The sequence below is a fragment of the Aythya fuligula genome, chromosome 19, assembly GCF_009819795.1.
Source record: "Aythya fuligula isolate bAytFul2 chromosome 19, bAytFul2.pri, whole genome shotgun sequence".
Lineage (NCBI taxonomy): Eukaryota > Metazoa > Chordata > Aves > Anseriformes > Anatidae > Aythya > Aythya fuligula.
The window spans coordinates 10,086,940-10,369,939 of NC_045577.1; the positions used below are offsets into that span (position 1 = coordinate 10,086,940).

Here is a 283,000-nt window from a genome sequence, read left to right on the forward strand (position 1 = left end):
AGGACTCCCATTAACTTTCTGCTCCTAACAATCACAAGCCCCACTCCCCTTCTTTCTTGTATAGTCATGCCACCAAAGTGTTTCTACAACAGAAAGTAAGACAGAATACACCTGTTTTTTAGGGAGCACCTTATAAAAACAAAACTGTGGAGAATGTGCCATACAATCAGTTGCAGTGAGGGAAGCAGTATTCAGTACTGTCAATTCCCAAAACTAAAAAGCAGGGATATCTCCACCTTCACCCCATTTTCAGACCACTATCTCCCACATCTGTGCCTCCTGGAGCTCTTGGAAACTCTCCTTCTTCCATCTCTCCGAAGGTCCAGTCCAACACAGGGCTCACTTCAAAGGCACATTGGTGGCTCAGCTTGGGCAGATGGATTTTAGAGATATCCAGTGATGGAGATGCCACCACCACTCCTGCCCCTGTCTCAGAAATATACCATTTTCACAGGGAAGGATTTTTTTTTCCATGTCTCTAATTGTAATTTCCCTTGTAGCAATTCACGCCCTCTGCCTCTCAGCCTGTGCACCCCTGAGAAGGGCCCAGCTCCATCACTCTGTAGCCCACCCAAGAACTTGCCCATCTCTGCAGTTTCTCTCTTGCTCTCTGCTCCCTTCCTCACCCACATTTTTTTTCCTCCTTTGAGTTTCTCCCATTTTTGGGGGGTCTGCATACCCCAGTGTGACAAAGATGAGGATGCAGCCAGTGTGCCAAACGCCTTCGTCTCATTAAGGCTGGCGAAATGCCTTTGCTTCGTGCTAGGAAAAAAGTCAGGCGAGCCAGGCAGACGGCTCCCCATCGCTTCTCCATGGCAACAGGCCTTCCAGACGCACACACGTAGGCAAGCAGGCCGAGGAGGCAGGGAGCATCACGGTCCCTCTGCCCAGACCCCAAACATCTACTTGTGGGGCTCCCTGCTGAGCTCACTTCACCCTAAGGGAGCAAACCCCAAAACAGCTTCAAAAATAATTGTAGCTGGCCAGAGAAATGCTCGCCTCTTTGTACCAGCAAAGGTGACATACCCCAAGCCCAAGACAGACGAAATTCATCCTGGCCACTGATGATTTTTATCTATATAAATGTGTCACACTTTAATAATTTGGTATCATAGAATCCTTTCAAACAAACCAAACAACAACAAAACCACACACTTTTCTAGTAGGAAACCCCGATGTCCTGGGCGTTGTTAGGTCTAAGCCTTAGATCAAACTGAGATGAGGTGGTCTGAGATGGTCTGATGACACTCAGGCTTGAAGGATACAATCTTTTCATGTTTAGAAAAGTCATTTTTGTCTGAACAAACAAAAGACTGTGTATCCTGTCAATTTAAATTCAAAAAGAGAATTAAGGTGAGCAAAAAATAAAAAACAAACAGTTACAGGAAGAACCTGCAAAAGGCAAAGGCAAATAACAATAACTACTCTTCAAACTCCTGAAGCACAAGAAGCTTGCCAGAGAGTCAGAAGTTGGCCATGGTGCAACAGGAGCACTCGTAGGAGATAAGGTCAGAACAAAAGAACAAAGTGAATGTTTTGCAGCTGTAGTCAGTGAGGACAAGCTCAAAGAAGCTTCTGTACCAGAAATCTTTATAAGGACGTGGCACAGAATTCAGCTCACATTCACGTTGTCGGCAGAAGTTGAGGAATAAATGGCCAAACCAAAGAGTGCAACATTCACAAGGCTGAGGTGGCATTCACCTAAGTGCTCTGGATGAGGAACTCAGGAATGAAACAGTGTAATTACTTAATTGTAGCATGTAATCACTGTGAATAACAGCCTCCATGTCTGAGAGCTCTCAGGTTACAAATGGGAAGGGTTTGGGGTTATTACAGACCATGAAGTCTGAGGTTGATCTTGGACAAACTGATAGAAACTGTAGTAAAGAATATGATTAGTGTGTACTTGGATACATCTGAAATTGGAGGGGGGGGGGGGGGAGAAAAAAAAAAAAAGTGGTTTTCCTTGAATACAGGAATGCCTCATAAAGCTATTATAATTCCTTAAAGGAGTCAATGATCATGAGATATAGTCTGCCTGGATTCCCAAAAGGTCTGTCACAGGAGTTTCTTACAGGAATACAGCTGTCATGGGATTAACAGAAAGGGCTTAAAGTGGATAAGTAACTGGTTAAAGGATTTCTCAGAAAATAGCTATCAATAGTCAGGCTCCTGAATAGACAGAGGTCTTGAATGGAGCCCCACAAGAGCTGTGTTGGGGTCTGCAGTCTTCAGGGTATTTGGAAATAATCTTGAAAAGGAGCTGAAAAAAGGAATGACAAAACTTGCTGATGATGCTAAGATATTCAGTGTCATAAATACATGAGATACTGAAGAATATACAAAGACCTCATGATAGTGAAAAACTAGGTAATAAAATGGCTCAGGACATCCAGTCCAGATAATTGCAAAGATATGCACACAGGAGAAAAACAATCCGAACTCCAGAGCACTGCACTGGGCTCTGAAGCCTTATTGTGAGAAACGGCCTCTTTTTCTCCCAGGTTCACCTGAATACCGTCCCCACCCAAGCTGCACTTGTGCATCACAGTCTGTTTGCTGCTTTGGATGAGGTACAAACCCAGGAGGCTGACGGGAAGCGACTCAGTACTATGGTAAGCATAAAAACAGGACAAAGCATGATATTTAAAACTGTTCTCATGCGAGATGACTGTAATTTCTTTGTTCCTAAGTGAGACCATGAACATTGTTGGTCCCTGCAGGTAACACCTTTATTTAGTTAACAGAAAGGGCACAATAACATGGTAGCAGTGTTGTGGAGGTGTGGGACCCCCACCCCTGGGGACTTTTCCCAGGGTTGGACAATGCCACAGCGCAAGCCTGAGGCGGGGGCATCTCCCAAGCAGGGGAAGTGCTGAGACCAGAGAAGTGCAGAGAGGACTGCCTCAGGCAGGGACATTTTTAGCCCCCTGCTCCTGCTGTTTTGCACAAAACTGCCCCAGGCATGGTGTTAATGGAGGGTCAAAGCACTGTCCTGAAAAGAGACAAACTGTCCATAAACACAGTGTCCCAGTTCAGCTCTTCTGACAAGTCACAACAGTCCTGAGAGACAGCAATAAATCCATGGTGGTGGGGGAGCTGGAGGAGCTGTCCGTGTTTATCTGTATAACAGTGCATGAAAAGAGTTTGGGGACAATGATTATTGTGTCCAACTGCAATGAGAAGCTCAAAGTCTCTCAGGTACCGGGAGGTCACTGAAGTATCACCTAGCTAACTTCCCACTTGGCTAATTTAGTCACTTCAAGATGTTCCTGCTGAATTCATTGATTAGAAACCTCACCCTAATGAGGCACTGTAAGAAAATAACTTTCCCAAAACTGGCATAATTAAAATTAGGCAATACATCACAGAAGCAGTATCAATAGCTAGCAAGTTGGAGTTACCCAAGAATTATGGGTTTGCTTTGTGCAGATTCACTTGGACAGAGCTGCTCCTAAATGGCAAAGCACTTGGTGTTAGAAAGTAAGAGCTTGTTCAAATACAGTCCCAAAGATAGCTCTGATCTTTGGATGAGCAGCTCCTCTGAACCAGCTCAGATACAGAACACTCAGACCCATCTTAAGGCCAACTTACTCCTGGCTATTTATAGTAAAAGACCTACCCAGTAATTATCAGGGCTGGATACAACCTCTCAGCCTTTCTTTCTGTTATGTGACATGTACCAGCCCTGATGCGCTAATGAGTGCAGTGTTGGCAGGAGGGGAAGTCAGACCCTCTTAGACCTTGATCGCTCACCCTGATTACATGTTACAGAGAGGAAGCCCTCTCCTCCACCCTCCTAAGTCACTGCACTTGCCCAAACCTTCTCATTTTGACAGCATTATGAAGAAGCCAAGTATTATTTTATATTATCGCCCTGCTCCTGCATGAGGCAGCAAGGTCTGTAGCAAGGCCAAGACAGGAGCCACCCTACTCCAAAGTGGAGATTTGGAAAGGAGAATATGTGCTTATCTTGGTGTGGAGGATGTGCACAAGCATAACATTTCTATCCCAAATTTGGAAAAAGCAACACTGAAAAAGGCCTTAGAGCTTTGCTTCCATGCATAGCCATAGTTGGTGGGGATTTGAGGGCTGGTGCACCCTTTTGGGGTGGGTGCAGCAGCTCACTAGCAGCATGTGGAGCCAGCACTCAGGGTAATGCTCAGCACCAGCATCATCTTCTCACACGAGGGATTTCCTGAGCATAGACAACCAGGCTGCATCTCATTTGAACCTCAGCTGCAGAGCCGCTACGTCAGCCCCTGCCGGTCTTCCAGCCCGGATCAGAGTGACTCAGAGCAGGAGTTCTTCCAAGCCTGGCCTCCCACTGGGGTCTCCCATGTTAGCACTGAATTGACCTGTGTCTGTCTAGACAAACACAACCTGAGCAGATTTTGCTGTGGCTGCCATTCTGAGTGAGAGGACTATGACGAGGCTGTGGGATTTAGTTTGCCTTCTTATTCAAGAGCAGTGCAGGAGCCTTACCAGCTTCCTCTGAGCAGACATTAGAGGTGGGGAGGATGGCTTCAGCTTGGCAGTGCCATGGAACAGCTCCTCTGGCCAGGTGATGCCTTCCCAGGCTCCCACTGCACTGCAGCACCAGTGCTGGCACACCCTGGCCCTAGCGGGAGGCATCACACTACTTAAAGAAAATTATGTTGCCCGCCTTTTCATTATCTTGCCCAGCAAATGTTCCCATGAAATATAGGCCTAATTATCTACCCACATTCAGATTACTCTAAGATGCAATTTTCTTCTACTCTGTGGAGTTTGCTTTCCTTCTGTGGATCTCATGATTGAAATACACTCAATTAGCTATTACTCTGCTGGCTGAAATCTTGAGCTGCCTCCATCCAGGTCTCAGTGGCATTACAACAGCCAGGTGGCAAAAGCTCACATGTGAACCACACAGAAGTCTTGTCACTCAGCCGTACTTCTTATTTACTCAGTTTTTATTGCAATAGACTGAGAAGCCCAGTCTGGACTAAGGGCTTGCAATGTGAAGCACTGAACAAACCTGCCTTAAAACATGGCCCAGGAATGCTAAAATAATGTTATAAATACAAGCCATGCCTGGCGCCAGGTAGGCTGGAGCCGGGCAGACTCAGTCCCATGTGTAGCCTTGTTGATATACATGCAGACCCATTCATAAAATAATAGTAATAATAATAGTAATAATAATGATAATAATAATGCAGTTCAGGCATTTAAGAAAGGACGAAACTATATCCAATCCCATCACATAAACCTTTCCATCTTTTCTCAGTTCCCTCTGTCCTTTCCCAAACGCCACCTTGAACATAGAGTGCTTCCCATTGCTCCGTCCTACCCGCTGCTTCCCTGGCCATGCACTCCCACTCTCCATTTGTGCCAGCAGAAAACTCCTGCTCCTCGCTCCTGAGACAGTTTTCTGGCCATTTACTGAGCCCTAGAGCACAAGGGGCAAGCAGGACTGGTGGCGGTGCTCAGAGGCAACCTGACCTTGCAGCAGCTCCCAGACCCATGCTGGGGTCAAGCTGGGAGCAAGCAGTAGGTCCCTGCACTGCCAAACCCATCCCAAAGGAATGTGAGAGCCCCATTGTGCCCCACTGCATCACTGACTGTGAGTTTCTACACTTAATGCTAATGCTACCACCAGAGGAATTCGTGCTAGCATTGGCATTGAACAATTTCAGGCAACCATGCAATCAGTGCAGGTAAGAGGAGATGCCAAGGACCCAAAAGAAAAGATACAGTGGCAGCATGGGAGATTGTTACAGTCTGCATTAGTCGCTTGGTTGGGATCGTTTCAAAGGTGTGCTCCTACAGCTCTGCAAGGGAAGTCACTGCCCAGAAAACAAAGAATTTGGATGAGACCCCTTACTTCTGAACCAGGAGAGCTGCCAGCAAGACAGTCGGCATTTCAAGAGCAGCATAATAATAATTTCATCTTCTGTTCTTACAATAATACAGCAGGTAGGGATAAATAAAAGAAACCCAACAGTCAGACACGCATCAGCTATAGCATGAGGGAAGATCTGAGCAGGATGGTAACATCATTTCATTCCTGTTGGTTAAGTTAGTACCTTCACATTGACATAAACCACTCCCTCAGAATAAACTGTGATAAATAAAGCCAATCAACATAACAAAGGAAACAACAACGTGGATGTTTCATGCAGGGAAAATATTCCTTAACCTCTCTCCTGTGCAGCCCCTCAAGTGTGGAAGCAAAGGCCCTCTGGATGACTTTGGTCTTGCTGCCTCCTTGAGACATGACTCTCACCTACACTAAAGCAGCTTTGCTTAGACAAGTTGTGACACTTGTCCTAGATGGGAAACCCCCTCCCAAGGTGATGTGTTCCCTTGTGGTGCCACCCCTCCTGGGGAAAGGAAGACAATTTTGCACCTACCAGAGACAGGCCTTGCTCCCAGGGGCCTCCAGCACCAGCAGGGGCTGTTCAGCAGCCGTGGAGGTGCAGGACTTGGCCCAAACGAAGGAGGTTCCTCAAGGTCGGGATTCCCGAAACAGCTCCAGGAACAGACCAGATGGTAATTGATTGCTCAATGATTCAGTGATTACTCAGTTTTTGCTCCATCCACATCTCAATACTTCACTGTTTGGCAAAATAACAGCCTGACTTTGTCCTGACTTTGGTGCAGCACAGCAGAAGAAACACTGAAGTCTGAGGTGGCTGCGTTATGTTTAAGATGGAAGAAGAAATGTTGCTGTTAAAGGAGTGTTTGTGTGCATGTGTCCCTGTAAACATCTAAATACTGAAGCTCTGCTCCAATCCCACCCAGCACCGCATCCAACCCTCGCTATACCTAAAGGTGCTGCATACAGACATGAAACCATTTCCAGCTGTTTTGCACATTTGCAATTACTGTTGGCAAAAGGGTTCAGGCAGAGCTAGAAATGCAGCATCCATATTGTGCACAGCCCAGGGCACAGCAGAGCCCAGCTTGCTCCAGCACGGGCACTTCTGCCTGTCACGAGGCCGTGCAAGGGAGCAGCAGAGACTGCTGAGGGACTGATCCTGCACAGAGTGAGGCCAAAGAGCACAGAGAGAAGCAGGTAGAAACGTATGGGGAAGATGACTCAGAAAGCTCAGCTGGAGGATGATAAGGGATGCATTTAGCCTTTCCCTCTGGGTGGGTGGAAGGAAACTACTTGTGATGGTTATGGCAGAAGGAGTGAGAAACTGAAAGGGAGGTGAGGAAAAGAGGAGAGCTGGGCTTTGCTATGTTGTGTTATGGTGTGTGTTTTTGTTTGCAGTGCTTTCCATAGCTCTCTACTGGCCTAAAGTGTGTATCTGCATCTTTACTGATGACAAGAAGTGGCTCTGGGCAGCACGGGGAGATTCACACAGCAGCTGCACACACATTCAGGGCTGTCAGCAGCTCCTGACCACGGCAAGGATGTACCAAGATAGGAGCCATCAGCTTCAGCTGGGGCATCACACGAAGAAGCAGGCAACAAAGAGCCAGTAGATTAGATCCCTTAGCAAGGATAACAAATTCCACATTTGCAAATAAAATAGCCCAGGGCACGGGAAAGGAATGGATGCAGTGTGTGCACGCAGTAGGAGGGCGTTACGTGTTCTGCTCTCTCTGCCCATGCCCCACTTCCAAGCTGCCTTTCAGGGAGGGAGAAGAGCAGCCCCAGTGGTTCACAGTGAAACCAGACAGGCTGAGAGACTGGCCACAGGCTTGGCATGGGCAGCAGCTGAATCTGTCACCATTCTGCAGGAAAGGAGCTGGATGCTACTGCAAACCTTCAGCTGGACTGAGCCGACAGCGGCGTGCCTGTGCGGAAGAGGTGAATGTCATAGGATGAGAACGGGTACAGCAACGTGCCATCGTGTGCAGCCTGAGCAGGGCTGGTAGGGCAGCAGGTGGAGCATCTGGCCTAGTTCTGGCCATGGAGGGGACGTGGGCCCACTGGAGATGGTGCAGAGGGAGCACGAGGAGGGATGAGATGGTGCAGAAGCACAGACTGTGAGCAAAGGCTGAAAGAGGGAATGACTCACCCCAGAGAAGTAGAGACCTGGGGAGAGCCACAGCAACATGCTCCAGTTAGATAAAAGGCAGGACAGGACAAGAAGCAATGGAATTAAACTGCTACAGGGAAATTTAGGTTAGACAAAAAGAAAAAGCGCTTAACACTATGAATGGTGTTAAGACCAGGCTGCCAGGGAGGGCAGAGACACCCCAGCATGGATGGAGCAGCTCAGGCACTGTGTCAGGTGTGACTGGGGGGAGCAGAGCCTCTCCTGCCTCCAGGCAGGCTGGATGTCTCACCATCCTGCTTTGCTGCCTCCAATGCACTCCGGAGTCACATAACTCCACCATGGATCGGTATGGCTTGTTGGTACCATTTCATCACCTGTGTAACCAGCAGCTTCACAAACTTCACAATGATGGTGAAAGTTATGAGGGAAACTGAAGGGGAAGAACCACCAGCTTCTGCGTGGAAAATCAGCAGTTTCAGAAGAACTTACAATAGGGCAAAAAAGCTGGTACTGCACAGTCGAGAAAATGTAACTTCGGCTGAAAGCCAATCCTCAAAGCTGGTAACCTGAAAACAGCCACTGGAGGCAAAATGACAATATATATGAAGAGGAAGAAAGTATTAGATACCAATCAATATGTAGCAATCACCAGAGAGAGTTATGAAGCAGAGATATTGATAGAGGAAGGTGGGCAGAGCAGAATCCATCGCTGGCAAAGCCACGAGCAGTAACAAGTTGTTCTCTGTTAGAAACAAGAGAAGCATTAATGATGTTGCAGGTCTGTTTCATAGACCTAGAGAAGCATAAGAAGATTTTGGCCAGGAGAAACCTCAGGGTGTCTCCAGTCCGATTTTCTGCTCAGGGCAGGTGTTGGCATGACACTGCCTCGCTCAGGGTTCACCCAGTTGAATTTTGAAGAGCACAAGGATGGAGGAGCCGTGGCACTTCTAGATGTGGAGGTGCATTGCCAGTGACAAGGTGTGCACTTACCTCTCTGCTGCCTTTAGTAAGGAATGGAACGTAAGACACGAAGACGATGAACTACTCACTGGTCTACCAACAGCGGAGAGCATCACAGCTGACATCCGTGGGGTTTCTGAATCAGCAAACCCACAAGGTTTGCACCTGAGGGCCCTCAGGCACTGTGCTGAGCTGAGCTCCCTCGTTCACTCGCTTCTGAAAAGCTCAAAGCCTGGGGATGTGCCGAGCTTGGCAGGAACTAACGTGGTGCTCAGCGGGTGAAGTGGGTGCCCTGGTTAACAATTGGTTGGTCCAGCGTGATGTTCAGATTGAAAAACAGAGAAGACATGCAGGATTCAATTAATATCGAACTCAAGGATTAAAAATACACTCCGTGTGGTCTAATGGAAAATGTCTTGTCAAATGAGCCTCGTCTCATCCTTTGAGAAAATTGTGAGTTTGTAGATAAAGGTTAGCATGTAGCCATTATTTGCTTAGCTTTTGGCAACGTGTTTGACTTAATATCATATGACATCCTAATTACAAATTTAGCTCTATACAATCTTGATAAAACCCTCATTAAATGGATGGAGAGCTGCAAACCCATCTCCAAACAAGGAGTCATCAGTGAACAGAGATGATATAGAGGGATTCTGCAGGATTTGGTCCCAGCCTGACACTAATCAATGTTTTCATCATTGATTGAGAAATGAGCACAAAACACAGCTGATGAATTATACAGCTGCTGGAAGCAGAAGGACTGGCAGTGAATAATTACACCAGCGAAGTTGTATAGAGCAACTGGGATCTTCTCTGCGCACGAACCCATTTTCACTTGGCAGTATTAAAATAGGCCAGCTTTCAAACGGCAACGAGGGAAACGTTTCATCCAAAAAAGCTATGATGCAAAAAAATCTAGACATCATTAGGGGAGGGAATTGCTTCTGCAGTACTCCAGCAACACGGCTCAGGCCCCAGGTAGAGAAACCAGAGGCAGAGAATGAGAAAAGCAGGACTGTGCTGCCTGTGCTTTTCTGCAGCATGAGAGGTGGCCAGAGAGGTGACAGTCTCAAAGGGAACAACTGAAGGCCCAAAGAGGGGACAGACAAAACCCTTGAGCTGCAGGCAGCAGCCACATGGGCTCACTGCAAGCCCTGGGGCTGGGCTCCAGCCCACCGCCTTCCAGCAGCAATTCCTGGCGCAGTGGAGGGCCCGGCTGGGCTTGTCCCAGCAGCACGCCGCAGGCCACTCGTCCCCATCCACTGGGTGCCCTCCCTAAGCATGACACTAAAACAAAGGCACTCTCCTAAGGGAACGAAATTTGGCTGGCTGAGATTTTGCATCAGGCTTAGGTTACATTGTTGTTCCTCCCTCTCCTCCACGTTATTTTCTAATAACTAATGGTTTACACACTGATAACAGAGGGAAGCTGAGGCTGCTTCCCAGGGCGGATGAGGCGCTGGGGATGAGACACCCAGGGCTCACAGGAGGGTGTCTCCAAACAGCCAGGCTGCGAGTTGCCTGGCAAACACCACCAGAAAAGATGCATTTTGGGGGGACAGATTCTGGATCTGCAGCCCCAGAGGGACTTTTCCATTACCTGCTCCTGAATCAGCCCCTGCTGTGGCAGCCCAAGGCCCCGGTGACCCTCCTGGATAGGGCCGGGATCGCGGCCAAGGTCTGACCCAGCGGGGCCACAGCCCTTCACAGCTGCTGGGGAAACGCTCGGCTCTGCCCGTATTTTTAGCTCTGCCTGCCACAGCGCTCGAGTTCACGGCATGACCTAGTTTGGCAAGGCAGAGCACTCACACGGCACCCACCCCGCTGGGTCCCACTCAGCCGTGTGTTGGGGAGCACATGGGTGGCCCCGAGAAGGGCTCCCCCGGGGCACTGCAGCCCCCGCACAGTGCTCTGCCTCCCTGCGCATCAGTGCACGCAGCCCAGGGCCAGATTTTGGGGAGGAGGGAGAGGGTCCCACAGGAGCCTGGGCCGTCTGCAGCAGGGACACGTGCAGGGTCCCCAGGTGGGAGCTGCTCTGCAGGGATTTGGCAGCCTTATTGCTGGGGCTCAGCGTTTCCCCCTTTACCTCACCTGTGCAACATCAGCAGCTCCCAGAGCAGCACGGCCACAGCCCGCGCTCAGGGCCCGAAGAAGAGCTGCCTTGACCCCCAGCTCAGCTTCACAGCTGGCCAAACCCTGCAGCCAGCCCATCTGGGTCCCCACAGTGCCCCGTCCAGCCCAACTCTGGCACTGGGGAGCAGAGCTGCTCCGGTCCCTGCCCTTTCCCATGCTCCAGCCTTCCCCAGAGCCCTGGCGGGCACCATGCTGAGAGCTCAGTGGCAGGCTCAGCTCCCCGAGTCCACATGATCCCAGTGCTCAAGGGCACTGACAGCCATGCCAGCCAGGTGATGTTTTAATCATCCTTTACCTGCCAGTTCGAAGAACCCCACTCACCGCCCCTGTTTTGCTGCGAGGGAGAGGAGCTGAGGCACTCTCCTGCCACCTGTTTTGCACGGGGGAACGGCTGCGGAGCAGATGCTGTCTCCATTTAATTCTGGCAGCTCTCAGGCACCTAGAAAAGCCTTCTGACCCATGGAGTGTACTGAGAGGTGCACTGCTCCTGGGAAAAAGAGACCCCAAAAGGGGCACGCTCCCCTAACACTCCTGCAAGGCTCAGCTCTCCCCTCTGCTTTTGGGAACCAAAATCCTCACCACCCAGCACGTCCCACAACAGGGCCTCAACCAGCGGCTGCAGCTGCCCGGGGCTGGGTGGCCCCACGCCAGCGCCATCAGCCACAGCCCAGGCAGCGCCACCGCGATGGCTCTCACGCCTCATTACCCCCAAATCCCACAGGCTCACTGCTCCACCAGAGCTGCTCTAAAAGCTTTTCCGATCTTTGTTTTGTTAAAAGCTTTCTATTTCCAGCAAGGAAATAACGGGGGGGGGGAGGGGGATTTACAGCCACCAGGAGACTCGGTGCCATGGCTAAGCCATGGGGCAGTGCTGTGGGGGATGCCTGAGTATCCCCCAGCTCTGCAGCATGCTGATCAGTCACTGCAGTCACCATCCAGCCTCCTCCAACTAATTCAGTGCTTAATTTGGGCCAGCCCAATCACACACTGGAGGAACAGGCCCACACCAGGTGGGTCACCAGATGCCAGCTGCGTGGAGGTGGGAGCACACATGCCCAGGATAGAGTAAAAATTTATTTAGGTTGCAAATACAGCCATGGGCACAGTCAGCACCCCACTCGTGCCAGCTGACACAAAAAGCACCCTGCTCTGCCTGCCCAGGCACAGCAGAATGCAGACACTCCGGCACTGGCACCAGGGGCTAGCAGAGCTTTTGGGGCCACCCATGATCACCCCCAGCAGTCCCCATGGTGGCTTTGTGCTCATACACAGGGCACAGGCACTGCTCAGAGCTCGCCCCTTGCAGCCTGAGGACACACAGGCAGGTCAGGGCTGCTCGAACCACACGCCAGCCTTATTTGACACGCTCCTCTGGGGCCATGCATCACAGCTAGTGTGTTTTCTTCGAGGAAAAAAATGTGTCATTTATGGTACATTTATAATTAATGCCCACTTTGTGTGCTTTTTGATCCCGAATTATACACCACTCGAGTGCTCTAATGCAGAGCTGTGCTCAACCCTGCAAGGACAGTCAACCGCTGGTGCTGCTACGCCTGCCCTTCCTGACAGATGCCATGGCTAAAGACGAGATTTCCAGAGCCACCTACTTCCAGGGGCATTGTTAGTGCTTGCAGCTCACGGGTGCTGCCTCCTGCTCAGCGCTGTGCAGGGGAGCAGGGGCTCAGCACGGGCGCTTCTGTATCGAGGCCGCGTCGGACAGAGCCATCGCTCCCCGCTGGTAACCCTGTCTGCGTCGTGACAGAGTGTATGCCTGTCCTTCACCCCCCGATGGCGTGAGATTTAATTAAGAGCTGTCCCTGCTGGCTCCGGCCGTTGTGGAGGACGGTGGCAGTGGCTGTGCCAATTACCTGTGAAAACGCCGTGCCTGCTCTCAGAAACGCTCAGGCCCCAGGTGCGTTCCCGGCACTTGAAACACTGCCCAGAGCTGCACCTGCAGGGTGTAAAGTGTCTCCAGGAACAACCCTGACACAAAATTAGATTTATAGTATATAGTTACTTCTAAAACTAGGATATATACTAACAACACTTTTGGTTTATATATATGTGTATAGATATTATAGCAACAGACAAATAATTTTATTGCAATTGCTAGTTCCACGTTTTCCCCTAAATATCTGGACTTGAGTCAGGAAAGGGGGTGCAGCAGTGCTCCTAGCCCCAGGCGGAGGCGGGGAGGCTGTGCCAGCATTTCCCTGCTCTCAGGGAGCACCCTGGATACAGGAGGAAACTTTCCTTGTGTTGAGCTTCTGCACCTGGCACCTGCAGGCAGCTGCGCCCCAACCTCACTTCCACAAGTGTCCCCTTCCAGTGCCTGGGAGCCATGGGCACAGCTGCCCTGAGGGCTCACAGCACTATTTATGACAAAGCACAAATAAAGGCCATGAGGAAAAATAGGGTCAGACCCTCAGTGACCCAAGGAGAGGCTGTGGACAAGGAGCACAGGCACAAACCCCACCAGACCCAGCAGGAGAGGAAGCAGCCATGGGACAGGAAGGGAGGGCTGATGGAAGTCTGTGCCCTGGTGCCATCAGAAGCCACATCATAATGTCACTGTTACCAAACATCTTAAAAACTCCAATGCCTCGTGCTCTGTCTCCTCCAGGAAGCCGCAGTCCCACTGTGAGACCTCGCACGCGGCACGGCGCTTCGGCCGGGCTCGGCACAGCTGGTGCTGGTCCAGCCTCACGGAGCGCCTGCAGGAAAGGAAAATATTTGCTGTATTTCTCGTTTGCTGATTTTGTTACTGGCTCTTACTCACAGCAACAGTAAATTAAACCCTGAGGCACAGCAGAGCCCCCGCATCCTGACAGCTTAAACACAGCACTCGGGCGGCATGCAAGGAAAATCACACACTGGAGGAGGTCAGGGGAGCACGAATAAATAAGATTAGACTAATTTTGGAATAACACGCAGAGAAAATGACGTCTGCCAGGGAAGGAGCATCGCAGGGCGCTGCTGCAGCCCCCATCCACCCCCAGTCCACAGAGCAAAGCACGACCAGCTCGTCCCAGGCTTACTGTGGTGGCTCCAGCTCGCAGCCAGGGAGCCGCACAAACAGCCACGCACGAGCCAGCGCGGCACAGCACGAGCCCAGAGCTCTGCTCCTGCCTGGGCGATGCCTCCCAGCAAATCTGAAACGGTGCTTCCAGCTGCCACAGGGCAGCAGTGGCTCGCTCCTCTTCACTGAACTCTGCTGGAGCTTTCTCCGATGGTCAAACAGTGAAACAGAGCAACTGGACCAGCTCTGTGCTGGCAGCAGGCCGTGCAGTCGGTCAGCCCCAAGGGGACGGGAGCGCCACCGCCCAGCACGGGGTCGCCCAGCTGCAGGGTCCCCTCACCAGGCTCAGGGGCCCCCGGCCCTTCCCCTGCAGGGACCATGTCTGGAGTCGGAGCCCTGCGAACACACATCCCCAGAACACCTCCCCTCCTCCATGGCTTTCTGTCTCCAGTGTGCACCTGGTTCGCAAGTGACCGAGCTGGGACACATCTGTCCCCTTAGCGCAGCAGCCGGGGCAGTGGCAGAGCACAGCAGCAGCACCGGCTGCAGCCATGAACGGTCCTCACCCGTGTGTCACCCTGGCAGCTTGCAAGGGCTCAGCCTGGGCCACCAAGCAGGACTGGTGCTCAACCCACTGCTCATCTGTCACTGGGAGGTGTTTCTGGAAGTTCACTCAAGGGCCTAAACCCCAGCAATCAGCAACCACCAGTGTCCAAGCCAAAGGCTTTCAGGGGAACCTCTCGCACCACCCCCGGAGTTCACCCAGCAGCTGCAGCCCCAACTCCTCAGGACCTTGCTCTGATCCTGCCCCTCCACGCTTGGTGCTGGGCTGAGGGAACAAGCTCTGTGTCCTCAGCACCCAAGGTGAAACCTCAGGTTCCTCTAAGCCACCCCCCCTCTCCTGCTGCATTTCCAGCAAAACAGCAGCAGGACTGTAGGCGTAGAGCCTGGTGTATTAAGGGCTGACCAGCACTAACTCCTTAGGACAAGGCTGGGGGTTGGAGGGGGCAGGGGCTGGTTAAGACGGCCAGCTGAACCCTTGTGGAAACGCATGTGCAAGTAGAGGAGCATTAGGATGGCCCTGGGTGTGACCCTCTTCTGCAGGAAAAAAAGATTTGTGGGTGTAAGAACGGGATGGGACAACAGAGACACGAGGCTGAAACACTGCCAGAACCCTGCACTGCCCAGCCCAGGAGCTGGGCAGACCACAGCCAGCAGGAGAGCAAGTGGAAAAAAGAATTCTGCTTTTAAAATTGTACAATAATTGCTTTACATTCCTCTGCACAGAAGGAAAGATTGTTTTAGTGTCCAGGACTCAGCTACAGAAAATGCAGCAAGGAAAGAAAGCTGTGATAAATTATTTAGAACAGACTTTCAGTCTCGCATCAAAGGTTTTTTTTCTGTCTTCGTACATCTGAACTAAGTGCCATCTCCCCATGGAACAGGTCACAAAGCGAATCCAGTGGCTCTAATCAGCATACCCAGGAAACCTGGTGCTTTTCTGTTTTCCACAACTCCTCCAGCCCATGCAAACGTGAGCCCATCAGCTCTCACCCAACCTCCAGGAGCAGGACCAGCTGCCAGGGAGTTTGGAGTTAGAATACAAAACTTGGAAATTAATTGCATGTTCGAACAGAGAGAAGCAGCTCTCCTGGTACAGCACAGAGCAATGCAAGAAGCGATGTGCTCAGGCTGACAGAGCAGGCACCCGTCTGGAAAACAACATCCTGCCCCAGAGGGTACTAACCCTCAAGGGCACCTCGAGGATTAGTCTGTACTCAAGCCCTGGTCACTGTTCCCCAGGGAGAGGTTCCTCTGCTGTAACCACCCATAAATACCGATGTTGGAGGGACTTGCATCTGTTTTGCATCCCCTCAAAAGAAAAACAAAACTCAGTTGTGCTGCTACTGCTGCTGAGCGAGATGTGCTCCTCTTCCACCGCTCCGAGCAGCTCTGTGGTTACAAAGCACACACCATCTTCTAAAAAAGCTCCAAGTGCTCTCATGTGCACTCACTCCCATTCTGCCCAAGGCTTGCCACCAGCTTACAAGCCTTCCCTGTGATACACCCCACTCATCTCAACCAAAATTAAGTATCTCCAGCTCAACAGGCAACCTGGCTGCCGGCAGCATTACCTCTACTTCAAAAGCCATTTTAGAGTTTTATTTGCAATTATTAATTTCTTTCAATAGCAGGAAAGAAGCTCTGTCAACTGCAACATTTTCTGTAAAATTGCATTAACCAAAATGTGCATGACAGACCCGGACGATCCTTGCAGGGAAGGTCTCTCTCACTTCCACTTCTGAGAGGGTCTGGGGGTGGAGCCAGGCTGGCTTTGGGTGGCTTCAACGGAGGAGACATGTCCCTCTGCCCAAAATGCTGACCTGGGGATCCGACACTCAAAAATACCATCTTGTGTTAGAGGAACAGCTTCCCTGGGCAAACGCTGCACGTTCACGGCTGTGATGGAGGAGAACAGGAGGCAGCACATGGGAAGCAGCTGAAGCACAGAGCACAGGTCACACTCACAGCACTTAAAACCATGGCTGTCCTCGGTGGAGCCACCAAACTTTTCTGGCCCCAGGCTGATGCACATCAGAGGGCCAGGACAGCTCAGCACAGGAGGCAGCTTCCAGGACTGTCTGTAGTGCTCTGGTTGGATGACAAATCCCCTCAAGGCAACAGCACCTAGAGCTAGCACTGAGCCGAAGAGTTCACATAAAGCAAGAATTAGCTTAATTTATCCAGCCAAGTGAAGCTATCAGCGACGACAGATGTGGGACAAGAAGAGCAAGCACCAAGGGACATCTGAACATGGCCCAACTCACACAGATTGCTGCAGGCCTCGGGGGGAGGGTGTGGGGAGAGCACTGGAGATTTCTTCCCAATACTTAATATAAAGAGTGAGTCTCACTGGAGTTAGGAATTAAAAACCAAAACCAAACCAAACCAAAACAAACAAACAAAAACCCACACATTTCTTTGCAAGTCAGACATGAGCAGAGGCAAGTTGGGTTCTTTAGGTTGTTGCTACATTCCGTGGGACTTCTGCATCCACTCACAAGTTGAGAGAACATCCCACGGAAGAAACTGTGGCTACACTTTCTTCAAGTTCAAGCAGTTTTCTGTGCTTAAAACCAGTTGTCAATAAACAGCATAAATTTACCAGCATTGGGTCCCACAAAGAGAACCTTGGCAACAACCACGCAGATATTTCAATCCAGTAGAATACCTTTATTTTTTCAGGGCAAATACAGCCAAGTAGTGGCTCCAGAGTTCACTGGCAAATGTCAGCACTATGATTTGTCAGTAAATGTTCTGCTGATGGCTTAAGGATACAGGCTAGATAGCTAGTGTTCATGTCAATTGATTTCTTGGCTTCAGATTTCAAGTTAAATACATTCAGACTGGCTCCTGTCAAAGCTCTGCTCACAAGTACCTGATCAAAAGTCACCGAGGAGTTGATTACACAGTTACCTGATTCATATGAAAAGAAAGCAATGATGCTGCGATCCACAAAATCCCTTCCTCTCTCTAATGCTGCTGCACGGAGCCTTCTCAGCAACAGACTTCAGTACATTGCTGGATGACATCCAGTTATTCTTTGGGCCTTCACAGTAAAAACAGTAACTAGAACATACCGCAGCAAAAATCAAGGCAGTGTTTGACTGCACGTTCCCACCACGTTTCTACTTTGTCAGTCTCAGAGTGATTAACAAACAGCCGCTCGTTCTGGCACCCGTACAAAGGAGCACGGCACAAGGCAGCCACCCCTCACAGAGGTCCAAGTGGCACCAGGACTTGGGCACGATGCAGATATTTGTGCTTAGTGCTGGCAGCTGAATGCCTCATACCCTGCCTGGAGAAGGACGAAAGCTTACTTAATGTCAACTAGAAGTTGCTTTCTTTTTTTAAATACATATAAATAAAAGTGGCAGTATGGACGGGATGTAGCTGTCAGTCTTCTGAGTGCTAGCCCAGCTCTCCCGTGCTTCTTGCCTGGCAGTCCAGGTCTGGGAGATTCTTGCGCTTTCTTATCTGCATATCTTCATCCTGAAGAAGAGAAAAAAAAACACAAGCTCATTCTTCAGTGTCCTCCCTGAGCTGGATAAAATCTGTCCTCTTCCCCTCATCTCTTCTTTTGTCCATCAGGCATTACCCATTAGAGATCACCCCAGCAAACAAAAATCTGTACACCATCACTTCAGCTCCCCACTCAGAACACCAAAGCCATTTACATCCTCACACTGGCAGCTGCCCAGGCTAGAAGCCTTCCCAAAACTACTCACATGTTCCCACTGAAAAAACAGTTCATCTTCAACACGAGAGGCAGCTTCAGCTTTTAAACCTGCTGGCTACTCTAGCTGGAGTAAGAAGGGCAGGAGTACGACCCTTCAGGCTGTAGGCAACATCAACTGCCTGGCCTCACAGTGCAGGTTTTCCTCAGGGTGGACCTGAGCTCCCAAAAAGTCAAATAACTTTGGTTGTAAGGGACTTTTGGGAAATATAATACAATTTCCTGCTCTACTCAGGGTTAACTAATGCCAGATCAGGTCATTCAGGGCCTTTTCTATTTGTTTTTTTGGGTATCAACAAGGCTGGAGTTTCCACCATCTCTGCATACCCCACTGCAACACCCAGCTGTGCTTTTCGTGACACCTTTCCTTGCATGCAGTCAGGATTTCCCTTCCTGCAAGCTGCACCTGCCACCTCCTGTCTTTGTGTAGTGCATCTCTGACGCTGTCTTCTCTATAAGCACACAGTTCCAGACAGCTGAAGACAGCAGGCAGGTCCCCTCTCGGCCTCTTCTCCTCCAAGCTGAAGGAAGCAGCTCCCTCATCCTCCTCGTGCCTGATGCGCCCCAGCCCTGACCCACATTGAGACCAAACCCACAAAGCCCTGAGCTCTTCACACAATGTGGCCACGTTTGCCCCACATGGCACCGCTGCAGACTGCCCACCTGAACAGCACGTGTCCTTTAGTGCCTGAACCGCACAGAAGAGCTGCTGCACAGTCTTCCTCAGCACTCCCCTCCGTGCTTCTCTGAGCAATCCTTCCTGACACCTCCACCTCGTACCCACCGCACAGCCTATTGCCAGGGCAGCACGTACCGAGTCAGAGTCTTCATCAACCTGGCTGCTTATGAAATTCACATAATCGTCCTTCTGGCTGTCCAGAACTTCTTCTTCATACTCAGTCTGGTAGTCTGATTCATCTAAAGACAGAAGAGAGAAAAAACACTGGTAAATAGGCATTCGGAGAGGCAGAGAAAGCTGGAAGAGGAATGACAGCCGTGTCTGCTGAGCACCAGCGCAGCGCAGGGTGACGGCTGGCCAGCCCTGAGCAGCTCAGTGAGCTGGGACTGCCCAAGCATCCATCACATCTCCAGCCAGATCACAGAACAAGCTTCAAACCGTGTCCTGTGTGCAAGCTATGTCCTGTGGCCCTCCACGATCTAAAGAGCCTGCAGCAAAAGCAGCGAGAGCCAAACTGCCCTCGTGAGTCTAGGGGGTGCTGCCAGGGGGAGATGCTCCCGCTCCCTGGGAGATGCTGCTCACAGAGTCGCCGCCTCTTGCTGGTCAGCCCAGCCCAGGCCTGTGAAATATCTTCAGAGGACATGGCTAGGAGATACACATCCTAACTCCTGGACATGGCTGTGGCTGTGTCCGCTGGAAACACGGACTTGCAGACATACGACAAGCTCTTCTGGTGCCAAATGCTCGCCACTGCAGAGTGATAATTATGTGTCTGACGATCTCTGGTCCACAGGGAACGGTGACATTTACATTCCCCTCCTCCCCACAGGGAACAATCGCTTGCTTTCTCTGGCAATCTCGCAGATTAACATAATCAAGGGAAGCTCAAAAACCTGACCCGTACCTTCATCTAACTCTGAGCAGCATTGCTTCTACTTCAGTCCTGAACAGCAGCTTCTGTGCTTGAGTTAAAAAACAAAAGCCATCACCTTTCTTCCAAACACCACCTCGACAATGGCATCACCACTTCTAAATGCAAGGGGGGCAGAGGGGGGGGGCGAGCCGCCTGCAGTGCATGGTAGGGGACATCAAGCAGTTTCTAGCAGACTGAATGTGTGGGGTCCTCTCATCCTTTCCCCAGCCCAGTTGCCGTGGTTGAAGAGCTGTACGCAGCCAGTAGGATAAGGTCAGGTTAAAGGAGAAACCCAGCAAAAGGCTTTTTGCCATGATGCATCACGGAGATGCACAGAGATCTCAGACGTGAGGTGAAAGGTGGCAGCAGATTCGATCCCTCAGTCACAATTTTACCAAGTACACGATAATCACGTTTCTGATCTCTGAAAGGCCGGACATCGGCACGCCACGAGCTGCTAGAGCCAGCAATAAATTAAACACAACCGTACCTCCTGCAGAGACCCCTGGCAAAGCCAGGTGCTCAGTGATGCTACCAGCGCCCCTGCCACCTATGTCCCTCAGTCCAGCTGGCTGAATCTTCAGATTTCTGTCTTCATCTCTCCTTGCCTTCCTGTCAGCCTCACTAGGATATCAGTTGTAAAACAAATTCCTGTTCACTTGGAATAAACTTTTGAACTTTGCCACTTTCAACATGTCCTCATTGACTGTTGCTGCCTGCTTTCCCCCTCCCAGCACATCCACCTCCCTGTATTCTGCTGCAGTTGCCTCAGCAGGTCCACGCTGCAGCAAAGCTTCCAGCCCTCGCCCCCGCTGTCGGGCAGGACACCGCCAGCAGCGGGACACGACACCGAGCACCTGAGCACCAAAGCCCCGACACATCAGCGCAGTCACCGCATCTTCCACAGCGTCTCCAGCAGACACCACGAGCCACTCACTGACGGGATCGGCTCTCCCACATCGATTCCATACCTGACAGCGACAAACAGCACCGGGGTGGGCGCCTATCGTGGGTCCCGACGCACCACGCAGCACAGCCGCTGCTGAGCCCCCTCCCAAGCAAGCACGAAGCCAGTGTGTACACACAGCAAAGCGAAGCGAGCTGCAGAGGGCCACCTGTCATTTGCACAGGTTCTGGCAATTCCAGAATGCAATTAAATGCCTTAAAAATGGCAGACTTTTTTTTTTTTTATTATTTAGACTGTTTTCTGACATTTTCATGAGTTAATTCACATGCACTTTCAGTTGCTGAAGAAATACCTGTTTTTCAGCTCAGTAGTGAAAAAAGTGGTTTCTGTTTAAACTGGCTTCTTGATTAAGTATTTCTTTTGGGAACAGTCAATAGCATCTGCTCCACGCTGAAGACAACAGCACAGTCTGTTCCACAGCATTTTCTTCTAACACGATAACTACACCCAACTGCTAGAACATTAGGATTCAAGACATTTGGTCAATTTTTTTCCTTTGGTTCAGAGAATCATCATTATCTTATACTAAAAGCATCACTGACAATCTTTGATAAAAACACACTGGAGAAACCAGACACTCACCTGAACAGCAAGAGATAGCACAAACAACCGTTTGTAGTTTACAGCTCCAATAAAACTGACTGCAATTAAACCCAAATCCCTTGATTTTATCAGCACTGTTCAGTATTTAACAGGTCTTTACACTGATACTAAGAACCAGGAGAGGGTTGTCCCTTCTCACATCCCTCTCACAGTAACTCCAGGTACCCAAGGACAGCGGGTGGTGCTCTTACCCACACTCCCTGAGCATCGCCTTCCTTTGCCCCCCTTGAGACTGAATCTGGGGCTCAAGGCAGCTCCAGCCCCGAGCAGCCTTGCCCTTTTACACTGCCAAGCCCCCTAGGAGCATCAGGCAGGACGAAGGCCTGACTGCCCCGTTCAGCACACCATCAGCCAAACACTTCAGCTCAGAGATGAGCTAACCTAACCAAACACAAAGAGAGACGCACGGGCAAGGCTGTCACAACAGCCAACAGCTGGTGACATTTCTTATATTTAAAGCACTCAGTAGCACGCTAGCTGCTGCCACCACCAGAAGGTGACAATCCTGACCTTAAAGAGCCAGCGAAGAGATGACACCCTGGAGAGGTCCCCCAGCCCACTGGTAGTGGAGGCAGCGTGCTCACAGCTGGAAGGTCACACAACCACTTCTCATGCCAGTGAATTGCTCTGTGATTCTGTAGCTTTTGGCATGTCTTACTAGCCTGATTTCTGCAGGCAATGCACCACGTTTGAAGAAAATCAGTGCTGTATGTCTGGAGGGTTTCTGTTTCAGCAACACACATGGGCTTTGATGTAACTCAAGGAATCTGGTAGCTCCTCACCATCTGATCTGTGTGAGGGCTTTTCAATAGGACTTTTTAAGCAGTAAATACACAGAGGGTAACCTGGTGCCCAATAACTGTCTCCCTTGAGAGGATTTGGGATGTCTCCTGCTTCAGTTGTGTTGCAAAACCAGGTGTTTCAAACCAAGATTAACATTCCTTTGTCCCAAGCACTTTTTCCAAGTGACTGTTGTTAAACTGCTCTGTTACACCACTTGGTATCTTTCAGCCATCGCACGCAGTGAGTGTGCTACCTGACCTCACACCATGGAACAGGGCCATGAGGGTGGCCTGAAGCATTATGGCCTCAGATTGTGCCAGGGGAGGTTTAGGTTGGGTATTAGGAAGAAGTTCTTCATTGAAAGGGTTGTGCAGCATCAGCACAGGCTGCCCAGGGAAGTGGTTGTGTCACCATCCCTGGAGATCTTCAAAAGACGTGTAGACGTGGTGCCTGGAGACACGGCTTGGTGGCAGACATGGCGGTGCTAGGTTAAGGGTTGGACTTGATCTTCAAGGTCTTTTCCAACCTAAATGATTTTGTGATTACTGCTTCAGAAAACGGCAAGTGGAACCTGCTGTGCAAATCACCCCAAGTGTGCGTGACTTCAGTCCTCAGCAATCCCTCCTGGCTGGGGACGTGGCCAGAGCTGCGGCTGAGCCTCCCTCGGAGGACGGCATCCGCACTGTGCTGGCCGAGGCCGCAGCTGTGCAGAACGCAATTACAGCTGAACAAAGACAAAAATCCCAATCGAGTAAGTGATTTGGAGAAGTGTTGTGATGCAGAACTGAAACACAGCCACAAGTACCGCAGCATCTCAACTGTGAAAACAGGCTTCTGTTCTCCTACATATGTTTCCCCACATGCTCACTCAGAGGGCACAGGTACCCTGGGTCCAGCACAGAGCTTCCATGACTTCCTTCTCCTCACCTCTTCCTGATGGACAGTCCCTCCATCCCTCTCCCCCCACCTTTTAAACTATTTTAATCATTTTCCTCAGTTTGTTCAAGAGAGAGAGAACGTCAGTTACATTCTGATTGACTACAAAGCCCAGGAGAAGGGGGGACATGTCAGTACAAAGGGTGAAAGGCCTTGGACTGGCACAGGCTGGCAGAGCCTCCAGATCTAAAGCCATCTCTTCTTTAGGAGAAAAGGCAGGGAAGTTTTTTCTTCATTTCTTTTTTTAGAACAAAATTATCGACAGAATTTCTTCATCTAGCCTAAGACCTGCAGTACACAATCAGGACAAGCAGAGCTCTTCTACGGTCCCTGAGGTCCGAGATCTCACTCAGGGAGGAATTTCCAGAGAGAAAAAGAAAGTTTTGCCTTTTTTTGACAGTGCCAGGTCATATACATGCTACAAGGAAGCACCCTCTCTTATTACTTGCACAGGACAAAAGCAGTTGGACCATCTTCACCAGCAGACAAATCCCGAGGCTCACCAGCACACGTGAGGAGCCACCCGACAGCCGCTGGGCCACTGCCAGGGCAGCAGTAGCCCTCCTGCCGAGCTCCGGTCACCTCTTCAGCAAGAAGCACGGGGACAATGCCACGTTCAGGGAACGCCTTTACGGCCACTGCCCATCAAAACCAGGCACAGATCCTGCAGGTACCGCGTGAAGTCACCCACAACAGGAACACAAGACTCCTCCAAGACCCGCTGTCCGTATGCACAGCTCTCTCCTGCCATCCTCCCCCTCCTCTGGAGCCTGCAACAAACATTTCAGTGTCTTCTGGGACCATGGGGCACCTGTCCCTTGCATCCCAAATACCCCATGGATATGCCCTTCCTTAGGCCAATATTTGCCATATCTACTTGAAAATTACTTATTCATGTTTAATGGCTTCACCTAGCAAAAAAAAAAATATCTTCCTAACAGGGTGAATAATCAGAAACCCTACCGGAGGAAGACCTGTCACACCACATGGGTTGAGTCTCAGCAGGACTCGGCGCCGATGCCTTAAATAACCATGTTACATGAATTCTTCAATCTTATTCACAATGGCTGTTTCAGACATTTGATTAATATTTTCTTCATAAGGCATATGATTGCAATTAGCATTTCAAATTACCACAGGGACATCTCTACAAACAGTCACAGATGGAAGGACTGCTAACTTTAGATTTTCCTCTGCAAGAACAAGAATCGGGAGGAGGGGGAGAGACTGTTTATAAAAAGCTCCGGCACTGGTAAAACGCTTGGAGATTTCAGGCCTCCAAAGCTCTGTTTGATCCTGTTAAGTGAGTCTTTGGCTGTGATATTTACAGGGAGCTGCTCCGTAGGACATGTCTGAGGCACAAAGCTCTCAAGTGCCGCCATGTAGAAGTGCAGGAGCCGTTCCTGTTCCACATTAGTTCATTAGTGCTCCCTGTAATAGCAGTGTACATAAAGCAATCAAGCCAGTGAGTCATTCCAGATTTGATTCAAAGTAGCACAAAAAGATCCTTCAGTCAAACCTTTAAATCACCCTCCTCCCATTTCAAAAGGACAAGGACCAAAGACTGAAGCCAGCACAGGGCCACGGACAGCACGAGGAGGAACGAGCGCTCGGCTTTGTGAGCGCTGACACACGCATGCGATTGCACTCAGAATTAGGCTAACTGGAAACAGGATTGCTCCCACCAGGAAAGCACACCAGACCATGCCAGTAATGCTTGGCAGCGATGTTTCACCACGGCAAGAGCACCCGAGTCCCACCCTCACCCAAGCAGAGGGGAGGCAGCCCACGACTGACACCAGAGCCAGCAGCAGCCAGCCCTCAACCACATCACAGCTTGCAGCACGGGCTGTTAAAAGAAAGCAACGAAGCAGTGAAGCTGCCAACCCCGTTGCACTGCCCTTCCTGCTGCATCGCAGCACTGGCCGGGTCCCTCGACTCACCGTCTGCCACGGGGGCTTTCACTGGCTCGATCCTGGACACGATTTCTGCCAGGTCCGTAAAAGAGGTGGTGGCACAGGTCACGTTCTGAAACACAGGATTAAGGTTTAGATATGTTACCAAATATACACAAAATATCCAATTCAAAACTGTGTAAAAATTATACTGAACAGAGAAAGCTCCAGACACAGCTTTCACCCTCGTTACTCATCGGTGAGTAATTCACAGAACAGTGACCCTGATGCATGGCCTGGCTGCAAAGATGGGATTCCCAAGAGCAAGCAGACACCGGGCAATCTCTAATGGGCCCTTCTCCATCCATGCAATATGAGACCTTATTAAAAATTTAGGAAACTATAGAAAAGGCGACAAAGACAAGAACTGTCGAGTCTGGACTTTGTGACAGACAGCATTCCTTTTGCTTGCTTGCTCTCTATCACTGTGCTGTGTGACTCTATAAAAGGGACCAGCTGGGCCAGGTGCAGCCCTCAGGGAGATTTCTCCTTCCCTCAGGAGCCTGGTGGGAGGAAGAAGGGGCCGTGGTGCCATACGTGAGCCAGCAGAGGCCCTGGGAGGCTGTGTGGACAAGTGGGCAGCAGCCAGGGGTGACCAGAACCTGCCAGGGGACCCCAGCCCTCTCAGCAAGTCAGGGGCTGGAGGTGCTGCAGCGAGCAGGAACCCAAGGCAAGAGGTCTGCCAGCAAGGAGAAGTATTTCCCACTGTAATTCCTCTTTTCAAACCCTTCCTATTTTTATTCTGTCTCACCTAAGCAGCAGGTTGAGCATTCTGGGATTTGAAGAGTTGCCTGCTTTAGTTTTTCTTCTTAAAAAAAACCAACTTTGGCATTTAAGATTTGGTTTGGCCTTCCTGTGTCCTTGACCACGAGTGAGGTGTGTGGGCCTCCCTCCCTCCCCAGGGCCAGACACAGGGTCACTGGATGGCAACTCAAACACCCTGCGCCTATTTTCAAACCAGTCGCTTTAATTAGTACAGTAGCAACCTGCCCCAGAGGAGAGCGAAGGGGAAGAGCTGGCAGGGGGCATGTTTTTGGCACTGGACTGTCAGGAATTGCTGGGACAGACCTGCCCACACACCTCCAGGCAGGGCAGGTTCCTCACACGGTGGTTTTGCGAGCAATTCTTTGCTCTTCTGGCAGGAGCACTGATACTGTGAATCACACAGCCCCTGCAGGGGTCACAGCAGAAGCCCATTACAGCTGCAGCAGATTGCTCTCAGTTGACCTTTAATCCATAACTAACTTTTGATGTAATTTAGCACAGCCTAAGCAGGGTAAGGATTCAGGACAAACAGCTGCTGGGGAGCAGGGGACAGAAAGGACCCAAAGGGAATTAAAAAAATACCTGTATGAAATGAAACAGCTGTAGCTTAGGACACACATTTTAAAATATAAAGAAGTAGAGAAACTCAGAATAAGGTCTGACCATTAAGGAACCAGCCAGAAGAGTGAGTCAGTCCTGCTTCATCGTGAACACACAACCTGAATGGTCCCAGTGAAGCATCTGCAGGCGGCCATTTCCCAGGACAGGAGGGGGAAAAAAGAGAGCAGCTACATCTTCATTTTGTGCCACATGACTAAGCAAGGGATATGCGCGAACTCTGGCCACAAAGCAGACACAGCAATGTTGGAGGCAATCACCTGCACTGTACAAATGAGGACTGTCATAAAGCAAACAGACTGGGTGCGTTCAGCACTCGCACAGATGCACCAGGCCGTCCTGGGGAGGATGCAGCAGAGCAGGGACTGGCTTCGGAGGGGAAAGAGCAGGGCGCTGTGTGAAGTGCTGAACAAAGCCTGCAGGGAACATCGCCAGAAGATGCTCTTGGAAAACTAGCATCGGCTCACATGACCCCAGAGAAAAGCTGGGAGGACAGATGAGCAGGAAGGCAATCCTAAGTGTGACCCTGCCCACGGGAGCATCTGTTGCAGTCACTGCCATACACATGATCCCATGCTAGGGAATATGACATACACATGATCCCATGGGTAAGCCTGCTAGAGGAAGCTTGGAGAGGCAGCTGCACCCCAAAGTCTTAGCACTCTGACTGGAACGCCACTTGTGGGAAACCAGGTGTCTTCCCACGCTCATTTGATGCTTTGCAAAAAAGGCATTTAATGTTTAAAAGTTTGCTCTGACTACTTTTGAGGACAAAACCACACTCCCATCAGTTAACATAAGGAAAAGAAGATTCATTTGATACCTACTCTCAAACCTTCCTGCTGCTATTTCTTCCAAGAAGGAAGAAAGTATTCTCTTTAGCATAATCTTTATTAAATAAATGAGAGGAGAAAGACAGTTACTATTGTAGTCTGCTAGATTATATTTAGCTTTGACTATGAATAACACTTCAATAGACAAAACTTCCCCGAGGAGATCCAATTTACGGTACTGCATTACTCTGCATTGGGGAAGAATAAGGGTTGTTCAAATGAACTTTATGTAAGGTTGCTGTTGTTCGTGGCTTCAGTATTTGCATTTTAAGAAAAGACAAGTAGCAACTGAATGATGAAAGCAAAGAAATATCTTAATGCTTAAATATCTGGAGATTAAATAAAAATTCAATGCTTACGACATGGAAACAAGATGAAAAGAAACCGAGCCCAGCACTCCAAGATGTTGAACACTCCAGAAATAGCTGAAGAACTAAAACACAGATCATCAAAACCTTTGCTAATGAAAGGCAAGTTAAAAATATCAGCTGTTATCCCTGGAAGATAGCACAGCTAAAGGACTTAAACGACTTTAATGGACTAAGGAAAAAGAGCTAAACACCTCAGAGAGAGCCTGCAATACTTGTTATTTTGTAGAAATAAATTTACAAAAACAAGTCATATGGAAAAAATATCTTGCTTTTTACTAGGTTCCAGAGTAGCTGGAGGAAAAAGCAGACAACTTTCTGGGTCCGTGGAATAGAGCCTGGAACTTAGCTTCAGGCTTGGGGAGCACACAAAGCTGACCAGGCGGATTGTCACGACATTCTCATGCACCCATTATTTTCATAATCTTGGTGTCTCAGCAGTCAGCACTTTCTGCCTTGTTATGCAGTGCTTACACAGAAACACAATGACAAGCTCTGTCTACAACCACTACATGACCTATTTGATCTCCATGTTGGTTGAAGTGACATAAAAAAAACAGGGTAGATTACGATAAATGTTCAAAATCCTGCATCATGCGCAGCTGTAATACCGTGATTTGACTGAAATTAGCCTGACTTATTGTGTCTCATATAATGCACAATTCTTAAAGAAGTCTGGTTTGAAAGGTACATTTGTTACAGCAGTGAAGATGTTCAAGCTTGTCACCACTGGGTGATAAAAGTTAGAGGACAAAATAGGACACACAGCCATTTCTCACACACACACACACACACACACACACACTCTTCTCCCCCTTGACTTCTCCTTACAACTATCAGCACGCACACACAAACACATACCAGCACGTAACCAGCCTGAACATCATGTGTCAGAGACAGAATAGGGGGGACCCCCTCTTCTGCAGCTCATGCATCTCCTATTGCAGGTCATCTTGCCAGTAAAAAATAAGCTGATGAGTTTTGGTGCTCCTCAAACTACTCTGAGCTTTTTTTTTTTTTCCCACAAAGCTCAGTTCCTCTGTGCTCCTGCCACAGCCGCTCACCCTGCCCATCAGCTTGGGTGGGATTCATCTTCTGATGTTACAAAGGCATCAGCACTGCTCCCCCTCATCTCCTTTCACAGGGAGGGAGCTGAGGGTGCCATCTCTCTTATCCCAGTAGAGCCATTTCCATTTCTGCAAGTGACTCACACCCTAGAAGCGCTCATCTCTCTCCTGTGACAAATGGGGGTCTAAAGGCAAAGAGCTCAGATGTGGGCATTTGGAAAAAGGAAAAAAACCTACCTCTTTTTGCTGGGCTAACATCCATCCCTTCAAGGACTGCCTTTCCTCTCCCCTTGCTCACACCATTTCTCTCCTAGGAGAAGTGCTGGAGAGCCGATCTCTGGAAGAGCTGCAAACTCTCAATGTCATTTTTCACCTCCACTGACTTTCCTTACTGAAGCTTACTACAGCTATGATACATTTTGGCAATCACTTAAAACATTGCTACTAATTTCCCTATCTCTAAAAGACAATAAAGAAGAATTACTGAGTAAAACATGAAGTCTTTTTAGCACTTGGGTTTTAAATCAAGAGGAATTTGAAGGAAGTAAGGATAATAAACCAATATATTATAATATAGTACCCAAGCCCTCAAAAAGGTGATAACTGTTTCTTAAAACCAACCAAAACTTCCCCAGAAATTCAGGCAGCCCACAGAGTTACTGGACCAGCTCTAGAGGCTAACTTAAACCCTGAAATTGTAAACCCAAGAGATTTTCATCCTACTTCTAAGTACTTCAACAACACTGCAAGCTTGCATGGAGGTGTAATAAGAGCCTTACAAAACGCCTTTCCTAGTAGAGAAGCAAGGAAGAAAAACAACAAAAAAAGAAGTCTGAGGTCTTGCAAGGATTTTAACTCTTAGCTAAAAACACAACCATGGCAAGAATTTATTTCAAGCTTTCTGGAAGCATCTGAGAACTATTTGAGTCATAGCAGGAAAGCCAACAGTGGTGGAGATCAATGCCAGAGATTCCGGCTCACATCCTCAGTGACAAGCGCTGGGCAGCTTGGGAGAGATCAGAAAGATGGAGTGGGAGAGAGACACTGCCCAGGTAGAACAGTTTCTGGTAGCAAGAACAATACCCAGGCACCACCTGAACTTTGTGGCACAAGAATAAATGACCAGCAGATCTTAAAGTTACTCGTGCCTACCCAGCTCTACTCTGAGAGGCAACCTACACATGCATTCATGCAATGGGTACAAACGTGCCTGAAACCACAGATCATCCTTCTCTCATCACCTTCTTGCAGATCAACCACCCACGGGACCTGCTGAGGCACAGCCACAGCTTCCACCCTCACGCTTGGTGGAGAAAACAGCTCAGGCAGCAGCATTCGGTGCCCTCTACCTGCCAACCCACACAGGCAAGAAGAGGATGGTGGGCACGTAAAAACCTCCACATCAGCTCTGGCTCGCAGAAAGTGCTGGTTATGGGTGAGCATCCTGCCTTTCCTCAAGTACTTGTGCTGTGCATGGTTTTGGGTTACAAACGTGGTATCAATCTGGTAGAACGAAACAGCAACAAGGAGAGCTGCCCTACAGTGCTAAGTCGTTTTGTGAGGTTTCAGAGAGCATCCTACTTGGTGAGGATATGGGTGGATCTCTGCAGGGGTATGTACGTTACATATTGGGGATGGAGATTGTTTCTTTTTAAATGTGGCTATCAAAACCACCAGGACTCTGGTAGAGCACACCTTGGCCACATGTGTACCTGCTGATCAAAGAAGTGCAGGACCTCCTCATTCATCCAGGCTCAAAGAAAGGAGTTGCTGAAAAACTGATTATACCTCTTCTGGCCTCAAAAGATTTTAACTAATAGATGCAGGCTCACAAGAAAGGACTTGAGGCAACTTTCTCCTTCTTACCCCCGATGTTTCTGGGCAGTATACAACCTGTTGTGCATCAAGTAGCTCTTGCAGAGGAGTGCATTTAAACTGAGCACTTACATCAGAAGTTTTGGATTTGCAAGTCTCTTGTCTGTCTTTTAGCATTTTGTCAAGGACTCCACTCCTGCACCAGACACCGAATACAGTTTTCCCATGCTGATATCCCACTTCCTGGAAAAAGAGAACCATGAGAAAAGAAAAAAAAAAAAGTAAAAAATTAGTAACAAAAAAACAAAAACAAACAAACACACAAAAAAACATTATTCAGGGAATCCAGATGTCTATCCCAAAGGCAGGATGCATGTTTTGATACCTTCCATCCTTAGCTAGAAAAGCCGCTCAGCCTAGCGATTAGGGGGCAATGATTAAGCAAACAAGGCGCTATTCTAAGTCTAAATGCTAACAGGATCCTTGACTCCACAGTATGTACATAAAAGCACCACCTGACAACTACTTTTACAGCAGCAGCTTCAAGCAGGTTCACAGAATAATGCCATATGCAGCTCAGTACGTGTATGCATACACCCTTCCAGCACAGGCTCTTTCTTTGGAAGAACGTAACAATGCAAATTAATCTGTGTCTTCTCCCTTCTTGGGTACAAAGAAACCCAGAAAAGAAACTCTTGGGTTCCCCTTTCTAGCAAAGAAAAGTTACTGTAGGGTACCTGGGTTGCAAAGCCTCTTTTAGCAAGGTAAGCTTAACAGCACCAAGCACACGAGTCATTTTGCTGGAGCAGACACAGTGGCAGATGCACAACAGAAAAACCACAAACTCTACATCCCAGTACTTTATAAAGAAGCTTACACTTGGAATAGTAAAGTGGCACTATGTCACTAGCATGTAAACAACTGGAAAAATAATTGTTCTGAGTTTTATTTTATTTTATTTTATTTTTCCCTAGCGAGGCCATAGAAATGGTGATTAACAATTAAATTGAAAGGACGGAGCAACAGGTGTTGGGAACCCCAGATTCTATTTCCAGCTCTCGCAGTGGCAGCCACACTAAGCCTCCCACTTGCATGGTCACTACAGGTGCTGGAAGCAGCCCTGGCCGAGCTGGTATTGTTTCCCAACTGTTTTTTGGATAGAATTCAAAGCGGAGCAAGCACTTACAGTGGAATTCACCTTTCAATCCATCACAGCCTCTCAGCCTAGGCTGGATGTGATTGCTCAGAAGGAAAAGGGACCTGACAGGTCTATGACTTGCTGGATCAGATTGATCCCAAGTATGCAAAAGAACCCAAGCTTCAGGAAATGACACGCAGCCACCTTATCACTACAGGCAGATACAGAACAGAGATTTTGTTCCTGAGGAAGGGAGGATTTTTGTTCTTTTGAACACACCGGATTGTGTTCAAAATGGGCAGCTACATGGTGCCCATTTCTATTTTCTGGACTATCCAGGTACATAGCCGAAAATAAAAATACAACAACAAAACAAACACACGCTATTTCATAGCCTGTAATGATAAAGGAATGCCTAGAATGCCCTTTGAGGTCAGCACAGTGTAAAGCTCCCCCCGGGACAAAGCTTATTTAGCTACACTGTAGGAAATGAAAACCCAGGAGGGTGCTGCCCTCTGTACCCATAACATCTTGTACCAAGAACTTGCTCAAAGAAAGTGACACATTTGGGAAATTGCACTTTCCTCAAGTTCTTAATTCCACTGAGAAAAAATTGCCTGGTGTCTTCAAATCTCTTTAATGACAGCAAATTAGACAGAACAATGATTTGACAGCTTACTGTTACTTACTGTTACCGCAATGATCTATCAGACCTGTTTGTCAAGGTTTGAAAAAGGGCCAGAACACCGCTCCTATGCTCCTATTTAAACAGGGAAGCCTCAGGTCCCCTGCTGAGGGGACAGAGCTGTTTACCCAGGAGCTATGACATCAAATATCCTTGGGAAAATATTTATACTGGGGAAATCAGCTGGTGGCTTTGAATAGCTGCTCTTTGTTCCTAAGTACTCTCTCAAATGTAAATCTGCAGGGCTTAATTGCATTACTGTTTTTGCTCAGTATTTATAAAGACAATATTAGGGAACAATGTTGAGAAAGCAATCTGCAGCCTAATGAGTGTTGTTGGTTCTCAACACATCTGTAAAGGAGAACTGCTCAAAGGTAAATTGGCATTTCTCCCTCCTCCTGAACACAGAAGATATTTGCACAGCTGAAGCAAAGAATGGAAAAAGACAGTAAAATAACTTCCTTGACAAGAGACAATGAGCCAAAATTGCTATCATTCCCTCAAATCAGGCAGAAATGTTTTGGTTTTGAATGCTGGATTATGTCACCAAGATAATTCAACTGCACATCTGGAGTCAGTTCTCATGCTGATTTCCGATACACATCTTTGGGATTTAGTTTTTGTAACCTGGTACTACCCTTTTACCACGTCCTTCCACTGACATTGGTGCCATTTTCCTGATATGCTATCAGGTGTGGAGGAATTGTGGATGATATGTTTTATTAATAGAAGTGTTGAAATGTTAGCTGAGTCAGGTATTTTAGTATGTTACCCTCCATTTCAATGATTCACAGCCTCCCCACAGATTTCTTCAAATCTTTCATCTGACAACAAGCTACACAATCAAGTAAGAGAAACGACACCATTTGACAAACCACAACTGCCCAAAGCAGCTCGGACACCAAAGAGTTTTTACTAAGCAGCTGAGTAAGGACTGACATAAGATAGCAAGGCAACTGATCTGTTCACAGGTTATTATATAATCACAATTATTAACTCGATTTCTACTGTTAATCCAACCTCACAGTCATGGTATCATTCCGTGGTATTATTTAGTGTCAATTATTCACTCTGTGCCAACTGACTTCTCTTACTCTTATTAGATATTAATTAGCACCACAAAGCAGTAGACTTCTGCAGAATGTCAGTATGGGGGAACTGCCTTCCCCAAGATGCACTTACACAGATTTCATCAAATTTCCCAAATTCCAGGGTGCCGTATCGGTCAATGGGTGGCCGTATATACTCGCAGTACTCGCTGTTCTTCACCATCTCCAGCTGCCGCACGCAGCACACGTATGCAAGCCGTGTCTGGATCTCTGCCATATTCAGCACCTGCCAACCAGGACAGACGTACCCATCATGATTAATTCAGAAATTTCATTTCAGAATATGTTCTGTATTCACAGTGGAGAGAAAGCAAGTTATCCATCAAGCTTATTCCAAAAGCACACAGAAGCCTGCTGAAGCCTTCACACATCAGCACCTCCATCTGTTTCCCAGGCAGTGTGGACAGCCAACAAAGTCTCCAAAGTCAGACACATCGCTGCAGCACAAGGTTGAATTGAGTCTTCCATTTCAGGATGTAGTGAACTTCAGAAAAAGGTTTGTGCTTCGCTGAGAGATCCTTCATCACTGATTTCTGCCTTGATCACTACTGTATCAGAGCAGGGATTTCTCGGAACCACGGAATCATTGAGATTGGCAGGGACCTTTTGATACTCTCTGGTCCAAGCCCCTTATACTCAAGCATGGTCAGCTACAGCAGGCTGTCCAAGACCATGTCCACCTGGGTGAGAACACCTCCACAGAGACTCTACAGCCTCTCTGGGCAACCTTTTGTGGTGTTTCACAACCCTCACAAATCTAAAAATAAATTTCTAAAAAAATGGAATCCCATGTGTTTTCATTTGTGACTATTGCCATTTGGGCAGTCGCAGTATTTCACAGGGCACTACTGAGGAGAGTCAGAGTCTTTCATTTCCCCAGCCAGACATTCCCACTACATGCTGGGAGCAGCACCATCAGCTCTGCCAAGACTGAGCAGGACACTCAGCTGCACCAGCTCCAGAAAGGATGTCAGGCCACTTCTCAGGGAGACGAGACCTTTTCAGGGAAGAGATTTATTACAGAAGAATAACTTGAGATTACAGAGCAATACCCACAGGTTGTAATATTTCGCCTAACTTTGGGAAGCAAGGTTTTTATTTCCAATTGCAAAATGGGAACACATTAATCACAGTGGGTAAATGAAAAAACAGCATTCACTTTGGGGAGCGCTGCAGGGCCAGATAGCTTAGGAAATGCAGAAGAATACTTAATAGAGTTGGCTGACTGCATTCAACAAGAAAAAAAAAAATCATACTCTGCAGCCCAGTGTTTATGAGTAGTAGTTGTACTGTTAATTACTGCCTAGCACTAAAACCTCCCTAGTCAGCCATCTAGAGACATTAGGATAGAAACACTGAACTGGACTAAGTTATTACTTTTATTGGTGAAATCTGTAAATTCTGACTTTATCAAAACTAACCACACCTACAGGTTTCTGTGCTCTAACAATTTATGACCTTCTGCAGCCCCATTCTGCGGAGCGGGGCTCTACCCTCTCCCCCGATGCTCTGTTTCCTTTGGTGTCAAGGCACTGCCCAGCTTTCTTCATCCATCAGTATGAGCTCAAATCCAAGAAACAACATGGCCTGTTACCAGGCTTGCTCTCTGAATAACCAAGGGAATGCTTCCTGCTCTGCACATAAAAATAGCGGTGATTGCAATGAAGTCTGCAATACCTTGACTTTCTCAGCCAGGGGATTCCACCTCTTCCAGAGCAGCCACCAGCCAGACAAGCAGTCGCCATAGTTGGTGAGGTCGGTCTCATCTTGGCTCCCCACATCGATCGCTATCACCACCTTTGCCCCCATGGACTTTGCAACATCAGCTAGTGGGAAAGAAGGTCACATCAGTACACTTTCCAATATTGATGTCAACTCTGGTGCTGCACAGCTAAACTTATATATACTCTCTAGCTGTATGCATGTAACTTGACATCATACCTACCACAAGCCATCTCTTTGAACAGCTTCAGTTTGCAGCAACTCCGTTGAGAAACTGTTTCCCTGAGGAAGCTCCTACCCCACATGCTCTATTTGAGCTACGAGATCCCACTGTGCACCAAAGTGAGCCCCTACATAGCAGCAGGGTGAGTTCACATCGCTGAACCACTGGTAAACATCACGTATGGGGGAAGCTTTCCCCCACATGAGCAGGCTGACCTGACTCACCAACGCCACACTGCCACCAAAACCAACGCGAAGGAAGCAGCAAACCTGTGTGGCAGGGAACAGAGGAGAGAAGCGAGGACACACACACAGCACAAGTCCACAGTTACACCAGACTACTTAAAGCATGGCAAGTCCCATATGAACAAAGCCCTGGGGAACCCAGAACAATTGGTAATGGCCTTAAAGAGGAGAGTCAGCAGTGCAGAGGTGCAAACCTGCAGAGAGAAGACAAAGAGAAGGAGCAGCAAAGGAACCCAACAGCAAAGAGAGGCTGGGAGAATTTCAGTCTACAAAAAGCCTTGGGATCCAAGAGAAAGATTTGCATTTGAAGTTAGAGAGACATGAGGCAACATTTCCTACTTCAAGGTCAGTAGAATAAGGACTAGCTCCAGCCTTTGGATATGGGTGAGAATTTAGGGAAGTGCCAAAGGAGGGAAAAGAAGGACACACACCTTACAGAATGAATTTATACTCCTTCCACACCCCCAGAGTCCAAGATAGTTGCAGTTTCCAGAATAGTTATGCGTAGGAAAACCACAGCTCTGAAGAGCCAATTTAGGTGCTTAATTTAGACACTTATTTAAATCAGATCTGTTCTGTAACTTGTACTTCTATTACTGGGCTGGTTCAGTCTATTCATCTCTTCCACCCAGTGTCACCTGTATATATGCTCCGTGCACTCTTCCAATATATACAGGTGAAAACAGTGTCTTGGTTTGCAATTCATGGTTTTGCTTACAGACACACACCCCGAATGTCAAATGCAGATTTTGGGGGGGTATATTTTGTGTTCTTCCTATTTCTGCTTCTCAGGCAAACACAGCCCTGATGAGGAAATACAGTCTGGGTTTGTCTTGAACATGCAAAAGCATTAGGATGCTCAGATGTAGTCTCTAACTTGGATTTCTTTCTGTTTGTACACAAACTGAAATGGCACCATACATTCTTTCCTGTCTTGGCCATCCCACTGACCCACCTACCTTCCAATGCTTTCTGACCACAGTGACAGCCCTGACACAAAACACATCCCAGATAAGCGCAAATTAATTCAAGCACCTTGATCCCTTTTGGGTTCAGCCCTCAGATCAACCCTTGCTCCACATCAGCACTCATACACCACACAATTCCACCTCTGCCACATACTCGCAGCTAACCAAAACCCCAGCTGCACCCTTCAGGCTCTGGGCGCTGAGCTCAGCCCCTAGCCCTGTCCCCTCCAGGCTGGGAGGATGAAGCTGGCATCTGTCAGAGGAGCCCCCACTGGCACGAGGCTGCCCACTCTTTCCTCTCAAGCACAGTTTGTGCATCCTGCCAGCTCTTCAGGGAGGCACACTGGCAGACTTGCTCTCAAGAATAGACATCTGATTTAACAAAGCTACTCAAAATACTCACTGCTTCAATTCTGCGCCTACGTTACAGTTAAAACTCACAACTGGACAATAAAGAAAAGAGAATTTTACTACGCTGTTTTCAATATCAACAGTCATTTACTTTCAACAGTCCTCCAGCGAGTGCTCTGATGCACATGTTCTACTAACACAGGCACCAGGCTGAATAATGAAGAACTAATACTCTTGCTTTCTCTGAATTAGTTCCTATTCAAGTGATACTTTTGAAAAGAAGCACAAAGATAAACTATATACATGCAGTTTAATTTCTGCTCTCCTTTCAGTGAGCACTAAATTGGAATTATATTTTTGGAATAGAAATATTAGGAAACAGTTCATAACAAAGAACAGTCTTAATAAAGCCTTGGTAAAGCAAACACCTAGGAAACTGAGAACAATGACTCCTGGTAGCCATCACGAGATTAAAGGTGTCTGCAATGTTTGTCCTTGTTTCTTTTTTTGGGAAAATAATCACAAGGGCAAAGTTCTGCAGACTGTATGACAGGATGTATTCTCAGTAACTCCTTCCCACCCGATCCATACACCTACCGGGAAGGTTGTTGATATAACCTCCATCCATCAGGAGATGCCCATCCTTCGGGTCACAGAGCGGAGGCATGTACCCAGAGAGAGACATGCTGGCACGGATGTACCTCCACAGAGAGCCTGCAGGAACAAGGAGGGGGGAATGGCAACAGCATTAACACACTGCCACAGCGATGGGGTAGGCTTTCACACTCCTTACAGTAACCAGGAGATAGAGGTTCTCCTGAGAATACTATTAGAAAGTTATTAAAGCAGTTTATTATTTTCTATACCATAATCCTGGCTAGGGGAAAAGAAAGGCCATTCAGACCTACAGTCAGGCAAAGGCCTTAGGAAACAGTTTTAAGCACATGCCTCATATTCATTGCCTTTAAAGAGATTTCAGCATATGCCTGACTGCAGGGATCATCTTTAGTGCTTTGTTGAGCTTACACTGATACGGAAAGGAAAAGGCTTCTCCTGGGGACAAAGGAATAGAAGAAATAAGCAGATTGAAGTGCAGCTAAAGCCATTATGCTCTACAAAGATCCACAGAAAACAGACTTTTAGCAGGAGTTTAGCAGGAGCTGAACATGAAAAATACTGATTGCAGAAGCCCAGAAATTCTGCTTTCCCTGCTCTGCAATAAGCAAACGTTTTCACCTATAGAACTAGTGCAAGTACACAGTGATGATCTTATCTCTTCTGAGGACATTTCTGTTAACAGTACTGTAATGAAGAAAGTTAAAATCTTTTAAGCTGTTAGAAACAAAGTTTAATCAAGTAGAAATTGATTGGATCTGTTTCCTTTAAGCCATTCTGCTTCAAGGGTCTTATTTACTGATTTTTCTCCTTGTAACATTTGCAACAGCTGAATTTGGATGACACTATAGTTCCAAAGATGCCAGTAATCTTGTTTAAGAAGTTAGCAATTTTGTTTAAGAAGTCAATCTTTAAAATATCCAAAATACATAAGAACTATAACGATGGCTCAGTTCTCATTAGTTACCTACTTGATGTTTCAAACAAGCCCCTCTTTCCAGCAAACTGGGAATTGACTTTTTTTTGCTTTGCTTTTTAAAAACCATGTAACGGTTCTTTTTATAATTGTAACCTAAACACTCCTCCTGCTTAGCATAGGTCAATGCTGGCAAGCTTGTTTTTTATTATTAATAGTTCTAGTCCAGTTGGAACTTCTACAGAAGAAAAATGCTGACTTGTTGAGTTATTCACAGTTACCCAGCACCCTATGCACTTTGGCACACGCTTGAGTTAGCAACCTATTTAGCAGCTGCAGTGGTTAGGATTTTAATTGCATTAAGGGGGGCTTCTAGGGAAGCTTGTGATCCAAGTCAGGACTGCTCTCCTCCCTCTCTGACTCCAGCCACCCTTTGCAGGAGAGTTTTTTTGTTTGTTTGTTTGTTTGTTTGTTTTGTTTTGTTTTGTTTTTCTCAACCCATTTTGATCAGAGCAATTCCTGGTCACAGGTGCTACTGTCAGTGTTCGCAGGAAGCAGGGGCAAGCAAATAGGTGGAGTGAGTTTCTTCATCTACATCTTGGCTTAACCTGCTGTAGAACTAGAAAATAATGTCTAAGAAAGGTTAATCTTTTTCTGCTTGTTTTAGCTCCCTTGGTTGTCCTAAGACAACAATACCCCGGGGTCAGCAGCAGTTTAAGGGTTCTGAGAGCCCCACGCTGGCTGCAGGAATGGATAGCCTTACCTGGTGGACAGCCAGCTCAGAAGATAACAGAGGCATGGCAGCAAAGGTTTCACCTGCCCACAGAAATATCTGCGGCACCCTGAAGGCTTGTGCTGTTTTCACTGAAGCCTGAGTCACTGCACCATTACCCCAAATAGCCAGACAAAAGCTAAAGCAAGTATCCCACAGGGCTGCCACCACATCAAGAAAGCAGAGCAGACAGCTCAGATCTTTCTCCTCTGTTCAGTCACTGTAAGGCGAATTACAGTTTTCCACCAGAGAAACACGGAGGCCTGGACACAAATGACAACCTAACCCAGCTTCTGCTTCAGCCACAGGAGTCTCTTTATTGGGAATACATCTTCATTTATGGGGAATTTGAAACTTAAAACGTGTTTGTTACATTAATTCTGATTTATGGTTAGGACACCTGCACTTCACAGAATGCTTTAAGGGAACAGAATGGTGCCAACGGAGCCATTTGCTCTCTAAACAGTGAATTCAGCGTCTCAGTTAATTTCTTCCCCACAGCTCTGCTCCTTGTTATGTGTACTGTCATAGGCTGGTGCTCAGCAAATAACAGAGGAGGGGGAAACAAAAGGAAAGGCAAATTGAAAGAGGATGAAAACCATAGGAACAAGGGGTAGCACTTCAGTCTCACATCCCTGTTTAGGGCGCGCTGCAGGAGGCTGCCTGCACACTTACCGTCGGTGTGGACCCTCATTGTTGAGGCAGTGATGTCAGTTGTAATGGTGAAGTAAGGAATCCACAAATCCTGCAACAGAAGAGGGCCTAATTTTACCAAATCTGTAACCTTGCACTTAAACTAAAACCTGTGCCTAATACAGAAGCCAGTGACAACCCCTGCATCTAGACAGGGCTGGAGACGCAAGTGGAGAAAAATCCATCAGTTTTGTGTTTAAGCTTATAAATTTGTTTCTTATGCAAATACCTCAGGCAGAACCAAGGCAGAAAAATAATTACTTTAATAGCAAAAAGCACTTGTTCCAGAAGTTCCAGAAGACTGTACATCATACAGAAGGTAACAGAAAGCTCATACTAGGAGTTTATCTTTTTTGATATCTGCTGTTCTTTAAAATGAAGTTTTTTTGGGTTTGGTTTGTTTGTTGTTGTTGGTTTTTTTCTTCCACCCTTGCTTCACTTCCTGCAATACCAGAGCCCAAGACAAAATGAGGGAAGAACATGAGTTCTGACCCTCTTTGAGCAATGTTCTTCCACTGTAAATGACTTTTATGTTGTACTGTATGGTGATGAAGTCATTTCAGCAGGAGATACGGAGTAATGCTGCTGAGACCCAAAGCTGCCAAGAGGCAAAGATGACAACACAAAGTTTTGCAGCATTACTTACTGGAACATCCTGCAAGGCTGATTTTCAAGAATAACCCAAAAGCTGCTTGAGATACTGCAGCGTAAAATAGCAGTCAGGAATGTGATACATAACCTACCTAATAAGCAGGATAATACACAAAAAGAGAACAGACTTGTAAAGGACTTGGCTAGCTTGTTCAACAGAAGCTAGACAAAACCAAGCAGCCCTGTTCCTGGGTGGGGGAGTTTTCCTTTGCGTCTCAGTGCCTGTACTCACACCCTGCTAGCTGGAAAAATGGAATGGGAGGCAGCTTCCCAACTGCACAGGAGCTTGTTGGAAAGAGGACATTTTGGAAAGTCTTTGTGGTGCCTAGTAAAAGGGCAGCCTGCAAAGGCAAAGGAGGACTTGTCTGAACAAACATTACTTATGCCAAGAGAACAACAGCTGATAGTTCTCCGTCAATCACACAAAGCTGAATCTAGACTGAAGAGGTAAACTTGCTTTCCCATCCATGCAGCCTCAGATGCTTCACACAGGGTAAGGCATCCGAACCTTCCCTGGCACAGCTTGGATTAGCCAAGCAAGGCTTTGGACTACAGCTGCCAGCACAAGCTGAGAAGTACTCCCCCTTTAGCACTTCTGGTGCAAACTTTTTGTGCTGTTCAACAGGAAATTGTGAACTGCCGAGGTGTCTTTTTTTTCTTTTTCTTTTTTTTTCTTCTTCTCCTCCTCCTCCTAGTGAGTTTAATCTCTTAAGCAGCTCTGTGAAGATGGTGGAATTGAGGAGAACTAACAGATGCTGCACAAGTATTACAATCCATCTGGTATAAATGCCACAGGAGGGGCGGACGAATAAAGTGTGACTACAGGAGTATTAGGGGTGCCTCTCTGCACTAAAGATATTCCGATGATCACAGATCTCAGTGCATCAACCACATTTTAAGCAAAAATACAGGAACAGGGAAAGAAGCCTAAGCTACGCTTCCTTGCATATTCATGCATGAAGGGAACCAAATCACAACCTATTATACACTCAAAGATGGCATTTCATACATAGTTTCACAGAATCACAGAATTGAAGGGGTTGGAAGGGACCTCGAAAGATCATCGGGTCCAACCCCCCTGCCAAAGCACGTTCCTTAGAGCAGGCTGCCCAGGTAGGCATCCAGATGGGCCTTGAATATCTCCAGGGAAGGAGACTCCACAACCTCCCTGGGTAGCCTGTTCCAGTGCTCCGTCACCCTCACCATGAAGAAGTTCTTTCACATGTTGGTGCAGAACTTCCTGGGCTCCATTTTGTGGCCATCGCCCCTTGTCCTGTCCCCACAGAACACTGAAAAGAGGTTGGTCACATCCCTCTGTCTCCCACACCTCAGGTATTTATACATATTGATGAGATTCCCCCTCATTTTCTTTTCTCCAGGCTGAACAGACCCAGGTCTCTCAGCCTTTCTTCCTACGGATGATGCTCCAGGCCCCGTATCATCTCTGTGGCCCTCTGCTGGACTCTTTCCAGGAGATCCCTGTCTTTTTTTGTACTAGTGAGCCCGGAACTGGACACAGTACTCCAGGTGAGGCCTGACCAGGGCAGAGCAGAGGGGGAGGATCATTTGTTTTCAAGACAAAACATTATTCAAACCCCAAACAAGATTTACAAAAGCTTTCTTTTCAGATTTCTCACACCAGAAACTCCAGCTGAGATGGCCTGCAAGAGCAGTTTGTGTTTCTGGCATGAGGGATAAAATTCCTGGTGCTCTCCTGGGATATCACAGGATCGCAGCATGGCTCAGGCTAGAAGGCACCTCTGCGTCCCTCTGGTCCAACCCCTGCTCCAGCAGGGTGCCCAGGACCACATTCAGGTAGCTTTAGAAGATCTCCAAGGAGGAGACTCCACAACCTCTCTGAGCAACCTGTGCCAGTTCTGATACATACTCTGATCTGGCACCCCCAGCTCTTCCCAGAGGAGCACCGCAGTGTCATCTGCTATAAGCTGAAAAGCTAAGGCTCTGAATTGAGGCAAGAAAGCTTGTTGTTCTCCAGGTACAAACTGAAGCTTCTGTGTCTATACGGAAGGACAATTCTTGTTGTCTGGGTGGACATGATGCTTCTGTAACTGGCAGGCAAGGAGCAAATGGCATTTCTCTGCAGATGTCAGGAAATGCTCTTATCAGGAGTAAAGTCTGTCCTCCCTCCATTAGGATGGGTAGTTTCAGAGGAACAGTAACTGTATTTTTCAGGAAATATCTTCCAAGAGCCCTGCCCTGGTTTTCTGCGTGCTTTCCTTAAAGGACTCACGTAGGCTGATTTCTTCTCCTGGAGCGCCTTTGGCTGAAACCTGTAGCAGCAATCACGGGGGTTGCTGGTAACCAGGGCTACCCCACAAACAACACTGCTAGGATTCTGGAGACACCTACGTGACAAGAGCTGTTCGAGAGCAAGTTTTGGAGAAAATGGAAACCTCCCTTTCGATGACAGAAATAACAGTTCAACGTAAGCGATTACACTCCCTAGCTGCGATGCAGAAAAGGGATGAGGGCACACATGAGAAGTGCAGGAGTGACACCTCACAGCCAGGGCAAGTAAAAAGGATAATCTGTTCCAGTTCTTCTTAATTTTTAGCTTTTCTAACAGTTGTACAGTCCCCAACCTAGCCACACGGGCAGAAGTGCTCAGGTTCTGCTAAGTTCAACAGGAATATTGCCAGGATGGAGCAGGAGCTGCCAAGCATCCAAACAGCACCTGTGTTTGTAAGGCTGGAACCAACCCTTGCTATATCCATTTACTGGAAATCATTGCTACCCACCCTACTCCAAAAACACTACAACTGCTGAGAAAAAAAAAACAGAAATTTGAAGTTGGGATGTCCTGAAATAATGTTTTAGAAAAGATTTCTTCAGGCTTAATGCTTTTGTCACTTTATAAGTTACTTTTTACACTTGGGCAGCTTTCAGTTTCCGTCTGTCTACTGACATGCCTGGCTAACCCATACTGACAGTATGAATTGCAATTAAGAGTAAATGCCTCCTTCCTTCCAGAGCCACACAACATTTCTCCTTATTTATCTGATGGAAGTCTTCCAGCTCAAAGACATCCTCAGGCACAGACTGAAGGGTTTTAGCCTGTGACACCCTGCACTCACACAGCTTATGCTGTTGTATGCCTCAGAACTGGATTTCTCATGGACAAAGTTTCCTTCCTGTGACCAGAAGGTCAGAACAGATCATACAATTACAGCTGCACTACATAAAAATCATAGTGTAGGAAAGAAGTCTGCTGCATCTTAAAGGCAAGTACAAGGTACTGCTGAAATCAACAGCAGCGATCATAAACCAGTAAGCCATGGGAAGAAAGGGCTACCCAAGGTCAGAGGAGACCTTCCTCCATTCTGTCACTTCTCAAAGCTTTCCTCAGCATTTTCCTGCAAGCTCACACTGCAGCATGCTGTGCCATTCCACGAGTCACACCAAGTTAACTGGGAGAAGCCAGGGTCTACCTGGGTACCAGGGTCTACTTGGGTAGTCTACCCGACTGCCCGGGTCTCAGTGCTTTGCAAAAAGGCAGCTCCCCAACTACACCAAATCAAGGAGAAAGGAGCTGTGTTAGTCACTCAACAGTCGTGTTTTCTTATCAGGCACTGCTGAAACCAAATATAGAAGCTTGAATGTTTCAGGAAGGGATACACACAACTGAAGGAGTAAGTGTGGTTGGTGTTGTCCAGCTAACAAAACAAAAATAATTCCAGTCTCAGAAGGCCTTATCACTTTAAAACCTGCTTGTTCCCAGCACCATCCACAGAGGAAAATGCTATTTTAAACCCCATGTGATGATTAATCACTTACTTTCATCCTTGCATTTAAGTAGGGAATGTTTTGGATTATGCAGCAAGTTATCACTGTATTTTAAATATATTTATGAATCTTTTATCACAAGGATTCCAAACACAGGAATAATGTGGCTAAAACTGCAAATGATGTAAGGCTGCGAGACTACCCAAACCTTCTTTAAGCTTGGTGATCTAGAAAGACAACCACTGATATTTTACTTTATAAATTGCTATCGCTGGGGAACAGAGGACAGTGGCTATCAGATCAGGTATATCATACATCTAGCGATCACAGTCACCATATGCAAAACAGAAAACTTTGATGTTATTTCAGTTTTCAATAGGCTGTTCACAAACACTCAATCTTAAAAAAAATAAAAATAAAAAATTGGGACCCTCTTAAAGACCTCCTTTTGGTTGTGTCTCTTAGACCCAACTTGCATGAAAATGATATAACAATCTCAGCAATTTTACTTCACTGACACAATTCTAACTTCTGCTCTCAGACAATTGGATCCCTTTGTCAAACAGAGCAAAAGTAGCTAAACATAATCTACTCCACCTGTATTTTTCTAAATCCACCAAAATGAAAGAATATCCTCCCTCCCATATTCATGTAACATTACATTCAGTTTAAACATTTTCAAGCACCCCACAGCCCTATCATAATACTAGAATGGAAGAAAGGCAGAAAGAAATTTGTTACAACAGAACACAGTGAAGTCATCCACTGTACATAAAGTGGGTAAACAACCTACCTCTATCTGCTTATCTTTGAAGATGTTGTTGATGCTATTGTTAAAAGCCGCTCCAGAAAACATAGAGGTTATTGGATATGTCAAGTCCAGAATAGTCTTAAACACTGAATTCATAACCTAAAAAAAAAAAGTCAAAGGTAAATATATTTAAGACTCCATATTAATGTTGTTCACATGCATATTTGAGAGAGGTTGTGTTCCAGATCTCACAGCAAATGTTGGAAGCATTGCTATTGCCAGTACAAAAGTTGTCGATGGGACAGGAATACAGCTACAAGAACCACAAGCCGTGACTCCCTATGTGGTGTCATAAATCAAATAAAAAGCATCAAATTGCATAGCCAGTTTGAAGTAAGGCTATGTAGGACAGCACATTTATTTCCCTTTCCTTCTAGCCATAAACCCAAACTTTGTTCCAAAGCAGCATACATAGGCCCAGGTCTTAACAAACGCACATGGACGGCACAACTTAATTACTTATTTTTAATAACAGAACTATGTTAGTAATCTCCCTTTTCATCACCTTTTTGAGTTGAAACCACAGCATGTTTAAAGTTTCCCATAATGTACCCGCAATTCACCTGCCTGGAAATGAAATCATAACTCTGTAATGCAGGAATTGATGTAAACACTTGCACAACTCTTTTCATTTATGGATCGCACAGTTTTTCTTACAGTCTTTAATCTACCTCTGTAAGCACTTTTAAAACATATAAGTGACTTTCTGGCATTGCAGCAAGTTTAATTAAGTCACGTTTTAAAGAGCTTTAAACACACTTTCTATGTATTAGTGTCAATTATTTTTCATTCCCCAAGTGAGTTGTTGTGCTCTTCACCTGCTGCTTGGTAGCCAGCACGGAGGCACCGCTCCTGGCACTCTGCGCCAGCCAGGTAAAACAGATCCCTTTGGGTTTCCTAAAGCATCACAGATACTATTATATTACACAGCAGTGGGCAGGCACTGTCAAACGTCTCTTTTCTAAACACACACATACTGTAATTAAGCTTTCATGGATTTTTTTTCCTCTCTGTTTCCGATGTTACATGTGTGCACTAACCTACAAGCTAAAATGATGAAAATACCTAAACTAAGTTGACAATTCAAGCAGCACTACAGCCTCTGTATTATTAGTCCTGTACCTATGCTATTGGTCTCAAAGCTTGATAAACCCTAATAAAATCAGGGGCCTGAATATGTTACACCATACACAGTTAAAATGCAATAGAAGACAAAGAAAACTTTTGCAAATTAATAAGGTTTCACTGGATGCAACATTTATATGAAATATTTTATCCCTCCACATTTCTCTAGAGTTTAACAAACAGCTTAACAGACCACATGGCATTGTGCACAGCTAGAGACCAACAGCATGAGACAGCCTCTAAACTGCAATCTATTAAAGGCTCTGTGATCAACAGCTGGCCTTTGCTTTACTCCAGCAATGATTTAAAAAAGGATTAGCCTACATTGTCATGTCCAGCTGCTTTTAGACATACATTATGCATCTGTCCAGAGAAAACATGGCCAAGAACAAAAGAGAAAGCAGCCTTAAAAACTAGTATATAAGCAAAAAATTCAGGAGAAGCTAAAAGCCTCAACACAAAGGCAGCTATGAATCCGTTACCTTCATTCAGATCCTCCTTTTAGGTTTTGATGGGGAGAGGACAGTGTGCCAGCCTAACTGTGTACATGCTATCTACAGCTTCAAAGTTAAACAGAATTATTTTTGTACTTAAAACAGGGACTTAGTCTCTGACAGTACTTAAAGAAAATAATTCAGGGAAAGACGAATCTGCCAAAATTCCATTATTTAATAGTGAAGAAAGGTCTCTAGAAACTCACCGCCATAACATCAGGCTATCCTTGCTGCAAATGATCTTTATAATGCTGAGCCTCTACATTTTCCCTGCAATTAATGCTTGCAGTCATCTTGTACATGAACAAAAGCCTTCTAATTAATGGTTATTTCCTAATATTCTCCTTTCTCATAACCGAAAGACGCCCTTATAGCAGACACTGATGGCTAACTGTCTCCCTCAGCTTTCCAAGAATAGCTGCTACCACCTACCACTCCCAAGACAAATGAACTTACAGATTGCCTTTTGGAAAGGCTGCCAGAGCCTCTACAGTTCTGCTCCGCTCTGTACTTCTCTCCTGTCCAACAGGAAAAGGCCAACGCTGGCATCTCTGACACCGACCCAGCTTCAGCTCCCTACAGCACAGCGGTGGGAAGCGCAGCCTTGGGGCATCGCTACCACCTCTTTGCAGAGCAGGCATTCTGCAGTTCTTCTGGAACTTCTCATGAACGTTCATTTCTACAGCTCTGCTTCAAACCAGCTTTTGTTCTAAAGAGTTTCAACCGTAAAAGTACTTTTTAAAGCTACCCCATGGTATAAGGCAACTTCAGCAAGGGAGGGACAAGCTAAAAGCCTACAAGCAAACGAACGAGGGCTAACATACATGATGGCAAAAAGAAAACTGAGCTGTAATCTCTGGTATCTTGTTCTTTGTTGCAGAACGGTTGCAAATCACTGCAAACCAGGATAATCCCAAGGCTTTTCAATGTCCCCAAGTATAAAAAAGCAGCAAGGGTATGGGAGAATTTGTTGCAAGGGCAAAAACTAAAAGCAGCAGAACAGATTAAATGATTAAATGATTTTTTTTTTTTAAACTAGTAGAGCTGGAATCGAGAGTTTTGTTCAGTGCCTTTACAGTGTTCAACTATAAGGTTTCAATGAAACAAGCAAAAGAACACAGAAAGAAAAATAAGTTAAAAGACAAAATAAATATGTAACTCACACCAACAGAGAGAGATTTATCCCAAAGACAGAAAATACAGCTAGTGGAAGTTCAGGTTTAGAGGTGACCTATTAAGAAATTTAAAAGATGAAGAAAAAAAATATTACTTGGAGCATTTAAGAAACCGTGGCCAGCTCAGAGTCCAGTAAAGGAAAGACAAAGAAAAAAATATATATGTTTTGAGATGTTCTGAATCGGTAACCGCTAACACGCCATCTGCATAATCGCCAGTTGACACTCCTGCTACAGGGCAGCAATGGGACGGTTTGGTGCCCTAACTGCATGTTTCCAAGCAACAGACATTTCTGGATTTTGCGTGCACCCTTTTATCTGAACTTCACAGACAATAATGCTTGATTTGGGGTTAATTTCAACACCTCAAATGTTATGATCAAAATGGTAGATATAAACTGTCATACCTATCACTACATGAAAATAGATTCATCATGTACCTCTTGCTACAACTTTTTTTTTTTTTTTTTTTTTTTTTTTAAAGATATAAAAAAGCAACCTATATTTTTGTCTTTTGTCAACAGCCTCAAATTCAGAACTGCATCTGTAAGACAACCAGAGGGAATCACTGAATATTAGGGATTGGAAGGGACCTTTAAAGATCATCCAGTCCGATCCCCCTGCTGGAGCAGGAACACCTAAATCAGGTCACACAGGATCACATCTGGGTGCATTTTGAGTATCTCCAGAGAAGGAGACTCCACAACCCCCCTGGGCAGCCTGTTCCAGCGCTCCGTCACCCTCACCGTAAAAAAGTTTCATCTCATTTACGCAGAACCTTCTATGTTCCAGCTGCCTCCCACTGCCCCTTGTCCTCTCATTAGGTGTCACTGGGAACACTTTGGTTAGCTTACAAAGGAAAAAGCGATCTGATTTAGTTTTTACAGCCACAGAACTCTACAGAACAAAACCTTCTAAAGCAGCTGATAAAGTTTTTAAAAGGCCATTTCAGAGCAGCGAACCGCTGCGCAGCACCATGCAGGCCCACGCTGAACACCAGCAGCCTGGAGGACACCCAAAGCAAGCTCTCTGCTGTAGCTTACCAACCCCATTTGGAAGACAAAGTGCACTCATTCATTTAAGTGAAATATGTAACTAACTTCTTATTTCTTCAGGATGCACAGTGCTCTTTAAAGCTGCTTTAGCTTGTACTACATTTAGTTGTGCCTGAACCTGTGCTAAGCCACAATAACCACAACTCTGTTAACCTGGGGAACTGGCACCAGTTTATTTTTCTGATCTCCTCTGGTCAGGAGTTATTTTTCCCCTAATATCTTGCCTGCTCCTCATGCCAATTGAGTATGGCAACATTTGCCCACTCATCTCAAAGTTTGTGTTTGTTTGCACGGATCTTTCCTTGTAGCTGTTGTTATATACAGGAGGATCTGGCATATGAACAAAATAAAACAGTGTAGGATGCAATGTAATTTAGAAAACACTGCACCTACTTATTATGCTCTCCCTATGACTTTCACAAGAGTCCCGCATGCAGTTCCCATCACATGGGCATTGTGCCTGTCCCTGCTTATCCACGGAGGGTGGTTGCACGCCATCACCCAGGCTCCTCCAAAGCCATTTGTCACTCCTACAGCATCCCCAAGGCATCCTCAGCATACACCGAGTCCTACAAGGGTTATGGACTTGGACATAACTCCAGGATAGCAGAGAACAGTTTTCTTCTTTGAAGCAGCAGATGCAACAGTTCAGGAGGAGTATCAGGATCCAGACTGATACAGCTTGATCTGACCCAAAGCGGGGCTTACCCTTGCAACAGGCAGCTCACAGCACTGGTCTGGCCAAAAACTAGTATGGCATAAAGAGAATAAAGCCATGAGTTCTTGGCCAAGGCAGTTCATAGCATCTCCCAGAGCTGAAGAACTAGAGCAGCATTAGAGAGGCAGAACCTTGTGTCTGCAAGCTCAGAAACCCCAGCTTAGACCCAGCTGAGCTGCCATGCAACCACACTCAGATCAGAGACAGCAAATGGCTGCAGCAGCCTACCCAGCAATTCTTAATGCAGCTCTTGTTATTGGAAGCTTTAAATTACAGATTCCTATAGTCACATTCCCTCCAAAAACAGAATATTTCTTCGTCAAATATTTATACTTTGAAATATTCATTCTCCAATTAAAAACAACTATCTGAAAATATGAAAGGTTTTTTTTTTTTGATTAATTTTTGTTCTGCTGGTTAAACACAGGTACAGAAGAAATAAAGAGGCACTATATAGCAACTAAACTGACTGATGATTTTCGTACACCTCTGTATTTTAACCAAAAAAAAAAAAAGTCATTTATTTCTTTGCTGCTTCATTAGATCCGAAAAACACATCCCATTAGAAATTTCCCTTCTCTCAGCCCCAAGAGTACTACTAGAGAGATGCCAATTTCTAAAAATACCAAGAAGAGAAATGACTGCAGGAGAAAAAACAGCATTTACTTCGACTGCTCCAAAGAAGAAAAAAAAAAAAAGAAAAGGAAAAAAAAGGAAAAATCAGTGTTACCTAATCCATCACAACAGAGATATTTCAAAACCCCCGTAGGCTAAAAAAGCTGGGCTACGAGGTTTTGCACAAAGAGCACTCAGCAATAACCTTCACCAGCAAAAGCTCACAGGCTTTAGAGCAGCACATTCAGCATCTTCTGTAGCATGGAGCGCTGCTGGAGCCTTTTTGTATAATGTTGGCTTAACAAAAGCATCCTCCAAGCTCCTCTGTGTCTCTTGCACAGCCGCCACCTCCTGCAGCAGCCCTTGCTGCCAGGGATGCTGCTCTGGAGGAGCAGTCCTGTAATGTCAGGACACCAGGAATTTGGGGTTGATTTGCTCGGCTCATCAGTTAGAGAAACAGCCTTGCTCATACCTGGCCCTTTGGATGGATTTTCTATAAGTTGCAAGAAAATCTGCCCTGTTTTTACAGAGCTAGTGCCTAGTGAAAGGAGCCCCTCTCCTTGCTCAGCCTGCAGCTGCTGCAACACGACAGAAAATAACTCAGAATAGCCACTGTTAAAAAAGATTTAAAATCTACTTTGTATGAACTGTTTTGTACATCGGCAGTGATCTGAACTCAGAGAGAGGGTTTGCATTGCTTTGTTCAATTCAAAATGCAAACACTTTGCTGGGCTGGGCTTCAGAGTGTGCTGTTAACAGGGAAAAGGGCTTCAAACAGAGCAGTCTTTTCTGTTTTCGTCCTCAGACCCTTGAACAATTTCTGGTTCGAATGTGGACTTGGCAAGCTTGTCAGAACAATCATAAAAACGTCAAGTAAATCCATTCTTCATTAATAACAAGAAATGTTTGCTCTAACAGCGGTAATTAACCTCTCCTCCAGCTGCTTATTTGCAGATTTCAAGGGACAAATACCTGAACAGCCTGAGCAGACAAGGCTGGGCACAAGCCTGCCCTTTCCTTTGTGAAACCTTCTTTAAGCTTTGCGATTTGTGTTCAAAAGTTAATCAATAGATTAAATTTCTTACTTTCACCTTTAACTATTTCTGGTAAAAGCAACTGTGATTCCAGAGGAGGCTGGTGAGTTGAAGAGCTGCAATAATGGAGACAGCAAAAACGGCTTCAATAGCAGCCCTTCTCTGAGAAGCCCAGAAAACAGCATTTCTAACTGTACGTCACCACATCTTCAGAACAGACCTCACACGTTAAACAAGAGGAGATAATCCTCTGGACAAATGCACAGAGGAAAATTCCATCGCTCCAATCTAACCATTAAATACAAGTGCAACTGATAGACGGCAGTGAGCCACAGACTGCTGGAGGCTAGGAAAATTCTTGCAGAGAGGTCTTGCCACAATGCTTGCCCTCCTCAGATGCTCTCCTGTAAGCATTTGACCAATGAGAGAAATAGAGAGTGAAAGGTTAAATGCATCTCAGATACATTTCAGTAAAGTTATTTTTATATCCTTAATCTCAAGCCTCCTACACCTTTCTGATTTCAGTGAATTGCTCTGTATCATAAACAGTTTATATTTCAGGTGCTTCTCAACCCAGCCAGGCACAGGCAGTTCTTAAATAAAAAGCATGAAATCTACATTCTCCTAGTGACAGAGAGGTGAAACAGCCTGGCTCCCACAGCTATCTTCTCATCACGACAGCACAAGCATGCATGGGCCTCAGTATGCGTTTTAATGCCACGGACTGTCTAGCTTGCAGGGTAGAGGGTGTCTGACAACCACAGAGCAGATTTCACCTTGATGCCACGGCAGGTTAGAAGACACCTGGGAAAGATAAGCAGTGTGTATGTACTATGGCCTCTTTCTTATTTCCCCCTAAAACTCAAGATCTAAGCAGACCCAGAGCTCAATCCAGTTTAGAAAAACCCCCACATTGTTTGCCTTTCAATAAGGAAGCCAACATGACAATGTGGTTTTCACAACAAAGCATGATTTTCAGATAAACAATACAAAATTGGAATCATACTATTACTAGCAAACTTCAAAAATGATGCTGATGTTCACCATTAGTCCATTTAACCAGTGGAACCTGCTGCTAGTACAATTTTCCCCCAACATCCTACACATTCATACAGAGACGTCAGTATTTCAAACAACCTTCCAAACCTTGATTTAACTATGAGTATATGGTTTTGTAACTATTAGATATTAAAGTTAAAAATTTATCCAGCAGCAGAGTACCAGCACTTTGGAACTCCCAGGCTACAACGTGAATTACACATTTTGCATTTAGTTTAGAGAAGGATTACCTCTGTCAATCAGTTCCACTGAAAAATGACAGCATGTGAGAACGAAAGAGAGAAAGTTACACAAAAGAGAAACATTTGTTGAGAGTTGGAAAGGAAACAGATTCCAGCACGTAAAAAAATAAGATAAACACAGGCTAACACACTTAAACAATATCATTCTGCATTCATACTGGGACTAGGAGTTTGTACAGAGCAAAATTTTGCACTCCTCAGGAGCTCACATCCCTGCAGCCTGCCAGCACCATAGCAAGCAGCTTTCAAAATTCACTCCTTCTCTGCCAGGCAGGGGCCCTTTTTTCATGCAGATACAAAAGTGCAGATGGCTGCACTTTCCTTGGATGGCTGCTTGTGCATTGCTGCCTACTAAGGCTCGTGTTTAAGCTCTTGCACTCTACCTGAGAGGAGAAATACAACATTTCAAATTCTTACCATTGCCCACTGCCTAGCTTTGATCCGCATCTGATTGTAGCTGCGTTCTTCGGCATACAAGGCACTCATAAAAGCACCAATAGATGTTCCTCCAATCATATCTACAGGGATGCCAGCTTCAATCAGCGCTCTGATAACTCCCACTTGGGAGCATCCCCTGTGACAAGAAGAGAAGAAAAATGACATTATCAGACAAACAGCCATTGAAAAGGCATAAACACATGAATGCTGCCTTCTAAAGGAACCTGAATGTGCATTAGCTGAACTGCCAATCTATTGCTAAACAAGATTCAATGCCAGAAAAAGCAGTCATGAATGTAGAAATTTTCAAAAAAAGTCTCCCTGATGATCGTAGGAAACGCAGATCGCCCAGTCTGACTTCAGTGTGAAAGACAGCAATACAAGAACAGCCAAGAACGAAACCAGTGGACGTGCAAGGGTCAACATGGCTTTAAGATAGCAACGCAAAAATCTACCAGAGCTGTTCTCAAGCAGTCAAGGATGGCTGGATTTCAGAGACCTTTCAGTAAGATTCTTTTCCAGTGATTCTTCAAGAAACAGCCAGCCTGGGATCATGGGATGGGGCACTGCACAGATTAATTATTAACTTGAAGATGGAAAACAGAGCAAGAGAAGACAAGCAGTCATCAGAAAGTAGGAATTTTGTTCAGCGCACAGACCCAGAAAGGGGTAAATGAGGAGGCAACATTTGAGGATAATATTAATTCCTTCAGGACAGTAAAACTAAAAACTTTCTCAACTTCAAGAGGTGCAGAAGGATCTTAGAGCAATGATGGAGCTGAGTGATAAAACATGTGAACCTCAGGGCTGACGGGACAAGAAAAAAACACAAAAGTAGCAATGCCTATACAGCATCGAGCTCCTAACTAGCTGTGTTCACACTGAATTTGGAACTGCTCTGAATGTTCACTGAAAAATATTAACTCAGTTTTCAGGGGAAAGTCAAAAAACAAACAAAAGAAACCAGAGTAAAACAGAAAACCTAAGGACATAAATCCAGAATACATCAGCATTCTGAAAAAGGCAAACAAACTCCAACGTCTCGCTAAGAGAACACTGCAGAACTAGAAAGTGCCCAGGGTATGGAAAGGACTGCACATGAGAAGAAGCCAGGCTCGAATCTTGAGTGGGGAAGATTGCGACCGCCAGGAGACACCGGGCCACCAGGAAGTCTGATGAAAGAAAAAGAATCTAGATGCAGGCAAACATACGTACCACAAAGCGGGGAACCCACTGTAAGTGCATACCAAAAAGGTCAAATCACAAATGGATTTAAGTTTGGCTGGGAAAGCAGAGACCCTGGGCTGTCAGGGGCTACTAAGCATGAAGATCTAGGTGCAACCTCACGTTCAGGAAGCAATGAAGCTGCTAACTGCTGCCTACGCTCAGTTCTCAAGCGCGCCCTGTGACCCACCATCAGACAGAAGAGTGCAGAGGTGGAACATTTGATCTGAACTGGCACGGTGGGCCTTATAAGCAATGACACCCTAATGGGAGAGGAACCCCTGTCCCCTTGATAAAGCCAGTACAGAAGCAGAGAAATTAGCAGTGGAGGCTGATCTACCCCTTATCAGTGTGGAGTTACAGCCTCCACTTTCAAATGCCTTGTTCGATTAATATCAGGCATGTCGACTTAGTTCATCCCACCCAGATGGATGTTTCTGCAGTTTAAGCCATACAGCTGTAATAACTTCCTTTCCCCATTTTCATCCCATTTTTCCGCTCCCCCGTGGTTTGCTCTATTTCCATCCTTTTTCCCCTTGCTGTTTACATCCTATAAATACTTGTTAACAGCTGCCAAGTCCACTGTAGGTGTCATTTGGCCAAGCTATGCCGAATGCATTCTTTCCATCCAAATAAATCCCCTCCAGCTGCTGAAAAGCTTTGAGACAGGTTCTCAATTATCCTGGTGTAAATGACTTCAGTGACAGATCTGCACTGGTGTAATCCAAGAGCAAAAAGTGGCTCATTTAGTTTTTGTCTCTGAATTCTCCTTCCACCACTTTCCTATCGCTTCATCCCATAAGAACTGTATTTTTTCCATCTGTGCCAGAGAAGCCAGATAGGTTTGTAGATTGCAGCTATTTTTGCAATCTGCTTCTCGTGCCTGGTACTTACTGCTGCCTTGTCCCTGTGTTATAGCTAGCTGATACTGATACTTCACTAAGGAACAGACCCTGCACTATTGGACCTGCTTTCCAGAGAATGCCTACATCATGTGGATCATTACAACATCAAGTAATTAATGTTAATTACTATAAAGTATTTCCTTCTTGGAGGGCAATTCTAAACTGGCCAGGACTAGCTTCAGACTGGATTCTCTCCCTTTAATCTTTTCCACAATGGGATTTCTTCATTCACGCGTTTGTGCATCCATAAAGTAGGAGGGGTTTGATGTGATCACTCTGGATTTGTTTTACTTCACTGTATGATGTTCTTGAATGAATAACAAAATCTTATTGCTTCTATTGGCAAACCATCACCTCTGTGCCGTGGCAATATGTGATTCTCCCAGCTTAACGCGTAACAGTTACGTATCTCCAAAAGACACACTGATTCCAAGGCACTGACCTGTAAGATGGGAATGAAAGTACTTTTGCTCTGAAACGGATCTCCTGTCGACTGCCAGACTAAGTCATGCTTCATTTACACAAGACTACAAAGTCAATTCCTCCAATTCCAGCATCCTCAACAGCTTCATGACCAAACGTATTTGTGCAAACCAAAATCTCCTGGAAAGGCAAGGATGCCCAAACCCCCTCCATTTCTCCACCTGCCAATGGCCTCCTGAAAGGCGACTTCCTAAACGTTCTTAGCCCTCTTAACACCTTTAGGCCTCCACTACCCCACAGCAACAATGCTACACAAAACTTTTCAACAACTTGTCGCCGTTGGTTCGTTCTTGGCCACTTCTTCACAGCTCACAGCATGTGCAAACACGGGCGTGCTGCCAAGGGAAGCTGTGTGCCGGGGCCGGCGCTTTGCCAGGCAGCGCGCATCCCGCTGACAGCTCGCCGGTGCCTCACGCACAGCCCGCGTGGGCAGCCCTCATACTACAGCTGGAGAGAAAATAAAAAGAAATTCAAGAAGCCAGGGGGTAGGTCCCCACTAACAGTCTGGGCACTTGGGCAGAAAAAACAGGAATCGTGTGCTTCTTGAAACACCAGGAACAATTTCTCATGGGATCTGCCCTAGTTTAGGACAATGTGATAATACAAGTGTTTGGCATGCACAGGACAAAGAAGATTGCTTGTGGCAGTACTGCACGTGTGCAGCAATGCCAGAGCACTCATGTGGATCAGAGGGACTGGGAAATCTGCTACCGGAGCTGAGCATCACTTCCTCCAAATGTAAGGAGGAACAGCGCAGTCCATCTAGAAAGAGTAAAGGACCGTCCCAGGTAGGGGATGCACGTTATGCTGCTGGAGCTGCATATGCAGCTGTCCTTTGCCTGAAGCTGCCTGCCAGTGCAGCTCGATGGAGCATTTCCCCTGCCAGGATTAATGCCTGTCCCCAAGTCCTTGGTGCCAAGGACTCCTGGCACCAAGGACAAGCAACATGGATGACTACTTCCAAATAATTTATACCAGAACCCAAAGATCTGCCCAGTGCTCTGGAGAAGTACAGAGTCTATATACTAACAAAAACTCTTCCATCATATATCACCCCTTAGGACAGGACTAGTTAATCAGTGCCCTTTGTAGAGGGAGTGGCAATGGCACCAACCAGTTCAAGGAGGAACTGGAAATCAGACCCTGGAAATAAGACCTACGTTCTGCTTTCACCCCCTGGTACTGCCTCACAACCTGATCTGAGCAGGGCAAGTTATGGACTACTTTCTGCGTCAGCTCTCCTCCAGTGCTGCTTACTGTACTACTTACCAAACTCATGCTTGCAAAGCCTTCAAAAGCAGTGCCATACTGCCTAAATTCCAATCACCATTTCTTCTTTTCTACCAATAATTATAAATAAACAACCACAAAGCAGGGAGAAGAATTGTGGGGTCGAAGACGTGCTTCCTCAAGCAAGATAGCCCAGCAGTCAGAGAGCACAGTCTTTCTGGCAGGTCTGGCAGGAAAATTCCTGCTCCTGAAACAAGCCCGTGCCTTCATCCCCTGGGGAAATGTTACTGGCATGCAGCTCTAATACACGGAGGCCAGAGCTCAGCTGATAGAAGAAAAATTCTTCTGAGAGAAGTGCATCTGTCTGCTCCACACGTGCCTGCCAGAGCTCAGATTAGATACGACCCACTGGAAAAAGCGAGCAAATGTAGCAGGACATTTCAGATTAAGCTGTCAGTAGGAATACATGCTGTCCTGCATGCTCAGGTCAGAGGGCTGAAGAAAATGCAATTAATACAGAACAAAGACAGTACACCAATATTTTCCCCACAAACCACATTTAATGTATCAAAAGGCTGTTGCCCATCAGTGTCAGGAAGAATAAACACGATGCTGTGAGCACACTGGGGACACAGTTTTCTGACCATGACTATGGGAGTTGCAAGGCTGCAGACTGATCATGCCTCCACTGTGGTTAAAGAAAGAGGAAAACACAGCTCAGGTGCCCAGCCTCCACAGCACCTCTCTCTTCTCCTAATAGACTCATTGGGATGAAGGAGACATCTCTGAGTGCACTGAAGAGATGCTATTTCTTTTGGTGAAAAAGCAGAATTAAGGTCACTGCTGCTGCAGAGCTCTACTGTTTCTCTAACCACAGATCCTCTGAGGTGGGATACACAGCTTGCTGCATCAACTTCCTGGGGTAATTAAGTAGCAAAGTAGGTAGAAAACCAGGAAAATTGCCAAAGGGACTACACTAAGCTGTGCTATAACCTAACAAACCTGAATTAAGTCTCCCTCATAACCTTAAAACTCCTGAAGAAGCGAAGATATAAAAATAAGAACAGTTTGTCCTTACTGTAACAGCCTTGATCCAAAGCGTTTCATGAGCAGTTGTTAGAGCACAGATGAATGTCTAAGATAGAGAAGTTTGCTCTTTGCATGAAACAAATGTGTTTGTTTTTTTTAATATGTTTTGTTGTTGATCACCGTGTTAAGTGGCACAGTTGAGGACTGAGAAGTCAAGCATGTCTTCCACATGCTGCATGGGAGCAGAATTATCCCTAATTTGGCACCTCCAGTCTTCTGCAAGCTGCAAACCACATACAAAGAAGGCCCTGAAATCTAATCATACTTGTACCTTTCCAATAACGTTATTTCCTAGGTTTCCTGACCAAGGGGCTTCCCAGTATCATAAATTTACCAGAATTACAGTGATGGAGCTTTCAGCTCAAAGAGGTGGCAGAAACCAGAGCCATTTCTCTTCCTACTGTACTACTCACACACTTATGAGGAAGTTTCTGTTCAGGACAATGTTTAAGAATTAAGCCCCATTTCTAAGCTAGAGAGAATAACCCCTCATTATCTGGTTCTCATCCCAACATCCGCCTACCGCCACGATCCTTCCCAGCAGCTGCCTTGAAGGAAGCTTTCATGATTTTAAAACCATCCCCAGTTACAGGCATATTGATCCAGAGACCTCAATTCCTCCCATCTTCCCTGCCATTAGCAACAGCCTTGTTTCATCCTCCCATTTAGCTTTACTCTCAGATTCCCACTGTCTACTTAATTCTGAGATAAGGAACCATTTTCCCTTTGCCATATTATAAGGATTGCAAATTAATCTTAATGCTCCTGCACACTCAGCACTAAGCACGCATGCTTGTCAGGAAAAGCACCTCCTGTTTATCAGAACCCCACTGAAATGACCTTCTCGGGAGAGAATTCAAATAAAGTTTCCTTTTACTCCTGACCTTGTTTGCACTCTGTATAACAAAGTCAGAACAAACTTTAAACACATTTGTGCCTGACACACAAGGAAACGAGCAGAAGTTGCTCAGACCTTCCGGAGGGGCTGTAAGGTTACTTAGCCCTGGGATGTGAAAGCATGACTAAGCCACAGGACTGGAGGAGAGGGGGAAAAAAAAAAAGAAATTCGGAACAGAAGTATATCATGTAACAGTGTTAGTGTTTTCTGATCACACCTGCTGGTAGCACGTTCTGGTAGGTGGGTGCAGGAGGCGAGAGGAGAGAGAGAGACGAGGCGATGCTGCGTGGAAAAAAACACACGTCCCAAATGACTCCCTGCTTGGGGAAATGCAATTCCATCTCTTTTTCTGAGCCAAGAAATAATACAATTACGTACAAAGAAAAATCATTTATTTGGGAAACAAACATCTCCTTGCTCTGTCCCCCACCACTTACAGTCATTTATATTTCAAAGCAACCTCTCTGAGCATGTGCCTGGGAGCTGCAGCATGGCAGGGAAAGATCCAGGGACCCGAGAGGCACTGGCAGAGCACTGCAGGGGAGGGAGAGGAGAGGCCAGGACAAACCAGCACAAGAGCTGCCCAACCCTTTGTACTGAGCATTTGGAAGTACAGCACCAGGCACAGACAAATTCTTAAAACTGCTGTGCTTTTAAGAGTGGTTTTACTCAACTTCTCCAGCGTCCTTTCTTAACGGGAAAAGCTCGTTGCCCGGATAAGGTTAGACACAGATTCCTAAAATCACAGCAATCCTAGGGCTTTATCCTCCTGAAAGGCCATCGATTGGCAACAGACTGTTAAGGCTGCTACATGGAAAGAGCTCTCTCAAAGAGGATTTCTTCCACTTGCAGCTTTGTAACACAGCACACGGTTGTTTCAGATCACACAGATACAAAACCAGTAATGAGAGAAAAAACACACCTCCATCTGCTTGCTTAATTTCATCTGTATATCAAAGTACTGCTAGAAATTAATGAGCTTGGTGGGTTGAAGACTGGAGGTCAGGACAGGACAGTCCAAATAAACCACCTGGAATTATTATTATTTTTTTTTTCCCCCCAGTCATAACCTTGAAGTAGATGGCTCCTCAGTTTCTGCTGCTTGGAGGATTTAATAGAAGCCATTACAATCCTTTACCTCCATGGCAAATGGGAGCAAATGAGCAATTACATAGGTGCTTCAGATGGGAAGAACATTACGTGGGTGCCAAGCCACATGAACACAGCTTTTATGTGCACGTGATGACCCAAGCATTGCACAACTCACTGAGCAATTAGCATTCAAATCTGATCACAGCCACGCGGCTCTGCCCATGTGTAAGCCAACTGCACTTTAAGACAGAATTTGTTACTGATGCATAAACCACATGGCCGAGCACTCAGCAATACACGAGGTGCACCATCCCCAAAGAAATCAAAGCAAAGCCTCTTAGGAGCAATTATGCTGCAGTGTGTTACCGACCATCTGCACACAAAGTCTGAAGCCTTCAGTGTGAGTTCACAACCACGTCTCAAGAGGTTTTCCTGAGCAAAAGCAAATACTCAGATCCCACCACTTTATTTTTAGGACTTCGATTTTGTTTGTTCAAAAAATATGCTCTAGGGCTGATCTGGGTCAGACTCAACTTAGGTGTCCAAACGTAAGTTATCATCTTCGTTTCCAAGAAAGATCCTCTACTCCATATCATTCTCCTTCAGACTTAAGAAACAGCACCAGAAGTAAAACCTAGACCAAGATAAAATTTTATCTTTAGAGTTTAGATTCTTCACTGCTACTTCGGCTCCTGGCTATCCCCCTGAAATCAAATCTGCTGTTTGAAAAATGCTGGGACTCCAGGAGCCTAATTGCATGGCTGACACTGGAATTCAGTCTTCATTTTTGGGTCCAGTTTATTTGTACATGGCAATGGATGCTCTACATGTTACAAATGCACAAACATACAGGGCACCAGGTCATTTCTCCAAAAACCGTTATGAGTAATCACAAGCTCTGAAGCCCTCATATATTTATCTGAGCTTAAAATGAGGGATATAGTAAAGAAAAATCACATCTTTACTGCGTGCTGAGATACAGATATCTAACTAGACACACAAGCATATTACAGGTCATCAAATAGCTTCCCTTCCACAGAAACACATCCACCACAGCAGTAAGCTAAGTGTGTCTGAAGGAGGGCAAGAGCTGCAGGCTGACAAATGCAAAGGGCACAAGGATTAACCTCGAAGCTGCTAACTTCCTGCCCTTGTAAATGTCAGAAGGCTGAGATTTGGCTTGGTATACAAAGGGATTACTTGGAAGAAAGGGAACGGGTGGAAGGATATTTCAGGCATTCAGCTCTTTTCATGACACAAAGCAGAGTCAGCCTTTTTCATAACATTTTGACACTTCTATACTGTAAAAATCTTGCTTCATAAACAGTTACTGGCCACTAACAGGCTGCAAATGCTGGACTGTAGTTTTAATCTTTCTTTAAAAAAGTAGAAAGAAGAAATATGAAAGAAACTTGGAAAATGCAGTTTCGTTTAGCAGTAGCACCAGGAAGAGGAATGGGATCCTTCTAACGGTGCACATTCTTCAAGGCTTGTGATAAAAAAAAAAAAAAAAAAAAAAAGCTGATTCCCTACACGTTATCTCAGTATTTCCAGCAAGTAATCTGAAATGAAACATGGATTTCATGGATACTGCCTGACTGCATCAAGGGGAAAGGAAAAGCAAAAACACAACTGCAAAAAAGCCCCTCACTCTTACCTTGCCTATGTAGGAATTAGGAAATGCTGTGAGAATTGAGTGCAGAAGCACCCGACCTGTGCCAGAGGGACTCTGTACAGGACTGCTGAGACCACGCTGGAGACAGATCTCAGCCAAAGCTGCACAAAGCCCAGCACGGCTGTCGTGCCACCAAGCTGGCTGGCTGACTTGAGGGCAGTGCTGGATCCACACTAGCTCTGCACATGCCCAGCAATTAACTTTTCCAGGACACCAGGAGACCAAAACAAACACACACAAACTGATTTGGACCTGGCACATCCTACAGACGCAGTTTCAGAGGCGGTGAGTCAAGGAGCCTCTCTCTTTACTTCAGAGCCTCTCTTCCACAGCACCTCTGCGAGCACCCTGCAGGGATGGGCACCTGAGCGGGCTCTGCCCAGAATTACCTCAGGACTGCAGGTCTCTTTGCTGCTCAAGACAGGCAAGGGTGCTCCCAAATCTCAGCAGCCCTTGCAGACATGTTGAGTGTATCTTGGCGCTGCAGCCAGACAACACAAAGAGGATTACCACCAGCCTGGTTACTCCTAAACCACTGCCCACTGGAATAAAGAGTTAACTTAATCACAGTAATGGGGCTGGATATCAAGTTCCAAAAAAATCCCCCAGACACATTCAGCTCACTGAGATAAGAGCATAAATCCAAGTACATTTAGTGGGAACACCACTCTCCTAAAACCCCCCAAATTTCATAGTGGTAATAGCTTATGCTTCTTTAGTATGTAAGTGCTTCAGAGCATTTTATAAAGGTTGACCTGCACAGATGCCAAAGCTGAGCTGGTAACAGCCTCATTTTACAGAACACCACAAGTGTTTAAGCCATTTGCCCAGTGGAGCTAAAGGAGCTGAAACAAAGCACAAGGTGAAATCCTGACTGCTCGTCCCTTGCTTCAGTGACTGAGCCCTCAGTAGCTGCAGTAATTCATGATGCCGTGAGCACCAAAGAGGCTGTCGGTGCTTTTTGGAACCATTCTCAACAAGGTCAAAATAAAGAACAAATTATTTTATCAGGAATTTACATCAAATCTATTGTTGCTTATTAGGATATGTTTTTGAATATTGTCAAGAATCATGATATAATTTTTACACTTTTTTCAAGCTGTCAGCCCTCTGCTTACTATAAATTTTAAGCAGTGTGAGACAGATAACAAACAAAGGGGATATCTGTGCCCCATTACAAACCACCGAGAACAACTTTAAGCAGTGTTACCTATAGTCTGTTTGCAAAATGCAGTGCAGTCCCGAAGCACACTGCATGAACCAAGGAGAATTATTCCAAAGCTGCGTGCATTTCTGTTAAGTTGAAAAATAAGGATATGTGCTAGCATGGCAGAAACAGTTGACAAACCTCTTCTTTTGTGTGCAATAGCTCTTCTGAGAGAGGATTTGAAATCAAAGACTGGGAGAAGAAAAAAGGGCAGATGTAGAGCAAACAAGCACAAATGACAGCGGATGAAAGGACGCAAAGAAACTGGTTCAGGTCTTGGACATGTCAGAAAGGGAAAACAGAGACACATCAAGGAGGGGGATTAAAAAAAAAAAAAAAAAAAAGAGGGTGAGTGGACCTAGGTAGGAATGGAAGCATAGAGAAGACATGCTTAAGCAAATTAAGATGAACAGGACTTGTATTCTGCAGCAGAAGGGAGCAGTAATCCCAGCATGTTTGGGTTTCTCAGATCACCATCCCTTATACCTAGGGGTGCCCGACATTAGGCTCACTCTATGTAAAGTTTTGAACCCAAAAAATGAATTGAAAAGTATTTACTGTGTTCTGACGTACACAAGGAACATCAAGAATCCAGGAAATGCTCCTGTGATTTTCTTTCATCCCTTCTTTAACCATTATATTGGCTATGTTTAGGAGCCCATGGGAAAAAACGCTGCTCTATGCTCTTTAAAACTGTATTTTCAGTGCTGCCTCTGGCAGCAGCTACTGAATTCAGGCAGCAAATTCCTTCCCTCTACCCCCATCACTCCTCAAACACACATTCTTTTAACAACACATCATCTGGGTGCTTGTGGTCAAGCTTAACAGTTTTAAAAAGGCAACTCTCTTCAGGCTTCCAGTTACTACCTTGTATTTGAGGCACAGTAATCAATCTCATGAGCTCACATCTCCATTTCAAGTACTGTACCTCTGCCGTGGTGGTATTTAGTCGATTTCCCCACAGACACACTCCTTCCACTGATACGAGTAAAGCGCCTCCTATCATTAGTTAACTGTGTTTGCTGAGGAATAAGAATTAATCTTCCTTAACTGCTGGAACTGAATCCAAAGCACCTGCACCATAAAATTTCGAGCGGTCTCCCCTGAAGACTCTTATTGTCTGAAATTGAACATCAGGGTTTCATAACCACAATGCTGCTATCACCTGCACCACAGGAAAGGAAGTTATTGGATGGAAAGAGGGTTGTCTGTGTCTTGTGAGCAAACTGTTCACCCTGAGGGCTGGACTTTGCTCTTGGAACATCACTTCCACCTCAGATTCCAGCTCCACCACGTACACAGCCACGTCACCTCACCCTGATGGCTGGGGGATAGCCTGGCAGCTCCACCACTGCACTACTGGCCAGCCCGCTCTGCCCCATGGGGTGCAAACCTGGGTCCTCACCTGGGAGCCTTCACTTTTATTACACCCAACAAGACCCACTAAGCTTAGACATTTTTTGTTCAGCCTTCCTTGTTCTCAGGGAATGGACGTGCTTCTGTCTACTTTTGTGGGTTATTGGAGCAAAATATGACAGTCCAGAACAGATCTCAGTTGCTAAAGAACTTGCAGTTCTGACTGAACTGGAGTTGCTGCCAAAGGTAGTGAATGCATAGACAGCAAAGCTTCCTTATTTTATTCTTTTTAGAGTCAGGGATCTTGGAGTCAAGCAGCGAGGGAGTGAAAGGCAACCATGATCTCTTAAGAGCAGAATGATTATGAGATCTGCCTCTCAGGCGCTCTTCCAATCTTTTATCACTGGGTAAAGCCACTGAATCGGAAGACAAAGCCAGGCTTTAAGTCAGGCTCAGCACAGCTCAGGGTTCCCAGACTCAAAGTAGCAGCCAATAAATTACCAGGTGGTAGATGTACCAGCACATCTGGACTTCTCTGAAACCTTGGGGTCTGAGCACCTTGCACCTAGTGCAGACTTCAGGGACACAGACAGAAAAAGCAACAAGTAGGTTCATCAGACACAAACAAGTCCATAACAAGAAAGGCATAATGTGCTTCTCCTAAGCTGCTACTTTTATCCTACCCTTCCAGAAGGCCAGCCCTGAAAATAAAGAAGAAAAGGCAGAAAGAAAGAAAAAGTTGATTAAACAGGCCAAGTGCCTCAAATGAAAAGGCATGAATGAGTCAAAGCCTTAGGGTCAGCAAGAACAAGCAGTGGGGAAAAAATACTTGACATATCAAGAGCTGAGGCAAAATGATAAGTCTGAGAAGAAAAGTAAATGGGAAGAGGAGAAAAGAAAAGATGTCCTGATGAAATACCTACAAATATGCTTCAGCAGCAGTTCCTCGGGGGAGGCTGAAATGCTCTGCCTGAAAGGGCAGAGGAGAATGGAGAGGCACAGCGGAGAGGCACAGAGTGCTGCAGAGCCACAGCCAGCAGCAGGACGTGCAGACTCCACGAGTCCTGGTTGGTAAAGGTCACCAGCACCATGTGCCTGCCTGGCACGAACACACAGCTGATTACTAGGCCTTACTTCAGCCAGCACATCCAAAAAAGGCAGCTAACTTCTTTTAGCTCTTTCCCTCTCAATAAACATATCTTATGCACATCATGTATTTATAGCATGTGTTACTAGAAATACAGCTTCTTATCAAAATCCCCAAACAAATACATCTAATGCTTTGTATTTTCCTAATATGCCCATGTGGAACTGGAGTAAATTCACTCCTAGAATGATACCATTATAATCAACAACAACGCTTGTCATCACAATTTTGTTTCAGTCAGTCTTCTGAAACATCACAACCAAGTGTGTTTTTTCCAAAGCCCTAGGGATTCCCAGATACTTCTTTATTAATTATTTACCCTCCATAAATTTTAGTTTTGAAAGGGCTTTGCTGAGACAACTATAGAAAATGCAAGAAAGGGTGGGCTGTACGTGGGATGGCTAAAACTCTTGAGAATGATTTATGGGTGGTTCGTGCCTCTATTGCAGGGTTTGATGTGTCACTATTCTTGCAACTACGTTTCAAGGGTATTATTTTTCTAAACTCAAATCCCTGTGTCTTCCTTCAAACTCCTCGATGCTTCTAACTCAAATTAAGTTAGCACTTGACTAAAGCAAAAATACTATAATTCCAGAACTGTATCACTTTGATTTGTTATATTTTTAAGCTTACAGGAGAAAGAAAACCCGTAGTTCCTATGCGCCTTCTGTCATGACAAACCACAAAGATAATTACTAGGAAGCTGCTCCAGTAAAACCTCCTGAACTATCACAGTGAAGCCAGACAAACATGCCAGAAATAACAACTAAATAAATATTACTAGTCACAGAACACAATACCTTTAACAGAAATAACCATCAGCCAGCACCCTGTAACTCACAGTTCCCTCTTTTTTGAGACCAATATGATTCATGCTTCTAGAACAAGATAAGAGGTTACTTCACGTAGGGTATTAACCAAAGGCTAGACTAACTATCAATAGCCTGTGTGGCCACTCATCATGACGTTTTTAATACAGAATAGGCTTTAATTGCAGGATGATCATAGTATACAGTCTCTCAAAGTCTCCTTGTTACTAGAGACAGGGACCTAAGAACTTACTTTGACCTGCAAAGCTACAGATTTTTTACAGAGCTCAGAATAACCTTGTCCCTTCCCCAGGATATTAACTATACTCTCACTTTGAAAACAATTTTAAAAAATCCTCATCTTTCATCCACCCACAATTTGGACAACAATTCAGTTACAGAAATAGCACACAAGTACCTTTCTGTTGAAAACGCAATGCTCCCACCATCCATGTTCTGGTAAAAGCATTAGGGACCACGATATAAACAGGGTTTCAGAGAAAGAAAGAGGTATCATATTTACACGCTGTTCTGCTATTTAATCCTCCTAAAGTCTTCCATATTGCACAAACACATAGATGGGCAAATTAATGACTAATGAGACGTGGTCACGTTGCCGAATGGGTGGTGAGCATCCAGAAAACCTATACACAACACAGTAGCTGTGCAGTGGTTCGGATTTGTGGAGGAAGATGCACAGGACCAACAAACAGGCTCTAATAAGCCTGCTCTTTCTTACCTCTGCTCTTGAAAACCAGCAGGTGGTAGCTTGCAATTATTAAGTAAGACAAAAAAAATAAATTGTTTGGTAAAAATTATAGCAGTGTTTACAGAAGGAAGAAAGGAAGGGAATGAGCAAAATGTGCTGCCAGAAATACAGAAGTGTACATATTTTAGCATGACACAGGCTTCAGTAAAGAGAGATATCAGATAGCTTGTAACAAAACAAAACAAAAAACCAAGGAACCAAGTGCTTTACATCAGTTGATCAGAAATCTCCTGAGATACCCAGATTAAGTACAAGCTCCCTTTCTCTGCTTTACTTTGTGTCTCCACAGGATAATACTTATCTCAGAAATGAAACACTGCAATCATCTTAGGTGAGGAAACTGAAAGCAAGCACAATAAAGGCATCTTTACAGACACTCAAAGAAACAGCCAAAGCGCTGGCTCTCTCAGCATCAAGTGACTAATCAGAACAAGCTGTCACAAATGAGTTCTAACCTTTGCTGTAGTGAATACTCCCCTCAAAGGATGAGAATGCACTGGCCCAAAGACAAAAATGTAATAATTCCATGGATTTAAATAGATGGTCTACATGCTTATTTATATATATAAATATATAAATATAAATGAGAGGTATTTCAAAGCACTGTTTCATAGAAGGGCTTCAAGAACATGGCGATGAAGATAATGAAGATGGTGCTTTCTTGAGAAAAAGGGCTACTGAATTCTATGTTTGTCTCAACAGAAAACTGTCAAAGTAAAAAAGGAACTACAAAGAAAAACATAGGTAATAATCTATTTCCAAAGCTCACTTGGAATTCAGTTGGAATTCTAATAGGAGCGTTCAGCATACATCTTGCCTTTGCACCTGCAAAAATATTTATTTATTTATTTTTTGAAAAGTAAGGCTGTCAGAAGTGTAAAGGTACTTGGGGGTTTCAGGTGATCACAAAGAGTACATTCTCCCATTATGTGTGTGTCCTGGGCTGCATCAAAAGAGGTGTGACCAGCAGGTCAAGGGAGGTGATTGCCCCCCCCCCTACTCATGAGGCCCCACCTCTGTCCAGGCACTGTGTCCAGGTTTGGGGCTCCCAGACAAGAAAGATGTGGACCTGTTACAATGAGTCCAGAGGAGGACTACAATAATGATTAGAGGAGCACCTCTCCTATGAAGAAAGGAGAAGAGAGCTGGGGATGTTCAGCCTGGAGAAGAGAAGGCTCCAGGGAAACCTCATTGCGGTCTTTCAATACTTACAGGTGTCATATAAAAAGGATGGAGAAAGACTCTTTACTCAGGTAGATAATGATGGGACAAGGGAGAACGGTCTTAAAATAAAAGAGGATAAATTTAGATTAGACATTAGGAAGAAATTCTGCAGTCTAAGGGTAGTGAGGCACTGGAACTAGTTGCCCAGAGAAGCTGTGGATGCCCCATCCCCGTAGGTGTTCAAGGCAAGGCTGGATGGGGCCTTGGCCAACCTGATCTAATGGGTGACATCCCTGACTATGGCAGGGGGGTTGGAGTTATATGATCTGTAAGGTCCCTTTCAACCCAAGCAATTCTATGATTTTATGATACAGGGCATAATTCCTCTTGCTGTCTGTACTTTGGGGGCCTTTGAAATATTGAGAGACATTTTCTAGTGTAAGAATCCAGTGGGAAAAAATCCATAGCGCAGGCAAACAAAAGAAAGAAGAGTCACATTTACTGTCCTGGTCATCTCCTGATATTAAGCCCAACTTATGAGAGGGCTCAAGTCATTATAAACACTCGTGTTCCTTCTGCAGAAATCCAAACACAAATCCACACAGTTATGTTTGCATAACAAAAGCACCTCCTCAGTGTCTCCCCAAAATGTTATTTACAATAAAATCAGTGTTGATTTTACGGAATGCCTGCTATTCTGAAGAATCTGTGCAGATACATCCCAGTGACAGTGGTGCTCTAGGACCTTGCAGTAACTCAACCACATGTCCAGGATAAGCCACAGGGTGCATACCAATAGGCTGGGACCTCTGGCAGTAGACACCAGAGAAGGTCCTTGGACCTACCTGGCTCCTCCGCCCCCAAGGACCACGGCGATTGCATTTCCAGTCAGAACACGAGCCAGGCGAGAGAAGTCAGAGTGGCGGTCTGGTGGTTTCTGGAATACGCGTTCATACATCTCTATCTGTAGAAGAGAATAAGATGATGATCATTTCAAAGGCAGGTTAGAGCCTACGTTAACAACCTACTGTTAAAAAGTGGATAGCTGTAGTTCATTAACCCTATTGTTGTGTGAAATATCTAAACAGTTCCAGTGATCAATTACATCTCCCATACTTTTATATTAGCTGGGAGAATTTCAGAGTCATACAGTATTTTCTGTGGATATATTTCTCTTTCTTAACCAAGGATTTAGTCACCAGTAAACACCATTTCTGCTTTAGCATTATATTCTCAAGCACAGGGATCCTGCCAATGAGGATACTTCTACTGATTGATGTGACCTTGACTCAACATTTAGTATATCAAATAGACAACCATGAAACCGTCAGGATGGTATGAGCCCCTTATTTCTGTTTCCTATAGTAAATTGCTTTATCTCTTACCAGCTTTGGTAGGCTTCTTTTGGAAAAGACCCTGCGGGGACAGTGGAGATGAAGATGAGCAGAACACCAGCTCCTCATATTGAGCCATTCCACAGTTCGGGAAGGCAGGGGTCCATCTTCTTTGTGCAGCAAGATGAGTTGTTTCTGGGCTCGGACCGCTGTGTTCTCCAGCATCCTCTCCAGCTACAGCAAATTATACACATCAAAGGAATTTGGGCATCAGGTTGTTACTGCTCCATTATCGCTTTAATACAATATTGTATTGGGGAATACACATGCAAATATATTTCTGACCCCATAACTTAATCTGCAGACCTCTATGCACACTAAGAAACTCAAACAAGATTGATTTAGTGGATTTACACAGCAAAGAGAACTCTAAAACTAGACAAGGTTTCAAATTTGAATGCTTAAAAATGAACACTTTTTACCTAAAACATAAACCATTAAATGCACAGCACAGATGCATGCTGTTCATGCTGAATGAGGTTGCTTCTCGTGCCATACTTAAGCCTACAAATGTTCAGCATATTTTGCTTTTTTCCCCCCCACTTCCAATCAGACCACTTTTTCCTACTTGCCTTCCTTATTTTCTTGTTTTAGGCAACTGACGGTGACTTGACATTACTGTGCTTCCTGCCTCCCACATGCAGACATAAAGAACCAACACGAAACAACGCACGAGAATGCTGCAGATGGTTAACGGTCCCTGGCTCTTTGGAGGTCATACTCTGCACTTCACAATCTTAATAAACCCACTTTTCCAATTATTGTAGAATTTATATGCCTGGTCAACAAACTCTGGTAGTAAAATACCAAAGCTAAAAATAGGTAATAGGGGGGAAAAAAAGGCTTACAGTCTGTAACAAAATACATTAAATTATTTGTACAACAGATTTTTTATCTAGTTTTTTTCTACATACATACACACACCATGAAATCCAACCAAGAAGAGACTTTATCTGCTTATCTAGAGATCCTGCAAAGAAACGTGACTGACATATTGCTTTAAAGCTTTTGATTTACCTCTGACCTAAATGATTCTTTGGAACTTATCTGGAAATACTTTTACATAAAGCTTGCCATCTCTGAGAATCCTCGTTTAATTATTCTTATAACTATAACATATTTCTCATGAACATTTCATTATCTGTGCTTCAGTGGGTATCAAATCCCCCCAAATTCACTTGTGTGAAACGACCTTCTTTGATCTGCACTGTTAATATGGGAAGAAGTTATTTCCACACCTCTCCAACGGTAGGCTCCTGATCTCCCAGTCCTACTATTAAGATGCAGTCAGCCTGCCTGATGCAGCGTTGCGTCCATGGAGTAAGAGTGCTGTCTGACTGGTAGAGTACAATACGGTGAATATCCTCCTGTTGTCCCAGCCAGCTCGTTAGTCGATATTCATGGATACTGGGGACAGAAAAGAACAACAACAACAAAAATTGTTTTATGGCATAGCTCCTGCCGGAGTGGAGAGAAATCTTATACGTCAAGCACAAAATTTGAAGGGCGTCAGAAACTTTCATCTCTTGCTCGTCCAATCTAAATTCAAAACACTTATCTCATCCACCCTCATTTCCAGGCTCATGCATTTTTATTTCTCCATTATTTATACCATTAGATATGCGCACAGAGAAAAGAAGGTGCAGTGCTGCCTAACTTCAGTAGGGCTTCCATGACTTCCCTAAGGACTACATGATACCCACTTGGACTAATTCAGCTTTTCCAATTGCATAAGTGAGAAAGTAACTATGGGGAAAAAAGCAAAACACACATTTGAACGAAGTAGTCTTGAAATATTATTGTCTCAAACACCCTGATCATCAAATATGCTTGATTACATATATGTAGCATAATATATGTTAAAACACAGGATCTTATTCTTAAACACTGTATATTTGTAAGACCAGCACAGACCATCTTTAAGATGTAAGACCATCTTAATACATTTCTTCCATAAACAATGAAGAAGGCACGTACCTATCCAGGGCAGCAGAACCAAGTCGCTGTTTGATGTTATCACTTGTGAGCAGCAAAGCAGGACCTAAAAGAACAGTTTTCCATATGTGAACACCTGCCGCTCACCTCCTGATGAACTGTATTAAATGTATAGTGCTATAGCCATACCACTATAATATATGCAGTTGTGTATTTTCTTTGAAGATCATGATGGCTAAGTGCACTGATTAGAGTTGACAATGAAGAAAGTTAGCACAAAGTCTTCACAAAAATTTTCACGCTTATCTACAATAACATCTTCCCATTCTCCACATTCCCAGAGCTGTGAATGCATTAGTCCCAACCTAAAAGCTCTTTTATTGCATTCCTCACTGTCACACAAAATAATGGTTTCTACTGCAGCTGCATTTTCATGCCATGATCACAATATTCATATCACAGAAAACCCAGGAATCTGATTTCAAATAAAAAAGCTATTAATTCACTGACCTATAGAAATATATAATTTGTTCATGCTGCAGTGAAACAACTCCCCAGTTAAACCTTAAAGCTCTCTAGTAGTACTTTCCATTTATTACAGCAACAGGAATCTATACCACTGCCAACCTCCAAGACTCCAAAATCCATAGGGCAGTCTGATTCACACTGCTTCCACTACAGATAAACACGCACACATCTGGTGATAGCAGTGTCTGAGTTAATTTCAGTACTCAGAAAAGTAGCTTCTTGCAGGCACTTTAGTCATTTTTTTAAAATTAGAAATTCTGTTTTTCGGCAGTAATAGATGCCATGCATGGTGGAGGTTGCAGAATAGTTGCAGGTAAATACAAAAAAGCAAACCAAAGAAAATGTAAAGATTTAACCTCAAACCTAAAGAGATTATCTGTCTCATATTGAGAAATTCACATTTACCAAAGACGAAACAGCAATCTCTTTGTATTAGTGTTCTCCTAATGTAATCTTTCATTTCTTCAATTAATAAAAACTGAAATCCAACTACGAAATATCAAAACATTTAATCATGTGTAGTTTCTCAAGGCAGTAATAAAGCAGCATGGCTTTATGTATTTAGTAAAAATCAAGAACCCATGAATGAACAACATGGTGAAGTATTGTAATTCCACACTTAGATGTTCAACCCACCCCACAAGTACAGTACCTAGAGCTAGCCACCTCGACCTTCAGTGGCAATCGGCAATCTATTTCACCTATAATGCTCAATTCCTCCTGCCTAGGGTTCATGCTACTTTAACACAGTTTAGTGTCAGAGATAGAAAAAGCTCAAACCTTTCATCTTGTATTTTCAAACATCCAAATAATGCTTTCCTTTTTTTTTTTTTTTTTACACTAGTGATAAGAAGAAATAAAAATAGACACAAATGTTCCATAGGCAGAGCTTAAAAAAATATAAAAAGTAAAAGCTGTTAAGAAATCACAGAAAGGAAGATGACTTGAGAGTTGAAATTCATTTCCTCATCCTCCAACAACAGGAGAAAGAAATGGCAGCTGATTCCTCTGAAAGTAAAAGGTCTACAATAGAGGGAATTAAATCATAAATATTTCAGCAGCAAAAGTGGTTTAAACTGCCCTTCGGTCCTTACACCTGTGCCTCCCCTCCGTTTGTGCTGTTTGAACGGTCTGCAGGGATCTGCCCCCACTGCTCGTGGACTTTTTTACCATGGCATTTTAATGTTGGCTGATCCTTTGATCTGGCTCACCGTTCAGCTAGTTGCACTAGCACAACTCCGGATGGAGTAATGGAATTAAGAGAGGTTTCCCAGAAGAAATACTTGTGACATTGCATACTATGAAGACAGTAAGGGATAAAGGGCAGGTAAATTTTGAAAAAGCATTCAACATCAGAGTTGTCATTTGTGTTCATTAACATGTCAAAGTTCTCAGCAAAACAGAAATGATATGTGGACCAAATATTCATCCAGGATATGTGGCTTACTAAGTTTTATGACTGTGGTGGAAGTTTAGCAGGCAAGGACTAACAGCCAGGAATGTAAAATGAGCTGAGGAATGCCATAAAAGTGTCCAATAAGAGAGACTAACGATAAGAAGAGAACAGAGTGCTCCACCTTCGCATTTGCCATTAACCTCCCCGCACTCGGTCACGAATCTAAGAAGGTCAAAGGAGCTCAGACTCCACCACACTGGTCTGAGGCACTGGGGGCACCTGCCCCAGAAGGAAGCCATTTAGCACTGTGAGCCAGCCAAACGCCTCTCCTACACAGTAAAAAGCAGACTCTGTAGAGCTCGGATGCACCTTGACATCAGCCAGGATGACAGTTACCTCACCCACAGACACCACTCTTGAATGGGGCCTCTACCGAGCCCTGAAGAGGCACCAAGAAAGCACATCCACCCACCTCGCTTGTTAGGTTGGGAAGGGGCTGCCTCGTTCCCATCCGGTGTGTACAGACACAGCTGTGAGCTCGGGGGCCTGCCCAGCACCCCGCAGCGGCGGTGCGGGACGCCGACATGCGGCCCATCGCTCGCAGCCAGCACAGGACGTGGGGACGCCTCCAGCCAAACCGACTGCTTTGCTTCGGCAGCAACAACCATCTGCTCTGCACGTCTGATTCCTAGCAAGCTCCCAATTAATCAACCATTAAATAACCCTCCATTAATGTGATCACAACATCAACATATGCGTTCTCAAGTGCATAAAATAGAATGACCAAAATAGTTATTTAGACTAAACTGATGAGAACAATGAAGTAATAAAAATCACTCAGGTATATCCCCTTCGCACAGCCACACCAGTAGGAGGAACGTCTGAGATGATGTACTCCTGGATCTTCAACATGTTATCAGGAGATAACGTGATGCTCTCTCCACACCTGACATCAGCCCCGCAGGTGGTTTACAGCTGCCTCTGGCTTCGTGGCAGCGTCCCTCCATCCTCCCACCACTGCCTGCACCCTTCAGGGACTGTTCTTTCCATAGGATTAGACATAGGGTTAACACCTCAAAGTTAAGAGCTTAGGAAAGGTGATAGGAGGTAACGTTAAATATTTATCTAGCCCACTATTGTCCCTCTGACTACAACCAGCAACAGATTGCTGGGCATGAGTGAAGAAAACTTAATGACATTCTCCAAGCCTCCGGCAATTTGCAGTTCATGAATTTCCAAGCCAGGGGTAGTGACTTTTAAAAGCCCAAGAGACTTTTCTGTCAGCAACTCATTGGGAGTCTGAATCCTGGCAGCAGCCTAATCCCCAGGCACAGATGATCGTGATTCATTGAGAAACCGCATGGAGCATCTAAATTGGTGCTCCAAAGTCATCTGTTTTCTGGACAAAACTAAAAGCCCATGAAAGAGAAGTGAGGGGAAAAAAAAAAAAAAAAAAAAAAAAACCACTGACAAAACACTGGTCTAGTTCATTTCATCTTTTAAGAAAATGACAGGGTTGAGGCAGCACTTCAGCAGGGCTTCCAGTCTCAAATCCTGACCCAGTAAAAAGCTGTAAGCATCACATGAGAGACATAAACCTCTTCCCTTCTTTCTAAAGATAAGCATGGTATTGACTTTTTTTTTTTCTTTTCCATATAACAGCACTTTCACAAGATGTGAAGGAGTGGCAATTTAGATGCCCTAGTTCTATCTCTAATAATAGAGAAATCATACACCTCAGTTGAATCAAATAAAGTTGGATCAAATATGAATTGGGAAACACACGAAGGAAGGAAGGAATGGTAACTGATTAACTGATGCTTAGACATGGTTGCAAACCCACTTCAACCTGGGTAAAATACTGACACATAAAGGTACTGCCCAGTACAAAATGCACTGTGGAAAGTTTCATTACAGCTAACTTACTTTCCTGGACTTCATCAAATTGCACCTAACAAAAAGTCTACAAAGTTATCTGTCAAAGACACAGAACTGATAAAGGGTTTTGATGTCTCAGCGTTAGAAGATTTTGCCCAGCAGAAAGTACCAGCCTCCGCTGGGTTCCAGGCACTGCATTCATTTCAACACAGAAAATACTTAATGTTTAAATTTAATTTGTGTGTAAAGAAGGGAAATTCAGGTGAAGTTGCACACTAAACCTCCAATATATTTTTAGTGAAAATGTTTCAGTGAGATTTCTAATACAGTATACGTTTTTTAGGAACCACAAGAGAGCATAGCTTTTAAAAGGGCCGGAAACAAGAAGAGAGAAGTATATGTTGGTTTTGAATCCTTCTCTCCTTCAATCTGAAGTTTCATATGATCAGAGGGCTCTCACGTAAAATCAGAATTTACACAGCCACGTGGTACTATTTAGGTGCTCTCAGTAAAAGATCTCACTGGAAGAATTAAAAACTAGTTAGGCAAATACATTTTTCCAAACCTGAATGTTTTAGAAGAGCTTTTTGACATGGGCTGCTCTCAGCTCTACAAGGATTACTGGAAAACAAGTAAGATAAATCCAAAGAACATTGACCAGAATTCATCGACATGGTTAACCTAACCTGGAACTGCACGGCAAAACCCAAACCAAATCAAACCAAACCAAAAGCTGTACACCACTTACCCACTTCCATTTCACTCTAGTTCTGAAGGAGAAAATTCTGTCCCTACTTTTTGGAGGTTTTATATTCTACATCCTCTTTCTCTGGAGACCCAGAGACCAAGGTTAAAAGAAAGGGCTTTGACAATGAAGCATTAAAACAAACCAAGTGAGGAAGCAATGAAGTAGCCGCTGGTTCACTATGCTCCGCAGGACTTCCCTTCTCTCCTCTGTGCTCAGATCATATTTCACAATCAGACCTTTCTTGAAATGAAGACAGATTCATGTTGAGTTATTGCCATCAGATACCAAGTAACTGCTTCCCAGCCCAGCTTTTAACAGAACAAACGCCATGGAAACATGAACGTCTTTCAGTATTTAATTAGGACACAATGACACAGTCTGGAAACAATATCTGAATTATCATAAGTCACAGAAACACCAGATCTCAAAGAAACCACAAAATGGTTGATAAAACAGTGTGAAAAGAGCTGTGGGCAGTCCTGCATGCTCAGCGCTCCCTGCATACAGGATGCAAGCCCAGCCTGCAAGGAGCAGGCTCTGGGGCCCCAACAGCCCAGGCTGGAGAGCAGTCTGGGTGCAACTGTCCCCACTTCAAGCTTAACGTTAAGAAATAAATTCTACCCACACAACAGAATCAATAACCAAACTGTTAGACCCCGCCTTATTTTTCCTGAATTATTTTTTCTTTTCTGAAGATGGTATATATTAATTAATGCTGTCCCAAATCCTCTGCTATTGGATTTAGATACTCTGTTTGTTATTACTATTAGACTCTTTTAATAAGATGGAAGCAGTTAAAATTAAACAAACAAACAAAAATCCCAAAACAGTTAAACAGATTTAGCTGAAACCAGCTCCAACTCACAGCACTGGTAATAGCCTTCTGGTGCCAGTCCCAGGCATAGAAAAGCATCCGCTAATCTCATTTTTGCAGGTTTTGTTCAACCCAGTCTGCATCCAGACCACTCTCTCCAGGATGAAGGTCAGCCTGAAACAATGGCAGACTCCTCCCAAAAATTACCAATACCTGGCCATCTCCTGTGATTACAGCTCATTAGGACTCTTGCAATGATCTCAGTATTACTGTTCTACTTTCTTCTGTCCTTATCTCCACCCTGCAGCAAGGGGATTCTAAGCATCACTGCAACATTTATCTAAAATACTATTAACTGGAAGAGTAAAGAATTCTCTAAAGTTGCAGTAGAAAGCTATAAAACAACCGCTTTTGTCCCATAGAAGTTCACACATACAAAGGCTACCCTATACTGCTCTGGAATATATTTCAAGGCCAGAGCAATGAAGCAACATGGATCAAACTTAAGTATTAAATGACATCTTGTAACAATTTTAGATAGCTTTCTCAAGCATATTAAACACCCCCATTCATTTCCATAATCAAGCGTAATGCCTAATCAGAGCTCACAACTAAAACCAAGACTTAATCTGACAATTTGAAAGTTAGAAGCAAGTAAGCGCTCAGACAGAGGCGTGGGGTTTCAAGATAATAGCTGTTAACTAAGGTCCTAATCAAAATCTTCCACAGTGTTTCAATTTCCCTACATGTAAAACATACACAGTTCTAACTGGTCAGGTGCACATCAACACAAGCCAAACTCAAATTTTGTTCATGACACTGACTCTTAGAGCCTTTTTTTTTTTTTTTTTTTGATGCAAGAAGTCAGAAGAAAACCCATTCCAAAAGCCTAGCACCTTGCCCAGACCACTTTGTCATGAGCCAGTACAGAACATCCAAACGATTTGTAGTTTTATCATAAAGGAGAAAACAGAAAAGCTTAAAAACAAAACAAAACAAAAAAAAACACACAATGCAGCCTGCACAAGATACCCCTCAAAACTATGCAACATACAAACACGCACGGTAAACCATTGGCAGGAGGTTAACCACTATTTCCAAGAGTTGTGGGGCTGAATAAACAATAGGCTGACCTGATGAACAGAGGCTATCAAGGCTAGAGAGCTTGGTCTACCAGCTGTGTTTGGAACCATATGGCTAGCTGTGTTTTCACACAACACTTTCCTCTTCCCACTGCAGCCGTCTGCTCCATTTTGGCAAGAACTTCAGATGCCAAGGTTGTATAGTACCATCTATAGCTGCCAAGTACTACACAGACGTCAGTTTAGATGCAGAAAAAAGGGTGCACAAGAAAAGGCCAAGCGATCAAAACAAAACCCCTAGTTTGTTACATTCTAGTTGCTTTCAACTAGAACGGTTATTTTTATTCTGAATAGTCCTCTTACGTACTTAAGATTTGTTTGTTTTATTTACAGGCTCCTAGTGCTGTCACCCATCAAAACAGGCTGGCAACAATCCATTATAAGTACCCATTAGCAATATAGCTATGGCTGAAATCTGTGTTCTGTTACAAACTTATTTTTTTTGCCACCTCAAAATAAGAGGAATTTTTAAACACCCACAAATTAGTATTCACTGTAACACATCTACACCATCATCTGCATACAAATTTATATCTCAAAAGGTGAAAGAGTTCAAACATCAACAACATTTTCCTTTGCCTGCTTATCTAGATTTTTAAACAGAATAGTAAGTGCCAGCTTTAGATATATTTGAGGTCAAGAAAGTAAATAACCAATAAATGTAAGTGGTTATACCTCAAGCATCTCGTAACCTGTACTTTTCAAAATACTAAGCTGTGAGACAGAAAAGTAACAATTCAAAGAACTACAGGAGATTTACTCAAGATCCGTGATAGTGTATAAGGATAAAAAGAAGACATTCAGAAAAATGTCAAACTGCACTACAGAGTCAGAACTGACGTGTGAATTGAATACTTGGTTTTGTAAGCACCTGAAACTTGCACATACAACTTCACCAATGGATGTAGCAATTAATGAACAGATGTAGCAATTAATGAATCAATTGTGAATTGAATATATGGTTTTGTGAGTACAAGACAGACAAGCTGGCAACAAACAAGGTAACACAAGCCAGTATGGGAAGGCATAATTCAGAACTGTTTAGAATTCCAGTACCAACCTAGGTGGGTCTCCTACACAAGGCTCCTCTATCAAGTGTTAGACTTGCTACTCACAACCTACCTCCGCAAAAGAAAACTGCATCAGAAATCCTTTGCTGGATCAAGACATACAATTAAGAAAGACTGAAGGGGTCTCACACTTGAGAGATAGAATTGGGCTCTCAAAAGGGACAGTATATGGGTGGTGGATTTGTCCACGAAAGCTCATGCAGTCTTAGGAGGGCTGATGACAGCCAAGTCAACAGGCCAGACAAATCAGCTAATATTTCTGAGTCATAAGTCATCTACTAATATTAAATGTTAGGGACAGGAAAAGAGCAAATCAAATGCAGCAAGAGATTACAAAGGGTCTGATCTTGAGCACGGCTGTGCTGCTACCCCTCTGAATGCAGCACAAATCCCCCTTTAACTAATTGACAAGTACCTGGCTATACCTCTAAAAAGTTAATAGGCATTTATTTTCCATGATGCAGTAACATGTAAACACTTCTTACCCACAGCACTGAGAGCATGCTTGAGCTCCAGAGTAAAAGCAGTAAGTGGCACCTCTTCAGACACTGGCATAATTGCTACTGTAGAGAGATTGCTGGCAGGATTTCCGGCATCCCACTTGCTACTCGAGCTGTGTAACCCAAGAGGATGACCTGTTTGAAAAGAAAAAAATAAAAATAATAATTCTCCATTTCACAAAGAAGGAAAGATCCCACATATTTCACTTACAACAGGAGAAAGATTGATTTCCGTCATTTTTTGCTGGTGTGGGTAAAGTTAGGCAAAGCTAAAAATATCTGGGTGATGAGAACAGGTAAAAATACAATGTGCATTTACTTGACCCGTTAGGAAAAAGACAAAAAGGCACTCATAATGACTGTAAACAGCCACAACTTTGAGATAGACATCAATTTACCTCTCAAGAGGAATTAAATGAAATAACAAAACCCCAAAATCTGTTGTCAGTATTGAAATATTCCCAAAATAAACATTCACTTTTTATGGTATTCCTGATCAAGGAAGTAAATACCTGTTTTCAACAAAGTTCCTACAGGAAACATGTATCTACACCTATTTTCACTATTCTCCAAGATGGGAAAATGTGGATCTTTACAGATAGGTATCTAGGAGTATTAAAATAAAATATGGAATCTCTAAAATAGCTACAAAACAACTGTGGAAGTATCTGCAATATATTACAGTAAACTGAGTAAAGAAAAAGACTATGGGCAGAGAAAAGCACTTTTGACAGAAGCATGTGATGCATGTAACATGTAGGATTGAGATCTTCCCAGATCATTTAGCTCAGGAAAAGAATAATGTTGAGTGTGTTCTACAAACTGTTCTTTTTATTTTTATACTATTTCTTTTCCTCCTTAAGCCTTCTCAGACAACCTCACTTTGCTGTTAGCACCTACCAACTCAGCTGCAAGTGTATAATATTAACTTAGATGGTATGAAGCTTAACATCCTACTCATCTTATTTCATCCAGCAAAGGTGCAACATGTACCATGAAGATAAATTCTTGATATGGACACATAGAAGTACTTGATATACTGTAATTGATACAAGAACTCATTCAAAGTATATATGCAAGATCAGTAGTATACTGTCGGACTAAAAGAAACACCAGATAAATCTTTTTCAGATATATTCAACAGTGGAATTATTCATCTCAAGTCTTCTAAAATAGCTCTCTACAGATCATTAAATAGTTTTTCCTCTCTTTTAGGTGATCTTCAAGAAGATATTTACAGGTTCAAACAAGTTACATGTCACAGTTCCACTCTTTCATCTCCTTCAGACCTTCTTTCCTCAGAACTTCAATAGCTATGCTCTGATTGACTAGTTTTCCTCCTGTCTTCTGCCTATCACATATCGTCCTAATTCCTAAGCAGTGCAGATTCTGCCCTAGGCCACAAAAGCATTTCAGCACGCACAAAAGTTTAAGTTCAATTATCACCAGAGATTCCTACAAAACTGACTGTGTACCCAAACAGTAAAGAGCAGACTTCGATAAAGGTGTGGACTTCACAATTTACTCTCCAAAACATGTGAGTTAACTACTTAATTTCAATCTCTCTGGAATATTGTAAAAACACCAATAAAAGTAATAGCATAGAATTTTTGTATTAAAACAAACAAAAACAGAGCAGCAGAGAACCCCACAAAACTATTGGTAGTTAACACGCATCTGTTTTCTTTAAAAAGCTGCTCAAGAACAACAACCTGTATGGAAAATTTCCTCCTACTCACTTCAATTAGTAAATACACTTTGCTTTGCCTCTGCCACAAACACAAAGCCTACAAAACAACGCACAACAAATCATTTGCTCTCAGACAATTCATTGAAATAATGCAAACACAGACATACTAAGTCAGTCAATGTGCAGATGCCACTCAGCATGACTATCTGATTCAAGTCTGTTATAGCAGTTATTTCCAGTGCTCCCTTTGAGCTCCTCTTTTGCAAGAAATTTTAAGAAAGTTTCACTGCATATATGCAGTATTTTTCTCTCATTTGCAAATCATTCCACTCCCATACTTCTTCAGCCATTCTCCACAAAAAAAAAAAAAGTATTTATATATAATGAATTAGCTGTGACAACAGCTAAAATATTTAGAAACAAAATACCTTGTCAAGAATGCACTTTCTGTTTCCGAATTTAATGATGTAAATCTAGTTCCAAGGAAGCACCAGAATGGGTGGGAATAGTCCAGGAATGAGTCTTACCTCCCTGCTGAAGACTGCCAAGAATCTTCTCACCCAGCAAGTGAATAAGTCTAGTCACAACCTAGCAATGAGAGAGAAAGGGTAAGAAAAGAAACATTCAAACAGAGTGCACTAAAAATAATGCATCTAAATGGATACTTTCAAACTTCTGTAAGATGTTATCTCAAGTTGAATAATAAGGAGATACAGTTTTGTAACCATAACTTCTTTCCTGGCTGTAATGTATGGTGACTGATCATTTGTCTTGATTTATTTTACCTTATTTTAGTCTTACTAGAAATAAACAATATTTAACTTACTCTGGCAACAGAAGAAAAAATCCAATTATTTGGGGAAACACGTCGAATCAAATTTTCCATTCTCTTCTCTGCAGTGCACTTGCACCTCTAGCACAGAAAGTCCCTGTCACTGTTGAGAGGCTGTTGCACCCCCCCCCTCACCTTCTGTAGGTAACAAAGGCTCAAGGCTGCACTCAGATTCCCCACCAGTCCTGCTTCCACCCCCCGCCTTGTGAATCAGTCAGCTCACAGGAATCAATTTAAGATATCTCAAATAATGGGACAAATACACAGAATCAGAACAAAATACTTATTAAAATGTTGCCCCCACAAATCACCTTTCATGGTTCCCTTGACAGGACAGATTTTTTTTTTCCCCCTCTCAGCCATTTTGAAGTGGACTTTGATATAAACCAATGCTCCCATAGCCAAGCAAGCCTTAAAACTGATCAGCCTACCTCCGACATCAATAATCAATATTTCCCAACAAGTGGTGTAGCAGAAGACTAGTAATTGTAATATCAAGGAATATCAAGGTAGACTTGCAAAATGCATTGTTTATTCTAAACAGCTGTGCAAAAATGTTTTACCATATAAGAAAATGAGATACTTAAATGCATTCAGAATTATCACAGTAATCATTAGATATTCCCCCCTTGACAAACAATTCAAAGTCAAAACAGATGTAATCTTTCATAAGACAAAAACAAAAAACAGAACTGAAATGACAAAGCATCTTCAAGGTACCAGGCTAAACAAGCAGTAGCAAGCGGCTACCTTGCCTTTGGACAAAAAGACACACCGTTCCCCTAGGAACAAGGGCTTCAGGTTGCATCTTTCAAATAAAAGACCATCATGACGGGTCAATCTGCCCAGCAGAATTATTTTATGTATCTTACTGCAAAAAGAAAAAAGTTGCCACAGACTATGAAACCTCACAGCTTTAATATATTAGCACTGATTTCTGCAGTGCCTGTAGGAGGAAGGGAGATCAAACAGGTACCTTCTGACGCAGAAATTATAGCAGAGCAAGGAGGACAAGCTAAACAAAGTTATTTCAGTAATTTCTTTCCCATAGCCATAACTGCAGCTTCCTAAAGATGCCACATCAAGCTCAAGTTCAGCAAAGTTCCTCTGTTTGCCCTGGCAGCAGATGCAGTTGCCACCACCAGCACACAGCAGCCTGATGCTGAGGCAAGCCACCGGCCTTGGCCGCTCGTTGCTCTGGAACCTCAGACCGGACCTGAAACCCTTCAGCATGCCACAAGTACACGCAGCTCTGGGATTCAATGAGCAGAGCTGGGCTTAGCCAGGGAAATTTGCCCCAAAGAGGGGAAGACAGAATTCCTACTAGTGTGGGTGAGACTGATTTCCCTCCCTAAGGGAGGTAAGCCTGCTCCTCAGGAGCATTTGCCACACCCGTCCCTCACACATTCACCTGATAACCCACATCCACATAGCGTGACTCTACTCCAGCAGTTTTGGAAGTATTATTTATGAACATTTTACATTTCCAGACCACTTTAAACATCAGAATTTTAATTACCTTCTAAAACCATCTCCTGTATTTATAACTTTTTCTGGTTTACAGACAGCCAAGGAGAGCTTGAGTTAAATTGAAGAAAATGTCCAAGGTTAATGACAGAACTAAGAATAGAACCTACTGGTCTCGTTTTCCAGTTGGCTGCTCGTATTACCACAAAATATTATTTGTCTTGTTTGCTATAGCAAACCTTACAGCCTTGGTACATATAGATATGGAAAAATTATTTCCCCGGTGACTTTGTAAGACAAGCAAATTGCTAACCATAACAGGATGAGTCACTCTGCCGCAGTCATGGCAACGTCGAAGGAACATCAATTTGGGATCGTAGCTGAGAACTGCCCTCAAATTTCCTTGGAGTTTTATATTACATACACTGAATTTTGTTTCACAAAAAGGCAAATGTTTTCCCTTAAAAGAGGTTTGTCCATCAGTCTGAATGAGAAGTCGATATAAATCGCATATCTTCATCAACAACAGACCCAAGCTTCAGTGATTTACCTGAAGCCATTACTCTGCAGACCAGCTCTCACCAAGTTCAGGAGAAGCAGGAAGAATTCAAAATGAACAGGAAAAAAAAATAAAATGTCACCCGTCAGGTTTCTAACCACCTTCATTTAACCCCCCACACACAAGGTGCAGCCACACACAAAAGCAGCCCCAGCCAAGAAACAAGGAAGCCCCGGGGCCAGGGAGGACCTGGGCAGCCCAGAGCGGGGCTGGTTTGTCTTTGGGAGGGAAGTGGGGGAAAAGAAAATAGAAATTATCCCCCAGGCTAGGAGGAGATATCAGGGAAACAAGTTATTACAAACATGCCAGAGAACACCCTCCTTGGAGAGACCCAGGCAGGAGAAAGCCAGATAACATGGGCACTGGCTGGCAGATACCTTGGTGCAGTCACTGCAATCTGGGCAGTCACTCAGCAGGCAGTTATTCCTGTGCTGACTATTTTGGTGCACTTTGTAGGAAAAACTTAGAATTGGCAGTGTGACCAGGTAAAAGGGAAGGCAGGAACTCCGGCAGTGCTGCTGGGAAGACTGGACTGACCTGGCAGAAGCGCTGTTTGCGGTACTCGTGTGGTGCAGCGTGCCATGCAGCCCCAGCAGTGTCCCAGAGCAGAACCAGGGAGAGACTCAGGTATCGCTGTTCAGAAGCGGACAAGACTCCTGCCCTCACTCCCAGGCGAATCTCAATGCCAGTCTCTCCCAAACACAGTGCCAGAAGAGTGCTGAGCTCTTCCCAAACATCTGGGCATGCAAAATAGTCTCATTTCCATGGCCCCATCATGTAAGGCCAGACGGCCTTTCCAGCACAGTTTGTGTGGGGTACTCATCCCTGTAGTGAATCTGGGATTTTAGTCTCTTCTAGCACCAACCCACCCAGACCTTCAAAGACTTGCCCTATACTCCACATCCACTGGCACAGAAATGCTCAGTTTAGATTTAAGGTTTGAATTGAGTTTGAAACAAACTCTGTGCCAAAAAATAAAAAAGGCAGCTAGCTGGAGCACAGACTTACCCGAGAACATTGAGAGGCTTCTGAATTATGCCAGAATCATTAACTGCCTGCAAAGTAAACACTACTTTTTGACCCCTTGTACTATGGAGAGAACCAAATGTGTTTTAGTTTGTGAGGAAGTTGAATTTATCATTCCTTATGATTATAAACCAGGCTCAGTTGCTCCTGCTCACATTATCATGCTCCTGTTCAGATCACCACAGTTAACCACTTCAACCAATAATGAGCAGATGTCAATTATGCACTTTTGTTGAAAGTCCAGTTATGAATAGAGGTACGCGGATGAAATTGCCATGCTGCAAGATGAACTCGTCCCTGCGACTAGGAGAGCATTACCCTACCCAACGCAACCACGTCAAGCTGCAAAATGATTCCAAAAGTTCACATTGGCAAGGCTTTGCCAGCAACCCAGGTATGGACCTGTAGGGTGTCGCAAAGTAGGTCTGGGTGCCAGGGTACAACGAGGTCTAGGCCAACTGTCAAAACAAGCCTCAGAAGCAAACAGATTCACTCTCCAGAGCTTATGCAAAAGGCCAGGAGGAAAGCTTACTTTACAGGGCTAGAGAAATACTCAATTTTCTATCTTGATAGCCACTCAGGACACAAGATTTACCCGTACCATTCTGCAAAAGCCCTGAATCCTCTCCTCTTCTGCAACTGTAAAATTGTAAAACCTGTCCCAGAGCAGGGCATTCAGCTGAGACACATTTTGCAGAGGAGACCATGTTCTTCCTCCTCCCACCTATTCACCGTTTCAGATTAATTCATTGGAACACTTTTGTGCAGGGCAAAATGGGATAAAGAGTATTTCTCTTTCTCAAATGGCATTAGAGAACACTTTTTTCAGCACAATTTCACCATCTCCAACCTAGCTTTTATCTTGCCACTTACCACCTCATCTACGCAGAAACATGTTGTCTTCCTGGCTGTTTCTGAAACAACTCCATCCCGAGTCAGACCCACTCAGGTTGTCACAGCAGCCTCCAGTCCCCCCGGCTCTCTCACACAGAACAGAGAAGTCTGTTTCTGCATCTGCTACAAACTTCTGGCAAGCCATTAATTTTCCCTCTGCTTAACTAATATTAAATTACTCAGAAGACCTGCAGCCTCTGCATTGCAGGGCAGGGACTAACTCCACATTCCCGAGGGGACCGTATTTGCCGACCTTGTGATGACTAATTCCAGTTTCAAAACAAACCTCCCTCGGCGATGGGGCCAGGCAGGATTACGACACCACATCACCTGCTAGCAACGGTACAAACGCGCAGCTGATTACTCCATACACCTCAAGTATAGGAATTATCCTGAGCACTACCTGTTCACGGTTACTGTAATTCCTATCCTTGAACACTTCGCTGCAGAGTAACAGCTTTCCTATAGTTCTCTGAAACATTTCAACCTGCTGTCCACACCTAGCTAATTTTCCAAGGCTAGATTTTAGTTAAGGCTTTTCCTTCTATTCAACTGTGAAACTGGTTAGGGCTTTACAATAGGTCCTTTTGAAAGTGACTTTAATGAGAATTCAGTTGTAAATAAGCATCCACAGGAAGGTATTTTCTTCCTGTGGATAGCATAGACTGCTTGACAAACCACCTGTTAATAGAAACAAGAGGACCAAAAAAGTTCTTTGTCTGGTCTCAGCCAACTTTATACTAAACCAATCTAGAGAAATCCTGGGAAGACTGCACAAAATCTGCACCAATATGCTGTTTCTGAATTCACAAATTCACAGGCTATTACGACCAGTAACAACTAATTGATTTAAAAGGCACTATGTAGTACAAATATATCTTGGTTAGAAGAGAAGAAATGTATAAAAAGTAAAAACCAAAATGAAACAAGATACTCATCAACTCTGCTCCATGCTGCAAAGGAGGCCAAGAAGTCACACGCCAGAGATAAGACTGTTGGGTTGCTCCAGCCTGCATTTTTCCATCCACAGAGCAGGTGTTTCAGCAACTCAAGAAGCAACAAACCCACCATTTTCAAGGCATGCAAATAATAATTAACCTGGGTATTGAAGAAAAGGCGTTTGTGGAATTAGTCCAGTTATGGCTTCCTACGATCAGACACGCATCCTTTCACTGTCACATCCTCACCTCCTGCCTCTCCTACCCCCATATGGGCTGATCCTCGCCTTCAGGACTTTTTGCTAGAGCAGCAATTTTGGAAGCTGATGGTATTTTGGTGGGGAAGGAAGTGGGGTGTGTTAGAGCATCACGAAATGTGCTTCTCCTTGTAGCAGCAAAGCAAAACCAACCATAACACTATAGATTGAATCAAACTCTTCAACTGCTTCCTACTATTTTGTTGCAATTGTTAAAAGGCTTTTTTTTTTTTTAATAAAAAAAAAATCTGGATTAGGGATCATGTTGAACTGCATGTTATTTTACACTCAAGGCACACAGCACCTTTGTTAGAAAGCAAAGGCACAGTGCTTCAGAAGGACAGCACAACCTCCTGTCAACGGCATCTTCTTGCAGGTTCCTGGTTTAGGAAACGAGCCTTGGCTAAAGTAACCAGGGAGCAAGCCAGACACACTAGTTTGGATCTTGTACAACCAACTGACATATAGCCCTACAAAGCTGAACACCGTTTTCCTTCCAAGTTTACTCTGATTCTCTCTAGTGAATCCTCTAGCATCATCCACACCCAAAAGCACGGTGTTTTTGGAAGGAATAAAACAGCTGCAGCTGAGCTGAGCATTGTCATCCAACTAAGAAATTTAGAAATAGCGTATTTAATAGTTAAGCCTTTAAAATTTCAAAAACAGTGAACTAATAGACCACCTTTAGTTTAAATATGTCAAATGACAATTTATTGATGCCTTCATAGCAGGGTATGATAGACCTTCACGTATATCAGAGATAAAGGACAAACAAATGGGCTTTCTACCACACAGTGACCCAATGTGAATAAGCTAATGTGGAAAAGAGGGCTGCCAAGGGCTATCTATTCTATACAGTAAACACAATTGGGGTAAAATAGTAATAATAGCCATTTTATCTATACAAATTCACATAATAGCAGTTTCATTTCTGTAGAGTTCATTCCAGGACTTGAGATCATTCTTTACCAGCTTTCTGAAGGTTTTTTGGGGGTGGCAGGGGACAAGGGAGGAGGAGACGTAAATCAGCTCATCAGCTTTGATAAAACCATGGCATTATTGAAGCTTTGTATCATCCCAGATCAGTTAACCAACAAAACACTCCACTCACCACAGGAACAGGGAGCTTAGCAAGGGGTCTCGGATTAAAATTTTAACGGCTTGAGAACCGTGGTGACAAAGCAAATCTTAAATGCTCACTCACAACAATTCCTGGCACCTTTACAAATGCCATTAAAGCACACAGAAGAGCTGAAGCTTTATCCTGGGGTCATTTGAGCTTCTGATGCCTGTGATCATTTGTGTCTTGAAGAAAAATGTCAGTCTCGCATCACCGCGATGACTAAGCACTCGCTCCTGCCCGCCTCATGACGGGTAGCTACAGTCAGTGACCACGCTTCCGCTGAACGTTTCTCTTTTCTCCTTTTCACATCCACCTCTCCTACTGTCAAGGAAAACTTATTTTAAATGGGCCATGAGAACAAAACAGAAAAATCCGGAAGCATGGCCTCTCCTGACCTCTTCCATAGTGACACATCAAGCTTAGCTAATGCGCTGCACAATGTACACAATGCTGGAGGGGAGCACTCTGAGAGGAGCGTGCATTATGGAACCACTTTGTAAGGCAGATAACCCTCGGGAAAGCTCAGTCCACCTCAGAAAAGCTCTGGTTAAAATAGGCATAGAAAACTAGCAGAACTTGCTGGTAAAGATGATGCGTTCTGAATATATTTAAAACCCAAGGGCAGACTTAGAGAATTAAAAGAAAGATGCAGAAAAACTCTGTAATTTCTAGTGTGCATTTCTAGCATGGAAAAGGTTGCCTTACAGTTCACTTCCCCACAGCACCAAAGCACTTTCTCAGTGCAATTTCCATCAACTACAGCAGGTCTAAATTTCAAGTTAGAATTAAAAAAATAAAAATAAAAAAAATCTTAGCTCAGTAGAGGCAAAGAAACCGAAATGCAATCCAAGTTATACACTGATGTTAGAATATCTCTGTAATCTGTTAACAAATTCTGCGCTCTTGCTACTGCTTCGAAACTGCTTCATGATGCCAAAAACCATGAGCTTATTCTCTGTCCTACTTTTCAGAACTGAAAGCAGTGATGAAAATAGAAAGAATCAATTCCGTTTTACTCCTGCAACTCTGAAAAGCTTCAAGTAGCACCAGAAGCAAGCACGGAGGCTGTCAGAGGAGCAAATGCGCTCCCTGGCTGAGTGCCCCAGTGGCTGTGCTGGAGAGCTGTGGTCCTCAGGTGCGAGCCCTGAGAAGACAAAGAAGTTTGGCACTGTGGATCACTTTACCACTTTCAGATGGGAACATCCAGGCTGCCATATCCAGAATGACTCAAGGCTGAGATGCTTCCCTGAGAACCTAGAAGATGTAGATTTGACTGAGGAGGATCCAGAAATCAACATCTGTTATTTCTGGGCATGTGCTCTGAAAATTCGGCCATTACTTATAAATCAGATGAGATCCCCCAGGCTCACCCATCTGTTTCATCCCCCAGAATAACAGCAGCTATAGCAGGTCACATCAAAGATCCCAGCAAAGCAGTATCCTGTCTGTAACAGGACCAAAGCAGATGTGCAGGAAAAAACACAAAAAAGAAGGCAAGCATATGGTGCTTCCCCGAGCATCAGCTGTGCAATTTTCCACTGAGCATCACAGCTCAAAAAAAACAAATTACTGTAAGGATGAATAGAGCGCTATTTCACTCATTTCTCACCACTCTCATCCGCAAGCACAACCCATGTTTACAATTTTCTTAACCATCCGTAATATTTTCTAATAACGTATTCAAGAGCCAGATCCCTTTCTGGCTCACTGACAAACATCAGGGCTGCTGAAAGGTTTGCAGGATGAAGTCTCTCATCTAACTTCCAGAGCCATAGGGGTTTTCAGCCTTCACACATAATAGCAAAGCTCAAGGGAAACTAACTGAAGTGGTAATCCTACCCCACTAACTGCTCAGCTCTCAGCTGTTAGGCAGGAGATGGAGGCTCTTTGGAAGCTGCCAAAAACACCAAAACAAAAGCAACTCTCCTCTGAACTAAGGGAGCATTTCCCATGGCTCAGGGGACAAGCACCACGGTTTCATCTCTCTTCCCTCAAGCAAGACCCAGGTGAACTTAATCTCATCAGTCAGTCAGAGGTACCTATGTTGGATAGAAGCAGTTTGTTTGCTTTTCCTTCCTCTACAATACAGTTTCCTGATTTGCAGAGGACTAAGAGGGAAATCCTTCATATCCCACTGCTCAATCACAAGCTAGCTCTTGCTACCTAGTCAATTATTTCAAAAACCATTGCACCTGCTATCTGTTCATTACTTTATTACTTCTGGTTGGATAGGGAAAACATCATAAATCCTGTGTATAAATAACTCTACTAGAACAGCAGGAGAGAAAATAGGACATAGTTCGTTAGCCTGTCCCTCTGCTCAGCACTGAACACCACCTCAAACAAAAGGATTTGTTAAGATACTATACAAATCTTTCAGCCTTTCCAGGGAGCACAATCACCCTTTCCTTAATAGTCAACTGCAATTTCAGTACACTACCATTTGCTCTGTCTCAATACTGTGAGTAATTCATGCCCTTTCTTTCAGGAGATAACTTTATACACTTGAAAATAGCTATTGTTTCTTCCCTTAACCATTCAATCATTTTGCTTTTAGAGGTTAATATTTCTAAACACCAGTCAGCCATCTTTTTGTCCTCTTTCTTCTCGTCAGGTGATCTGCCTCTTCCTTCAAGCATGCTGCTGCAGGCTGATACTGAAGCTTTTCAACCATCAGGAATGCAAAGATTTCTTCACTCAAAAGCATTTTAATAACACTTATTTTCCTCAACTGCATGACATTGTTAAGGCATGTTCAGCTTTTGATCTCCATCATTCTTTTTCTAGGAAACTGCTGTCCAGACCCTTCTCTGCATGCAATTTATTAGTCAACAGCTCGAAAATTTCTCTCCACTTTAATGCCCTGAACTTCACACTTGACTTTGTACTTTGATTTCAAACTTTCTACCCAATTGTTTTCCTCTACCACTTGAGTTCTCTCACTTCTATCCTTCCTCTCTTTTGTCTAGTGGATTTAACAGACCAAAAAAAAGACGACAAGAACTCTGAGTTCATATAAATATTTTATCTTACATTCCTAAGACAGTCTGAAGGCACTAACTGCACAAATCCCCTATTTATAGTCTCTTACACTCCTTTCTACTTCTAATGCTTGTTCTTAAAATCACCCTATAATGAAAACAAATTCCCAGTTTTGATACTAGTTAAATATTTATCTTCGAATTTGGAGATCTCAAATAGCAGCAATTAAGAATATGTTTCTCTAACAGCCTTTTTGAGAGAACTTTTCATTAAGACCTATATATTTCATTACGAACAATTAGCCAAATTATATGCAAGTCTAAAGAAAAATAACTCCATCCTCAGAAAGGTCAGCAGCTTGTGGCTGATCAAACATGTTCTTTAAATGTGGGAAGATTATTTGAATTCTATTATAAATAAGCGTTTAAATTATACTATAGACATAGCACTTAAGTTCAACTTCCACCACAAAGATTCACACCTCTACATAGAGTGCCCTCCAGGGAAAAACAATTCTGACCATTGATAAAATAGGGAAGAGTGAAAGAGAGACATTAATTATTGCCTGAGACAAAAATGCAGAATTGGAACACAGCCTTTGTGCAGATTAGCATTCAAGACATTATTAAGTGTTAAATGTTTAGTGCTTACTAGTAATTTATGGTTTAAATGTCTACTGGTAACACTTAAAATCATCCACTGTGTAAAGAGAAAGGTGGTTTAAGAATTCCACCTGGCTCATTTCCTCACTTCCCGTTTGGTCAGCAAGGAGTGATAATGAGAAGGGCAACTCAAGACAGCACGCCATGGCATCGTCGCCCAGTTTATGGCTAGCTTTGTACAAGAAGTTCTATAATGCTAACAGTTCATAAACCCGGGCAAGAAATCTCTTATGTTAAATAGAGAAGTATAGAATCAGAGGAGTATTCAGGAGAGATTCAGGGAACAGAAGTGCCTTAATAACCCATAGCAGAAGTTCAAAAACAATTTAGCAAAAATTTTGCTTACAGGGAAGCCAGGAAGATTATTTTCCCTTGATGTGCATCTCTTCTGCACGCTTACTGCTAGGAGAATTGCAATAACATAGACAAAACCGCCACCGTTTTTGTAATGTGAGAAATCATGAACACATTCCTATTTTACAGTTACCAAAATCTCAGAAATGTTATTATGGTCTTCAAAAAGCAAAAATTGAATATTTTAATCAGGTTTGTCATTTTGGCAGCTTTTTAAGAGATCTTGCAAAATAAGTACGTATTTTAAAGAGAGAAAAAAAAAAAAGAAATAATTTGAAGCAACAGCATTAAAGAATCATCTTTAATGCTACCAACACGATTTAGTGCTTAGTATAATGTCTTTGATGCACTTAGAGACAAAAAGAATTAAATTTCAAGTCCGTCACTCTTAGATTTGCATTAGAGAGGTATAATGTCAAGTGAATTAAAGAAGATGGATGATTTGATGGATTCAAGGGAGCAATCATAGTCTTCAGGACACATAAAAATATGGCAGTTGCAGAATCAAGATGGACAGCATGGAATGCAAGGATGAAGAAAACCAACTCCCAAGTCTGGAAATAAAGGTACATATAATCAAGCCTTGACTTTGAGTCCTAGTGAGCAGGACAAGTGAATAACAACATTTTAAAGTGATTTTAAAAAATCAGACTGTCATTTATTATCAATACCACTAAGCAATTTCCACTTTACTAAATACACATCCTGCATTTAGTGCGAACTTTTTCCAGATATACAGAAGAGCCCTAACATAAAACATGCCAACATTGATTAGAAGACAAAGGAAGAGAAGCTGGTAAAAGCCTGGTATAGATCAGATCAGACAGACACAGAACAAAATGTTTTCTCTGTATGCATCAATCATACAAAAAAAAAAAAAAAAAAAGGACTTGGTGCTTAATGGAGAGTTTTAGCTCCTAAAATAGCATTTAACGCAGACAGAAAAGAGTTTTAATTTTCTTACCTGGGGGAATTTGCGTTTGATAGATGTCAGCGCTCCCTCTGGGAGTTTGGCAAGTTCGGAATCTCTGACTGCATGAACAGTTGTGGCTCTGGGTTGATGGGTTAATGCCTCTACCTGAAAGAACAGAGCCAAAACATTAAAGATAATTAATACGTCGTAAAAATAGCATGTCAGGGTGAAGAAACTGAACAATTCCCAAGGACTGGACGATCATAGCTTTTGCTGACATACATTCAGAACAGAATATTATTTTTGCCCCCAAGAGCCCTTAGAGCCAACTTACTGAAGGCACATTTGTCTGCAGCAAGTATCAGTATCTATTCAATCCAAATCTCCCAGATGCACATTCTGCTATCTGACAGTTTCAGTTTTTCCACAGACCGGAATCCATAGCACCAAAAGACAGACGGTATTAAAGCAGTTTTGTTGAGCTTCTGCAAGTTCTTACACACAGTGAATCTCTGCAGCAAGCAGAACTATTTTTAAGGCTTGCTAGAAGAGCAACCGGGGGACACAACGAACTCAATTATCACAACAGAAGTTATATGCTTTTGCTGTATCTTTTAATCCTTCATTTTTAAGTGGAAAAAAAAAAAAAAAAGCCATCTAAGAGAAAGAAGAAAACTCACTTCTCTATTGCTTTTCCTTTCCTTCCTCCCCCCACCTCATGCCACCCTGAAATACTTTGTTTTTACTCTCAGAAGCTGAATACCAGAAAACTTGCAAAAACCAAGGCTTTCTAAACCTTAAAAGGGAAGAGGAGCAAATCAGCACACTTTAGCCAGACTGGAGCTTCATTTTTCCCCAGGTTTTTACACACAGGCATGAGTATCTGTGCTATGTAAACACAAAAATGAGTATGCAACAGCCTGAATATAGTGCCCAATTATTTAATTTAGAAACATTTAATTTATCGAAAATTGAAGTTTAAAGAAGAAAATGATCATGCGATTAAAATTAATACAGGGATATTTTCCTTTACAGGGAGAACTGACACAATATAAATAAAAAAGGGCTGTAAAGCCCTGCTCCGCGAAATGCAGCTGTGTGCTGAATCCCCTGCTGTACCATCCGCACAACCCTGAGCCCATCACCAGCTCCTATTTTGTTTTGAAATGCAGAAATCAAATTCCCTGGTGAAATATTTTCACATGCTTAATGAGATAGCCTGCTAGGCGAGATGGCGTCACTCGGAGCTCAGGCGTGAGCTCCAACATTTAATTGCTTAGTAACAGCCTGGTGCACAGTTTTGCAAGTTTTAGCACTAGGCAATGTTTACCGGGTTTAATATCCATACATCACGCATTCAGAGAAAAATGGTGGCCGCTGTAGGAGCTGTAATTACTGAGGTTAATACACAAACAACAAAAAAAATCCTCACTCTGGCTGCAATTCACGGGCACTTTTTAAGTGTCATTTTAAGTTGTCCAGCAGAAAAAAAAAAAAAAAAAAACAAGTAACGCATCAGCTTGCAATTATTTTTTTACAGATTTTGTTTGAAAGCTTATGTTAACAGTAAATTCCAACAGAAATAATGCCTTCATTACTGAAGTAAGGGCTCAGACACACAAAGTTACTATAATGTATATAATACACTGCACATTGACTAAGCTCTGCCAGGCATGCACTTCTGCCTGCACTACAAGAAGATTAATTGAAAACACACGACTCCATGACCCCCCTTACAACAAGAGTGCTGTCTTGGAAGACTACATGTGCACAAAATGGACAGTTCAGACAGCCAGAACATTTAGATCTCAAAAACTTGCAATTAGTCCAGAAAGCTGAGATCACAGCCTGCTAATATTAACTCCCTAAAATAGCTCATAAAGAGCTTATATCAACAAAAGTTGTGTCGTGCATGAAAGAATGCACAAGTAAATTAGAAGTCACTCCATTTTTGCAAGACCCAGCCTTCGGGTTTTTTTCAGATGCCAGGGATGTTTTATCATGTAATGACATTTTAAACCAGTTACACAGATCACAAGGTGGGAGGGAATGTCACGCCATCCTTGTACACACATTTACAGGTCCCCTTCAGCTTCCCCAGATGGTTGGGTAATGTCTTCTGTTTATCTCTGCCCCCTAGTACAAGCTTTTGATCACAGTTTTTGGCTCTGCCTTTTAGCTTCCTTATCCTGAAAGTAGATTAAGAACTGTAATTGTTAAAATAAAACCCTGTCTTCTCGAGCAGTCATCACCCAACTGAGTTCAATTTATATAAAGAAAAACACTCGAACTGTCTAATATCCTTTTCCATTATTTTCATTATATAAAAGTGCATAAAATTAACCATGCTCCAAACAGGTCACAAGTCTTTTTACAAATCTAATCTTTTCTGAAAGGGAATTAAATTTTAAAACAAAGCCTCAGGGATTTTTTTCTCCAAACCGTGACTTTGTCTGTTTCAATTGTAACTTGTCCACAGGCAGAACAAAAGGGAGATGGAGACATTTTTCAAGCCTCCCTTTCAAGGGGCCATTTAAATCTCCAGAGGAAGTGGCATTTGCAACACCGGTGTTACGCACCCCTGCAAATGCAGCAGATTTGTTGAATGCAATTCCCACCTGACTACAGAAAATGGATCTTGTACTACTCTCTTGCCCACACATACAATATAAATCTTGCCATCAACTTTAATATTCTCATGCAAATAGACGCCGGTATTGTAGCATGGAAACATCTGGGTCCCAGGCACTGCAGCAAGAAATTCAAATTTTGCTTTCCCCTCGGATATCATCATCTGCATTACCAGCATCTATTTTTATTAGTTTTCCCAAACTATTCATATAATAACTCTTCATCACTGGAAAAGAAAGAGCTCTCATTCAACATTCAGACCATCTGTAGGATTATTCTGAACCTTCACTGCATTCTCGTGTCTCCTCTCTTCACACCCTGTGCTTAAAAAGCCTTTGTTGCACCAGTTCAAAGTTCTCTGCACAGGGGAATTTGCCTCACCAAATCAGCATTTGGCTATTCCTACTTTTTTTGGAGACAGACACATTCTAACCATACAGTCATAGTTGTCCCTAGTCAATTATACTTTTCCTCTTTATTAAGAAATTATCTGAGATGATACTTATTCAAGAGGTGTAGTTTTGTGGGATTTTTCTTTAGAAAAACAAGCTCCGAGCAACATGTACTTACTTAAAATCCTTTCAGCCTCAGAGCAGATTCAAACTCTTGTGGCTCCTCTGTTCAATTAACATTTTAAACAAGCTTACTTATTTTTTCAGGTTTGTAAGTAATAAAAGAATTCAAGATTTAGCGTAAAATTTTATGTTGAATAAAATCACCTGCGATCAGCAGAGCAACCTCATAAGTTTATTTCTTTAGTTAGAAAAAACAAGTTTAATATCAAGATCACCCACCACAGCTGCAGGAATCAACCAACACTAAGTCACCAACATAACATTAATGAACATTTTGAATAAATAAATAGCAGTATTAATTATTTTCCAAATCTTTTTCAAATCTGACCCTAAATAAGAGAAGGAAATATTGTAATTTGTATATATGTGAGTAGGTATATCTACTACCCAAGGCTCCTTTTCAGCTTCCTTCACCAGAATCATCATTTATCCATCACAACATGAACACGGCTACAACGTTTGTTCCACTGTAAGAAAGAATCGGTAATCTCCTTCCCACCTCTTTTCAAATTCAAGTCAACACAATATATTTTGCTTGAAACAAATAGTACATCTGTCAGTCCTCTGGTCCTTCTCTCCTAGCATGCATTCTTCCTCCCAAGTGACAAGCCTCTGAACAAGTTCTTCCCTTCACTGGTGTTGGGTTTACTTTGCCTTTTAATTTTTAATTCACCCATGTACTTCCTCTCTCCCTCAAACAATCCTCTGGTTTTCTCAGAGTTCACCGAAGGCTGCAGCCTGCCATCTCTTCTGTGCTATCTAGACTGGCTATTCTTTCCTCTGCTTATTATTTAATGCTGTAAACTCAGCAAACCCACAGCAGTGTTCTCTCTGCTTTGAAATCAGTCTCTTTGAAACCAGTTTGCCCAATTTCAGCAGTTATGCTAAAACATTAAATGTTCTGTTCATTGCTCACCTGTCTCTAAGGTCTACCCTTTGCCTCCTCATTTACAGCAAATAACAACATCTCTTCTCTCTTCCACCTCCATCACATCCTCAAAAATCTGTCCGCACGTCATTGTCTTTACTTCCATTTCCTTCAAGAGCTGCATGAAGCAATGCTTTAAGTACTATTAACAATTTGCATCAAGGAGCAGATGTAAATTGAGTGTTATATACTCTGTGGTTCTTGTAACTGATCACAAGTTTTACCATAGGTGGCTGTCCCTCCTTCGCTAACACAGTTCTGTTGTTCCTATCGGGAAGGAGGGAAGGAAAATAAAACCTATAAATAGACCTACGCTCTTTTTACCATTTCTTTCAGTTAATTCTGACAGGTTTTCCTCATCTTCTCCTAATTCAGTATTAAAAAGCGACAAAAACATCACGTACAATGCCCATGATTCACAACCCGAGTTTACAAGTTCCTTACAAAGAAAAAGTGTTAAAAATCCTTTAAAACAAGGGGAGAAAGCAATTTATATTCTCATGACCTCTTTTGACTTTATTTTCAACACTCATTCCTGACAGTTCTTCTTACAGCTCTCCAAATTACACAGATGGAAAGTAAAAACCAGCAAGCAGCATCATCTTCTGCAGGTTGGTCTAATTACTCCAAAATTCCTTTTTGTGCTACATCCAACAAACCACTTTGAATATTTGCCAAAGTGTGTGGATAGTGCCAATGGAAGACGCACAGCTATTCCCCACACTTAGCCTTGAGCATCTCAGAGATGGCAAGAAGGACTTGACCAACACCGGGGCTGTTTTACGTTAGTCCATCCGCTGGCCCAATAGAAGATATCGCTTCTCCAAACAAATTCAGCCTCATTCTAACGGGTTATTGTGAACTTCTCCAATAATCAAACAGCAAGATACAAATCATTTCAAAATACAATTTCTTGCCTATATTATTTTTCCACATGAGTTCCTAAATCTGCCCAGCAGGCTAGTACACCGGTGCAGCCTGAATTAGTGACGCAAGTCCACAGGATGGTGTTCACATTCACCAGCCCATTCTCCCAGACCTTCCACCAGCAGCAGATTTACGCCCTTGTGGCTCTTCTGCACATTCCCTTCCCCTCCATGTTTATAATATACTGCTTGCAGTTTCTCCTCCTTCATAGCTACTATCCAACCCCAGAATATTTTATTCTCTTATATATCATACTTCTTCCTCTCATAGCTGTCTTTTCCTCGCTACGAGCTCATAAAAAGCTGCATTTATCTCAGCCCAGGATGAGCACCACCCCTGCACTGCCACCCTCCGGGCACAACACAGCAGGAGCCAGCAGCAGCCACAGAAACGTGAGGCTCAGGTCTAACATGACCCTGGCAAGGTTAGGAGCCCAAAAATTAAGTTAAGCAACTTAAAATCTTCATCGTCCAAATCCCCATTCATGAACTCCCCAATCACTGCCTGCCCGTGAGCCTGGTAAGCTTTAAAGTTTTCATGCCCACTCAAGACACTTTGGTGGGGGGTAGCAGCCCACGAACAAGCACACTCTTACAGAACAGAAGCTGGGGAGAAGGGACAGGACAAATCCACACGTGTTTTGATGAAAGCAGCACTGCACCTAACAAAACAAGGGCAAGAACTCTGGTAACAGCCAAAATAAGTTATGAGGTGTTTTCTTCTCTTCATGATGTCTGTAACCTTATCACCAGTGGAGCAAACGGGCCGTTCTGGGCAGTGGTGCAGCACTGCAGCCAGATGCTTCCCAGCACAGTCCCTGGGGACTCCCAGCTGACAGCTCCCATGTGCCAAACCTGCACCTCTCCCTGCTCACACAGCGCCCACCACGTGCCCTGACCGCACCTGGCAAAAGGAACGGCAGCACCTGAAGAAACGGGAGGGCTGCCACAAGACACCAGGAGACAAGGCACAGGGACAAACAGAACACCCGAGGAAGTGCAGATGCACTGGTGGAGGCCTAAGAAGAAATATCAACACTGACACCTGCTGATAGTTTCAGATGCTCAAGGAACGGGGAAAAAACAAGCCAGATGCACAGGTACCAGCAGCACACTCCCATCTCCAAATCCAGCCCAAAGCAGCAGAGCAGTGCAGGCAGACAAAAGCCACGCACACGTGGGTTGTCACAGCAGTACTTCTGCCAGGCTAGGCCAGGAGATGAAGCTGCTGCAACTGAAGAGGATGATGCAACATAATAAATGTTACATGAAGGGCAACCAAACCCTACGTGGAACTTTTTTTTTTTTTTTTCTGGTTTAAACTAGCTGTTCTCAGGCCCTGCCTGAGCTGATTTGCACGTGAAGCAGCAAACACATGATGTTCATCTCAAACATGTTTCCTCTAGCCATCAGTTAGGAAGGATCTAAAACATTAACTTGCCTGTATCTGAAAAGGACAAAGGAGGCGACACTGCTGGAAGCAATGAATGAGTGGGAAAAGCAACCAGACAAGCTGCAAATCGATGCTATTTGTGGGAGCAGTGCCAGCGGATGAATGCAGTACACCATGTACTCTTGAAAGTTGTTCTAACAACCACCTTCTGCAATCCTTTGTGTGCCAAGTTAACCCCATGACTGAGGACATTCAGCACTTTCGCTGTGCAGAAAAAAGGAATCCAACCCCCTCTCTCCTATTTCTATGCATATAAATAAGATTTATATACACATATATACACAAGACATATGCACACACTTACAGACACACATACATGCAAAAATCAAGACTGAGCTTCCTACCTTTTGTAATTAAGGCAGTGGAAGTCAGGTTCTCCTGAGAGGACTGAGCCTGCATTTTGTACCAGTGCAATGCCAGTCCTGTTGCAGCAGCGAATGTAATGAAGGGACAGAAAAGGGAAAGGACAGACCTAACAGACCTAGCTAGTGTATTTATGTTTCACTCCTATTTACATGTGGCTGTAGAAAAGATGGGAAGTTGCATGCACATTTCGCTCCCCTAACATAACATGATAGTCAAAACAAAAGAAAAACAAACAAGCAGAAAACCTCACAAATACACCAAATGCTACCTGGAGCACCCACCAAAAAAGAAAAATCCATAAAATTTATTGAAGCTGTTTGAAGAGCAATACCACTGGCAGGCACACTCCTGTTACGATGAAATGGTGCTTGAATTTCAATGATGGAAGAAGGGATAACAGAACATGGTGACCTGCTCAAATGCTTTCCTACAGGGGACAGATCTGATTGCCTTTGACTCAGCTTGACATACATCACAGGCTGGAACAACCCCAGCTGGAACTTTAGCAACATCCTTCCCCATTCTTCACTGCTGACTCTTCCTCCATGAATACTTTTTTTCACCTCTGCTGGACTCTGCGTCTCACTATTTGCAGGCCTCCAAGCATTTTCATGATAAAAGAGATCACAGTTCTCTTCTATTTAATGTTGCTTGCCAAAAAGAAAAAAGAAAAAAAAAAAAAAAAAAAAACAAAACAAAAAAAACTTTTGCTAATAACTTACTCATACATTTTGCAAAGGTTAAAGAGACAAGGTATTAACTCTCACCATTCACAAGCCAGTATAGTTTGATGCAACATTGCTCAAAATGGGAAGAAGAGAGCAGAAGACAAGTGAAATGTGGGATGGTCCTGAATTGGGGATCAGAAGTTGTACCAAAAGTTAACTGATACATGGACAATAGCAATGATATTATCAAAACGAAGCTTAGCTGGAAGCAGAAGGGAGACAAATTAGCTTAAGGAATGACAGTTTGATGAATGAAGTCACCTACTTGAAATCCAGCAGGTCACCACATCTATCACTGTCTGTCAAAGATCCTTATATTCTCTAAAGAGCATTTGGCTAGGGAGATAAAGCTCTCTGCAGTTTTACCTGTGGCACCTACAAAACCAAATTATCTACCCACATAGTATTAATGTCAGATAAATTAACACCAGTTATATGTTACTTCAGTTATGAACAGTCTCCTACCTTCATCAGCTGTTAGAACTTGAGACAAATCAAGACATAAAATAAATTGTTGTAATTAAGAGAACAAATTGTGGTAGATAAGAGAATCTGAACAATATACTCACAGCTCACACCAAGTGAGGAAGCCCCCAGAAAGCCAAGGTTCAGAAAACTCAAAGCAGTGATTTCATTCCAGCAAGAACGCCCCCAAAACAGGTTTAGAAATCAGGACACTGAGCTTCTAATTTCAGTCTGACACTAATTCAGCTGTGCAAATATGAACTCATTTCTCAAGTCTTCCCATATCTCACTTCTCTGCTGGTAAATACCATTATTTTTTTCCTTACAATTTCACACCTAAGATGCTAGGCAAGTAATAATTTTTAGTAACATATTACCAAGACAGGCGGTGGAAGAGATGGAAGGAGAACACCTCCTTCCACAACCACATGTTCCAGCTCAATACTAAGGTAACTTCTTGGACCTCATCCGCCTCCAATTTCCATAGATACAGCCTGTGCAGAGTACCTGAGGTGCACTAACCTGAATTCACCTAAGATTACCTAAGATTATTACTAACTTAAAGCTTTGGGAATGAATTCATGGCCTGAAAAAAAAGTTACATGCAACTAATGGGCAAAATAAAAAAAGAATCCACACTCTTCAAAATTACAAAACAAAATGGCCTTAACAGAGCAGAATTTGCCCAGTGTTAGTGCTGCTGTTGAGGGCACAACGATACTCAGCTAGCTTTGGCACTGTCAAAAGCAGGCAGTGTATGATAACATTAATACTGATAAAGAACAAAAGCCTGACAAGTGTAATCCTGATACCGGTGTTTCCTTTGAGGATTAGTATGCAATTAAAGATTTCTAGCAGTGTTACATTTCAAAAGGACAATGCTCCAAACCCCTGAGGAAATCATAAGCCATTTACAGATTATTCTTTCAACTTTTTACAGAAAATAGCCATGCACATTTAACTATATTAACATTAATGAGACAAAGAGGTTAACATTTGAAAACACTTATAATAGCCATTATTTCTAAAACCAAGTGTGATTTCCTGCAGAGCAGAACTGGTATGCTGCAGCACTGGCAGACGAGCACTCTGTAATTTAGCACTTGTGCTGCCCTGCACTGAAAATGGTAAGGCAAAAATATCCTCCTGCACTGGTTTTGCTACCCGCAAAAAAAATGGGTATAATCCTACTACTAAGGAAGGGCATCCTGGTTGTTAGAAAGAGGCAGAAAGAATCTTGAAGTAACCAAAACATCACTGCTACTGTCCCAGCAGGACATTTTCCGAAAGCCAATTGGTTTTCTAGTAAGATACTGAAGACAGCAGTTTTCTGAGGCAGGTGGCCACGGATAAGTCTAGCTATGACATATGCAACAGACCAGCTTTTAAAAATATTATAAGCTCAACAGCTGTCATCAACATCCCGAAGAACTGTCTGGAGTTCTGACTTCTTAGAAACACCAGAGCCTTTCCACTTAAGCCGCAGTGCTGACTCACATAAAAAGCTAATTACATCGAAGGTTCTGTCTCCATCCAGGTATCTGAGGGGAGAGGGAAATACAAGTAACTTTTCTTTGGCAGGAGATTATTCTGCAAGAGTTCTACTTCCCCGCCGCCCCTTAATTTCTTCTGGAGAACACCTGGACACTGTAGAAAAAAAAACAACCTAGAGGAGGTACCTTTCATTTTACCCTTTAGCTCAAACAGCAATTTAATGAAGTCACAATTATGTAACAGCCTGATAAAGCTTCAACATTTTTCCACATGCAAATCTGTGGGAAATGGCACCAACAAATTACAAAGATTCTCCCCTAAACAGGTCAAACCAGCGTCTCTAGACAACTGCACTATCATCAACTGTATTTCATACATGAGGGAATTATTGGCTAGATCCATCATTGTCCTCTGACAGTTACATGCAAGGCCTTCCAAGGAGTTTTGACGTCACCTAATACAGCAGCTGGAACTGCCCATCGGTATGATCATTAGCAGCAAGCATCTGGCATCGTCCCTCTTACAAGGCTCTCGAGGAATAGCGAACGTTTCCCACACATAACTACTCTGGTCAACTCCAAGTAACAACATGAGGAAAGCAAACTTTGCAGTATCTTATCTGTTCTTCTCCCCCTGAACCGACAGACCTCAGGAACAGATGCCATTGAGTCAGTATAAGGAACAAAACTGTTTGAGCTACACGCTAATCCTTGGGAGCGCCTGCACATGCTTGAAAAATTAACATCTTGCCTGAAATCCTGCATTTTTCCAGACTTTTCCTATGAAAGAAATGGTAGATACTCATCTCTTATGCATATGACACATACCATTTTAAAGTTCTGAGATAAAGGAATAAACAAAAATACATCAATTACATGACTTTTGTATCAAGTTAGTGTCCGCAGTTCAGAATGACACAGTGGTATTGGAGAAACTTCAGGGAAGAATACACCACAGGTTGACCAAACTATCAATTACTAATACCAGCTACTAATTTAATTCCTGCAAGCACCTAGAACCCTCCAGTTACTTTATTTTCTGGAAAAACAAAGAAAAAAAAATAAACACTTAGAAGGCTTTTAAAGGTTTATAACAGATCTTGCAGAACGGGATAAACAAATCCTTTTAAAAGGAAAAATGTCATTTTACTAATGCCCTCTGCAAAGAACGACTACATTAATCTTGGCAATCTTTACAAATCCTCCCCCATGTTTTTCAAAAGACAGACAGAGCATCGAGATTCGTTCAACAAATGGCAGCATGAGTCAGTGGGCCTGGGAGCTGTGGGTAGGAAGGAGTAGATGACGTCCACAGAGTCACAAAAGTCTTCAAATGATTCATGTCATAGCATGGATCCAGAAAAGTGACTTTAGTTCAGATATAAACCGAACGGGTATTTCTGTATCCGTGCCCAGGAACTCACCCACAAGCACGGCACTGTCACAGCAAGCACATACCAGTCCATCCACTGCATCAACCTCTCTCCTCACCAGATAAACTGTTGAGCCAGCATGAAGTGTGATGCCAAAGAAGGCACCACTGCTTATACAGATAGGGAGAATTTCGACCACATGCTCCACTGTCACCCAAAACTGCTTTCAGAAAGTAGAACAGCTCGGTTATCTTAACCTGGGAGTTCTGCAAAACTCCAGAAGCTTGACAGTGTGGCTGCTGATTGCAACTGGTGAACAAGAGCAGGAAAATACCTGTATGTGTTAAAACTGCCAAAGCCTTATTCACACACTGAGACCTCACACCAGCACAATTAGTCACAAAAGTCACACATCCTTTATTCCTATCAAACTATATCATTTTTACCTCTAATGAGGTATCCTGAAGAGATGCCAAAAAAAAAAATTCAGACATGACTAGCAGCAAAAATAGACCTGTTTCTCCAAACACAGCCCTAAACCAGAAGTAGCACATATTAAAAAGGCCCAAAGACTTTGCCCTTTTTAGATGAAAATTTCTTACTTTTCTCAAACAAAATAGCTGGGGTATTAAGTCAGCTGCCAGTCTCCAACTACCAGAGACCTGCACTGCAAATATTTTACAATGCAGGTACAGGCCAAGCCTGCAACCCACCTGCCATCAGGAACAACCAGGTCTCACATGCTGAAGTACTCCTGCCCCAGCCACAGAAGACGGAGTTCTCCATTAGATGTTACAGTGATTGAGGGAAGAAGTAAGGAAGCAGAAGACAGGAACTTCTACACTAGGCACACTTGAGTTCTGGATCAGAAATACCACCTTTTGCAATCAACACAATCTTGAATCAGTTCTCTAGAGGAAAAAGAGCTCTGCAGTCCATTCTCTCCCTCTTGGTCTCTATAAACAACAATTTCTTCATCTACTACTAATACAAAGTCATGTTTTCTTTATTCGGAGATACACTGATTCTGGCTATAAACAGATACCAGGAAATGTTTACTTTTCAACTCAGAAAGCAGAAGAGGGCCTGAACAAATCTCAGTATTTCAGAAGCCTTCTAGTACAAAAATTAAGCAAGTCATGCACACTTATGATGCAGGATTCCCGTTTCTTGTTCAACTAGATCTGAGAAACAAACAATAAACCAAACATTGAAGAGAAGTTAAACATGGATAAATAGCACAGTTTTGAAGTCAAAAGTTGCACTAACACCTTTTAAATAACTGCACAGTCTCTGACCAGCCTGATGCAGACCTGAAGTTAGCTCTGCTAACGTGAAGGTTAGACTCGACACCAGTAGGAGCCCCCCCCAGACCCAAGTCTTTCTATGATACTGCATTTCATATGATTATTCGGTGCACATTCCTTCAATTCTTCCTGAACTATTTCAGCAGTTGCATTTACCTCAACACAGAAACAAGTGTAACCCACATTAAAAAAAAACGAAGTGGTGTGATGGGCTTTTTGGCTCATCTCTGAGGGAGGTGTTTTTTGTGTGTTTTTCTGTCTTTAAATCAAGTCTAATAATCCCATTCATGTATTATTATATGAGATTCCAGGTCGAAGTGGTTTTCCGTCTTTACAATGTGTCAAAAGTCTTAACTAAGACTAACACCTGACCAGAGCAAGAATGTTTGTTTTGTGTAGGGCCAATACCAATACCAAATTCTCATCTGAACTGTTCATTTTTGAAACTGATGCTTACCACTCCAATTAAGTCTCCTCGGCCATATTCACCAGTCAGGTGCTTTTTTCCATCATCCATCCGTATGACAGAGCGGAGTCGACCATTCAACACAATGTAGGTGCAGTCTGACTTGTCACCCTGCCTACAGAAAGAACAGCCAAGGACAAGCATTCATTAATTTCTTCGCTCAGCAGATGCATCTGAAGTCTTTTAATAAATTGATCAATTTTCTTTAACAGGCTTAGAGGCCATAGGAAAATGTTTTATTAACAGTTAAACATAAGAAAACAAGAAACTGAACAACCACCTGTTAAAAGGTGACTCAGAAATACGTTTTAATGTTTAAATGTACAGGCTTTGAACAACTGGTAAGCATTGGGTCTGGACACAGATGCCCAGCACACAAGTGATCTCTGGAGAAGTCAGGCTCAGTACTGCTTACAGCAGGGGCTTGTTGTCACTGCAAGGCTGATGTGGCTGCATGGAGAGATTCTGCAGGTCAAAGAGGGAAAAAACGCCCTAAGTGACTTGGGATTTAGATTGATTTTAGTGCACTCATGTTAGTTATTTGGGAAGTTTTTGCCACATCATGTTTGCATGATTAAGAATGCTATTTGGTAAGCAGATTTCCACCGTAACATCACATGCTGGCCAAGTACAATACTTCTGGTAGTGGAGTTTAAACTAAACTTCCAAAAGCTTTTAACAAGATGTTGACAACTACATTTGTTTTGATACACATAGTAATCAAAAGTTTCTATTAGCATTAGTGCTGCAGAATAGTCATATAAATTACAATCATGGTACACACACTACGTTAGACTTATTCTCCCACCAATGCAACCATATAATGCCTCAATTACATTCTAGTACAAAATCCATACAATTAAGCTTTCCCAAGGATAACTGCTACCCCTTAAACATAAAGTGTAATTTCTATTTTCAATCTACTATTGAATAATCCTATCCAAATTACTTTTCAGTTCTGTTGTTTTAGAAAGGCCAAAAAACTTCACGAACAAAAAGATATTCACGCCCTTAAAATGCAGAAACTACCACCAAACATACAACTGTCTACACCTTAATCTATTATGTCACTTTAAAAGCTTGCCAAGACAACACAAAATACAAAGAATAGTATGAAAGGATTTTAATAACCACTGGAGACAAGTGACTAAAGCAGTGTTGAAGGGTACTCCAGAAGAAAAAAAAATAAAATCTCAAAATAGGCAAACATAAAGCTGATAGAATTGATAAATTTATTCCAAAAAGTTTTTATTCCATATGTTACCGAGGGAACACAGATCCTTAACACTGAAAACTTGAATACTGAACCAACAACACAGAACTTTGTCTACATCTTACCTGTAAACAGCTCGCCCAGCCTCAACTTCCATCCAATCCAGGGCAAAGTCAATTTGCCTCACGAATGAGGACATTCTCTTTACAACTGTGTGAGCCACACCAAGCACAACACTCGGCTGCTCCCGCATTATCCTAGAAAACAAGAAGTGTTATTTAGGTACTTCCCCAAAGCAGGAACAGGTACAGACTGGTAAACAAGCCCATGCAGTGGGATGGATGAGAGCCATGCTAGCTCTTGTTTATGAACCACTCTCCAAAATCACCATTCACCCAGGTCTCTCATGACTCAGAAAAACATTTGTACTGCCCAGAAGACCGTCCCTCCCTGCCATTCTACACCTCTCACTCCCACACATGCTCACAAGATTTTATTTCAGATCAGAACCGTATTGTATCTAACACTTGATACTCTTTAAAAAAAAAAAAAAAAAAAAAAAAAAAAAAAGACATGCTCAGAAGTTCAAATAATTCCTTTTCCCTGTTGCAAAGACCACAAAGAACAGAAAAGTCTTCTAACAAAGCTTCTGATCTTCATACCATATCTTTTGAGTGATGCTTAAAGGTCTCTAGTATTAAAGAAATCAGATATCTAGCACTTTTTCCACTTTTTCCAAACCAAAGAACTTCAGGAACATTCTGCCAGCAATGACTGCAAACTCTACACCACTAGGCCTGAGGGAAATCTCTGACACCCGATCACTGTCAGCGAATGTCTTATTTCTCATTGTTTTTAGACTAGGAATCACTGCATCCCAGCATCTTGTGAGTAAGCACTCCAATTCTTACTGAAGTATTACTCCACAGGAGTGAGCTGATCACACACTTCCCTAGATGGTACACCTGGTACAGCACCTGTTCTGTTCCAGTGAAGCATCAATAGCAACTGAATTCTTGCTGGGCCATGGTGTACCACCTTAAGGCGGGCATTTCACAAGAGGCAGCACAATTCAGAAAGAAGCAAGAAGTTAAGTGCATGCAGACCCAGGAGGTGAAGCACACACCGAGGGAGATGACAGAGCTATGCTAAAGCCACACATGGGTAGAAACAAAAAAGAATTTGAAGTACACATCTTTTTCTGCATCAATGTTCCCTTTACAATGAAGATAAGAACTGCCATAAGGCAATCTGCTTATGAGACCCCTGCATGTGTAGGAATTCTCAGCTAAGCACAAATCACGCACACATCACATCTAACCTTCTTAGCCTAAAAAGTAGAAAGATGGGGAGAAAAGCATGGAAGGAGCACTGTCAATCTTTGCTGACAATCCTCTTCGGCAATATGGCTGTGGCTCACTCTAACTTGGCAGAATTCAGAGAAAACCTGAAGAGTCATACATCATCCCAGAATGTGATATTAAAAGCAGACTTTCCAGGAGCTCCTTATAGCCTGGATGAAATACAGAAACTGCTCTGAAGTTTTGAAAGTGTCATTTCTGTCATTAGTCCTACAGCTGCAACAAGAGACCCTGACAACACGTGGTGTTGTGGGGAGCTTTCACGTCCATCACACGAGACTATTCTATTCTTCCTCACTGAGTGTCTCAACTTCTTTTTGGAATAATGAAGCTTGTGATTTCTTCAACTGAAACCCCTGAATCTGAAACAGAAGAGATTTGTAAGAGTATATCCCTACGTGCTGAGTCCATGCTGAGCTCACCACACTCATATCCCTGCATTCATACGTGCTACTAGGCAAGTGAAACTGAGCATCAGCTCTGACATTCAGCACCAGTTAAAGTCCAGCCATCGAAACAGGATTACAAAACCGCAGGGCAGCTTTGCTCTCCTGCCCCTTTTATCTCATCCTGAGGTTTCCACACCCGCTGCTATCTCCAACCCAGGATGTCTACAGACTACCTTGGTTTTGATGAACTATTATTATTGCACTTGTAAGCAACATGTTATCTTACGGGAACTTTACCACACTAATGTGACTCGGGGCAAAGGCCAAAGGAGCTGGAAAAGACACCCCAAAATAAACTCTGGGAAACAAAAAACCCTAATTCCTCAACACACACACACAAAACCCCCAGTCCTATTCCCCTTCTAAGCTGCTCTAAAGAAGAAATAAGCCCCCCAAAATCCCCTGAATGCTTTAGCTCATTATTTTTTACTCTAGTTGCTTATTTAGTTCCCAAAGTCTTCACCCACATAGGCTGTCTGGTGAAATCAAGAAGCCATTTACACCTTTTCCTCTCTCAAGATACATATCTTAATACTTAATGCACTCTAAATGTAAACTAGTAAGAGGCTGCTTTTAATTTCAGTCTGGAGCTCTCTATTATTTCACTGCCTGCTATATAACTTCAAGAGTATTAGCACAGAAGGTAAAAGCCCACCCTCATGCACAAGAAGAGAAAATATATTTTTTTCCTACATTATCAGCTAGGTTTCCTTCCTTTCACTGGGGAATTTTCATTTCTCATCCGTTTGGCACATGACTGGCATGACAAAAATGAAAAGCCAAAGCTCTCTATCACAAAAACCTGTTTCTGAAGGGATCCTCAGAATTCCTAAATAGCAAGCTAACAGCTATGAAAGGGCTAACCTGCTGCCTGGGAAAGACTGAGAACTACAGAGATGTTCTTGTGGATGTGGATGCAATTTGATACTCAGCTTGCCTGGCAATATAAAATCAAAATCAAAGCATTTCTGCTTCTCTGGCAAGCACACATGATTAGACTCTGAACTGTGAAATTTACTTAAGCAGAAAATGTGACAGAGTCCTACTGCCTCGTACTGCAGAACCTGAGCATATTCCCTCAAGAGAGCCTGGTGACAACTTGATTACATTTTTTGTCAGGAGACACCAACAGTTGCAGCGTAGGCACTGCACACTTAGTACATCACTTCAGCAAAATAGAAAAGCATTTAAGGTATATAGTATATAATTAGCTTGTGTCACCCCTATACTTAAACTCTACTTTTGCAGATAGTTATTTAGGCATATTAGCACCACATAAAGGCTCCTGCCCCAAAGTTTCAGTTAAAAGGATTTAATCTGTTGCCCAACATCCAACCTGCAATCCTAAACCCTGGGCTACTTCCATCACTGTGCTCTTCGCCTGATGGCAACTATTGACCACATTCTTTCTGCTTCACCTTCTCATTAACTAATGAGAAAAAAATACACATACAACGTTCTGGGACACCTCAAAGAAAAAAGTAATATATGTGACAAGAAAGGAAGAGAGAACTGTTGGAACATAATGAGAATAATGGAGGTTCTGGTCAAGTTTCTTCTGGTCACTAAGTAAGATCAAGAAAAAAAAAAATCAGAGAGAGATTCTGAGAAAAAGAGAAAGCCTAAGATTGCAGGACTATGCACAAAGAATTCTGCATGATAAGAGAAAAATAAAACTTCTGATTTTATCAATAAGTTTTTCCTTTCTCGGAGTTCGAAGCAAAAATAAGAGAACATATAGATGAAGTAGTCATGCTTTTGAAAGATTTTCTGTAACAGCATTTTAAAATATGGGAACAGGAATTGGAAATGATATAAAGCTTTGGTTTCTGGAAAAGTTTTAATGATTTAATGCTGAAAGATCACAGAGATGGACAAATGCAGTGAATAGGCAAAGGACAGCTTAAATGAGAAAGAGATGGGCTAGGAAACATCCCCCAAATGAAGAAAAGGTGACATGTTGTGTTAGAGATCACTGACCCACAAAGGGTTAATGGAAGCAAAAAGCTTAAGTTGGAATAAACAAGAAACAACTCTAAGAGAAATCTCATGAAAACGAGCTCAGGAACATGACAGAGCCAGGACTAGATATTAGAACAGAAGAAGGGGGGGGGGGGAAAGGTAGAAACTGACTGGCTGTCTGAGAACACAAAATGAAATTTAAAGTTGGGAACAAGTGGGAAAACAATAGAAAGAAAGAAGAAAAGTTTAGATGAAATTCATCTGATGCTGCACGGAATGGCACAAGAGGGGAGTATCTATCAGAAATTAGGTCAAAGAGTTGACATCCACTGCACAGGCTTGGAAAAACACACCTAATCAACCAAGCACATCGCTGAGAACAGCAAGTTCAGTTTTATAAACACAGCCTTTTGCCTGAGGTGGAAAAACAAAGTTGCAGGGTAAGAATTGATCAGGAACACAAACAATTCAAATTACTTAGAAAGTAAGAAGTACACAGAAATATACCACATAATAGTTGCCTAGAAAACACAATGTCAACAAGTCCACGTATAACACAAGACTATACGATAGCACATTCAAGAAGGAGTTGAAAAAGGAGTTTAGTAAAGGAAATAGAGGTATTTGATACAAATTATATGTGAACTAGCACTAAATCTTAACAATAGGCTCAGAATCAAGAGTATGAATCATTAATATTGGACAATGAGACTAGCCACAGCCATTTTAGCAGTGGTGAGTGTGTTAGGGTGTTTTTTTAATTAATAAGTGCCTGTATCATCACTCTTTAAGATATAAGTCAACTCATGCATTACTTCCAAAAAGGTACCGCCCACCTTGCACAGGGGCATTATTCTTTGACCTGTTCCATCAGGGAGCATTGTAACCTACGGTTACACCAAAGCCTATCACTCACAACACATCCAGCAGCCTGGGCTGATTACTGTGGTCAGAAACAGAACTAATGTGGTTCTCCAGCAAAAAAGGATATTGCGTTTGAGAGAAAATGCCTGACAAAGAAATGCTTAACCCAGCAAAGACGGACTCTGGCCAGATTCTCTTATTTGCATTATGAAATCTATGAATCTTAGGTCATAAATCACACCCCATTGGGTTAAGTGTTCTATAAACCTGGAACAAAGAAGATAATCGCCATTCAATATTAGTATGTTCCCTGCATTACCTCTTACTGAGGATAAAAACCCATCTGACAGATTGGTCAGAGCTCACCTCAGTATTTAAAACCCTCACATACGTTATCTGGTTTACAACAGGACGTATTGTAGCAGTGCTGCACCACACATGTATCCAGCACTCACATTTAATCAAAAGGGCCATAAAAGAGATTTTAAAAATAAATAAATAAATGTTTCCATGGCAGAACTCACTCATAGAAATGGGACTTCGAAATAGACAGGAAGCTGCAGTCCCGATTAGCCTTGATAGTGAAAATCAGGGGCTCCCCAGTCAGGACAGCGAGCTGTCCCACAAGTTCTCCTGGATGGGTAATGAACAGGCAGGTGTCCTCCTCGGAGTCTATCTTCCGTTGGTACACGTGAAGCATCCCCGAGACCACAAAGCAAACGTTAACATCCTGGAGAAAACAGAGACAGAGCCCAATAAAATCCCCACAGGTTTTAAAAGCAATTATCGCAATGACAGTATTATCATGACCAATCTGTTTTCCAGAAAGCTCTCTACAGCTTTTAAACAATTAGGCGATAAAATAAGACACAATAGTGAATTATTAAAAGGTTATGAATATTTAAAACTAAGCAGCCACAATATTGAAAAATGTGTTTCTCTTTGCATGGTTATGAAAAATAAAGGCTGTGTCTGTAAGACCAAGAAATAAAAACAAAATTGCAAAGAGAGATAATGGAGTAATCACTGCAGCATGAGGAGGAATATCACAGTTCAGCAAAGGAGAATACAGAAGCATTGTAATTGGAACTGCCTCTTGCTTTGCATAAGCTTGTTTATTTACATAGTATTATTACAAGTCTTATTATATCCTGAATACACTTTGCTATAAACAAATAACATGGAGTGACATTTTGAAGGCCAGCAGTACAGGGATTGGAAAAAAGGTGGGGGGAAAAGAATAAAAATAAATAAAAAAAATAAATGAATAAGTAAATAAAAGCTGCTTAGTCTCCATACCTTCTCAGGAAGGTACCTAAAAAGTTGAAAATGAACTACCAGATTTCCACTGCAGCTCTGGCTATGCTGCTACTCCACATCTGAGGAGAGGCAGAGAGATTGTTCAGCACAAGAAGAGAAGGTTTGGGAGCAGACAGGGCAGTAGAGTGTTTTTAATCAACGTGTGTGTCTTTTCCCCTTGTGTTACAGGGCTGGAGATCAAGCCAGACTTTTGTCCCTCTCTCTACTCCCAGAGAAAACTTACTCACCTGATCTCCTTGCCTTGAGAGCACAGTCCCAGCAGTAACCTGATGCAGCGTCACTTTGCCATTCAACAACGAAGGATCCTAGAGAAGAAACAGGGGAGGGATACAATTTAATTGTTGGTGCACCAGTAATGATACACAGTGAGGAAGCATTCAAATAAAGCAAATAAAAAACAATTAGTGAAAGACGCTGCCTTAAAGTACAATCTCTTCAAAATATGGTACAAAGTTTCTTTATTTCTCTAACCAATTATTTATTTGAGGAAAAATAAATGTTTAATTTTTTCAATTGACCTAACTTGTATCTTAAATGACTTTATATTTTTCATTTCTGCCCCCAGACTCTTGAAGAGTATTTAATGAAAAGAGACCTGCATCAGCTGTCATGAAAATCATAAAATACGATGTTATTTTCAAAGGAAGGTGAAACCAGAAGAGACTGTCTACATCATGGAGGAGCTGGCCATGATGAGCCAATACTGCCTTCGTCCCAGCCCTTCCCTTGTCACACAGCTCAGCTGTGCTGTGCACGTGCAGCAGATTTCCATGTGCATTGTGGACCAAAGGCTTCCCCTGAGCTAAGGAATTCTCACGTGAATCTCACCAGATAGCAGGAATTTTCCTTCTGACTCTGAAGATTGCATGGCAAGGAGGGTCACCAAAACCCTGCCCTTGGTTTGGGCCTCAACCCCAAACCCTTGCAACGGCAAGGTGCTGAGCTTGCCTGCTGAGCAGAAACTTCCTTCCGAGCTCCAAGGCTGGACACCAGCAGGATCCTAAATGCCGAAAACAGACAGCAGCCAGGCTCAGGGTTCTCCTTCACCTCAAGGAGCTGCCCATCCAGTTTGGTATCCCACAACCAGTGAACACCAAATCTTAATGCTTCAGTCCCCCTTTGCTTCAGCAAGGTGCTCAAACCTCCCCAAACTAGTATATCTTCAGAAGTTTGACATTTTGTTATCATCACCAGAACAGACAGTGGCAAATCCCGACCCTTGAGTCACATTTCGCAGCACCTCACTGCAGAAGCAGAGCTACAAGCCCAGGGAGATGCAATTCAGTGCATGCACACAGCAGAATTTGCCCCCAGTCATTAACCTTACTGCAGCAGAGATGGAAGCATTTTACCATTGTAATTGCTATGCCAGTTTTTTCTTTAATTTTCAGTTGGAAAAATAGAGCAAATAAAATAATCAGAATTTTTTGTTACACCTACAGCTGATAAAAAGAACAGATTTTCACCAAAAAAATAGTTTTATTGAAACCAATCTGTTTCATGGGAACATATCCAATACAAGAACCTGACAAGCACCTGTCAAAATATTTCAGTTCAGCAATATCAACTCAACTAATTTCTGATTTTTTCCCCTATATTTACACATTTCTGTCTGCGTAGTATTACCTAAAGTTTTTAATTATGAAAGTATCCCACAGAAAGGACTCATGAGCTCCCTAATCAGCTCGCCTTATAAAAAAGCCATCAGTGGCTTTTTTTGGCTGCATTACCTCTAAAAATTGTTACTAAGGATTTTCTACATGTCTAAGACTAGCAAAGTATTGAAATAGATTGCATACAAAGCTGTGAAGTCCTCGTCATTGGAGATCGTTAAGAACAGCTTAGACACAACCTGCTAATGACTTAGCAATATTTGGTTCTGCCTGGGGCATGGGATGAGACTAACTGAACACCAAGCAGTCCTTGAAATCCTACATTTCTGTGACATTACTACTCCGATTAATTAAGCAATAAAGGAGCTGACAAACAAGGATCACAGACAAGATCCATTTTCTCTCTCAAGCAGGCAAGGCCAGCAAATCCAAGCTCAGCTCACGGTTTCAGAGTTTGAGCTAAATGCCATTTCTTCCACTGATCCCCACCACCCTCCCCCAGCCAGGAGCTTTTAATAAAGAAAGTTGCTAACACAACAGAATCCATTTCACAGCAAGGGTCTGTCTCTCTGTTACTCTAGCAGATAATAAATTAGCAGAGGTTTATGATGCAGAAATGAAAGCACAAACCACTTATAAACAAAAGCAGTAATTAAGTGGGACAGATTTTTTTTTTTGCCAAAGGAAATGAATCAACTCCCATATAACTCATGCAGAAGATATGCCCTTCAACATTGTCCAACTCTTACATGTTTCCAGCTTTATCTACAGTTCTGATATGAGAGTTATATCATATTGAAAACAGTTCATGACAGCTTGAATTCCTTGGGACTCTATCTGAAACAAAATAAAAACATTTAAATGATGACCTAAAGGTCACTTGAAGTAATACTGCCACTCTGCTAGATTAAATAACCCCTCCGTCCCTCTCTCCCTCTCTCTCACACACACACCAAAACAGCACCATCTGCCATCAAAGCATCTTGATTTTATTCACTGTGATTGGCTGCTCTGAAAAATGACATCTTAAAATGCCTCTGGTCAGATAAGAAATAAAAGATCTGAGCTAATTTAAGAGAACTAAGAGAAGCTTACAGAATTAGTTGTCTTCGTTGACGTAATTATATTAAATATAAATTTTACGCAGAATAAGATTTTTCTTCCATTGCCTGTAGAACCAACTTTTGCTATACTGCATAGGAAAAAAATCAACACTGACCTTTAAATGAAGTTTCTAGCATTTAGCTACATTCCACCAGATTCTTACCATCTTGTGTAAAAAACAGTTGCTACAATATCAGGGTTGGAAAAGCCTACCTTATTTCATTGAGCCTACCTCATCTTCATGCTAAAACATTGCCTGCTAGATGATGCGTTTCAAGGATACCACTCCAATTAACTTCAACTCGAATCTGTTTACTTGTCAGTTATTGAGAAATTTAATCTAGATTCAAAGACAAATTTGTTGCACTTGGTAGCTTCGGTGATTTTGGAATTTTTGCTTGTGATCTGATAGTGCTAAACAGGAAACCATCAGCTGTACACAGGATACAAACTTTTTTCATAAGCAGAGTCTGAGGCCAGCCTTACCAAGAACAGAAAGCCTCCCGGACCATGGGCTGCACCAAAGGCAGCATGGCCAGCAGGGTGAGGGAGGGGATTCTCTCCCGCTGCTCCACTCTTCTGGGACCCCACCTGGAGCCCTGAGCTCAGCTCTGGGGCCCCCAGCACAAGGACATGGAATTATTAGAGCGAGTCCAGAGGAGACCACGAAGACAATCAAAGGGCTGGAGCACCTCTGCTATGGGGACAGGCTGAGGGAGTTGGGGTTGTTCAGCCTGGAGAAGAGAAGGCTCCGGGCTGACCTTACAGCGGCCTGACAGTGCCTAAAGGGGCTGCAGAAAGTTGAGGAGGGACTTTGTCAGGGAGTGGAGTGATAGGTCAAGGGGTAATGGCTTTAAATTAAAAGAGGGTAGAATTAAATTAGACATGATGAAGAAATACTTTACTATGAGGTCGGTGAGGCCCTGTCCCAGGCTGCCCAGAGGAGCTGTGGGTGCCCCATCCCTGGCAGTGCCCAAAGCCAGGCTGGATGGGGCTGGGGGCAGCCTGGGCTGGGGACAGGGGACCCTGCCCATGATGAGGGTTGGAATTTGATGGGCTTTAAGGTCCTTTCCAACCCAAACCCTTAAAGGATTCTATGATTTTATGAACAGAACAGATGAAAGAGTATATATTCCTATTTTACTCCATCTGTAACAAGAACTTCCTCTGGAACAGGCTGTAGCCTTTCATGCTGACATAAATGCCTGAAAAGCTGAACATGAACATAACAAGACGGTCACATCTGCTTGCAGACTAACAGACAGTACCCCATGCCTTAGTTAAATCAGCAACAACACAGAGCATGTTTTTCAAGCCTTAATACCTGTAGCTGGAAGATCATGATCAAGACTTTGAACTCGTGAAAGAAATAGTTTAGAAATCTGCAGGGAACGTGAGGATCCAGAAGTGAAGTCTTTTAAGCTCTAGCTAACACTAAAGCAGGTGTTGTTTGGTGAGAGTTCTTAAACCAGAAGCAGAGGTTGCAGCAGCTGTGCCAAGGCCTCTGGTAGCATCTATAAACTTGAGTTATTGAAACATACACTGCAATAAAACTAGGGTATCTGTGAGTGATGTAGACAGCTGTACAATTTTCCCAAATTGCATGATTAGCTGAATGAACAGATACAACTCTGAAGTGATGTAATGAAATGCAGATGGAATCACAGGAACAACAAAAACAGAGAGTTTCGTTCATTCTTACAACACAGAGGTAAGAAACAAGGGCTGAACTCCATAATGACAACTGCAAGGGCATCAAACACCTAAAACGTGCAATGGGCATTGCACAGTCACTCTGTTGTGAAATGCTCTCAACCACTAGCCAAACACAGACATTCAATTCTGAAATCAAATCACTTAGATGCAATGCCAACAGGATTAACAGATTTAACTATCGCCTGAATGCCTTTACATAACTTCTTCAAACAGTATACAAGAGCATGAAATTACAGTGCATCAGAAATTGCATGCTTACTTCTCCCATGCATAAATGTGTACACAGTGAGAAAAGATTCATGCAGTGCATTTCAGTACGTGCTTTTCAAATGGCAGAATAATTTAGATTTATTTCAGTCCTGCTAATAACTTCGACAGACCGGAGAATAAAACATTCAGCTAGTCTCTAAGTGTGTTTGGGAGGCAATTTACTTTTCAATGCCTGGCAGAATGAGATGAAAAGCAAGAACAAGGCCATTTTTTCCTGCAATAACTTACATCAAGTTTCATCAAGGTTGAAAGGTCTTTCTTTGCTGCTTCAAAGATGGCATCAATAGGTTTGCTACTACAGGATTCTTGCGCAGCAAGCTCACGATCAGTATAATGGAAAACTGCTGAAGGAGTTTCTGACACTGTCACAGTCTTCTTCAATATTGACTGCAAAGAATAGATACATAAGTCATAGCATTTTGAATGTTATAATTGGCACCTAACCAGCAAATACTTTGACCATCACCTACGCCCTCCCATCCACCACAACTGGTGGCCTAAAAAAAGTTTCACAAAAAAAAAAAAAAAGCAACAGTTTGCTAGTAACTTTTTTTTTTTTTATAGTCTTTGTATTTTTTCCTGCAAAGCTTGACACTGGAGTGAAATAAAGTTACTCAACACAGCTTGTGAAAGAGAAGGATAAGACTTTACACAACCTGGGCAGCTGCCAACTTGATAGACTTAAAACTGCGTCAACACAGCATACAAAGATGGAGAAGACAAAATATCTTTTTCTTTTCTGATTTTGGTTTGAAGAGTTTAATAATACAAGAGCCTTTCTGTGCCCTTAATTTCTAGGTCAGCCTTCATAAAAAAAAGTACACAACAAAAAGGAAAATGGGTTTATAAATCACAATTGAAAGCCTGACAGGATACAAGGTTTTAATTCCTTCCTATTAAGTAGGTCTCACAAATACAACATGGTCCGATGGTTTCAACTTTGCAAAGAATCCTTTCCATGAGTCAAAGAATGGTAGTAATCTAAAATCAAGATGGTGCAGCAATGCTTTCGCATTGCTTGCCAAGGGAATCTCCACAGGGTCAAGGAGATAAAATAAAAATCTTCACTAAAAAAAAAAAAAAAAGAACAAAAGAACAGTCACCAAAAATCTGCTGAAACAACTGCAAGCTTAAAAGAAACCAATACAAGATGACCAAGCATCACAATTCATACAGAGATGAATACAATGAAGTTGCTCAAAGGAAGTACAATGCATGAAACATGCTGGAATCTCCAAAAGAAACAACCTACCTTGCCCACAGCAGGACTGCTAGCAGCCTCCTCCGAGCCAAAGTGCACTCTGGCTCTTTCATACGCCATGTCCATGTCTGACTTAGCACTGCTGGAGGTACCTACAAGCAATACAAAATTCTTTTAAGTACCTCAATTATTCTTAGAAATGCCAAGTAGCATACAAACTCTAGCAACCATTTTGTTGTTGTTTCTGAAGTTTAGGACTAAGTAGGAAGTGGTATCCTCATGCTCAAATTTATTTCCTACTCCTGTTTGACCTGGAAAGTCTGGTAGGAACTTTAGAGCTCCCCATCTGAGCTCACGTATACAATATGTCCCAAAATTCCTACATCCACTCTTGTGCAGTGTGGTAATTATTTGGGCTAAACAAAAGAGAGTCATTTCAGATCTGACGACTGTCAGGAAATGCCATTTAATTGACAAATTTGTCTCATGGTTTCCAGGAAGCAATGCTTTCAAACTCTTCTCTAAATCAAAAAAAAGATAATGGGTACAAGAATGTTCTAAGAGCTTTCATAGAGAGAACATTATGATCAGCATCTTCCCCTGTAGTTTATCAATTAAAAGCATTTCCCGTTTTACATCATGCCTAAAAACTATTTCAGATCTTTCCTTCAGCTTGTCCAAACTTTCAGTGGTCTTTGCATTCTCAGGGATACACAGGGACTTCTCTTGCAGGTTTCACTTACTTCATTCATGAATTTGAAGTCACTAACAACTTCTATTCCTTACTTCCTAATTTTTAATACATATTATATTAGCTCCTTGGCTGTCTCAAATACCTTTTGGGAACATATCTCAGATAATCAATAACAACCGTAACTTGGAAACTAATTACCCACATATCAGCCTCATCAGCCACAAAAGTTCATCTCAGTGAAATAGTTCAGAAAGGTGCAGAGAAGGCAGTTTCCTTTAACAAACAAACCTATATCTGTTTCTGTCATATTTCAATGTCCAAAAATATCTCAAAGATATACTGTTTTCAGAAAAGCCTCCTATCTCTGCCCTAGCTCAGACAAGGAGATTCCAACAGTACCAGGGATTCAGACCTATCTGAGAATACTCCTTTCCATGTTGCCTACAAACCTGAACAACTCTTTGCAAGTAGGAAATGCACACGGTCACTGAGGCTATAACATTAAGTAACAGTCAACCTCCAAATGAAAAAACAACAAAAAAAAAAAAAAGCAAAGAGTACATTGGCCCAAAGATTACCAACAGCAAAACTTACAAATCATACAAGAAAAAATGCTCTTCACGCTACTGATACTACAGATATAGTGCATCTTTTAAGTCCCTAATTTAGTTATAAACAAAAAGTGCTAGGATATTAGAAATAGCAGTGTGGAAGTCTATACAGGCTTATTTGACTACTCGTCAATTACGCTGCCTAACAAATCACAGTGTCAGCCTAATTACTAAGACCTGATACATCAAGGGCATTTTAAATCTAAACACACACTTCCCAGTTTAAACCTAAATAAGCAGATAATGGTCACGTAGGCATGAAGGGCATCTTCTGCTTAGCTTTGTGTATTGAAAGTCAGAGAGAAGAAAGAGGAGGCATTTTAAGAGTGAAAGGATGTCTACTAGACTTCTATTCAAAGCAGAAGCCTTTATCTCAGTCACAGATACAAGCTTCCCACACAGTGGTTAATTAAACTGTCTTGTTGCTCAAAAGGGAGTTAGAAAGGATACAGCAGAACAAGCTTTAACTAGAACTGTTGACTCAAAAGAGCAGAAGGCAGTGGGAAACTCAAGAGTGGAATGCGATCCTGTTTGATGAACACATGCTCACTGGTATCCCACACACTGCTGGTATGGAAGTCACTGCAAAAACAATCGCAACTGACATGTTCCTTGGCAGCATTTCAGCTGCCTCTCTCCTTCTGAGCACTCGCTCACAACTACCTGCTTCTCCTAACACAGGTGGTCCTATGCTCCTGCACTCATGCTGTAGGTCAGGGCTTCAGTTTTGAAGAAAGAAAAATCAGCTTCTCTTCTTGATAAAATAAAGTGTAATAAAAACAAGATAACTGCTATTTAACCTTAAAAAACTAAGTCAGGAACACTTATTTCCAGGAGCGATAACACTGATGAGGCTATCAGTTACAAAACATCGCACTGCTTTTAGTTCATCTAATTGTTCTGTTCACCAGCCTAGATACTCCACATGGCCTAATTGCATCTTTGTCCACATAAAGCAACTGTGTACTCAAAAAAAAAAAAAAAAAAGACTAGCACAAGCTGGCAGGATTGTATTTCACCACTTACCACCCTCACCTACATTAACTGCTACGTTTCAAGTTAGATAGGTATCCAAGGATCAAAAGAAAATCACATCCCAGCCTCAGAAGCAAAATGATGCAAAAAAATGTTTCTCTCTAAAATAATTTTTGTTAATTCTAATCAGCCAAGCAAATCAAAGAGATACTGAGATAACAGCACCTGTATGACCAATAAAAGATAGTTCTCTCTTTTCTGAATCAGTAGTCAACATAATCAATATTCCCATGGAGCCTGAATATACAGCATGGCAGTAGAATAAAATCTGAAACAGAATCTCGATCTTTTTATTACAGACATCAAGATATTCTCAGCGCAAACTAAGCAGTGACCATAACCTCAATGCAGGGAACGGAAATCAGCCCCGTTAACTGAAGCGAATCATAATTACCCAATTAGATATTCTCTTCAGCCAGTAAAAATTAATTTTGTCTCCCTGCTAAGCTCTGTGTACCCTGACATAACTCTTATGACACAGAGAAGGGGAGAGGAAGGACAAATGGACAGCACTACTGTTAAGTATAAAGGAATCCTTCCACATAAAAGCTTCTAGGACCCTACCTTAAAAATGTTACTGGGCTGCATGGGCAGATTTCACTTTACTGTATTTGCTTAGGGGAAGAATGGCCACGTTCCAAGGCTCAAGTAAGCATTACTTAATTTACCAACGAATCATGTCTGCTGGTACATTTGCAAATGCATACTGCAAAGGAACGTAACACATGAGAATAAAGGCCAGTCTTGTATAAACCACTAAGCATTTTCCCTTAGTTTCCCTGTGTAGTAGGTTTAAGTGGCAAGGTTTTGGTAGCAGGGGGCCATAGGGGTGGTTTCTGTGAGAAAGATCTAGAAGCTGCCCCATGTTTGGGAAGGGCCCCATTGTTTTCCAGAGCTGAGCCAATAAGCGATGTTGTTTGCGCCTCTGTGAGAGCATATTTAAGACAGGAAAAAAAACGCTGCGCCAGACAGCAGCCGGGAGTGAGAGAACAGCCCTGCAGGTGCCAAGGTCAGTGTAGAGGGAGGGGGAGAGGTGCTCCAGGCGCCGGAGCAGAAGTCCCCTGCGGCCTGTGGTGAGGACCATGGTGAAGCAGGATGTCCCCCTGCAGCCCACGGAGTACCACGGTGGAGCAGGGTTCCACGCTGCAGCCCGTGGAGGAGACCACGGTGGAGCAGGTGGCCCTGCACCGACAGAGGCTGCCGCCTGTGGAAGACCACTGCCGGAGCAGATTCCGGGCCGGACCTGTAGCCCGTGGAGAGGAGACCACGCAGGAGCAGGTGATCTGGCAGGAGCTGCTGCCCATGGGGGAGCCAGGTTGGAGCAGTTTTCTCCTGAGGGATGGACCCCGTGGTACGGACCCATATCTGGAGCAGCTCTGGAAGAGCTGCTCCCTGTGGGAAGCCCACGCCGGATCAGTTCATCAAGGACTGCATCCCGTGGGTGGGACCCCACAGCACAGGGGACGAGAGTGACCGAGAAGAAGCGGCAGAGAAGAAGTGCTGTAGACTGACCATAACCCCCATTCCCCCGTTCCCCTGCGCCGCTCAGGGGGAGGAGGTGGAAGAGGGTGGATGGGGGGGGGAAGGTGCTTTTGGTTTCTTTCCTTTGTTTCTCACTTCTCTAGCTTGTTAGTAATGAGCAATAAATCTTACTATCTTCTTATGCTGAGTCTGTTTTGCCCATTACAATAATTACTGCATGATCTTCTCATCCTTATCTCAACCCTTGAGCCCTTTTTACATATTTTCTCCCCATTCCTCTTTGAGGAGGGGGAGTGAGAGAGCGGCTGTGGTGGAGCTCGGCTGCCCACTCGAGCAGAACCACGACACCCTGGTTCATAGATGGTTTGCTTATCACTAGCCAATATCCCACTTCTCCATCCCTCTGGACGGTAACACAGAAGTTATCCACAATAGTAACTGGGACATTGTACATTTGCATAGCAGAAATGAAGAGGAAGTGGATTGACTCGCTATTGTTAAAAATTAAGAAAGATGGTAGAAAACCTACTACCCTTTCTTCTCTACTATACATACCATTAACTAGCTAGTGAGAAGCGTAAGAAAACTTACAATGGGGAAAGGTTCAACACTGCGGGCTCCCCTCAGACTGTCCCCCTATTCTCTAACCCCTCATTTGCATTTTTATCTCCTAAACCATTTAATAGCCAACATAAGCAACACGTACCTTGTAATGTATCCAAAATACCTTTATTCTGATGATTAAGCTTTATTACCTCTGTATTAACAGTACCTCCATAATCACTACAGTATCTGAGCCTGACCTTACAACTCTCTCCAGATGGTTAGTCTATTATTCAGCTAACTAGAAGGAAGGCACCTGTCTTTAGGAGTCATCCCAGAAGTTCCAGGTTCTCTACCTTGAATATAAAGCTAATCTAAATCACTGGCTCAGAGAACGATGGCTACAGTGCAGATGACTGAAGTTAACTGTAATAACACTGCAGCATCAAAACAGCTCAGCCTCATAAATGTCTCAGAGCATTCAATGATAAATCACCTTTATTATCCACTCCAACAACACTCTCCTAAAAGCAACAGAGTCACGTTATGTGCTCTTTGGGACAATCAGCCAAGCAAGAACCGTATGTAATCTTTTGCCTGCAAGATGACAGCATATGTAGCTTGGTTTCAGTTACAAGAACGAATAAAAGCCCTTCATTTGCAGGTCTCTCAGTAGCCAAATGACTGCACGTTCCCAGTTGCTAATAAAGACATCAAGAAAATGCTCTCTTGGATAGAAGCTCATTTGTTATTTCAGAAAATAGATATATTTTTTTTTTAAACATGTTTCAAATGAGTTAGGAAGCAGTACTACTATATGATGATTATTTAGCATAACTAGATATCCTACCCGATAAGATTAGATACATTATGTATGTCCCACAGCTTTCCCAAGCACTACTTACCGGGAGTCTCTGCAGACCCCGCATAGGGAGGTGAAGAAAAGCTTCTTCTGAAAACATGCTCAGAGTTCTCTGTACCAGAAATCTTCAGTGTATCTGGAGTTTAGAAACAATAAGTTACACAAACACAAGGGACTCCGCTAATAAAGTTTCACTGAGAGCAAGGACCTTTCACTACCCACTTTCAAACCCTTACATATAGCCTTAAATGCACTCTAAAATACCAGTATGTTTACACAATGTTTACACTTGCCTTCTGCTTTTAATTTTTTTTCCCCTCTCCAGATTCAGAGGAAAAATTCAGCTCATACTATTTTCCTAGGCTGAGCTTCCACACAGACACTTCAGCACAAAAGCCTACTCTCACCCAAAGACGACTGCTATTATCTAGAGTGCAGAATTTTTGCAGCTTCTCCTATGGGATCAACATTAGGAGCCACGTTTTATTTCTCCCTCCCACTCCCAGTATCTTTAACAACACAGCAGTAATCTATTAAAACTGAGGACTGTCCAAGGACTTCAAACCTGAACTGATTGGTTGACAATCCCTAACTGCTTTGATAAAATAAGAAGTCCTTTGATGCACAGCACAACAGAAGACCGACACGAAGGATAGTTTCTACCCATTTCCAGAAACAATACCCATTTCCACTGCTTCCCCAGCTTTTTCAAACTTTTCTCCACGCTCTTCCTCTGGTGCATTAGACACTTGTCTTTTTATTGCTTTGCTTGAACTTCCTCCAGACGTTACACTTGCCACAGAGATCAATGGGATCGCTTGGCTTTGCTGCAAAAAGCAAGGTGAAAATGCAAACATAAAGCAAACACCCAGACATTCGCTTCAACGTCTTGTGAGAAAACACCATTTTACTATGGTTCTACATATAAGTATATACTTTGCCCTTTCCTATTTCAGATATCTATTTCATAGTAGCCTTAAAGCTACATTCACAGTTCCATTAGTCATACAATACAGAAAAAAATGTCTCCCTCTTACTTAAATCACTATCCCATGTATGACCTTACAGCAAAAGCAATATTCCCATTAACCAGACAGAGCTTCTGAAGGCAGATTAGTAAGAACATAGCTCTAAAACAGATGAGCAGAGGAATTCATTAAATTCTCAGTCATTGCAATCTTAACACTGTTAATGAGGCAAAAAGTACAAGGAATACAGCCTTGACCATTTTGGGTAAAGTGAACATTCTGGGCCAAGTCCATATGCTGAAGGTGCAAACAAGAAAAAAACTATACCAAATCAGTTTGGTATTCCATTGTCAAAAGCTCAAGCATCATTTGAAGGAGTTCTTGTTTGTTTGTTTTCTTTCACAGATAAATGATCAACCCTGTTCCCATCTCCCAAAAATAACCACTCACTAGAGCTGCTGCTTGACAATAAGCTGTCACAAGATACGCTGAAAATAATGCAAGTTACATAGTTTCTGTACTAGACCTGGTGATAGTATAGCATCAGTTTCAAAGGCAACTTCATTCTCAAGATACAGTCCAAGAAGCATCCGTGGAACTATTACAGGTTATAGTGTCTCAGCACCATTAACACAGGTCAGAACTTACTGAAATATAATGAAGCCTCTGCAGAACCAGAAATGACACGCTTCAAACTCTTTAAATTTTATCCTATTTTTATGGGCTGGTTACAAGTGCCTTACCTCTCACGTACTGTCATGATTAAACTAAAGTGCAACATTTACTTTGTAACATTCTGAAACGAGCAAAAACTCTCAGTGCCAGATCAGTGCCAGGCTGCATAACAGCAAATAAAATGTACCCCAAACTTACACAGTTGAAGAGCTCAGTAGTCAGACCAAGGTAGTTGTGCAAAGCAAGGAACGTCACTCTCTGCAGCCTTACCATGATGATCTAGAAATCAAGGGACAATAGGAATGGATTCAGCATTCTCGCATTCTCTCACATTTATTCTTGCATTTAAAGACAGCCGTGAACCAGAGTACTTGAAGGCACTTTTTAAAGAACACAGACTGCAGCCTTTAACAATGCAAGCTGAAATTCCTTTATAGTGGTTGACAAATTGAAGCAAAGATGGATTGAAGTGGTTTACCAAAGACTTTACAGTCAGTTAACAGAAATAGGAAAAAAAAAAAGATTGTACATCCAAACACTGATTTTTTTTTCCTGTAAACATTAATAACAAGCATGTCTTGAAAGAAAAGCATTCGCTTCTGTATTTCTCTCTTAAAAAAAAAAAAAAAACACAGCATTCCCCATAAAGTCTGTGCTACTGCTCTACAAACAGTCTAAACTGTCATAAGACATCACTGCTGCCTCACTGTCCTCTGCTCTGACAGCTTATTCCTATTCTTACGCCATCTTCTCGTTTGTATCAGCTCTTATGGAGCAAGTTAAATTGCTATAACATCTGTTCTCCTCAACCACCAGTATTAGGGGGTTCATGTATATATTCATAAATCATAATGCATTCATAAATCATCTGAATACGAGAACAGTTTACAAAAAAGAAGTCATCATTGAAAGTAAATCAAAAGAACAGATCAGAATGGCTGATCAGGCCATGTGCATGCATTTGACTACTGTATCCGCAGGCCAGTGAGCCATTCAACAAACGCCAAACTGAAACCATGAGTACAGAGCATCTTGTCCCTGCACTAGCTCCCACTTGCAGGATCTGCAGTACTCACTTGAAGACCAAGTTCCTGCAAAGCAAAGGAAGCTGAACTTCAACTGTAATACAAAGCACAGCTCTTTCCTCAGGTGTTGAAAATCGCTTCTGACGTAGAAATTCACATCAGACTGAGTGTTGTTAATTTTGCAAAGCATCACCCTTCAACAAACAGCTTATGAGGATATGTCTGTCCCTTTTAGGAATATACAGCTGTCTTTTCCATGCTCCAAGTCATTTTGAAACCCTGCTGCAGCATTACTGTGATGCTCTGAAATCCATCAGGGGCATTACCATGATGCAGAGACCAAGCAAGGACATTTTACCCCACCTGGAGCTTACAGTGCTGGTCAGGCTGATGTGAGGAGCTATCACATGCAGAAAGCGATTCTATGCATGCATACATGAATTATTTCTTCCTATACATGATTAATGCTGGTACCAGTATGTCTAGGTCTCTAAGAGTAGGAGGACTAACAAAACTAACTCAAGTCTTGAGAAGCAGCTACACCGAACAGTTCCGTATCTGCAAATGGATGAGTTTGCTGGACCTTAAAATGCCTTCTTTATAACTTTGAAATCAGAGTGGATTTTCTGTTTTGATTTTGTCTGTGTTTTGTCTGTTTGTGTGGTCGCTGTTGGTGTTTAATTCTACTTAACAATGAAGCTTACCTGTACCACTCTAACAAGAGTTTCAGGATATTTCTGGAAGACGTCTTGAAAGGCACTCGCTGGAAGTCGCAATATAGTGGATGGAACGGCTGCTCGGGCTGAGACTGTTTTATACGGAGCAGGGTGACCCTAATAGAAAGGGTCAGACACAAGTTTATTCCACTGATAACCTCCTACAGGTCTTCCCAATTGCTTCCCAAATTTCTACTTTGATATTGTATACACTTGAAAGACATCATCTGACCACAAAGAGCCTTGAACTTATGCTCCATGACCTACAGCTGGTGTAATGAGGGCGGCATGGTCAGGTGAATTCACACAGGCCATTTCAGTAGCATTAAACAGAGACAGAGGCAGAGGAAATAAGAGCTACAAGAAGGTGTATCAGGTTAAGGGGAACTGACTAGTCTGTCAACTCTGTTATAGTTTTTTTACAGGCAAAGCCAGGCTTTAAAAGAATTTTAACTCCCAGCTATTCAAAACATCACAGAAAAGAGGTTTTGCTGATTTTATTATCTGCAGCAAATAACTTGGTCATCAGTACAATAACAATCCTAGACTTGCATAATCAGAAAAAAAAATTAAAGTGTAGTTCCTATGCACAGAACGCAGTAGGACAAAAAACAGGCAGACTCCTTGTTTTCTAAAACAACAACAACAACAAACAACACATATATATATCTATGATTCAAATATGATATTCAAAATGACAAAGCCAAACAGCTTCGCTTTATTTCACACAAATCAGGTCTCTACCATTCTGGCTTGCTAGAAGAATGGATGAAGAATTAACAAGCCAAAAAAAGATATAACTAAGTGATAGAATACAGATTTTTATACCATAAGACAAACCTATGTTTCAGGACTTTCCCCTTGAATCAGAACAGACGTTCACAAAAATCTACTGCCAAACTTGCATAAAAAGCTCCATACAACATCCCTTGCACCCCCTCAGTAAAGGGGGAATAGAATATCTGTCACCCATGAATTCATTTACCAATACTAGAAACATTTATTTATCCAATATTTTTAAGATAAATAGAGTCCTTTTGTGGGATGGAGCATAAACTAAGTACGAAATACAATTTCTACTTCACAGTCACCTTACAGCTTCTGAAGCTTTCATTCCTCCTAAGCAGCGGGAGGCAAAGTTTTCAGACACTAGGCACACAGATACAAATGCTGATTACAAATGAAGATTTGCAAGTCTTCAAGGGCATTAAACAGCTAAACACAATCATTGCAAAATAATTTCTGCCTTAAACATACGGGAACGCCAAATAAGATGCATTTTGTATGACTGTAACCACTCTGGAAAATAAAGCTACAGCTCTGTCTGCCTTGCTGGTCTGGAAGTCACGATGAAGCAGATTCTAAAATAAAATTTAATTAATTGGAACCAATTTCTTAATTACACTAACTGCAGCTGACCTTTTTATAAAATCTGGGGATGATATTAATAGACTTGATTTTCAAGTTCCAAAGGGATTTGAAGTTTTAAACATCTTTGAGCTTTCTCAAAGTTTTCCTGAGTTTCTTTTAATTAAGTAAAGAAATCAACAAATCGCAATTCTGTGCTTTCACTGTACCCAAAATAAATGTAACAGCCCTCTTTTACAGGTCAGTTTAAAGCTCAGCTTTAAACAAAGTCATCCTTTGGTATTCTCCTTATAGTCAAAAGAAATACATACATATACATGTTCTGTTTTTAAATACAGATCCCTATGCTTTCCATCAACTGTATTTTCTACCAAACTCTACATGACATACACAAAGAAAATCTAAAGATGCCTATTAAGTCTTTAGTTGCTGGACAAAGGATAAGCATTAAGTTTAATAGTGTTCCATAACAGTTATTCAAAAGGGCAAAATAAGCACTCTTATATCACATTTATACAGTCTGCACTCTACCTAGAAAAGGCTTCCCCCTGAACAGTGCTTGTTTGAGGACAGAGCAGGGCTGACAGTCTCTGAGAAAACCAGTTTAAGGATAATAACAGATAATGATGCAGCAGCCTTTTTCACCAAAGAACAGCCCACCCCCCCAGTTTTTCAGCATATAATTTTTCCTTTTCGAAATCCCTGCATGAGAGCAGCCTGCCTTTGAAAGAGTCAACCACCATGTCTAATAGGGTTGGAACCTGCTAAAAGCTGTCAGAGGAGTGGAAAGAGAAAATGTTCCCATAATTGTCAGTTCTTTCAAATGTAATGTAATCAGCTGCACAGAGAATATCACATTTAAATTATACAATTTTGCAATCACACACTGAGGCCACAAGGAACACAAGTTACAATCAGTAGTAAACTAGGGTTTTTTTGAGAGAACTTTTTGTTCTCAAAGCAGATAACTATTTACGTCTGTCTTGTTCTAAGACCTGTGGAGTAATTAAATATTGTAGGTGACAAATGTCACAGCTAAAGTAGTAGTTGAATCCAGATGACAGCCAAGGGCCAAAATAAATCTCCTAGTAGAGACACAGGTGCCTTACATTCTCCAACTTGGAGCAAAAGATCCTTTTTGTACCCAAAAATATGGCACATTCTCCCTATTCCCATTGCTTAGATTTCAGAAGAGTCAGTTTAGTCCAGAGGAAGATGTTACCCAACATTCTTGCAACGATCAATTACTTCTTATGACCCACAGAATCATCTAGGTTGGAAGATACCTCTAAGATCACCGAGTCCAACCTCTGTCCTAACACTAACCAGTCCTCCACTAAACCATATCACTAAGCTCTACATCTAAACATCTTTTAAAGACCTCCAGGGACGATGACTCCACCACTTCCCCGGGCAGCCCATCCCAATGCTGAACAACCCTTTCAGTAAAGAAGTTTTTCCTAATCTCCAACCTAAACCTCTCCTGGTGCAACTTTTGCCCATCTTATCTCAGGCCCCTTAAATGAACTTGAGCCCTGCAGGCTCACCTTCTTATCCAGGTGACTTTTTTCCCCAGCTTTTTCTACTCCTAAGCCTTTTATTTTTTGCCCCTCAGTCACTAGCAATTGATCAAGACTATTTCCTTTTTATTCCAGCTGTGCCACCTGCTCACAGTTTTCCAAATGCCATCTTCACAAGGAAGACAAAAGAATAGCAAAACCCATAGTGCCAGCAGTCATCCTCAAACACAGCCTTTCTTTGTCCCATTTAGCTCAGAAAAAAATCATCATTCAAGAAATAGAGCATGTGGAAAAAAGGACAGGCGTAGGGTGAGCACTCAGCAACAACTTCCGAAAACACTTGCATGGACATCAACAATGTCCAGTTCAGAGACTTCTTTAATATTTAAGGCCGTATCAATTCAGAGGCAGATGATTAAACTATAACACTGAACTGTTCCAAAATCTCATGAAAGGGCTGGCATCTACCTGGATTCAAATTCTCCAGTTTCACCTCTGAATTTTGAGAAAGCAACATTTATCTGTTCTCAGAATAACTGAAATGTAGAACAAGTCTTTTAATTCAGAGATGGCATTTCTATTTAGTAGGTCTAAGAAAACTTTAAAAATTAGACAATTAAATAGGAAAATTACCTCTTACATGCCCTGTCTTTGGGTCCTACAACAAATGGCAGCACTTCTAACAACAACCTCAACCTTTTTGCGCATCTCTCAACCAAGTATGAGACAAGCCTGATGTCCTATGTTACAAAAGCGGACAAAGAAATCACCAATCCAGCTCCAACAATTCAAAGTCTCTCTGAAAGCATTTTTTCTCCAATTCAGGTCCACATGTTTGGTGGTACAGTAAAATTTTGTTAAGAGTATGGTATCTGCTGGAGGTTCTAAGACTCATCCAATATCTCCAAATGCCACAGAGAAACCTCCTCTATTTTGATCAATACTACTTTCCTGCTCCTTGCCCATCTTCATGCTACTCCTATACCCAAGTGAATAAGAAGCATAGTAAGAAGAAAAAGCAGAAATAAAATAATCAGTTCAAAAGCAGGGAAACAAGATAGAAAAGAGGGAGCAGTAGAAAATAAATTAGAACAAGTTACTTAAGAAAGAAAGTGTGCAAGGTTCTTGGTTTTATACTTTTCTGCACACTAACAGCGCCTTTTAATCAGACTTTCAATAATTCTTCTATTCTGCTTCACTACTGGTGTAACTAATAAGAATGAAGAAAAAAAGGATAGAATGAAAATAAAAAGAAATGAATGACAACCACCCTGATAAAAAAAAAGTGCAACAGAAAATCAACACTGAAGAGAACATTAAATTCCTGTTGTATAAGAAAACAGGAAAAGAATATGATTAGTATCCAGATTCTCCATGGCTCTTTAGGATACTGTCATTAAGAAAATTTACTGTCAGAAGCATCATTGGCAAAGACCTCTGAATCTGCTATTACTATGGATTTGACAGCACGAAGCAGACTTGTACAGTCCAAATTATTTACTTGCCATTGCGTTCTACAGAAGAAAGTGTGTCCTAGCTTAAAAATTGTTATTCCTTTCAATAGGTTTAATTGAAATTTTTATTTATACACACACACACAAATATGTACTATCTGTTTTCATCTAGAAGTGGCAAAGAACACTTTACAGAATCATTAGAACTAATAGGTATGATAAGGGTACTATTTAATGAAAGGAAACAAACAAATATAAGAGAATCGATGTCAAATATGAACAACTTTTTGATTAGGTTTTCATCTTAATCTCAGCTATCAACACCCTCCAAGTAAGCACTCAAGTGCTTTGATGTTACTGAAGATGATGAATCCTCCACCTTCGGTTTAGACATTCCTAAATAAGATATGATGTGATGTGACAATTTCAGAAAACCCATCACTGTAATTCCACCTGAAACAAAATCCACACTGCTAATTTGTGCAAGCAGCTAGCACTTAGCTCATCCTATCGCTTGCCACAGAGCACAACCCTCGGATGGCCAGTAGCAACAACAACATATTAGGAAAAAATCAAATCCATCAACTGGTTTCACAGTGTAATTACAATAATAACAACTGTCAGATTATTTTCATTGGACTAAATAAAAATAAATTTGTTAAGTAATAAGTCAAACCATATAAAATCCAGGAATTCTGGGCCCTAACCTGGTCCTTCTCCTGACGTCCTTGTGACCTTGAGCAAATCAAAAACTATACCTCAGGTTTTCCAGACATAAATGAAAGATTCAAACACTGATGTTTACCAGAAAAGTTGCTGAGAAATAGCCAGTGTTACACTGTTAAGCATTCATTTTTCACAACCTGTTTACAGCTACAAAGGAGAAAAAGGACTGGTTAAAGAAACTGTAGCCACTCCAGTTCTTTCTGAGTAATGCTGAAAGTTTATGTCTCCCCCCACACCAGGCTCAGTGACATAAGACAGCGCTGCAGGAAACCTGCACGTTCAAGAACTTACCGTGATAACATCTAGAATGCTGAGAAGGCTGTGGACACTGTCTCCTGCCAGCACCTCCTTAACAACCACTTCTGTTCCATCCTGCAAGTGTAGGATAAAAGATTACTATGGGCTCACAGAGGTGTATATATGGCATATGCAGAGTGTTTTAGAAAGCTTAACTTGCTGTCATTCTCCCAGATAGACTGAACAGCCTTAACAGAAATGGTCCCCCATTAGAACTTGGAGGCTAGTATTCTCTCTAATCTGATGGAAGTGTGCTAATTCACATCACCCAGATTGTAAACCACCATTCTAATAGACAGTAGAAAAACCACAAGACATTCAAAGACACTCCAGTGCAGTTCAGGAAGTGATAAATTAAAGGAAACTAGAAGCCTCTTTTGTCTAGGGGTAGATGTCACCTACTTGTCTTTTCGATGTAACAAAGAAAAACAAAAAAGCTCTCTTCACTCTGAAACAGAATTAGCTCCCTTTATCAAAGGATTACACATCAATGAGCAGTACAACAGGAAAAAAGTGAAAGGCTGTAGTGGGTTTATGTGGCATGGTTTCGGTAGCGGGGGGGGAAAGGAAGGCGGTCGTAGGGGTGGCTTCTGCAAGAAGAATCCAGAAGCATCCAAAAGCTGCCCCATGTTCAGTAAGGGACCAGCCACTGGCCAGGGTCTGGCCAATAAGTGATGTTGTTTGCATCTCTGTGAGAGCAGATTTAAGAAAGTTAACACAACACAACAGCAACTGGGAGAGAGGAGTGAGAAGCAGCCCTGCAGCCCCCAGGGTCGGTGCAGCAGGAGGGCAGGAGGTGCTCCAGGCACGCAGCAGCAGTTCCCCTGCAGCCTGTGGAGAGGCCCCTGGTGGAGCAGGCTGTCCCCCTGCAGCCCATGGGTCCCACACGGAGCAGATCTCCACGCTGCAGCCCCCCCATGGGTGGAGGAGCCCCCAGTGGAGCAGGTGGATGTGGCCTGGAGGAGGCTGCGGCCCATGGACAACCCTCGCAGGAGCAGGCCCCGGGCTGGAGCTGCAGCCCGTGGAGAGGAGCCCACACAGGAGCAGGGGGCTGGGGGGAGCTGCCGCCCACCTGTGGGGGACCCGTGCTGGAGCAGTTTGCTCCTGGGGGATGGACCCCGTGGTACAGAGCTGTGTGGGAGCAGTGCTTGGAGAGCTGCTGCCTGTGGGAAGCCCGCACAGGATCAGGTCAGGAAGGATGGCATCCTGTGGGAGGGACCCCACGTGGAGCAGGGGCAGAGAGGGACCAACAAGGAGCGGCAGAGATGAAGCGCTATAGACTGACTGCAACCCCCATTCCCCGTTCCCCTGCACCGCTTGGAGGGAGGAGGTGGAAGAGGGCAGATGGGGGAAGGCATTTTTGGTTTCTTTCCTTTGTTTCTCACTTCCCTACCTTGTTACTAATAGGTAATAAATCTTCCTACTCTGAGTCTGTTTTGCCCATCACGATAATTGTTGAAGGATCTCCCCATCCTTATCTCAATCCTTGAGCCCTTTGCATCGTATTTTCTCCCCCTTCTCAGAGTGAAAGAGCAGCTGTGGTCGAGCTCGACTGCCCACCCGAGTAAAACCACCAAAGAAGTATATATAGAAATCAAAAAATTTTAGATCATTAGAAACCCTAGCAAATGCATTTTCCGCCACCAAAACTGAATTAAACTTGAAAAGTTCAGTCAAGAATAATAATTTAAAAAAAAAAAAAAGTAATCCAAATTGGCAGAATGGATTGCACTTAGTGTTTTAAGACTCACCCATAATACAAGCTATCTTTTCCTCGTCCACACAAAAGCAAATCTGGATCTGCCACCTTCCAGGCAAGCCCCTTAACTAGCAGGTTACAGTATTTCGGAGTATAGCATCACTTGGTCTCTTCTACTGACACTGTCCTATTCTGTACCCCTAACTTACATAACCATCATCCAAAATGAGGATGTTTCCAACAGTGTGCAAAGCCAGTCTTACACCCCAATCTCCCGCAGTAACTATGTGACCAGAGTATGTGAGGTTATTTCAGAACACCCCATAAGTCCTGCATTTAGCTTCCTCTTCTAACACATGGTGGACCACAGCTCAAAACCTTCACCTTGAAATATCATGGCCCTGAAGGGTTAGAAGCAGTCTTTACGAATATCAGTATGATTCAAACCTAAGTTTAATCAATGATTAATAATTCATGCCGACACACATGCTATGCCAAGAGATTTATCTCAAGAACCATGACTTAGTTTATGCTTACGTTTTCTTGAATGCAAACTTCCAGCTTTCCATCTTGCACAACATAGATGCTGTTATCAAGCTGCCCAGGACGGAAGATGTATTCACCTTCGTGCAACTGCACAAAAAACATGTGCTTGCACAGTTCCAGGAAAAGAGGCTTCTCAAAGTGACCAAGGACCCTGCAGGAAAGAAAATGAAATATTAGGTTTTTTTCCCCCCTCTATGCAAATGAAACCTAAAGCTGTCACCACCCTTAGAAAATCCTTCCTAAATCACCAAAGCCCTCCCAAAAGACCTTAGAGGAAGTTGTAGCACAGCAATACGATGGTCTGGCATTTCCTACTGCAGAAGTCACCAAGACAGAAATGCAGGAGTGCTGTAAAATGCTGAGAAGTGTAAATACTGGAGTTCCTTTTTGAACATCACACCAAACAATGCCAACAGGTGCAAAAAGGAAGGTCTTCTTCAAGCAAATGGTAGCATGGCTTTTCAAGGGAAATGAATATAAAAACCCACAGCAGATTCACACATTGTATGACAAAAGCTACCCTTTGTAACTTCCCCTTGTAGTACAGCTACCCCCACGTAACCAGAACACATGAGAAATACTGAAGGAAAAAAAAATCCCATCATTGTATCCTTGTAAATTTGTACTACCTCCTACAGGCAGCATGCAACTGGACTCCCGTGACAGTGAAACAAGTTAATCACCACTAGGCAGACAGAAATCTCCATCTTAAACCTCAGCATTCTGTGCACAGCACCAGAAGGGCCTTCCATATAGTTCCATGAGCTCCCCTTTAACACAATCAAATTCTTCCGCAACATCAGTTAGTCACAGGACGTCAGAATTCCACAAGAGAAAGCTTAGATGACTTAAATAGTTCTTTTACTATAGTACCAAAGTAATTTTATTAGAGTACCAAAACATCTATTATGTATGACCTTCAGGACTAAATTAGATTGTAATAGGAAAAAAATTAACATATACAAACAAAACCAAAGTTTCAGATCTGAAAGTTTTTGCTTTGTCAGCAATATCAACACAACTGAATTGGCACAATGACCTTCCTATCACCCCTCCAGAGGGCTGGGGGGGATTAAGTTGGCTTTGATTTTATTTGTAACCTTTTTAGCTAGACAAGTAAAAAATTCTGCAGTTTAGCAAGTTGTCAATATGGCAGCCAATTAGTATTTACTAATTATGACAACGTTTGCACAAAAAATGGTCAGATACAGTCTAAAGGGAATTTAAAAAATGCACTAACAGAAATCTGTTCACATCAGAGAAATCTTACTATCTCCAAATTTAGGCACTAAACTGTCTCCCCAACCCACTCTATTTTCTTTTAATGCACTCCAATATTTTCTTAGTTTCTAGAAATTTGGAAACTATTTGACTTTTTCATCATGCTCAGGTGAAGTTTCTTTCAACTGCTTCAATACTCTGACCACACAGAGATAAATTTTAAGGCTTTAAATGAGGCAGCAAGAACATTTATATCACTTAAATATCCGTCAAAAGCAAAATAAAGTTATCTTTCCATTTAACATTACCTAACATTTTTAAGCATGTATAGGACTTCCGATGGCAAATGCGAGTTCTTTACATCAAATTCTGTCAGATCTGCCTCTAGCAGAGAGGGAGGTGGTTCCTTGGGCTGCAGAGTTGGACACTCCTTCTTGATACGCAGAATCCTACAAATCAAAACACCAGAAGGTCAGGATGACATCTCATCTGTCTTAGCAGCCAGTTGTACACGGGCACCATAGGCTGAGCACAATATCAAAAGCACACTATACCAAGTTACACATTATCAAATAGATAAAACAGCAGTGTTCCTCTCTCCGACTGCTCCCTTCCTGCCTTCTTCAGCAAAACTACAGACAATGCTGCAGGCACACCCACTCCATTTCAACAAACTTCCCAGCAGAATGCAAGGCCAGTGCCCAGCTGGGAGACCAAAGGATTGTGAAAAACAACAGCAATAGAAAAACACTGTGCTAGGGATTGGTTCCACATCCCATACACACAAACAAAACAAAACACCACCACACACAACACCACACACACAACAGCACCCATTGCATGAATTCTCCCCTTCCCAAAAGCCCAAGTACCTTTTTGCCAAATTTAAAACTTTTGCCCGTTTCCGCATCCTTTGGCGAGGCACAGTGTTCCCAACCAGAGAGTTCGGAAGGGTTGTAACCTAGGAGGAAGTAACAAAACCAGAAACATTTACTAAAAAACAAAACCTTAGCCCCAACCCTGCAAAAGATCTAAGTTATCTACCAGGTCATTAGAACATGAGTAGAGCGAGGCAATAATGTAAGACTTTGAGGACTGGAACAACACCTACTCCAGGATCACTTTCTTTCTAGACATAAAGCAGAGTATATTTTGATCTTGAAAAGCAACCACTACAGTGGTCATGGATGGTAGTGAAGAAAAAAAAAACCCTTAGCTATACAATTCTCACTTAGGAACACCCAACGTCAGGCAGAGAAGTAACATTTAAAGTTCCAGTATTCCTTTGGAGGCCTGATGTTAACACACCAGGGCCTGATTCATTTTTCAACTGGTGACAAACAGCAGCACAGACATGCAGCCAGTCTTTTGCTTCCTTTTCACAGTAACTAAGTGCCACCTTCTGGAGAATTGCAACAACTGCAAGACCAAGAAAATAATCTCAGTAGTAACTAAAGTATTACTACTTTCCTCACACACACACACAAAAAAAAAAATAAAAAAATAAAAAAAAAAAATTAAATTAGTTTGGAGACTTTTTTTCTTTTTCTTTCCTTTTTTTTTTTTTTTTAAAAAAAAAAAAAAAAAAAAAAGAGTACAAGTTTGGCATTTTACCAAAAATGCATAAAGCATTCCACTACAAACAGCAGTTTGCAATATTCTATATATCTCATTCATAAAATGATTTCACCACGTGAAATTCTAGGCAGCTTTATATAAATGTGTCAGACAACATGAAAATTATGAAGTTCTGAATTTAAGAAGCACAGTCCAAGAACAATGCTCAGTTTTAAAAACAGCACAGTGTCTACCATTAAGCCCAAATACCTGAGCAAAGCGCATGAGGCAGAGGGCTGCGGCAGCCCACGAGAGGAAGCGTCCCTCCACAAGCAGTGTCTGACAAAGCAAGGTTATTTATCCCTACCTTATTTCTCTACACGCTGTTAAGCAGTGTCTGTGTGAGCACACAGCTGCACTCGAGCAGGCTGTCCCACAGACAGCGAGGACGCCTGCAGCCCCACTCTGCCGGTGGTCCTGAAGGGGCCGCTCCAGCCCCCTCCTGCCTCGCAGGTCCCAGGGCCGGGGACCCCACCAGACCCAGGATCTGACACCACAGGAGCACACATTGCAGTCAGGACTAAGCTGCCTTTTTCTTCCACCAGCCATTTGTATCTGACTACAAGCAAGCAATAACCATTTGCTACTCTGAAAAGAGTTCAGAGTCCCCATCTGAGTAAGATGCAGCTTTCCAAAGCCAGGCTCTCTCAATAACACTGTATGTACTAAAACTCCAAGAAGTTGCTCCATAGACTTTGGCACAGATGGTGCTGAGTAAGGAAATCACCTCGACACCCAGGCCCTATCGCATTTGGTTTTCTCACAAGCTTGCACATCTCTGCACTAACACAGCCATTCATTCCTCCTCTGAAAAGATTCGTTCTTTTAGCCACGGTGGTACTGTCAACTGGGGGAAAAAAGAATCTCACATTCAGCACACACTAAACAGCTTCAAGGGAAGCAAGGCAGGAACATTAACATCCTCAGTTAACTGACAACCAGACCATCAGTGGTGAAAACCTAGGATGCCTACACTAAGGCTAACCTAGTTAGTCACAGGAAATGTCTGTTCAAACCTTCTTGTTACAAGTGAAAAAGACAAAGTGAAACTGTAAAGAAAAAAAAAAAAAAAAAAAAAAAAAAAAGAGAGAGAGAGAGAGAGAAGTAAGTATCAGAAAGGCAGCCACAGACTTTAAGGATTTAACCAACTTGTCAGCCACAGTCAAACTAGATCCCATGCAGGAACTGACTTCTGACTGACAGAAAATTTAAGGAGACTTTTTAGAATAATAGGGCACAAACAACATCAGGACAGGAAACCTAGGGCACACATAACATTCCTTGCTGCAATCTAAGGCAAAGTTCAATCACTGGATAAAGCCCTCTGAAACAGTCTATAATTATAGTCTGAAAGTCTTATTTGTAATTCAAGAAAACAAGGGCTCATATATTGAAGTGGTTAGTGCTGTTCATAAGTAGACTGCAGAAAAATAAATCTGAGTACGTGCTCCCCAAATAGACTGGCCATCTCCTAACATGGGAAAGACAGTGTTAGCTTTGAACATAAGGACCGCAGTAGAAGTCATTATCTGAAAATGACAATCCTGAATATAGACACTGAAAATCTTGAATATAATTCTAAATATAGAAAAAGATAGGTAGATTATGATGGATAATCAACCATCAATTCCATAGAGGAGTATTCTTTGATTCACCACTATCCTTGATGTCTGAAAATATTCCTGAAGGAGGTAAGGTTTAATCAGAAAGAGAAGCTTTTGCTGTTCCACTCGCAATTCTGGCAAGATTCCAGGAGTTCTGACACATCCCCAAAATTTCAAGGAAGCTTAATGGGTCAAAGATCCTGAGCTGGACTAAGCAAGCAAAATGTTTCAAAATTTACCAGACCTCCTAAACTGGATCTTTTTAATCTTTACGTCCCTCCAACCATGCCAAATATTCTTACCTTTCTCATGATCTTCCGCCCATAGAACATCACTTTGTCTCGTTTGCGAAATCTGTATTGAGGCACATGTGGTTGAAGTTGTTCTAAAACAGACAAGTTTCCCATCAGAAACCATCTGCAGCTTTATGTTACAGGCAGAAAGAAGACTAAGCACGAGTTGTCAGCTTTGTTACTTCCTTAATAGCCACAGTTCGTGTCTGCTAAGAAACAAACTATTGTGGCCAGCACTTCAAATTCAAACCTGCACAAGGCACCTCACGATTCAGCTCCGGTTAGCCAAGCCAGACTAGAGATGAGCTAGCTTAAGGCTCCACCTAATCACTGGGGAAGGTAAAAAGACTCACTAAACAGGCAGAGAGATCAGGGGACTTTACGATCATAAAAGGAAACCTCCAGTTCACTGATGTCTCATTATTTTAACAGTGAAGTCACAGCAGGCTTGAAATTATTTGTAAGCCAAGTGACATTAAGGCTATCACACACTAGAGAAACAAAAGTCTCCAGTGTCCTGCACAAGACAGTTATGAATTTGACATTCAGAGCTGGGTAAGTGTATCAATGCAAGTTCTTTATCCTGTTAAAGCTTTTTTTTTCTGCAGAAGCCACTACCTTCACAGCAAAAAGTTATTACAAACTGACCCAGAATTTACCACATAATGCTACAAAAAATACTGAAGGTTACTGAGAAAAAAATACTGAGAAAACTGTTTTTAAACATTGTTGTTGAGTACTTACTAGACTGTTTCACTCTTCTATAGATGACAATCACAACAGTCCCTATCAGGAGCAAAGCAACTGCAGCTCCAATTGCAATTCCAGTCAGCTGTGGGAAGAATTTACAGGGGAAACAAATTAATGACTTTTGTAGTTGAAAGTTATTTTATGTTTTGGAGAACACTTAGCTCAGTAAGTGGCCTGAATATCACACACATTCACAAATATTTCATTTTTAACTAAAACATCACACATACAAGAAGTTTAAATTTAAATTATATCAGTGCTTCATAAGCTTATATGCGAAATATTCAGCATTCTTCCCCTGAAGATCTATGAACTGATGAGCTAAATATACATGGGATGAAATAAGAGGAATTAATTCCTGCCTCATGCACAGCAACAATAATGAAACAAAAACTCCTCCTCTCAGTCTACTCAGACTTCAGCTTTGACAAAGCAGAGTTCTTGGAGCTTACAAGCAATTGCACACTATTTATGCACACACAATCTTTCATCCAGTTGATTAAAGCTGTACATTACCATAGTAGTCTGTATTCTGTCTTCTACAAATTGAAGAATTCGTGTTCCACCTGCTGGTAACACAGCCTAGCACCAAAAGGAAAGTGAAATTAGTTTCCCACAACAGGCAAAAAGCCTCCATAAAAGCATCTCAGTGTCTGCTCTGCCATACACAATACAACTTGATAGTATTTTCCAATGTCTTTCTTTCAACTATCATCCACTCTGAAATACAACACATTCAGTGGAGAGGGGCCAGTACTGGAGTTTATATTGGTGTCAGTTCCTAAACCATGCTAAAACAGGGACAAACAGGGAGATGATAGCTTTTTTTTTTTTTAATGACGATGTTACTCAGAGCAATAAGGATAAGAGTGGAATGTAAAGGATTTTAAGAGACTAAGAAAATAAGCAATAAAATGGCAGATGAAATTCAGCATAAACAAGGAAGATTTGCACATGGGATTTGCTCTAACTCAGGTATACAGCCCTGGAACCTATCCTGACTGTTGCTATTCTGGGAAAAAAATGTGAAAGTTATAAAAGCTGTAAGTTTGACAGCTCAAAACTTCCCTGAGCGGAGGTAAAAAGCAAACCAAATATTAGGAACAAGTAGGAAACTAAAGAGTATAAGAACACACCAGCCAGTAAGTCTTAAGTCCGACTCAAACCTTACAAGTTCTTGAATCTTATTTTTTTTTTTTTGGTCTCAATTTTTGCCCTCAGTTCCAGATTTGGATGGTGTCTTAATTTATCTTTGCAACCAAAAGAAAACTGGAAGCGCACGCTGGGAGTCACCAAACCACGAGAGTCTCTCTCATCAAAGTTCATTCCGGGTTTGCAGTGCCTGACCAGCCAATGCTTGCAGATGAGAGTTTATCTTCTGAGGCTGCTTTAACACAGCGTACCAACAACGTTCCCAACATCCTCAACTATCGCTGTTATCAGTGTCAGGCTGTCATTAGTGGGATGGCAGTGAAAAGTCACAATAAAAAAAAACAACATTGAAAAGCTGTTAGCCACCAATACAGTCTGGCAAAGCCCAGTGAGTTTGCACTATTAGTCAGTTGTGGTCACTCAGTTTGTTTCTCCTTGACAGCGTTGGGGTTACACAGAGTTCTGCTACTATCCAGGCCTGTACGAGCTCAAATAACACGGAAAACAGGAGTTGCCAACTGACTGTCACATTGCTGCTACGTGAGAAGAAACAAGTTCACGACAAACCAAAATGCACACACAGAGCCCTCACATCACAGTACAAAAAGTCAGTACTGGAAAGAAAAAATTCAGACCTCCAGAAGAAACTGAGAGGCTCGTGTATGGTTTATTAGCAACACCAGCATGAATAACGTTCCCCCCACAGCATGGGGAGACTTGCAAACACTGGCGATCCTTTGGCAACAGCAGGGAAAGCCAACAAGCAGGATCTGACCTCACAGGCACCACAGCCATGTAAGTAGTTGTTTGTAAGAAAACAGCCCCTGGGACAGCTGTGAAATTGTTAAATCACCAGCCCTGCACAGCCACAACATCCCACGGCTGCAGGACGGAGCCTCCACTACCAGCACCTGCGTTCAACAACTTCACGTCGTCCTCAGAAGCCTTCAGACAACACTCGGACACAAAACTTGTTTGGAACATCCCTGAGAGGACCGGCACGTCGCTGGAAAATAAAGCGGCGATAGGCTAAGAGTATGTATTGACGTGAAAACAACTTGTCTGCTTTTTCCCGAGGTTTAATTCTCATTTTCTTCATGAAAATTTCACCGTAGACAAAAACACAGAGCTACGTCAGTAAGGCTCACACCCATCCAGAGTACGGCGCACAGAAGGCGCAGCTCCAGCGGGAGCTCCAGAACTTTGCATCGCAATCAAAGGTAAACAGCGAGCCGTGCCCCGCAGGGAGGGGTGCGAAGCCTCCCCGGGTGCAGAAAGCAGGGCCTTAAATTAGAAATCCTCCGAACAGGCTTCCCTGTGCGCACCTGGCCGCATGCCTGTGGCTTGACTAGATGCTGGATTTTCACAAGAAAACGCCGTTTGCCTGCATACAAGCACGCTGTGTGTGGCTTTTAGATCCAACAGCGACCAGTTCCCATCGCAGCCCCTGTGTGGCATTAGGGGAAGAGCAACGAGTCCCGGAGGGACTGACCACCAAGCAGAGGGCACGGAGGGGCCACAGCCGGGAACGCGGCGCAGAGAGCGGAGGGCTCGTGGCGAAAATAAACCGAAAAATGGTAAAATACAACACGGCGAGAGCAGCACCGATCCTGAGGCGTCGGGACGGTGAAACCCACGGGGGGACAGGTCCGAAAGGCCAGCACCGCCCGCAGCACGGCCGTGACGGAGAAACGGCACAGAGACACCGGCACCCCCCGGTACCCCCCGGTACCCCCCGTCCCCGCCGTACCTCCAGGCCGGTGCCGTTGCCCTCCTCCTCCTCCTCCATGCCTGGCGGTGCCGGGGCCCTGAGGGAAGAAGCCCAGAGCTCAGCGGGGACAGCGACCGCGCCCCACCCCCACCCCCCCCCGCACTCATTTTGGGGCCAAAAACCCCGAAATCGCGGGCGGGGGCCGCGCGGCGCCCACCTCCCCCCAACGTCTGTCTGTGAAGGCTCCGCTGCCCCGCCGCGCTCACGCACCTCACACTGCGGGGAGCGAGCGGGGAGCCGCGCTGCGGGCAGGCGGTAGCCGGGGGGGTCGGCACCGGCACCGGCACCGGCACCGCCGGGAGCGCCGGGGCGGCCCCGCGCTGCGAACGGGGCCGAGCGGAGCCGAACGAAGCCGAACGGGGCCGAGTGGAGCCGAACGCAGCCGAGCGGGGCCGAAGCCGGGCCCGGCCCCGCCCCCGCCGCTGAGGGGAGCGCCCAGCCCCGCCCACCCAGCCGGGGTGCTGATTGGCCCCCTACAGGCCCCGCGCCGAGAGCGAGCTAAGATAGGCTCTGCGGATTGGCCAGCGCGTTCCAGCCAGTGGGAGCGGGCGGTGCTGCGGGGTGCAGGTGCGGGTTGTGTGAGGCGAAGCGGTGGTGGCGGCAGCGGCGGAGCCGGGGGACAGAGCCCGGAGCCCGCAGCTCTCGGCCCGGCGCCGCCTCCCCCGCGTCCCGCCGCTTCCTGAGGGGCCGCAGGCGCCCGGCATGGGGCTGCTGGCCCAGCTGGCCCGCGGGCTGGTGCGGGGCGCCGACCGCATGTCCCCGTTCACCAGCAAGCGCGGCCCCCGCAGCCACAACAAGGGCCGCGGGGCCAAGAGGCTGGGCGTGCTGACCGCCAACAAGAAGTTCCTCCTGGTCAAGGAGATGGTGCCGCAGTTCGTCGTCCCCGACCTGGCGGGCTTCAAGCTCAAGCCCTACGTCTCGTACCGCGCCCCCGAGGGCTCCGAGCCGCCGCTGACGGCCAAGCAGCTCTTCAGCGAGGTGGTGGCGCCCCGCATCGAGAAGGACGTGAAGGAAGGCGCCTTCGACCCCAACGACCTGCAGAAGTACGGCTTCGAGCCCACGCAGGAGGGCAAGCTCTTCCAGCTCTTCCCCAAGAACTACGTGCGCTAGGGAGCGAGCGGGGGGATGCCCGCGGCCGCTGCCGTGAGCGGTGGTGGGAGACTGGACCTGCGCCCACAAATCCGGGACTGTTTCTTTCAGTGGGTATTAAAAGCTGATCCTTCCGCTTTGTCTTTCTGCAATGTGTGATTTTAATCGCGGTGGGGGAACTGGCAGCTTGTGCCTCATCAGTGAGCAGGGAGGGTGTCAGTTGGCTTGCACCGTGTGTATAATTGCACGTGTGGGTGTCCTGCTCTCAGACAAGAGCTGATTGACCACACGCTGGTAATCACAGGAGGAAGTTGCTCTCCAGGCTGCAGAAGCAAATGTGCCTGACCTCCAGGAATGAGGGAGGGCTCCTCTGCCTCCAGGAGAGTCTGGAGCTGTGGGACAAGCCTCTTCGAGCTGAAGCATCCCTGGTCAGTACTGCCACAGCTCTGCTGCAAGTCGCGAGCACAGCCAAAAGCAGAATGTTCAAGTGAATTTCTCACTAGCTAAAGGGAAGTGTTCCCCTAAAACAGGGATAAGACCTCCAACAAAGCCTTACTCTAAGCTCTCTGAGCAGGAGCTGTAGCCTGTATTGAATGTCACAAATATTCTGAGCTGTAGCTTATATTGAATCTCACAATTATTCCAGGCTTTCCCAAGCCTCAAAACTCCTCCTTTGAAGTAAATCAAGATACAGTTAATTAGCAGTGCAGATGCTTGACCTTTGAAGATAGATGCTTAAATTTTAAATACACCTTAAAAACTGTTTTTGAGATAGGTTCCTGAAAGAGCAATGCCTTACAATTCATAAAATGAAACATATACAAGCAGCACTTAAGAGTTACGTGCAGCTGCTTATGAAGTAAAAATACCAAAATTCTAAGTAAATTGCTGGAAATAACGTTTTTCCCTGACCCTCAAGTACTGGAGTTTTTGAGAAAATGGTCCTGTGAAACAGTTCTGTGTGGAGACTGTAGCACTGCCCAGAGTTTTTTTTTTTTTTTTTTTTTTTTTTATGAGGCTTTCTAAATATGAAGTACTGCAAAGCTTGAATATCAGATAATTTAATTAGAATGCAGTTTTTCACATTTGGAGAGAAGGTGCATGTTACCTGTGCTCTCTGTGAGCATCCAGTCTGTAATGAAGACTGATAGATAAGTCAAAGTATTTTTTAAAAACAAAACCACCAGGATGCCAGCAGTGGTGTTCTACAGGTGTCCTAGAATAAGTCATAATTAAAGACAGTGAATCACTCTTCTTAGTAACAAATTCTTTTGTCTTAGATCAGTACGGGTTGTAACAACACAGGCTTTATGTAGTTTAGTGATTATAAATGTAGCAGTAATCCACCCAAAGCATAAAGGGCTTTTTACAAAAATCAAAACAAACAAGAAAGATAAATCACTTGTCTTGATTTTATTTTAGAAACATCCAAAAATAGGGCGTTTTTTAACAAAAGCTCTTGTTCGCAATACTAATATGAATCTTAATGTAACAGCGCTCGAGAGTTTTTTTAAAATACACATTCACCTTTGAAAAAAGAGTTTCAAAGCAGTAAAATTCTTACCTACTGTACCTCGTTTTAGATGCAGCACTGTTACAGAAAGTTGTTGCTGGTGTTTCTTTCCCTCCAGGCAACTAATTCTTTAGGACTCTCAAAGAGAAACCATGCAAGCTAGAAATTACTGACCTAGTCTAAGCTCATTTGTTTCTAGAATGAAATTAAAAACAGAGAAAGTGTTTCCAGAAATGGTGTTTTGCTGATATTTCACAGTGAAAAAAGAAAGCTAATGGAGTAACCATGAGAAATTCTGCAGCCATTCCTGGAGGTAGTTAGGGCAATGCTGTTAAGATTTTGGTTTCTGTACTTTGAACTTAAAAAATGTCAGGAAACACTGCCTGTACTTTTTGGAGGTTTTGATTTTAAAGCTGTTCACCTTTAAAAAAAAAAAAAAACTGTAAGATCTTGACTTTGGACCTAAATGTACGTCTCTGAGTGGAAAAAAAAAAACAACAAACAAAACAACGGTTTGATGCCTACAGGGTGGGAAGGGGTTGGTTAAGTGTGGCACTAAAATACAAGCAGGGCTTCCTACACACATTCTGCTAAGCCAGCTCATGCTTAGCTTGGAGAGCGATAAAGTGAGATTGCATCCAGGTGATGAGCCTGGTGTAAAGGTTGAGTGTGCAGATATACCAGAATCCTTACAAGAAAGGCCCTAATTGGAACAAAGCTTCCTGTTGCTGAGCTGCTCTCTGTCACACTAGTCAGTTTGGATTTCCTCCCATAAAAGGAATTTCTTTTTACTAAGTATCACCATAAGCACAACGCACTGTCAGTATCTGGACTGCCTTTGAGTGTCTTCTCAAAGAACGTGCTAGTTTACGGATCACACAACGAGCTACATACACATCTAAGCCTCTACTCGTGGACTTTTTTGAGAAATGCATGGAAGCCTCTGATCACAACGTGTGTGTTTGGCTACATGGAGGAGCACAGACAAGTTTGGTTTGTTTTGGAAGGAGAACAGGCTCCAATCACACAAATGCAAACCAGCCTTGAAGGGATTCCAACATAATGTACAAACGAGTAGCCTCTGAGAGGAAGGCTGTCCTACTTTGAATTAGTACATTAAGGGAAAACTGAATAAACGTGTCTGTGCTTGACCACACTTCTCAAAACAAAAATTTTCCTCAGTGCTGAAAATAAAACCATCAGGAAATAACTCCGTCAGTATTGACTTCTAAGACTCACAAACGCAACCATACAAACTGGCAAAACCCAAAAGAAATTAGGGCATAAGCTTAGATGTTACTGTCAGTGCAGAAATTTTCCTACCCTTTTCCCTTGGGACTGTCAATGCAAACTTTGAACCGTTCTTTCAGGTGGAGATCTAGTACCGGCCGTCTCCGAAGGGGTGGCCAGGCTCATTTCCCACTTCCAGACGTGTAGGATATTATCATAGAAAGAACAGGTTGCTACAATGCTCATTTCTTTTGGACTGGCTGAATCATCACTTCTGTCCAGGCTCATCCTGTTGGGTCTCTTAACTCCCGGGTCAGAACTGCCAACTGACTCAGGGCCTCCCCCTCGGTCAGTGCCAGAACTCTCCCTTAAACCAGGCTCCCTACCCAGGTCAGGATCCCCAGACAGCTTAGGATGCGCCTCGTCTTTGAGCGGCAAGGCAGGGCCCTCACTCTCCTCATCCAATATTACATCAAAAGTAGCTGTAGGAGACTCATAAATTATCTTCAGGTTTCGAACCTGCAAATTCAGTCTCTCGTCTCCTTCCTCTGGTCTTGCCACAAGCTCCCCCAAAGACTGGTACGTAGCAGCAGAGTCCTGGGCTGCAGACAAGGAATCCCTCGGGCAGAGTCTTGACCAGTCAGCCCCATAGGCCAGGGAATTGTGCAAGACGTAGGATGACAGGATGATACACTCCTCCATGTTCTCCGCTTTAAAAAAAAATAAAAAATGAAATGAGCAGAAAGCAAGTTGTGAAACAGTTTGTTGCAGACTGCTTGCAAGGCATTCTAATATTGACTATGGCACAGAGTCAGAACATCCCAAGCTGGAAGGGACGCACAAGGATCATCAAGTCCAACTCCTGGCCCACACAGGACCACCCAAAAATCGACCCCTATGTCTGAGAGCATTGAGCTCCAACGGGCTTGGTGCTGTGACTGCCCTGGGGAGCCTGTCCCAGTGTCATACAAGAGCTGTTGTCCTACCCCAGAGAACTGGTTACGACCTTGACAACAGAGTTAAGCATCCTAGGAGGAACAAGGTACTGGCTCTCCTGACAATTCTTCAGCCACCTCTCACTAGCCTTGATTTTCCCTAGTTCAGTGAGCAGACAAGAGAAGAGGGTTTAATGGGCGTGACATTTGAAGAGCTTCATTATTCAAAATACCTAAACAGGCTCAAGAAAGACAAGACAGATCATACAGCGATCTCCAATGAGCCATAACAATAACAGATAAGATTGGTAGACCAGGTTCTGATTATTAATAGATTACAGATGTGTTCTTCCCAGGTGCTTTCAGCATTTTACTGATTGTTAAGTGGACATCAAGTTCCTCCCATCCCTATACAGAAGAAATGTCATCCTCATTTCAGCAGCAGTGGATCTGCCCAAGGCCTGGAGAAGCCCAGCAAAGCAACCATTTTATGCAGATTGTATTTGTAATGTAAAGGCAAACAGCTTTTTAATCACATAAATACCTTCTGATTCATGCACAGGGCTTATTCGTGCTATTCTAGATTAACCAGACTGCACAGCACTTCCTTTCTGAGGCAATAACCAGTAGGTCAGTAACTTCTGCTGACAGCAAAGCATCACCTGATACTCACAAGAACCTCTTTGAACCAGCAAGATGAATACAAACCGGAATGGTCACGTCAACAGGTTGTGCTTTTACACCAAGGCAAACAGGCCTTGCTCCCATGCGAAGTTATGAGAGGTTTACGTATGAATAATGACAGTGCCTTGGCACAGCCTATCATGCCAACAGTGAGCGTAGGTCTGGGAAAGCTGGAAGAGTTACTTTAAGTTGGAATAAATGTCTCAGGCTATTAACAGTATCTGGATCTTTCTGGCAGGCTCAGAGCTGGAGCTTCTCCATTAACTTGGAGGCAAGAGAGGAGAGCAGCAGAGTAGTGCAAGAGCATCTCTCTTCCACTGAACACTCACCCATGCTTCCACGGCAGTCCAGGATTTTGAATCCGCTCTGCATGCAGGCTGCTAACAGCACGAAATCACAAGTTGGGTGCCACTTTAGCCTCCAAACTCCACCTTCAACATGGGTGTCTGCCAGCGGCTGCTTCATGTTCCTGGTGTCCCACAACAGCACATGCTCGTCGTAGCTGCAGATGCATCACAAATTAATATGTGGATGAGCAGCATAGCTGATTCGGCACAACAAGTTCAGAAGAAAATTGGGAAATATCACATGCTCTTCACCTCACTGAATTTCTAAAGAAGCCACAGCTTGGAAGGCAGTAGCACATTCAAGGTAACCGAGGGGGATAATCACACTAGTGAAGAGCAGCTAGGAGGGATTTACCTGCCAGTAGCCAGAAGGTTCTCCCGGTGGGGACTACACTGAATGCTGCACACACCCATTGAATGTCTGCAAAACAGCATCATACAGCAGAGGGAAGAGACAATGATACACAATTTGAGAAGGGGTTCTTCCTTGAATATCAAGGATTTGGAGTGCAATTTACTGCATCACAGTGTCTCCAGAAAGGAGAGTAAGGTGAACTCAAATTTCACCTCAATTAAATGCCCAGGCAGAGTTCCATCTACACAGTCCAACAGCTTTTCCAGAGCAAAACTTCTACCCATACAGTCTCTTGGCATGAATATTTTCTAGTAATATTTGTAACATAAACTAGAGCAGTTTTGCTGAGATTCTTCAGAAATTCAGCAAAACAACTCAATTCCCAGAAGACTTTACTCTCAACATTAATTCCCAGAAGACTTTACTCTCATTGTTAATATTTTCATAATCCAGATTGTTTTAAGGCTACATATAAAATTTCACTGGAAAGCTGTACATACTGTTTTAATCATATTCTACAAAATACATATGTCACCAGAAAAAAAAAATACTTTAAATGACTGAACAGTGGAGAATATTTTTTTAAAAACCTTCCACGATAATATATCCAAATTTAACACAAACAAAAATCCCCAAAATAAGAACATAAATCATGACGCTTCTTTTATAAAGAAGCCATCAACATCTTCCTGTTTGGAAGCGAGCAGTTCATCAATTGTTTTGAAGGACACGGAAAGAAAAGTTTCAACCTGAAGCTATCCTGATGAAAAATCTAATTTCTCTCTCCATGTCCCAGAGGAGGCACAAACAAGACTCCACGGTCCTTGTTCATCTCTGCATGCATAGCTTGGGAAGGGACACGACAGCTTCAGGGTCCAGCTGCAGGCATAGCTTGGTTACCTCTTGCTGGTGAAGACAGGAGTCTCTGGACTGCATCTGGTGTCCCAGCCTTTTAGCAGGTTGTCATCTCCTCCTGCACAAAGGCAAAATACAGGTACCCTAAATACCACCCAAATGACCACATCAAGGCACAGAAGCAAAACAGTTAACACGGAGCTAATGCTTTTCAGCCCTAGGATATCAGAGCATTTACCAGACATACCAGCTATCATTTGAGGCTCACAGTACCCTCACCAGAGAAGAGAAGAGACATGCAATAACAATATCCTCACTCTGCTAAGCAAAAAATAAAAATAAAAATTTAGAAGCAAAAAAGACTGAACTCTAGAATCTCCCTGGCTCTTTTGCACACCCCAACACATCACCATCTTTTTTGCCAATAGCAAGCCAAAGCACATGTTAAAAGACAAGGTTTCTCCTAATTAACCCTAATTGCTTCCCACAAGCAAGAAGCTTTTTGACCCTAGCAGAGGCCCCAGCTCTTTCAAGAGGTGTGATGGAAGCAGCATACCCAATCCTGGAAAGTAAAATCCCAAGGAACACACATCCCTAAACAAGGTGTCCCCTTAAAACACACCCTAATTGAGATTCCCAGTGCTTACAAACCTGAATACACAACATCAGTGTTCCAATAATTGAAAGCAGCAATCCAGGCCTCAAATTTGTGAGCTTTCCACTGGTTCAGGACATGCACAGAAGGAGCAGATTCATCTATGGAGAACAGATTCAGCTTCCCCTCTGAATCACTGCTGATCACTCGCAGAGGACACCCACTGCAGTGGAACACAGAGTAAACGTTAGAAATTACTGAAACTGATGTCCCAGGAGGTTGCTAGAGCAGCCAAAGTACAGATAGATAGCATGTTTGATTCAAATGAACATTAGGAGAAACTGGTATTGCAGTGGAGGGATGCATGCATTTATACAGTTATTTTCAGCTTTCCATCTTTAAATCATCTGTGTTGGTGGTGGTGCCCATTCCCTGACCTCACAGAGTCAGGTTTTAATATCATGTCAGAGTCAGGAGGTTTTAATATCATGTGCTTGATATTAAAATGAATTAATTCCATGTGAAGAGGAATTTTTTCCCTCCACACCAGATTGACAAGGACCTCTGAGAACCTCGTCTGCAGTACAAATAAGTGGCTTCCTTCACAGCTATCAGAGGCATCCAAAGCACTAACAGATCCTGACCTTTCCTGCTCTTTTCCCATGGTACACTACTGCTGCATTTTCTGGACACAACATACTTAGAACACCAGCAAAAGTTTTGCAGATCACAGTGCACAGATTTTAGGACATTCCCTGATGTGAACTCAATACCTTCGGATTGGTTACCTGCAATTGCAAGTACTGATTTTGGTGACTGGGGGCTTCTTTCTAGTTGTACATCATACACTACTTACTAAACCACATTGAATTTCCCAAATTTCCACAAAAGATATACGGGGTCACCCCCTAGCCCTGCTTTCTGCGAGTTCTACAGAGAGGCAAAGGCTGCACATTCAGCTTCTAGAAGGGGTTATTTGTCTCTCAGCAGACAACAGTGACAGGCTTCAAAGGGGCTTTTCATCATGGCAAACATCATCCATCTTGAAGGGCAGAAGCAAGAGGAAGATGAGACGTACAGAAGAAAGTAGAACTGGAAATTCTACTTATTCTTTAAACAACACAAAAAACACATGCACATAAACATGTTTAATTAGCAAAAGCAACTGAATGCCTGTCCTTCAACATTAAGCACAGTACTGCCTGGGCCCCCTGTTTTCCAGCCTTACAATGAAAGCACCGCTCTTTGCTTTGCACATAACTTACAGAAAACACACACCCTACCCCTTCCAGGGGACAGCTAATTCATGTTTTTTAATGCAGTGATGCCAATTCTGAAATCAAACGTATGAAATGTATGAAATCAAATGTACTTCCAAACCACTTCTCTTCTGTTTCTCATGAAACTGCAGCTAAAATTTTTATGTGCACTATTTCCTTACTATCCTTTTTTAAGCAGAACTTCACACTGAAATTTCAACTGTTCTAAGAGTAGATGGAGAAACCGAGTTGGATCCAGCGGATCGAGCTGCGTCCCACTGTGGTCTTTCAAAAGAGAAGAGATGCCTCTGGGTCACCTGAAGCTGTTCACCATTGCATAACCCCAGATTTGTGGTTTGATTAGGCTCTGCTCTTGTTACAGTCACCACACTATACTTTCTTGTTCCTTCGTTACCCTTGCTCTGGGAATAGTAACTTCTAGAGAAGGTAAACGAATGCAGCCCACTGCAAGAATGCCTTAAGCCACTTCCCCAAAAAAAGACACCAGTTTCATTCAACTAAAGCCTCAGCTTGTATCTGTAAACTGTCACACACACAAAAACCTCAACAGCAGCCTCTGTTTCCCATCCTCACCATTGCCCTCGTCCTGTGGACCAGTCTAAAGACAAGGCCAGACGCTGTGCACCAAGATCGACCTTGAAGCATGGCTCCAACATGCAGCTGTTCTTCTACTGGAAAGAAAAGAAAGGGGTTAAGACTGAGAAGACAGCAAGTACATAACATGTGTGCTGCCTGCACCTACGGCGAGTGTCTTCCAGAGACAGAGAAGCACATTACGGTCCCACACAACGGAAGAGATGAAATGTCCCGAAGCAATGTACAATTGCTCATCACTAGCCAAAGGACAAACATTATGCATACAGCACACCCACCCCTTTGCTTTCCACATCCCACCAAATCCCCCTTAAATTTTGCTTCCTCTTAGTGGGCGATGAAGTTCAGAACTGATTATCTGACTGCTGAATTCCCATACAGACTGGTTTTCCCTTTCTTCACATGGCTCTCTCAATTAGTCCCTTTTCCCACCAACTCCGAAAAACCCTTCTCCAAAACTCTTCCCAGCTTTTAACAACTTTGCACCTTCTGATTTCCCTGAGGGAGAGTTAAGATGGACTAACTGGTAACAGTTTCCAAGTTTTGCTGTTGCTCTCCCCATGCCTTCACCTTCCACACCCTGCATGTGGTAGAGCCCAGCCAGTCTTTCTTGGTGCCATGAACAATTTTGCGGCATATATGAGAAACATTAGCAGAAGACAAAAGAAGCATTAAAAAACAAACAAGCAATAACAACAATAAAACTAAGACCACTGAGAAAGACCTGAAAGCCATATACCTTCCCTGCAAAGTCACTGAGCATTGCTAATAAATCTAGAGCCGTATTAAACCCGAGTTAAAAACAGGTTCAGCATCAGCTGGCGTTATAGCCACCTACCTCACTTCCAGTCAGGTGGCAGAACTCCACGGCCCCTGTTGAGTTTGCAATGCCAACCATGGGATGTTCTGCAACTGGAACATGGCACCTAAAAGATCCAACAGTTCAACAAGTCCTGAATGCACATCTGTGCGGAGTTTAAGAAAGATAGCAAAGCCATAACATTTATTCCAGGATGCATAAGAAGGTACTTGATCAAAAAATTTCATGAAGAAAATCTGAGGCTCAAAGTTCCCACAAGCCTGTACCAGGGGAAAATATTATACATATCGGGGGAGTTATGATATATCATTATACAGACAGATGATGTCCAAAGTCACTGACAAGCTGCTCATAAGCAACCCAAAGAATTTAACAAAGAAACGAGCAGTCTCTGCTCACTGAAGTGAACTGCTTCCCTCCGAGAAGTCAGGGGCAGTTTAACTAATAAACATGAACGTTGCTGCCATACCAATGGCCAAAAAGGGACCCCGAAGCAGCAGAGCCCGCCGTGGTCTGCAGCTGCCGCGAGCTCCAAGCCCCGTGGGGCCAGCCTTACCACTTGATATCCAGGATGGCGGCGGTGTCTATCCTCTGGATCTCGGTCAGCGGGACGTAAGGCTGCTCCTCGTTGTAGTGGTACAGGTAGAGGCGCCCTGTCCGGTCGCAGGCCGCATTGCTTCCTCTCTCATCACCCTACGCCGACAATTAGGAAGAAAGAACCGGGCTTAGCGGCGCCTCCACCTCCCGCACACCTCCCCGCCTCAGGACCAGGGCCGGCCGGTAGGGGCACGGCACGGGGCAGGGCTCCCGGTTTGCAGCCCCCAGCCCCCCCCGTGGGCTCACCGCGGCGGGCAGGCGGAGGTGGTAGGTGCCGCAGGCCAGGATGCTGTGCCAGCCCTCCACCGGGCACCACTCCACGGCATCGGCGCTGAACTCCGTGTCCACCACCTGCAGCGTCCATGTCCGGCACGGCGCCGCCATCTCAGGCCGCCCGCATGCTGCGCCCCGCCGGGACCGGCAGCCGCGCTCCTCCGCGGGGCGGAGCGGGGCGGGGAGGAGCCGCCGCCCGTCTGCTTCCCGGTCAGCGGGGAGGGACCGGCCCCGGGAGGGGACCCCGGGCTCCTTCTGCACCCGCGGGGCTCCCAGGGCCTCGAACGAAAGCCTCTCGTCCCTAACCCCGAGGGCAGCCGGCGCTGTCCCGCTTTGTCCTCCCGGCCGCTCCAGCGCCCCTCAGGACCTCCCTCCGTTCCCCTTTGCCCATCCCTGCTCGGCTGTCCCTCAGCTGCTGCAGGCCACGGCTGGATCCCCGTGTCCTCAGCCTCTCCCGTGTCCCTGTGGTCCTGAGACATGCGTGAGACGCCCACGGCCACACGCAGCCCCGCACACTGCCCCACACACGGTTCTTTTCCCAACAGCCAGCCCCATGGGCCTGTTCCTGTTCTGAAGGACTTGCTCCCAAAGCACTCAGCGCAGGGCTCATCCTGGGCTGCTTCCCCATAAGCAATGCTCATTTGTTGGTGCCAGGTTTTGTCTGTCTACCAGTTGGCCTCATAAGGCCTTTCCACAGTTGTTCACTCAGCCTCTATTATTGTTACCTTGAAGAACCGTGGGAGTAGATGTTATCACCTTCCTGACCCATTACTTTTTCATGATTATTTTTTAATATATTGAGCATACAACTATTGCCTTCAGAAAGGAAAAAAATCCCTTTAACTCTTTCTTTCCTGTCTTTTAACCTCATTTGCCCGCATGAGGATCCTCCCCCTTTCCCACAGCAGCTTGTCTTCCTTTAAGTGCCTTGAACAAGGCTGATGGTCAAGTGCAGCTGGGGAACCCAACCACGACAGCCAAATCCTCTTTATCCCCTTCTTGTTGATGTCATGAAAGTAACTCCAAGAGGCTTTTGGAGCAGGACTTGCCTGTACAAAGCTGTGCTGTTTCCTCCCCAGTATTTAGCCATTGATGTGCTGTGCTGTAGCTAAGGGAAAGTGCTGCACTTAGCCAGCTGTATGTTGCCTCACCTGCCCCAAAGCCCATTTCAGAAGCTGTTATCACACATGTGACTGGTACCACGGACAAGGCTGTACATACCAGCTTGTAGTTCAGCTTATTCATCCTTGAGTTCCCTTAGAGCTTGTAGGTGGCACCGTCTGGTCCTGGCACTTGCTACTGCTCATTTCATCTGAACTTTAATCGCTCTGAAAAGCACTTCAGTTTTAAGCAGATTCTCTGATGAGCTCCCCATATGGAAGCATTCCTGTGTGAATTCCCTCAGCTCTTACACATGAACACACCTGTAAACAATTCACTTGTTTTTGTCTGCTGGATCTTCAGGCCAGGTTTTTTTTTACTGTGCATCTTGACTCATGCAGTCTCTCTGCTCTTGATGTTCAAATCATAAAACACGCAAGTAATTTTGAAACATTCTTCAAATTCCATTTTCCTTTGCGCTGTTTTTTTCTCCACATTTAACCTACCAAATCTTATTCTTCCCATCTTCTGCACTTGGACACCAGTTTATAAAGGATTTCCTCTTGCTCTAAGAGCATCCCACACTCTGCTGTTTAATCACACCAGCCCCCACTTGTCCTCTCTCAAGCCTGTTTTGATAGGTGGTAAACATTTGTTCCCAGCCCCAAGGCAATGTCTTACACCACTTGCATGCCACCTGTGAGTAGTTAATTCTTTGTGCTGCCCTTTTTCCTTCACCAGTTTCATTTAAAAATAGGTCATCACCACGGAGAAAACTTGAAAGTATAACCCCATGGGTGTATTAAAGGCTCAAATATCAGCAGGTGAATGCTGTGCCTGCAATATGTTATTTCAGACTCTGTTCTTTAAGCCAGCGTCATTTCTATCAGTCTGAATTGTGACTTTTGAGTGTTTGGGATAGATAGGCAGTACCACCCTACATAGATATGAAGAATACCTGGTGGAGGGAAAGTATCAACATTTCTTGGGTGTGCTTACATGTGTGTACACCATTATGTTGCTGTTATCGGCAACTCTGCAGGCTCCTGACATGAGCTGGATTTCCACTTTACAATTGTGACAAAAAAAATCTTTCTTTGGACTCTCTCAAAGGGCCCCAGAGCCCATTAGTCCTCCTGGAGCTGGCTGCCACCAGAGACACTCACCCTTCCCTGGGACTTGAGGGAGACCAGGGCACCCCACCAGCAGACCTGCCAGCCATGGATGAGCTGCACGAGATGCCACGGGCATTCACAAGGGCCTGACAGCTCTGGGGCAACACAACTGGTGTCAAAGGACCACGTGCACCTGGACCACAGCCTTCTGTCTCCTGAAGACCACACCGATCATCAGATCCTCAAACAACTTGCCAGGCATCACAGCTTGCAGATGTCAAAATCCCTGTAAGCCACTTCCATGCTCTGACACAAGGAGGGTTTGGAGTCCGTGGTTGCACTCAGGTTAGTACCTGTTACCTCATCCAGCCTTCCAGGGTGCTCAGGCAGTACTTTCTCACCCAAGCGACTTGTTACCCGGTTGATGGTCTGACAGACCTAACCTGGTGACCACTCCCTCCCCCATTCACCAGGATCAAGATTGCCCCAAGCACCCACCCACCACCCAATTTTTGCGCTCTTTAGCACAAGTCTCACCCTTCCTTCATCTGCTGCTCAAGAGAAATTTACACTTTGCCTCATCAAGACTTCATCCACAGTCTCTGCCTTCTGTTTCTCCACACAGTAACATTATGACTAACCATGGCCATTTTCCCAGCTGCAGAAGTGTTTAAATGCTCCAAGACCGCACTTCATTTTGCTAATCATAATTACTGCCAGTACAATGAAAAACTGGCATGTCAAATACCAGCTCGTTAGAAAGGCAAGAGTCAACGCCCTTTTCATAGGATTACCCTGAATAAAAACAACCTATTCCTTTTGTCCCTTTTTATATTTAAAAACTGTACAGTTAATTTAACTAATTGAATGTTTCCTTAAAAAAAAAAAATCATCTGCTATAGAAAAGTTTGATTAGGTCCTGCTCCACTTCTTCATACTTTGGGGCATTTTAGGCTGCCTAAACAGAAAAGTTACGGTATAACCAGGAATCAAGAGTTGCAACCTTACAACGTATCTACCAAGTGAACTGCCAGCAAGGAACTTCAGAGGTTATTTACTAAGATGCTTAAAGGCAAAGTACAAAAACCCACCCAAATACTAATAATTAAGAGCTTCCTGTGCAGATATTAGAAACATAATAATGCAAGTCCACAGCAGTCTGGTTGTCTAACAAATGGCATACAAGCAAGACCAGCATTGCAACACGAAGTGGCAAAGTGAATCTCGATTGGAAAACAAATTTATCAGCTTTCACAAAAAAAAAAAATTGAACACTTATTTCAATAAGCATTCAGAGAAATGCTCTGCATTAAGAACTCAGCAGCTCACATTCTTCTAACTGCAAAGCAAGACTAACACCTGGCACTAACTTATCCACTTAGTTCTTCAGGAAAATCACTTGACACTCCTTAAAGAAAAATGAGAAAAAAAAGGATCAGTTTATACACAACAAAACATCTGGAAAGAAAACAGGCATGTACTCTGCAACTCAAATCCTCCTCCCATATTATTTTACTTATTACTTCATAAAAAAATCGAAGTGATTCTTGGTTTGATGGTATCTCTTTAAAAACAAATAAATAACTCAGATTACCAAATATTAGATCATTTAAGCATATCTGCACATCACTATTTGCTATGCTTACAGGGAAGCCACAAAGGCAACCACATCCACACACAGCTGATAACCTGAGCTCCCCTACAGCTACTTTATATACAAAGGTTTTGTAACAAGAAAGCCAATTCAGCTTTCTAAAAATTCCAGCCGCTTACAGCACGATCTGCAGCACCCTTCCCCGACGGGAGCGGCACACTACAGCTGGCCTGCACGCAGGATCCCAGATGGTCCCTACACCGTGTTCCAGTTTCTGGTGCGCTGGTTCCTACCGAGTAGGTATCTGCAACACCCAAGTGTGACTGTGCTCTGAAAGCAACTGGAAGGGAACAGGAGAAAACTAGAGAGTAGACAGTGATTCATTCCAACCTTTACTTTGTTTGCCTTTTTTTTTTTTTTTTTTTTTTTTAAATATAGCTTCCATGCAGAGTTCTCCAGAGCAAGTGCTGATGTTGGAGCCTGCCTCCTGGCCTTGGCACAGCCACAGATACTTCTAGCCACATGGGAGGAAAAGCTTTTGCTACATGACTTTTTTTTAAAACTTTTAGGCCAACAATGTGTTCTCATCTGCACATTACAGTTAATGAGTCCTATCAAGAATTTCTAACAAAAACTGTACATGAGTTTACAAACGTATTAACATATAAATAATGAGAAGCTTCCTGCCTGGAGCCTCCACAGTAGTCTTTTTGCTTGAGAATATAATACTGGAAGGGTAGACCCAATCCCTTTCCACAGCACCAGTCAGAGCCGGCTTAGTCCAGTCAGCTGTTCTGCTCAAGCATCACAGGGATTTTCTTCTTCAGTGCCTCTGGCTTCAATAAGCAGTCTGTCATTACTGTGCAAAAGCAAGAGTCCAATGCCTTTGAGAAGGAATCCTGCTGCTAAGAGGCCTGTGCCACCCGGTCATCGCTCTGGTCCGAGCTCTTGCTGGAAGGTCCGCTTCTTCTCCCGACAGTGTTTCTTGTGAGCAGGCCAGTCCTTCTGCTGGCATTGTGACCCACAGTACCTTGCTACCTGGCATCGGCCACAAATGTTGAATTCACGTAACTAGGAAAAACAACACAGTGTTAGTGAGCCTAATAGAGCACTTAACAAATGCTGAGCAGGCCAAAGTCGTTATCACAAAAGCAAAGCCCTTCTTATTCATAGATAGGGACGTGTCTGACAGAGGTACGGCTCTTGGACATCTCATTCTCTACCAGCCTTGATCAAGACCTTATGATGCTTCATCTCATCTACCTACAGGACAGTAGCAGAACTAGCTGTCTTCTCAGTTCTCCACTGAATAAACACCATGCAACTTCATCCTCTTCTTAGGAAGGGCCAACCATGGGTGGTAGTTTTTTCCTTTCTCTCTCCTTTTTTTTTTTATTCTACTACTGCCCAAAGCCTTACAACGCTTTCTCCTCATAGGAGAAAGGAGCCTCATACAGCTCCTTCAAGTTCCAGATCACTAGAGACCTGGAATGCTTCCACCTGTCTTTTCATACACATTGCAGCAATTACACTCCTCCCAGTAAACCGCTAGGTCATTTCTTGCTCCAGTTCCAAACAACGTTCTCTCAAACTGACAATTAAAGCCTCATGTTTCCCTCACGAAGCCTTGATAAAGTACTTCTTTATTGCATATTCATAAAGGACTATATTAAAGAACTAAGAACCTTAATCATACCAGAAAAGATTAATGCCAAAGAAAACCTGACCTGAAGAGAATTATTGCCTTTAATAACTCAATGGACTACACAAAGCTTTATATTTTAAGGATCAAACCCCTGGATGCATGAGGTAGCCTGAGCCACTACATGCTTACTTCCAACATTTTTGCACACACCTGCTTTTCAATCATTGTGCACGGGGGGTAGTGACATTCATAGTATGTGCATGAGTTCTCTTCCTCCTCCACAACATCCCCATTAGCGTTGTAATATCGTGTTACATTCAGTACAGGAAATTGCTCTTCTATAGGATCTGTAGGAAGCTGTTGGATTGCCAGCCAATACAGACTTTGTTCCCTTAAAAAAAAAAAAAAATGCCCACATTCAGTCCATACATTCATAATAAGCATATGGGGAAAATAATTCCAATTTCATTAACAGAGTAGGTAAGGTTAACACAAATCCTTTGAGGGTTACTCTAACCTAACAAAAATATTTGAAAGTATCTCATGAAACATACACCACGAAATTTATATTAAGCAACATTGTTTCTGGGTAAATGGCTCTAAGTCTGCTCCCTGCTCTTGGACATCCAGAACCACATGCAGATAGCACCACTGCTATTCAGTACCATCCACTACATATTATCGAAAGCATTGTAACAAGCTCTTGTGGGTGCTGCAGGTGTTTCAAGAGAAGCTTCTAGTACAGTACATAAGTTTCTAGTATGGTATGGGCCTCTCACCAAAAAAAGAACATAGCTGGGCTGTATCACCACAGGTGAAACAAATCCATCCTAACATTAGTTAGGCACACTGTGAGTAACATCAGTGCAACGCAACATGTAGGAAGTTCCCACAATCTACAGCGAAGTTTGACAGAAGCTGTTCCAAGGAACTCGTTTTAGTTTCAACCTAACTAAACTATTCCAAGTATAAGCATTTTGCAGCTGCTGGTTTTTACAGGCTGCGTTAGAATGTCAGTGCCTGAGGATGAGACATACAAGCCAGTAAAAACTGCAGACTGAATCCAGCATGCCCAAATGCCACCACTCAAGCAGAAGGGAATGCAGGTTTACTATTTTACTGCAGTGACATCTGGCAGAGCAGGACCTCCACAGAACACCATGGGATTAGATCATCCCTTCATAGCTAGCGTGGTCAGCGTTAACTCTGGTCCCCAGTGAGAATGCTGAGACAGTGATGCATAAGCAGCCCAAGGTCAAACAAAGAGGCTCTGCCAAGATGAACACCGCTAAATGAAAGAGGCAAAATAATTTATTAATTTTTTTTGATGGTATCCCTCTGCCAAATATTGACATACCTTTGTTTACTAGAGATATCTTCAGCTTTGGGTTTCCACCCCCAAGGAACTAGGCGCAGATTGTCTAGGCGGTTGTCCACGGTCACTGAATTCAGATGTACCACCTGAAATCCTGGAGCAATGCCTCCCCGGTGTCTCTCCCTGGATGAAACAAAACCAGCTTGAAGCTCAGTGATGAAAAAGACTCCACAACCAAAAGTGAAGAATGGCACCAATTCCAGAAGGCAGCTGCCTTCTAGTCTGCTGCCTGGTGTCACTGAAATAGGAACAGTAAAACTCAGGTTGTCAACAGACTGCAGTGGCTATTTCAAATCTATCGGCTCCCACAAGAAAGAGATTTGTTCCAGGAGATTATTTCCATTACAAATGACTTGACTCTGTCAAGACAATTGTGGTATATTTTAATTGTAAGAATATTGCAATGCAAGTTCCAGAAACTACCATCCAAGTTTATGCAACAGCACCTACGTAATTATTTCAACAGTACAGACTTGAAAGGAGCTAATATTGTTTTATTATTTTAATAGGATTTTCTATCAGACATTTACATACGAGTTTGGCACTGGTGTGAGTCAGTTTTTCATTTACTAAGGACGTCTCTTAAGCAACAGGACAGGGGTTTCACCAGTGGGTAGGCAAACGTTCGTTCTTCAGACTAATTATTTATAACACACAGAAAGCCTGCAATGAATCCACAATTGACCAGGAGACTTCTACAGAAACCTGCCCAAGCCAAAGCAGGACAGCTGCAGATTAAGTCATACCGATTTTTCCCTATTGCCTTGTAACAGATCTCATTTCCCAATCCACCTACTTTTCAGCTCTCCTCTCCCTGTTTAAGTTTCAAGTCCACTGTCAAATGCTCTTGTGCTTAGGCCAGCCTCCGTACGGCTTCTTGGGGGGATCCCCACCCCAAATACAATGTTTGGACAGAAATTGCACCCTGGTGTTTCTGCTATGCCACAACAAACTTTACAGCACAATGAGAACAGAACCAGTGGCAATCAGGAAGGGTGATGTCAAACTGACAGCACTCTCTGAAGGTTACCCAGCATTTCCTTCGAGGAGACTGCTCCAACAGCCACTGACAACTTCACCCAAGCCTAATTTTGATGCTGCTTCCAGCTCAGTGCTGAACATTCCAGTTCAAAGGGCTTATTCAATTTTTAATAGATAAGGAATTTAACCTGGGCAAATTGTATATTTTTCCTCTACAAAGCTCTAGCATTAGACAGCAGAACAGGGAAAAACCACTCTAGCTTGTAGGCAAAACTGTTTTTCCTGTATTGGCAGCCCTGCATGAGGGCAGGGTGTGCAGCCTCCTGTCAGGGAGCATTTCAGGCCTCCATGAACAGGGAGGAGCTCTCCCATTTGAAGTTAAAAGGAATAAAATCCTTTATTTGGGAAAAAAAAAGTGTGCACACTGTGGAAAGGAGTCCACTGAAAGGCCCTAGAAGAGGGAGAGCTACTTTTGAGTTGCCAAATGCTACAGGAGGATCTGGCAAAGGAGATCAGAAGCCCCAAAAGCTCATAGTGAGAAGCACAAAAGCACACCAGCTCAGATGAAGGTAACCACTGATCAGACACAGAGATGGGGAAGGAGTTAACTTTCATTAGAACGAGACTAGGACAAGGTCCCAACAAGAGACGGGATAGATAGAAATGAGGAATCTGGGAAGAAGAGACAGGCACAGAGTGAGAGCAAACTGGAAGAGGGAAGACCAAGACCAAGTTCAGAAACTTTTTTGAAATGGAGTAGATAACAAGAGTTTAAGGAAGGTCCGAGTTGGGGAATGAGAGGATTAGGAGAGATTGTCAGGGACACCAGTACACCACGTGCCTACCCCTGCTCCTCCAAAGCCTGCATCTGCACCCATGACCCTTCCCACCCCCCAAGCAAATACCAGTAAGATCCACAAGCAGAGCCCGTCTTCCTCTTTGTCTACATCTACACTGCTGTCAGTTCTTCTACTACCTCGAGTGGCAAAAGTCTCAAAGGGAAAGCAGAAATTGGCCTTGCTGATGACCAGGAGAAGTGTTAGCCCAATAGCACTTGACTGAGATGCCAGAATTAGCACCAGCAAACTCAGGACAGTCCCTGTTCTCTGCGCATAACTGAGCAACCTCTGGATGCACAAGCATGTGTCATTCCACTCCCTCGAACTGTGCTTCACGAGCACACAGCATGGGCTACCTCAGAAAGTAACCAGAAAAGTGCAGCGAAGGACAGGCCCATGGAAGAGCCCTGCCTTCTCCCTTGCGGATGGGAACAGAGAAGACAGGATCAGCAGGCAGCCACCTCTGCCAGGGCCACAGCTTCTGCCTCCCCCGCACACCCAAGTGCCTATGGGATATCAGAAAAGCCACTTAAAGCAAAACTTTTCAGAGAATTAACTGTACACTGCAGTTCTTCTTTCCCCATTAACTGGTGAGCTGAGGCCTGTAACAGAAGTGCCAAGCACAGGCAACAGCAACTCGAGTCAACGGGAGCCCTAACTGTGGAGGTTTCAGGCACTATGACTGTAAGTACACTAAAAAAGTCTCTATATATATGGGCTTGGATTTTTTTGGACACGCAGCCAGCGATACGTCTGACTAATCTCCTAACACTTCATTCCCCAGGGAACATTACTACACCCAGCCAAAAGATGGCAAGCTAGGATCGCTAACCAGGGAGCAGGGCGAGAAGGCAACAGACTAACTCTGTGGGTACCCAGCCAGAGACATTCAAATCCTGCTTCAGAGGAGCTGAAAGCGCACCCTGAAAATGAAACAAGCACAAGAGAGGCTGCAGAAAGTTCTTCCTGAAAGAATATTTGTAGCAAGTATGGGTGTATTTCAGAGAGTGGCTCCCACTTCATACTGCAGGTCACTGCAGAGGTTGGCAGGAGAGCATTGAGGAAAGAGTGGGTAAAAGTCCACTCTCACCACTGCAGCTTTGGTAGCCGCAAGCTTCCAAATGCGGAGGTCTTACTACATGAACAATATCAGCTGCTAAACTAAACTGAATAAAGAAAACAGCTTTACTTGCAAAAGTATCCAACACATGCACACTCATTGTATCTTAAGCCAAAGGACAGAATCAGGTTTTCAGAGCAAGCACATTTTTTTGAGGGGGGGCAGGGAGGCAGTGAACACAGGAAACACAGGAAGGATTGGTGGGGGGGACAAGACACTTAAGTTACACATTTAAACTCCTCTACCTGCAGAAATTCAAGTTCTTTGTTTTTACTTTACCCAGAAAGCCAGGCTGGCACCAGCAGAGAGCTCCACTACTGCCCATCTCTCCTGCCTTTTGGAGGCCTCCGAAACCTTGATCACTGCTCCAGCTCACAAAGGGAAGGACCTTCTGCTAAAACACTTCAGGTTTGTTTTCAGAACAGCCCCCAGCACAGGTAAGTAAAACCAAACAGTGCATGTGTTCTCCTTAAGAGGGCTGGTAACTACACACAGCACCTGTAGCCAAAAGGCTTTCTAAGGGTACAAGGAACACTAAGCTGCCTTGTGTCAGCTTGTAATTAAAGATCACAGCAAAATGTACATCCTCAAAGGGATCAAACGGACTTTACAGGAACAGTTGAAATACTTGGTATTTCTCAGTGAATGAGTCTGACTTTGCAGCTTCAGACCTGCAGATCTGCTTGCATGACAGTTACACCCTGCCTCTGTGACTTACTAAAAATCCCTACTGCACAAAATCTGTGTTTTTTTTTTAAACACAAGTATATGCTGAAGCGTGCACATCATTTTAATTACCTAACCGAATATGTTAGGATTATTTCCTAATGTAAGTAAAACTAACCAGAAGAGGCAATGAGTAGGCTGTGTAATAAGCGAACTGCTGGACTGTCATCATCTACACAGCCTGCAACAGCCAGCTGGAATAATTTCCAGGTACTGTTAGTGCTACTTGCAGACTGCAATTATTACTGTATGAGGTTCACAGTTAGCAGAAGCTGGCTGTCTGATTTATCATGCATACTGTAGCCAACTTCCTAGTAATTTTCACCAAAGTTATGTGTACAACAAGATTAAACATTAACAGATACGGGTTAAAATCCTTATTTAATGAGCAGATTAAAAATAATAATAATAGTCCCCGACATTCTTCCCGACTTCCTCCCTCTTGTACAAGGACTAAGTCCGGGAAGAAGAAATAACCTGGAACAATGAAGAAAGCGCAGCAAGATCTTGGGCACTGTGACTTCTAGTTGTAGTTTACAGAACTTAATAGAAAAAATGCTTAATTTCTCATAAAAGACTTTTTAAGACAAATAACAGTTCTCTTCAGCATATCCCATCTTTCCTACAAACCCACGAAAAACACACTTAGGAAGTGCAACGTAACAGCTCATGGGATGAGCTGATCATTCTCTCACAACCGTGACAGTTGGCCTCCAAATGTCAACCGCAGCTATGACGGATTTCAAGCAATGATTCCTGGAACATGGGAAACAAGACACAGCAGCTACCAGGAAATAGAAAAACTAACAAAAATCCCTAAAGTTTTAGTTTATCGGAGGTTCTCTCTCTCCAGTGGCCTGTCACTTCTCAAACTTACCTGCTTACCACAGGACAAAAGAAGCTCAGAAGATAGGTCTTGGTCTGTTAACTTAAATGAAGCCAGTCTCCTGCCCGCCTCCAAGTGAAGCATTTCTCAGGTCTAAACAAGGGTCTCTCTGAAAAATACTCACCTGTAATGGTTTTCCCTGGGAATACTGTTTTCACAGAGCCTCAACAACACTATATCAAGATCTAACGGCACCCACTGCACTTGGCTCTAACAGAGAGCAGCTACAAGCCTCCTGAGCAGACCTGAAATACCACAGAGAGACCCCACACACACGACGTGGGCAGCAAGCTGCACCCCTGGTCGACTCTCCTCATGATACCCACCAAAGCAGCTCATGCAGCAGGCGGCCGGATCCCCTTCCACGGTTTTTGTCAAACGCATAAGCAAATATTTTAGCACCATTTCCATCAGCATCTACCTCCATGCGAGCCTAGAGAAAAGGAAAAGGCTGTGAGAACATCCAACACCGAGCAGAGGAGCACGGGCTCTTTGGGGACAGGGATAAGGGAAGGACCCAACATTTCACACTCATCTGCTACTTGACCACCATGGAATCCCAGCTGTTTGGGACCTCCGACAGGAACAAACCTCTGCTACTGTGGTTTGTGAAGATGCAAAGGGAAGGGGAGGACGGAGGCTCTGCACAGCAGGAGTCCCGCTTGGGAACTTAGTGGTGAGCCCGTGGGGCCATCATCTGCCCTCCACACCAGCAAACCACCACGGTGCTGCCCTGCACCAACCTAATTAGAGGGTGCTGGTGCAAGAAGTGGTCCTGCCCTCGTTCCTCACACTGGTGCCAATGCTCAAACCGAGCCGTGCTAAGGACCAGACCCCGCTAGCGCACTCGTGGTGGTGCACGCTGGCTGTGAATCACCCCCGGGGAGGACCAGGGGAGCTGGGTGGGTTCTGGCAGCACTCGGGCTGCTGAGCACCGGGCAGCGAGCACGGGGTGCGCCCTGCTCCCACAGGGCCGCGGCTTTGGGGGAGTTTCCAGCCGGGAGCCCTTTCCCTTGCTAAGTCCCGGCGGAGCGGCTCACCGTTCTCCTACAGGGATCAGAAGCTCCCCGGTCCCACCGCGGCTCCCCCAGGAGTCCCCACGGCCGAGGGGAAACCTCCCGGCCCCAGGGAAGGGGCGCGGGGAGCGGGCTGGGGCCACAAAAGGCTGAGACCGGGCCCGGCCGGGGGGGCTCGGGGGGACACCGGAGGGGGGGATACGGGTGGGGGTGTCCCGGGAGCCCCCCGTGCCGGCGCTCACCTCGAAGGAGTAGCTCTCCACCAGCGGGATGTCCTGCTCGTCGATCAGCGTGTACTTGGTCTGCAACACAGCGCGCCCTCAGACAGGCGGCCGGGCCCGGCCTCCCCGCCCCTCCCGCCGCCACCACCGAGCCCGGGCCCTCCCGGTCCCTCCCGGTCCCTCCCCGGCCTCGCTCCCGGTGCCCGCCCCCCGCGGCCGGCCCCAGCCCCAGCCCCAGCCCCAGCCCCAGCCCCAATCCCAATCCCAGCCCCAGCCCCAGTCCCGCTCCCCGTCCCCGCGCCGCCCCCCCGCCCCCTCCCGGTGCCCTCAGGCCGCGGCCGTGCCCGCACCTTGCCGGCCACCCGGCCGAGCCGCACGATGCCCAGCTTGAAGTCGGTCATGGCCGGGCCGGGGCCGCCGCCGCCTCCCCCCAACCCCGCGCCCTCCGCCCGGAGCGGGCCCCGCCGCGCCGCTGCCACGCGCCGCCGCCTCGCGCACACCCGGGGGGGGCGGGGCGCGCGCGACCCCGCCCACCGCCGCCGCGCGGCCAATAGGAGGCCGCGCCGCCGCCGCGTCGCTCTCGCGACGCCGTCGCCCCGGCCAATCGGCGGGCGGCGCGGCGCGGGATCGCGTGGGGAGGGGGAGGGAGGCGCGGGGAGCGCGCGGGAGAGGGAGAGGGGAGGGGGCGGGGGAAAGGGGACGCGGGCGCTGACGTCACGTTCGCGGGAAGCTTTGTGCCGCCAACGGTGGCGAGAGCGCCAGGCGGGGGGGGCCTTAAAGGGGCCGCGCGCTCCCGCCGGGGGGCCGGCGGCTGCTCCCCGCCGCTGACAGGCGGCGCCGGGCCCCTGGGGGCCGTTCCCTTACGTTAATAAAAAAATAACCCCGAAACACGCCCAAAATAAACCCAAACCGCCGTCAGTCCGCGCTGCAGCGCGCTCACCGCCCGCGGGGCAGCTCCCAGGGGCAGCTCCCCTCGGTCGGGGGCTCCCGGGGCCGCCTCCGCTCCCCGCGGGGCTCCTCGGCCGCCCCCGGCCGCCCCCGGCCGCCCCCACCGCCACCCGCGGCCGGCAGCACGGGGCAGGGCCCAGAGCGGGTCCTGAGCTCACGGACCGGGGGAAGCCGCTGCGGGGCGCGTGCCCCAAAGATTCTGGGTCAAAATACAAAAAAACGCGAAAATCCACGCGGGGACGGGGACGGGGACGGGGACACGGGGACACGGGGCCGGGCCGGGCCGTCTGCCACGCGGTCGCCGTAGGGCCGGGCAGGGCCGCACAGCCGCGCCCTGAGCACAGGAGCTGCAGGTGGGGACCCCGCCATCCCGAGGAGACAAATGTTACATCTAAAGGCAAATCTGGGGGAAAAAAACCACGAATCCTTCATTCCTGTGGTGGAGCGGCCCCACAGATGCCTTAAGAGCGTAAGGATGGACCCAAGAGATCAGACAAACAGAGCTGTGTGGGGCAGTCCGGCATTAGACCCACAAGGTGCTGGGAGTACCTCAACCACCTTCATGGTGACAGCGAACCAGATGCACGAACCTTCAAAGTACAACGCACAAAAGTCTGTGTGGTTAATGAGAGAGCCAAGCAAGGCCTTGGGTTTGAAACCAAATGCATGGTGAAAATAACATTTTGCTTTTTAAAGAATCTGTAAGGGAGAAAAGTTAGTAACATCCATGATGAAGTACCCTGTTAGCTAGAAAGGGAAAGAACACACAGGTTGGTTTATCAGGGGGGTGACTTCACTATTGATGATTGTGAGTTTTGGTGATTGTGACCATGCTTCCGATGGCCACATGGGTTCTTATTCACCAGAAGGGGAGAAGAGATCGTGCCGGGAGATCAGAGTGGTGCTGCTGATGACAATTTCTCTGAGGTTTGCCAGGGGGTGGGTAATGAGATGAGGGCCCCTCACAGAACACGGCTGTGAGGTCGCCCACAGGCAAAGGGCTCCCCACGGGCAGCCCTGCGATGGAGAGCCACCAGCAAATGATCAGATACTTGGCCAGCTACTGCAGGGGTGAGTGGCAGCCGACGTTTCATGCCCAGCTCTGTGAGCAATTTTGGGTGCATGAGAGGGGATCACAGCGGTTTGGGTTCATGACTTCAGCCTGGGGGTTGCTATGTGTCTTCCTCTCCCCCCCAAAAAAACACGGTGTTGGTAGGACTAGCTCCATTTTGGACGTTTGCTGTCAGTAGTGCTTGCATTTATCTTCTGTGTGGATGCCAGCCTGCCCGAGTCCTCAGTGAAGCACTGAGTGCTGCTGTGCTCAGAGGTGAGCTGTGGGCTCGAGCTGCCCAAGCCCCATTTCCATCCAGGGTTCTGTCTGCAGCTCTTTGAAAAGCAGGCTCCTCCTTTCCTTCGTGCTGGAAAAAGCTCCCTTTCTTTATGAGGCTTTTTTTGCCCCTTTTGACACGTATACTTCCCACACCACCCCATTGGCAGTTCCTTGCCCCTGGGGACATCGCAGAAGCACACGGTGTCCCCAAGGCCCCAGGAGGTGTGGCAGGAGGCAATGGATATAGACTACTCCTTGGTTTAGAAAAGGAAGAGCCACCAGGACACCGCTGTGCTGCTTGGATGGGACCTGCACACCCTGAGCACAGCACATGGCTCCTGTCCTCCCCACAGGTGATCCTGGATGCGGCCCTCCTCTGCCCCCATGCCCACAGTAACGAGTTCTCACCTTCACCGTGCACACCAGTACAGCACATGCCATGGGCAGAAGCTGCCCCACAGGGCTTCAGCACCCCACACTGAGCCATAATGAAATTCAGATTTTCCGTCCTAACATTTTACGAAGCAGGAAGATGTGAATTCCAAAATTTGGCTCTTCTGGACCCATTTTGTCTCAGGGAAATAATACTCAATTCTCCTTAAAGTGCTCAAAGCTCTTGTGCCACCATAGTGAAGGTCTCCTGGGAAGGGCTCAGGGCTTCTCAACATCCCTCTCCCTCTTTTCTTGTGAAGGTGCAGATCGCTCCAGTGGGAAGAGACCCTGGCGTCAGAGCACAGATCCGGTTATTGGGAAAATGGATTTAAAATATGGAGCTAATGTAGGTTGTTACTATCTTTAACAAACCCTTTGCCTCCTTTCTAAGAAGCCTGGGTTGGGAAAAAATGAATTATTGGCAGGGTAGTGCCCTGCTTCCAAGTGCTGCGTGGCTTCTACCAGAGCACGTGCCCTAAGGTAGCATGGGAAAGGTTACACATCCTGCCCCCAAGAGAATTTCCCTTCAGCAAAAAAGTCCTTTTTCTAATCATTACCAGGACTGTCAAGTGGGGGAAAGCCAGTAGTGTGTGAGAGTTGGGACACTGGACAGGCCAGGGCACTCCTGAAGCTCTCAGGCTTCACACCAGTGGCAGCTCCACTAACACCAGGATCAGCAAATATTTCAAACCTGTTTAAACTGAAATTGCTCCTGAAAGGGGTGCTGCAGTCCTCTGCCAGGCTGTCCTCCTCTCCAGCAACGTGTTTGTGCAGCTTTGTCATGGAATTGCTACAAGCTGCAGCTGGAAAGGACCCAGCTGTCTGCTGAACGTGCAGCCAGCGCTGCAGCCAGCCTGCCCAGCACCGTGCCCAGCTGAGCTCCCCACATCACCAAGGATGGAGACCCCACCACATCCCCGCTGCAGTCTGGGGCCACTCAGAGATCTTTTTCCTCATACCTAACTGGGATTTTTTGGAAGCTGTATCCCTAGAGAGGCGGGAAGCATGCTGGGTTACAGACTGTAAGGAAACACACCTCATTGCAGAGAGCACCAAGGCTCCTTGCTTGGAATCTCCAAGCCAAGAAATTAGATAGTGAGCATCTGGGTTTTCAGCCTTGTTTCTGCTTTACTCCCTGGTTGCCTCAGAAAAAGGCCCCACAAACAGCTGGAGAAGGAGCAAAAGAAAGAGCAAAGGCAGAAGCTCTCCTGCTTTCTGCTTCTGTCAGCTAAAGAGGCTGCAAAAAATCCTGTACGCAGACAGCCATGGGTTGGGATGTACAGTCTAAGTTGATACCTGCCAGGAGTGTTTGACTTGACAGAAGTTATTTATTTATTTATTTTTGTCGTGTCTTTCCCCATTTCACTACAGCGTGTCTGCAATATCTGCAGCCCCCAGCTCTCTGGAGCGATGTACCCACGTTTCATCAGGGAACAGCGGACAAAGCTGGATCTTCTCAGGAACCGTAAATACATCGGTCAGCCCAGATTCCTCACTTGCACATCCTCCCTCCAGCAACCACCTCCCCTCAGCTAAACTGCCAGCCCAGCCTTTCTCCAAAGGTCCTGCCACCTCCCTTGTTGCTGCTATCCACCCCACTTCTGCCCACAAGCATAATGTAAAATTACAGAGCTGTTGCTCCATTTAACGTTTCAGGCAGCAGAACTATGGTGGAAAATGGACATGATTAGCAGTTTCTTTTGGCTGGCCTCGATGCTGACCTGGCGTTCTGGACCTTGCAAGGACAGGCAGGCAGACTCCTCCTTTCCCAGGGTCCACTTGTGAAGCTTTACCTGCTTTGCTACCTGGTGCTCTAGCACAGAGGCAGAGCAGATAAGAAGTCTTGTCGAAGTAGCAGTTAATTTGTTGTTGAATGATGCACAAACATGTGTTTTCTGAAGATCCCACTGCTAGCATTATGTTATGTATATACACTATTATGTACATAAGCTAACATTTTATGCTGCACAAGCAGCATGAGATACATTCCTAGGGCATGACTGCTGCACGCCAAGAGGCAGCGTGGCCAAGAAGCTGCATTTAAACCAGAGCAAACACAAAGGTTTAGTTTCTCCAAATCAGCTCACAGTTGCTCTGCACCCAAGTAACCTTAAACTACAGCTGCTTAGGAATTGTGCAATGCTTCCTACACTGGAAGGTAACACGTTGCTTGCACAGAGTTCAGAAACAAGCATTACAACAGCAGTAGCTTAGTGCACGCAGCACAGGAGTTTCCAAGAAGTCTCAGCTAGCTGCCACCACACACCTTCTCCCATCTGATTCAGGCTGGGATTTGTTTGGAAGCTTAAACTTAAGTTTTCCTCCTTTTTTTTTTTTTTCAGAGGCTCCAGGTCTTTCAGCACCTGGTGCATGCTGTAGCTGCAGCCACTTTCCTGGTGCAGCTGATTTCTCTTTCCTGCAGCACTGCCTGTTCCCAAGGGTCCCGGACACCCCAAGAAGCCATCCCCTCCCACAGTTACAATAGCTTCATACAGCTCTGCTTGCCATAGCAGAGCTCCAGCCAGAAAGCTTTCTTCTTGTGCTTTAAGTGCTTTATAACTCAGAGTTATTTGCAGAAGTGAAGAGCCAGTGGCAGGAAAAAAGCTGATCAAGTATCAACACTGCTTTGTGGAGGAGAACGTACCTTCCAGAACACTTTCCTGCGAACGAGGCCTGCACCGTTCCAGCTCAGCACCCTGTGAAGAATTTGATTCCTTTTCTCTCCAGAAAAATGGATCTAAATTAACAGGACTCCCCTCCCCCCCAGTTTCCCAGGATGTTGTTAGGGCTGAAGTGAAGTGCAGTCATAACACCATTGTTAGCAGGGCTTTTAGCAATACCTCAGAGTCAGCTAAAGCATTATTACCAGGATGAATCCACTTCACTTCTAAAAGAGCTTTCTCCAGTCTGAAAGTTCATGCATCATCCCTTGTGCTGTGCCACTCCAAAGGAAAACCAGCCTTTGCTGGAAACAGAACAAGGATCTTCCCTGGGATCTTTGGAGAATTTTGGTTTCACCCACACCCTCCAGCAGTACCACAGTAACAGCACCACAGTTCTCAGGTGTGAGAGCCAAGTATCGAATTCTGCAAAGTACAATGACTTCTAGCATCAAGCCTGAAACACAGGAACCTCTCCAGAAAACCATGATTAAATTACATTATAGCTGAGCTTGGAAGAGGTTCTTAACACCTCATCAGAAGGGGTGGTTTGGATTAGCCCCCCTTGGGGGTGTTTGCAGGGCCTTCCTCCATAGTTTTACCAAAAAGTACATCTCATTTTGAATATGCAAGGCTAAACCTTTAACTTTCCTTGTGTTTTATAGCATACCTCTCCCCTATCCCCGGTTTTCAGCCAGGTTTCAGGTTGTTCCTTGGCAGGCAGTAAACTGGATTTACAGAACACTCATACAAAGGGAAATACCAACGCACACTGCTTATTTTTCTTTCAGAGACACCAGGACCTGGAGCGTATGATGTAGACAGGGGCTATCGAGCTTGCTTACCCAGCTCCCCCAGCGTCACCATTCAAGGAGTCAGGAGACCCAAGAGACATGAAACCGGTCCCTTCACAACTTTTTGAAATGGAGATGACCACAGGATTCTACTCCTAATCAAAGGGCCTGCTCCTCTTCTTTGAAGAATGCACAAAAGTTCATGTCGATCCTAGTGTGTACTTGTCCTGGTCACCAAAAAAATCCTGCCTCTGCTTCAAGGCACAATAAAAAGCTGAGCAAAGGATCCTATCTGTCTACAAGAGAAAAACTCACAAATTCACCCAAGCCAGATGTTCCTAGTGCTGGCTAATGCCAGGCCACGTTCCACACTATCAGGCACAAATGCTGAGTGAAGAGCTATGGCCTTAACAAGGACAGGCCTGGACATACAGCCACACGTAGGGTTTTATTTCTAACAGGGACAGAGTATTTTCATCCCACAAGCACACACAGCTACTCTTAACTCAGTTATGTGGACAGGCAACCTTAGGCACAGCAGCTCCAGCTGCTGAGGCACAGCAGCTCATCGGGCTGTGCTGGCTCAGCAGAGGGGGACCTGTTACAATCCCACTCACCTGATGAAGGGCACTACCTGTAGCTGCTGGAGCTGTGCATCTGGCACTGCAAGAGCTCACACATCACAGGGGACAAGTTAACAGTGTTTGCCCTCTGCATCACATTGGAATATTTGCTCAAGGCAACTCTACTTTAAGTTCAAGGAAATTATCTCGGGGAAATGAGCATCCCACAGCTTCCAGTTTGTGTAAGAACCATCACCTTGGTACCTCTGCACAGGGCAGGCAGACCCTGGCCAAGACCTACTACACACAGCATGAGACAAGAACAAATTAAGCCAGTCACACTGTTTACAGACAGCTTGGTGTTTTATTAAGCATTTAAGGTGTTACAAAAAACCTTAAGGAACCTTCATTCGGCAACTTTTCTGCACTCTTAGCTCTGTTGAGAAAAGCAAATACAGCTCATTAGCGAAGAGCCCTTTAGTAAGTAAATTAATACAGCAGTTTCAGCTAGAGATGGATACTTACAGCTGGGCACTCAATCACCCCGTTATTGATGTCATCGATGATATCATGTGGGTGCCTGCCATCAATGCTACAGCCCACAGACTGGGCAGTTCCAAGAATCTCCTTAATTGTCCCTGTAGTTAGAAGAAAGCTCATCAGTGCTTTAACACAGGAAAAAAAAAGCCAGTAGAGAACTCTATTCTAACACCCTCAGCTGTCTCACACTCCATTCCCTTAGAGGTCTGCAGCTACAGGGTTCAGAATGGGACAGCAGGCAGTTGAAGCCAGTTCTGGTGTACTCATTTCCAGAAGCATCCAGAAAAGCCCTTTATGTCTGTTACAAGCAAGCTTGGCACCCAGACGGTTGCTGCCTACTACTCAGCCTCACACAGTGATGAAAGCAGGTACTGTAGCCAGGTCAGGAATGCTGAGGTGAGTCCTGACACACACCCGTACCCTGCACTGCCTCCATCAGGAGGTAAGAGGCTGGCTGTGAGGTTGCTTGTGTACTAGAGCTGACAGTTCAGTGTCAGAGCAAACAATGTGTAGAAGGAGCTTCACCACCAGAGCCATGGGGCCACCCCAGGAATCAAACCAGAGACTGAGACACTCAGATCAAGCAGCAGGAGGACTCAGTACAAACCCCTAAGACCAGTACTTACCTGACAGCTCTCGAGCCAGGGATCTGTGCCTCATCTGCCGAGCAATGTTCACTATCTCATCGAAGCTGACACTGCCATTGTGCTTTACTGTGAAGCAAAGCAATGACACAGTAAGCTCACTGAAGCACAGCACACTTCCAGCTCCCCACACTCTGGTAGAGAAGCACCATTCCAGCACTCAGACACACAGAGACCAGAGGTTACGATCTACAGTGGCACCACCATAAAATCTCCTGTTCCCAGCCTTCGGCACAAAGTTACCCACAAGAATAACTCTGTTTCCTAGGTTGGCATTTACTGTCAGCTCACCTCTGGACTGTACTATCACTGCATTACAAGGCAGGTACAGTGGCGGGTGGCTATTCTAGTTGTCTTGAAGGTATACAAACTTGACTGTACATGACAAGCATATCCTGCTGCCCAATATAGCCCCCTGGCACTGGTCTGCCAGTTTATGCCAAACAATCTAGAGGCAGGTATATGCTCCCTCTTAGCACCAAATGACATTCGGAACTAAAACGAGAAGAAAACTTACTGTTTTTCTGCTTCTTCCTGTCACGGGGAGGCTCCTTCAGAGCTTTGATAATCAAGGCAGAGGCAGAAGGAACAACTTCTATCTGAATGAAAAGAGATTAATTCTTTTTTCCCCTCATCTCGGCAGGTAAATAATGCAGATACTTGACCTAGCAGTCAGTGTCTGGGGAGCTGGCTGCCTAGAACACTGCATTTCAGTCAGCTCAGTGGTTAGCACGCAGCCAGGTGTACTGGGCAGCACGTGGCCTCCTCCCGTGAAGCAGAGGCTTGTTCCCAGCCTTTCGGCACAGGCCTCTCCACAACCAGAAGAGAACTGCTTCCTGGGCTGGGGCTTCCTCTCAGCTCACCACTGGAATATACCAGCCACTGAATTCAAGACAGGTATAGTGGCGGGTGGCTGCAGGATGAGTTCGGGATTATTATTTTTTTTTAATATTATTTCTGTGCTGCTTGACGCATTTTTCTAGGTCAAATGCTTTATGCACATACAGAATTACTGCGTCACTCATGCCAGGAGCACTCAGAAGGATCAGACAGCTTAGTTTTTGCCAAGGTCTTCCCCGAAGACCCCCACACGGCTCGCCGTGTGGAACTCATTTTATCCACCTCGGAAGGATGAAGGGCTGAGTCGACCCTGCCGGGATTTACGCTTGTGGCTGGGGCAAGCAGAGCTCCTTCCTGCTCAGCGCTTGCACCACGAAGCCATCCCTCGTGGCATCGAGTACCTGAGCTTGCCTGTTCTGGATGGTGAGCTTCACCGTGATCCTCAGCCCCTTCCAGTCACCCGTGGCCTTGGCGATGTCATCGCCGACTTTTTTGGGGGACTGCGAAGAACGGAGACGTTAGAGACAAAAAAAAAAAAAAAAAGCCCGGACAGCGGCGGGGGGGCACCGCACCTCGCCCGGCCGCCATGCCCGCAGCTCCCCGCCCCTCACAGCCCCGTCACCTACCAGCCCGAGGGGTCCGATCTTGGGGGCCAGAGCGGAGGTGGCGCCGACCTCCCCGCCGGTGCAGCGCAGGTACACTGCGGGCACAGCAACATCTCGTCAGACCGGGACGCGCCTCCCCCCGCTCCCCCCTGCCCGCCCGCCGCCGCCCCCCGGCCCGGCACGTACCGACTTTCACCTCCGTGGGGTCGAATTTGGGCGGCATGGCGGCGGGGCGCGGATGGCGGCGGATGGAGCCTGGTCCTGACGGGGCGGAAAGACAGCGGGTGGCGTGGCGGCGGTGGATATACCCGCCGGGATCTCGCGAGAGGCCCCGACCGCTCGCGACATGGCGGCGGGGGCGGTGTCATGGCGGGGAGGGGGCTGTCATGGCGGGGGGGCGGGGCGCGGCATGGCGGAGGGGAGCGGTGAGCGGGGCCGGGCCCGGGGCTGTGGGGAGGGGTGGGGATGTCGGGCCCCCGGGTGAGGGAGCCTCGGGGGGTCTCAGGGCGGGTGCTTGAGGGGCTGCTGCTGCTGCTGCTGCTGCTGCTGCTGTCGCTGTCTTCCGCGGCTTGGGGCCGGCGCTGAGGAGCGAGGAGGAGGAGGATGAAGGGTGCGGGACGAAGGAGGCAGCGCAGCGGGGCCTGGCACTGGGGCGGGCGGCCCCACACAGCCCCGGCGGCTCTGCCCCCCAGGATGCCGCCTCCCTGCCTGCCCCCACCGCCGCCTCTGTAGGGCCCGGAGCGCTTTAAAAGTCGGGGTTTGGAGTGAAGCTTTTTGTAGGGCCGTGCTGCGATGTGATTATTATTATTATTATTATTATTTTTTAATTAAAGCTTTGTTGTCGTTTTGCTCTCGATGTCCAAGCAGCTGCGGGCTGTACAACGCACGGGGGGCATTGCCCAGCCCGGTGTCCCCGCCCGTCCCCAGGCACCTGAGGGCTGCAGCTCGTGGGTGCTCGCACACGGCAGGGTGGGTGCCGGCCAGGCACCCGTGGGTAGTTCTTTCCGTGACTAAAATAAATAAAACTGCAGTGCATAAACTGTGGCCACATGCCAGCTTCTCTTCATTGACTGACGAGTGCTTGTCTCACCGCTCTGCAGAGCCAATGTCACAGGGAGAAACAGCTTTGCTGCCTGCAGATCTGATGTGTCTTTCATTGAAGCAAGTTTTGACATTTAATCTATCTAATAAGTCTCGGATCCTTCATCTTCTGCCCCAAAGCGGTTCTTTCCCTGTTCAACTGTCTATCTTTCAGCCTTCATATCTTTGTTTTCTTGGGTGAAAATTAAATGATGATTTTCTACTGCCCATATGATTAATAAACGGTGTCTAGCTGTAACAGAGAAAGGTAAGAAAGGACAAGGAGACGCATAAGTCCTCAGCAAAGTGTTCTTCAGCAATCTTATTGTTACCTTGCTGCATGTACCCTTGTCCTGGTTTCTCATGTTTAAATTTCCTTCTTTTGTTTCCATCTGTGATGTTGGACCTTTGTTTATGGCTCTTGATTGCATTCCTGGATTTCCTAACTGTATCTCCTGACAATTACCTTCCTTTCTTGCCTAATCTTCTGATTTTTTCCTCTTACCCATCCCTTCTGGCTTGCCTTGACTGGTGAGTCTGTTGACTTCATGGTGAGCAGAGACAGTGGGGGCGGTGAGGGGGCCACAGTGAGCGCTCCACAGAATCATAGCATTGGAAGGGACCCACAAGGGTCATTGAGTCCAGCTCCTACTTTGGGCATTTCAGTAGTTTGAACTTATTGAAAAGGTAGCAAAGTGGGATGTCATGGAAAGAATTGTGAAACTGCTGCATTCTGATTCTAGCACACTGAATTATTTTTTTTGTCACCTGCTGCTGCATCTCTTGGCTTGTTCTGGTAGATGAGTGTGACAGCAGTACAGTGAAGCAGAGCAGATCTTTGTCTCTGTTTCTGGAATGAAATGGTGGCCAGTTCCTTGAATCCATGTAGGCTAAAGTTGTATCTTGCTTTAACAGTAAGGATTTATCTACATAAAACTCTTCGTTTCTGGTAAGGCTCTCCTTGTATGAGGAACAGCTCTGACTCTCCTGTGGCTACATGCTTTTCAGTGTAGTTTGAGACCAATTTGTAGCTGCTGAGCTGGCAGAGAACAATCTTTTTTATGTGTAACATGAGCTTTAGTGAACACTAAACCAACTCCATTGTGAAGCTGTGCCGTTTGCTGGTGACACATTTGTGGGACGTATTGGTGAAATATTGATTCTTTTGTATTGCTTTTTAAACGATGTTTGAAAAAGTTATTAAAAACAAACAAACAAACAAACAAAAACAAACAAACAAAAAAAACACCTTCCAGTGCAAGTTCCATAGAATGTGTCTCGACTTGGGCTTTTGGCAGCTGTAGCTCCTGCCTAGGCCATGCAGTGCTGATCCCCGCGTACCCTGGGGCTTCCTGCCCAGCCAGTAGCTCCCCCCTTCTGGGCTCACTGCTGCAGTTCTGCATTTCTCTGCCTTACCCCACTCTTACCCCCAAGCCGGATTCAGTCCCACCTGTGTCAGCTCTTTGTGAAGCCCTCATCCATCAGCAGTTCCAACTCTGACTTTCTGCATTGCTGGTTTCTGCCCAGTCTCCCCATTTTTTGTCCAGCCTTACTTTTCTGCCGTTCCTTCAGAATCTGCCAGCACACTCCCTATTTCTCCCCTGCTGAGTCAGAGCCTTCTTCCAGAATCAACTCTGGTTTCTGTTACCCCTTCATCCACCCCCAGGTGTGATTTCAGGAGGCATCTTAGCGCAATCTGTTCTTTCCTCTCCTGGTTCAATTTCTTTTTCCGTTACATTTGCATCAGCCCACATCTTTGCATACAGTCTGGTTGAATTGACAGAAAAACATTCTTCATCTCTCAGTCCCACAGTGACCCATTTTGGGGAAGATCTGACTGCCCTGTAAGCCCTGGCTGGAGGCAGCAAACGTGTAGGGCTGCAAAGGGCAGGAGGAGCTCAGCTGGGTGCTGGAGACACACAGCCTGGGTGAAGTGCAGGAGTCCAGGGGAGGCAGATGGCTCACCCCAGCACATCTTGGGGACAGTGATAGGCTCTGGTTTGTAGTCAGTTTTTCTGAAGTTAGGTTATTTTGGCTTTGCAGGCAGCTATTAGACTATTGGAAATTAATTTTGCTTTATAGGCCTATTAAAAATGTGACTTGAAGTTACTGATATTTAAGCAGTGTCTCTTCATCTTGCTGGGTGACTTAAATAGAAAAACTATTGCTGTGCAACTGCTTCTGTGCAGAAAGCAAATGAACCAAGTGTTTTGTTAACTTGAGATAACCCCTGTCCTAACCTTTAAGGTCCTGGCCTCTTACAGTGGAGCTGAGAAGCAAAGCAAGCTTAGCTTGGGTGTCCCTACTCCTGCGTCTGTCCAGAGCCCCAGGGAACCAGTTGTCATGGGCTGTGTGATGTGCCAGAGGGGGCCCTGCTGTAGCCAGCAGTCATGAAGTCCCCTTCCAACAGCTGCCTGTATTCTGGTCTGCATTGGGGTCTTGCCTGGTCTCACCTGCACTGGTAGGTGAAGGCAGCGATGTTGCTCTCAGTTAGCAATTGTGCACGTTTCTAACCTAGCTTTATTCTATATTATTTTACAATTGCTTATTATTGTGCCAGAATTTGTCCTAGAGTGGACCCAGTGTTTTCCTGATCACTCAAACAGCCTTTGTCTGTATGTGTTTCACCTGGTCTTAGTTTATCTTGTGCAGGGATGACAAGACCCTCTGCCAGTCTCAGAGGTACACTGGTGTTTTTGTGACTCACGTTAACACTTCTGCTGCAGAGGTGTGATGGCTCTGCCTGTTTGATCAGAACAAAGAAAGGCTTAAACAAAGATAACTGCTGAGATTTTTTTCTTTTTTTTTTTTTTTTTCTCACTTCTTAGAGTGCAGTCCTGTAGTCCAGGTTCCCTGCAAACACGTGCTCCAGGAACCACCAGCCTTTATTTGTGCTGATAGTTTGTGCCATTGAGACGGAGCTGTAGTCACAGCTGAAGATGCCGCTCTTCTTCCGTAAGAAGAAACCCAGTGATGATGCTCGGAAGCGCCTTGAATACCAAATGTGCCTGGTAAGCAATGTTGACATCCCTTCTGTACCCTGCACCTAGTCCTGGATGCACAGTGAGTCGGTAGGCCCCTCGCGTTCCCAGTAACTGTATTACTGATCCCACCAAGTCTGCAGGTTGTGTCCCTAGCATATGTCAGAGCATTCCTGCTTTCCTGGTCTGCCCTTTCCTTCCCCTCCACATGTCCCCACCGTGCTACTTCTTTCCCTCTCTGCCCCTGTGGTTCCATGTAATGTCCACCCCACCGCATGCCTCGTCCCCATCCAGGACCTCATCCATCCTTTCTCCTCCATACCACTTCACTATGACAGATCTCCCAGTTTGCCTTTCCTAGCAAGGATCCTGTGCCATCTGCTTTCCCACCATGCTTGGCTTTTCTCATGACCCTCTTTTGCTTTTCATTATTATTTCTACCTGTCATTCAGAGGACTAACTTGTTAGACACAGCTGGGGCGAGGCTCAGCTCAAAGGCAGTTCTGGTTATACTGACAGTTTTCAGTTGGTGTCATCAGTGAGTTCACTAACTGGAGGATTGTAGATGTACTTACTGATAAGGTACAAGTCTCTGTTCCCTGTTGCTTTTTCCTGCTTTTCTGGTGTCTCTGAATCCATAGAGATTTGTCCACCAATACATGAAATTTGGAGTGGTCCACATGTGGTCCACATCTAGTAAGAGAAGTTATGAATTCAATGTAAGGTTTCAAAGATAGACAAACACAAAGTTTTTTCCTGGACTAGCATTTGGCCAGGATTCTCTGGGGTGGAGCCTCAGCAGGTTGCTGTCATGCCAGTCAGGTCAGCAGAACTACCTGTCTGACAGCAGCCATGGATTTAAAGCAATCTTCTTTTGAATCATTTTACCTATTCTGCTGTAGGAACATTGCACAGACCAGTGCTGTGTTCTACCCCAGAGGCAGCTCTATTTTACGAACGACAGAATTATTCCTTGTTGGATGTCAGTAAGGCAGTTTGGAAAGGAAAGCTCTGTTACACACCAATAATTAAAACAGTTTTACTGTATTTATTCAGTTTGTAGGGTTTCTGTCCAGCTCCTGTGGGGATGGAGAGGCATAACTTCATCAGTCTATTCTAGGATTCGTTCTGTATTGCATATACATAGTCTTGGGTCAGAATATCAAGTTCTGAAAACTTACTGGAGGCACTCCCACAAGCAGGTTTTGTTGCCTCATACAGCATCTTGTGAAATGACTCCAGAGACGTAATGCTGCTCACAGCTGTATTTGTCCAATTTCATCACTGTTAGCAGCTGCTTTGGGTCTGTCATGGAGAGCCACTTTTGTCCAGAAGCAGTGAATCCTTGCTTCTTCTTGGACAGCAAAGTTGGCTCTGCAAGTTGACTGGAAGCAGAAAGGCAACAGCAGTTATTTTTGTTTCTCCATGCAGTGTGGAAGGTCCATCATCTGGGTGAGACACGCCAATGACACAAAAGGCTCTTCACAGGCTAGGAGGGCACTGCTGTGGCTCATAGCAAGTGCGTCACTGGTGCTTGAGAACCCATCGTTTCCATTCTGTATGCTTTCAGTTAAAATTGCAGAATTAGGATGTGATTTGTTTCTTCATGCACAAATTCATTCATAGCACCAAGACGCGTTTTTTTTTTTTTTTTCTGCATTTTGGCTTCCTGGTTGCTTTTGATTACTGCAGTTATAGCAGCACCCCCGTTACTCCTGGTGGTTTCATCGAATTGCCTATTTGCAGCAGAGAACTGTAACTACATTTTGTAGAGAGGGGCCGGTTGAGTAGTTCTGTCAATATGCAGCAAGAAGCCATTTACGTCTGCGTGTTCTAACTCTCCGGATGCACATCTTCTCTTTTCAGGCAAAAGAGGCTGGTGCCGATGATGTTCTTGACATATCTAAATGTGAACTTTCAGAGGTATGTTCTCTACAACTTCTGATCTTAGCTGACAGGTCTGATTTCTCAGTCTACTCCTTGTTACCGTGTATTATGTCTACAAGATTCGAGACAGAAATGATCTTGGGCCTGCTTCACTTCTTACTATGTGTGTTGAGTTCTGTCTTTCAGGCATGGGCTTCCTCCTCTTTTTCATCCTGCCCTATTTGATGCTTCCACACTAATTCTGTATTGGGAATCCTTTTTCATTTGACAAAATGGGAAGGGCAGAACAGTCTCAGACGCTCCCTGGTATGACAAATTATGGTAGTCACAAGGACCTTTTTTTGCAAAAAGCTAACTATTTCTGAGTTAGAGCTACAAAGTCTGCCACTTGCACTTATTTTCTCTGTAAGTGCAAATCCCTGGTTCCAGGTTGCTGGTTAAGGATCAAAATCTCACTTCCAGTTTGGCTTCTGGTATTGTAGCCAACTAAATTAGAAACAAGCTGGCTACTGGCATGTGAGTGGTTAGTGACAGATTGCCAGGCCTTCAGTGGAGGTACAGGTTTGCATTCTGGCAGCTAGGCAACCCTTTTAAGTGGAAGCCCATTGCTATCTGACACCCAGTTTTTATTTATTTATTTATTTATTTATTGTTTCTAAAACATTTGTACCTGTGCAGCCTTTTGTCACAGGATGCCCTTACCAAGCAAGCTACTAGATATTGTATTGCTCTTTGAGGAGAGATTTGGGATCATCTGGGAGAGTATAGCTGTCTACTGTGCAGCATGAAATGGCTTTGCTGTCTTTGGGATGTTTTGTTCCAAGATCAGAAGCCAATGGCATCTTGTGTGTAGGTTTGTGAGCTGTGTGGGACAGTCTGTAAGCCAGTCTGGGTAAACGGGTGGCAGACAGAGGATGTGTACTGAATTAGTTCCATTCATCGCTGCAGCTGGTCTTGGATTCCAAGCTGCTCCTTTTGGATTGGTACCCTAAAACTCCGTCTTGCTGTTTCTTTTTAGCCTTAGTAGTTTAATAAATAATGCAAGCCATGAGTTTGGCCTTAAAATTAACTCTGAAATTAGAGACAAGGCAATGATTTAGCCAATAGCAGTTCATTCTGCAGAGCAGGTGACAATGCTCAGAGCTGGCATGGGCTGAATTTGCTGGAATATCACTTCTGATAATCATTTCTGATTGCCCCTCTCCTGCAGAGCCTAGCACACATGAAGAAACTCAGTCCTGATGTTGCTCACCTTTGTCACTTAGCCCACTGCAGCATTTGCCAAGGTTACAAAACCACAGAATACATTTATGTGATGACCAAGTGAAAATATGCCTGAACTCTTGAGTCATCGGTACATTGAATATTAAGTCACAAAGGACCTGGACTCCTGCCTAAGCCTCAGTCTGTTCTGCACTCTGCGCTGTGCTGTCATGTTGTGGAGAGCCACTACAAGATGCTTAAATGGAAGCTAACCAGAAAGTGCTGGCATCCTGGGCCAAAATAAGTGGCAAGAAATTTTGAGTATTATGTGCATTTTCATTAAAAATTATTCAGACTTTACCGGTGGATACCGTATGAGTGCTTAGAAATATAGTATCTTGTGAAGACTGATGGGACTATTTTTTAATTTTCAGGTTCCTTACGGGGCCTTTGCAACTTGCAAAGTCTTGCAAAAAAAGGTAATGTTACAACCCAGTATTGTTAGATAGTTCTGTTCTTATGCTTGAATATTACTGTTATATTTGAAATAACTGCATTTGGTTACTTATGTGTTGTTTCAGAAGTTTGCTTGTGATGCATTTGGCCATTTGTACGATACGAAATTGAGAGCTATTTGGGCAGAACTAATCATTTGTGTGTGCTTTAGATATAATTTCTTTCATGAAAGATGAGATGATTAGTTCTATCTTAGCCTATCTAATGATTTAGATTTCTCATTAAAATAACTAAAACTTAAATAAAAATAACTAAAAATTAAACTCTTGTTTAGATCTCACATTAAATGTTTGACCTATGAAAATCCATTTGCTATTTTACTATTTTACTGTTTTGGGTGATACTGAATAAGATACTGAACTCTTATGCAACCTCTGCAATTAAGTCTTAACAAATGTGCTTGTTCTAGACTGTGGTGTCTCTTGTGCTCACGTGTCAATGGGATTTTTCCTCCTCAGGTGCTGATTATTCATACAAATAATCTTACATCTTTAGTTCCAAAGTCCTGTAGTCTTCTGAGTCTCATAACTGTGAAGGTAATTGTGACTCTTAACTGTTAATTTGCAACCTCATTTCCTTGCATTCTAGCTGCATTAACCCCCCCAAAAAAAGTAATCTTCCTGTCTGACTGTTGTTCCCAGAAATTGGTAACAAAATGTGAAACCTTCCATTCCTAGGATTACAGATCAGCCACCTCCAAAGTAAACAGACAGTGGTAGCTGAGTGCTTTGTCTAAAATCATAGGCAGTCCTAGGATTCAGTTATCCTCTGCACTACCTCACACTTCCCCCCTCAGCAGCCTCTCACAGCGATGGTCAGTCTCATTGGAAAAGCCAAGAGTGGAGCATGTTGTGGGGTGGGTCCCCCTCTCTTTCCGTCACTGGTGGGTCACTTGAACATGAACGAAACTGGTGAAGGGGGACAGTGTGTGACAGGGCAGTGTCGCTGTTCCTCTCATATAATTGGTGAGGGCTTTCAGCTCCACCACCCTTGTGCCGTGTTTCCACAAGAGGCAAGGTCATTCCAGCAGATCACTGCCCCCCAGAGTACGATACCTCCAGGGGTAGTCCTGCTCTTTCGCTGTGCCGGTGCTGGTATTGGTCCTTCCATGGAGCAGTTCAGCTCACTGACCCTGCAGAAAACATTTTTTTTTCTGCCAGGCTGGTTTCTTGAGGATGATTTAGCCACTTGGCTCATCGAGTTTTGAGGAACGGTTCCCTTGGTGTCACTCCTTTCCCTAGTCATCTGTTTCTTTTTATCAGTGTATAGAGGCTGGAGTTCTCATAAGATCTGCAAGAGTTAAGAGTTAAGTGCCTATGTCTCATTGAAAACTAAAGCCACTTTTTGAAGCCCTGTTGGAAGAAAATAATTTTAATTGCTTGATGATTCATGACCTATCATTCTAGCACCATAGCTTCTTTCCCCAACATTGTCTGGTGAAATTATCTTCTCTTCCAGGTTCTAGATCTGCATGATAACCAACTGGCATCACTTCCTATTGATATTGGTCAGCTAACATCTCTTCAGGTAAAAGATTTGCTCTATCCCAGGTGTCTGTAAAAGGCATATTAAGAGACAGCATGAATATGGGGTTCCACTGCTGTTTGTTTTATAGTTAGCTACAATTTAAATGGTGATCCTTAAAGCATCAGATCTGTGTCACTGGCTTTATTGTTGCTGTGTTGAACTGGCTTGTTGGAGAGGGAGACCAGGAGAAGAGCGTGCTGAATTATATAGTCCCTGCTTAGTGCAAGGTCTGTTAGTCCAAATAGCTCACACTGTGCCAAGCAAGGGCTGTGAGCAAGTGGAGCTGGAGATTCCAATCCAGTTGGATTCCTAAAATATTCAGATTTTACCATTCTCCCTGGTGTGATTATGTTGATAACTCAGCGCAGTGTGTCACAGTGCACTTCTGAGGATCCCCTCTGTTTGGGGGCACACCTTTGGGTGCATGGCATTACTGTTCAGTCACTTGCTCTCCTGTGTGCACTGGGCTGGGGGAGTGTGGCCTGGGAGGAAGGGACACTCAGCCTTCCTGTTTCTGCATCTGCATTCAGCACCTACTTTGGCTGTTGGCTGTGAATACATGCGGTAGCTAGATGTATCAGGATCCAGGGTTCTAGAAAATCAACTCTCTGGGTTTTCAGCCTATGGATCTAAGCAGTATTAATAGACATGCGTTTTTCCTTGTCAGATGATTAAGGGTTCATTCTAATAGCTTTTTAATTCTTATAACCTAGAAGACAGTATCTAAAATGACTTCCAAATCGGCCTTCTGGGCCTGAAGGTAGTCCCAACAGCATAGATGTATAGAAAACCTGAGAATTGTATAAATAATATCTTGAATATCTTTTCTGTTAATACCTTAGGTCCTAAACCTTGAACGGAATCTCTTAAAATGTCTTCCACAATCTATAGGAGATCTTGCCCAGCTCCAGATCCTCAATGTGAAAGGTATGGTATGTTTTGTCTTGGTGCTCTGGGCAAAGCACCATTTATTTTCTGGGTTGTGTTGAGCTGCATTAGGAATTACACTTTTGAACCAAGGCAGGAACCAAATGGTTTACATTATGAATGTTAAAGAAGAACATGAGACAGATTTCAATTCAAAAATTTCTGTGAGTTATTGGTAATAACTATGGTTGTTTGACTGCTTCTTAACAAATAAACACACTATCTGCCTTGATTTCCAGGCGTATGGTTCAATCCACGGCTCTTGGGTCAGACAATTATCATCAGATGATAATTTCATTCATCCCACTTCCTTTTTTCAAAGGAGAGTTTGTTGGGTCATCATGCCTGATCTCAAGAGCCAAAAGCTTCTCTGTGTGCCTGCATGTTGCCAGAACTTTAATGCCCAAGCTGACTCATTTCTGCGATGAGGGCTGTGAAGAGGGCTCAAGGCACACATCTTCCTTCAGAAGCATGAGACCCATACAGAGCTGTGCACCCAGAGCTCAGTGCTGTCAGCCTGTGTAACCTTCCAGGTTTGCACAACCCTAAAACTAAGGTCACAATTGTATCTTTTTTTAAGACTCTTGGACATTTTCCCCATACACCATGCCATAAATCTGGGAGAAAAAGGAGCCTTTGTTACAGGGAGTTATTGCTGAAACAGGGAAGAAGGTGGAGGGCAAGGAACTCGGAGGTGTGGCTCAGCTTGTTGCTGTATCCATCTGCAACATCTGGCCTCTGACCTCTGGATTTGCAGTCTCAGATTCAGTTCCCTTTCTCTTGTCTCTGGGATTTACACTGAGGGAGGGAAGGCTCCATATTATGAATATTCTCCTAATAAAGAGCACAGGTGGAGTCTGTCACAGTAACCTCAGCTGAGAAGGCTGTCTTGGCTTGTGGAAGCGTTGCTGGATCTGTGCAATTGGGCTGTGTACAAGTCAATCTTGATCCCCACTTGCCTTGGTTGGCAATAGCAGTATTTGGAGTCCTGGTGTGCCCCATGACAACCCCATCCCTGTACCAGAGTACAGAAAGTGGCTCACAGGTGTCTCTTACAAGTACAGTTTGATGTTCCAGTAGATGAACGTGCTGGGTGCAGCTTTGGTAAGGGTGCATGGCACTAAATGACTTTTCCCCCTGTAGGCAATAAGCTGAAGGAGCTGCCTGCCACTGTGAGTGGCTTGCGGAGTTTGCGCACTCTGGATATCAGCGAGAACCTCCTGCAAGAGCTGCCCCGGGTGCTGGCTCACATCCGCACGCTGAAGGTATGCACCCAGCCAACTGTCTCTGTCTCTCCCCTGTTTGTTCTGCTGCAGGCTGCCTTCCTTCGTACTTGCTCTATACAACAATACATTTAGCATAGAGAATAAACTTTTAGTGCTTGGGCAGCACTTATTGTAGGGGATTGTAACTTGGTTATATGTGGTTCATGGTGTCTAAAGTTAGTCTTGCATATTCTTCTTGCTTTGGTCTTTTCTGATCACTTTTTGCCACGGCTTAACCATGGCAAAAGTAATCCACAGGGACTAAGCCTCCAAGTATTTTCTGCCACAGCTGCCTCCGAGAGCACAGACTGTGCCTGTGGACTCAGATTGACTCAGGCACTTTCCACCGAGGCTGATTCTGATTGAGCAGATTTTCTGAGATGTTTCTGATGAGGCTTTTGCTTCTGTTGCCATGATAGATCTCTGACTCACTGTCAGCCTCCGTAGGTTTCTGGATCCCTGGAGAGCACTTTCAAAATGATACAAGCATCAGGATTTTTATGGACATGTTGCCTTCTGGCTGCCAAACTTGTCAGCACTAAACTGTGCAAATGTCAGGCAACAGGGCTGACTCAGACACCAGCACCGAGGATAGGAATAAATGCTGTCCTGTCTTGAGCACACATTAGGCTTCACTTCTGCTGTAGGCAGTCTTTGAGATTAGGGATCTGTGCAGTTTGCTTCCCTGTGTTTCTTGATAAAGGATTTCTTTTTTGGGCCTTCCTGCTAAGCTCTGCTCGACAGGAGGCAACATTAGGTCCTTTTGTTAGCCATAGGAGAACAAAGCAGAAGGCGGTCCTTCCACCGGTTCTTACTGGTACCCCTCTTCTCCCAGTGCCCTTTGCATCACCATTCTTCCCATGTGTCATGCTTAAAGGCTCTGGCACACAGCAATGTAGTAGAAAATGCCTGTAATTGAGAAGTGCTGTGCTCTTTTGTGCTTAAAGACAAAATAGACATATTTGCATGAGGGGGACGTTCCACTGAAGAACCAGCTGAGAATTTCCTAAATAAGGGACAGCAGAATTATCACTGCTCTGAGAGTTGTTAAACACCCAGCAAAAGTTCAATATAACCTTGCATTTATGTCAGATTTTAGGGTAATGTGAAATTATCACCTCATAAGTGAAATTCCATGGACCTGCAAGGCTAACTGGTTCTGCTACCAGCAGAAAATGTGATCTGGCAGATTTCCTTTCCCTTTTAATAAATTTAGGAATTCATCCAGATATGACATTAAATATTCCATCCACCTCCCCATGGTCTTTGAGAAGTCTTAAAGCTTTGCGGAAGAAAACACTAGCACTGTTACCACCCTGAGACAAATGTTCTGTGGTTTGGTTGTTACTGGGTACAAGTCAAATCTTGCAGTTCACTTTCCTGGGTCCCCAGCCTTGAAGCAGTTGGATTCCGGCTGGGCTGTGAGAATAAACTGGAGCTCTGTGTGTTCTGTTTTGGAGATGCTGACCCTGGACGCTTCTTCCATGACCTACCCATCAGCTGATATTTGCAGTGCAGGTACAGAGTCCATTCAGCAGTTCCTCTGCAAAGGTAAGCAAGAAAAGTCTATGGAAGCTGGTGAGAACTTGGGGGACTGTGCTGTGCTCTAATTAGGTGTTGTGGCATGTTCAAAGATTGTATTTACAAAGGACAAATACCAGGTTAGCTCTGCCTCAGGTGTTTTCTGATGCTCTGCACATGGGGCAGGCAGTTCAGGGAGTTATGTGTAAGTTCTTGCTGGCAGACAGAAAAACAAGAGTCCTTCACTGAGGCTTACTTCTCACTTGCAAACTGAAATTTATGATGGTTTTGTTAAACATCGGAACAGTTGGGTCATGGACTTTCTGAGTGACCATAAGAAGTCATTACCTCTCTGTGCTTTTGTTTTCTCATTTGTATTTTCTCCAGTGGGAGGGTTAGGCACAGTGCAGGCACAGCTGACCCTGCCTTGGGACTCAGCAGTCACTTGAGGTCCCTTGTAACCTTATTTTCTGTGAGAAAGGGTGTGAGGGCCTGTGAGGGCTGATGTGTTCCTAAAAGAAAGATGGAACCAGATGGAAAACTCAGAGGACAAAGACAATGTACTGTGAGTTTATAAAACACTGTATTTAATACAGACAGGAAGGTCTGGCAGAGATTCTGTGCAGGAGAAATGCTTTGTCAGACATTGTCCTAATCCTTGACATAAAAGGATGGTCAGAACTTGTTTTAGTGTGGGCAGCAAACTCTTTTGCAGCACCACTAAAGTGAACATGCCTGTACCTGTGTAAAGGAAGCTTTTCTCTCTGAGTAGGTCAGCAGAGCACTGGCCCAGCTCCAAGTGCTCAGTCTGTTTCTGGAGGGAGTTCTGTCCTGTGATTTTAGAAGTGGGAACAGCACTCTCAGCTTCTGTGCTTCCCTTCTGCACAGCCTCCTGCGTGCTGTTGTTTAATTGCCTTCCCGGTGGGAATGGGATGGCACCATCTCCTCTCACAGCTTCTTGTTGCTAGACCCGAGCTGAAAGCTCTTGTAGCTACCCATCGATGCCTGGGGAGAGGGTAGCTGGAAGCTGTCTCACACACATGCCAGCCCTCAGTTGTGCTGCCAAGGAGGTCTTTAGGCACCAAATGCCTTGTTTTGTGTCTGATCTCTTCCAGAGTGCGGAATTGCGTACTACCCTCCCTCACAGGATGCGCTCCCTGCGCTGGAGAGCGATGGAGGAGAAACGTCAGTGGATGGGGTGGACAGGACAGTGCAAAAGTACTTGGAGGAGGAGAACAAGTGGCAGGTGAGGCTCTCTGCAGAGAGCCGTCTCCATCCTTGGAGATATTCATAACTTGTTAGGGCAAGGCCTGGAGCAATCTGCTCTGAGTTTAAATTCAATGCTGTTGTGAGCAGGTTGGAGTGCAGACCTCCGGAGATCTCTTCTGACCCATTTTTTTCTATGATTGTACATATTTTCTGAGCTGTGTCAGTTTTAATCATTATCTTGAAAATGATGCATCCAAGGGACAGTAATGACAGTGTGATACAGTGTTTGCAGCATGGTACCACGTTTTTAATAATGTCTTGGGGGACAGCAAACTGCAAAAGCACCTTGTGATTTGCAGCCAAGTGTTGGATATCGCCAGCCCTTCCTGGGAAAGATGAGGCTGGCCTGTAATTTTGACAAACTGTGTTAATTCCTGTGCTATTTGTCAACTACAGAGTAAATTTCTCTGCCCCTGAAGAAACATAAATGACGGGGCTTTGTGGATATGTTAATCTTCTTGTGCTTTTGGTTGATGTCTTTACTCAGGGGAAGATATAAAGTGGGCTAATAATGTCTACAAAAATTTGCTCCTGGGAGTAAATATTTGCTGTTTATTTTTCAGAACAAATTCTTGGACTATGAGAAGAGGAAGGTAAGGATGAACCCCTGCAAGCACTTTGTCTGCAGAGTAGGGCCACTTCTATTTCTTGTTTTCCATTTCTTTATTTGTTTTTTCAGCCAAAACAATGTTTTGAGAACTGAGATCTTGCAGAACTCCCCCCAGACCTGCTCATTCCTCACCACAGAATGCAGGCAGTAGTGTGGGGAAATCTGTGACTGAGTTGTCTGACACATACAGCCCATGAGCTGCAGAGTCTCTCAGGAGTGAGCAGTTCCAGTTCTCTCCATTTTTGTTGTATGGGTTGGTGCCCTGGGATGTTGGCCTTGTGACTATCAAATGAGTTGTGGGGAGTTTGGAGACTGTCATAAAAAGAACAGCAGTCTCTGCTTCACAATTTTTGGGTTTCTGAGAACAGAATATTTCTATCACCTACTCAAGCCTCCTGTTTTGCCATTTGTCCTTCTCTCTTGTAGTTGAGAGGATTACTGTGTGTTGTTTTACATTGCCAGAATTTGCTCTTGTTTGAGAAGGAGCAGAGCCAGCAGTCTTCCAGTTTCTGGCATTCATTTTTCTTCTTATTCTTCTTAGGAAAAAAAAATGCAGGAGAAGCTGGAATTTGAGCGGCGCCTGAACATGGGGCAAAGAGAACATGCTCTGCTTGTTCAACAGATCAGCAGTCAAAAGGATGAGATACTGCAGACAGTGAGAGAGGTAGGTCTCTTCGGGGCAGGCACTCTGGCCCTGCCACTTGCTGAGGCAAGGCTGTGCTTGTTGCCATGGACAGACTCAAAGTGGAGTGGTGTTCCAAGTGTCCAAGCATGCAGAAACTTACACTCTAGAGACAGCAGCTAATTCACTGCATTCAGTGTTTTTCTCCCACTTTCTCTCTCATGTTATTAGGGACACTCTTACAGTTACTTGAGAGGTGGGAGCAGTGATGTTTGGCTGTACAGATTGGAGTATTTCCATTTTTCATCTTTCCCATCTATAGTTTTTTTTGGCTTCACAGGTTCTCTGCATCTCCTTGAATAAATCTTGAAATGATTCCTCATTTCATTTGGGATTAGGCTGTCCCAGCTGATGAGAGTTTTCCTTTTCATAAGATCTCCCAGGATCTGCCTGGGTCACTGCAACCAAGTTGTCCATTATCTGGCCTTGTACAAGACACTGCCTTTCCTAAACTGACCACATTCTCCTTTGCATTTTTTTTTCTGCTTTGGCCTAGGATCAGATGAGGCTGGAGAAGGGTCTGACAAAGCACCAGCGCCATTTGGAGGAGGAGCGCCTGAAACTGCTGCAGCAGTTGAAACAAGCAGAGCAAGGCATTGCCAGCCGTATCCAGAAGCTGATAGAGGACAATCAGAGGTAAGGCGGCCCCAGGGTGTCCTGCAGTGAACTCTGTCCACTGGGGACTCATGTTATTTTGTCTCACTCAGAGCTGTTCATTTCAACCATTCTGAGTTTTAACAGAACTGATCGGTCCTGGTACTTGGGAGATCAGTGAAGTTTTGAGGGTAAATCCCTGATCCGGGATGTGTGCTGCTTCTGCGTTCACCATCCAGCCTGCAGCCTTTGGACAGACCTTCCCAAAGGGCCTGCAGGCTTGGCTACAGAGCCAGGCTGTCCCTGCAAGCCTGTGTTGGACAGACAAACCCAGTGAAGTTGTAGAGGCCTCTCTGGTGTCCTTGCTGTGGATACAGTTATGTTTCTTTCCTTTCTCAGATGGATTAGCTACACTGGTTTGGCTGTTTGCACTGAGGTCTGTACTCACAGGCTTGCAAATAAAAATACCAGGGTCCATATCTGTAGATGGTGTGTTGTTGAACTGACAAAATCCCATTTAAAGAAAGTGGAATTTGGCATCTCAAAAAAATGCGTCACACATACCTGACCTAGTGGGTGGCATCCCTGCCCATGGCAGGGGGGTTGGAGCTAGGTGATCTTTAAGGTTCTTTCCAACCTGAGCTGTTCTGTGCTTCTATGATATCTGTGCTGCTGAAGTTTTGCAGTGCTGTGGAAAAATTCCTCATGGAATGTACTTATTTGAATGCTGGTTCTTAGGTACCACTGACCTAGATACGCTGACACAAGGTTACCAGCCTGCTTAAGGCTGCTCTTCTGTGCAGGAGAAGCAAAGTTGTTCTCTGCCCCCTGGGGGAACAGGGTGTGCTGCTCAGCCCGATGAAAATCTTTTGTTTTACCTTTTTTTTTTTTAGGCAAAAACAAAGTTCAGACATTCTGAAATCATTGGAAAATGAGAGGTAAGTATCTCAAAATTTTCTAGAAAAGGGATGAGGAGCTAGGAAGAGGGTTGAGATTTAATTGCAGAGCCATCAGTATGGATTCACTTTAAGCTAGGGGAAGTTCATTTCAGACCTGCTATCTGAAAGGTTTCCTGCTGCTTTGGCTGAAGCAGCTGGGTCTGCTCACTGTTGGAGGCAAGATATTGGACTAGATGTGCCTGGGTTTACCCAGTCTGGCAAACCCCATGGGATGGTGATTGCACCTTCTTTTCATCTCAGGTCCTAGCTAAGCAGTTTAGGAACAAACTCCTATATTCCACTATCACGGACCAACAGAAATCTTGTATCTGTTGGAAAGCAAAGCATCTACAAAGGTGGCACAATGATGTGTACAGGCTGGGAAGAATATACCAAAGCCAATGCTCCCATTTAGCCAACACCTTGAGCTAGCTTTGCCTCCAATACTGGTTTTCCCCAACTCTCCTCTGCCTATATGTTGTCCCCTCCCTTCAGCCAAGTGTTTGTGCTATGACACAGTGAACTGACCTGGCTGAAAAATAATCTCATTGTATGGCAGATAGTTTTTCAGTCAAACCAGTTCCTGATCTATTAAGTGGTGTTGTGTATAATTGTGCTGGAATAAGAATGAGGAGGTGGGGATGGAGGCCAGGCTTCTGCTTTCAGTGTCATTACTCAAGTCAGCTTTGAAGTGACCGTCAAGCCTCAAGGGAAAAGAAAGCCAAACAAGGGGCTGGCACTGTGCTTGGTGATGGTGTGTGCATGTCGCATTGATGTTCTTTTTCTCTTTGCTGACTTTCCAGACCCTTCCTAGGTCTTCTGGGATCAGTTTTCCAGTATAAAAAGCAATTGTTCCCATGGTTTTGAGCAAAATTTATGATTTCTCCCGTAGACTTAGAGGACCTTTACCAAGAACACTTTGAGTCTCTGATGGGCATGTGGCTTTCCTGCACAGGTTTCTCAGTGAATCAGCCCAGCCTTTGGGCTCTGAGCTGGGTGGGCAGAGGAGTGAGATAGTGCTTGCTTGAAGGAGTGGCTGAATTGTTCTTGTTTATTTGCTAGAATAAGGATGGAGCAGCTGATGGCAATAACACAGGAGGAGACGGAGCAACTGCGCAGAAGGGAAGTGGCCTGTAAGTGTGGATAACTCCTTGGGGTGGTAAAGGGTACTAGAAAGACCCAGTTCCTTTGGAGGTGCACTGAACAGGTGGTAACCACGTGGGAAATGCTGACACACACATCCTTGCATGTTGCTTGGTGCAGTAGGGCAGAGTGGCAGGGGGCAGCACGTTTACCATAGCTGATCCAGTGCTTCCACCTGCAGCTCACTGCTGGGTCTCTGAGATGTGAGCTGTGCTCCTAGTGTAGCCAGAGCGTGTTGCACGAGTAGTCTGAGACTGAATGTAAGCCACGGGACGTGTGCACACAAAGCACTTCATATTTTAAAGCTACCAAACAGATGTTAACTGTTCAGGTTCATGAGGCAGGAGGTTTATTAGGAGGTAAGCAACAATGGAACAAGGAACCATTTCTGCTCTTTACGAAGAAGAACAGATCTGGTGGGGTTACATGGGAAATGGTGTGTGTGTTTTCACCCCACGGGATGAATTGTTCACAGTGGGACAGGCAGGGCTGCAGCCCATCCAAGGGTCAGTGGCAGTGACTTGGCTCCTCCGAGCACTGTAGAGATGTAAGCACAGGCAGAGTGGAGTTCACTCATCTAATTTCCCAGTAAATAGCTACGATTCTTGTAGATGAATGAATCTGCTTGTAAATGAATGAAATGGAAAAAACTAGGACAGGTTGAAATGAGAGAGAAGGCACTGTTAATTGCAGGTTATTGTAGCAGCAGTGGCAGATTAGTGTCTGTTCTAGACACCAGCTCCTGTTTCAGACTGACAGCACTTCTGTCTCCCAGCTGCCATGCAACAAATGCTGGCCGAGAGCTACAAGAACAAGCTCATTCAAATGACCTACGAGTCTCGTCGGCAAGACCTTGTCAACCAGGCCTGCTCCAGGTACAGTGGCAGATCTCTGGGGCTGGAGGTAATGTTGTTGTAAAGTCCCTTTCTTGCCAATAGTCCCTGGTGTAATTCCCATATAAACAGCCAGGAATTCCTGCAGCTGCTGGAATGCAGCAGGACAGCTGTACACGAGCAGGTGACACTACAATTTAAAGAAACTGTCAAACTTGATTGAACGAAACACCTTTTAACCACAAGAAAATGCCTGTTAATCATACTTTGAATTAACTATCACATTTTTACACTGTTTATTTTACCTTATACATTCTGCTAAATATCAAGGTCTTTTTCCTGTTTTGTTAGCCATGTCAGTGTCAAACTGTGGTACAGAAATCCTTTTGTCACTTCCCAGGATTGTCTACAGGATAATGTTTCTGCTTTCATTGCATTTAATAACTTCTCATGGAGAAGATAAGAATTATGGTGCAGGACTTCTGTTAGCAGCAGCCAGAGCCTTTCATTTGTTGCACTTAGTGTGGCATTTTGATAGTTCTCCTGGACAAATTACAGAGAAAATTGGGATTGTCTTTTCTTCAGATCCAAGTCCAGTTCCTATGAGACAAGAGAGCTAAGATTTTTCATGGTCAATTACACAGAGTCACCTTCTGTTAAAAACTAGACTCTGTTTTAAAATGTGGTGTTCCTTGCAGGGTCTTTGGGGAAGTGAAACAAATCAAGAATTGTTGGGGAAGAATTTTTGAACTAGTGGAGTTTATCACCCACAAAGCTATGAGACCTTGATCCACTGACACATGAAAGCTGAAACATGTCACTTCAGAAAATCACTGTATAAATACCCTGTTTTCCATTCCCATCAGCAGTGAGATGGCAGGTGGAATTGGGCAGTGTTACAACAGGATACCTAAAAAATTTCACACTTTGCAATATGTGGAAAAGGCACAGAATATTAAAAAGTCCTCTTGACTTTAAGCATTACATGGAGTCTGTTTGTATATGTGTGGAACACTTTTAATTGCTACAGATGCAGAGAGCATTCTGGCTGTTTTTGTTTGCAAGAATGTGAGAAATTTTTATCTGGCAGTTTCCAGCAAACACTGAACAGAAATAACCTCGTACACACCAGCAGAGGGCAGTGGCAAGGCACAGTCCTGCCTGCAAGTGCAGGAATACGTGACCACATCGTCTGAGTCTCCCTCATCAGCACACCCTTCCCAGTGCAGAATGCTGATGTGCAAATTCACCATCTGAGCAGCTTGCTGGGGCAGCTACAGCCCCTGTTTGCACTTTGAGCTGTGCATATGCAGGCAGTGGTGCTTCTGCTCTGGCTTAGGCTGTCGTGCAGATTTGCTCTGGTTGTAGAGAAGGTTTTATATCAGAGCATTCAGCCATGTCATGGCCGTTCACCCTTGTTCAGTAACAAATTTCTCCATTTCTATATTCTCTGTTACCCACTTTTCCTCTTTTTTGTACCAAGAGTCTCAGACCCAGCAGTAACTCCGTGACAAATACATCTTCTTGCAGCCTGGCTGAGATGGATCAGAAGTTCCAGCAAATCCTGGCTTGGCAACAGCTGGATCAGAACAAGGCTGTGAGTCAGATCTTGCAGCAGGTAGGTAAGAGAACAAATTGTTTGCAGGGGGGCTCGAAGGAAAGCAACTGCACGCAAAAGCAGAATTGAATGGCAGACATAGAAGCAATGGTGGCAGGACTGGGCTGCTTGCAGAAGTTGTTTTGTAGGACAGACACTATTTGCTAAACTTTGAGACTCTCTGGTATTCCAACAAACTGACTTTGTTGGTTGAGAGAAAAATGTATTTATTCTTAAACCACACAGCAACTTTCATAAAGGACAGCTGCACAAGTCATAGGAAGCAAAGGTGGTCTGATGATTAATGCAGAGGATTTTGATACAGAAGTCCTGTCTTTATGGCAATTTCTTGTGTGACTTTGGACAAGCTTCCTATGCCTATTGAGGCATTTACAAAGCATTTGCTGCTTTTGAATACTTCATTTTGAACATAAGACCTCTTCAGCTAATTTTTCAGAAGAGCTGGGAAGCCATGGCCTGTTACACAGACCTAGCAGCCTGGCTGCTGAGTGCTGCTGAAAATGAGAGGTGAGGTTCATGTGCAGCATTCAGCTTGTGCGTTTGAAGAACATGACTCTGACTTCTTTGTCCAGCTTTAAAGAGGGTTTTACCTTTGGGGACTGTGAGGTCTGTCATGGTGTAATCTGGACCCTTAACGCAGAGTAAGTGCTATTTAGATGTATGTGAGCCACTGCAAGGTAGCAGAGTTTCTTAGCACATTTGCGACTGAATGAACAACCCTCGCTAAGCAGGATGTTGTCTGTCCCTTAGAGTGAGATGCAGAAAGCTGCCTTTGAAGCTCTCCAACTGAAGAAGGATCTTATGCACAGACAGATCAGGAACCAGGTGAGTCGGCATCAGAAGGAAGAACAAACAACTACTCAGCTTATACCATCATTTGATGAAATCCTTCTGAGGAAGATCAAAGTGCTCTGAGCACAGAGAAGGGTCTGAAGGAAATGAGCTCTTGTATTTCTGAGAGCTCTGTAACAAAGCATTGGGCAGTGTTGGATAAACTACAGTCTCCCAGTTCCATAGGAGATAGTGTAAAGGCAGATTTTACAGCTGGGGAGGTAGTGGAATCGCCATCGCTTCAATCATCTCAGCACTAATGCAGATGAAATGCTGGAGAGTGGTCACTAGAGGACAGACCTGTCTTGGCTCTGTAGGAATGGTCTGCAATTGCAATTACAATTTCCTTCAGGTTTCCTTAGCAGGGCTGCTGTCTCCACATGAGTCCACTGCATCTCCATCCAGCACATCGGAACTGCACCTTCAGCCATAAGTTCACCTTTTCTTTCCCATTCTCAGCCTGCCTTTCTGAGCTCCATTCTGCAGAAAGTGAAATGCAATAGACAGGGAGAAGAGCAAGAGCTGGTGGGGAAAGTAGCAGTGGTTGATGAATGGAGATGAGCAGCTGGTTTCTGACACAGTGCTCCAGGAGTCTTCCCTCTCTTGATCTGACACTAGGAGAAAAGTCTCAGGTCTGGAGTTGGTAGATAAGCTTAAGAGCTTTGATATACTCAGTCACTCAGTGACTGATCTTTGCATTGTGCTAGAAGCCTGTGGACTGTGCACAGATGATCCAGGAGATGATTCTAACAACTCTCCATGGCTTGAGTTCCATAAGAGCCAGCAGTTTGCTTGCACTTGCTTGGAAACAAAGTGCGTTTGTGCCTTGATATCACAGGGCAGGCCTTTTGCTATTGAAACACATCCCATCCCACCAACATCCTGCACAGCCGGGGAAAGGTTGGGAGCCTTGGGTGCTGCCTGCTGCAGAGCCCCAGTGTCAGCAGGAATTTTGTAGTAGGTGGTGCACATGAAGCAGCATGGCCTGGGGAGAGCAGATAGCCTGGCAGCTAGGTGAGCTGGGCTCTCTTCTTGGCTTTGCTGTGGGGTCTGGGGCAACTCACTTCACCTCTCTGTGTCTCAGTTGCCCTGACTGAAAGAGCAGGTATCATGATGGGATTTGCTGAAGCATCTAAAAACCAAGACCCTGCCCCCAGTCCATCTCCAGTTTGAACAGTAGTGCTGTGAGGATTTTGATAACCAGTTGCTGCTTTCCAGAGTGGCTGCAAGGTTTGGCTGAACAAGCTGATTGCAGTGTGCTTCTAGACTTGAACAGAAGGTGTTTTAGAGCAGAGAGGCAATTAGAGAATGGGGGACACAGCTCTTCAGGCACAGGATGAAGAGCAGCCCTAGAGCATGTGTCATGGAAGGGGACTAGCAGGTTTCCCAAACTTCTGGGCAGCTCTGCAGTGTTGTCCTTCCAAGGGCAGTAGTTAGACCTCATCTTGAAAGGGCATAAATTAAAGTCATTTCAAATGTCAGTAAAAATGTTTCATCTTCTGTTTAGATTAAATTAATAGAAACAGAGTTATTGCAGTTGACACAGCTGGAGTTAAAGAGGCAAGAACTGGACACAGAGACGCTGCAGGTATGTAGGGCTCTGGGGCTGCCCCACCACCCTCTCTCTCTGCTCTGGGATCGCAAAAGCTCCACTTGCTTCTCTTGCTCCGTGCAGTTTCCAGATGGTTTTATGCTTAGTGAGATGGGCACTTACCCACAGGATACCAAAAATCTCTCTTTGTCTTGGTAACATGGAAACATTGCTGCTGCTCTTAAACGTCTTGGCAAATTTTCAGGGAACAGACAAATAACCTGCCCCGATAGAAGCAGACAGTTCTAGGTTTGCTGGGTGGGGAAGGATTTTGCGGTCCAGTTGTTGGCTGCCCCAGAAACACATGCCTGCTGAGCATCCCATGTCTTCTGACATAGCTGTGTTGTGTTTTGGTTTTAAATACCTGCCGATAATGGCTGTCAGCTCTTCCCCTTCATTTCTAAGCCATGCCTCTCAGGCTGTTCCACCTCACCATCCCACCACTCAATGGGCTGACTTCATCAGCAGTCACAAATGGAGAAATCTCAAGTTTGGCTTAAGAAGCTTGGCTTTAAATTTTGTTATTATGCCTTTGCATCAGTTTTTGTGTTGTGTGGACCTTTTGCCAGGTTAGGTCACCTTTTCGGTCAGCCCAAGAAAAGGAAGATCTGTCCCAGTACCCGCATGCATGTCTGTTGGAAGGCAGCACAGTACTTTTGCAGCTTCAGCACCAGACACCAGGAAATTAGGCATGGGACAGCTTCATCTGTCTGCATCTCCTTTGCCATTTGGCAGTCTACAGCCCCAAAACTCCTGCTGTGATTGAACCCTTATTGCTCAGGCAGTGCCCACAAAGTGCTTCAGCAGCATTTCTGCAGTCACATTCGATACCTGCTGTGCAGCAGACTGTTGCTCCTCCTCTAAGATACAGGTGCTTTAGTAATGAGCTTGATAAATCATTGGAAAGCAGGAAGAACCAGAAACAACCTGAGAAAGGAAGGTGTTTGCACTGCTCTCTTGCAAGGTCAGTTTGGGGTGTCCACAGACGGGGTGGGAGGGAGAGTTATTCTCAAGATTAGCTGAATCTGCCTGGGTTTTTCTTCTGGAGCAGCTCCCACTTGTCATTAGCAAGCTCCAGGGAAGAACATTTTGCTCCCTCCTCCTCCTGAGAAGTGAACTGCAGCGCTCAGCACGTGTCTGGGTTCCTGGGGAAGGCTGAGCAACTGCACTTGTCTCTGAAGGTGAAGCCCTGAAATAGTGCAGTGCTCTGCACTGCTGTATGTCTTACTGCTTTTGAAGCTAAACTACCACTTTGGGGTAAAAAAGTTGTTGCATCGAGAGCAGAGCTCTGGTGGGTTTCCACCAGTGCAGGTGAACTGGGCAGCTGCTGCTTCTGGCTGGGAGAGGTGAGCATGTGGTGAGCAGTGCTACCTGCTGCTGCTCCTGCTCCCAGCTCTGCAGAGGTCCTCACTCAGCAGAGCTTTCCTGCCTCTACCAGGGCAAAGCATCTCTGATCAGCTAACGGTGCCTTTTCCCCATGAGAGGCAGGAGTCCGTGTCTCCTACTTAAACAGAGAGCCAGGCCCCTGTGGGGGTATGGATAGAAATCTTATTTCAGTTGCCAATCAGCAAAGGTTTCCCCAGACCTCTCCTTCTGGAAGTCAGCCTTCTTAACAGCATCCTCATCCCTTTGCCCATGGACTTCTGAAGTCCTTGTGGCTGATGACTTTTGGCCTCTGCTCAGTCAATGACCTTCACAGCAGGTATGAGCTTACTTGGACTGAACCATGCGGAGATGCCCCATGGCCGTGAGGGTATGCCTGAGGTTCCTGAGGCAATTCCCCTCTCCTCGGGTCTCAGCGTGGCTGCAGTGATGCCTTCTCCTTCCCTGGCACATGGAGAGGTTGCAACCTCGCCTGTCCCGCTTACCTGCAGGCTCCTAGACCCAGTTTCAGGTGGTTCTTCTCAGTTGAGGAGGGGAACCACGAGCACTTGGGACGCCACTGAATGAACTTTTAGCAGAGTGATGAACTTCAGTGATGTGCTGCAGGCCAGCATGGTCCGGGGCTGCCCTGGGTGTGCTGAGGGTTGGCACCGCTGGCTGGTGGTCGGTGCAGGACCAGGAGAAATTTCTGCCACGCCAACCCCTAGCAGAGGATTGAGGCCATCTGCTCAGCTCTGCTGAGGGCCCACGGAGTGCAGGGCTTTAACATTTGCTGTGCCTGTTGTGGGCAGGGTGAGTGCTTTGCTGGCAGTCAGGGCCGGGAGGTTGCTCGCAGTGTTGTGGGCTGGAGGTGTGGATGCCAGAGTCCTTCTGTTGCAGGGGGTGATCATGGAGCAACGCCAAGCACTTGGTTACCTGCTGCAGCAGCTGCTCAAAGAAAAGAAGCAAAGGGAAGAAGAATTGCAACAAATACTGGTAACGAAGGCCCCTGATTGTGTGCTGTAGGCAAGGAAGCACGTGGGCTGGCTGCAGGGAGAGAATCCATGGGCCAGCATGGGGGTAAAGAAGATCAGGGGAGGGCTCCGAGGGGTCATGTTCAGATCCAGAGACCTCTTTTACTTCACAAAGTGATGATGTAGGCTCTTGGGGCACAGTTATCCCAGTCCCTGGTGCAGCATGAGGCACTGCCATCAGAAATCTACCCCATCTGGAAAGGAAATCACAGGGGAGGATGAGCACAATCCTACAAGGTCTTGCACATGGCCTTGTCATTCTGAGGACCTCCAGAGTCTCCTGAGCTTCAGGAGACCAGGACAAAGTTCTGCATCCCAAAGAGGCTGGATGTGGGATGTGGGGATCAAAGTGGGACCAGCCCGCAGAAGGCCCATCTGACCCTACTGGTGTCCATCTTACCCTACTGGTGCCCACAGCAATGCTCTGAACCAGCTCTGCACAGCCCAGGCTGTTGCTTTCCCCCCACACAGACAGGTCAGGCTGCTCTAAATCCTGCTTATTTCTTGTCTCAGGCTATTGAATGAACGAGTTTGTTTTTCAGCTGGAAATGGAGGCAAAGAGTGAGACCAAACAGGAGAACTACTGGCTGATCCAGTACCAGCGCCTGCTGAACCAGAAGCCACTCTCCCTGAAACTCCAGGTTGCTTTTGCATTTAATACTGCCACTGTAGCTGTGCACACCTAACGTGGTGCTCTGCTCAGCAGGGTGCAGAGCAAGTAAAGTTCTGTTTCAACTAAACCCCCAAATAGCTCCACTGGGCTCCCCAAACGCACGTGCGAATCCATCTAAATGCAGCAGCTCCTTTTGGTTTCTGGTACTGAGCTGGGGACCTTGTGCTGTGGAAACAGCTGCAGGGGTGGCCCCAAAGGGGTTGATCTGAGCTCTGCCCATTGTGCAGATCACCTGGAGTAGGCAAAGCAGCTGCTGCTGCAGATGTCAGCCGGCGAAATGGTTGGTTCATTCTTCCTAAAACACAGTGTTTTGAGTTGTGCTCATAAAACATCTGGGGCCAGAGCTTCTCCAGCTGTTGGGTTTTTGAGCTTTAGAGTCTCTGGGGAAGCAAAATGCTTTGAGCAGGGCCTTGTTGCCGAGAGCAGGAACATGCACCTTGCCTGTCCTTGCTGCCAGCCTTGCGTGGTGACAGGCAGCAGTGTCCCCACGCCTTTTCTCCAGAGTGAAGTCTGGGAGCTTGCCTTGTGTTTTGCAGGAGGAGGGCTTGGAGAAGCAGCTGGTGAACCTTTTAATCGAGCTGTCAGCTGAACAGTACGTGCCTGTCTTTGCACACCATCGAATATCTTTGCAAGTGCTCAGCACCATGACTGCCAGTGACCTGGAAAAGGTACGAGACAGCAGATACACAGCACAGGGCAACACTGACTCTGCACTGGGACAGACCCTGCCTTCACTCTGAGCATGGCTGTGCTCATGGCAGTGCCCACAGCAGGGAGTGTGAGCGCTCCTCGGGTGTCACGTCCGTGCAGGGGAGAGGTGCCAGTGCTGCCCTGTGCCCTGTTCAAGTAGGTGAAAGCTCTCCCAGAGCACTGGCAGGGTGAGCTGTGACTTAGCTTTGTCTTTTGATATATGTCCCTCAGAATTTGCAGTTTCCTCTTGGGGCTGTCTCCTTTCTCAGCCCGCTCCGTACTTTCCCGTCTGAGTGCTAACAGCCCTCCTCTTCCCTGCAGATGGGTGTTACAGAGGCTGGCCTGCAGCGTGCCATTCTCAGGCGAGCTCAGGAGATCCTGGCAGTGGCAAAGACAATCCCAGGTAACACCGGTTCTTTTCTGCCTGGTCCTGGGCGTGTTGTGTGGTAGCAGCAGGCACCTGAGCCTTGAACCTGGAGATGTGCAGGGCCAGGTGCCTGCCGTGGGGAGCAGAGCCCTGTGAGGCCTGCGTGTGAGTGGGAGAGGCAGGGAGCACAGCACCACCAAGCCCCTTGGCTCTCATACTCAGAGCCCTGAGCTCCCATCAGCTTACAGCTGCCCCCATGAGTGCACAGTGGGTGGGAGGTGGAAGCGCTTCTGGTGCTCAGCCGTCCTGCTGGTGCTTGCAGAGCTGCTGAAGACGGTGGATGCCGAGGTGCCTGCAGCCCCAGAGCCCAGCGCCCCTGAGGAGGAGGCTCCAAGCACCGTGACCCCGACTGCTCCCCCGCTGTGCTGGGATGAGAAGTCCGAGTGCGTTGTCTGCATGGAGCGGGAGGTGAGAGCCCGGCACACGCATGGTGCCAGAGCAGGGGTGGAGGATGGGGCGGCCCAGATGAGGCTCTTGGTGGCATTCTTCCCTCTGGCCCATGTCACCGGTGCTTTCTCTGCACAGCGCAGGTGCTTGTGCACAAACTGTGCTGGGCTGTGCCCAGGGACGGAGCGCAGGGTGCTGGCTCTGGCTCCCACCGTGTAGCACCCGTGGGTGATGCCCAGCTCCTCCAGGACCATTTCCTCCTGTGCTTTGCTGGGGTGCGGTGGTACTGGGATGAGTGTTACGGGGCAGCAGCACTCTCTGTGTCCTTTCTGCTCTCTCTTCTCACAGGCCCAGACAGTTTTCCTACCTTGTGGCCATGTGTGCTGCTGCCAGACCTGCTGCGAGCAGCTGCGTGCTTGCCCCCTGTGCCGCAAGGACATCACACAGCACGTCCGCATCTTCTACAGCCGCTAGGCAGGACGGAGTAAGGCAAGGCTGCCCGGCACCACCTTCATCACCCCTTCTCAGGACCATGCTCCTCTGTATCAGTATTAAATACACTCGCACAGCATGGCCAGCACTGCCCTCTCCCTGCACGCAGCCCTGGGCTGGCTGTACCCAGGGCCTCAGCTGCTCTCCACATTCCCTGATGGTTCATCACTGGGTGATGAAACTGGGCAAAGCGGTGCCCCCTCTTCTCTGGCTCATACATTTGCCTTCAGAAACGCCTCTTGCTCAGCAGGGATGCAGTTAGTGCTGTCTCTGAAGCCACTGGGACTCTGCACTCTGCTGGGGCCATGGCACGGCTGTGCTCCTGCATCGAGCACTGTTGCCCAGAGGTGGGTGAATTCTCCTGTAGGAGGACTCGGCCAGAGGTCTGCAATGCTCTGGGATGCTGACAGTGCCTTGCACCCATGTCATTGCCAAAGGCCTGGGGCTTCTGCACGGGCAACCTGTGGGAGTGTGTCTGGGGCAGCTGGTGGGCTGCAGCCACATGCAGCGGGGGACAGGGCAGTGAGGTGTTCCCTATCCCCGAAGTCTTGCCCCCATGGGAGGGGAGCCTGCAGCAGCCCCAGAACCAGGACTCGAGGGACCCACTCTGGCCAGAGGAGCCCAGTGGGATTCCCTGTTGAAAACACGCTGTGAGCAGGAAGCGTTCCTGCCACCTAAGAGCCAGCACAAGGCCAGGTGGGCTGGGGCTGGGCCTGGCAGAGCTCTGCCTCGTGTCCGTGTTGGCATTCGGATAGTTCGCCATTGTCATTAATAAGTAACAGTCCCAGTAAGTCTCGTCTCTTGACCTTGAGGTATAAAATGCAGAGATAAGCCTGGTCCCACTGCAGCCCTTCCCCCAGAAGAAGCTATTAAAAGGCAGCTGGTTTCTGCTGGTTGTGTGTTCCCTTTTTCCCGTCACATGCCCGGCTGTCCCAGTGTCACCTCCTCCCATCCCACGTCAAATCGGGGAAGAATTTGAGGTTCTTGGAGCAGCTCTGGTGACTTCCAGGCAGCTGGAGACCTCGGACACCTCTGCAGGGATCACGTTGTGTTTGCTGCGCTGGGGCAGACCGCCCGTGTGCAGCACCCACGGCACGTGTGTGGCCTGGCAGAGGGGCTGGGTGGCCACAGCCACGTGTGCCAGGATAGCTCAGCAGGGGCAGAGCTGCTGGGGCCGTGTGGCTCTCGCTGTCTGGGCACAGCCGTGTCCTTGCTGCAGCCTCCGTGCTCTTGTTGAGCTGTGGCCACACACCTGGCAGGTCCCTTTTAGGGGGAGCCCCTCTTTGGGCTTTTTGTAGCTGTGGTATTTGGGGCACAGTGAGCACAGAGGGACAGATGCAGGTGCTCAGCGTGTCCCAGGGGGAGCCAGGTGCCAGCCCACCTGGGTGAGGCTCAGCTAGGGAGCAGGAAGGCGGGCAGGTCCTGACTGTCCTCTCCAGCAGGCACAGCCCTGCAGGGAGCCTCCCTCCTGCCCTGGTCCCCCAGGGTGGCCAGGACCATGCCAGGGCCCCGTGTTTGTCTGGAGAGGGGCGAGAGATCCAGCGCTGCATCCCGGCAGGGAGGGGAGGGCAGCAGCGATGCTGCATCCCCACCGTCCAGCTGGTCTCACAGAGGTGGACTCCCGTGTCCCCAAGGCAGCGGTAATCAGTGACAAGCTCTGGGGCAAGGTTCGCTGCCTGCCCATAAACAACCTGTGCTGGACGTGCCTGGGAAGCTGGGGGCAGGAGGAGCTGCCTGCCCTTGTGCCCTGATGCTGGCAGGATGCTGGGGCACCGTGGGGCTCAGCTGCCCTCCTCTGCCCACCTGCCTGGCCAATTCCCTGCTGGTGCTGCCAGAAAACCGCCTGGGCTCTGCTGGGCTGGGGCAGGGGCTGGGGCAGGCTGCAGCTGGAGGCGGTAGGCTTGGGCAGTGCTGGAGCTCGTGAGCTGGGTTCAGCCCCGTCCCCAGAACCAGCCCAGCCCTCCCCACCTACACCTTCATGGTGTGCCAGGCACCTGAGGCAGCGCAGGGCTGGGCTCCGCTGACCTTTCTGGCTTTTATTTGCTGTGGGTCTTTCCCAGTGACTCCCAAGGCCACAAGAACCCCCCCAGGCTGCTTGTCCCTGGGGCACTGGCAGTGCCACGCTGCCCTTCGTCCCCAGGGCCACCCCACGTGGTGCAGCACCGACCCTGTTCAGCTGCATGCGGGGACACCGATGGCTGGGGCAGCCCCTGGCAAACGTGAGCAACTGCCCCAGGTGAGGTGTGAAATGAGGCTGAGCACAAACAGCTCCGGGCTGGGTGTGCAGGGGCTGCTTCCGCCTGGTGAGCTCAGCCTAAACCAAAACAATAGCAATAAAAAGACCAACACCTGGCGTTTAAGAAATAATTACAGAATTATGGCTCTGTAAAGGGAATTTAAAAAAAGCATTCTGTCTCATAAGTCTCAGGGTCATGGGCAGAGCATGCAGCCACCCCAAATGCTGCGTGGTCATGCGTTAGGGTTGGTAACCCACCCACTGCACGCAGCTGGTGGGACCTTCAGGGTCCAGCCCTGCTTTTGGAGCAGCCCCAGGCCCTGACGAGCCCCTTCCCCGGGGCAGCTGCTGGAGGAGGAGCGCGCCGCTCCAGTGCTGCCGGGCACCCCGGGGCCGGGCTGAAGTTCAGCCCCACTCAGCCCCCGCCTCGTGGGGCACGGCCCTCGCCCGCCTCCAGCCTTCAAAAGCAGGTGTGGCCGCGTCCACTGCCTGGGAGCGCCATGGCTGCGGGGACAGAGGCCAGCGGGGAGTGCGGGATCTGCTACGAGGCGTACCGGGGTGCCGGGGGGGCCCGGGCGCCCCAGCTGCTGTCCTGCCACCATTCCCTCTGCCAGAGCTGCCTGCGCAAGCTGGTGTGCCGCGCCGCTGCCGTCGCCTTCGTCAGCTGCCCCTTCTGCAGGATGGTGACGCTGGTGCCGGAGCTGGCCCTGGGTGGCTGTGGAGCGGCACCGGCCTTGGGGACCCCGCGTGGCGCCCAGCTGCTGCCCAGGGAGGAGGAGGAGGAGGAAGGCAGCAGTGCCCCTGCAGGTGCCCACCAGGCTCTGGGGCGCTCGGTGGCCGTGGAGGTGGCGTGTGCAGCCCACGCGCCCGTCTTTGCGGTGAGCAGCATGGTGTCCCCCTGCGGCTTCCGCCGCAGCCCCGAGGCGCCGGGAGCCTTCGTGCTGGGGCTGCCGGGGCGGGGGCTGCTGCTGGACCCGCAGCCACCCCTGGCCTCCATGGAGAACCTGCGCCTTGGCTTCGCCGCCGGCATCCTCGTCCTCATCATTGCCACTTTCTTCCTGCTTGTCTTCCTCAAGTAGGTCTGGAGGGGGAGAAGGGGCTCTTGTCCAGTACCACAGCCCCTGCTGGGGTCCCACCTCGCCTCCAGGCAGCCAGGACAGACCCAGGTGGGTCAGGGGCTTCAGGCTCAGCCCCGTTGTGTGCTTTGGATCCCAGTGAGACAGGCAGGGAGAGGACAGAGGACGGGCTCAGCTTCCCCCAGGATCCAGCCCAGCTGTCTGGGGGCTGCAGCGCACTCAGCCGTGGCCAGTAGCAGCACCAACGTGGGCCCCAAGGCATCAGCCTCTTTAAAAATTAACTTATTTCAGAGCTTGCCTTCACCCCCTGGGGTCTGGCCAAGCTTGCGTTGTGCTTACGACTCTCCTGGAGCCTCCGGACACGCTGGTCACAGCTCGGCAGGAGTCGCCCCAGGACTGGAAAACGCCAGCTGCATCCACAGCGGGGACCTGAGGGAGGGCCCACGGCCCCGCTGCTGCCTGCGGGCAGGCGTCCCCATGGGGGGCTTCGTGTGTTTGTGCTCTGCCACGCGGTGAGGATGATCCATGGGCATCTGGTGGATACCTTGGTGTACTCCAGCTGTCAGAGCCAGCTGCCATCGATCCTGTCAGGACTTGAGGACACTATGCGAGGGGAGGGGAAAGGTCCTGCATTGTTTTCTGTTGGTAAAATGTTGTTAACAGCAACTTCCCACAGTGCACAGAGCGGAGCCACAAAGCCTGGTTGGTGCAGGTGCACGCAGAGAGAGGTGGCACCTGGGGAAGGGCACTGCCCAGGAGAGATGGGACATTAAAGATGTACCGAAGGTTGGTCCAGAGCGGTCTCCAGTCATTTTTCCACCTGTCTTTGCACTAAGGGTGTTCAGCTGCTGTCCCACTCCCAGAAGCAAGGACTGGGGGTGATGAGCAGAGCCCAGGCAGGGAGAGGGGTGTCCCCGTCTGCCCCCAGGGTCACCAAGGACTGGAGCCCATCCTGTCCCTCTGCTCTCATTCACCCTCCCTGGGACATGCACCTCTGGCCACAGGTCAGGTCAGGACCCAGAAGCCAAACCCGGCCCTTCCACGTCCCTCTTAAAGGTATCTGGCCCCAGCCTAGGACTGGGCAGGAGATCCAAGACCCTGCTGCCCCTACAGGGAGCCCAGAGGCTTCTCACATTTACTCCCCCAGCACCTCATGCTAGAGGAAGGCACAGAGGACAAATAAGAAGGTGCTAAGACTTCAGCAGAAAAAAAAATAATGGTAAAGTGATAGGCATAGGTAAAGGTGTAGCAAATTGCCAACACAGAGAAACACTTGTACCTGCTTTAAGCCTTAGTTTCTGCACCCCAGCCTCTACAACGTGACATGCTGAGGAGCTGCAGCCCCTGAGGAACTGAAGCCAGAGGATGAAGGAAACTCCTCGTCTCCCCTGAGAGGGGTTTAACAGTAAGAATGGTCCCAGAGGAAGAGGTTCTAGACCAAGTCTGAATCTAATGTAAGTCTGTATTCAAGTGCATACAGATAGACGCATGCTGAGTAAAGTCCATACAAACAGAAGATACAGGTTTAATTGCACTTTATTTTTCAAGAAGTGAAATGCAAACCCTTCAGGTTGTCTATCTGTATGTATCAGGAAACAAGAAGTGGAATGTGTTATTATTAGTCAGGACCTGCACTAGAACACAGCCCCAGAGAGTGTTTATGCTCAGATCTGCACATGGAAAGGGAGCCCCAGAAGGGGGAAGCCCCAGAATGGGCAGAGCCCCAGGAGGTCAGGGTTTCACACCCTGTCACTGTTCAGCACTGAATAATTACTTGTTCTTTGATTATTGGAGCAGCTTTTAAGGAAACTCAAGCTAAGTTCACCCTGTGACACAAGTGGCCCCATGGCTGGCTGTCTCACAGGCTTTGGGCTCTGAGCTTGGCCATTTGCCATACACAGAGGGCAAAGTAGGGACAGGGACCTAACAGACTGCTACACTAACACACAAGAACACCCAGTACTTCTACTGTTTTTCCCCAAGAAAGTGGCATTTAAGAGGGCATAGATCAAACTCGCTTTGGAGAGGATGAGAAAATTGTGGAAGCTAAATGTTGGCAGAATTATTTTAAAAACTTCCGTTTTTGTTAATGGAAGAGGGTGGTGGTGCTATTCGTTTTAGAGACACTGTATGAACTGCTTCTAAGTTTCATCAAGTGCTAGTGAGCCTAGAAATAGAAGTGCTGTGAGAAATCCAACTTGGCTGCCCAGCTATCTGTCCTCACTGCTCTCCCCTCTAGCTTCACCTAGAGGGAAGTTACAGGAATTTACACCCCAACCCCTGGCTGCACAGCAGAGCCCAGGTCAGGCTGGTTTATACACATCCAACCACCATCAGGTTAACTTGTGCTATGTCCATCACACCTGAAGCAGCGACAGAGAAAAAGGCACAGGAGAGGGGTTTGGCTGCCTACAGTAGCTCTTTCTTCTCTGGAGAAGAGCACATTACACATCTGCATTGCTGCTTTCTCTGGCAGTGCTGAGAAAACCTCACCTCTGCATGCAAACAGAGAAGAGATGAGCTATCCGCACAGGCTGCGCACTGAATCACTTTCATGAGGCTTTGCTGAGCCTCAAGCTCCTCTGTAAGCCACAGCTGGGGATTTGGCTCCTCACAACAGCAATTACCAGGCGCTACCTGTGGGCTTGGAGCATTGGCCCAACAGAGCCTGACCTCCAGTACCACTAAAGGGCGCCTCTACCCATGTGTGCTGCAGCTCTGAACATACAACAGCACTGACATGAACCTGGCAGCCCCTGGAGTTTCCAGAAGCTGCCTGTGCAGAGCCTTCAGCCTCCAGGAAGCATTTGCCTGCATCTCAGCTGGATCTCCCACCGCACTCTGCTAAGCCTAAGGAGATGAGGTGGTGCAGAGGCGTAGAGCCTAACACTGGGGATTAACAGGAATATTCCAAGATCATCACTGGGGAAGGAGAGATTTTAGTCTGACTTTTATGAAAATAGTTACCTACTGCAGGGTCCTGCCAAACTCGTTCTTCTGAAGCACTTTACATGGTTCATATTTGCATAACGTTTCAGATTAATGAATCAACGGTTCACAGAAGTAGGACAGCAATACAAACATGCAGCGAGACTGGTCAGCTCCTGCAGCTTGTCGCACGCTCTGCGCATGTCTGTCAGGTCAGAACAAAGGGTCTGAGTGCCCAAGAGTGCAAACCAGAGACACTTGCTCTCAGGCCCTGTCAGCTTGCAGTACAATAGCCTGGGAAGTCCCTGGTTGTTCACAACTGTCCCACATCCGCAGCTTGTTAAGTGCTAAGTGCACAGGAAGAGGCCATGCCCAAAGGAGAGGGCACACAGGCTCACCAGCCAGTTCTTCATCCCAGCCAGTCCAGATCATCGTCGTCATCATCAGCAAAGAGCGGAGCAGGAGGGGGGCGCCCCTTCATGCTCTGGAAGTCAAAACAGGGAGAAATTTGTCAGTAACAGCTTCCCAGTAACTAGTAATTGCTATGCAACTCTGGCTATGAGATCTCAACTTTATGGGGCCTCATTATGTTTTTTTGTATTTCTCACATGATGACTTAATCTTCCAGGAGATGCCTATAGCCTAAAGGGATAGGAGAGAGGAAGACTAAAAACCCTTCAGTTAACCTGTGAAAATGTCCTAATGTCATGCCAGCAGGAGTTTGTTGTCACTGCCTCAGCCCATGCAACTCCTCCAAGCTTAACAAGAAACAAATCCAGACACTGAAAATGTATACAGAGAATGCATCGAAGCTCCAAGCTCAGCAGGCAGGAGCCAGTGAGCACCCACTGCCACAGAAATTTTCCATGAAAAATCCTTAGTTTAGTGGAGTGGAAAGACAAATACATACCACTTCCTCCTCATCCTCCTCTTCAGAGGGAACTTGAGGCTTCAGTGGTTTATGAGATGTTGTTTTAAAGAAGTTGTCATCCTCAAAGAGGCTAGAAGAAGACAAAGAAAGAACAGTTTACTTGCAGACTATGGCATGTTAGCTTCCTTTTATATGTTCTATTAAGAATGACCTAAAAACCACTTAGTGTTTTGAGGCACGTGCTATTTGCCAGTGCAGGACAGTTCAGTAACAGGACCTGGCAGCCATCTGTAGCAGATCCCAGAGGAACAGCACACCCCCTGCACTCAGCTGGGAATCGTTCACAAGGGACGATGGCAACACCACTTCCACCCAGCTGCTTCTGCAACTGCCCCCACAGAGTGTGCCCTGGACAGCCTGCGCTCTGCCAGCAGCCGGTTGTGCCTCCCAGGACTAGCACCGTGATGGCACTCCGGCCCTGCACACATGCACTGGGGCTGAAGCCCTCCCTCGGTGCTGCCACACCAGTCCAAGCTGATCAGCAGGAAGACAGGACTGTGGTGACCCCTGCAGTCATACCTTACCTGGAATCTTTTTGCCCAGGGCTGGAGCCCAGTTCCTGCTCTCGTGGGATTTCTCTGACGACAGCTGAGCTTTTCTCTGCTGTGGATACTGAAGCAGGCTCCTGGTCAGAACTAGCTCCATCTGACAGGTCTGTGCAGTTTCCTCCTTCACTACTTAAGGGAGGGGGCTCTAAGCCTCCCACAGGCTCCTCTGCCTTCTGCTCTGCAGATGGCTCCTCTGGAAGCACAGCCACAGCCACTTCTCCAGACCTAGTTTCTAGAACAGAAGGCTCTGCAACTTCTGCCTGCAAAGATACTGTGGAGGGACTGAGTTCAGTCTCCGCTTTCTTGATGGGGCTGCTCTCCTGCCTCTGCCCAGATAGGACAAAGTCCTCATCCACCTTGGGAACAGGTTGTTCTGCAAGCTCAGGCTGCTTATCAGGATTTAAGCGGGACTCTGCTCTGGGAGAGAGAGACTCCTGAGGGACCTCCTCCTCTTCTGACACCCCGTTGCTCTGTGCTGTCTGCTCCTCTTCAAGCATCCTGGCCCTGACAACCAGAGGTGCAGATTCACCTTTCTGATCACACGCTGGGGAGCCTGTGCTCACTTCTCCAGGACCAGCTGGGCAAGCAGCATCCTGTGCAGGGCTGCGCTGCACAGACTCTTCGTGGTCTTTCTTTGCTCCAAGAGATCCCTCCAGCCTCCCTGCTCCAGGTTCTTCTGTTTTACCGTCACGCTCTGATTTCTCCTGCTGTTTGTTGAGTAGCTGCAGTGTTACAGTCTAAGAAATCGAATAGGAAGAGTATAGGTTATACACTAGACAAGCCATCAATGATCCCTGTATGTTCTACTGCTAGGCTGCTTTGCCACTCACAAACTTCTGCTTTAGCTATTTCAGATTCACAACACTTTGTTTTAGCCAAAGCCTTAACTTCTCACATTTACCACCTCATATCTCTTATTGCTGTTGTACCTTAATAGTGTTCATGACAACACCCAGAACTGTCCTGCCACTGTACGTCTCTTCCAGTTCAAATTCACCCCGAAGAGACTGAAATACCCCATTCATTATTTTCTTTACCTGGAAAAGAGAAAGAGGGAAAGAGATACAATTCACTAACATGTGAAGTACTGGATTCAAGAACAGATACTTCTCCAGGCAGAAGAGCAATAAATGCAAGCAAACACATATTGTTTCAAACAATCCACTACTTTTCAAATCAGGAATTCCAGCAGCAAAACAGAATGCATCATGTCATTTAATTCAGAACCGTTACCTACACAGCAAACCCATTCCTCCAAAATGGAGGCAGGTTGTACAAACCCAAGGCAGACACTTCTCCCTTACTACTTCAACTTATTACTTCAAATTTTCAATCTAAACTTAAGATTTAAGGTTTTAAACTAAAAAAGCAACAGTGGTCATCAGGAAGATAGCGTCCTTTGCTCCTCTATGGACCCTATTACCATAGCCAGGGTGCTTTTTTAATGGAGAAAATAGTAAGGCTGTTTTTTTTTTTTTTTTTTAAATCTGTTTTTATCTGTTTTTTCTTCTCATCTCTGCTCAAAGAGAAATAATTTGGGTGTAAATAGAATAGATTGTTCAGTAAAGAGAAATTTTATATAGTCAAACTCACTTCTTCTGTGAAGTCTGCAGGGGAAGATCTGTCCTGATCCTTCTCCAGCTCTTGGATGCGTTCTTCATAGCGAGCCTTCAGTACTGCTGCATCAGACTGCAAGGCTGAATACTGCCAAAGAGAAACAAAAGTCAGAACAGCTCCATAATGAAATTCAGTGGTAAACCTGGTAGACTTTTTTTTTTTTTAAAGTGAGGGGCAAATTGCTGAGTGTAGACTCAAAAGCAGGGCTTTTATAGATTGCAGAAGACTTTACTGAAAGTAACACCACCAAAATAAAGAAATCCAAATATAGCCATGCACAGACAGACACAGCCAAATCCTTGGAGATGCACAACCAGCCATGTAATTAACTCTTCCAGTTCACATAATACCAAGAACGGGCACAGCATTATTAAGATGCCAGTGAAAGAAGGGCTAGGTCTCATCACTTGGCCTGTTCTGATTTGCTAGAAGCAATGCAGAGATTTTCCTTCCCTCTCATATTCCTGAACTTGTGTTCTTGTTATTTAGGACATGTGGCCTGAGGCTAATCATTACTGCACTACAATTTGCAGTTAGCTCCTATGTTATCCCCTTTACCTTCTCTTTGATAGGCTCCAGTTGTTCTAAGCGTTGCTGAAGGTCGGACAATTTTTGCTCCTCTGCTTTTTTCAAGTGTTTTAGAGCCCCAAGCTGAAAGACAAGAACTAGAGCCTATCAGTTTACAGCCCTTTTCAATATCACCAAATTCAAGACTATTTCAATAACTGTTTTTGAGCAGAAATATAACTGTATAGACAAGCAGAAGAGACTACAGGTGTTGCTTTAGTTTGTCAGCATTGACATCTCAGCCCTAGCTCACTCAAGGGTTGCAACAGCCAGCTCTCCCACCCACCCAGTGTAACCCAGTGTAACTGATGCAAGTCTGGACACATCCTGTGGATTAGATCAAATTCTGCAAGCAGTCAAAAAGTTAGAAGTTAAGCCACAATCAGGTGGCAGAGGACTTGGTTACAGTCACTGGTTATTCAGCATTGTATTCCAGCAGTAAAGAACAGCCCTTTACCTTCTCTTCCAGCTGGGACACCTGCTGCTGCAGGGAGTCTCTCTGCTCACACACCTCCTGGTACTGCCTGGTGTGCTGCTCCTTGGCTGAGGCCAACATACGTTCACATTTGGCTTCCCACTGGGATTCCAGCTCTGCCTGTACGAGCGATAGCTGCCCATCACGTAACAGATCATTAGAAACAATCACACTTCATCAGTATTTGCATAACAACTGGCTGAAAGCTTAGGGCCCAAACAAGAGGTGGGAAAACAACATCTTCTGCTGTAGGCTTCAATGCCTACACAAAGGCAGCAGACATCCACAGCTCCTGCCCAGACCTCTCAGAGTTCAATTCCAGCCACAATTCTGCAGGCTGGCCTAAAGGGCTGGCCCAGACTTCAGGTCTCTTGGCATATTTCTAAGCAGTCTTCCACTCATCAGCAGTCATGTGTTGATCTTTCTACTAGAGAATGAATTTGAGGTCTCTCCTTTCCTCAGATTGACATTCTCTTTAAGACAGTCTAAACATGGTGTGTGCCAGTCTGCATCACTGCTGCATCAAAACTTTACAGCACAGTCAGGAGCCTGTGACTTGAGTCAGAGAATGACTGGGACCCAGCAGCCTACTCAAATCATGCATTTCCTTAGGGAGACAGTGTAAATCCTGGAGTAAGAAGTAGCGTCAAACACCAAGGACATTTCAGAAAGACAAAAAAAGTGAACCCTATGTTAAAGTTCACCTTTAAAAGCAAGTGGCTAATGTTTTTATTCTTTCACTACCCAAGCAGTTTTCATGACTGTTTTCTACCTGTAGATTCCTTCAAGTTTTCTAGACACCCCCCAGAGAAGCTCCCACAACTCACCTGCTCTGCTGCCGCCTGGTCAGTTGAAGTCCTCGCCTTTTTCAGCAACTGTCGAAGCTTGTCCAGTTCCTGCTGATATGACCTGCGTATTTCTTCCATCTCTTCCTCTGCTTGAGCTCTCTCTGAAAGGGATTTCTTCTTCCTCTCAGCAAGATTCTGCAATATAGAAGAGGACTCGAGCATAGGCCAGACCACACAAAAGTAGCTTCTCTTCTTTTTGCATAAAGAGCTTGTTTGAGAACAGAATCAAAACAAAGCTGAAATGTATTTTATAGATAGGAAGGTTACCATACTATCAGGTAAGTAAACAAAAAGGTCACGTAAACACGACAGAGGATCCACCAGCACAGGGGATCCTTGCCTGCAGATGATTCACTTAACCTACACATTTACAAGCAAGATCAAGTTGTGTGTTTTGTTTTTCTAAGTATAAAGCTGAAATTGTGAGCCTCTCTGTGAGGCTGGCACAGGACATACCCTTTCAAGAGTCTCCTTTTCTACTTTTAGGTCTGCCAGCTCTTCTTCCAGTGCAGTAATCTTCATGTCCAGGTGTTTACGGCTCTGCTTCTCAGCTTTGAACCTAGTCTGAGTGTCCTCAGAGGCTTCTTGGAGCTCTGCAAAAAACATGCTTTACCGTGGGTTTCAGCACTACATGTTTCAGATTAAGGCTGACTGAAATGAACAGTGCTTCTCTTGCACAATGAGAAAATGTATGGATTCTATCTGCAGCAGAAACCTGAATTTATTAGGAGCTTCTTCTGTGAAATGGGGCTGTTTATGCCTCAGCCTGCATCTGAACTTTTTAAACCAATAGAAAATTTAGCTCCTCTAAGACTAAGATGTTAAGACACCAAGGCCAAGAGCCTGCTTCTACAAAAGACACCCCTGCAACACACTGACTTCGTCATCAATTCAACTCACTGTCCTGTTAGCAGCAGCAACGATGCACCTACCCTTCAGACATTTCAGTGCATTTATATTCTTTGATACCCTTGTGACTGATCCTAGGGAATGCAGGAATAAACATCTCAGAAGAACGAACCATATAACTTACAGAAGTGGAAGAAGAATGACATTAAGGAGCTCTCACAGAACAAGCACAAGTCTTACCTGCTAACTGTGCTTGCAGTTTGTTGAGTTGCGTCTCATGTCGCTCTGCATCCTGCAGTGCAGCAGAGAGCTGTTTCCGCAGGTCCATTTCCTTCTTTTTGTGGGCAGTCAGCTCCAGTTGCAGTTGGGAAACCTGTGCTGTGGCAGCTGCTAACTCCTCCGCAACTTTGGCCTGTATCACAGAGCATAGAAAGAGGGGAAAGAAGGAAAATAACAGGGTACAAAAGCATGAGAAGGCACCAGAACTGTTCTCACAGGAAGAGCTGTGAAGGTACAGAAGACCTTCTCAGGGCAAGCGATGGGATCCAGCACCTAGAAGATACTTCCCTGTTGAGGAGGCACTAACAACCTTTAACCGTGTTACCGAGAGTCATTCAGCTGTAACCTGTCCAGACTAACTAGAGAGTTACATTAGGCCACCATCAACCTCATCATATTACATCAGGGAGTTTTCCCAGGAAAGCTTAAGCATATTTTTAAGAGTAGTACCAGTGCTGGTGGCTCTGTTCAGAGCTGTCATTCTATGACAGTATCTACTCACGTAAAAGCCTGGACTGTAAGATCTAATTATTCTCAATAAGCTTACAAATCATTGAAAAGCCCCACAACATAGGCTTGTTCCAGCTAAATAAGCACCTTCTCTCCCAAGCACACAGCATGTAGTCACCTTGAGGTACCTGCATGTGTAATGCTGCCATTTTGGAGCATGGTTCTCACAGTAATTTGTTAACCTGTTTAAATTTAGTATTGCTCAAAGTCAGTGACTCATGGAAAACCAGGTAATGATAGAGCTTGTTAGACTACTTGCAAGCAACATGTTAGGAGAGGCTCAAGTCATCAAGACAGACACAAAAGTTATGTTCCCGTTCTTGTTGTGTAGGACACAGAAGATTCAGAGGATGCTCTGCAGAGACAGAACTACATCTGTCAGAAAATCTCACTTGCTGCAGGGAACACCTGAACAGATTGTATATCTATGCTTACATTTGAGTTCCTAACAGGCTTTCATGGTTTTTAAAGCCAGTAAGTTCTCGTGAAATGGAGTTTCTCTCAGACATCTCCATGAGAGAACTAAAGACTATGACCACCACCTTCTGGCAGAGAAGAGCCATAAGCAAAATGTTTCCAAACATGGCAAAGATGAATACGTGCTGACTTCGAGAGCTGGGATTCTACACCATTAATTTTTAAGAAACACTTTGACAGAGACTGTCTAAAGACAGATCTGCTTTCTTCTTATGTTTCCATAAACTTCTCATCACAGTTCAGGATATTGACTTCTAGCATGCTAAAAACAATAAAACCCCACAGCATATCTAAAGGTTATTTTAACACTTGCTAATGTCTTTAAGGACACACAAAGAAAAGTAAAGAGGAAATTCTATGCCAGAAACTATTATTAGACCTACGTTTCTGCAGTGAACACTTCATGTCTATACTAGCTCAGCTCCAGCCTCCAACTTTCAAGTAGTGAAAATATTATGTGATCCATACCTGATCTGATATGATCACATCCTATTTCTCCCACGGGGGAGGTGAAATGAGCAGCAACGTGACAACATTCTTCAAAAGGGCTCCCCAAGAAAGAGGGGGCCAGTGGCTACGCTGCCAGCTATAAGGCCTTTCTCCAAGTGAAAGATCTGTGCTAATTTAAGATCTGAGGCAATTCTTCTAGCCAGTTCAAGAGGAAGCTGGGCTGGCACTATCTAGGGCACAATTAGCTATCATCTACACAGTCAGCAGACACTGCCTCACCTGGTCCCAGCCCCGATCCACTGGCAGCATGTGCTAGGAAGAGAAAGCAGTGACAGGAAACAGGAAGAGTTAAGAACACAACTTGAAAGGCAGAGACATTCATCATCATCATCAGAAAAGCTAAATGCTTCATTACAGGAGCCTGATACATGCCAGAGAAGCACTTAATTTTTTCCAAGGACTGTAAAAACTTAGAAGAGGTAGAAAAGCCTGGCTTAAAAGAAGGAATCTAAAGAGATCCTTACAGATACATCACACACCACGTGGATTAGAGGAGCAGTCAGCAGACTGGCAGTCAGCAGGTCCTGCATGTGACTACCATTTTGTTGCAGTAGAGAGTGTGGAGCACTACCAATCGTTACGGAACATAAGCCTAAATTGAAAGCTGTGACATGCTCCGACAAGGTCAAAGAACTATATCCCCAAAGCAGCAAGTTACTAGTACTTCTTCACAGAGACCCTGTCTACAGATGCCTGGCTTCTATTGTGAAATAAATGGCAAGTTCCAAATTTTTACATAAAGCACAGATAAAACAGTTTGAAATTCTCTTCCTTGTTTCTCTTACCAAAAAATACTTGTGGAACTGTCCATAGCAGCAGTCACAGAACACATTATGTTAGATAAAAGAAAGAGGAAGGAGCACCAGGCTTCAGATTTACAGTCAATCCTCCCTCAGAGCTAGGGAAGTTTCTCTAGTGCAAGTCATAGCTTGTCTAGTCTAGTCTGAAGCCTATTCATGTAATAGTATTGTCACCTAGACAGTGGACTGCTCAGTCACTGCAGGTGATGTCCAAAAGATTCCTGAAGATTTTATCTTATACTTCTAGAAGGCATTCTCTCCCCAAGTTACTTTTAATGCAAGCAGGATGTGATACTCATTTACAGAAAAGAATTTTATTTATTGTTTCAGTCTGACTTGGTTAGAATCTCTTACACTCCCAGTTATAGGTGTTCAACCTGGGCTCTCAGGAGAAAAATACAGTCAACCTTCACCTGCTCATATCAGCAGATGTGCATCAGCCATATATTACTTTATTTTTACCTTACAGACAGACTTGTTAGCACACTTTTGGAAACAGCTGTTTCCATCACACTTAGATGCACCAAGTCATGGTTCTCATGCAGAGCAAACATTTATTTATATTTGTACTGGAGAGATGCACAGCTCAGCCTAGTATAATTTTAAACTGCTAGAGAAAGCATAGAAAACACCATGCAATTACAGAAGTAAGAGGTGGAATACCAGGGTTAGGCTGTTATGAGTGCACTTCACAGAATAAAAAGTTGATTTAACTGGTTTAAGAAGCTCTCTCAGTAGCCTCTTACTCAAAAAGAATACTTTATGCTAAAGACAGTATTTTTTGATTGCTATAGAATCATAGAATCTTGGAATCATGGACTATCAGAGTTGGAAGGGACCCATGAGGATCATCAAGTCCAACTCCTGGTCCCCAGAGGACCTCCCAAAGGACCACACTAGCATAAGAACACAAAAATACCTTATTTAGTCAACTCTACAGAATTATTTGGAAAATGATCACATCTTAAGCCAGAACTTCACCTGAACAGAAGTAGGGTGCTCTTTTACATCTCCAAATATCACCATCTAGCATAAACAGGAATTTAGTTTTCTTGTCTCATTAGACTCATTCGAATCAGTGTATATAAAGAGGAAAGGTCCAGTGCTTGGACCAAAGCCCTAGTAGGAAATTTTTCTTATAGCTACGCTCAATCTTTATGCCAGTTAAATAGAAGAATAAACCCTTAGAAACTCAGCACAACTAAAAAAGTGATGTGCATTTTCAGCCAAAGCCCCACAGCACACACAATCTCTCAACATGTTGGCCATCTACCTATGAAATTAAGAGACACTGTTCTTAAACTAAGAATACTTAAGCTGTAAAAGCACAAAGATCTAAGTGCTCTGTGCTGCTTTTATCATGAAAGCCATTAGAACATGACAATTTTTTTTTCAAAACATCATTTGAGAACTGCAGTGGCCTTGCAGAAGATATGACTTGACTAAAGAGATTTCAGCAGGTTTTACTGCAACAACAAGCCCCCTTCCTGGCTGCTGACAGAAATCTATGCTGTCACCATGGTTTTACCTTCTCTTGCTCTGCATGCAAGACTCTTGCCTGTGTGTTTTCATTTGTTGTTTGCAGTGAGTGGTTCCTCTGCTCCATTAGCAAGTTACTTTGTTCGACGTATCTGTGAACAGTTGTAGATGGAATGAGCATTTATGTAAATAAGTGACATGGAGCAAAAGGTGATCAGACAAAAGGCAGTACTTCAAATCAGCTTTCATTAATGAGAAGTCCCAGATGATTCTGCACGATGTCCTGCACCAAGAAGTTATCTTAAAGTGGAATGGGTGTGCCTGGCTTTCAGCCCAGATTGTATCTGTTCAGATATGTGCTCCACTTCTGATACTAGCCTAATGTTCCTACCATACAGTCAGGATTTTTGAAAATATGGTAACCACTGGCTGCTGCTATTTCCTTGAAGAAGTTATTCCCCTTCTTAAACTTAATGGAATACAACACTGGAACTTAGAACACAGCTTCCTGTATGGCTCTTTCCGTTTTACTAAAAGGCTAGCAAAAGCAAAGTATCTCCTAGAAGCAGAGAAAGCACACTCATAGATGACAGCTCAAGATCTTTCCCTCTTACATATTCACATTTACTGTAAATCCTAACTTTGGAGATACACCCTGCAAGGACAGAGGGCTAAAAATAACATATCAGTACAAAAAAAAAAAAAACAAAAAACGGAACATCTCCATCCTAGAGAAAGGACACCCCCCAGTTATGCCTAAGTGCATGTAAGCTAGATACCCTTTGTAAATGCAGACACACCATATCCTTTCGCTCCTTACCTCTGATTTCGCTCAATCAGCTCGCTGATCTTCTCATTCTGCTCCTCAATCCGACTGCTCTTCTCAAATATCTCTTGCTTCAGTCTCTCATTCTCCTAAAGTACAGCTTAACATGAATATTCAACTTTCTTGAATATTCATACTTAACATGAATATTAAACTTCATTCAGACTTCCCTGCAACACTGCCTAAATCTTTATCCTGTACAAATGGAATACAGTGGTGAGGCTTATCACCTCCTGTGGCAATTGCAGGCCATCACAGAAAGACACCATGCAGGAATTCAGCAGGAATCCTGGAACAGGACAGTGATTGCCAAACCATGTACTTGGTAATATTGCATCTGGTTGACTTTTTCACCCTCAAGAAAAAAAAGTACTGTAAAGCTGCTGCCTAGAAACACTATGAAGCAGAGTAGCAAGGAATAGAAGTAGATGGTTCTTGCAACACTGTATTTCCTCTGTGAAATTCCCTTCTGCAAGACATGCTGGGTTAAATACATACCAGTTTAAAAAGAGACTGAGTTTCTTTCACTTGAACTCTCTGTCAAGGGCTATTAAATACAAACATATCAACTCTGGCTCCTGGAGTCCCCAAACAAACTGTTGGAAGGCCAGAGTAGCACATATGTTTGTGTGCACACATGTGCTGTGATGGAAATTGGTGTATAGCACATGCTTTTCCCTAACCAGTTGTTTTTGGACACACAAATAGAATACATGGATGGATGTACATTTGGGCCAAACCAGTACAGGTATCCTCATTAGGAATAATACTGTAGGCTCCAGTTCATAGAGTAAATAGTCAAGTAAGGCTGCCTACGCTTACCTGGATTATGCGTTGGATGTTGCTCATGATCATAGAGGCTTCCATAGTAACAGAGGAAATACCAGGCAGTAGTGAGGTGTTACCAGCATTTTGTTTCTTCAACTCCTCCACCTGTAGGGATAAATCAAGCCAGATGAAATGAATTTATGGATGCAGGTAAGAGTCAGACATCTGCCATTTCACCAAATCATTTCACCTTTCTGTCTGATGAGCTCTAGGGCACATGCTATGACATCAACTGTGACATCTCCTGAAGGGCATTGAAGCTCTCCAAACAAAGTGCATATGACATTTACGGAAATAAGCAAAACACCTTCCCCAAAGCTAGCATTAACTTTGCATAGTAGCTGAATTGCTACCACTTCAAGGCTTGATAATACTGGATACTGGAATTTTCATTAAGTTAGGACATGCTTACAAGCTTAATGTAGGCATTTAAATAGAGTCAACTCCCCAGACTACATTTGGAGAGCAAATTGCAGCAACTTGTAAACAAGTCTGTCTATGTCACACACTACCTTTGCAGCCAGATGATCCATTTTATCTACGACTTTGCTAACAGCCATTCGGATTTCAGTGTTATGTTGCCGAGCTTCTGTCATCAAAAAGGAAGTAACATCCCCAGGTGCTTGAATGGAAAGGAGAGAGAGAACTGCAGTCACAAGGGCAGAGTGTCTGCATATATACATGTGTGTACCAAAAGCAATGTTTAGCAGTTTGCAGCCTATCAGATAGGATGACCACTACTTTCCTCACTGCACAACAAAACTGCCCTCCCCACTACCCCTGTCAGCCTAGCTTTTCTAGATAGTTATTAGAAACTAAACAGTTGTTATTTTTACAATTATATTCACAACTGTAAGCATCAGCTACAAAACACCTTTAATAACATATAAGCTTGGGAATACACCTAGATATTGCCTCCCCTTTCACACTGCTCAAAGTTCCTTAAGCTAAGAAAGTGCATTTACTGGAAAGTATTGTTTGTACCAATGAAGGGGAAATAAGGACTTGTGAAACAGTACAGCATTACAGACAGAGTAGAAATGTATGTTACCATTGCTACCCAGATCACCATTATAAAGAGCTCACTGTTGGTATTAAAAACTTCTGTAAAACATGTGCTTTTTAAACATACCTTGGTAAGGTGCGGGATACAGCTGGCCTACAGGCTGGAGCTGAGAAGCAGATGTAGCAGTTTGGGGGTAAGCAAGTGGCATTCCTGGATATGGCTTGCAGAACAAATCAACAGATAAGAATACATTGTGATATTTTTCCTTACTTAAGAGGTCTTCATGTCTTTTTAAACCCCAAAACAAGTGTGATATTTGGAAAGCAAAAAAAAAGAGTATGGAGCAGAAAGTCAAATTACATAACTGTCTTAGTAAAGGAAAAAAAAAACAAAAGGCACTCTTCTTTAAAGGCTTAGGTATGTGTTCATATTACAGCTTAGTAAGTTACTGTCTTCGCTGCAGCTTAAGACAAAGCATGTTACCCTGTATTTGTGGCAGGCAAAGACCGGCACAGAGACAGCTCACTGGATGTGTGGTACTTTGAAGTTGTGCTAACTTGAACATGAGAGTACTTCTAGGTAAGGCTCACGAAGCGCAACACAATTTGACTGCAACTTCCCTTCTCAGTGCTCATCAGAAGCAGCTAAATAGATTGAAAAATGCTAGAAGTACTTCACTCATTAACACATTAAACACCTATCAGTTTACTCTCTCAGGAAAACAAAAAAAAGTATCTTGAAACAAGTTGTATTAAGATTCGAAAACAGAGTTAAACTTTCAAATAAAGTTTAAAAAAATACATGCAAATTACTGAAGCTTACATGCTTCACTTTAATGACTTGTTAATGACTTGTTTCTATTTACTCAGAAAAGTTCATTTTTTTCTTGTTACTTGCCACAGCTTCTGCAATTTCAACATGAGAAAAACAAAGCCGAAGCAACACACCAGTTTCTTTCTTTATGTACTGTTTTTATTCATTATCAAATGTTTTCTCAATCTGTGCCTTTTCAAAATTAGTAGTTCTTCTGCATGGTATAGACCACTGTTTGATTTCCAGAACCTCCTGAAAATAGGTTAAATAACTAAAAAGTGTATGCTAATAAGCCTGGATTTATACTTCATAGAACTGTTCGTATAATGGCTTTGTTCCAAGTCTTCACTACCTGCTGTGAAAAAACACACTTAGTGTGTGTTAAGCCCCTAAGAAGTTTCCTTGTTAGCAAGCAGGTCACATCACTTAGCAGCAATGGCACCACAAGCCATTTAAAAGGATTATTCTTTTGCTGGATGAAAATTGACCTGCAAACATATTAAGTGTGCAAGTGAGCTCTCACAGGAAAACAGACCATGACTGAGGAAAACCTCAATACTGTAGTTTTCACCTGCCCTGCAAGTACTTGGAAGTTTTAGTCACTACAAAAGCTGATATTGAAAAAGGCTAGTTAATTCTTAGTTCAACTTTAAGAAGCCATCAGCATACAAAAAGTCTTTCTAATCAAAATCTAAGAGGCATGTGACTGAAATCTGAGAATGCCAGATAGTCACAGGAAGCAGCCTGGGATTCTCAAACTTGCATGCTGCTACAGAATCCTTGCTCCTGGCAATGGAGAGGAGCACAAGGAATTCTAGGAAGAGACAGAAGCACTAATATTCTCTTCAATTTGATTTTGGTACCTGAAAGCCCTGTGCTCCTCCAGGCAGAACTGACTGGGGTTGGATTGTTGCAGGTATTAAAGCAGCAGAAGATACCGGAGGCATAGAACCAGATGCTTGAGGTACTGAAAGGGAACAAAGAAATCCAGGACATCAGGAAGTAGGTAGAAATAATTTACCTTCTCATGGTTAAAGTTACTGAGAAGACAAAAGTTTAACACAAGCCTGTCTGCAGTGTTGTGAAAAATCAAAATTCAGCCAAGAGAGTTGTCTTTCACAGAAACTTCACTCCTAACCACAAATTCCATTTAGACAAACTCTTTCCACTCAAAGGTGCTCTGAATCAACTGACACAAGATGTTACTCAGGCTGACTCTGAAGACTGCTCAGCTGACCAGTAGCTGACATTACTACCCTATCATGGAGAGGCAGGTCAAGTCCATACCAGGACTGCTAGCCTTTTAATGCTCTTTGCTATTATTTCCATCATTTTCAAACAAAATGATTTTTCTGTCTAATGGAAAGTGATTCATAACTGTTTCATTTACAATCCACAGAAGTCACAGATGTCCTAGAAATCTCAGTGCCACCCCAGTACACACAATGACAGGGTGACAAGGAAGCTCACACTTTGCAGCGTGGCTGCTCTTCCTCAAGCAGTGTACACAAGATGACAATGTAGATGCACTCCAAGGACTTCAGTACCATACTTTATGAATTAGTCTACCCATGGAGCTTTGGATCAGCAACTCTTACTGGAAGCTATCTATCAGTTCCTCCTGCAGTTCCTGACAGCAATCCTCTACTCAAACAGCCTTGTATTTGAAGCCTGAAACAAAGATAAATTTCTCTATACAAAACCCAGCCTCACCAGCATATTACCTTGTGGTGACACTGTAGGCAGTACAGCATGAGCTGGCTGTGACGGTCTCATGGAAGATGAAGCCACTGGCTGCGGTGCCCCTCTCTGTGTATTTGGATCCTAGAAACATTTCTACATATTAAAATGAACGTTGAAGAACAAATCACTCGAGACTAGGTATTATCCAATGAACCCATTTGAACTAGACAGGAATACTGGAATTGTTAATTTTTTTTTTGCCACATAAATAGAATATGCTTTCCCTGTATAAATAGAAATTGCTATGGATTCTACTTTAAGGAAGTCACATAGGAAGCATTAAAAAAGAAGTCAAATTGAAGTCATTAATGTACCTCTATTTCTGAGTCACTGGAGTCAAGCTGACTACCTGCTGTCCCGGCAAGGAAAGGCAGCATGGGCTGTCCCATTTTAGCCATCCGAGAAATTAACTTCGCCTTTGCTACATTTGGATTCTGAAAGACAATGTTTAATGTTACTTTTCCTTTGCCTCTTAGCCCAGTATTTCCAAACAAAATAGTAGTCTAATCCTGCTACATACTTAAAGGCACTGACTTAACACTTAAAGCTCACCTATACAAGCCTGGTTCTTTCAACTTGAAAGTTTTTTTCCACCCAATCACTGACAAGCATGCAAGATAACACTACGGATTTGATAATCTGGCTTACTTTATATACTCCTTCTGGGCTGACATTACTGCCATTACATAGAAAATCCATCCCTGCAGAAAACACAGCAATAGTAAGAAAGTGATGTGGAAAAGTGTTTTCTGTCAAGAATGTTGAACATCTTCCTTAATTTAGAAAAATCAGTCCTTTCTACCTCTTTCACAATCTTATTTTCATATAGCTAAACAAACATATGCTGAGTGTCCCAATTACTCTTTACTAACAGTTTTAAATTTGTTCATTTATCTGATAAGACAACTAGCTTTGTGAATATCCACATGGGCAAAGTAACTTTGCACGCAGGAGTAGGAACTGGGACTCAGAACTGGGGCTGAGATTCATGTTCTGCTAACCCCTTCAAAAACAAGATATTAATCTGCTGCTAATAAGGCAAACATTTGAGAATATCTTGCATGACATTCACTTTATCTTCAACAATAAAGAATTCAAATTTAAAACTAACTAAGCTTCCCTACGTAGGACTTATTTAGGAAATAAAACACTTACTGCTAACTGTTCACTGATTGAGTTTGACTTGGCCCGAACAGCTGGCTCCCTGAAAAAGACAAACAGATGTAATATTAGACATCAACCAAGATGCAATTTAGGATCTACTATTCTGCATTTATAAAGTCAAATACAGCTCCCCCGCAAAACCGTTTCCTTACATTTCTCCTATCTTACTTTTGGAAGACACAGCAACATTACCTGTAGATTTCAGAATGTTATTATAAGGAAGTTGTTGTTATTATACGGAAGTTGTACAGCTCTGGAATATCTGATTGCAGAAAAAAGATTGTCAGTTCCAGTAAGGGCCACGTGCTTGTACAAGCAATTGTATCCAAGTCGGAGAACAAACTACTTATTTGTGTCAAGAAAACAACAAGCAGTTAAACTTGAAAACTATTGCCTAAAAAGGACAACTGGCCCATTTAATTAAAGAAACAAGCGTCAGTGTAAAATTCACAGTTAAACAAGTTAGCCATGACCCAAGACTAACTTACAACTGTACTACTACCTGAGATGAGAAAGCTGTTGTAACAGTACCTATACAGCTTAATAATGCTATATCTCAGCTCTACTGTAGATCAATAACATCTTTCATGTGTGCCCATTTTGACTTCTCTAAGTCTGAAAGTCAGCATTCAAGCAGAAACCATCCTGCAATACTCATCAGCGAGCACTCCTCTGCCACACTGATGGCACTAAGTTTGCACATAGAGGATCCACGTTTGCCAAGAGATGTGTTAGTACAGCATTGTTGCTGATGTTTAAGAGCATTACCATCTTTTAATGCAGCAAGTTGTTTTTAACCATGCTCCTGCTTACCCAGGCTTTGGAGGTATCGTAGATGGAGGCAATAAAGCAGTGTCTGCAGAGAAGCCATCTGAATTGGGTACTGGAGAAGGTACAGGAGAATCCCTTGAACTAACACTCTGTCCGTCTGAACCAGAGCCTTCTTTTACCAGCTTCACCTTAAGAAGCACATAAATAAGACTTATTCTGGGCTCCCCAAAAGGGTTTTTCAGCAACTTATTGACTTCTGATGACTACTCCTTTGTCAAGTCTATTCACTTCAAGTAAGAACATAAAACTGAGTTGAAGTGGAAGAGTCTTTAACTTCTCATTCCTCACAATTTTGAGATTTTTGAAAAAAATTGACCCACACATAAAACAACGAAGAGATCTCAAAACAGTTAGAACAGACATGTCTTAGTAAACAGCCTAGAGGGATTTCTGTGTTGATTTTTTTAATTTTAGTTTTAACAAGATATGCATCTTCCCGAGGTTTATAACAGTTTCTGAGCTGTAGATCTCATGCCAACAGCAGGTTTCTACCTTGCAGACAGACGCCGCCACCCAACAACCACAAAGTAGATGTAAAATAAATACTTGAGAGGAGACACTCACCCGCCTAACCTCCACCTCAAAAACTAAAGTAGAGTCTGGAGGGACACGGCCAGACACTCCCTGTGTCCCATAGGCCCAGGCTGGAGGAATAATGAGATACCGTCGCCCTCCTTTCTTCATCCCCACCATTCCTTCTTCCCAGCCCTTCAGTATTCAGAGACAAGAAAATAGAAAGCAAACAGCTCGATTAGTGACATTACAGTTTCTTTTAATTACACTGATTAAGACTACTCCTCCAGTTATAGGAGATTTCAGAACACATATAAATAGCTGCATGTAAAATCTTACTCGTTTTATAGTGCAGCATTAAAACTGTATCTTGTATTGGGTTGTAAAGGCCTATTACAAATTACAATATTAACTGAAGCATGAAGATGCAGCTTCTGACATGTTCATAATGAAATCAAACATACAGCAATCTCTAACACAAAGGCTGTAGGCTTCTAGGTCCCCATGCAGTTCCAGAATCCTGGTTCAAGTTTTACATATCATAACTTAAGCAGCTATCACAGATCACACTATCTTGGAGAAAAGAACTACACACTGCATGCAGAAATTCTGCAGTTGCATGTAGCTGGCAGGGCATACAGTGCCAATTTCTCTCAAAATTCAGGGAAAGAACAGGATTCTGAGCTATTGAAAGATCAATCCCTAATTGCTATGGTTAGAATTAGAAAGCACCCACAGAAAACAGTTACTGGCAAGGAGATTTAGAAGTCAGAGCAATGCAAATTATTAAATAGATGCCAGCATTTAACAGGGTGACTACTGCAGCCAGACAACATTAATAACAAGAGACATAGTAAAAAAAATAAATAGAAAAATAGTACACCTCTAAAGAACAACTTATTATAAGTCAAATATGAATTATTCAGGTGATGGAAGCAACCTGAATAGAAACATCTCCAATTCACAACCCGATTTTACTGAAAAACTAAGAGAGTACTGAAAAACTAAGAGAGTTGTTATTTGACCTTCTTAGTCACATGGTCTGAATTTTTGGGTAGATCTGTGTGGAACCAGAAGCTGAACTTGATGATCCTTATGGGTCCCTTCCAACTCAGGATATTCTATGATTCTGCTTCTGAGGCACAATAAGTGGGGAGAACTCTAAATCTTTCCCTCAAGCTTATTTTTCCTCTTTGGTCTCAGGGGACCTTGTCTCTAAGTAATTGATTAAGTTACCTCTAGAAAACAAACACACCCCACACAAAAACCTGCTCTTGAAAACGGGAAGCATCCTATTTTCAAAACAGGACAACTTCCCAGCATTGCCACTGAAAAGGAGACCTGGCTATCCTGTGCAAATTAAGAAAACACAACACTTTGAGTGAATCACCATTAGTGTTTCCTACCAAATGAAACATGTAACAAAAAGAGCACATAAGAATCCTGATCAAGATCTTCAGTAATTCAAGAATTTGAGACAATTTTATTATAATGAAATTCCAGAAGTTCTACCTTGATGACCTTTCCAGATCCCAGCTTAAGGCGCAACAACTTGTCCTTGTTAATGTTTGAGTCAAACACCTAGGGAGTTGAAGAACAAACAAAAATCACATACATTTCCCAGCTCTTGAAAGATTCTGAGCACTACTTCACACACTTCATAAACTCCTATGATTTCTTATGTACTATTTCCCTTCCTGCTACCTTCCAAAATTAACTCAAAACAGAAAACAGAGCATGGCTAGAGTTTCTAGTCTATTGCACAGTACAATTTCTTGAAGTGAATGACAGCTGGAGACTGACTTTAAAATTGCTTCCAGCTTGATGGTCAGTACAGGATTGGTCCAACTAAAACACTACACAAACAGAGCTGTCTAGACATTTCGTACATTGAACTCAGGCATGGGTAGCTGAACAACTCCTACAGGAGATTAGAAGTAAGATCTGCCATGTGTACCATTGGGTTTATGGAGATAAGCATGCCAATCTCTACAAAGCAGGCCAAGAAAAAGAAACAAAAAGTACCCCAAAGATGAAAAACAGAAAGCCTTTTTTTAATTGCTAAAGATACAAGTGCAGGTGGATGCAAATGAAAAACCCTTTGCTACAAATCATAGTAACAGTTAAACCAGAAGTGTTGTTAAAAAAAAAAAGGTAGCGCTTTGGAATATATCTTTTGGAAGTATATCTTTTGCCTTTCTTAACAAAGGAACAGGATAGAACACAGTTGTAGAGGTCACAAAATCTATTTATCATTTGCAGATGTGCTTTATGACGTACAGTCCTCTTCTTATCCCTTCATCAAGCTGTTTCCAAAGGAGCATAAGTAGCTTCACTGGCTCTTGTCAGTGCTTTGTTTAGTATTAATGTGAGAGTACCTATGAAGTTAAAAGCATTCCAATCACCTGAACAGTAACGGAATCCCTTATTATTCTACAGGTAATACACTTGACCTCAAAAAGGTGCCATAAATGACTAAAAAACCTTTAAAGCACCAGTACTATGACAGAGGTGGCAGGTTCCTTCCAGAGACAATCACACTCACTCACACATTAGTAGGTGGCAGAAACATCCTTACCTGTCCAAGCCCATTGTTCTGGAACAGCCAACCTGTATAGGCTATCTCCAGAGAGTCCCCTCCTTCAACTCCCTGCCCTTCTCCAAGAAGGAGATCCTGGTAGAGGACTGAATCGAGCACTGGGGAGCTGTTGCACTTAGCAATGCACACCTGTGAAAGGAAGGCTTATCAGCATCTCTGGCCATTAAAAGACAGGCACTTTCCACTATGACTCATTACAAATCTGATACATTTCTTACCACACTGATCAAGCCCAGATTATAGCTGCATTCAAGAGGTGTTCCACGCTCCCTTGTGCTGAATTTTGCTGAGCTATGTAAGAAGGAAATACCCTCTGCTCTATAGATCTCTATAGAACTGTTGGTTTTAAAGCAAACTTGATCAGAAAACCTACCAGAAATAACTGGCTCCCTGTCTCCAGGAGGCCTGTAGCTAATGAAGAGCCTCAGCCAGGCTCTTCACAAACCTGCCTCAGTCACCATTATGCAAATACTCAAAGCTGAACTTCAACGGAAAAGTAAAACTTTTTCACCTTTCAGCAGTAACGTGCTCTTAGAGGTACGTCTTCATTTGCCTATAGTTCAAACAGCAGGCAGCAAGTCATACCTTGCACAGAGTAAGCAGTTACCTGTTTACTGAAATCCATCGCTGCCTTTTCTGACTCAAACATGATTGACCAGTTTTGTCTCTGATCATCATAGAAGGTACTGTAATTGTTGGGTTGAACCTGTGGGAAAGGAAATCAGTCCTACGTTATACATGAAAGGTGTATTAAATTAAAATAGAACATCATTAAAAAAACTGCATCCAACAGAAGCTTAAAATAAAAGCTAATGAAATTAAGTAGAGGTAAAAGAATCCTGCCACATTACCACCCAAGTTCAGAATGCACAGTTTACCTTATTTCTTTGCTCGTTATAATAGAAGAATTGTTATAACTGAAATACTTCAGCAAATATTACGTTCTTCATAGTTGCTGCAGCTTTAATGCGATGGTTCTTTGAAGCTAGGCTCTACTACACTGACATTATCTGCAAGAAATCTCCTTTTCATAATTTTGATTACATTTAGACTTCCATATTTAACCAGAAGTCACTCAGTACTTAATCCTAAAAAATTCATTTTACCACTAGTTGACTACATAGCCCATTAATCTTTTAAAACACATGTAGCACTAAAGAGCAAGATTGTAGAATTTCAGTCCAAATTTCTGAATCAGGATCCTATTTTGGAGCAGAATTTCCACCTATCAACCAGGAAATTCTGTATTACCTAATGACAAGCTAAGAGCAGCAACTCAAAACACCATTTTTATGTAAAACCAGAAGAAAACAGAACTTCAAGAAGTTACGTTTTAAGGCTTACAGTGTTCTATTTCTGCTCTTATCATCGGGAAAATGCTGAGTATTAGGTTTCAGAGAGGAAGCACTTCCTCACCATCATTTCCATTTGCTTGCTCAGCTGTATTCTCTCAGCCACTTAACTATGAATTATTAACAAGAGAAATTTTGTTCTGTTGTAGAACTGCATAACTCAAAACATTTCAGTGATCTAGAGGTACTAATACAGCTCCTAGAGCACTTGTACTTCCCTTTGGAAATCCACTGATCCATAGAGCTCTGCAAAAGGCAGACGTAAGTCTCTTGCGCAACACATATTAGGAGAGCAGTACTCCCTGCCACCATGACACCTCTTGCTATGTCAGTCAGGTGTTTGATCTCAAAGGCTATAATCTAAGACTTAAGAAAACATTTCACACCAAACAGAAATTGATTCTGAACACCACAAAGCACTGAATGCTTTTCTAATCCAGGATCTTACCGTGAGTACAAAGCCTGGATGGATCCTTGCAGATGCAATCTGTTGCTGCTGACTGATGTAAAGGAGAATCCTGTACTGGATTCCATAAAGAATTGTGCAGGAAAAAAAAAAAAGAAAAAAGCAAAGTCAATGTTTTCAATTCTAGTGCTTTGTCATATTCTGAGCCTAGCACTACAGTGTTGCCAAATACAGCTTGTAGCATCATTCTTCACAGCAAAAGTACTTAACACTGCACTTAACATAATGTTGTAAGACCTATTAAAGATGCTTGAAAACATGCAAGCTTTATTCCTGCAGATAAACAAAGTGGTTCAAAAATAATTCTTGTGCATTATGCAAGATGCTTCAATTAACTCCACATTTTCTCCCTGTTGCAGTGTAAAAAGATGGTAAACTAACCCTTCAATAAAAAACACATGAAGTACAGGAATAATACAATGTAAAAGATGGAGTAACAGTAAGTTGGAGTTTTCAAAGTGCTAAGGAATGCAGAGGTAACACTGCATTGACATGTTTGGCTCTACTTCCCTTTCTGCACATGTAGCCCAAAACATTTTTTTTTTCCTTGTGCCAAAGCAGAGGAAACTTTGTGAGACAATGGGGACAGGAAATGCAGTATAAATGCCAATGTCAAGGATGCATCAGAATATCCAATGTATCCTGTAAATACATCCTTTTCCTAGACATTCCAGTGTCATTCTCTTACAGGAATACTTGGGAAGAAAGGACTGGGGAAGAGAGATTTTTGCTACCAAAATAACAGGACTTCACCAAAGCATCTCTGTACTATCAAACAGTCTTGCTTCATATCAATTTCCATGTGCACAGATTTATGATCCCATTGTCAAAGAGGTTCCAAGTAAATATAAAAAAATCACTTCCAAAAACACATGCAGTGCCCAAGTCACTGCAAAGCATTTTAGGTTTAAGCGGGAAGAATTGTAAAAAAGAAAGATGTCACCAAGGTAAATAACTGAGCCATAAATAATCCTAGGAGGGAAGAAAGGCATAAGCTGCAGTGGAACTAAAGACCTCCAACATCAAAAGCAAAGACATTCCAGTGGGCTCAGGGAAACACTGCCTTGTACCAGCGTACTCTTGGCATGAAAAATATTACTGCGAAGCGTTTCTCACCTCTTTAGTGGCATGGTTCCCCACTACAGCTGCTCCATACTTGCCTTGCTTCAAGTACTGCCCATTTGTACTGGAAGACAAGTGAGATATTCAGCTGCAGAACTGTCCCTGCCTCAGGTTTCTCTCTACTGTTGCCAAGCTTTTCTTCTTCAGAGTTCAAATCCCTTTCCCCACATTCAAACATTAGGCAACCTTTCTTAGTTTAAAGAAACTACAGCTTCCTTGCTTGCCCACAGACTACAGGAACACACATTGTGTAGTTTGAGTTGAAAAGTGCTCTTTGCATAGATCCAGGACAAGTAAACCTTTCCACTCTCACATAGACAGAAGTTTACTGTTGTCATTCTATGCTCATGCCTCAGTTTTCCACAAGCAATGAGACACAAGCATCTGACAGAGCTGGCCAGAAACAGTACAGATGCCAGGCCAGCACCCCAGGCTGCAGTTCTCTGTAAGGCAGAGACAGAGCACTTGCTGTTCATTTAACCACATAATCCTGAACTGCAGCACAATAACAGAACTTTTCTGAGCAGAAATTTTCATTGATTTGTGTGTCTGTGAGATGTAAACGCTACCTCTATGAGATGCCTCTGCCTGCTCATCAGAAAATATCTTCCCTTATGATTAGGTCCCGGGCCTCCAGAGAGACAGAGCCTAAGAGGCACCGCAGAAAGCCGGTGTTGCACTTACTATCGATAAGCGTGAACTGCAGTGGCCACAAAGACTGACGGCGCTCCTGAAGCTGCTGGGGCCACGGACGCCTTCTGGGCCGCCTGACCTGCTGAAGAGCAAGAAGGAACTTTTCTTGGTGACACAGAGCTGCCACATTTACTGGCCAGTGACAATGCCATTAAACATTCCTCCCCCCAAGGAAACATAACTCCAGAAGAGAATTAAAAAATAACGAACAAAGAAGGGTTTTCCAACATCACTGAAGGACACCGGTAATCCAGGTGTACAGAGAGCACTGAAGGAAGATAGCGTCATGAACCAACAGCTCAGCGAGCTGTTTGCACTGCTGTTCCTCACAAGGACTCGCTCAGCCAGCAAGGCCCAGGCTGCACAGCTCCCTCCCCTCCCCTTACTCACCAGCTGCTGTTTGCCCCTTCTTGGGCTGCTTCGGCGCCGTATACTGGAAGAATTCATTTCCCTGGCTTGAGACTGTCTGGTCCAGCCCAAAGAGAGAGGCCAACCTGGCACTAGAAGCAAAAAATGAACTAAATTCACCTGACTGACCAGGCTTTATAGGTAAGGACCACCACCAGTTGGGAGTTACATCACACACGAAGCGCTTGCCAACCCTCAGGCATAAGGAAGGTGCCACCCGTCAGGCAGCTCCACTGCAACCGCTTCGTGTTGGGAAAAAGCAGAACTCACACAGAGAGGCTGCCTAAGCAGCCCCGCCGCGCTTCGCTTGCTGTAAAGCTAGCGTAAGGGACAAGTAAGGACCGAAAAAAAACACTAAAACCAATCAATTCCCCTCAAAGTAACGAATGGGACTGCCTTTACGTCAAGCAGGTCACCGTAACGTTACCGTAACGGCACCGGGCACGCTGCCGCCCGCCCCCAGCCCCCCGGTGCCGGTGGTCCCGGCAGTCCCGAGCCGCCTCAGGCCGCCCCCCGCCACCCACCCGCCGCCGGGGGCCAGGAAATCGGCGTCGTCCTCCTCGGCCGCCCCGAACATGGCGATGGCGGCGGCGGCGGCCCTGCCGGTGTCGTAAAGGCGGCAGCGCGGTGCTTTACGGCCGGCGCTGAGGCGGGGCCGGGCGCTCCGGTAGCGCGGGGCAGAGGGGGAAAGGGGCGGGGCTTAGCGGGCGCTGCGGGCAGGGGGCGGGGCGAGGCAGCCCGGCCTCGTGGCGGTCGCGCGGTGAGTGACGAGGCCGGGCCCCCCCCTCAGCTCCCTCAGGGAGGCGGGCGGGCGGGGGGGGTGGAGGTGCCGCCGCCCGGGGGGGGCTCGGTCGGGGTCTGGGGGGCACCGGGAAGGTCCGGGGGGTCCCGGCGGAGGCGGTGGGGGCGGTACGGGTCCGGTATGGGTCCGGTATGGGTCGGGGGGGACGGCCCCATGGGGCTCTTGGCACCCCCGCGGCGGGTGCCGGGTGTCGGAGCCGCCCGGACCGGGCCCTGCAGCGGGCACCGAGCCCCGGTGCGCGCCCAGGCGGTGCCCACAGGCCGGGCACGGCGGCCCCCGGGGGCCCTGCGGCTGCCGGAGCCGCTCGGGGGCGCCGGGGGCTGCGGGCGGGAGGGCGCCGGGACCCCAAAGGCAGAAACCCCAAACCCAGGTCTGCTGAGAGCAGAAACCCCAGGGCCGGGTGTCCCGGAGCCGGGTCCCAGCGGGGTTTGCTCGTTGGGGGAGCAGAGCCGCAGGCAGGGAACGGCCGCTGCGGGCAGGGCTCGGTGTTGTGCCAGTGACACCTGCACAGGGACAAACCCCGTGCTTCTGTTCGAAACACACACACGCGCGTGATAGCTGCCTTATAAATAGTTCGGTGTTAATTGCTAATAGCAGATCGTGCCTACCGGGAAGTGGCCAGCGGACGTGAGCTTCGTGTGGGTGGGCGTCCCGAGCTGCTGATGTGAAGGGAGAATTTGGTGCTCGGCCTCCCTCTTGGTTTCTGTCAAGTTTGCAGTAGTCAGGATGCATATTTTAAAGAGCGAAGACCTGTATGGATAAGGCTTAGTGATGCACTAGCATTTAATTTTCAAGTGACTTAAGAACACCAATGTTATAAGTCCTGTTGAAAATATTCATGTGTACCCAACCTTTGTTTTTGTTGTTGTGTTTTTTTTGTTTGTTTTTTTTTTTTTTTTTTTTAAGTACAAGGGTTAATTTAGATATCAGGAAGACAGTAAGAAAGTTCTGGTACGATCAAGGGTTGCTGTCCCACGAACAGCCCCTGAGCTGAGCTTTCCCAAACTGGGATTCGGCACAGTCTTAATTTCAGTGAAGTGGGGTAAAGTCTCTGGTAGAAATGCATACTGCAGCACTAAGGCAAGCCTCATTTCTAAGCCTATCCTTAACCACTTGTCATTTTTATTAATTTAAGCTTTGTTCATCGCCCTCTTCAGCAAATGAGCTTGCAGCGGGCTTGTGGCTGCACACGAGTTCACAATCATAGACCAAGTTTTCCTGTCCATGCTCAAATGCCAAGCTTCAGAATGCTTACTAGTGTGGTATTTTGTGCAAGGGTGGATTAAACTCTCTTCACAAGTATTTATTAGTTTCTTTTAATCTGTTTGATCTTCACTTGCCTCTGCTTGAGCCTGAAGTAAGTAAAGCTCCTGCAGAATTTTTTATGAGTAACAATATGGGATTGTGTAGGCTAAGTTAGGATTCAATTTAATTGCTCCGATTCTTACTACTTCTGATGTAACATTTTCTGAGACTTTCTGGAAGGTTTCGATTATGTGCTACTTTTCCTCAGCCTTCCTTAAAACGTGGGGCATTGAAAATGATGTGTAAATATTAGCGTTTAAATTTGTGTTGGCTTCAGAGCAGCATGAATACCTTGGTGAAGCCAGCTGCTGCATGATACAAAATTAAAGTGATGCTTTTTGCTATGTAGATTCAATCTGCACTATGCATTTTTTACTTCATTCCCTGCTTCTCCCCCTCTCTTCCCCCCCCAAAAAAAAAAAAAAAAGGATAGAAAAGAATAATATTTCCAGAGGGGCTGTACACTCCCACACAACTTTGTTGTACGAACTGCTAAATTTTATACAGCTGTTCTCTACTGAGATTTTGCCAATTGTTGGATGTTACAAAGAATTATTTTTATTTCCTGTTGGATTTCTAATCTAGAGCAGCTTTTGAGATAGGTGGATAATTACAATAATTTCTCCAGGCTACAGTAAAGATGAAGAATTAAGTCAGCTTTTCAGGTCACTTCTGCATGTGTGCTTTTTTGTTTTAAAAGTGTGGTCCCTGACAGGTATTCTGACTTGCAGTGGCACAAGGACAAGAAGCCTTCCCTTCCCTTCCCTTCCCTTCCCTTCCCTTCCCTTCCCTTCCCTTCCCTTCCCTTCCCTTCCCTTCCCTTCCCTTCCCTTCCCTTCCCTTCCCTTCCCTTCCCTTCCCTTCCCTTCCCTTCCCTTCCCTTCCCTTCCCTTCCCTTCCCTTCCCTTCCCTTCCCTTCCCTTCCCTTCCCTCTTTTCTCTCTGCTGTTTTCTCTTCTCAAAAAAAGGTTTGGAAGGATTCTTCTCTGATTCCCACTTCTACAGAGCAACTTCCAAGTTTTGGATGAGTGAGATACCCTATCCCTGGATGAGAGTTTTACTCTTGAGAAGGGAAGGCACTGAGAACACTAACCTTTAACAGTCTTCTACAAATAGATGAGAAGACCTGCCGTATTCGCACAGTAAGTCTTTAGTCAGTGCCCTAAGGAGCTTCCTTTCAGCGATCTTGTTTTTCAGTCAGATGTTAGGTCAGAGGGAAGACAAAATTTTTGTATTCTTTGAACTAAAACATAATATTTTCTCCTTTCCTTTTTGGCTTCTGTATTTGCTATAAAGACTCCTCTGCCCAGCAGGAAAATTTCATGTCTCTGAGACCTGCCTTCTCCACACTTGACTGAAGGTCACGCTGAAAGTTAGCAGTAATCTGCCTCAGAATTTTGTGAGGTTGAGCTGAAGCAGACTGCCAGCATGAACTTCTCCAGGAATCTGCCAGGAAATTGCTGGGAGTCTTGGCACTTTTTTGTTAGGGAAGGATGAAAAAGATTCAGTTTAGTTAATGTATTTTTGTTGTTGTTTGTTTGTTTTTTTTTCAAGAAAATTGAATCTTAGTTAATAGAATACTATTGCCTTTTGTTTCAACTCTAGTTTCTGGAAATATTCCCAGGCAAGTCCCAGGGGACTTGAGACCAATGATTTTTTCATTAACCTTTTCTTCAGCTGAAAGCTGGAATCTGCTAATGCAGGGAATAATGGAACTAGTTATTGCAAGCAAATTAAACTCCTGTTTTGTTGCACTACAAATTAACTTTCTAAAACCTTTCATGTTTTGGTCCTGGAACTTGACTTTTCTGGTCTAGAAGCCAAGTCTAGATGGGGGAGGCTGTGATAAAATATCTTCTTATGCTTTTCCTTCTCTGTTGCCCCAATTGTGGTTGCCATCTGCTCAGCAAGGATTTCACAAGATATCTTTTCCTCCCTCTCTCTCACCAGTTCATATCTGCAAGAGTCCTTTCCATTTGAGCAACTGATTGCTGGCTGGAACAATTGCTTATATGAAAAAATATTTTAATTTTAAATCTATTTTTTTTCTCTTTTACTGTGCACACATAAAATTACCAAATCCCACAGTCATTGTTTTACCACAGGTGTGGAAGCCATTTATAATCTGTTTAAAAAAGGTCTACGTGCATACAATCCGTTCGCTCTAATATTGGTGTAAATTAATACAGCAGAGCATGGTATTTCTGGATAATGGACCAAAACGTTGCAAGTGATTGAGCTTCTTCTGGAAGCTCATCCAGTGCTGGAAGCACGTTGCAAGTGATTGAGCTTCTTCTGGAAGCTCATGTGCTGAGCATCCAGTTCTTACTGGATGCTCAGCACATCCCGATATCGGGACTGCAAAGCTGGGAGAACGCCGTGAAGAGGATACAGCTGCTGTACAGCCAACAGCGAGAACACCAAGTTCTCTCCTGTGACTTCAGGGAGCTGCTTCGCTTCACAAAGCTCTCCTTTCCCATGCATGCTCAGTAGGGATCAAAGATTCAAATCTCATTCCTGTGCTCAAGGAGCGTGAGCTTGGAAAATGAGCTTTTTGATATGTTGAGCTGATCTTTTGGCTAACTTGCCTAAGAGAAGGCTTGACAGTCTTAGCTTTTTTTTCTTTTTTTGAAGACTTAAGGTGTCTCCTTGGTGGAAGGTGTGCGTACACTTAAACTTACAGGCTTTTCTTTGTTACAGGTAATTTAATTGGACTTGGATTTGTAGGATTAGGTACTTTCAGGCCACCTCCAAGATGCAGTGCACTTCCTCATCTTACAAGCTTACGCTCGGTAGCCTTCCAGGTAGCCTGCTGCTTTGTGAGCTTGGAGAAGCAGCTGTTTGAAAAGCAGAACCTCACAGCAAATGGCTCCAGGCTGCTGAAGGAGATGCTTGTCCCTGTGACCCGGCCTGCTTCTTTCAGACGCTGAACACGCTCTGTGTGGAATATCTGAGCAGGCCTTTGCGGGCTCGGTGTCTGAGTGCCCAGCCTCGGTGCACGGTGCAGCCCAACAGTTCCTCGCAGCTCCCGGCTGGGTTTCTCCATGTTTTGTCTGGACAGAGGCAATGCTGAGAGCCAGGGATCTGTTTAATCAGTTACTACCTCAGTTAACTTTTCCTGCTCTGAAGGGCTTTGTGCTATAGCGATTTGACAATGTATTGTCACAGCTTGCCTGCGTTTTCCAGCTTGCATCCTTTACTTGGGAAAGAAAAACACTAACAAATGGAGCAGGCTCAAAGGCAGTGCTCCCTGCAGGCAGGCGATCCCAGCTCATTCTCCTTCAGCCCTCAGAACGTGACAGCAGCAGCTGCTGTCAGGGCAGTGCTCCGTGGGAGGGCAGCAAGATACCCTGCGTGTTTCCGATATGGTAAGTCAACCTTTGGACATCAAAGTGATAAGGGAAGTAGCAGCTCAAGCTCCTGAGGAACACACCCAGCCATGGAATATTATGGAAGCGAAATACAACTTAGAGCATTGGTCTGGTTCTCTTGGTTGACTCTTTTATGGCTCCCATATTTATCTGAGCTCCTGGTCTGATGGAGATAATGAGAGACTGAGTCATGATTTCTGGGTTCTCTGCCAGGAGAGTTTTATACAAATCAGGTTTCCATTAGCTTTGGTGGCCGTCGTGAACTTGGGATAAGACATTATCTCACAAGGAAGTACTGAACCTTAATGTTTAAGGTGGTGTCAGTTGAGACTGAAGGAAGCCAGAGAAATAAGCTATAGAAACTGTCAAATTGAAGCCTAAATAATTCAAAGGAAAGAGTTTTTTGTGTTCCTGCTGTGTGTTTGGTTGTACTTGTAAAGCCATTTTTGTGCAGCCTTCTTCATACAGAGCATAAACACAAAGTGGTGTCCTTAGTTATAAAATATCCTGCTCTGTGCATAATGAAGTCTAATACTACTTTTTAGTGGAGAAGCAAAACGGGCAGAATACAAAATAGCTTAAAAATACCTTTTGGCAATGATACGACTTTCCTTAGTTTGCTGAATTAAGTAAAACTTTCCAGTGCATCACGATTGTAGGATCATGTGCGCTGCTTGCCAGCTGATTCCTTTTCATGCAGCTCTTGAAACCACTGTGCTTACAATACAGGCATTTATATTGCAGAGCCCAGTAGAGCTTCTTGAACTTTTTCTTGTTTGTCACATTTATTCTTCTATCGCTGATGCCAGCTACTAATCAGAGAGGTCAGAGAGTCAGTATTTGACTAGGATGTGTCATTGAAGACTTTCTGCACATTTTATCGTGTATCTGCTTCATTGTCATCTTTTGCCACCCCTCTAAAACCCTAAAAACTGACCTGTAACTCTGAAAGCTTCACATTTCTTCTTTGTGGAATAGCTACTAAATGAACCTCAGCTTGTTCTGTTAACGATATCCAAAAGCAAGCAAAGCACTAATTTCTCTGACAAATGAAGATCTGAAACATGTTTTTTGCAGTGTGTTTGAAAATCATCTCTACAACGCATTTAGTCAGTCTTAGAAGGGCAGAGTTCTAAAATCTTGGTGCATTTTTGAAAAGGTCTTGTGAGGAAAACTCGGGAGTTACTTTAGCTATCGTGGAGCTTTCTGTGAGCATCCCAGCCCTTCATCTGGTCCTGACATGATTGACTTCTGCCTTCTGTGGGCTGCATAGGTCGAGCGGCAAATATTTATCTTGGGTTATATGAAATCTTTGGCTGTAACAATAGGGATTGTCAATATTTTGTGAGAGATGGTTTCACCCAGAGTAGAATGTAGCCCAAATCACCGCTGCTTCAGCCTTTATCCCTGGTTTTGCCTACCAAGGTGAAGCTGAATTCCCCACTGACCAGATTGCAGGTAATAGGTCTGGCTTGAAATTAGCTGTGGGTCAGGCAATAAACAGGTCTAAAGCGGAGTAAAAGTGATCAGAGTTAAATCCGAGCAGTAGTTAATGATTAGCCTTTTTATAGATAATGATATGCATTCTGCTTGTCAGCATTATCTGAAAGTTTGGAAACTTTGATCCGTCTCAGGATTGTAGCCCATTTGGAGAAGACTGCTCTCCTGGAGGCAGTAGATTGAAAATCTGTCCCTGGAATAGTAAGTACTCAGATTCTTTCTTTTTTTTTAAGCTCTGAATCATTTCTACTTTGGATTAGCAGCTCTGTGGCAGCCCAAGGATTTGAGAGTTAGATGAAAAAGGCAGTGTTAAGGCTTATTCCCAGGGTGGTTTATTGTCACTCAGAGCTAGAATCAAAACTCTGTTGATCGCTATTACTTCTAGCTTTCTACACCCTGGGGGTAATCCTGTCAGAAGAGTGTCATGAGACCAAGACTACTTGACTCTTCCAAAGGCAAGTCCCTTCCCAGAGCATGGCTTGGTTTCATGGCCCTTTCCTGTTTCCTGGTATTGCAGATCTTCTCCCCTGCTGAGGTGACAAAGCTTCAAGGTGGGATTGTATTTTTGCATTTCCCAAAGTGAAAATGTAGAGGTGCTCTGTTCTATGGACTAGGGCAATGAATTTGTTTCCCTAACTCTTACAAGGATTGACATGACTGTTTGTGTGTCAAATGTTCCATCTTCTTGCTGTTATCTGAGATGAGAGAGCAAGAGTGGGAAAGTGCCTCTGGAGATGTATATTTTGGTCTTAACCATCTGCCGAGCCAGAGATAAACATCCTGGGCTTAATTAAAAGCACAGTAGCATGGATTTCGCTGATGGTGACATACATTCCACCTTGCATTTTGCTGAAAAACAGCTTCAGGCTTCTCAAAACAAACCAATGTTTTGGACAATTGAAGCCCCAAATACTTTGTTCCTCAGCTCTGGTAGAGCAAGATTTTGTTCGGAGACAGAGTCACAGATGGTGACAGAGAGTGAAACGAGCAGGCATGCGTTGCGCTTCTGTAAGCAGGGAAAACTAAATATTTTTCTAAATAGTTTTGCAAACTATTAGTCGTTTAGTGAAAAGCCAACGTTTAAAAGGTGACCCTGACACGCCAGACCAGGACTTGGAAACCCAAGCGTGTTCCCGTGTGAGCTGACATCAACCACGTGTGGCTGTTGCGGCAAGGTCTGGCACGGGCTGCAGCATGACAGCTCCAGGGGAGGCGGACGGCTGAGTGGCCGCCTTAAAATGCTGTGTCTGCATACGGACACGCACCTGAGGAGCAACTGTAGGCAAACAGCCATTTAAGGATGAGAAGAAAGGGAGGAGAAATTAGAGCGAAATGTGCTCCTGGGATTTTTATTCAAGGAAGCTTTCACATGTGGTAGAAGCTAATGCTCAGTGAAGGTGTTGCCCTGCGATGAGTGTGTGGCAGTACTGGAGATGGAAAAACAAGTATGAATTGCTTACATGGGTATATCTCATATGTGTTGAGTGGATTCCTAAAAGTGGATTAATGAGGACTTCTGGAGGGTGCTTCTCTTCTTGTCCAGATTCTCAAAACAGCCTGAAAGCCAATTTAGAACTTGTGTGGCTACTGGCTCTTTCTGGCCTAAGACTGGCTGTGATGGTGAAAAATATCCGAAGGGAAAAACCAAGCCTGTTTTCTGTGTGTGCAGGTTTGTGTCTATGGCTAAGTTGCTGTCAGCTGATCCATCCACTTAAAAGTGTCTTTGTTCCCACTGCAGTGCCTTAGACATGGCCTGGGTTGACTGGAGGGAAGACTTTTCTGCCAAAGGATTCCCAGGATGAAATGTTTAAGAACAGGAGCTTTTTAGTTAGGCTGCTGATCTGGATCCACGTCCATCAATCGGAGAACCTTTGCTCTCCAGAGCATGCAGCATCTCCTCCCCATCTCTGCGAGAACTGCTGAGTCCTTGGCACGTACAGGGCATTAAACTACACGCGCAGCTGTAGTGCCCAGGTGGTGATGAGGTGCTGAGCAGGCAAGCTGCTCTAGCTGAGCTGGGAAGTTAGATGAGATGATCTCAGGAGGTCTCCTAGGCCTCAGCAGTTCTGTGACGAAAAATTTCAACCACAAGCACTCCTGATGTCTCATCAGGAACAGTAAGGTCAAGTAGAGGAAGATCTGTGAATCTTCTGAATTGTGTTGATGGACTTTTGGCTTCATTTTATGATGCTATTCATTTTATTACCTTGTGCATTAGTTCTGTCTGCATGAGACAAAGGTATTTATGATCTCACTAGATAACATCAGTAATGTTTCACCTGTATTAAAGGCCAGCTAGTGCACTTTTAGGGCACATTGAGTCACACGGCATTTTTGCAACTGCAGAAAATTTTGCTTGCTTACTTGAGAATGTGCTTGCTGGCTCCTAGTTTCATTGTGTATCTCCTGAGATTATTTTACAATTTTACAGGATTTAAGACTAGAAGGCACCATTTTAGCTGGGGCTGGTCAGAGCTGCTAATAGTGTTTATACTGGTGTGTGTATTCCACTTCAGCAAACCATGTAGCAATGCTTTATCAGATACCAGCTTGCAAGCAGTACCTTGTCCGGCGTTCGTTATGGATTGATGGCATCCACGTGTGGCCACTGAATGGTCACAAACAATGATACAATTCCTTACCCTCTGGGCAGGGACACCCTTTTTGGGTGAGGCAAGCTCTCTCCTTTTCATACATACCAGTGCTGCAGGTGGCATGAACCTGCAAGAATCTGAGTGCTAAATTAGTGAACACAATGAAGAAGGTTGTATACAAAAGGTTTTTTTTATGATTTATTTTTTCAGATGTGAATTTTGCCATCATTAAATCAAAACAAAAGTCTCTTGTAAATAGAAGAATCCATGCTAGAAGCTGTCCTTGATTAGGACATATAAAATAGGAAGAGGGGTTGAATGTCAACTCCTTCAGAGCTAGGTTCAGGAAGCAGAAGTTATCTAATATCTCTGTCAGAATAAGGTTTCAAATATAGATTGTGTTTTTTTAGATTAAAAAGTGTTTGAAGTGTATCGCGAGGCTCAGGCCCCGCTGCAGTCCCTCAGCACGGGGCGAAGCAGCAGGACGTGCCCGGCCCTCAAGCCGCATGGATCGCATCTCACTGCTCACCATTCCCGGGCTCGGTTGTGTAACATCTCTGCAGAAACCACTGCCGAGGATAAGGAAGTGTCTATTTATTCAAGAAGTTGTGTAATGTTGGAAAGTGCGGGTCATGTGGCAGCTCTCTTCTTTCTTCCTCCCTGCTGCTGTCCTGTTGCCCTCCTCTGGCAGCAGGGAGGGCTGGGCCGCTCGCTCCGGCTGACAGCAAGCACCGAGAAGTTTCTAGCAGAAGGGTCCTGCCTGAACGTCAGGTACAGTGAGAATGTGCTCAGCTATGCTGGCATCCCACCAAGGCCTGTTAAACCACTGGGATTTAACCTCTCTGCCTTATCTCTGCTTAAATACAGCTCGGTCCCTGGGGCGAGGGGAGGCCTCCAGGTTTCTGTTCCCTGGGTGTTGGGCGTTTTGTGAGATGGGGACGCGTTACTGTGCTGCTGGTTCATACCCTTGATGATCTGAGGAGGAGAGATGGAGCTGTGATAAATTGCCCTGCCAGACTGCAGTCTCGGGATAATTGCTTCAGAAGCCTTTGGCATGCACAGGGAGTGCTGAAGAAGTTCTTCTGCAGATGCCTCCTGGGAACGGCCTTTGATGGAGACTTGTTGGTACTAGCTCTGCGTTGGTGCTGGCTGTGAGGAATCCTGGTGGAGGAGCCCTTTAGCCTGGCAGTTTTAGGAAGAAATGGTAACGGAGCATCCTCTGTCAGTTTTTGGCGCTTGTGATCCCGTGGCACACCCAGATGAGCAGGACAGCCTTGGTGTGGCAGCTGCCCTGCTCCGGGAGCCGTGGGGCTGGCGCTGACTCCCCAGGCCCTGTGTCTGTGAGGTGCCTCGGTCTCAGGCACGTCTCTGCCCTTGGGGGGCAGAAAAGAGGGGTGACTGCTTGGCAAAAAGGAGAGGAATAAACAGCACGGAGCAAATACAGAACGTGAAAGGTTGGTGATGGAAGAAATAGAGAAATGAAAGTGGGTGTGGGTCAGTGCTGCCTACGTACAGAAGGGAAGAAGCTGCTCGGGAGGGGCACAAAAGCTCTGCACTGGCACCCGATGGCACCTGCACCTCCTTGCTTTGGGCTGGGTGGAGGTGCTGCGGCTCTGCCAGGGCAGGAGCGGTACCGTGAGGGGACGGGAAGGCTCGGCGCCCTCAGAGGTGAGCAGGCAGACTTTGAACTGTTGAAGAGATTGTGGCTGCCTTTAGTTGGCACCGCCTTTGTCACCAGGTCGCCACCCACTGGTGCAGCATCTCCCCTTTCCTGAATGCCGACCGAGATGTTTGTTGCTGTGGGTTAGCAGTGAAAAAACAGCGCGCCGCTGACAGCTCTGTTCCTGGCCTCTGCTTCTGGTCAGTGGGTATGCCCACTGGGCCAAGGTGGCCGGGCTTTGTTTCCTGAGCTGCACTTTTGATTTGCTCAGCTCAGAACAGTCCCGCTGGCTGGGGTTGTCAAGGAAGGCCAAGGCTGGGATGTGCTTGGATCCTTTAAACTGCCCCGCCAGGGACTCCGCGTTAATTTGGAATCACTCAGGTTTAAAGGACTCGTGTTTTATCAGGATGGTAGAAGGTTATTGCTGGTGTACTGGAATGCTGCAGTTCATGCTGTTTCTAACATCTTTTTCTCCCAAACTTGTCACTGCCTCCTGCCCGGCTGTCCTTTGTGTGGATAAGAGCAGTGCATGCGTGTGTGCACAGGTCGCCAACCATCGGCAGCACCGTGATGGTTTCAGCATCTGTCCATCACCCAAAAAAAGCTCCCTCGAGCCAGCCTTTTGTGGCAGATGTGTGCTCAGCGGTGTCTGTGAAACCAGCACCTGTAGACAAGGCAAGTACCACGCCGTGTTTTGCAAGCCTGCATCCTGTGGTGCTCACAGGAGCTGCCAAGTGCAATTCCAGCGGCTCTCCCGGTGTCGTGCCCTTCCTGAGCTTTTGCATTTCTCAGTGCCAAGGTGATGCTCTATTTTCAGCTGCATGACTGTGGTCTAGGCAGGAATACATGCTGCTGTCTCCTCAGTCCAAAAGCCTGTCGCACACCTTCAGCAATGTTTTCACGTGTAGCACGGCGCAGGGGACCGCAGGGAGCTGCTGTGCTGAAGAGGCGGCGATCCTCCCAGGGTGGTGGGGAGAAGTTGGGGGTGGTGACCCCCAGGTTGGGCCCAGCATGGAGAGTTCTCTCAGATTGCATTTCTGCGTTCAAAACAAACCTTAATGCTTGTTAGTTCGTGTGAGAGTGTGTCCTGGCTTCTCCTGTAGGTGCGGGGAGTTCCTGCTGATCCCTGTGCTGATGCGCCCCCAGCGCATTGCTGACCTGGATTTGTGAGAGCAAGGCACAAAGCAAGGAGTGACGGCATTAGTGCTGTTGCCTCGTGCTAAATGTGGCTGTGATCTCCGTGGAAGGAAGCTTACCTGCTCGCCTGATGGGGCTGAGAAGTGGCCAGCACCAGCAGAACTTCAGCCTGGTGGGGTTTGGGGCCCGCTGTGAGGCACCGGAGGACCAGTGCTGGTCCTGATGGGAGGTGTGCGTGAACTGGGGCTGTAACTGGCAGACTGCGGTAGCAGGAGTGAGGCTGCAGCCAGGAGAACATTGGCAAGGACTCCTCAGCTCTGCCGTGCTGCCTGTGGTTGCCCACCATGTATTGCTTTTCCATCTCTTGCAGTTTCGGTGTGGCTGAGCACCACCAGAGGAGTCCCTCTGTTGCTCAGGCTGCCTAACTCAATGTTATTTTCTCCGTCTGTGCAGATCCCTTGCTAGCATTTCTTAGCCTTTCCTCCACTGTTTTGGGTTTTACAGTCAGTGTTTTTGCTATGCAGGATTGTTTCTGCTGCCTTCCACTTCACTGGGCCCATTAGTAATGACATGGGTGGACTGATACTCTGCTTCGTGCAGTCTGGTGCATTGTCCTGTAAAGAACAGCTTGTCCTCGGATCATTTTTTTTTTTTGTTTTGTGTTCAAAGATTTAGAGATTTCCTGGGGAGTCTGCATAAGCTGAGAGCTTAGGACTGACCTTCCCCTTGCAGGGAGGCAGATCAAGCAGGGTCTCTAACAGAAGGTGATCAGACAAGTTTGCTATGAAAATAAACTCCCCGAGAGGGACGTGGCTGGGGCCATGTTAAGAGGAAGAGCTCTGGCCCCTCCTTCGGTAACAGGGATCATGCTGGGGGAAGGCAGTCAGTTTTTACCTTAGCTGTACGTGTGGGTCTTGCTTTGGTTCAATACAGAGGACCAACGCTGATACTTCATCAGCTTCTGCTAATCTTAATTTTAATTAAAAGTTGACTGACGTATATAGCTGCTCGGAGCTGCCAACTGATTTGCAACTCCAGGAAGTCTGTGCGAGCCAGCATCCCAGCGGGAATCCATGCTCCAGTGTTGGACCACTCGTTTTTGTGATGTGCAGGACTATAACGTGACAGCTTCATCAGGAGGGTGCAGCCTCTGTCTCTTGGGGAAAGAGCAGCCCTAAAACGAGAGGAACAAATAGGTATTGGTACAAGTGTGGAATGTGGGAAAGAAACTTAAGAGTTGGAAAGAAAAAAACAAACAAACAGTGGCAGCCAGGAGCCCTGAAGGATAGAGCTTTGCAGCTCAGATGAAGTGTGAGAAAAACAGCAAAACGACTACGCTTTTGGCATGGCTCTTCGGGGGCTTTGCTAAGACCCCCCCCAAGATCCCCCAGGCACTGAGGAAGGGGCATGTACTTACAGAGCGTAATCATTGCCCCCAGCCGTGGGATCTGGCTGTTCTGCAGAGAGCCTGAGCTGAGTTCTGGATTAATTGTTCACCCTTGAAGCTCCCTGTGTGGGTGGCACAAGGCTTTGCTTCGCTCTCCCTGCATATCCTGCCTCAGTCAGTGAGTTTCTCGGGGTGGTCTGAGGAAGGTTCCCTCTCAGCCTGGGCAAGCCGTCTGTCTCAGGCATGGTTCGTGAGCAACGGAGTGATTTTGGGGTGCTGGGTGCCCTGCTGTGCCCTCCAGCATCCATGGCTGTGCTGTAGTGGTTCCAGCTGGGGTCCTTGGTGGAGGTGGTGGCGGAGGATCAGTTCTTCCACATGGCTTTCTCCCCTCCCTGCATTCTAACAGCCCCCTAGGGTATTTGTAAAAGTCCTTTCTTCCACTTGTGCTTGGTAGCTGCTGAAGAACCGCTCTCCACATGCTGCTGGTCTGCTGCATCTCCCTCCTCATGCCCTTGCTGACTGCTTGCAGCCTCTGTGTGTCGTGCTGCCCCGGCACTGTCTCCTCCTGAGGCTGCACGCTGCGTGCTGCTGGTAGAGCTTTTCTTCTGTCCATCCCATCCTGCACTCCACCCTCTGATTCGAGCTGGACATCCTCCAGACTGTCTGTCTTCTTCCTTCTGAGCCTGGACATCCTCCAGACTGCCTGTCTTCTTCCTTCTGAGCCTTCTGAAACCCATCTGCACCAACAGGCAGCCACGGGCCTGGTGCTTACAGGTGGAAGGTGCGCTGTGTCACGCAGCGTATCTTTCTGCTCGACTCCACTGATTCAGTCTGCAAGCTTCTCCTGTCCTGGACAGAACCCAGGAAATCCAAGCTAAGGCAGCCTGGCAAGCTAACCTTCATACGGAGCTTCCCTCCTGAAGCTGTTCCCTTCTCTTCCTTGCTCCTTGTCTTTACTCCTTCTACTGTGTCGAGCTTTTAGGAAGTTCTAAACTTCTGGTGAAGGCTCCTGGGTGGGACTCTGAGGTAGTGACACAGCTCCAGGCCAAGCCACACATTTTTGCTGTGACCTTGTGAACATAGCTGACATTCTTAATGTACAAGTAAGTGTTCATTCTTCTGGAGTTGTGCAAGGGGAAAGAGGCATGCAGTTGGGAGGTATGGGGGTCAAACTGTGTGTGTGTGGGGTCAGTCCCTCCTTGAGCATCCGAGTTCAGCCTGGGGTTGCTGAAACTGCAACGAGGAGAGCTCCGAGGGGAGTTTTGGCTTTGGAGAGCAGCGGTGCGTATTTGTAAAGCACATTGCAGTAAATTGCTGAAGAACGATCTGTTTGTTCCCCTTATCTTTAAAGTGTGCCTGTGCAGCTTGGCGCAGGAGGGCTCTGGCTGGCATTGCTGGGTGCTCTTGTAGTAGCAACAGGTGGAATTTGGCTGTCCCTTGGCTGTCCCCTTGTCCCTTTAAGCAGCTCTGAAGCTAAGCCTGGGATCCTGGAGGAAGTCCGCCAGTTTGGGAAAGAAGCAGTTAAAGTTGTCAAGTTTGCCAGGAAACCGACTGAAGTAGCAGCAGCGCGGGTCCTATGCTGACTAGCTCAGACCATTCGGTGCTGACCACGGCTGGAGCCAGGGAGTGGTGCTGGAGCGTGTGCAGACGCTCAGCGTCCCATCCCACCTCCATTTACAGCACTTGGGAGGAAAAAAAAAAAAAAAAAAAAGAAAAGATTGGGCTTGAGGCCACGAGCTCAGAGCCAGGGTAACTCAAACAGCCTGCCAGCCGGACTGCCGTGAGTAGAACACTGAAATTTGGGTTGCCTTTTCCATGACTCATGTCTTTCGTACGTAGCGTTTCTTTGTCATGCAGGACGGCGCTGTACGTGATGTGCAGGCAAGAGATCTTTGCCTTTTCAACTTGCCGTTTTTAATCTTTTTCCCTTGGCTTTCTCTTGGGTGCTTTCATTTTAATTGTCAGTAAATCTTACCAGATGTTTTTCACTTCTTGTTTAGGAGGAGAGAAGGACCCCCTGACCCTGTTCTCGCTATCAGAAACGCTGTTGGAGACACTTAGGTAAGAACCACGCAGCTGTGCTCGGGCAGAAATCCGGGGGTGCTGTGCAGGAGCTATTCCTGTAGGCAGGGCTGGTGTGCTTGCTGCGCTGGGTCACAGCAGCCAGAGCAGCCTCTGTTGAACAAATAATTAGCGTAAAGAAAGCTGAAGAGGTGTATTTTAAGGCTTTTGGGCAAAGTCGGGGGAATTGGTTTTATTTCTTGCTTTTTCAGAACTGGCATGGGAAAGATGGGGCACTGTTCTGAAGGGGAGAGTTTGCTGCTGGAAGGGGTGTTCATTTAGGGCTTCGTTATTAATCCTGTTAGACTTCTGATTTGGAAAGTGGCTTCATTCCTTTTGAATGTGACTGAGGTACTCTGTTCATGCTCCGCGTTTCAGACTGAGCTGACTTGTACAGCGCTTTCTGGGAGCTTGGCAGATCCTTTCTTCCCAGAGCCTGTCCTGTTTGTGTATCCTGTATGTTGCTGTGTGTCCTCTGTAGTAAAAGGTGTGTCTCCCTTGGGTGTCTGGAAGGCTGTTTGCCGCAGAAAACTGTGATTTCCTATGAATTGACAGGATTCTGGATTAACTGTTTCCAGAGCAGAGCCACAAGAGATTGAGAAACTACTGTAGAGGTTGTAACGGCAGTTGTCTTCTGGCTGAGATCTGCTTGAGAAGCCTGCTTTGTGTTTGGCTTCTCACCAGGCTCAGCTCCTTTTCCCACTCTTTCTGTTGTGCACTGGCACAAGATACCCGTCTTCCTTCCCTTCTGCGTGCCCTGGAGCCACTGCCAAAGCTTTCCTCTGTGCGTGAGGTGAGGCAGCGCTGGTGAAATGTTGGCAGAGGGAGAAAGTAAATCCCAGCGCTGAACCTGAGCTAACAGTTCATTGTTGCCAGGTCCTGTTCCTGCCTGTAGGTTTCTGTGATTCCCCGGAACCAGCCTGGTTTGCTGAGCTGCCACAGTGGCACTGCAGCGGAGGGGCACAAAGCTGTGTGTGAACACAGCCTGCCTGTGTGCTCAGCTCCGTCCTGCTCTGAGGTGACAGCTTAAAGCAGGAGAGGTGCTGCACGTAGCTCTGGGTCTTGCTGTCTTCCCTAAGAATTTAAGGGGTCGTGAAACAGAGGCTGTGGCTTCTCTGACCTGGGACAAGCGAAAGAATCAAGCCCCGGAAAGAACTTCCTCATTCCTCTGCCCCGTTCCACCCTATTTGTTTTTGTATGTGGTAGATTACTGTGGAGGGAACAAAAAATCCTTGTATGTGTGCATCCCTGGTAACAGAGCAGCGTGGAGACAGGTACACCGAGAGGTCTTTAGGTGTGCAAACACAGAGAAGTGCTGGAGCCTGGTGCAGCCGCTGGCTGTTCCTGGTCCCCTGCCCGGGGCGTGCTCAGGAACACGCCCCAGCACCTCTTTCCCTCTGTGCAAACATGTGGAGCAGGCACCGGTTGGGAGATCAAGTCACCCATTCAGACAAAAATACCTGCTGCTGCAATGCTGGGTTTGTTCATGGCTAAAGTTATTTAGAGAGTTTGCTGTAACAGAAACCAGGGTGTGTTTGTTTTTTGCTAGGTATGGCACCAGGCTTGTTAAAAATGGTGACCTTCTTTTTGTGACAGGCACAGCTCGTGTCAGGCAGTTTGTTTCTTGGAGTCTGCAAAAGCAAAGCAGAGATTTGCAGCTTGAAATATTAGCATTAGTCTATTGCTCCCGCTGTCCAGATACTGCTTTTTACCCTGAGACAAGGGTAAACAGACCTGCTAAGATGTAAAACTCAGAGACTTACTGTACTGGGTTGTTCTGCTGGAAGTGATTTATTTTTAAACAGCGTTGTATCCACACATTGGTTATCTTTAGTAACAGAAAGATGGCTGAAGGGTCGATCTTGGCTATTTTCTCTTGAGTAACTTAATCCCCCATGCTTTTCAGGATCTCACAAAACATCTTTCAGTGTTTGGTAACTGCAGTTGGGGGTGGGCTCGGTGTCACAGCACTGGGGGGACTGGGGGCAAGGAGCCACGCAGGTGAGCAGCCAGCAGGCTCCGTACGCCGTGCAAAGGCTGCCCGGCCACATGCAGCTGCTGTAAGTACTGGCCTTGTTGTTTGCAAGGGACATACACTGTAAATACCTAGAGAAGACTTACATTATTTCAGTCTTTGTGAAGACCGGTGGCAGTAAATCAGTGAAAAATTGGATGCAAACCAACCACGGAGGGAGTTTTGACCTAGTAAAGAGCCGGGGCTTCTGTGGAGTGCATTGGGACCTGCAGAGTCTGGTGGCAGCGTAATGCTCTGAACTGAATGAGTGGTGAGGTGGGGCTGCAGTCACTGCTGAGAGTGCCAGGGCAAAGGCTGTGGATCAGTCAACTAAAAGAAGAAGGAGAGACGAGATTTTGGCCAGGGGAGAGGGGCGGTTCTTACATTACTTCATTCCTCTTGTGGCACACTTATCTTTGATCCCATGGTATAAACCACCTTGGCTGCTCTTCCTTCTCTGCTGCAAAAGATATTTTGAAGCTTGTGTGTCTTGACAGAGGCTTCCTTTCCAAGTGCTTGTATTTTGGGACTTCAGTTCTAGCTCTTGAACATTTACTCTCAGAAAGAGTGAGCTTTAAAGCTATACTATGTGAAAATCACGCTATTTGCTCTGTGGGCTTCCTTCAGCAGTGCCCGTCCGTGTCAGGTGAGCTGCTTCTTGCATTAGTCTCTGTCTTTTTTTTTTTTTTTTTCCTTGAACATTTTTCAGAGCTCTTTTTCTGGTCTCTGTATTTAAGCACAGATCGGAGGGGGAGGTAAGTGGAATAGCCATGAAATACTAGAACTATGGGCAGGGAATACATTCTGCTTTTAGCCAGTGCCAGTAGCTTATACTATGAGTTAATTTTCCAAGCAAGTTATTGTGGAGGAGTCTGATGCAGTAAGAGGTATGCTACAAACTTTCATTCATTAATTTCAGTGTTAATTGCTTTCCCCTTGCTTTCCTCCCCAGCACTGCTAACTTTGCTTCCTTATTTCCCACAAATCTTTAACTTCTCTTGTTGCTGTTCTGCTTTAACTCCAAAGCCTTCTGAGACCACCTCCTGTCACTGATGTCCACAAGGACACACTGACTGTCATGTCCCGGGCCCCCAGTGGTCCCTGCACAGCTCTGCCATAAGGTCTTTGTCACAAACTGGAGCAGCTCCACCATCAGCTGGTTGCCGTTTGGGTGTTTGCTTGCTAGTTCTGCTTTCAGCTTGGAGAGCTTTTCTAGAGTTTCACTTCTGATTTCCGGTCTAAATATATTCATACCTATCTGTTCAAACACCAAATGTACTTCAGTTTCCTAAACTAGTTAGTTTAGGTTTTTTGAGCTTTTTAATAGCTTAGATTTTTAGAGCTTTTAAAGCTCTTTTCTCTGTTATAAATGCTCCTGATGATTTACCTAGTAGGAAGTCCCCCCCCCTTATTTTTTTAATAATTTAATCAGATAAAGTGTCTGTATTTTGATTTGATTTCACTTTATTTTACTTGTGGACTGGACCAGAAGGCTACAGAGTGCTCCAGACAGGATCTAGTACAGCAGCAGTAGTGCTTATCTTCAGTGGTATCTCACCTGGACTATGCTGGGGTTGTCTTTGCCTGGATCATCACTCTGATGAATCCAGTTGTTTCAGGACTGACTGGTATTCCCGGGTTGTTTTCTGTCCTGATGCTCTTTCCACCTGGTGAACTTTCAGTGCACACCAAGAATTGTTTCTGGTTCCATCCCAGGTTGTGCAGGGCGCAGAGTGCAGGGTCCTTGGGCACATCTAACCACTAGGTGCATTTTTATTTTTAACGTAGCATGTCCAGACATACCTGATTTGCAGTAACCTGATTAGGGATTTAGACTGGCAGCCTTCTCAATGTTTTTCTCATTGTGTGTAATGTGATTAGAGGGGAGATGTGACAAAGTAAAGCTCATGGAAATGAAATTGGATTGCCTGTGGCTATTGTAGACCTTTGCCTGGCGATAGGTCTTGTACCACCTAACGTCGTTTCTTGGTTAAACATGTTCCCAATAAAATGCATAACTGTCAATTAAGAGAAATACTGTAATCTGATCCTTTAGTATATGCAATTTATAAAGGGGCATGAGACATTTTTGCCTCTTGCATGACTGCAATTGAGAAGAGACTTCTTCCTCTTACAGATAAGAAATGTTCCTTTATGCTGAGCACTTGTCTCCATGTGCTACCTCAATCACATTATGCTGCCCTTCTGGCAAGTATGTTTAGGATGGTGCAGCAACACAATGATGTAAAGCTGAGAGGGACACACCTCCTTTAAATGTTCCTGCTTGCTTTGCTGTATGTTCTTTGCAGTCAGAGTGCAGGACCATGAGGATGCTCCAGGAGTTTATCCAGAGACAGTTATTCTCAGGCGATACCTTGGTGGCTTAGAGTATATTCTCTTGCAGCAGCAGTAGAGAAACTGTCCTCTGTTTAGAAAAAAGCTTCATATAATTTTCCCCTTTGTTTGTCTCATTTTTTCACATGCCTTTTTGATTATCTCTGTAGTGAAGATGTCTCACGATTCCCACATGAACAGCTCCATGTTGCCAACCATGCATCCTGATCATCACCACACTACAGCAGCCTCGGGACATGATCATGGATCTGGGATGATGATGATGGTAAGTAGCACAGTCAGCATGAAGTGGAGTGTTTTTCCTTGTCTGTGGTTCAGGGTAACTTGTCATCTTGAAGACTGTTGTCTTCAGAACTGGAAGTTTAGCTTAGCTTTAGAAGGCATGAATCAATCCAGTTAAACCCAGGCCCTACTGTGCTCTCCTGTGGTGAGAGTGGTAGGAGGTGATAAGCAACATGAAATGTATTTCAGAGCTGGGGATCCTGTGGCAAAGCGGTCTTCCCTGCAAAAACCTTTCTAGCAGCCAGCCTGGCATCAGCTCTCTGGCAAGCTAAAGGCAGCAATTCAAAGTGAGCATTTTCCTGCAAGAAAAAGAGGTGGATGCAGTTTGCCTGGGTTGTTAACTAAAACAGTAACCGTCACTGAGAGGAATGCACGCTATTGCAGTGGGTTGTGCTGACCTGCAGGCAAGCAAACTCTGTGCCCTTTTTCTCCTGAACTTTAGGCACGCACTGGGATTGGGGAGCAAACTGCTACCAGGGCTCTTTGCCACACTGGCAGTAAGGGTGGGCTGCTCCTGAGTCCTGCTGCTCAAGCTGGCTTTGATTTAAGCAAGTTCAGGCTTGTGCACGCTGGCATCACTGAAGCTTTGTAGTTTCCATGATGACCGTAGGATCTGTGTCATTGTGTGTAGCCACTTCTAGGGCCTTTATCAGCTCTTCCTCCCTTGTCTAAATACTTTTGGGGTGAGTTTGAGATTATTAAAGTAGAGCTTAAGCTTTTAAGGGAGGGAGGAGCGTGCATTTCAATCTAAAATAGGGATGTATTCAGAAATGCATTTTGTAAGCCTTCAGTTAAAGTTTGCCTGGCAGCCATACGCCCCAAATAGCAGCACTGCTGCTACTTCTATTGCACACAGTATCACAGCAGGAGAGCAGAGGATTAGAGAACCCTTCCCTTTCTGAACATGGCCCCGTACAGAGCCCAGTGGAGCTTACAGTCCTGCCTTATCACCGATGGCATATCTGGAAAAGAGTCTCAAGAGCTCCTCATGAAGCTCTTCATATGATCTTACAGCTAATTAGTGACATTCTCCAATCTATTACTTTTTGTATAATTACTGTTTCTTTACAAGTATCACTTGCTTATCTTAGCGGATAATTACAGGACCATGCCAGCTGAAAAGTCTGATTAAGTGCACGACATTTTGAGTTGATATTGCTCATACGATGGTCAGGGAAGGAAGTAAATAGGTAAAGTATCCTGGATAATAAACTGGATACATGCCAATGAATGCATATTCCCATTCCTCACTTGTACCAAGTATCAATACCTGTTTCAGCTATGGTTTATGGAATTAGGCTGAACACTCTTTGATTTGTGTTGTTTTTGTGTTTTTTTTTTTTTGGCATAAATGTAAAGATACTAAATTCATTTTAAAAACTGGTGTTTCATAGTCACTCTGCTCTGGGGCCATGAATGTCTGCTGTGCTCAAAACATGCTAAGCTGCAATGTATTTACCTGGATGGGAAGATGACACGAACTGCAGTTTAGCTGGGATCACTGGTGTCTCCCCTTCCCACAGCATTCTCTGTCTAGGTCCAGAAGCCCTTGTTTTCACCCAGGGGAAGCTCTGGTCCCACTCTGTATAATAGTCGTTATTGTACATGCATTTAGGCCTCTCCTTCTCCCCTAGAGTATTAGGGGGTTCTGTAGGGAGACAATAATCAACTGGCACAGTGCAGGATTGGGCCAGGGGATTCAGCTATACCAGCCCTTCTCTGTGAGAGCTCATACGAGGTCAGGGAGGAGAAGTAAGCGCCCTGTACCCCAACCCATGAGTAGTCATGGGGGGACAAGGGTGAGCTCCATAGAGACATCCCCAGTCCCTGACTACTATTGATACTGATGCTGAAGAGAAAGCAAACTGCAAAAGCAAAGAGAAGGCACTTTTCCTCTGCAGGGACCTTGAAGAATTATGCCTTTTGACAAGGGACACTACCTAAAAGAGCTAGAGTTGGAAACTGGAGCATTTTCAGCCATGGCTAGCTTGTGTCTGTTAAAGTAGAGAGGTTTTTTTGTCTATCTTGTGACCAACTGAAATGATCTAAATTCTTGGTGTAATACAACAGCCTTTGTTAAATATTTTGTGAGCTCCATCTCAGCATGGACTATTCAGGCTCATTTTGATGTTCTTTATGTCTTGGACAGGCAATGACTTTCCACTTCAGCTATGAGAATGTGCCATTGCTGTTTTCTGGACTTACAATCAATACTCCTGGAGGTTAGTAATGCTGTCTCGACCATTCCAAATAAAGTGTTTGCGGTTGATGAAGGTTGCTGGTATTACTTTTTATTATGCCAAAAATATCCAGACACACCACAGCAAATCTATTTTAAATGGCATCTGTGGGGTAAAAAAGAGGAAGATGTTCATGTAGTTTCAGAATTTTACTAGTCTTACTAGCCAAAGTGATTGATGGTTTCATTTCATGTATGAAATTCCAGTTGGTGTGTGAGTTAAATTCACATTTACCACCATTTTGTGTGTGCACAAGTGCCCTGTTGTAGGCCATGCAGTGTGACATTGTTGAATCGTGTGGTGTCTCTTCTGACACGTTTTAAAGGAAACATCTTGTGTTCCACAGATAGAATAACATTTCCTCTTTTGTCAGAAATGGCTGGTGCCTTTGTGGCTGTCTTCTTCCTAGCCATGTTTTATGAAGGCCTTAAGATTGCCCGAGAATGTCTGCTTCGTAAATCCCAAGTCAGCATTCGCTACAACTCCATGCCAGTGCCAGGTCCCAATGGCACTATCTTGATGGAGACGCACAAAACTGTTGGGTAAGAATCTCGTTTCATTATAAGACAAATCTTTTTAACACCTGAGAAAGGCAAAAATTGGGACAGAATAAACTTTCTCCAGTCAGTATAACTCTTTGTAAAGTACATTAATTGCAGACTTGGACACTGCTAGACACTTGAATGACTTGGCCAGCCTTCAGGGTGGAGGACAAAAGAGGGAAAGCAGCAAGGATGCAGATGAGCTTTTATTAATATTATTTCTTTCCAAAGCCGAAAAGAACACATCTGGGGAGCTCCCAGAAACAGAATTTGGGTGTTATCGCCAGCCACCCTGACAAAAAATCCTTAGAATCATCCTGTTGACAGCTAGTCAAAGCCTCTTCTCAGAGGGGAAAAAAAAAAAAAAAAAAAATGGAAAGAAAAAAGGCAATTCTGCTTTTTAATGGGGTTAAAATAAACTTCAGTTTTATTTCTCATCTAAAACTTTTGTCTTCCCAGCAAGTACTGTATTTCATTAACTGTCAGTTAACTCTGTGGGGAAAAGCAGGTCCAAATGACAAATGCATGCAAAAGTTTATGTCCAGCCTGCTTTATCTCCTCTGCCATTTCATGCCCACCTTGGCATCTCATCAGCCTGAGCTCTGTTTTCTTGTAAGGAATGTGCATTTTCCCATCTCCGTCTCACGGATGCTGACTGTTCTTTGGGTTTTGTGTTGTCAGGCAGCAGATGCTGAGCTTCCCTCACCTCCTGCAGACAGTACTGCACATCATTCAAGTCGTGGTCAGTTACTTCCTTATGCTGATCTTCATGACGTACAACGGATACCTCTGCATAGCTGTGGCAGCAGGGGCAGGGATGGGCTATTTCTTCTTCAGCTGGAAAAAGGCAGTTGTTGTGGATATCACTGAGCACTGCCATTAACACTGGACGCTGCCCAGAAGCCCCTCCATCCCACTGCTCTCTTGAAATGCAGCCATCATGTAGACTGGATCATTCCTAAGCTGAAAGAAAAGATACAAAGAAAATCAACTGGAGTTCACCACAAGTTCCTAGCTGGGGTGCAGGGATGTGAGGAGCTGGAATATGCTGCTCCCCCATGCTGCAGGCTGGCAGCTGGGTTGACTCTTGAGGGTCCCGTGGTAGCCGTTGGCTAGGATTTGCTTTAGTCTTAGATTATGCTGTGATTGAAATTAGTTGGCTGACAGAAATGTAGAGGTTATTCTTTTTTTTTTTTTAAAAAAAAAAAAAACAACCATTTTGTTTTTAAATTGTAAATGTACATCTGTGAAGGTTTTATGAACAGTAGCTAAAGATCAGAGTTTCCAATGGAGCCTACATGTGTGAATGGCTATTTTACTTTTTTTTTTTTTTTTTTTTTTTAATATGTACATAATGCCAGGGGAGGAGATCTTCCTGGCGTTGTGGCTTTGGGGCCAATGGCACCTTCTAAGGCAGAGCTCCATAGGACTCAGCCTCTGAGGAAGACTTGGTGCTGCACATCAGACACACTCAGGTCTGTCCTGGCAAGAGAGTACCTTGACCCCAGTGCTTCAGGGGGTCTAGGGGAGTCTGTCCTCCAAGCCCATCAGAGTATGACAAATGTTGCTAGTCTTCTGATACATCCAGTGGTTTTACTCAGCTTCAAGTGATAACATTTCAGTTTGGCTGCTTTCACTTCCTAATCATGGAAATGTATGGAGTAGATGCAGAACAAGAATTGTGTATTCACAGGGCAAACAGATTTTAAATAGACCAATGAACCCATATTGATCTCACGTTGGATGGATCTAGAGCTAGACTTCTGGCTTACTAAAACTAATTCTGTAAATGAAGCAAGAGCTAAATGATTTATTGACGCTAAAGGATAACGTGTCTGAAAGGTTGTTCCTTCAGTGAAATGAAAACAACCTTGTTTCTGTAAAAGAGAGATTTAGGGAAGTGAAGAAAGAAAAGATAGGATTACAGCAGCCTTCAGTTAATTCTCAGGTGAAATTTGGAGCAGCTTGGGCTGATTTAAAAAATATTCCTAATGCAAATGACTCCTCTTTGTCTTAATCACGCTGTGACTTTGTTAGTTGGAAGTGCAGGAGTTGACAGTGCCAGCAGTGGATACATGTAGCACAGTAAAGAACTTCCCATTTGGTGCTATGAGCTTTACACATTTCATGAGCAAAACAGGATAGCTTCCTGGATGGGTGATGTGCAGAAAACACTTTGGGTTTTCCAAGGAGCAGTTTTGGTTTAGCACTTTTATTACACTGCTCCTTGTTGTAGGGAATGTTGTGCAGTTAGAATGTGGTGCAGAGCTGGAGCTGTTCTGCCCAGGATGCTCTCTTTGTGCCTGTAACTGGCTGAAAGGGAAGACGGTGAGATTTCCAGAAGGCCACTGAAAAACAGACACTGCTTTCAGGCTGATGACTAGGATGTGCCACGTGAACAGGAAGTGCTTTTGAGATCAAAGTGTCTGAGCACACTCGGTAGCAGTTTGTTGTTTTTTTTTTTTTCCCCTCCAAAGATGCTGCTAGTCGTCCTGTTAAGAGTAGCTACGTAAGGAAAGCTGATCTTTGTGAAGAGGTTTCTCTGTCCTGTATGCCTTACGGAGCACAGCCCCTTCCTGTATGTACGGATTCCTCGCTGTGCTGCTGACGCTACCACCAGCAGAGCTCACCCTCTGAATGGCAGCAGGAAGCCTGTTACTGCCGCTACCTGGCGTCCTGCCGGGTCTTGAATTGCACCACCTAAAGTCAACCTTCCTGTGGATGACGCCAGGTATTTATTTGGTCATCTTGTTTTCTTTGGGCAGTGCAAATACAGAGCAGAAGGAGATGAATTAAAAGCAAGCTCAGGCTTCTGAATAGCTTCTTTCAGTAACAAATTTGCTTCTGGGTGAAAGAAGTAAAGCTATTTTCATGGAAAAAAATGTGGCAATCTCCTGATGAGAGACAGGCTAAGCTCTTCCCCAGTCAGGTCTTTGGAGAGAGTTGTGTCTGTAGCAGGCTGCAGAAGTCACAGGTAGCCTGGTGCCCTCTCTCTGCATCAGTCACGGAGTAAAGATCTTCTGTGCCCTTTGGGAGTCGTGTTCCTCTGTGAGAGGGGCAAACATACCCTTCCAATCCCTATGGGAGAGCCGTGTGGACATCTTAGTGCTTGTCAGAGAAACGTGAAGCAGTTACATGCTGGAGTTGGCTGTTTGTGTTTTGAAAGCCTTGCGCTGCGGAGACCTCATCCCTGAAGGGTTTCAACACCTCTACATTTGGTCTCGTGAACAAGCTGGGGCTGTTGCCGTTACAGGGATGTGTGATTATAGGGTACAGTGGCTTTGTGTGTTGACACTAGGTAATTCATATACCTCTTGCTATGTCTTTCTGTAAAATAAAGCCTTTGCTTGGCCAGATCTTGCTGTCACTGAAGCTTTTTAGCCACCTTTTGCATTCAAGTGACCAGACGTGAATTCTCTGATTGAAACGATCAGATAGGTGACTTGAGGATCATGCAATTGCTGTGGCTTTTACGATACAAATTCAGTTCTGCATCACTGTACATGTCACCTCCCTAGCATTGTTTCTGCCTTGTGGATGAACACCTCTGTTTTTGAAGTCATCCCTGCCCACCCCGTACAGGAGAGTGCGCACGGCTTTCTCCGGCACGCAGAGCGAAGTGACGCTGACTTAGCAGGAAACTGGGCTGAAGTCTCCAAAGCAGGTGCCCCAGCTGCCTTCCAGCAGCTCATGAGCATCACGACGTGAACATCAGGGGCTTTGGGTGAGGTGCACAAGGGAAGGCCTGAAGAGGAGGTGTCAGGAGAGAAGATGGCACTCAGGCAACGTGCTGTCTGCGGTGGGGACTGTTGCCCGTAGCTCTGCTCCCTTGGCACCCTCTGTGCTGCTGAGCTAGCTGATGCAGAGAGGCACAACTGGGAGAGGGACATCTGTAATCCCAGCTCTGGCCATGCTTTCTTTGGTTAAATGTTGACAATCCAGACAAGCCACCTACCTCCCCGTGTCCCAGCCTCCCTCTGATCCTCCAGCCTCCACCGGCTGCCATGCTGTTGGCCCAGCCTGCTGTTTGCCCTCTCAGACTGAGCAAAACCCGGCCTCCCGGCGATGACTTGCGCTGAATGCTTTTGGTGCAGTCCCAGCCTTTATGCTGGCTGTATTTAAATTGTCTTGATGTTAACACTAAACTCGCATCGAGCAGTGCTTGGAGGGAGGTGAGGACTCTAATGATTATTAGACTCGAGTAAATTAAACTCATATGTCAACACATGTAGCATGCTTAGAATGTGATGTCCTGTGTCTGTCTTTGATCGCACCCTGATACTCAGTCTCCACACGCTGTGCCTCTGGATTATCATCTTGGAAGAAGTGCACAAAGTATCCAGGCTGCGTTCATCAGCTGGCTTCTGTTTTTCTTGGAGTGCCTTTTCAGTTGGGCTGGAGCCAGTGCCAACAGATCCAACAGGATGTATAGTTTTGTTTACAGCGGACTGTCACTTTTGATTTTACTCTTGCTTTTTGTGGAGGTAACTTGTCTAATGTTACTGTGCATATCAAGTCTCCTGTATATAATTAACCAATAAAATAGATTGCATTTTACTGTGGTGGATGTGTGCTTTAGAAACAATCTTCAATGCAGAGACTGCAGCTGAGGTGAAGGCCAGCAGCTTTTACTGAAACATTCAGAATGCATCTCCAAGAGTAAGTGTCTGCTCTACCAGCGCCAGAAAACTGTGCCCTGGACTGCCCCAGCCCCTTTTCTCTGGCATGACTCTTCTGTGCCAGCTGTGACAGTGCAAGTGAGGAGCAGGGGACAAGTGCCCATCTCACTGTACCTGGGGAGCCGAGTAAGGAGCAGCATCCCCTGAGCCTGCCCCTGCCATGATCAATAAGCCCTGAAGCTGCTAGAACAGCAATGTGGGAAGCTACTGGTGTGAGAGTAATCCAGTTGTTTCAGTCCCGTTAAACTTAGCAGAGTGTGGGGAAAGCTGAGCTAGAAAGGGGGAATTGATGCCCCTTGTATCTGCTTTCTGGTGCAGAGGGAGTCAAAGGATGTGAACTTTGGGGAGCTGTAAAGATGAGCCTACCTGGGGCATAGCAGCTGTCTGTATACAGCAAGGAACAGCAGTCTCCCACCCACAGTATTATTGTTGACTGTTCTCATCCACTGATGAGAAATGAGGCTCTGGGTTGGTTTTACTTCCCCATTGCAACCAAATGACGCCTGAATGGCAGAGTAATGCCTGGTAAATCTACATGGTATTAGGCCCGCTAGCGCAGATTGTGACTTCCCAGTCTGAGGAACAGTGTGAAAAGTTTTAGGCTCTGTACATTTCCCCCGCCTGGCCTGAAATCTGGCACACCTACAGGAGAAGTGTGAAGTTAGTGCTGCCGCCATCCCAGCAGCAGATGCGGGATGCTGCCCTCCCGAGGGTTTGGCCGTGGCACGGGGCAATTTGGGCAGAGCGGCGTTTCACAGCCCCGGCCTTTGTAGGAAAAATCAGAGCAGCTTTGCCTGGGGGGGGCAGATTCGCGACCCCCCGGGCTTTTACTCAAAGGCCGCGAGGCGCCAGGCGCTGCCCCGTGCCCACAGCGGTTTCGGGCACCCAGGACCGGCTCCCACCGGCCCAGCCTGCGCGAGTTATTGGCCCACTGATTAAAAACACCCGCATTTATTTCACACGAAGCAGCCGAGGGGGGGCTGAGGGGAGCCCCGGGCAGCCCCCCCCGGCTCGGGGCCGGCCGCTAGAACTCGAAGGTGCCGAAGTGCGCGGCGCGGCCGCCGGCCTTGGGCTGTGGCTTGTAGCCGATGCGCTCGTTGACGAGCTGCTCGCGGCTCTTGTGCTCCGTGCCCAGCGCCAGCGCCGTGGCCGCCGCCGCCGCCGCCGCCTCCTCGCCGGCCGCCGCCTCCGCCTCCTCCCGCTGCTTCTTGCGGCCCTGCGGGGCGAGGGGGGGCCGCGTCAGGGCGGGATCGGGGACCCGGAGCCGGGATCAGGGATCGGGGACCCGGGCCCGTCCCGGCGCGGCCCCGCTCGCACCTCCAGGTCCTTCCGGACGCCCTCGAACTCCTCGATGTCGTCCAGCTTCAGCTCCAGGCGCGTCGGTTTCCGCCGCAGCATGGCCGCTCCCGCCCGGCCGCTCCCGCCCCGCCGCCGCCACCGCCGCCACCGCCCCTCCCGGCCTGCCCCGCGCCGCCCGCCCCGCCCCGCCCGGAAGCCGCCGTGAGGCGCCGCCGCCGCCGCCATGGCCTCCGCGCGGGCACCGGCGGCGAGAGGCGGAGCGCGGCCCCCGGCGCGGCCCCCGGCACCGCCAGAGGTGGGGGCCGGGGCTCCTCGCGTGTCCCGGCCGCGCCCCCGGCCCCGTAACCGCGGCGCTGCCACGGCTCGGCCGGCACCGGGGCAGGGGGAGCGTCGCGGGTGAAGTGACCGAGACGGGGACGGAGCCTCAGGGGCTGGGTCCTGGGGGGAAAAAGGGGCTGCGGCGCCAGGGTCCCCCCACAGCCCCCGCTGCTCCCCGCCTGCTGCTCGGCCTGAAGGGGCCCTAAAGCTCTGCCCTTCCCTTGCAGGCCACAAAGAGCAAACCCCCCGAGGAGAGCGATGCGCCGCCCGCCAAGAGAGCGCCCATCTTCTATGGCAGCTTGGAGGAGAAGGAGAGGGAGCGGCTGGCAAAGGGAGAATCGGGTCTGCTGGGGAAAGAAGGGATGAAAGCTGCGATCGAGGCTGGCAACATTAACATAAGTAGCGGTGAGAAGGCTTAAGCGCTTTTTTTCCCCTTGCTTTTGAACTTGATGTAGCCAGAAGTCTCTCTGATCAAGTTTGAGCATGATTTAGAGTTGTGAAGGTGAGACCTCAGCCTTGGCTGTCTTCTTGTTTGGGTCTGCCTGTTGAAGAGAGGTCTCTTGTCCGGCTGCTATTTTCAATCTGATGATGTTGTTTTTGGTTTAGGTGAGGTTTTTGATCTGGAAGATCATATGAGCGAGCGGCAGGCAGAAGTGTTGGCTGAGTTTGAGCGCAGGAAGAGAGCCCGGCAAATCAACGTGTCCACTGATGACTCTGAAGTGAAAGCCTGCTTGCGAGCACTCGGGGAACCCATCACGCTCTTCGGAGAAGGTCCTGCCGAAAGGAGGGAGAGGTGCTGTGCCCACCCTTGTCTGTTGCAAACTGGGAGCATTCGGCTGTACCCAGTTTATCAAATTCCTCATGTTTTCCGTGTAGTCGGCACGCTCTGAGTGCTGCCAGTCAGTGATGTTACATTCCTACATGGCAAGAGTTGTAGGGAAAGGATGACACTCACTGAGTGTCTGTGAGATTAGATGAGAATTCGCTGAGTGAATGTGACATAATATCTTTCTTTTCAGATTAAGAAATATCCTTTCAGTGGTTGGCACTGATGCGTTAAAAAAGACTAGAAAAGATGACGACAGGTCAAAAAAATCCAAAGAAGAGGTAATGTTTTCTCAGTGCTGAGGGAGATGTGTATGTTAACCTTTTTGATACCTTATTCTGGTGGTCTCCAATCTGTCCAAGGCTTTTGGGTTTGGTTGGTCTGTAGATTCTTACATCATCCCTTCTTGCTCCTTCTTCTGTGTCACCCATTCTAGCAAAACTGGCAATGTATTATCTGAATAGGGAACGTGAACTCTGGCTTGTACTCCAGACCAAACTGTGTTGTGTACAGCACATGAATCAGGAGATTAGATGTTTGGACTGTCACGTAGTATAGCAAGTCTGTTATTATTTGTCTTCGGACTGGGAAGAAAAAACTGTTTCTGCTATACTGCATCTCTTTCTGCCTTTGACTTGTCTGTCTTTCTGCTTCTCCTTTCTTTTTTTCTGAGTCCATTTTTGCCTTACTGTTTTGGGGGGTTGATATAAGTGGAAGTCACATCAACTGAATGGAAGAGCAGTATCATGGTAGCTTTTTCTGTGGCTTTGTTCCTTGTCTTACAGTATCAGCAAACCTGGTACCATGAAGGACCACGCAGTCTGAAAACAGCAAGGCTGTGGCTTGCTAACTACTCACTTCCCAGGTAAAGAAAAACAATGTGAATGAAGAAGAGAGAGAACCTTTTGTAAGATCTAACTGCTAATCCCGCTGTGGGTAGTGCAGGAAATTTGAGATCAGAAGAGTGGGGAACAGACACTGGTAGACAAATCCAGTGAGATTAAATCTTAATAGTGACTGACTTTGTTAGCCCAGTATAGGGGAAGTGAAAGTTTCCAGCAGCAGGGCAGGGAAGACTTAGGGAGTTGTTACTCCATCTCTGCTCTTCACAGGGCAGTGAAGCGGCTAGAAGAAGCACGACTACTCAAAGAGATTCCAGAAGCAACCAGGACATCACAGAGACAGGAGCTGCACAAATCCCTGCGAGTAGGTTTGGCATCTGCTCTGCTGCCATTTTTAAGACTTTGTGCTGATCTCTAAAGAGGTCAGAGAAAGATCAGCTGCCTGGAGGTGCTGTCCACATGCATGTAGTTTGCTGTGCCTGTCTCCATTGTAGATCTCCACATTTACTCTTTTCTGATGATATGCGTGTTCTACCTCTGTTCCTTCAGCGATTCAGAGACCTGCTTCTGTTATTCCCCCGTGTTGCAGAGGGATGAGCAGATGTCCCTGCATTGCCTTGTCACTTGCCTGTGAAGCGAGAGAGATTGCTTCCTGGGTTTGTCACAGCTTTAGCTGGCAGGAAGGGACTACTTGTTTTTTTCTTCCTGTGCCATGGTGACTATTCCATAAAAAAGTGGAAAATAATAACCATAACACAGTAATGGAAAACATCTTTTAGAATGATTCTGAGACTTTTTTTTCAAGCACGTTAAGTCAGATTCCTAACTTAGCAGAATGGTTCAAGCACACAGTGTGTTGCTGCTCTAATCCTGTTTATCCCCACATGCATTAGCTGCCAGAGGATTTGCCTCTCCCCTGTGAGCACCACACTGCCTGCCCTACTCTTTCTGGTTATGTTCCTTGGCTGAGATGTAGGAGGCCCAAACTGCAGTGAGGTCCCTGTCAAAACTGTAGTCACAAAGCAGGCCTGCAGGGCTATCAGTGGCAACTGGTGGTACAGTGAGCTCTAAGCTGTGCCACCCAGCAGTGTTAGCTTCCATCGGTCAGGCTTGCTTCATGGTCCTCCTGCTTGGAATGGCTCTGAGGTAGCTCCTCCTTTTGGAAGTGACTTTCCAAAGCGCCCTGTCTGTTCCTTTGTATGTCTGTTGTCTTTCCCTCAAGTTTTTGGCCAAGGCTTTCCCTAGGTCATTTGTAGTTTACTTATTGTTTCATTTGCATTTGGTTGCAGTCCTTGAATAACTTCTGCAGTCAGATTGGAGATGATCGCCCGCTGTCCTACTGCCACTTCAGCCCTAATTCCAAATTCTTGGCTACTGCCTGTTGGTAAGATTTTTTGGTGTTGTTTTTTTTTTTTTTTTTTTTTTTTAAAGTACTTTAGGGGATGAAGCAGCCCAGCAGGAGTGAAGGAGAGGGATGTTATTGTAGGTCTGTAAATTGTAAGAGTTCAGAAATGGATTTTCTTCCTACTCAGAGCTCCATCTTCACTCCACTTTAGAGCTTTGCAGGGATTTGAATCTGAGTCCATTAGTCCCAAAGCATGCTGGTGTTTTACCCATTGCAGAACCTCTCATTGTGTTCTTGCAGCTCTGTGTTAGAAAATTTATTTGATATTCCTGTCTACACTGACTTCTATTTCTTGTGTTCAACAGGAGTGGACTTTGTAAGCTCTGGTCTGTGCCTGACTGCAACCTTGTTCACACCTTGCGAGGTAGAGTGACTTTCATTGAAATTCTTTGCATAGTTCTGTTCCTTTCTGGGCCAAATTCCCATACCTGAATTGTTTTGTAACTCAAAAAGTTGTGTTCTTTGGGCATATTTTATTCTAACAAGATCATTACTCAGGCTTGCAGAGCATGGACACGTGTCAGATAATCCAGAGGAAGTCCTGACCTTTCTCTTAGAGAAAAGACCAGTTTGTTATTTCTCTTTCTGGATAATGTTTTTGTTTTACCTTGTTTAAAAACCTGGTCTGAATTATTTTGAGACAAGTACTAGCATTCTTGGCCAGACAATGTAGTAAGAGTGAGGTTCTTTGAACAGTGAACAGAGGTTTGAGTAAATAAAATCTCTTCGTTCAGATGTTGAATTTTCACCGCGTTTTGAGGGTTGCAGATCTTGGTGTCTGATACTCTTTAAGTGGGTGCTACTGGAATTGCAGTTTAGCTGTGTGACTTCACCCAAAATGGGAGGACACGGTGGAAGTATGCTCTGGTACCTGACTAACAAGATCCTGTGGCAGATTATGAATTTTGATTTTCCTTTCTTTTAAGGACATAACACCAATGTAGGAGCAATAGTCTTCCACCCCAAAGCCACTGTCTCCCTAGACAAGAAGGACGTTAACCTGGCCTCGTGTGCAGCTGATGGTTCTGTCAAACTCTGGAGCCTTGAAAGGTTAGAATGACACTGGGCGTGCACAGTTGCAGCATTGTTGCTTTGGGCGTTGAGTTATTAAACAGTGGACATTTACCATTCTCCTGCAAATATAACCTTTTCTTGTAGTTATACCAGTGCAATCCCTGGCCTTGGTATATGCCATCTTCTTTGGCAGGAAAAGAGATCACCCTGATAGGGGAATCAAGGTGAGGGAAAATTGTCTGGAAAGAATCAAGTCAGAATGGCTGTTGGGCATTAGCAAGTTGCTTTGGGTGATGGATGGAAGATCTGGAGTGTTTTTCATACTAACCTTTCATCTGGGAGGGAATTTCCCCTCTTTGATATTACATGAACTTCTGGGCTATTGGAAAGCACCAGTATGCAGAGAGTGACTAGCCAAATACATAACCATGCACAGAAGTTCATCCTGTAAGAAAAACCTTTGGCTCTGTGTCATTGCACGGTATAGTTCTAGAAAACGTGCAGCATCTATCTCAAGCCTGAGAAGTGTTGTGAGCCATAGCAGCTGCTGTGTTTGAAAAGCAGAGCCCTGCAGTGCCTCAGGAAGAGGCAGGCAGCTCTGAGGTCCTTATTTCATTATCCTTACCTGAAAGCCACCGTTTCTAATTGCAGAAGCATGCTTGTGACAAGCAACAGCTGTTTGTTAGTGCCATGTGACCACATCTCTATTTGGTCTGTTGGAAAGACACTCTTAATGCTCTTCAGATCTTCTGCTAAAGGCTGCTGAGCTGCCTCACGTAATTCTGGGACAGTAAATGTTTGCTCTCTCCTGCCTGCCCTGGGTTTCATCAGAATAGCAGGGTTGGGATGAGGCGGTATGGGATGTGTTCTGTGTAGTCACAGTAAAGCGCCCTGCTGTGCACTCTGAGCTTAGTTTCTGCTGTTGAGGCTTTCAAACTGCTAATAACAAGGACCTTGATAATTTTTGAAACCAGTTATCCCAGGAGAACTTATAACTGAGGATATGAGTGTGTATAAAGGGGTTAGACTTAGAGCTTCAGCTGTGTGAACAAAAGGCAGAATTTAGAGTCACTATAGTCAAAACTCTTGACTTTCCTCTCTGGGCTGTGCTTAACAACCAGCTTTCTTGAGATCATAGCTACAAAGGCCTGGCTAGAGCCAGCCACCCTGACCAGCGTCTGATGACTTCTGTTTCTCTTTTCCAGTGATGAGCCAGTGGCAGATATTGAAGGTCACAGCATGAGAGTGGCACGTGTGATGTGGCACCCTTCTGGGAGGTTCCTGGGTACTACCTGGTATGGAGATTTGTTTTTTTTTCTTTTTTTTCTTTTCACTTTAAGATATTACTATTTGCTGCCAGTGTGATTCTTGAAAGACCTCCTTTCTCACATGAGACCCAGTTGGTCTCCAGTTGGAAATAAAGCATCCATAAAGTTAGTGAGGTATCCCGTTGTTCTCCTTGGAGACTTCCAGCTGCCAGAGAAGCAGCCCACTGGCTGCTGCTGACTCATGAGTGTGGGATGGGAGATGTGGTGAGTGGGATAGTGGTGGCAGGCAGACACGAACACTGCTGAGGGAGAGGGAGAGTGTGCTGTCCTGAAGCTGAATGGTGCACAGGTTATCTGAAAATCTAATTCCAGAAGCAGAAATGGATTGTACTGCTAGGGGGATTTCAGTGAGATACCTGCATTCTGGCAGTCAGGATCCTTGTAAGCGACACTGTTCTGTTCTATTTTCTCTTCCTTCAAATACAGTTTTAAAGACTTTACAAAGTTAACCAAACAGTCTCTGTTCTCGTAGTAATCATCCTGTGGCAGTTACTGTTTTTTTCCTCTTTTTGTGTGGCTTTCTGAGGCCATCGGGGCTCCACTCTATCAACTCAGAAAAGAACAGCATCTGAACAGGGAGTGTGGTTTTTGTACACTGCATCTCCTAACCTGCAAATGGATCAGCATCGCCCATTGTGTGATCCCTTTGGAGTTTTATGTGGACATTTATGTGGACCTAGGGAAGCTCCCTGCTCTCCCAGGGGTGTGCTGAGGATTTCTGAGGTTTTGCTGTGGACAGTCTCACTCCTGACATGCTTTCCTATGCACAAGAAACGGTTTTGAACCAGCCAGTGTGAATGTGCTGACAGCTGTTATGCGTGTGCCCAGGTCAAACAGGATTATCTGCTCAGATCGGGAATATGGAAAGATACATTTAGTTGGACAAATGCTTTGTTTTTGTAGCTATGATCACTCGTGGCGCTTGTGGGACTTGGAAGCTCAGGAAGAGATTCTCCATCAGGAGGGGCACAGCAAAGGGGTCTATGACATTGCCTTTCACACAGATGGGTCTCTTGCTGGGACTGGGTGAGTTTGCTTTGCATCAAGACTGTATGTGAAGCACTATCGAGGTTTTGGTGCTGACTGATGCCGAATGTCCCAGTGTGGGTGAGGCTGAGTGTGTTCTGGCAGTTGCTGAATCTGAGGGGTGATGTTGGTCGGGTTCTCTCTTTTCAGTGGACTGGATGCTTTTGGCCGGGTGTGGGACTTGCGCACGGGACGCTGTATCATGTTTCTGGAAGGCCACTTGAAGGAGATCTATGGACTGAATTTCTCCCCAAATGGGTAAGAAAGGAGTTTGCATGGTTTACATGGGAGCTCTGAGCACAAGGCTTAGCTTTCAACACATTCCTACTTGGCCCCTTGGCAGATACCATGTCGCAACTGGCAGTGGTGACAATACTTGCAAGGTGTGGGACCTCCGCCAGAGGAAGTGCATCTACACCATTCCTGCCCATCAGAACCTGGTGACTGGGGTGAAATTTGAACGTGAGTACCTCCTGTCTGTTCCTCATCCCTACCGTTCCTGGGCTAAGGTGGCAGGGGATGGGGCAATTCCAAACCACATCCTCAGATCAGGAGGATCTGTACTGGTTAATGGTAGATGATCTGTCACAGTTTTCTTTGCAAATCTCACTTCTCCCTTTTTCTCATCCTTAACTGCAGCCAATCATGGCAACTTCCTGCTGACTGGCGCTTACGATAACACGGCGAAGATCTGGACTCACCCTGGCTGGTCCCCTTTGAAGACACTGGCGGGTCATGAGGGAAAGGTGATGGGACTGGATATCTCCCTTGATGGTCAGCTGATAGCGACGTGCTCCTATGACAGAACCTTTAAGTTGTGGACAGCAGAGTAGCTCAGGTGTTCATGGTCAGCTGGGACAGAGATGTTAATGGCTTTGAACTAAGACTTGTCTTTTTTATATTAAATTAAAAAAAAATGGCTTTTGTAACATGCATTACAATGGCTGTAATCACTGGCTGTGTCTCTGCTTCCTGGTTGAGGTGGTTTTGAAGCATCTGTTTGTCAGGGCTTGATTGGAGTCAAAGCTTGGAAGATGTTCTACTTTTTAGGACTCTTGTTTTATGCTGCAGACACTGTTTCTCTACCTCCCTTCCAAGCTAGGCTCACAAGTTTTCTCCAGTTTGTTTTACACATCCGTAGGTAGCCACACAGCACTTCATGGATGGTGTGCTGTACAGCCTCAATACCGTTCTTACCTTCTGTTTTCCAGGCTGCTTTGATAGGAGTCTGTGGCTTCAAAGCTCGTTTGCATTCAAAAAATAAAGAGTTGTCAGTTGTTGGAGGAAAAACGGTCTTCTACCTCTGCAAGTTAGTTTGAACATAGAGGCCTGTATCTACTTGCAGTAGATGTTAAAGGCCAAGGGTTTTTATTTTCCATGTACCATCTCAGGCTATCTCATGTCCTAGCTCCTTGAGCTGTCTCACAAATTGGGTCTTTCAAATCCATGGATGTTATCTCCTGCTGAAGTTTTTTCTGTGTCTCACTACGTGTGATACAAAGGCTACTTCAGTGCAGGATTTTCTTGTTCTAACTTACACTGTGAAGAAACGTCCTATTTGTTGTTTGTTCCTTAAACTGAAGTTTTGCAAATGTGGTCTGGAAAATCAAAACATAATTTGTATGTGAACCCTGACCTCTGTGCCTGACTAAGAAATGGAAAAAAGCTTCAAGGGAAAAGAGAAGACGTTCATCTCCCCTCTTGTCAGCTGGAGCTGTCCGTACTACCTAGGAAAGCAGACACAGCATTGTTTTCAATGTGTGCAGTGTACGTGGGACCATGCTGTTTCAACAACATCAAACTACTCATGGGTTACTTTTCCAGCAGAGCTGTGTGCCTGCTCCTCCTCCTAGCAATATGGTGGCACCTGCTACGTGCTGGATGCTCTCGTTTGCTCCCAGGAAACATGTTAACAGGCTGGAGGCCAGGAAATAGCACAGAAAAATATTTAATTGAAATCTCCTCTTGTGTAAGCCTAGATACCCAGCTATGTGTGCCCAAGTACCTCTTGAAGGGTCTTCTAAAGGGACTGCCCGAGCTCAGAAGCACAAGCTTCCAGCTGCAGAGCCAGGGATCTCCCTGTCCTTAAGGACAAGCTCCCCAAGGGCGTACCTCATCGGGTTGCCATTCATGGGGCAGCCCTTGCCCAGCACTTAGCCAGCCTGCTCCCCCTGGAGGCAGCAGCATGGTTCTAGCTGGCTTTAGATGAAATTTTGGACACCCATGAACATTCTGCATTTACACACACACATTGTCCCAGGGGTATAAATGCCAGTGCAAGATTTCTGTCACATGGTGTTTGGCTCCGCTAAACAGGACAATGAGCTGGAGCAAGGAGAAGGACGACACCTTCCCTGCTTGATGCCCTGGCACCCTGCAGTGCTGCCTGTTGGCTTAGCCAGAGACCAACCTGGCCAGATGTGAACCATCTGCTCCACAAACGGGAGCCAGATGTGTCCTGAGAGCCTGCTGCCTCACAGCAATGTAAATACACTGATTATTCAGCTCCTGGAGCCCTCTGGAGGCACTGCCATGAGCTGGCTCAGGGAAACAGAACAGCGATGCTGATTTAAATCTTGTCCAGGGAAGGAGACGGAGATCCCTGATTTCTTCTCACACTGTCTGATAAAGTCTAAGGTGGTTGCTCTTTTTCCTCCCACTAAAACCAGCTTTCCTGCTGTAGGGCAGCAGTGATGTGATGAGACCTGAGATCCACCGCAGGGATGTACATGCTTTCTCATAGCTCCTTGGTCCTCTTCTGCTAGCCCCCTTCATGTCTGCATGTAGGTTTTGCAAATCAAACAGTGCTCTTACAGGAGTGAGAACTTGGCCTGAATGCAGCTATGATTTGGCTTTTCTTCTAGACAGCTCTATAATTGCTTCCCACCACCTACAAGCTATAAGCAGTACAGCCCCTCTGCTGCCCCTGAGCTGTGTCACCGCTCTGCAGGTGCGGCGTTGTCTTGTGCCTGCAGTCAGGGGCAGCTGACAGGGAACTGGCTGCCTGTGGGGCAGTCTCTGCTGGAAAGGTTCTTATGGTCAGAATACTGCCAGCTCCTCCAGCTCCAGGTCGGCACCGTTTCTCATCCGCAGTAAGTGGATCCCTGAGTTAAAAGTGGCGCAGAGCAGCGTGGAGCTGTCGCAGACGGCCAGTGAGGCCAGTGGTCCTGCTCCCTCGAGGCACGCAGTGGCCAGGCAGGCTGGGAAGGCAAGAGAGAAATCATTCAGGATGTGTGGTTTTCCAAGGTAAGGGACGACCACCCTGAGCTCCCACATCCTGGCTCTGCCCCTGTGTGTCCAGCTGCCCATCTGCTCACCCCTCGGTCTGCTGCAAGGGAGGTGAGCCATGCGCAGGGCTGTGCTGCCCCCTCTGCCCCCCATTGTGCTGGGTGAGCCCCCCTGGGGTCCCTGCAGGCCAGAACAGGGATCCAGGCTGAGGCCAGGCACCTCCACTGGAGAGAAAACCAAAACAGACAGACAGACAGAGCTGCAGGGCTCACGTGGAGGCATTGCAACGTGCCTTTTTCTCCCAAATAGTTTATGATCAAGAAAAATTCTTTCCAAGGGTTTTAATAAACCCCTCACACAGTTTTGATAAACCTCTGAAAGAGAAACAAAAGTAAGATTTAGAGTGTTCAGAGCCACATCAGCCTTTCTGTTTGTGTCTGTAATAAGAAATCCTGATGTATTTATGCAGGCACCGGCCCCACGCTGAGCTGGTCGCAGAGCCGTGTGACAAGGACATACAGGCAGCTGCCCTTCACAGCGACGTACGCCTGCCAGACAGCACCTGAACTAGAGCTGACAGCTGAAGGTCAAAAGAGTCAACGTGCAGAGCTGCTGCCGACCCCAAGGCTGTCTCAGCGTGCACAGGCACCAGGGTAAAAAGTGAGGTGAGTGAAAAGAGAAGGTGAGAGTTTTACTGTGTGACAACATCAGGTTTCTACTTTTATTCTATTTAAAATAATTGTGTGTGAAGAGGTTCTTAGTACAGTGAGTGTCTAATGCTAATGATTTTTGCTGGACTCAGCACACAGCATGTCTGTGAACCCAAACAGCTTCCCAGAAGGAACTGTCTCTGCCCTCTGCGCAAGACATTAGATAACAAACCCGCTGCTGTGTCGGGGCTTGGCAGGTAATCAGCCTTTGTGTCCAGCTCACGTGAGGACTTAGCCCTCACCAAATCCTCCAGCAAGCAGGCTAACCCTGAAATGCCTGCAGTTCCCACTCAGAGGGTGATCACAGTCTGTGCTTTGCAGCTTTCCACCTGTATCTGAGGGAAGCCCTGGAGTTCCACTGCCCTTTTTCATTTTTATCATTTGCATTTCATTGCTGAACTTGGACACCTTTCAAAACCAGCTTGTCATTGCTTCCTTTTAGTTAAAGGACACCCACCAGCTCCAACCTCATGCACGCAAACGCCCTCCTGTGCTGGAGGGCAGGCAGAAGCCCCTGGCACAACACCAGTTTCTCTGCTGCTTATCTCCACCCTGCCCCGTGGCTGCATTTGATTAAAATTCAGAGGTTACAGGCACACACAGGTGTGTTCTCATCACTCCAGGGAGACAGAAACCAAGGAAGCAGTTTTGCTTTCCCAGGGTAGCACAGTCAGTGGGCAGCACCCTCCCTTACCTGCAGTGTCTTGGTCCCAGACCTTCACTTTGCTGTCATACGAGGATGTGGCAATGCTGGAGGCGAGAGCAGGGCCCCGTGGAAGGAAGACACAGGAGGTTGTGGTCTGGAAATGCCCTTTGTACTCACGTACTCGGCTCCTCGTCTGCCGCAGGTCCCACAGCTGCAAGGCAACAGGCAGTGCTTAGAGCTCAGGCTCCGTTAGTGTCACTTGCTAACATGGAGCTGTTCTATGAAGAAAGGGAGGAGGCTAAAGAGCTCCTTGCCAATCCTGAGTGCAACATCTACCTCCAGCAGTGCAACATCGCCTCTAGCCCCCGCTTATGCTCAGAGTCCTAGAGCACTTCAGACCCCAAAGGATTTTCACCATTTGTTACCATTCAAACACGTCCCTGCAAACTGAAACAAAATCACGGTGCTTTAATGAGGAAAAAGACCTCTTACTGCAGCAGACTCACCAAAGAGACAGGCAGGAAGGAACTAAGCTCAAGCCTTACTGGTGACATCAGAGTAAGGCCAAAGCAGTGGGATCTGTGCTCTGCTGCAGGCAGACCCTTGGAGCACTGATCTGCTGCCCTCTGCTGTGTGCGGTGGAGGTTAGAGAGAAATCAGCAGAAAGCAGGACTTGCTGCCCAGCCAACTCACGGTTGCTTCGCAGCCCTCCCCAGCGAAGCCGCTGCTGCTGCTGAGGACATACCGCCCGTCCTGGCTCACGTCGCAGCACGTCTGGATGTGCTGCTTGCCTGGAAATGTGTGTGCCACCCGCAGCTCCCGGCTGTCCCACATCCTGGAAGCAACGAGAGGGGGGAAGGAGGATGGGGCATTACTGCCACCAAGGGCTTCCCTCGGTGCCCCCACCGTGCCCTCACTTTGCCTTCGATCTCTTCCATCATGGGACAGTCTCCCTCCTTCCTCTCAATGCTGTCACTGCATACTTGCGTTTGTCTGTCCCACGCCCTGAGTCCTAAATCAGTATTTAGCCAGAGCAGCTCCGTGGAGCTCCGAACCATTTTTCTTTTTACACATAGTTGAAGCCCAGTGCTGCTTACAGCCTCGGGTGTCCCCATGCTGTCCTTCCCTGGCAAGAGACCACCCTCAAAGACCCAGGTGAGCTGGAAGGTGGCTTCTGGCTACACCAGGACTTTATGAAAAGCAACCAACCAACCCCTTGTGTACCAACATTTTCCATAATCCATTGCCATGTACCCCAGGTTGTAACTCCCTTCTCCGTGGCCACCTGTAACACTTACTTGACAGTTTTATCCTCTGACGTCTGGATGACGTAGGGCTCCCCAGGAACCCAGCATAGATGTGTTACCTGCAGAGGGGAAGGGAAGAGCAACACGCTGCCCACCTCTGCGTGCAGCCCAGGCTGACATCTGCCTGTAGGTACACAACCACAAAGCTCCCCCGTCCTCGCTCTCCTGCTGGGTAGTGAGCAGGAAATGACGGATGAAGCTTTTTCTGTTTCCCACCAGTGCTGTTGGGACCAGTGCTGGTCTGATCCCAGAGAGGTGGCTGGGCTTTATTAGCAGGCAGAGAGGCACCAGCAGCTCAGCGGGGCACAGTGCCATGGGAATAAGGGCACCACAGGCACCAGAAGATACAACTCCACTGCCTAGCTGGTACAAGAGGGAATTAATAAATCACCACACGTCTCGTGGTATCTTTGTGCTATGAGAGGCGCTGTTTCCTGGAGGAAAGTGTAACTACCCCCAGGCTTTGATCTCCCCAAACATAAAGGCAATCTGTGCCTTTAGGCGGTGCCTCAAGGGCTTATTGCAGTGCCAAGCTCAAGGCAAATTCACTCTATGTGGCTTTACTCGTGAAGTACCCGAGTAGGCAGCGCGTTGCCATTACAGGATGCGAGCAACCAGCGGCTCCTACCAGGTTTCTGGAGACAGCAGCTCTGCCCAGGCACCCTCCGGTCTCTATGTCCCACTTGCAGACAGTGTTGTCTCGCGAGCCTGTGCACAGCTGAGTGGCATCTGCAACCACACGTTAACATACAAAAATTGTCAAGATAAACTGTGAAGAAATCATTGTTTGGGGAATAGGAGTGTGCTGGTCCTCACCTGGGCTCACAGCCAGTCCAGTAACAACCAGGTCATGTCCTGGGAAGTGCTGGCTTGGCCCTGAAGTCCTGTGAAGCTCCCACATCATTACTGTCTTGTCCCGGGATGCACTGAAGATTCTATTTGAGTCGAGGGCACAGGTGACCTGCCAAGGACCAGATGGGAGAAGTAGGTCAGCTCCTGCCCAGCCCAGCCGTGTGCAGGGAAAGCACAATGCTGCTCGGTCATGTCAAAGTCTGAGACATGCAGAGATGTGATAGGGAGGAGCCTCACCTTCATGCTGTTTTGCAAACGCTGGATTGCTCAGTGCTCACACGGAGGACCTGTGACTCCTGCTTGCTCCTGCTCTGCTAAACCCTGGCCACGGGCAAAGCCCAGTGCAGCGGGGCCTGGGGCTCTGCCTTGCCTTGCTGTGAGCCCCAGCCTGGAGAGGGCAGGCAGCAACTGTGGCTCCCAACAACATGCAGCAAAGGAATGAGGATTTTACCCCATGATGGACCTTGTTTTAGATTTCTGGTTCAAGAAGAACGTCAATAGCACTTGGCTATTTTTCATCTTTAGTTCTAGGCCAAGAGCAGTAATGACACTGAAAGGCTGTGTCTCTCTTGCCCTGAACCCCAGGCTCAGAGAAGGTTTCCAGGGTGTTTTCCATCCCCCTCCCCTTCAAAAGGAATTTTGCAAGGAGAGGTTACCTCATTAACTTGATTCATTATCTCCATTTCCACCCTGAACTGGCACCTTCAAGAACACCAACAGACCTCTGTAGAGCTATCACTACTTGCACTTTCTGCACAGACAGTAGTCAGGACACACCAGGATTTAATAAGAGCTGTGAAAGGAGAAGCCCTCAACATCCCCCTTTGTCCCCAGGGATGCCCTGAACTGGAGACATGGACTGGAGAATGTCTTGGTACTTGCCTGTGACACTTAACAGGAAAAATGCTCGCCTGTTCTTAGCCCAGGAAGATGAATGCCAAATCCCAGCTCACTGCCGATCGCTTGTGTAGCACAGCTGGGCTGTCTTAGATGAGAAAGACTGAATACAATGCTGGCTCTTGGGTTCACAAGTGGAAATTTCACTCCCAGGAGTTGCAGGGGAACTGTTTTTGTGATGGATCCCAGCTTCTCCCACTTGTGAGGGGATAAAGCTCCTGAGGTGCTCACTCTCCCCACCTGGCACTACACAACCCATGCACCTGAGTGGGCTTCATCTCCCAGACAGACCCACCAGAAGCAGACAAGGGTGCAGGACTGTCCCAGGAAGTCAGCCAAAATTTCAGAGGGGACAGAAGCAGTGAAGCAATGAGAATGGATTCTTAGGCCCCAAAGGTACAGCGGAGCCACAGAGACAAACAGAGTGATGTTAACCTGAGCAACAGGAGCATCGCCAAGGAAAATCCACGGCTGATGGAGGAGCAAACCTCCCCTGTCCTCCCTCGAGGACAGTCTGTTTTCCTGACCCCTACAGCACAGTGACAACAAATGCTCCTAAAAAGAAGTGGTTGGTGCTGAGGTTGGTTAGAGATCACGGAGCTCAGCTGCACGCTGTCTGGAGGCACTTGTGCCATGACTGCTAAATGCCTCCTCTCCTCCTGCTACCTTCTCCAGCACAAGGGCAAGTCCTGGGGAACAGTGCAGGTTGTTGGCTCTGTAACGAACCCAGACGGTTTCCGATCACCTTCCCTGTGACCACAGCTACAGGCGACACAGCCATTAACCTGCTTTCCCCAGAGCAAGTGCAGAAGCTGACTGAACTCCCCAGCTCCTGCACAGCAGGAGGTCAGGGATGACATGGGGACAGCAAGCCCAGGCTGCAGACAGCCCTTGTGGCAGTCGCTGGCTGTGGCAGGTCAGCTTCCTTTTCAGGTTGTTACAGTAAGGAAAGAAACTGGAGGCTGAGCCAGGCATTTCTGTGCAGTGCCTTTGTGAGTAGGCAGGGTGGTAATAAATGCTTCTTTGTCATTTTCTTGGTTTCTTCTTCATCTTTCCACAATCAAACAGTGAGGGATGGTGAGATCTGCTGGGTTAACAGTCTCACACCAATTCTCCTCCACCCTGAGCGGCAAAGGGAGTTCCCAGTCTCCACGGCCACTTGAGCTGGGCAACGAAGGAGCCTCCTGGTGAGCACAGGGAGAAAAGGAAATGCAGAAGACTGATTTTCTGACTTGGGTTCTGGCACCTGAAGGGAAGCTGCAATTACCAGGAAAGGCTGACTCCAGCAGATCGTGTCAGCTCTGCTCTGCGGGAAGGGCACCTGAACAGATACCAACTGTAGGAGGGGGGCATGCTATCAACATATATAAATTGTTGTTCTTAAAGGCAAAAAATGCTCCAATTTTGGATGTATTCTCACAGGAGTAAGCAAAAGCACATTCCTGACACAAAAGCACCTCGCTGCTAAATTTGAATTCCAGCTTTGAAGCTCACATGTGCTGAAGCTTCTGAAAGAAGACATTGGAATCAGTGTAATGCTGCAAAGTAAGCCTTTCCCCCCATCCTGTTTTCAGAAACAATTAATTTTATGGCAAAAACTTCCTTAAAAAAAAAAAAAAAACAACAAACACAAAACACAAAAAACAACAAAATGTGCCCAGTACACAGTCACTTTGAGCAGGGGGATGAATGAAATGTGAATTCTGAGCTCTTCCTAGGGCAGCACCACCAGCCCCCTTCATCCCTTCAGCTTCCCAGAGCACAAGGGAATACCTGGCTACTCCCAGCTGGGAGGCACACCGGCCAAGCCATGCACAGCACGTATGCACCCTTGCATGTTTGTTCTCAGAGTAGCATATTTGGTTTTGTAATCAGGATGCTGGATGGAAAATTAAAGCCCCGTTGTTCCTGGGCACAGCTGTTTTGTAGAATAACAAGTCTAGTGGGATGAGACCTGAAGAAAAGCAAAGAGCATCTCTGAATCAAACACTTGACGTAGTAATTAATCCTGAGTTTTTGTCACGCAGTCTCTTGAAGGGAGGATAAGCAAATAGCCAAGTGTCCTGGTGCCCTGTTTCCTCTGGCTGCAACCAGTGCTTCTTTCCTGGACAGCAAAGTATCAGCTGGGAGCTTGGGAAAAGCCTAACACATTCTGACACCCAGGTAACTCCGACAGAGCAAAGTGAGCCCTCTGTGGATGACAAACTGTGCTCTATCATTCCTGTTTTCCCAGTTTCTGGCGGGTGCAGAAGACCCCAACCACACTCAGCTGACACTCACCTTGGTGACTTCATGCTCATGGCCAACGAACCGCCTCAGCACAGCTCCAGATCTCCAGTTACAAACAGCCACGCTCTGCAGAGAACCAGGGGAAGGAAATCATCAGCAGCAAAATGGGACAAAGAAGGCTCATGCACTATCTTGGTTTATTTTATACTCAGACCTGTGCACAGACCAAGATTGAAGAGAGAACAGATACTTTTGGTTTTGAGCTCCTACAGCCAATATAACTGCCTTTGGAGCCTGTCTTTTGTCAGATAACATCAGAGAAGGGTCAGCTCATTGGTTCTAAGCTTGGGTGAAAGCATTTGACATGACCTCACCTCTGGAGAACGTTATGAAATTTGACCCAGTGTGCTTCAGTGTGTGCCCTCATTCTAAGCTTACCTTTTCCTTCTCAATTCAGACAGATCACTGACGAAGTTGGTAGCAATCACAGAAACATGTAAAACTCACATTTAAGCCACATCCCCTTATTTTTCTAATGTCTCTGCCAATATATTTTCCTGCCTGTGACTGCATTTTGTGCCCTGTGGTGGGCCAGTACCATACCTTATCCTTTCCTCCTGACACACACAGGTCTGCTTTGAGAGCAGCCACAGAAGTGACTGCATCGGCGTGCACAGGGTTGTGCTGAACACCTCTGCCAGGTCCTGTCTTTTCCACGGAGCCATCAGCCCTGCAACAGGCAGAGGAACAGTGGCAGGAGCTGCAGTGCATTTTAAGGCAAAGTCAGGGTGATGTCACCCACTTGGACTGAGGTTTAGGAGATTGCGCCACTGGCTGGACTGCAGAATGACAACGTCAGACTTTAAAAAGCTGAAGGGAAGCTGTCAACAGACAAATGTGTCTCCGGGACTAGGTGAGATGGAGTATGTCTATTCTATACCTCGAGTTGCTAAATATTTGTCTGTTTACTCACTCCACGCCAGTGCAAAGAACAAAAGAACACCGCATTTCATTTTTTCCAGTCTCCACTTCCATGAATGACTTTCAGGCTTTGCTGCTGTCCTGGCAGGCCCAGCACTTTGGCTCTTTGAAACCAGCCTTGCCAGGTGCTTCTAGTCCCCCACCAACCTGTGCTCTCAGCTGATCCTCCAGGCAAAGATCATCACTTTTGCTGCCAGATACTTAATTATTGCACCTTACCAATGAAAACTGATGGCAGTGTGAAGAGATGATGAAGCATTTTGAATATTTGGGCTAAACAGCCACTCCTAGACCTTTTAGCCTTCAGAGAGAGCACTGCCTTAGCAATCACAGAGCATAACCACTGGTCACATTTACATATTCAGCCACTCCTGTGAGCTATATTTTGGATTTTAGTCCCCCAAATAAGCTAGGCAGAATTTAGAAGCAAGGGTCAAAAATAAATTCTAATTCATAAATCCAATAATGAAGCTATTGAACCACATGCTTGCTATATTCTCCATTCATATACATCGTTTATTAACACATGATCATCTGACGTTGCTTTACCTGTACTTGGTGGAGTGGAAGCTGATTTTACT

General features: G+C 45.3%; 11 protein-coding genes and 2 non-coding genes across 19 annotated transcripts in view; 4 read left to right on the forward strand and 9 right to left on the reverse strand.

Annotated features, from left to right (window-relative positions):
- Positions 1-17,332: 17,332 nt before the first annotated feature.
- On the reverse strand, positions 17,333-144,148 carry PNPLA7 (patatin like phospholipase domain containing 7). The gene is made up of 36 exons (XM_032200228.1): positions 144,077-144,148; positions 143,846-143,903; positions 141,460-141,525; positions 140,938-141,025; positions 140,203-140,285; positions 137,552-137,640; positions 136,988-137,128; positions 135,450-135,609; positions 133,208-133,288; positions 127,837-127,965; positions 126,306-126,386; positions 125,147-125,291; positions 124,508-124,600; positions 119,289-119,389; positions 118,265-118,423; positions 113,561-113,638; positions 112,538-112,743; positions 107,503-107,634; positions 106,156-106,279; positions 93,505-93,618; positions 81,974-82,034; positions 79,742-79,891; positions 71,723-71,786; positions 70,984-71,152; positions 69,737-69,919; positions 69,197-69,315; positions 53,283-53,439; positions 45,331-45,447; positions 40,125-40,194; positions 37,744-37,860; positions 35,315-35,463; positions 33,711-33,863; positions 30,838-30,948; positions 25,228-25,312; positions 19,218-19,321; positions 17,333-18,159 (listed from the first exon to the last, which is right to left on the reverse strand). Exons 2-36 carry the CDS (start codon positions 143,882-143,884, stop codon positions 18,079-18,081), a joined length of 3,999 nt encoding a protein of 1,332 aa, XP_032056119.1. The 5' UTR covers positions 143,885-143,903; positions 144,077-144,148; the 3' UTR covers positions 17,333-18,078.
- A 290-nt stretch (positions 144,149-144,438) lies between these two features.
- MRPL41 (mitochondrial ribosomal protein L41) lies at positions 144,439-145,094 on the forward strand. Its single transcript, XM_032200378.1, has one exon. It carries the CDS (start codon positions 144,569-144,571, stop codon positions 144,974-144,976), a length of 408 nt encoding a protein of 135 aa, XP_032056269.1. The 5' UTR covers positions 144,439-144,568; the 3' UTR covers positions 144,977-145,094.
- A 1,255-nt stretch (positions 145,095-146,349) lies between these two features.
- On the reverse strand, positions 146,350-155,180 carry DPH7 (diphthamide biosynthesis 7). Its single transcript, XM_032200377.1, has 9 exons — positions 155,007-155,180; positions 154,720-154,856; positions 154,182-154,269; positions 153,323-153,417; positions 151,526-151,692; positions 150,920-150,992; positions 150,020-150,085; positions 149,647-149,819; positions 146,350-148,408 (listed from the first exon to the last, which is right to left on the reverse strand). Exons 1-9 carry the CDS (start codon positions 155,142-155,144, stop codon positions 147,810-147,812), a joined length of 1,536 nt encoding a protein of 511 aa, XP_032056268.1. The 5' UTR covers positions 155,145-155,180; the 3' UTR covers positions 146,350-147,809.
- Positions 155,181-159,251: 4,071 nt separating this feature from the next.
- ZMYND19 (zinc finger MYND-type containing 19) lies at positions 159,252-168,081 on the reverse strand. Its single transcript, XM_032200536.1, has 6 exons — positions 168,003-168,081; positions 167,674-167,733; positions 166,742-166,848; positions 161,846-161,986; positions 160,699-160,879; positions 159,252-159,914 (listed from the first exon to the last, which is right to left on the reverse strand). The coding sequence occupies exons 1-6, from the start codon at positions 168,051-168,053 to the stop codon at positions 159,771-159,773; spliced, it is 684 nt and encodes a 227-aa protein (XP_032056427.1). The 5' UTR covers positions 168,054-168,081; the 3' UTR covers positions 159,252-159,770.
- Positions 168,082-174,723: 6,642 nt separating this feature from the next.
- RPL12 (ribosomal protein L12) lies at positions 174,724-177,294 on the reverse strand. Its single transcript, XM_032200221.1, has 7 exons — positions 177,195-177,294; positions 177,030-177,103; positions 176,805-176,903; positions 176,081-176,162; positions 175,546-175,632; positions 174,905-175,017; positions 174,724-174,815 (listed from the first exon to the last, which is right to left on the reverse strand). The coding sequence occupies exons 1-7, from the start codon at positions 177,229-177,231 to the stop codon at positions 174,810-174,812; spliced, it is 498 nt and encodes a 165-aa protein (XP_032056112.1). The 5' UTR covers positions 177,232-177,294; the 3' UTR covers positions 174,724-174,809.
- On the reverse strand, positions 175,777-175,901 carry LOC116497101. The gene has a single exon (XR_004254080.1). It is a non-coding gene; the product is annotated as a small nucleolar RNA SNORA65 (small nucleolar RNA).
- LOC116497093 lies at positions 176,345-176,473 on the reverse strand. Its single transcript, XR_004254072.1, has one exon. It is a non-coding gene; the product is annotated as a small nucleolar RNA SNORA65 (small nucleolar RNA).
- A 106-nt stretch (positions 177,295-177,400) lies between the features above and the next one.
- Positions 177,401-205,980, forward strand: LRSAM1 (leucine rich repeat and sterile alpha motif containing 1). 2 transcript variants are annotated; one of them, XM_032200325.1, is made up of 25 exons: positions 177,401-177,433; positions 180,917-181,099; positions 182,936-182,992; positions 184,594-184,638; positions 185,134-185,211; positions 186,134-186,202; positions 187,045-187,129; positions 188,273-188,394; positions 189,855-189,945; positions 191,031-191,161; positions 191,748-191,777; positions 192,336-192,458; positions 192,973-193,112; positions 193,964-194,008; positions 195,071-195,141; positions 195,927-196,026; positions 197,515-197,602; positions 198,353-198,427; positions 199,941-200,021; positions 202,287-202,382; positions 202,963-203,061; positions 203,630-203,761; positions 204,105-204,186; positions 204,473-204,618; positions 204,946-205,980. In XM_032200325.1, exons 2-25 carry the CDS (start codon positions 181,028-181,030, stop codon positions 205,069-205,071), a joined length of 2,184 nt encoding a protein of 727 aa, XP_032056216.1. In that variant the 5' UTR covers positions 177,401-177,433; positions 180,917-181,027; the 3' UTR covers positions 205,072-205,980. The 2 variants fall into 2 exon arrangements, with proteins under 2 accessions (XP_032056216.1, XP_032056217.1); XM_032200326.1 differs by lacking the exon at positions 199,941-200,021.
- A 3,939-nt stretch (positions 205,981-209,919) lies between these two features.
- Positions 209,920-236,188, reverse strand: FKBP15 (FKBP prolyl isomerase 15). 4 transcript variants are annotated; one of them, XM_032200192.1, is made up of 30 exons: positions 236,108-236,188; positions 235,566-235,675; positions 235,167-235,254; positions 234,477-234,546; positions 233,343-233,417; positions 232,150-232,248; positions 231,522-231,671; positions 230,456-230,524; positions 228,995-229,138; positions 228,413-228,558; positions 227,591-227,639; positions 226,750-226,869; positions 226,417-226,516; positions 225,556-225,659; positions 224,006-224,099; positions 223,386-223,495; positions 222,868-222,978; positions 222,040-222,134; positions 221,269-221,371; positions 219,160-219,192; positions 217,405-217,576; positions 216,772-216,908; positions 216,295-216,450; positions 215,450-215,602; positions 214,984-215,076; positions 214,402-214,512; positions 213,738-213,845; positions 212,785-213,545; positions 212,240-212,330; positions 209,920-211,813 (listed from the first exon to the last, which is right to left on the reverse strand). In XM_032200192.1, exons 1-30 carry the CDS (start codon positions 236,158-236,160, stop codon positions 211,739-211,741), a joined length of 3,780 nt encoding a protein of 1,259 aa, XP_032056083.1. In that variant the 5' UTR covers positions 236,161-236,188; the 3' UTR covers positions 209,920-211,738. The 4 variants fall into 4 exon arrangements, with proteins under 4 accessions (XP_032056083.1, XP_032056084.1, XP_032056082.1 ...); XM_032200193.1 differs by having other exon boundaries at positions 215,450-215,587; positions 235,167-235,257; XM_032200191.1 differs by having other exon boundaries at positions 235,167-235,257.
- A 107-nt stretch (positions 236,189-236,295) lies between these two features.
- SLC31A1 (solute carrier family 31 member 1) lies at positions 236,296-260,154 on the forward strand. 3 transcript variants are annotated; one of them, XM_032200104.1, is made up of 6 exons: positions 236,296-236,343; positions 251,339-251,399; positions 255,918-256,033; positions 258,200-258,272; positions 258,664-258,832; positions 259,514-260,154. In XM_032200104.1, the coding sequence occupies exons 3-6, from the start codon at positions 255,923-255,925 to the stop codon at positions 259,713-259,715; spliced, it is 555 nt and encodes a 184-aa protein (XP_032055995.1). In that variant the 5' UTR covers positions 236,296-236,343; positions 251,339-251,399; positions 255,918-255,922; the 3' UTR covers positions 259,716-260,154. The 3 variants fall into 3 exon arrangements, with proteins under 3 accessions (XP_032055995.1, XP_032055997.1, XP_032055996.1); XM_032200106.1 differs by lacking the exon at positions 236,296-236,343 and adding an exon at positions 238,716-238,831; XM_032200105.1 differs by lacking the exon at positions 236,296-236,343 and adding an exon at positions 250,966-251,118.
- A 4,292-nt stretch (positions 260,155-264,446) lies between these two features.
- CDC26 (cell division cycle 26) lies at positions 264,447-264,915 on the reverse strand. The gene is made up of 2 exons (XM_032200107.1): positions 264,829-264,915; positions 264,447-264,727 (listed from the first exon to the last, which is right to left on the reverse strand). The coding sequence occupies exons 1-2, from the start codon at positions 264,907-264,909 to the stop codon at positions 264,536-264,538; spliced, it is 273 nt and encodes a 90-aa protein (XP_032055998.1). The 5' UTR covers positions 264,910-264,915; the 3' UTR covers positions 264,447-264,535.
- Positions 264,916-265,033: 118 nt separating this feature from the next.
- On the forward strand, positions 265,034-272,507 carry PRPF4 (pre-mRNA processing factor 4). The gene is made up of 14 exons (XM_032200103.1): positions 265,034-265,105; positions 265,356-265,533; positions 265,735-265,921; positions 266,148-266,235; positions 266,740-266,819; positions 267,067-267,160; positions 268,086-268,180; positions 268,507-268,565; positions 269,128-269,251; positions 270,421-270,510; positions 271,447-271,569; positions 271,720-271,827; positions 271,913-272,031; positions 272,209-272,507. Exons 1-14 carry the CDS (start codon positions 265,034-265,036, stop codon positions 272,400-272,402), a joined length of 1,611 nt encoding a protein of 536 aa, XP_032055994.1. The 3' UTR covers positions 272,403-272,507.
- A 2,101-nt stretch (positions 272,508-274,608) lies between these two features.
- The window catches only part of WDR31 (WD repeat domain 31), an 8,407-nt gene continuing 15 nt past the window's right edge, over positions 274,609-283,000 (reverse strand). The window contains exons 1-9 of the mRNA XM_032200426.1: positions 282,969-283,000; positions 282,042-282,168; positions 281,490-281,564; positions 278,277-278,421; positions 278,089-278,189; positions 277,452-277,519; positions 276,847-276,988; positions 276,202-276,364; positions 274,609-274,769 (exon numbers count right to left, since the gene is read on the reverse strand). The exon at positions 282,969-283,000 is cut by the window's right edge and continues 15 nt beyond it. Of these exons, the coding sequence (XP_032056317.1) occupies positions 274,609-274,769; positions 276,202-276,364; positions 276,847-276,988; positions 277,452-277,519; positions 278,089-278,189; positions 278,277-278,421; positions 281,490-281,564; positions 282,042-282,168; positions 282,969-283,000 (1,014 nt within the window). The remainder of the gene's footprint in view (positions 274,770-276,201; positions 276,365-276,846; positions 276,989-277,451; positions 277,520-278,088; positions 278,190-278,276; positions 278,422-281,489; positions 281,565-282,041; positions 282,169-282,968) is intronic.

Excerpts from the sequence above, each read along its gene's own strand:
- LRSAM1 (XM_032200325.1), top strand. The coding sequence starts at position 181,028 with ATGCCGCTCTTCTTCCGTAAGAAGAAACCCAGTGATGATGCTCGGAAG. Across the intron at positions 191,162-191,747 it reads AGGAGGAGAACAAGTGGCAG|AACAAATTCTTGGACTATGA; the intron begins GTGAGGCTCTCT and ends TTTATTTTTCAG. Across the intron at positions 194,009-195,070 it reads AAATCATTGGAAAATGAGAG|AATAAGGATGGAGCAGCTGA; the intron begins GTAAGTATCTCA and ends TTTATTTGCTAG.
- PNPLA7 (XM_032200228.1), bottom strand. The coding sequence starts at position 143,884 with ATGGAGGAGGAGGAGGAGGGCAACGGCACCGGCCTGGAG. Across the intron at positions 126,387-127,836 it reads CTCTTGTTAGAGTGGTACAG|ATCATCATGGTAAGGCTGCA; the intron begins GTAAGCTTCATT and ends CTTGATTTCTAG. Across the intron at positions 113,639-118,264 it reads CAACCTTGATGAAACTTGAT|GATCCTTCGTTGTTGAATGG; the intron begins GTAAGTTATTGC and ends TTTCTTCTCTAG.
- RPL12 (XM_032200221.1), bottom strand. The coding sequence starts at position 177,231 with ATGCCGCCCAAATTCGACCCCACGGAGGTGAAAGTCG. Across the intron at positions 177,104-177,194 it reads CCCCACGGAGGTGAAAGTCG|TGTACCTGCGCTGCACCGGC; the intron begins GTACGTGCCGGG and ends CTGTGCCCGCAG. Across the intron at positions 175,018-175,545 it reads CCTGGCTCGAGAGCTGTCAG|GGACAATTAAGGAGATTCTT; the intron begins GTAAGTACTGGT and ends TTCTAACTACAG.
- SLC31A1 (XM_032200104.1), top strand. The coding sequence starts at position 255,923 with ATGTCTCACGATTCCCACATGAACAGCTCCATGTTGCCAACCATGCAT. Across the intron at positions 256,034-258,199 it reads GATCTGGGATGATGATGATG|GCAATGACTTTCCACTTCAG; the intron begins GTAAGTAGCACA and ends TGTCTTGGACAG. Across the intron at positions 258,273-258,663 it reads TACAATCAATACTCCTGGAG|AAATGGCTGGTGCCTTTGTG; the intron begins GTTAGTAATGCT and ends CTCTTTTGTCAG.
- FKBP15 (XM_032200191.1), bottom strand. The coding sequence starts at position 236,160 with ATGTTCGGGGCGGCCGAGGAGGACGACGCCGATTTCCTGGCCCCCGGC. Across the intron at positions 234,547-235,166 it reads GCAGTTCACGCTTATCGATA|TACAAATGGGCAGTACTTGA; the intron begins GTAAGTGCAACA and ends CTTGTCTTCCAG. Across the intron at positions 215,603-216,294 it reads ACCAGGCGGCAGCAGAGCAG|CTATCGCTCGTACAGGCAGA; the intron begins GTGAGTTGTGGG and ends CGTGATGGGCAG.
- ZMYND19 (XM_032200536.1), bottom strand. The coding sequence starts at position 168,053 with ATGACCGACTTCAAGCTGGGCATCGTGCGGCTCGGCCGGGTGGCCGGC. Across the intron at positions 167,734-168,002 it reads TCGGCCGGGTGGCCGGCAAG|ACCAAGTACACGCTGATCGA; the intron begins GTGCGGGCACGG and ends GCTGTGTTGCAG. Across the intron at positions 161,987-166,741 it reads CTGCTGCATGAGCTGCTTTG|GGAGAGACACCGGGGAGGCA; the intron begins GTGGGTATCATG and ends TGTTTCATCCAG.
- CDC26 (XM_032200107.1), bottom strand. The coding sequence starts at position 264,909 with ATGCTGCGGCGGAAACCGACGCGCCTGGAGCTGAAGCTGGACGACATC. Across the intron at positions 264,728-264,828 it reads GCGTCCGGAAGGACCTGGAG|GGCCGCAAGAAGCAGCGGGA; the intron begins GTGCGAGCGGGG and ends CTCGCCCCGCAG.
- MRPL41 (XM_032200378.1), top strand. The coding sequence starts at position 144,569 with ATGGGGCTGCTGGCCCAGCTGGCCCGCGGGCTGGTGCGGGGCGCCGAC.
- DPH7 (XM_032200377.1), bottom strand. The coding sequence starts at position 155,144 with ATGGCGGCGCCGTGCCGGACATGGACGCTGCAGGTGGTGGACACGGAG. Across the intron at positions 149,820-150,019 it reads AACCTTCTGGCTACTGGCAG|CTACGACGAGCATGTGCTGT; the intron begins GTAAATCCCTCC and ends ATGCATCTGCAG. Across the intron at positions 148,409-149,646 it reads GGACTGCCGTGGAAGCATGG|CGGAGAACATGGAGGAGTGT; the intron begins GTGAGTGTTCAG and ends TTTTTTTTAAAG.
- PRPF4 (XM_032200103.1), top strand. The coding sequence starts at position 265,034 with ATGGCCTCCGCGCGGGCACCGGCGGCGAGAGGCGGAGCGCGGCCCCCG. Across the intron at positions 268,566-269,127 it reads CCTTGTTCACACCTTGCGAG|GACATAACACCAATGTAGGA; the intron begins GTAGAGTGACTT and ends CTTTCTTTTAAG. Across the intron at positions 270,511-271,446 it reads AGGTTCCTGGGTACTACCTG|CTATGATCACTCGTGGCGCT; the intron begins GTATGGAGATTT and ends TTGTTTTTGTAG.